This window comes from Trematomus bernacchii, unplaced genomic scaffold (genome assembly GCF_902827165.1).
Source record: "Trematomus bernacchii unplaced genomic scaffold, fTreBer1.1, whole genome shotgun sequence".
Classification (NCBI taxonomy): Eukaryota; Metazoa; Chordata; class Actinopteri; order Perciformes; family Nototheniidae; genus Trematomus; species Trematomus bernacchii.
The window spans coordinates 12,199,056-12,461,977 of record NW_022987720.1 but is presented as its reverse complement, the minus strand read 5'-3'; the positions used below and the strand labels follow the sequence as shown (position 1 = coordinate 12,461,977).

General features: G+C 40.7%; 16 protein-coding genes and 13 non-coding genes across 46 annotated transcripts; 23 read left to right on the top strand and 6 right to left on the bottom strand.

The window, feature by feature from the left end:
* The first annotated feature begins 73,205 nt into the window (after positions 1-73,205).
* Positions 73,206-73,838, top strand: LOC117493457 (tripartite motif-containing protein 29-like). Its single transcript, XM_034144019.1, is given in 3 exon segments — positions 73,206-73,287; positions 73,290-73,347; positions 73,481-73,838. Coding segments are annotated over 3 exon segments (375 nt in total). The 3' UTR covers positions 73,716-73,838.
* A 5,959-nt stretch (positions 73,839-79,797) lies between these two features.
* Positions 79,798-84,828, bottom strand: arf2a (ADP-ribosylation factor 2a). Its single transcript, XM_034143034.1, has 5 exons — positions 84,719-84,828; positions 81,632-81,786; positions 81,421-81,531; positions 81,169-81,293; positions 79,798-81,055 (listed from the first exon to the last, which is right to left on the bottom strand). Exons 2-5 carry the CDS (start codon positions 81,774-81,776, stop codon positions 80,894-80,896), a joined length of 543 nt encoding a protein of 180 aa, XP_033998925.1. The 5' UTR covers positions 81,777-81,786; positions 84,719-84,828; the 3' UTR covers positions 79,798-80,893.
* A 3,260-nt stretch (positions 84,829-88,088) lies between these two features.
* On the top strand, positions 88,089-93,421 carry wnt9b (wingless-type MMTV integration site family, member 9B). The gene is made up of 4 exons (XM_034143033.1): positions 88,089-88,324; positions 88,984-89,237; positions 90,711-90,976; positions 92,396-93,421. The coding sequence occupies exons 1-4, from the start codon at positions 88,239-88,241 to the stop codon at positions 92,855-92,857; spliced, it is 1,068 nt and encodes a 355-aa protein (XP_033998924.1). The 5' UTR covers positions 88,089-88,238; the 3' UTR covers positions 92,858-93,421.
* Positions 93,422-104,459: 11,038 nt separating this feature from the next.
* Positions 104,460-109,288, top strand: gosr2 (golgi SNAP receptor complex member 2). Its single transcript, XM_034142709.1, has 6 exons — positions 104,460-104,639; positions 104,872-104,936; positions 106,493-106,601; positions 107,080-107,212; positions 107,833-107,973; positions 108,470-109,288. Exons 1-6 carry the CDS (start codon positions 104,611-104,613, stop codon positions 108,629-108,631), a joined length of 639 nt encoding a protein of 212 aa, XP_033998600.1. The 5' UTR covers positions 104,460-104,610; the 3' UTR covers positions 108,632-109,288.
* Positions 109,289-109,427: 139 nt separating this feature from the next.
* gpatch8 (G patch domain containing 8) lies at positions 109,428-136,087 on the bottom strand. 12 transcript variants are annotated; one of them, XM_034142704.1, is made up of 9 exons: positions 135,981-136,087; positions 132,087-132,164; positions 124,350-124,422; positions 119,289-119,330; positions 116,923-116,990; positions 116,125-116,211; positions 115,814-115,957; positions 115,557-115,687; positions 109,428-114,959 (listed from the first exon to the last, which is right to left on the bottom strand). In XM_034142704.1, exons 5-9 carry the CDS (start codon positions 116,947-116,949, stop codon positions 111,050-111,052), a joined length of 4,299 nt encoding a protein of 1,432 aa, XP_033998595.1. In that variant the 5' UTR covers positions 116,950-116,990; positions 119,289-119,330; positions 124,350-124,422; positions 132,087-132,164; positions 135,981-136,087; the 3' UTR covers positions 109,428-111,049. The 12 variants fall into 12 exon arrangements, with proteins under 12 accessions (XP_033998595.1, XP_033998594.1, XP_033998596.1 ...); XM_034142703.1 differs by having other exon boundaries at positions 119,289-121,348; positions 124,350-131,174; positions 135,981-136,069; XM_034142705.1 differs by having other exon boundaries at positions 119,301-121,348; positions 124,350-131,174; positions 135,981-136,069.
* A 3,742-nt stretch (positions 136,088-139,829) lies between these two features.
* On the top strand, positions 139,830-154,082 carry map3k14a (mitogen-activated protein kinase kinase kinase 14a). Of its 3 annotated transcripts, none has more exons than XM_034143421.1 (16): positions 139,830-139,887; positions 145,495-145,764; positions 145,842-145,923; positions 146,046-146,265; positions 146,820-147,179; positions 147,348-147,482; positions 147,710-147,839; positions 148,257-148,385; positions 150,699-150,803; positions 150,895-151,052; positions 151,159-151,309; positions 151,932-152,234; positions 152,320-152,429; positions 153,156-153,294; positions 153,390-153,490; positions 153,588-154,082. In XM_034143421.1, exons 2-16 carry the CDS (start codon positions 145,509-145,511, stop codon positions 153,747-153,749), a joined length of 2,541 nt encoding a protein of 846 aa, XP_033999312.1. In that variant the 5' UTR covers positions 139,830-139,887; positions 145,495-145,508; the 3' UTR covers positions 153,750-154,082. The 3 variants fall into 3 exon arrangements, with proteins under 3 accessions (XP_033999312.1, XP_033999314.1, XP_033999313.1); XM_034143423.1 differs by lacking the exon at positions 139,830-139,887 and adding an exon at positions 143,649-143,768; XM_034143422.1 differs by lacking the exon at positions 139,830-139,887 and adding an exon at positions 143,819-143,946.
* A 906-nt stretch (positions 154,083-154,988) lies between these two features.
* On the bottom strand, positions 154,989-158,927 carry LOC117493224 (apoptosis regulator BAX-like). Its single transcript, XM_034143678.1, has 6 exons — positions 158,868-158,927; positions 158,084-158,132; positions 157,829-157,987; positions 156,639-156,774; positions 156,420-156,524; positions 154,989-156,292 (listed from the first exon to the last, which is right to left on the bottom strand). Exons 1-6 carry the CDS (start codon positions 158,896-158,898, stop codon positions 156,194-156,196), a joined length of 579 nt encoding a protein of 192 aa, XP_033999569.1. The 5' UTR covers positions 158,899-158,927; the 3' UTR covers positions 154,989-156,193.
* Positions 158,928-159,614: 687 nt separating this feature from the next.
* Positions 159,615-161,923, top strand: LOC117492540 (40S ribosomal protein S11-like). Its single transcript, XM_034142841.1, has 5 exons — positions 159,615-159,682; positions 160,158-160,298; positions 160,521-160,596; positions 161,155-161,284; positions 161,719-161,923. The coding sequence occupies exons 1-5, from the start codon at positions 159,668-159,670 to the stop codon at positions 161,840-161,842; spliced, it is 486 nt and encodes a 161-aa protein (XP_033998732.1). The 5' UTR covers positions 159,615-159,667; the 3' UTR covers positions 161,843-161,923.
* On the top strand, positions 160,359-160,443 carry LOC117493687. Its single transcript, XR_004557001.1, has one exon. It is a non-coding gene; the product is annotated as a small nucleolar RNA SNORD35 (small nucleolar RNA).
* On the top strand, positions 160,979-161,061 carry LOC117493692. Its single transcript, XR_004557006.1, has one exon. It is a non-coding gene; the product is annotated as a small nucleolar RNA SNORD35 (small nucleolar RNA).
* Positions 161,528-161,613, top strand: LOC117493693. The gene has a single exon (XR_004557007.1). It is a non-coding gene; the product is annotated as a small nucleolar RNA SNORD35 (small nucleolar RNA).
* Positions 161,924-163,237: 1,314 nt separating the features above from the next.
* Positions 163,238-168,623, top strand: LOC117492541 (40S ribosomal protein S11). Its single transcript, XM_034142842.1, has 5 exons — positions 163,238-163,407; positions 165,693-165,768; positions 166,327-166,456; positions 166,896-167,019; positions 168,563-168,623. Exons 1-4 carry the CDS (start codon positions 163,378-163,380, stop codon positions 167,017-167,019), a joined length of 360 nt encoding a protein of 119 aa, XP_033998733.1. The 5' UTR covers positions 163,238-163,377; the 3' UTR covers positions 168,563-168,623.
* Positions 163,248-165,768, top strand: LOC117492543 (40S ribosomal protein S11-like). The gene is made up of 5 exons (XM_034142843.1): positions 163,248-163,407; positions 163,622-163,697; positions 164,256-164,385; positions 165,353-165,476; positions 165,693-165,768. Exons 1-4 carry the CDS (start codon positions 163,378-163,380, stop codon positions 165,474-165,476), a joined length of 360 nt encoding a protein of 119 aa, XP_033998734.1. The 5' UTR covers positions 163,248-163,377; the 3' UTR covers positions 165,693-165,768.
* LOC117493686 lies at positions 163,466-163,550 on the top strand. The gene has a single exon (XR_004557000.1). It is a non-coding gene; the product is annotated as a small nucleolar RNA SNORD35 (small nucleolar RNA).
* On the top strand, positions 164,080-164,162 carry LOC117493690. Its single transcript, XR_004557004.1, has one exon. It is a non-coding gene; the product is annotated as a small nucleolar RNA SNORD35 (small nucleolar RNA).
* Positions 165,155-165,240, top strand: LOC117493696. The gene has a single exon (XR_004557010.1). It is a non-coding gene; the product is annotated as a small nucleolar RNA SNORD35 (small nucleolar RNA).
* LOC117493685 lies at positions 165,530-165,614 on the top strand. Its single transcript, XR_004556999.1, has one exon. It is a non-coding gene; the product is annotated as a small nucleolar RNA SNORD35 (small nucleolar RNA).
* On the top strand, positions 166,151-166,233 carry LOC117493689. The gene has a single exon (XR_004557003.1). It is a non-coding gene; the product is annotated as a small nucleolar RNA SNORD35 (small nucleolar RNA).
* Positions 166,698-166,783, top strand: LOC117493695. Its single transcript, XR_004557009.1, has one exon. It is a non-coding gene; the product is annotated as a small nucleolar RNA SNORD35 (small nucleolar RNA).
* LOC117493683 lies at positions 167,073-167,157 on the top strand. The gene has a single exon (XR_004556998.1). It is a non-coding gene; the product is annotated as a small nucleolar RNA SNORD35 (small nucleolar RNA).
* On the top strand, positions 167,236-168,629 carry LOC117492544 (40S ribosomal protein S11-like). Its single transcript, XM_034142844.1, has 3 exons — positions 167,236-167,311; positions 167,870-167,999; positions 168,439-168,629. The coding sequence occupies exons 2-3, from the start codon at positions 167,884-167,886 to the stop codon at positions 168,560-168,562; spliced, it is 240 nt and encodes a 79-aa protein (XP_033998735.1). The 5' UTR covers positions 167,236-167,311; positions 167,870-167,883; the 3' UTR covers positions 168,563-168,629.
* On the top strand, positions 167,694-167,776 carry LOC117493688. The gene has a single exon (XR_004557002.1). It is a non-coding gene; the product is annotated as a small nucleolar RNA SNORD35 (small nucleolar RNA).
* Positions 168,243-168,328, top strand: LOC117493694. Its single transcript, XR_004557008.1, has one exon. It is a non-coding gene; the product is annotated as a small nucleolar RNA SNORD35 (small nucleolar RNA).
* A 24,561-nt stretch (positions 168,630-193,190) lies between the features above and the next one.
* Positions 193,191-193,262, bottom strand: trnac-gca. The gene has a single exon. It is a non-coding gene; the product is annotated as a tRNA-Cys (tRNA).
* Positions 193,263-198,082: 4,820 nt separating this feature from the next.
* lfng (LFNG O-fucosylpeptide 3-beta-N-acetylglucosaminyltransferase) lies at positions 198,083-205,637 on the top strand. Its single transcript, XM_034144315.1, has 8 exons — positions 198,083-198,580; positions 202,344-202,392; positions 202,605-202,707; positions 202,787-202,940; positions 203,047-203,132; positions 203,437-203,602; positions 203,712-203,797; positions 204,066-205,637. The coding sequence occupies exons 1-8, from the start codon at positions 198,182-198,184 to the stop codon at positions 204,130-204,132; spliced, it is 1,110 nt and encodes a 369-aa protein (XP_034000206.1). The 5' UTR covers positions 198,083-198,181; the 3' UTR covers positions 204,133-205,637.
* Positions 205,638-213,695: 8,058 nt separating this feature from the next.
* ttyh3a (tweety family member 3a) lies at positions 213,696-238,838 on the bottom strand. Of its 2 annotated transcripts, none has more exons than XM_034142917.1 (15): positions 238,507-238,838; positions 237,983-238,200; positions 234,356-234,525; positions 232,802-232,913; positions 232,127-232,347; positions 231,271-231,366; positions 229,894-229,966; positions 228,897-228,972; positions 225,256-225,311; positions 224,154-224,246; positions 222,789-222,881; positions 221,920-222,056; positions 219,603-219,776; positions 219,137-219,212; positions 213,696-216,017 (listed from the first exon to the last, which is right to left on the bottom strand). In XM_034142917.1, exons 2-15 carry the CDS (start codon positions 238,106-238,108, stop codon positions 215,706-215,708), a joined length of 1,815 nt encoding a protein of 604 aa, XP_033998808.1. In that variant the 5' UTR covers positions 238,109-238,200; positions 238,507-238,838; the 3' UTR covers positions 213,696-215,705. The 2 variants fall into 2 exon arrangements, with proteins under 2 accessions (XP_033998808.1, XP_033998807.1); XM_034142916.1 differs by having other exon boundaries at positions 237,983-238,162.
* A 938-nt stretch (positions 238,839-239,776) lies between these two features.
* Positions 239,777-250,312, top strand: snx8a (sorting nexin 8a). 3 transcript variants are annotated; one of them, XM_034143079.1, is made up of 14 exons: positions 239,777-239,999; positions 240,097-240,163; positions 240,863-240,990; positions 241,716-241,845; positions 242,643-242,833; positions 243,150-243,270; positions 244,648-244,784; positions 244,937-245,017; positions 245,109-245,269; positions 245,453-245,582; positions 245,678-245,746; positions 246,293-246,442; positions 248,379-248,528; positions 248,940-250,312. In XM_034143079.1, the coding sequence occupies exons 2-14, from the start codon at positions 240,142-240,144 to the stop codon at positions 249,018-249,020; spliced, it is 1,551 nt and encodes a 516-aa protein (XP_033998970.1). In that variant the 5' UTR covers positions 239,777-239,999; positions 240,097-240,141; the 3' UTR covers positions 249,021-250,312. The 3 variants fall into 3 exon arrangements, with proteins under 3 accessions (XP_033998970.1, XP_033998969.1, XP_033998971.1); XM_034143078.1 differs by having other exon boundaries at positions 240,845-240,990; XM_034143080.1 differs by lacking the exon at positions 240,863-240,990 and having other exon boundaries at positions 239,778-239,999.
* Positions 250,077-254,827, bottom strand: nudt1 (nudix (nucleoside diphosphate linked moiety X)-type motif 1). 2 transcript variants are annotated; one of them, XM_034143082.1, is made up of 4 exons: positions 254,694-254,826; positions 254,443-254,603; positions 252,059-252,204; positions 250,077-250,658 (listed from the first exon to the last, which is right to left on the bottom strand). In XM_034143082.1, the coding sequence occupies exons 2-4, from the start codon at positions 254,592-254,594 to the stop codon at positions 250,486-250,488; spliced, it is 471 nt and encodes a 156-aa protein (XP_033998973.1). In that variant the 5' UTR covers positions 254,595-254,603; positions 254,694-254,826; the 3' UTR covers positions 250,077-250,485. The 2 variants fall into 2 exon arrangements, with proteins under 2 accessions (XP_033998973.1, XP_033998972.1); XM_034143081.1 differs by having other exon boundaries at positions 254,443-254,827.
* A 385-nt stretch (positions 254,828-255,212) lies between these two features.
* Positions 255,213-256,649, top strand: mrm2 (mitochondrial rRNA methyltransferase 2). The gene is made up of 2 exons (XM_034143295.1): positions 255,213-255,543; positions 256,163-256,649. Exons 1-2 carry the CDS (start codon positions 255,252-255,254, stop codon positions 256,597-256,599), a joined length of 729 nt encoding a protein of 242 aa, XP_033999186.1. The 5' UTR covers positions 255,213-255,251; the 3' UTR covers positions 256,600-256,649.
* Positions 256,650-262,922: the final 6,273 nt, after the last annotated feature.

Genomic DNA, 262,922 nt, shown 5'->3' with positions numbered 1-262,922 from the left:
CGCTGTGGCAGGAGAGGAGAGTTAAAAGGGGTGAAATTGACGGTTGGGGATTGATAGCAAGACTTCAGAAAAGCTCAAAGCCTACGTGTCTGCATTGTCTGACGAAGTAACGGGCGGAGACGGTGATAGGCTCACATTAAAAACTGACAGAAGCAACTGCGATCTGTTGCTCCACACAAGCTGATAATGCCCTCTTGATTAGTCCTCCTAATACATGGAGAATAAGATGATTGACATGGCCATCTTGTTCACCTATTGCTCTTCCCTGTCTATCCATCAGCCGTCTACGACCCACCCACTTTCAAACTTAGTTTCCCAGGGCAACACTGGGGACTACTGTGGAGGCAGCCTAGTTAAAATTGCAGCAGAAAAAGCACCTGTTAATACGCAAAGGCACGCACTCAGACAAATCGAGCATGCTACGGCTCCACGGCTCTATGGGGCCGTCTGGAGCTGAAAACTAAAATGGATATATATAAATGTGACAAGAGTGGGTGCTGCCGGTGGGGGTAACATCATAATGCACCTCTTTGTTCACTTGTCATCTTGCTAAAAGCCGGCTGTCTTTTTCATGAACAACAGAGGTCCGCCAGCAGGTGAGAAAGCCTCTTAATTAAAGTCAGTCAGCACACTGCTGCGACTGGGTGTCAGGAAGAAGCTCCAGCCACACCTCATCACATCAGCGCTGCTCAGTTTACCTCACTAGGCGGACGCTGCCTTCAATGAGATGCTAGATAGAGAGACCGGAGTGATTGAAATGGAAAATAAGACGTTTGGACAGCATGGAGACTCCATGCCTGCCTGCATACTGAGCTACTTCAAACAGTTGCACCTCCTCTGACAATGAGGCCTGGACCTCTGATCTCCAAAGGGCTCAGCATTGACTGGTAGAGAAAGGTGGCAGGGGCTCAGTCAGATACCTGCACTGCATGGAGAGCAGCTTAAATCAACCTCCAGGCATTTTATGTATTGTTTAATAAGCCACCATACTTAGGCATATACCTGGAGTCATTCGTTTTTGTCATCTCATCACATCAAATCATGTAATGAAAAGAAATTCGGAATATGTCTAACCTTATGGCGGATTAACAATAAAAAATTGGTCTGAAGGTAGATTTTTTCACCACACAACACTGACTGGAAACTAGTGGCTTTCTGAAAGGCAGGAAAGTGCACAGAAAACCCTAGGAAATGATGGTTGATTGGAATTCAGCAGTAATATAAAGTGTTCATTACCCTTACCCATGCAAAGCCATCAGAACAATGGCTAAAAGCTTAGCCAGTAAAAAAGAAAACAGATTAACGCAAGAATAATGGTAGTGTTGGGGTGGTGACACCTATTATGTAGAATTTAGACACTTTCTCATTTAGTTTCCAAAGGTTTCTAATATTATAGCCCATAAACTAAAGTGGGGGTGTTACACACCGTGAATGACAGAGGGAGCCGACTCCAGGCCTTAGTCATCATAAAATGCAAGCTGCTGACAACACAACCACATTCAGGACATGAACTGTAATAAGCTTGGTCTCCTGCCACATGTACATAAACAACAACCATAAACACATCGAGCGCCAGGCAGTGCAGACAAATATTCCTGAACAACATGTACATGTACATGCTAAATGACTATTCCATTTTGTATTATTTTGGTGGTATCTGATACCTTATTGATAATATTTCTCAAGTTATAAATATCAACAGGGTGGATTCTTTCTGTCCTCCAGTTTAAGGCAGCTATTCTACACCCATGTCCATTCTTTGTGCAGTTCTTCTGTAACCAGAGGGGACCTCATGTACAGTTTGCAGAGTTAAATAAAGCAAGGCTGAAGAAACTGCAACAGAAGGGTAAACATGTCCTCCCCAAATGTGTACAAGATAAAACAAAGAAACAACATTTAGATAGCAGAGCAAACACACAAATATCTATCTGTACATGGTCAATTCTTCCTGCTGCCGTCAGGGATGGACGTACTGCTTCAAATGCCCAGTGAGCTTTCAGGATAATCCCAAAGGATTCAGCAGAGCAGCACGATGCAGCACGGTGCAGCACGGTGCAGCACGGTGCAGCGCGATGCAGCACGATGCAGCGCGATGCAGCGCGATGCAGCGCGATGCAGCGCGATGCAGCACGATACAGCACGGTGCAGCACGATGCAGCGCACTGCTGGGCCAGCGCGCCAAGCAATAAAACAGAACAAAGAATGATTTTGCAGTCGGGGAACAATGTCTTGTCCTCACAAAATGACCACACTGTACTGCAATACAAGTGATTTAAAAGAATCAATGGATTTGTCTTGTTTTTACAAATGAAAAAATGTAATGTCTATTTTGTATGTAATGGTGTTTTAAGAACTAATTACTAAGAGTTGCTGCCCATCACTACATGTTTCCATTTATAATGTGAACCTCCATTTACAGTTCACTAAGAAATCACACACTCAATAACAATATGAATAGCTTAACGGTAGGGCTGCAACGATCAGTCAATTTAACGATAAACGAGCCAATAGCATCTATGCAGAATACAACATTTGAAACTCTTTTAGAGACGCATTTTTCAATTCCATCGCCTTTCTGTGTCGTTGTTTCCTTCCAAGCACACCATTTCCTACAGACCCCAGTAATACAATTGTCAAGTCTTATCTTAGTTGCTTTTTATGAGTTGATAGAAATGTAACTGATTGTGTAAAATGGGCATATGATATCGTCTTATATCCATTGTGTATATATATATAGGCCCAATAGGCCCAATAATTGAAATCATATCATGGAAGATTGGTGATATCAGCAAATATCCTATTGTTGTTGTAAAGATACAAAGAAGAATTGTTTTTGTAATGAATATTTTACACCCATTTAACAATCAGGTAAAAAAACGATATATTCTGACGAAACAAAAGATAAAAGCCCCCAATTAGCAGCTGTTGATTTCAATAAAATAATAATGACTAAAGTTAAGATCTGTTTCTTTCTTCACAGGAATACTAAGATACAGACTTTCCTGAGGGGTCGACAGTGACTCTTATCATGCAAACAGTCCCACTCTGTCAGAGCAGGTGGAGGAAAACACACAATCTGCTAGTTGTTTTTGTTCGTATGTAGCTCACACATCGCCACATATCTCCCTTTAGAAAACACATTAAACACATGGAAAGCACTGCCACTGCAAAGGAAAGACACACACACTAAAGTCTACTTCACTGCACAGCCTGGCCTGAAGTGGAACCACTGTTGGTAAAAAAAAAAAAAGCGGGCAAAAAAACACTCAGGTGGAGGTCACTGGTAATAGAGATCCCCCCGCGATGGCTCCCAAGGACTTCATACTAAATCACTCTGGAAAATAGGTCATTATCTGTCCCATAAGCCCTGTAATGTTAGGGGCATGCACACACTCACGTGCACACACACACAGACAGCCAGCCAGATGCATGTTGGTGCATAAAATGTAGAGGACCCAGTAACTGAAATGTGACTGATGGGATGACATTTGGTGGAGAAGCTTAAGCAGTAAAGAAAATCTTAGGACATAAGTGGAGGATTTAAGAAGCCTTCCTCATCAGAGCTGATTCACACAGCATCTGCATATTCATGAGATGAGCCGGGTTATTATGAAGGAGGGAGTAACGCCAGAGGAAGGAGGCGCTGAGGGAGTTATAAATCTTTGCACGATTCCTGTGTTTCTGCTTTGTAGGTGTACACTCAGTGTTCCCGTGTGTGTGTACCTAAAATACACATTGCAAACTGGATTTTTTTATAGCAACAAACTACCAGATAGCTACATGTAATGTTAAAGGGGTCGTGTGCAGTGATGAATCCACTGAGAATTATCTACAAATGTGGTGTTATGGTTCAGTCTCAACACTAGCTTTCTTTTTCTTAATAGGGTTCAATGAATTTCTATATTTCTCTTTGTCTCCTGTAATGGAACATAGGCTATTGTTTAATTATACATGAGACAAACTGCATTGGGCCATGTCAGTGTTGCGTTTCTGTCAGCTTGTTATTCTCCTGAACCCACGTGGTCAGGTGGAAAACAGATATTCATGCATCTTTAAAAGGTTGTAACACAAAGCAAGGTTTTCCTGTGTGGGTTCCCTGTATTCTTTGTTCTGTGCACACATACAGCCTCCTGTCAATGGTTTCACATGCTACTGATCTACTGTGCAGCTGGCAGGGAGCACATAGATCAACAGCAAAAGGAAGCAGGGAAGAATAAGACTGTTGCAAGTAATGGATGTGAACAAAATGTTCCAAAAAAGGAAGGATGTGCGGACTACACAGGCTACCTTTAAATAAGACAAATACACCTTGGTTGTCAAATCAAGACCAATCACAGCGTTTTGTTAAATACAGTCAATGTTTTGCAAACAACATACTGCGATAGGCTGCAATGTTAACAGAATGTTCTCAACAATTGTTTTAACACACTTGTAAATGCTTTCCCTAGGCTTGTGCATTGTATACTTAAGCAACAGCTCACGACAGGCCGTGGTATATGGCCATTATATCACAGTTAAGGGGCGTGGTTCGGCCCGACGCAAGCAGTTTGCTTTTCAGCCCAACTGTATACTGTTTTTCTCAGACGCGGAGGGATACTGACTTGTTGTGAAAAGTAACTTACAATTCTACCCGTGGTATACGCTCAGTATATCACGGCTAAGAACCAATCAGATTGCTTGATTTGACTTGTCCGTTTTATAATTTCTGATATCTGTTTTAATAATAATAATACATTTTTATAGCGCTTTTCCTAATGCTCAAAGACGCGTATTATGTGTGTGTGAATCCTGGTTATGTTATTCCTACAAGTCATTTCCTATAATTGTTAACAAGTTGTGCTGTAAAATAGCCTGTATGTTTAGCAAACCTGCACGGTACAAATTAAGACCAGAAGGATTAAATAAATATCAATTTTACTTTCAGAATGTTATAACAAAATAAAAGTTATTACAAGCATGTTTAGCAACACATTGCTGGTAGCCTATAAAAGTACAGTAAGACAGTATTTCTTGTTACTGGCTGCAGGTTCATTAGGCCGGCTCTGGACTGGGCAGAGCCTCTCACTGTGTGTCTCGCCTCCAGAGTCCAACACACCGACAGCATCAGGCTGATTATACAACAGCCTTCTGCAGGCATGTTGCCAAAACCGTCAGAAGCAAACGGGAGGTGTCAAAACTTTGTGGGAGAGTGAGAGCAAGGAGGGCTTTTTAATGATATACTGCAAGAACTAACTTTCAAGTTTTTAAATCTCTGAAAGTGCTCCCTTGGGTAAACCCAGCAGGTACATAATGAGAGGAGTTGAGAAATAATAGTGAGGTAGCATTAAATAAAGAAGAAGCGTTAAGTGTTTTTCTCCAATCATATTTTGCTGTGACAATCAGACAGGGTAGATAATAGATTAAATAAATGATCAGAGTATGAACATATGTTGAAAAGTTTGAGGTGTCACAGACAAAACAAATGTTATGACACGGAGATATTAACTACAGGTAATGTCTCTGTGTTATAATGTGAGCTTCTCAGTGGGACTCAACAATAATTGTAGATCAAGACTTTATTTTATATTTATTATAATACTATATAGAATGAACCCCTATTAATGGGAAGGCTCCAGTACCAAAGAAACAAACAAGGCACTGCGGTAGGAATGCAGGATAATTGCACACAGCACTTTTGTTGTTGTTCTTCTGTCTAATTAAACACTTAAGCACCACAACAAGATTATTATTATTCTAAATATCATTTCTGCAGAGTGAAAGCCAAAACTCGATTTGTGCTGCTAGGATTGTAAGCCTAAGGTTTCCTAATGATCGTGTAATGATGTGTAATTTGCAGTAAATCTTGTCACCGCTGCTGGTTAAATGAGGGGATCTCAGTTGGAGCAGCACGGTTAAGGTTACCTCTATACGGGACAGGATTACTAAGCTGCATCTGACATGTAGTTTGTTGCATTCTCTCCCGGCAGACCTGCTGCCAAGCCTCTTGTAGTGAGTATTAGCACACTGCCATTCCCATCGCAGACAGAGCCAATGGGCCGCTAACCTAACAAGCAGTCTCCCACAGGAACACATCTGTTGTCAGATTAGTTAGGCTCTGGCCAGTGGGTTATCAATCACAGTGGTGAATTACATTACAGATTTAAATTCATTCATCACTTTCATCGTCTGATTAAATGATTTACCAGAACAGATGTAGGCCGGAGCGATGGAGACTAGGAGAATGTTGAAGAGAGGACGTATTCAGCTCCACCGGCCAAACACAAGTGACTGTGAGCAATGAAACTGAGAAAAATGAGTTTCGAGGTGATAAAAACCACAACTGGGACACAGTTTGATTACATTTCCCTCAGCAGCTGTACCACCTAATGGGTTTAACATTCACAAGTATCATTGTACTTGATATGATATTAAATGAGCTATGATTTTGAGTTCTGAAATGTACGATGAAAGCGTTTGTGACAGAACAAGACTTCTGGCAGTGTGCAGAAGTAGCTGCCGGTTATTAGCACTTAAACTATGCCACAGCAGCTGAGTCCCTGCAAACAAGGACAAACATGAGGTCCTCAGGGAGAGTCGCAAAGGTTAAACTGAAGCGTGCCAATGGAGATGATACTTGGATATGACACAAACAATGAATGACCTGAATAGCCTCAGTCTGAACTGCAAAAAGCTAAACACAGCTTGGCACAGCTTTTCTCATCAGCAAAGGGATCATTTATCTTCGAAAATAAGCAGGGTTCATACGTAAGTCTTTCTCCTCTTTAAATGATAACAATTCTTCATTTCATTGTAATGCTACTGGCAGAACTGTTTTTAATTAAAGCGCAGGAGGCAAAAGTAACCTCCAAAAAAACGAAGAAAAGACTCAATCAAAAAAGCCAGAAATTACAGGAGATGAGTATGACATTGGCTGCCAGGGCAGATAGGTCGCCGTGGCAACAGGTCAGCTGTTCCACAAAGCTGGCAAACACACACATGCATATTAGTCCGACAAGCACACAGTGTAACGTTACGCAAGCACGATGGTGAGAGACGCAGCGAGTGACAGATGTGCCACGAGCAGGGCGGCAGAGTTTACAAGTTGTCGAGTCAACATGGCACAGATCTGTGTTATGATGCTGATAGTCAAGTGTCACAGTACAAACTGCTGTCTGTCATCAGAGATCAGACACATGGAGACTGAGAGGATATGATGTATGTGGGGGATTTTCCTAAGGCTGTCTTTGCAGGAAATGTTGTAGAGGACTGTGAAGTCAACTGAATCTAAATGAAACCCCATTGTTATCTTCAAAATCATGTTTTTTTAAATAATGTTCTTTAGTGAACACTAAACCCTGATCTAAGAGGACAGCTAGATCAGAAACTACACATGGTGTCATAAATACAAAGACGCAATCTGTCTTTGAAGTGGAATGAAAACTGTGACACAGATGAAAGATGAAATCCCATATTCAGAACTCCAGCCTGTTTGGGGAGGGGGGAGGGGAGGGAGGGGGGGGGGGGGGGGGGGGGTTGTCACGCCTCTTTCTGATCCAGGAATGAGTGAGGAGATGAGCGGCACACAGCAGTCCCTAGTGGGCTGTTAGAGTAATTGCTTGTTTCACCTGTCCCTAGAGAGGATATCACAAAGCAGGATGCAGACAGCTCATCACCTTCTGCTCCACATACTGTATACCTTAACCCACTGGCCATTTGTCTGTGAAGCAAAGGACTGAGCAGGACATTAACACCTCAAAGACTTTTACTTGAGTGTGGCACTTTGTTAAACCATTTTCATTATATATTAGGGAAATAGAGTGAATGAAAAGTACATCTTGCTGTTTTGGCGAATAGAAGGAGTGCACATTTTAAGAACCAACTTAGGGGTTTATAATCTTACATCAGTTTTAATTACACTAGTGGAAATATGGCGAGGGACATTAGGGATGAGAAGTGATAAGACTTGATTGATATCGATTCGATTAACAACATATTACACAAGACTCTAGTCTCTTTTATTTACCACTTAACCTTTCTAAATAATAATTGTCTTTTACTTGTATTGCTCCAGCCCAATTAAAATGAAACATGACACAGCACTACTTTACATTGTTGTACATGCGCAACCATCAGAAACCATTAAAAGGAGAAATCGGGAGTCATTGAAGCATGCAGAATAGGTCACTTAGGAGTCATTCTCAATGGGAACCGGTTCTCAAATCCCATCCATATGAGACATACGATAGATGTGATATGAATAGAGTTGAGTATGGCTGAGTAAAAGTCTTTGACATTGGGCATGGACATTTCTGGATAAGTGAGGTAAAGCTATTCATTTGCATAATGTATTTATCAGTTATCCTTTTTCAAGAGGGAAAAGCAGCAGAAATGGAAAGAAAGAGAAAAATAATGTATTTTTATGAACATTAGAATGTAAGCATTATAGTAGACCCCCAAAATAAGCATATTATCTTCCTCTAATGTCTGAAAAATGTTTAATTACTGCAAAAGTTTCATTACATGTGGGTTGGGCTTGGCAAACTATAAATCCAGATTTTTTTAGAAAACAAAAAGTGTTGTTATCCCTATGGACTGTTTTTACACGTCTACAATTTTTTTTAGAAGCCTGAAATAAAACAAGTATAAGTAACAAATCAAGTATTTCATGTTTGAAGTGTTTTGTTGCTGCGAGTAGCTTGTTAAGAGTGTATCTTGTACACTTTTCCCAGGATAAATACATAGATTTTTTCTCTAGCTAGTATTGCTTCCATTCAGTTTGCTGTGTTAATGCTCCGCTGCCTTTTCTGCAATCTCCACCATTATTCAATGTCCTTGTGGTTGTGTACCGCATTGGTGAATAATCCAGAGTCATACGTTTCATTTGTACATCCTGCTCATCTGTCATTGCTCTGCCTTTTGTGTCTTTGGATGTCCTACTACAATGTGCAGACACTAATGGCCGTGCAGTAATGTATGCCACATCATCTGTGCGTCTATCTTTGGATGCTGGTTTTCCATGTACTCATCATCATGCATTGATCTTTGTGCACATACATCAAGGGTAACAGCCATTTCTGCCAACACCGCATTCTCCTTCTCCTCCCTATCATGCCTCTAACTCTTTGTTCCATCAGCGCGCATGTGTTTAAAGCTTATCATTTGGGTTGGTGTGCACAGGGATGAATGGGCGGGGCAGCCTTTGAGAGAGGGATGCATGGGTTTCCGTGGTGATTTCGTGTAGGTGAACAGGGATGAGCAGCCAGTTGGCACGCAAGACGAGAAGTAAATGATGAGTTAGACGTTAACAAGCTGTCACTGCCAACACAACACAGCGCCCACTGCAACAACAAAATCAGCAAAGACAACCCCCTGAAAAGCCTCGAGTTCCAAACAAAAACAAGTAGGTGTACTCACAGAGGAAGGGTACAGGCTTGGACAAGTTAAATTAAATATAAATGTGTTGATATCTCTACGCGTATGAAAGAGGTTTCGCTGTGAGTTGCAGTTTTGTGAAAGTTAGAAAAGAGAAGCAAAGTTTCTGTCATCTTCCAGACTAACCCCAATGTCACAGCTCGCTCCCAAACAGCTTACCACAGCAGGACAAGGATTAGAGAAGGATGCTAGCACAACCACAGCTGTCAAAATCAATCGAACCGAAAAAAAGAGACAAGTTCAAATGTATTATTGGGCACCTTGTTTTTGACTACAGAAATGCCAGGAAATAAACAAAAAGGTTAGTCAACACTTTCCCATGGTGGATTTAAATCATTTCAAATGCAACTTTTGATTCATTACGCAACTACACTTTCAAATCTCTAAATGCTACGATCAAAAATCCCTCCTACAGTGTTCGTGCTAGGCTATTTTTAGTTACTGTACATGGAACATTAGTCTGATGGGATCAATAGCTGTGGGGCTTTCATGCAGGCATGTTAACATTTCCTATCCACTGACTCTCAGAGCACAAGTTAAAATGACATTTATAATGAGTCCTAAGTGCAATATGATTGGACATTTGACTTCCATCTTTATGCTGCCAATCAAATCCACAGGAAAGCTGCCTCTCCGGACTACCAGAAATATACCGGCTATCACGCCTACAAGCAAAAGCAGGATACTTGCTGGGGCCTATACTGGCAAGTGAGAAAACGGCACCATTTAAATAGAGACATCAAGAAATGTCTTTATATGTGATTGTTCCTCCCCTTTCTTCTTGCCACCTGTTGGCTGAATGACAACTGTGACAATTGTTAAGTGTTCTGCCCCAGAGCCCCAGAGCACTTGGCAAAGGCGCCCATGGCTAATCCAGTGAGCGCTAGCACTGATTCACAACTAGCTGAGAGACGGGGAGAGAGATATGGAGATTGACAGATTTGGAGACAGAGAGACAAAGGCAGCTACTGGGTAAGGGAGGCTAAGAATAGATGGGTGACACTGAAAGCTACAGACGAGAAATGGGAATACAGAAGCTGGCAGAAAGAGGTTGGTGAAGAGGAGACAAATTGATGGCTGAGGTGTGTGTTGAAAACTAAACTAAAAACTGGGGGAAGCGCCAGTAAAAGTAGGACAAGGGGGATGTTTTGACACAGGATAATGGAGTGAGAGGGAAAGAAAAACTAAAGGAGATAGATGGACTATTTGAAATAGGGTTGTATGAGCTACTTATCCATAGTATGTGTACATGCGTATATACCAGTAGATGGTGTTCAAGAAGCTAACCAATGTTTCGCTGTGGATGGGGCAGGAGTACCTAGTAAAAATCAATATCATTATAAGTGTACACTATACTTAAAACACTTATGACCTTGTTACCTTGCCATGAGACAGCCCTTTTACAGAGAACTGAAGCCATCATATCAATCAATGCTCTCTTTAAACTACCAGGGTTCATAGGGAAAAAAACTGTAATTTCTTCAAAAACAAAAAACAAACCTTTTGAGGCAAGCATTCCCCATGTTCAAATGACTGTTTATTTGTCATGGGGTCTGCTGGCTTTGTTTATATGGATAGAATGGCTTCAGCTCCCTGTTGAAAAGATATTTCTCGCTGCACGGTAAAGAGGTCAAAATATTTAAATATAGAGTATGCTTAAACTGGTAATGATATTTTAATGGTAAGGCTTTCTTTTTAGGTGTTTTAAATACGTTTATACGCTAATAAGTGCAGGATATTAACCCACTTTAAACTATCAAAAATATCCCTTTCAGGAATAAGTGGTCATGGGGGCCACAGGCCAGATGAGCAGTGGGAGTAGAGGGAGCAGAATGGAGGAAGCCGGGTGAGCAAGGTGTCCTCCAAATCCATTTGTCACCCATAGACTCATTAGTGTGGGCTTTAGGTTATAAATAGGCTTCCGACCGTGTGTTTGACAGGAGGGAGTCTAGGATTTCATGGCAGGACATTAATCTTACCAGAGTGCTCCCTTTAGACGGAAGTATCCCCCCAAAACAAGCACAATATTTCAGCAGTCAGGTACATTCAAGCTTAAAAGCTTGAAAGTATTCCATGGCATGTTCTCCAAATTCACTGTCTCTCTTATTCTTGCATCCCTTTCTCACAGCCTCTCAAAGTGTAACACTCTCACTGCCTTTAATTAGAAAATCTAACCACTTTGCTGTACAGCTGACATCTGGTGATTTTCTGTTTCTGACCTGCTGCTAACCCTCTGGCCAGTTGGAGCAGATGTGCACAAATGCTCCATTTTCTCTGTCTGTAGATGGCACCTCTAGCTACAGCTTTGCCCTCATGTCATGAAAACCTCCTGCCGAACACAAAGTATTTCAAGCTCCACAAATCCAGTCTCCCTTAGCATCAGCACGCATCCACCCAAACCCAGGTGGCTCCCAGGTGGCCTCCTGCTGACCTCAGCATGGCTCTTTGATCCAGCTGTGGATCATCGGGGCATAAAGCTGTCGCTGAGTCCAGGGAATGAATAAAGGAGGCTTGAAGCCACGGCTCAATCAGGACCTGAAGCCTGAATCGGCCAGTAGCTGCTTTAAACAGACACATCATTCTGTCTGGTCCCCTCAGTCTTCACGGCCACCTAATCTAGTGGCTTCTAATGGCTCCTGGTAAACTACAAGATCCATATTGACAAAAGAAACGTATAAAATGTCAAATCATAACATTAAAACAACTGACCGAAATATGAATGGAATATGCAACCATTATTATATAGAGTACAATGTCAGGCTGCAGACTGAGTTGCTCAAGACTCTTGATACTTAAAAGGCTATATGATTTGTGTCTAATGATGATAATGTAAAGGTCTTGCGTGATGAACATAGGGAGAATTAGAAGGATGCTTTAAAGAATATATCAACTTAAAGAGAATGAAATGACTATCTTTACACATATTCAAATGTGTTTCTGATGCTCCAAAGTGACTTCCATTTGTTTTGTTAAATGTGTTATTCCAGGTTTGTGAATGAATCCTTAAAATTACACAATGTTCCATTTTAAAGTGAATATTTACATTAATACAGACTGGGAGAAACTCATCCATTGGGAAGTTCATCCATAGGGTGATGGTCATTCTGTTTAGTCAGTTCTACAGAGACTAATGAGGGGGAATCTAATTGTGCTGACTGACAGCAAGTGAAGGCAACATTTGTATGTATTCTCTCTGATCGTTAAAGAGAGCTGACAAATAAAGAATTGAAACCACAACTGGTTCTCATATTTCACGAATAACGACATGATTGAGTTTGTAAAAACAAACCGGTTAGTTTTTCATTGAAGTAATTATCAATTAGCACGTCAAAATATTCTTTGGTTCTTTTCTAAGTACAGTATTTTGTTGATTTAAATACATTTGGGGATTTCTGTGTTTTGCTGTAATTCTGAGGATCAACGTCCTTCTTATTTTTAATTATCCATATCATATTGGATTATTTTCATAAAGGCAAAGGTTTTGGTTTAACAAATAATCTAAATTCCCATAATTCCCTGTTCAAGAGAGGTTGATCTTGCTTTGAGGTGAGATTAAGACGTTCAGCAGTTTATAGCAAACACATTCTTGTGTGGGCTCATGGACACAAAGTTTCCCTGGACAGAAGAGTGAGTTGAAGGCCTGTCCTTCCTGTGAGGAGCATTTATACTGTAACAATAGCATGTGTGTGTGTGTGTGTGTGTGTGTGTGTGTGTGTGTGTGTGTGTGTGTGTGTGTGTGTGTGTGTGTGTGTGTGTGTGTGTGTGTGTGTGTGTGTGGGGGGGGGTGTGTGTGTGTGTGTGTGTGTTGCAGCAGAAGAAAACTATTGTTCAAGAACTGTGTTGCTGATATAGCGAGAACACTTGTGTTGAGAACACATTCCCACAGAGAGCTAATGCCAGAGGTCGACTGTTCGTGTCAGGCCAGTGTGACTGCACAGGAAATAGGAAAAAATATATCAAAGGGAAACATCACTTTGAGGGTAAGATGGAGCTCTCAGAAACACTGCCACAGTCCTTCATCATCTCCTCTCTCTTCACGACCAATTTCACCCTCACATCTCGCTGTTCTTCTCTCTGGTAGTGACAAACAGGGCATATCCGGAGCTTCAAGTTCAACCAGAGCCTGGAGAAAACGAGCCCGAGCAAAGATGCATCATACATACAACAAGCCTCTGTTGTTAAGAAACAAATGACAACGTGACCTTTGGTTTTGTGGACAATCATTAAGGCTTTTGACTGAAGTTGCTGTGTGTTTATATAGGTTTGTGTGCATGTAAATGGTCTGCAAAGGCTAAAATCCCAAATTTGCCTCCAGAGGGAGTTTCTCTCCAGCACTCTCACCCCCCATGCCTGAAACGCCCTTGATTGGACTCCATTTTTTACTTTTACAACATAGAGACATCACTACACTCACGCTTCTATTGGCAAGCGCTCAAAAACATTGTAGGTGATAGGCTCAAGTATTCTTCATCTCTAAGCGGTTGAATCACAGCATCATAACAGAGCTGGCCAGCTAACCAATCAGAGCAGACGGGGCTCTGGTTTCAGACAGAGGGTGAAAAGAGGTGCTGCAGCACAGACAGTATGATACAAATCACGAGCTTTTTGGACATTAAACCTTTCAAACTTGTCACAGTAGAGACACACAATACAATTATGGAACCTGAAAAGGATCATACTAGGGCCCCTTTAAACAATGTGTTACTGATTATCTTTGTATTTGTTCAAACAAGCAATTTGAAGATATAACATTGACTAAAGTTACAGGAATTGTAAGCTGCCGTGATACAACCAAAAATGACTGTAGGATGAAAGTGAGTGAGCAAGGTAGTAGTGAAGGAATATAGTAAGAAAGCTTCCTCCTTCACACACCCACATATCGTCTATGATCCATCACAGAGAGCATACGTGCGTCTCCAAACAAATCCTAGAACAAACACGAGTGTCAGCTGCTCACTTTTGATCTCCCATTGCTTATTCTCTTGCTGTCTTGAATCTTTTAAACTCATTTCCTAAAGATAACAAAGTGTAGGTGTGTTAAGAAGACGGATAAAGAGAAATTGTTTATACAGTGTGGGTTCGCATTTTTTAAATCTCTGAAGCCGTTGCTGGTCTGCTAAAAGTGTACTTCTAAGAGTGTGTGTGTGTGTTTTTAGATGGTCTGTGAACCCTGCACCCCCATGGCATTGATCCTTAATGCACACACTAGCACACACACACATACACACACACATTCAACTCCCAATTCACTGATGTGATCGAACCGAGGGCTTGATGAATAAATAATGGTTTAAGCTCTGGAGGTTCACTCGACTAATTAACAAGGGGAAAATATTCTTCTGGAGACGCAACAATACAAAAGAGCAAGAGAAGGCCAACCATTAAATCCAGGATTACTGCACAGGCTTCATACACACCGTCACATGCACACTTAAGATGAATACACACACAGGCGCACATGTGTACACACCGCACACACACATACTAATTTGAGATTCAGTGCTGTGAAGGGGAAGACAAAAGAGGGGAGGAGAGGTGCTGGCCTCTATTGACTCAAAACCCTGTGGGCTAATGAGAACTCAAACACACAGGCGTTCACAAAAGCACCGATACACACGACCGTTGTTGTCATATGGCTGTGTCGGGGTGCGAAGGCGGTGTGTTAGCTCACCGCGGTCGATCCGAGGTTATCATGAAGGAATATCTAGCAAGAGAAATTCCTGTGGCTTTGTCGCTCTGTGGGCATCATGGTCACCCAACAACACACACACGCACACACACATGCTGTCACTGAGGTAATTAGAGTGGTATAATTGTGAAAAATAACCAGTCTAGCTAGACCAGATGTCCTGCTAACATCACCCAACTTGTCCCCCAGATCATCATGAATATGAGCTGACAGCAGAGGGACCGGGAAATGATAATAGTTGGAAAAGGGAGTGGCAACGCTGAATGACTGAGGGCTTTTATTTTTGCTATGCTGGCATCTCCTTGGAAACAGACAAGTTGGATGTACAACATATAGCAGGCGCCGTCGCAGAGAAACTAAAGAGAAATCCAAATAAGCTCCAACGACGTCAAAAAACATTTCGGTTCTCGCAACATCATGCAAATATGAATCCGCGTGGCAGCAGGAGAAGCAACAATAGAAATCAAATGAACTAAAAGTGACTGGCTACAAATGGCTTAAAAAGTCCCCACGGGCGAACGGGAAGCCATGACAGAGTTTGTGAAGAAGCTTGTCACGAATGAGGCAGCAGCAGCAGCAGCTTGAATCCTGGAGGACCCGGAGAGCTCCACAGCCTTTGAACATACAGGAGGCAGGCGGAGGCAGACAGCAGAGCTACGTGACTCTAATGACAACCACCACAATCACACCAAACACAAAACACAAAAGATCCAAAGAATCCCTCAATGCCGCAGTTTATCAAGATGAAATACCAAGCAAATGCACCAACTAAAAGGACGCCCTAAAACAAAGTAAGAGGGGAAAGGAGAATACGGAAAATATGAAAAAAAATGCAAAAACAAACAGGACTGGGACATACAGTACAAGGGGGACCAATCCATGCGCCCACCTGTGGGTTCCCCAGCATACTCCATCCGTGCCCTCAACTCTCTCTTATCGTATAGGTCACTCTATTCCTTCACCCATGTCCTCATTCATCCCCAGCCGTCACCACCACACTGGGACACTGGCTTAGGCGGAATATTGGTTTTGTTTTTTTTAAATCAAAGAGAGGGAAGGCAGGGAGGGACAAAAGGATTGTGAAAGAGGTGGGAGAGAGGAGGAGTATGGGAAGAAACACAACGAGGGAGACGAGATATACAAAGAAGGAGAGTGAGTGAGAGAGAGGGAGAAGTAAAGGACTGCCAGTTCTGAACATTGTCTCCTTTCTCCCGTTCTGACTGTGTCCCTGACTGTCTGTCTCCCTCGATTTCCTCTCTCTCTCTCTCTCTCTCTCTCTCTCTCTCTCTCTCTCTCTCTTTGCATTTCCTTCATTATGTCCATCTGAGTAGTCATGCCACGCTAGCAGGGAAGCAGCAGAGATGTGGCCGCTGTGGCCTTAAAGCACCTTGTACTAGACCTGTACTCTGGTTGTTTGCTGAAGGCCATGGACTGTCCTGTCAGCCTGCCAGAGCAGCAGGTTACTGACGATCCACTGTGACGTCCTTCTTCAACCTTCCCTCCCGTCACCCCGGCAACACCTCCACTCGCCTGTGTTCTACTGTCCTCTGTTCATCATCCTCCCCTCCTCCCCATCTTTCTCCTACATTTGTCTGAATCTCTGCCATCCCCTCCTCCGCCATCTCTCCACGTAACCTGAGAAAGAGTCTTTACATTTAATTTCATCCAGCTCCGGATGAGAGCAGAGCTAACTCCGTGTAGCCCACAGGAATAGGAAAGATTGTCAATCTCTGCATCTCGATCTGCTCTAATAAAAAGAGCCCCGTCAAAGCGGTGTATATACACACACATGGCCCCGAGGGTGCTTCCTCGCTCAGATGGCCAATCAGAGGCAAGAGGAGTGGTGCGGTAATTAACCCCAGTGGGCCCCGTGCTTAGAAATCAAATCTTAGAAGCCAAGCTAACCAAGAACCAAAATGCTTCACTGTGACTTTTGTCACTTTTTCAAAATCACTGGGCTCTATGATGTGTTTGAAATCAGAATCTACTCTAATTTGATAATCACAACAGCTCTAATGGTCACGTAACTTAAGATATACAAGACATGTATCTCTCTTTAATTGTTGTTCATTATTAATAGTGTAAAATGGCAGATTTTTGCATGTCATGCAAACATATTTCAATTGAGGTTCAGCGCAATAGATTATATTCTAATGGAATACATTTGAAAAGATCCCCAAAAAGTCCCCAAAAATGTATTATTTAAACATAATAAACTATTTAGATTTTCAGTAACAATTTCCTTATAATCGTTAATGATTACTTGGAAGTAATAAAATAAAGATCCCATTGCATTTTATTTTATGTTACATAATAAAACACATTGCTTGTACACTGGAGGATATTTAAAACGTTGAATGTACTCACTCATAACCATTTGCAAAGATGATTTAAATCCTGCATTCTTTACCTAATTTGACTAGCTTTCAGTCTTCTTAATTGGCCATGTTGATGCATAACTTAGCATGTTATTATTGACCTGTTGCCCCTCTGTACGTGCATTAGGGCTGTGCGATTATGGCAAAAATCCTAATCACGATTATTTTTGGTCAATAATTGATATCACGATTATTAAAAACAATTATTTACTTTGAAAACATCCATTTATTGAAAAATAATATGTGAACAGTATGTTTTTAACAGTTGATTACCCTGAACTTTAAGTGTAATTCAACTGAAAAACCAATAAAAAAAAGAATTAAAAATAATAATAATTACATTTTTTTTTTTTTTTTATAAGAATAATAATTATTTTATTTCGATTACATTGTTTTTGTAATCGTTGCAAGCCAAAATCGTAATCGAGATTAAAATACGATTAATTGCACAGCCCTAACGTGCATGACACAAACAAACAGGGACATGCTCATTCCTTTATAGCGTCAAGAACTGCCTCTAATGTGGAGTGGATGCTAGCTGCAAGTTCATTAAATAAATAAAAGAAGACCACTCCAAACTCCTAAGAACTCACCATCCCTCTGAACAACTACAGGACATTTTTATTTCACCGTCATCAAAATAATCTGTCATTAACTGAGTGTGTGTGTGCTGCTGATACAAAGGAAGACACCCACTGACATCTCCCCCTATGCAGAGCTGCCCCTGCTGAGTGGTGCAAGGTTAACAATGGCCACATAGGGCTCGACAACTGCTGAACATGCAGATTCACTCCCAGCTGAGTTCACACACACACACACACACACACACAAACACACACACACACACCCCTCTTAACCATTAAATCCATACACATGAATGTCTGTGTTGGTGTGCAGGCAGTCTGTCCCAGTCTGTGTCAATAAGTGACACAAAGCAAGCATGTTGTTAAGCTAACGCAGTGAGCTAATGCATCACAAGGACAAGTAAACAACAAGTAAACAAAACAGCGTATCCTTTACCTTTAAAAAAAAAAAGAAGCAACCCTCTAACCACCAGGCAATTTAGCACTTACAAATTCATGCAGATGAGATATTAATGGCTTAGTACGTCCTCTTTGACCTTTTAATTATTCTGATTTGTGTACAGAGCAAGCGTCCCGTAATTGCATTAGCATCTCTGCATGTTTACTTAATGTTTTAGTGGAGAGGGAATTAGGATTCAGTAAGCAGATAGGATAACATTTCCTTCTTTTGTACACTAAACGATCCTCCGCAAGTGTGTGTGTTTGTATGCATGCCAGTGAGGATGCAGTAAATCATCTGAGATGTATTAGCTCAGTCACCACTAGTCAAACCCTTTGACATGCAATTATGCTCTATCAGCAAATAAATGATTGGCCATTATAGGCCATAATTGGTTATGGTACAAAGGGTACAATACATTGTCCGTCTCTTTGCAGCTGTTTAGCACCCTGTCATGGTGTTTGCTGCCTGTATTACCAGAGAACTCTACTTGCCCCCTGTTTGCCCCCTCTTCCTATTCCCCACTTCCTCCTCTCCATCCTGTGAGCATTTCCCCGGAGAGGACCGCTGCTCCTTCTCTCCCTTTATCTTGAGAGCGAGGCATCTGGAAAACAGGCTCTGTCTCCGCCTCTCTCTATCACATTCAATCATCCCGGTGTTTATTCAGCTATCCGCCCTTTCTACCGTCCCTCCACCTCCCTTTCTCCCTCCTTCTGTCCCAACCGCCTTTCTCAGTGCTGACTATGCCTCAGCATCGCTTATCAAAGTCCCGCATCTTTCCATTTCTATCCATCTCTCTCCAATTGTTTTCTTCCCCTCCGTCCTACCTCTGCTTGAAGCCTTTCCTTTTACATTTCCTCTCTGCCTCAAAGTGTTTTTGTCCTGGAAGATGCTGTGCCATTAGTACTGTCAGAGGATGGAGGATGCATAGGTGAGCATTTTCCCCTCTGTACCTCTATGATGTGGTAAAGCTTTTGGGTATCTAGTATAAGCACACATTTCTACAGGGGTAAAGACAGTAGAAATAGAAAAAGCTACTTGGTGGCTCACTTTAAATTGTCTAACGCACACACCTGCAAAAATGTACACTGGGTTTTTTGTTAGAGATTTGAATCCGTAATCCACCTTTTGTTTTTGATTTAATGTTTTGATGTGATTCACTGCACTATTTTCCTTATTAAAATGCTGGTGTACATCAACCTAAACATTTTTGTGACATTAGCAGGTCCAGGACCCAGTGGGCACGGCTGAACTTGTGCAACCATCAGTACAAGGCTCCAATGTAAAGTAAAAAACACCTTCCCATCTTTGACTACCTTCCAAGTGTTTGCTAGTTTTGCTATGCACTCATATCAAGTACTATACCTCTAAACATTCTCACAATGCAACATGGAGTGGGTAGGGTGAATTTAATCTTTCACGTTTAAGGGTTGGGTTCTGAATTTGGTATTTTTAAGGGGCCTGATCAACGCCTGAGCAACGCGTGTGCAGCACTGGTAGAGAAAGGGAGAAAGAGAGCTAGACTACGTCACCCCTGCAGCTTGTTCAAATCAGTGTGATCCTTAGTTCATGTCGTTGCACTTTGCAAGACTCATCGCAGACAATGCTCACTGGAATAACGCAAAGCCCATGATGGCAACACGTCTCACATATGCCCTCTCCCAGACACACACACACACAACGGCATTCTCACACTCTCCCGCCCTGTGACAGACTGACAGGCTGGAGGTTGTGGCGTTTTAGTGAGGAGAGAGGAAGGTAGGGAATAATTTTATCATGAGCGATATGTAACATGTTCTAAATAAATAATAATGTTTAAATATTTCATATAATCACATAAATTCCAGGTACAGATATCAATTTAAGGGTACCTGTGCCGATATATAAGTTCAAATGCAAACAGTAACCAACCCTGGTTGGTATATACATTTGTCTGAAGATAATAATAGTATATTGTGATATACAGTAGTAACATGTCTATAAAAATCAAACTATGATTATGGATAAAATAACCAAACAGGGATGATCCAAGTAATTAAATAGCCCACCTGAAAAATAAGGGGGCTTCATCCTATTTATGCTAAGATATATTATATATAAATATATACATTCCCCTTTAGTGGGATGAATAAAGGTATTCTGATCTTGATTCTGATTGAGATATAACATGTAGTCCTGCTCATTGATCTGCAACATCGTACATTAGGGATAATTAAGGGATAAATGCCACACTATTAACAGTGTAAATCTACTGGTGGACAGTTTATATTGCTTCATGGTAAGTATTTAAAATATCACCCAACCCTAAATACAAAAATATCATATGAATGTGCTCGTTTCATTCTTTATTTTGTTATAAAAATGGTCTTCTCACTGTACACAAACCACAGTTCAACTTAAAACAACTTGCTCCAGTGGACTTGGTTAACTTGGTCAGCATTTTTAGACAAACATATTCAACCGCCAGCGTTATAGGGTCTGAAATACAGATATCCGTTTGTTAACAGAGGCAGCGTCAGTAGGCTGGTTGGAGGAAGCAAAGAGCAGATGAAATACCCTTTGGGAGTGGGTTAGGGTGAATGGTGTCTAGCTATGTGCTAAATAGCAGTAGATGAGCCTGCTGAACACACACTGAAGCTAATTAACGCTGCATCGCTACGGTTCAACAACCTCTGTACTTTAACTGGGGCACCCTGAGACGACAAAGACAGTGTGAGAGAGAGTGTTGTCAAGAAATTACAACACAGCAAAAACGAAGGGAGACCTTTTGGGCCAGATCTTGACACTTTCTCACATAAAAAGTCCCCCACAGAGTTAGCGGATGAGGGTTAAGCCGGTATCTGTATGTGAGAAGGTGGCTGAGGAAGAATCACCCGTCTCATTATACCCCGGCTCGGCCACACAGAACAACTCTCTACCGCTGCAGGGCCGGGCTTCGCTGCAGATAAGAGAAAGCCAGAAGAAAAACGTGGACCCGATAAGAACTGGACTTAGAAAACGCAGACACTGGCAAAATGAAAGAAGAAGCTTGACAGAAGTCAAAGGGGGAAAGAGACTTAAGAGAGCCAACAGTGAGAGAGAGAGAGAGAGAGAGAGAGAGAGAGGATGGATGGAAGGTCTCAGTAAATGGCTGCAAGCTAATAACCACACTAACAGTAATGGATAGACAGGGCTGTCCAGATTGCCTCATTTAAGGACACTTGAGTATCGTTTGGGTAATCTCTCAGACGCACTCACAACGGATGTGAGTCAGGAAGACAGAGTGGTCTGTACCGAGACATAAGTCTTTCTTACAACACGTAAGAAGTCGCATAACAACAATTGTACATCTTTGTGTTTTATTTGATCTCTAATAGGAGTCCAAATGAACCCGGGTAGTTGACGATGTGAGCGGTGTAGAAATACTGTAGCTCCATCCATCTGGGGGTGAGCTGACGTTGAGTGAAGTCAGCACACGATATCAGAGGAATTGCCTCCTTTGATTCAAAGCTGGAGGCAGACCACGAGAATGGTTATCAGCGACCCTGAACAACCTTCACTTAGATTTTCTACTAAACTATCCACACACACAAAACACACTTTTTGTTGCTTTGGGCATGGTCCTTAACACTCTGCTCGACACTTAATCCTCCATGTGAGCACCGGTTGCTATCCCATTTTCCCCCCATTTCTATATTTTACCTTAATCTATTTGTAATCTATTCTTATCCCTTACATCAAGTTGGTTTTGTATCTACCCTCCCTTTCCTCAGTACTTCTCTGAAGATGCCTCGGAGGTGTTGTTGACTGTACTCAGGCCCACACTGCAGTAATCCAATGTTTTCGGGGGTGCTATAACTCAGTTTTATGTGATCAGGGGCCCCGACTGCTGCACCTTGTGACAAACAACCGTAGTCAGACATGGCATCAATGAGTCAGCCACACTGAGCAGCTGTGATGAGACCGACTTTATTTATTTATTTAAACCATTTGTTTATTTCTGCTTTATCCAGGCTGGGTGTTGAATGTGCGTCAGTCAGTGTTTGTTGCTGTGTGGGTGAGTTTCTCCACCAAGTGAAGAGTTGGTGCCACATTAACATTAAATGTGGTCATTCCACCAGGAATCCAAATCAAACAGCAGAGCCATGTTGGGTTGTTCGCTTTAAAAATGTAACAATGTAAGAACGTAAGTGAATTACAGAGCTGTTTGCTGTTTGTTCTGCTCTCAGTGGGAAACTCCCAGCAGCTTTTACCCTCACTTAACTAAGGGATTCTGTAACAGCAGACGAACAGAGACATTTAACAGCTGCTTGTCAGTAGCTAACAGTATTAAGGCCTTGTTTTTTTTATTATCAGATTTACTAGTCTCATGAACCACTAACTTAGATGCAAGCAAACAGCAGATGCTAGAAGATTTAGATAAAAAGGATGTGCCTATACCCGTCATAAACAAGCATAGCACAATACTGGCTGCATCATTGAGAGAATACATTTGTTTGATGTCGTAGGGCAGCCTTAGCTTCTCGCTGTTTGCTTCAGTTTGTCATTTAAAAAGAAGCTTTGAGTCTGAACACGTCTTGAGGTAAGACTAAAGACTTGTCATGATGTTCTGTAGCAAAGACAATAATCCTAGAACGACACACAAAACATCATCTCCAACGTACATGCTGTACTTTATGACTAAGGCCTATTGCTTTTAGTTTTTTAACAACTCGCAGCAAATTTGCATATTTAAACAGATTTTCACACCTGTTTTATGCCTTCACACACAATGTATTCCAAGTTGCCTATTGTTGTACGGAGGTCCTCCTTTAACTTGAATATGCAGGGAGCATCCCACTAATAGAGTTAAAAATACGAATGAGCTGCTGATTATGCACCAGAGTCCCTCTAAGTGTGTGAAAAACAAACTGTTAAACCAAAGACTGTTTGCGCTGCAAATTGTATTTAAAAAATATATAATTTCCACAGAGTTTTGTATGACTAATTTCATTATACAGTGTTTTGCCGGTGCTTTTACTAGCAAACAAATACTAATACATTCCTGGATGTTATTCTTTGAATCATAATAAGCAATTAATATGCTGTAAAAATAAAATGCATCTCTAAATAAACCTTACAAGGTCCATTATTGTTTCATAGGCTTCCAAGTATAGACAGGACTTTACATTAATCATGTTGCTGTACTACGTCAGCAGTTCTGTGAAGCTGCCCTCTCAAGGTCTATCCATCAATCCTCCGTCCCTTATGACCCCCCAGTTCCATGAGGAGGAAGAGGGCAGTCTTCATCCTTCAGAAAAACCCAGGAAAGGACTATCTCCCATTTTAAGCTATCATTGTGTTTCTAAAATCTCTACAGTGTGGATGAGAATGAATGAAAACGTTATTACAGACTCAGGGTCCAGATAAAAGACAAGGCATTACATATAATACATTACATACACAGCATAAAAGAAATTCATAGTTTAAGAATAATTTAAATCAGTGTCCTACAAAGAGACAACTATACCAATGCTGTGATTGGTAGCGTGTAGTACTAAACCTTATGTTTGATAAGGCCAAGAGGATTTCATTATCAGAGTCATTAAGCCGGCAAATACATTTATACACGAGATTTCTTAAAACAGCTTGTAGAGTATTGACTCCTGCAGCCACAAACATTTCACTTGCACTAGACCATCGAGGTCTCTTCAGCAATATTCTCATGGCATCATTATAAGCTACTTGAAGTTTCCGTAAACTTGCTTTTCTGTAGTTTGACCACAGATGTGCAGTATAGAGTGGTGTACAATATGCTCTGAACAGAGACATCTTCACTCCATCTGTACATGCACTAAGCATACGTAGGAGAATGTTTGCTTGTGCATACATCATGCGGCATTGCCTATAAATATCTTCATCATCTGTCATTTGTTCTGTCCAAGATATTTTAACATCTTGGACAGAAAGCTTCTCTTTGCAGTTTACTAACAGAGTTGAATTAACCGTATTCGTCACAAATCCTGCACAAAAGCCCAATGATTATTAATAATGCAGATTATATGTTGCACAAAGGACTAAAAACACTCACATAGAAATTAGCATCAATAAAGTGCTGGGAGGAAAAAATTGGAGCGCAGTGTTCTGTGACGTCCTAAGCAGCTGTTTAAAGATTGTAAGATAGTGCGTACGATAGGGCCCCTGGCACAGTGCAGGAATTAGTATTCAGCACTTGATAACACAAAGACTCAGTGAGGTCTGAAGGAGATCCAAAGGGAGTCGGCCTGCTCTTTCATCGGGGAGCTGGACAGGACTGTGTGACATATCGATCGGCTATTGGCTACGCAGCACTGCGGGCTCCATCACCGTCACCGCTACACTCTGTCACTCCCACCTTTCAGCTGTTAATTTGTGGTAGTCTGGATCTTAAAATTCTGCCTTAAACTCTGGGAGCCATCACATTCAGGAGCAGACCACTACATCAAACCGCTGCTATAACGACAGGAATTGTAACTATATCAGGAAAGGGAGGGAACAGCGCAGCTCAAATCTACACCAATGCTTTTGGGCATGAATTTGTTCTTACCTTCACTTGCTTCTACTTCCTGATTGTCTGAAATCTGCGTTACCTTCAATCCACCTCTGCTGCTCTGATATAATGTCATACTTAAACACATTCATCATTGCTGTAGCCCCCACCCTGATATTGATGTGCTGCATTATTGTATTAATATTTCCAGAGCGCTTCCTATTTAAGAGGCTTTAAGGCTTCAGCAAGCAGCTTTTTGACTGTTCTACTCAACCTTATCAGTGCAAATCCGGACGTCCTTGTAAGAATAAAGCAAGGTTCTGCTGACAATAAGGCACCAGTTTTAGACATTGTAAAAGTATGTCTCTGTTCAGTCTTTGTCAACGCCAATGTTATGAAGCCACTAATTGGCTGCAGTTCAACACATCTGTATCAAACAGCAAGTAACGAGCTATTGTTTATGTAAAACTGAAGAATAATATATGAAAAGATCAAGGTTATTGCAAGAGGGTAAGTGGAGGGTTAGGGGAATGATTGTGAAACAGGCAAAAAATATGGCCCTGAATAAAACTGAATCACCACTTTTGTACTTTATATGAAAACATTTCTTACCCTGTTCTGTCTATGAAGAGAGAAATGTGAGTTTTATGGAGGGAATCGGAGGTTTTATGTTCTGCTCGTTCTGCTCAACAGGCTAGCTGCGGGCCTACTGGGGGCCCTTGATGAAAATTAATTAAGGCTCTTCATTCCTGGGTCTGTGTCAACCATCAAAACACCCACAACAGTGTACCTACAGAGTATGAGTCACTTCCATTAAAACATATGTTGGCTTTTATGGCAAAAAAACAAGACAGGAATAGGTTGTAACAACAGAGTAGTCATTTTTCAAATATGTCTGCTTTGGTCACTGTAGATCTAGAACTTTTCCAATTAATCAAATCATGTATGCCTAATTTGATCGCTTAATCAACACAGCATGATTAAATTAGCTGTAAAACATTCGCCTCTTCATCATATTTCTTAATAAATGTCCGTTCAACTCTCAAGTCTGGCATTGACATACATATTGTAACATAACGTGGTCCCTTTAGATGTAACACAGGGACAGTTTACTGGTTTTTTAAAGTTTTTCCAATCTGTGTGTGCAAAAGGATTAGATAACAGGAAGCTGTAGTATTGCATAATTGAGTCATGTTGTGGAATATATATTTGTCCTTTAGGGGGTATGATATTTTATTCAGCATGATGTTTTTGAGATGGTTAGGTTAAGCAAAGTGCATCTAAACTGTATTATTAACAACTTAGTTTTTCAGGAGGGGAAAAGACAGCATTTATGACTAGTGCATGTGTGTGTGTGCGTGTGCGTGTGCGTGTGCGTGTGCGTGTGCGTGTGCGTGTGCGTGTGCGTGTGCGTGTGTGTACAGGCAGGTCAGATCGGCTGTTGCAGAAAGCCATGAGTGTGGGAGGAGAGTCTGTCTCTTTAGCCGATGGCAGGCTGCAAGTAGAGCCATCTGGGAGAAATATCTCTGTAGCTTCACTGCCGCCTGCAATTAGGAACTTACAAAAAGTTTTTAGATTTGAAATACTGCAGTTTTTCCCATAACAAAATGGCCTTATTCCAAAACACGAGGATCTTTCACTGGATAAATGACTGCAGCCTTTTCAGTGCCCTCTGATGGCTACACAAAGTCAGAGTGATGCACTGCATGGGAGAGCTTTATGTTGACCCACTCTTTGCTGCTGTTACGTGGATTCAACAGGCCTATTGGACTGGCAGGGATAAAAGCCAAACATTATTACTACTGCTGTCAAATTGCTTAGTTATTAGCCTGCCCTGACTTAGAAGGCCACTGTGAATTGATTCATAATTAAAGGTTCCCTGTGGAGCAAGGGTTTTTATGTGTGGGTCCTTGTTTTGTTTGTTCTTGTGTGTACGGGCACAACAATGCACATACACATTTCGGCCAATGTTTTAATACTATTCAGTGATCAAAATATGACTGCACCACAAAAGGCCGTGAAGAAGAAGGCTGCTTAGACTTACACACACAACCACAAAAAATAGTTTTCAGCTTCTCAGATCCGTTGTCTCCCCTTGGGATTTTGTACAGCTGCTGCTACAAATAAGTGATTTTAAACTGAACATGCTTTTGAGAGTGTAAGTGTCATGATCTGAACCGATACACAAATACATCCTATTATCCTAATATTCTCACAAAGCAAAGGAAACTCCCCTGTTAACAGGTGAGTTCAGAACAAGTAGGCTAATCCTGCCTCTGTCAAGGGAGAGGAGTGGATGTATTACTTTAAGCCTGACAGAACTCCCAGCCTTTACCTGCTCTCAGCCTGAGCCTAGCCATGATATCAGACAATCATTTGCAATTCCTAATGCACACAGTGAATCTATGCATTTGCAGCAAGGTGTGATACAAATGTTGTTTGACTTGCCAAAATACCTATTTTATTAGTCAGGCCTGAAACAACAATGACCCTAAACCTAACCCTGAGCCTAGAAATAAGCTGTCCTTTGGAGACGATTCTAGGGATGTTTAAATTAGACAATGAGAGTGCACATAAAAGTGAGTCTCTCTCACTGAATCCCTTTAACCAGTTGAGCCTGTTTTTCAGGCCCCAGGCTCGAAAATGACATTCCCAGAACAAATGACTATATCTTCACTTCTAAAAGGGGTAAATTAATAATCTTTTTTCTCAAAGCAATGATAAACCTGTGAGTTGGATGTAGAAAAGTCAGAACAATATGGAATATTTTTATTTTAAAGTAAATTCAGATTGAACATAGTAAAAAATGTAAATTATAGTGTCCGTCCAAAAGAAAAACATTACTTATAGTGAAAACCACCCTTGAATGATGGGATAGTAGACTAACAGCTTTAGGAATTCAAACTATAACATATAATAAGTACCCTGAATCAAGATTGATGCAAAACAAGTGACATTTGACCTTTTTAGAGAGATTTAGAAAAAGAAAACCCACTTCTGGGGTCATTTGGGTGCATTTTCCATATCTCCGGCCCCCCTCGCTCGATTTTGATGATTGACACCTCTTTTGAACCATTAGAGCCAATAGAATCGAGGGGAAGTTCCTAAAATCCATCTAAACATTACCCATTGGTGAATGAGTGATGCGTAGCCAGAATTAGAATTAGCTAAGACAATTTTCCGTGTTTGCTCCGCAAAGCTACATCGTGTGATGTCTGGGTTTGCTTCCCCTGCCGCGAGTTTTGATCGCTCAGTGATGATACTTATATTTCTAGAATCTGTTGAATCTCAGCCTGCTAGATGATATCTTGTTTGTGCAGATCCGATAAGTAATAAAGTATTTCTACCGTGAGTTCTGTGCTAAGTGCGTTAGCATTTTTTCGCTCAGGGCTCATTTAGACGCTTCTTGTGAGACTTGTGTTTTGTTTCGGTAAAAATGGTTCGTATCGTCAGTTAGCTGAGTTTCTTCCCGTTAAGTGGGTATGACACATTAATAGGTTTTAAATGTTAAGAAGCCCTGAGACACAGTTTCATGAAAAAAAAAAAAGAGCCACTAACTGTTAAGCCCGGCAGCCCCCGCTTAACAGGTTAAACCCAGAATGAAACTGCAAAAAGCTCATGTTTGCATGGCTTAATGTCATCATCTCAAAACCCTATCAGCTTTAAAGGTTCCTTGTCCTTTGACCGAAGACCCTCAGCCAGCCCTATTTAATGGAATTTCAATCAAATGATGCTATCCATCCTGGTTAATCTCTGTAATGGGGACATTTGTCATCCGTCTCCATAAACCCGAGCAGTCTCCATGGGACTTTTTTATTCAGTCAGGTGAACCGAGCCTATCAGGGTTCAGCAAACAGGGGATCAGATCAGCAGGTGGCTGCGGTGAAGCCATTGCTATGGAGCTGACAAGTGAGAGATTCATGCTTGTGATGACGGCATCCTCAGGATAAAGGAAGTACACAACAACAGTGTGCATCTGTGTGAGTTTGTGTTTTCACCTGGTATACTAAAGCAGGTATAATCAGCTCCCAATTCTTCAGGTCACAGGAAAGGCTTGACATTAGCTTTGTGTGAGCCTTATACCTGACTGCACATCAGTGTCTCTAGCAAAACGAATTAGGGAGCATGCAGTGTGTGATGGGTGTTATTAATGACGAGGGGAAATAGAGACGGGGGTAAAAAGCACCATTTACCATGGTTGAAAAGAGATGGAGAAGGAATCTAAAGCAGGATTTGTATTTGTGACAGATTGGATGGAGTCAAAAAGGATAAAGATGTGAGCGGTAAGGAAAATAATTGAGGGAAACAGAGAGGCTAAGCTAGGTCTGAGCACGACCTCTGTCATGTGTTGACAGTCTAAAAAATAGAGTGGGGGTTCGTGGCCTTGTCATCTCAACATCACCACGATGACAGCCTGGGTAGTGAACCACAGAATGACTACAAGTCAAGGCTATTAAAGTGGAAATCTGACAAATGAGAGCCTGCACTTGCAAACCCTAGGAAACCAACAGTCCAACAGGAAATAAAACCAAGACATCATACACTCATCCCCTTACTGACTCTCCTGGCTCAGTGTTGTGATCTTATTACACAGTGTTGGGGAAGCTACTTTGTACTTCACACTGGAAGTAGTGAAAATACAGCAAAACCTACCCAAGTACCCTATCTACCCTAGGGAGAAACAGAGTTTGGATAACTGAAGCTACAATTGAGTTCAAACTACTGAAATTGACAATGTATGTGTATTATGAAATAATAAGCAAATATATTACAAAAAAAGTCACATGCCAGAAAAAAATTGCCCTCAATTGGGTTTAATGCAAAGTGTGTACTTGTTCACATACATAACTCTACTATTCATGGGAATGTGTGTGGTGGTTTCTGCCTGGTGAATGCATTGCCTCAAAGTGGGCGGGTAGAAATAAAGGTGATGTGGCTGGTGAAAGTGTTTGTTCTGAAAAATTGCAATTGTTGGTAAATGCAAAAGTATTAAAAAACTTGAATCACTAAGCAAATATTATTTTGGTTCAACTAAAGGCAACTCACTGCAAAATGTTTTTAAACGATTTGTTTTTACCATATGGTTCACTACTCCTCAACACTGTTGTTATGTGTGCCTTTACTTTCAGGGATGCCTGAATGTGAACGTGCCAAAGGGAGGAAGGACCAGACACCCATGGGAGGAACGTCCAATCCTGTCGCCCTGCCAGAGGGAGAACAGGAGGAAAGCACTCTGGCCTCTTCCTCTCAATCAACCCCTCCTCTCCTCCCTAGCACTTTCTCGCTCTTGGCCTCTTCCTTTTTTTCTGTCTGAGTGGTGATAATGGCAGGCTGTCCGTCACGCGAGGGCTGACCCAGATACACTCGGTGAGGAGAAGGACGGTGAGTAGGGTGATGAGGAAATCTCAGCCCTTCACCCACGGGCCCCATCCTCCCCAATCATACGCGCTTGTCTCACAGGCGGTGTTCAGTTTGAAGGGGGCAAAGCCAAGGGCGCAGTCTAGCCAGATCCTTTAGCTCGTGTAGAACCTGCAGGGCAAAAAGTTTGACTCGAGTGCGATGCAAACCAGCAGCAACCAGCTCATTAAGGCAGTAACCCACGGTAGGGTGCTGACTTATTCATGGCCAGCTCCACGGAATAAAGGCCAGTGAGACGTACATTAGTTAACTGGCTCACTGGTGTGTGCCAGGCAAAACCCACTGATCTTTGTAGTCCGCAGTCAAATGTGATCCAGGATCAAAAATGCCAACCTCTGCCAATCAGAGAGAACCCCCTGTGGCCCTGCCTTTACCTTTCTGCATAGATACGGTTACCAAGGAAGGAGAGATGGAGCAGAGAGAGAAGGCAGCGGGAGGCAGTATCGATGGAGACATCGATGGGACAAAGACATAAAGGCAAGAAAAAACTCAAATCTGCAAGTGGAAGGTAAAAAGTAAAGATAATTGCCACTTTTTTGTGTTTAATCCTATCGATTCAAGGTTCAGAATGATCCTTAACTGCATACTGAGATCATGGTTCAACAGAAAATACATAGAAGCTAGGATGCGTAAAGATGTGTAATATGACATTGGATGATAACAGCTAGTTAACCTTGCAATTTGTCATATAGGGAAAATAAATATCTGCACCACATTTCATGGCGATCCATCTAACACTTTTCAAGCTTAGGGATTTGCACAATGCTACAAATTAAGTAGTTGATACAATCACATACTACAATTCTACAATTCACGATGCCCAACTCAATATTGACTAAACTAAAATAACTAAACTAAAATATATATCCAATGTGCTTCAAGAAACACTATAACATACTGTATGCATACTGTTTTTGGTAGGTTTAACAGGTCATATTTCCCTCTCTTCCATCTTATTTATACTGCTGTGAAAAAATCCCCTTCAAATTGTATTTCTTCACAATTTTTGCCAAAAACTAAATTCAAGCAAGTTGCATTTGGCTCCGAGAAAGAACAAGCATGTGGCGAACAAACACACATCAAACATTGATGCAAATAATCCCAATTACAAAGACTACAAATAAATGACAAAGAAAGGATTGTCATGTAAAATATCTATTTGATCTACTGCTTTGTAAGATTCACGCCAAAGAACTTAAACGCTCTTCATTTCAAAGAAGATAAGGCTTGGGCGATCTGGGAAGATATAATTCAACACGATATTGGTTTGTAAGCTAATTTTCCTCCCGTGTCGACAACAACAGAGCAATATTAAAATATGCATGACTGCATTTTTCAATATTCTCTTCTTTCTTTCTCCATGCTTCACCCAGTATTTCTAGCACATAGAAAATGACTAGGGTGGGCCGCCTACTGTAGGTATAAATAATCATATGATTACTTTTCCTTTTTTTCTTTCTGTGAAATTAGCAATAATAGTTATTTTTAATAGAGATCATGAGCTACAGTCTGATCATTCAATCTCTCTCTGCTCAGTTTGAATGCTCTCAGCCAGCGAGGTGCAGCCTTCCTCCCTCTCTCTGTGTCCTTCACATGTCCTTGCGTGCGACTGCAGCGTGCTTCACCGTTTCTATGGGAGGTATCTCAGGGATCCCAGTGTGTGGGAGAGGACTTCTGCCTGGCTCCCCATCTATCTGTCGCTTATCTCAATCATGCACATTCCTGCCATCCCTCCCACTGTCTCCAAATCTCTCTCTCTCTTTCTCTGCTGTCACACACAGCACAATATCACTCTTTCATTTAGCTCTGCCCTGATTTGCTTTGTTTTTTCAAACAATGTGGCATTTTTCACTCTGTCACCCGGATGATGAGTGACAGGGAATTGAAGCATTTGTTGGCTTAATTCCTCTAAAATCTTTTTAAAAATGAGTTCTGGCTGCACAGAGACCAGACCACATTCCCATTAGACCGCCATGCTTTGTCATGGAAATGATGGTTTTTACATCACTTTGGAAAGGCTGTCATCTAAGTGGCAGGCAGGTTACTCAGGCCCCGGCTCCACGGGAACGCATACGGCAAAACGCATCTGAGTAACGCAAACGCAACCGCAAAAAACCTTCCGCCCACACGCAATATACACCGGATTGTGTCAAGCTCCACGAGACGGCTCCGTTTACATCCAACCGCTGGAAAAGCTGCAGTACATATGCCAAGCCTGTACGTGGCGCTGTAACTTCCTCCACAAAAGCAGCAACTTCCTCCACAAAAGCAGCGAAGAAGAATGGTTGTCATGGCTGCACTTCTGTTTATTCTCCACGGTGGGGGCCGACGGAACCGGGCAGAGTTTTTCGCCGGTCAACGTGTGTTAAAGTTTAAATCTTCCGGACAAAATTATAAAAGTGCCGGTCAAAGGTCTTCATTGTTATTTATTGAGCTTTAAAACAAATGAATAACAACGATATAATGATATATAATCATCAAATACATCTCTTTTTCCTCTCTTCTGACAGCGTCAGTGTCTGTCTCATGCAGCAGCTGATCCTGTAATGATGACTCGACAGTAAAAATAAACATATTTATAACTAGTTTAGGTAGTTTGAGAGGTAATTAAAATAGCTAAGGGTGATGATCTGACTTGAAGTGTGTGTTTTGCTCCCGCTGCATCACAGCGGGAGGAGCTGCGTGTCTCCGTCCTGTCAGATTAGACTTCACTCGTGTTTATGTCCATATCGAGATAAAGATAAATAATCTGAATTCAGTGTGCAGTGTACTTTTGCGGGGGTGAGCAGCAGAGGCGGGGAGAGGCGGGGCTATTGCGTCGTCATTATCAGAAACGGATGACCGTATAGGCGACCACACGGCCCCGTTGGACCCCCCAGAGCGCTCCGTTCCCAGATCTATCCACCTTTGGACCCGTTGTCGTTTGCAGGGTCTGTTTCTACGTTTCCGTTACGGCGTCGTCGAGCTTAAAGAGCTATACGCATGAGAAATATGCGGATTCAACCCGTTTTCGTTCCCGTGGAGCCTAGGCCTCAGGTTAATGTGAGATGATCTGTTTCCACTCTCCATCTCACACCAAATGCTCAGCTACATTAATATATCATTTCAAATATGTAAAGTTGACGATATAAGCTTTCAAAAGTGAAGCAGAAAAGTCTGCTGCTCAAATCATCCAGGCTATCATCATGATTAATAATTGTCATAATCACCATCCAACAAAATAGTCAGGACACACACACACACACACACACACACACACACACACACACACACACACACACACACACACACACACACACACACACACACACACACACACACACACACACACACACACACACACACACACCACACACACCCACACACACACACACACACACACACACACACACACACACACACACACACACACACACCACACACACACACACACACACACACACACACACACACACACACACACACCACACACACACACACACACACACACACACACACACACACACACACACACACACACACACACACACACACACACACACACACCCACCCTGAGTTATTCCATCACAGCCCATAGCTGCAGAGAATTTCTCTCAATTTCCTGATTGAGGGTGCTTTAGTGCCAGAACTAATTAACAGCTTTTGATTGTCTTGCCGCAGAGGTGGAAGTCATTACCATCACATTTCCCTATGTATGCAGAATACAGTATATAGTGGTAAAAATCTTTTAGCAGATGTTCGCTATGGGAATGCACTGTGGATGATCCTAATTCACATATGCATTATACGGTGGCCGACAGGCACAAAAGTTACGATGGCCCAAAACACTTATTTTACAAAAAACGCTCTGCAAAAACGCTGCAAATATAAAACTGCAAATGTGCCAAAACACATGCAAATGAAGAAACACCTTCACCAACTTGACGAAACATAGACAACTTATATCAAAACGCTGCAAATTTTTTTTTAAACTGCAGAGGTTCAAAACACACCGGAAACGGGCACACTAAAAAAAGTGATGCACACAGCTGGGACCAGAGTGTATGTTGGCATTCAGGGACTATAAAGTTGGCCACTGTCACCATCACTGGAAACTTACAAGTTTTATTGGCTTAATTTAACAATGTGATCAGATGATTCCTTCCAATATTATTGCAGATCAGATGTAAGCTAGCTAGCTTACGTAGCATACCTAGTCATTTAAAAAATACTGACAAAACACTTACAATCATGAAACAGGCTAAATCTGCAACAGTTACAGGTGGCCAACTTCAGAATCCCGAACGTCAACAAGCGCTCCGGTCCCAGCTGTGTGCATCACTTTTTATTGTCCCTGTGCGCTGTGTTTGTGCTTCTTGCTGCATTGTTTTATTTGCAGCGTGTTGTGTATGCAGCGATTTTAAGAAACGCTGTGCATGTGTTGTCAAGTTGGTGAATGTTTTTCTAATGCTGTGCATGTGTGATCAAGTTCGGGAAGATGTTTCTTCATTTGTATGTGTTTTGGCACGTTTGTGTTTTTATATTTGCATTATTTTTGAAAGTGCAGCGTGTTTTTCCTAGTTAGCCACCGTAGTATTTTGATCATATTGAAAAAGAGTGACCTGAATGCTGGTGCTAATCATAAAGCCCCTGTCACACTGTCCCGAAATTGACACCAGATGGACACACGAATATGGAATTGTGAATTTCGCACGAAGATGGCCCCGAAGTTGGTCAACAGCCGAAGCAAGTACGATGCCTACAGAAGGCCACGCGATGGCACCCGAACCACACACGAAAATATGGTCGTAGACTTTACTGATGATTTAGAATGTATCCAGACTCAACGTAAGAGCTTGTGCCTCTTTGGGGGGTGCTAACATTTAAACATACACTTTATTCTTTACTTTCTCCGTCTTTATATGTAGATTAGAAGATATTACTTATCTCCGTCATGTTGTTTCCATAGCAACAACAACTTTGTGTCAACAGCGTAAACTTGCCTTCAAAATAAAAGCATCTAAATAAAACAAGAAGTTAACCTAAATTACATTTAAGACATACAACTGCAACGAAAGTAACAAAAACAATGTAATATCCTTTTCAGTTTCACAGAACACAAATTGGGTTATTTACATAATATGTTTACATGATTTTGTTGTGCAATAAATGCAATCTCGATGTCATCGTACTATAATACGATGGCTACACTACGGCATTGCGAGGGCTTCACGTAGTCGTGTTGCCTTCCTAAGACAATCGGGCAGCTTCTTGTTTCCTTCGTATTGTCTTCGTGAGGCGAAAAATGCCCGATGGCACCGATGATCACACGAAGTAAAGACGAAGATGACACGATTTGACAAGATGCCCTCACGCTGGCCTTACGAAGGGCAAAATGGACACACGAATTCGACACGAAAATGAACCTTCGCAAGGTCCTTTCGGAATTTGTTTGGCATGCCAAAGATTTTGCCACCGCTCACAAAGTTGCTGCCGGAGCCTGAGAAACTCCACCGGCGGTCATACGATGGCTTAAGATGCCCTCACGAATGGCCCGATGTTGTTACGATCAGAGCCGAATTTGAACATTTCCTTTATCGTGTGTCCATCTGGTGTCAATTTCGGGACAGTGTGACAGGGGACACTAAAAGGAATTGAGAGAGGAAGCGAACGTTTTGCTGCTTTTCCTTCCTGCCTATTTATGACAGTTTTCAGATGTATTGTTATGACAGCAAAAGGAGATACAATTGTTGACTTCGATCGATTCTCATTTTTCCACCACATATCTGACTCTGTTCACTTCAAACTCTTTTGAAATGTATTGAGCAGGCTAATTAGCCTCCCTGCACATATAATCCTGATAGGAACCTTTGATGGGGAGGGAGGGAGGAAGAAAGTGACTTTAAAAGGAAAAGGAGGAAAACTGAGTTGTTCATTCCTCTCCCATTAGTTCCTCAATGATCAATCACTGCTACAGATTTCTACAGCCTCTCCTCCATTTGCCCCAACTGAAGCCTCAAATTATTCTCATGGACATCAAATGAGCTCCATAGCACAGACACACACACACAGAGACACACACACCATCTCCCAGAGCATAAAAGACTACAGCAATTTACCCAGCTAGTAATGACAAAGATAGAGGGGTGCGGATGCAGGAGCAAAGAGAATCAAAAAAGGAAAAGTGTTTCACAGGGCTGTGTGAACTGTTCTCTCAGGCTCCACTTGGCAGACAAAGTAGGCCTACATGATTTATGAGAGGAAACAAAGCTTGCCAGTTGTTTGTTTTAGATAAATGCTACACAAAGCAGAAACTAACAGCTCTGATGATAGCAAACAAAGACAGATGAAAGTTTTTGGCCGAAAAAGAGAAGCACCTAGTTTTTTCTGAGCTCCACATTGCCATTTCGTGAGCGGTTCTAGAGTTCAAACCTGGAGGCTGTGCAAACCTTGGCGCATATAGAGGTTTCCATGACAGTGCAATTGATTTAAAATGGTAGCTTTGGAAAAGAGGGGATTGCTGTGGAATTTAAGCGGGATGGATCCCTGCTTACCTCCTGCATCAGGATCCAAGGGTCCCAGCACCAATACCTGGCCGACTGCCCGCCCATCAGGTAGGAACACCTGGTAGTCCTCACCGTACATCCCCTCCCCCTGCACTCCCAGCAAACACCCCTGATCCATCCGCTCGGCCTGCGCAGCTTCACTCGGCTCCGAACCTCTGCAGCCAACTGAGTAAAGCATCGCAGTACCGTACCGTAACGCAATGTATTAAACCTGAACACCGCTATTCTCCCACAGTCACATCATGCCTCAATGACTGTTTATAAGAGATACCAAAGTTTGCAGAGGCCAGATTACACAGTGAACACACACAAAAGAAGAGCTCCACTAACAGCACGTCTTCCTTTAGTTTTCTCCTTCGCACACACACACATATACATGCTGCTATACATTCTTTTAACATCTGCGCTCTTCATCAGCAGCATGCTTATTCACAGCCAGGATCGGAGACGATTGCTCGGGGCTGCAGAAGCACTTCCCTTCTCCTTTTCCTCTCTCTCCCTTGATCTCACTCTTTCCATCGCTCTCTTTCTCCGACTGAAAGGGCTCTGTGAAAGGCCCGAGATGAAAGGCTGCCCTCAATGGGAGCGTGATTGCAGAGACAGCGCTGGCGGCCCAAGGTGCTACCCCGAATTGCTCACTCAGAGTCGCTCCGCCCTACAAAGATGCGCATGGCTATTGTCCTATTTGTGCATGGGCTACATTTAACAAACATTTATAGTCCTGCTGTGTATATACCAGGAAATGATATGAATATGAACGTCATATCTTATGGAGATGATGTCATGCGCAATGACGCACACTGGAGAAACACAATGATACATACCAACCACGGAGAGTAAATGTACACCTGCTGAATAATACTCGCTGCTTTCTGGGACGGTGGAATTAGTGTCAGCACATTTACACAAATGCACAGTCAAGCCTGCACACAGACATATACGGACACAACACAAATACCCCCTTTTAGGTGATGAACTACTTTTCTAATCTGGTCGCAAAAAGCCTGGGGACTGGTGCAGAGAACAGCCAGCAGGACACAAATGCTGGCTTATGCAAAGTTCAGGTATGCAGACTCATCAGGGAGGAAATAGGTCATAAAAACACCCTCTTGACCGGTTTATTCATGAACATTTTATTTTAAACAGTGCACTTGGGGAGCCCTGTTATACTAACTGGGGAAAAAGGTGCACTTTTTTTTACTATCCAACTATATTAAAGAAAATCACAAATATTAAAAGAAAGAATTTGTTATTATATTCATTCCAATATTAACATATGTGACTGTCACACTGTCTCTTTTTCAGACTTGCAAAACTGCCAAGATGTGCGAGACAGCCAGAACCCCAGACAGTAAGAAAAATCCATATCCACCTCTCCCTGTGGTGAGATGAAATGTTTGGAGAAATAAAGCATCACTTTAGCTTTTGTGGGCAAAAGCCACCAGAAAAGCAGTTTAAAATCAATGCAAAGGGCGCTGTCACATTGTGTTAGTTACTTTGGCACAAGAATGATCGTGATAGGCCTGAGCACAGATAACATAACGATGAAAGAAGTTTAGTTATTGTTGTTACATCTGAGGCTAATATCTTTGGATGTCATGACTGTACAGTAGCTTTGTCAGCCTCAAAAGTAATTTACATTACAAGTGGTGCTGCTAAACTTGATGCGAGCAGTCCAGCTTTGTATTTTCTGACACACAGAGTCCTCCTTGGTTGTAATAATAGCCACCGGTGTCTGTTCTATAATAAGCGAGGCTGCAGATCGATAACACAGAGTGATGTTGCCGTAATGTAACCACAAACCTACTTTTTTTCAGCTGCAGGATGATACAAAAATATGTTATTCTGCCAAAGATGCTACAGTGAAAATCAATCGGATGTGACTTCAATTAATTGAGCGGCGTGCCAACTTTACAGCACATGTGTTTCTGTCATGATCCATGAGATGTTGTGTGTAGTGAAATAGATTTCCACAAGCAAGTGACAGGCGCTAAGTGAGAGACACACGAATGCTGAAACCTCCCCGGCTCTGCTGATGTTACACTGCACATGAACAAAATGGCTATAGGAAAAAGGCTGCTATCAAATTTGCAGGAACACGGACAATTACCCATTTTAATCCCATAGATAATATGCAAACACACATACACATAACCTCTAAACACATTCATAAATCTGAGTGGACGCAGAGGATTTTCAGCCCTCTTCTGACAAATGCCTCTCTGTTCTCTAATCCATCACAAAATAGCCTCTCTTTTTAGCTTCTGTCTAATTAACATGATTATGTGACAGAAAGGGAAAGCATAATATGATGATTATGACAATGACAGTGATAACCCGACGTGACTCTTTGTGAATGAGGCACAGGTGCAAAGCAAGACCAAAGCAGACGATTTGGCACACCAGCCAGGAAAATGTTTCTGTCTGGGGGGGGAAAAGACGAGGGACAAATAATCTCAGCTATACACTGAACGAGGAAAGGAGATACAAGGTGTCACAACCCAACGTCTCCTGATTGCTTTTAGGCTGATTTGCTACAGAAGCTGGCGCCAGCGGCTTCCATTTTAGTGGTCCGCAGGGTTTAAAGAGTGCCTGGGAATCATTATGATGGATGACTAGTGTGGTATTAATTCCTGCAAAGCTATCAAAATTAACAGTATGCTCAGTGAGTGGACATAACATTAGAACCCAGCATCAGATAAAATCGACTGCTGTGCTCTGAGGGCTGCAAATAATAATTATTTACTATGTTGTTTAATATGTTAATCCTATCAAAATCTCTTACAGCCCAGTGGCACATCTTAACATTGTATCCCTCGTGTATGTTTAACTTAAACGTCTGATATAGAGGGTTTCAGACATCTTCTAAACTATGTATCTCTTTATTTTTCCTGCCTAAAATGTAATAACTATGTCATGGTACTGTTTGTGAATTACCTCAAAATACTATTGGCATTTCTGTGGTGAAATATTACGTTGCATATCGGTTGATCGATACACAGATATGATATATCAGCAATAGTACCAAATCGGAACCGTTAGATGTGTAGGTCGGGCTAAAGAGACTTCAATCCAACCATATATAGAATTATGATGATATATAACAGAGAAGCAGGACATCTCATATTGAAGAGGGTTAAGCCAAAAAGCATTCAGCATTTTTTTATAATGAGAGATTAAACAGTTTATTTTAACTGCAGGATAATATAATCCACACATTTTAATGCCAAAGGGATAATAATAATTCAAGAAAAGTGCAATTAAAACATGCTACAATGTATCATTTGATATTTGATATCAGATATGTATTATTCCTATGGTTCTTAAAGTCAGCTTCTACAATTTGGCATGTATTGACTATGTGACATACAGGATGTAAAATGACAGATCTGAAACATCACTTCAGCCTCGCTGATTTCCTTGAATTGAATACAGTTCTGTTTATAAACAGAATGTTGCTGCTTTACAAAGAAACCCACAGTGTCCATGGTGCAGTGCTGAGAACTTGGTGATTGCTTATTCCTGGCTTGCAGCAGTAAATAGCACATTATAGGTACTCTTGGCTCTAATCTCAATTCAAGTAACTGTATCGACAGCCATTTTAAACTCCATTAGGCCACTGCTGAATTTCAGCATTTTCCAACTGTTTAATATACATGGGTTTCCAAGGCGCTCTGGAGTTAATCAGTGGGATATTTTCATCACTATTCAAAGACTCTGCTGAGATGTTAGTGCACCCTGCTGCTCCGGTGGAAAGTCCTGCAGGCCATGGAGGCAGACCTCGTTCTGTCAGGTGGGCAGAACACAGGGAAAAGGGCAATTTAGTGATGTATGGATAGGCCGGACCAGAGTGAGGACGTGAAAAAAGGAACTAAAGGCCACAACAAAGTGTCCCTGAATTCCTCCGCCAGACACCCACCAACAGAGCAGAGGGAAGAGAAATCAATATCGAGTCATGCTATGCCCAGGCAGCATCAGGTATATTCGATCATGAAGACCAAACAAGAAAAGGAGAGAGCAAGAGCAAAGAAAAGATGAGAGGAGGAAGAGAGCGATGAGGCACATTTTGAAGAACAACGCTGCTCCCTTTAGTTATTACACATCTCCCTAGTCTCCCTCCACTGCACAACGCTGATGTTATTTCTACCCGTGACCTTCTTCTATTAGATCTTGTTGTACTGTCTTCCCCAACAGCTAATCTATTGTAGAGCGCCTGCAGAAAGGACTAATCTATTTTCAATCTGGTTTTCATATTGCTTTTGATCATTTATGCATCGTGACAGTGTCATAAATTACAGCACACAAAGTATGTAAGGAAGGTTAAAATAAGTGAGGAACAATTAGGGAATGAAGAACTTGCTGCATGGGTTGCTAATTTTCGATGAAGCTTCTGGTATTTGGGAGTCGAGAGAGACATGTGCAGGTGACCAACATCCCTGAGGACTGAGTGACACCTAAAGGGCACAGCTTGGCTTCTCCAAGACATCTGCAGCATGTCTCATTATTATTCAGCTATGAATCATTCAAACACAGCCGGCTGTCATTATCAGCACAAGAAGGGGACACACGCCGAAACACACACACACACACAAATATACCAGAAAATGTTCAAACTAAAAGCTGCACAAATATGGAAACTGAATGTGTCTGCACACTAAAGCTGAAACAAACAGAAAATAAATAATTGTTCATTACCATGCAAAAAATTGAAATAATCACCTGTTCGGGCTTTGACAAAACACGCTACTTTTTTATATTTCCTATTTTATTTAAAAAGTATGTACAATTTAAAACATGAATGTCACAATGTGATGTACCAGAATATATAGCCACCAAATAAGCCGTATAGCTTTGTCAGTAATAATTGGCTATGTTTGGCCTTCGAGTAGTTGGTTTGAAGAAAAAAAGACTCGTCTTAAGTTACTTTGGTCTCCAGGGAAATTTTGATTGCCTTTTTTACACTTTTCACTGACATTTCAGAAACCAATTGATTATTAACAACATTTTAAATTAATTTTTGTATCAATTTATTTGTCAATTATTTTTTGAATTAACCTTGTCGTCTCAATTTTCCACAGCCAAAGATGAATTCATCAAATGTCTTATACGTATGTCCGACCTTCAGTCCAAAATGTAAAGTTAGATTAATTTTCAAGATTGAATTGATCGAATTGATCCCACACATTTAATTGTATTAAGTTGATGCTTATCCTAAACGACTTACAATAAGTGCAAAAACCAAAAAAGATTCAAACTCCGAACAACATACTTCCCCCCCCCGGCCTGAAACGCCTTAATTGGACTCATTTGTTTACTTCCATATCATAGTGACATCCCTATGTAATGCAATGTATCTATTGGCTCGAGCTCCAACACATTGTACGTGATTGGCTAAGAGGCGGGACATCTCTAAGCGGTTGACCTAAAACAACACAGGCGGCCAGCAGACTGGGCTCTGGTTTCAGACGGAGGGTGAAAAGAGGTGCTGCAGCACAGACAGTATGAGAAAATTGAAGCATGTAAACATATCACAGTAGAGGCACAAAATACCATAATGAACCTGTGAGCAAAATAGGGCCCCATTATGGATTATTGTTCCAACCTCGACTTCAGATATGAAATGTCCAAATGTGAAAAGATATTCATTGCTGTCATTAGAGACTGTGAAAATCAGAAAATATATTTACATTATGCAACAAAGAAACATGTTAGTCACACAACAAAAGCTGTTGGCTTTCCTGCAGAAGGTGAGACCTCTCTCCAGCAGAAACACATTTGCATGCTGTCCAATAACAGTTGGTGGTTAACATGCTTATACCAAACCAGAGCAGATTAATAAAACAAGAAGGATCAACTTCAAATGAAGATACTGCTCTCCATCTTTCTCCATCTGTCTCTCTGTGTTTTATGAGGGTGAGTCACACAAACCGGCTCAGCGAAGATGCAAAACTACAAAAGGCACCGCAACTTTGTGTCCACGACATTTTATCGCTTTACTTGACATCGATCGTCTATACAGGCTTACATTATAACAAGCATTGTGCTGTGACAAAGCCAGGACAGTCAATGAGAACCCAGTGAGCTAAAACGTTTGTCGATTTGCGCCTAGAGTCAGCACTTATTTACCACATCACATCCAAGGTCTACAGAGGGCTCCATTCACTTTATAACGCCACAGCAGCATATGTGTTTACATGCCAATATCTGCAATCTTGTTTTATTGACAGTAGTGTTATATAAAACACACACACGTTTGTTGTTGTCAACGTGAATGCACATAATTATTGTTTCTCCCGGCAACGCTTCAAACTGTATCCAAGGATGATTTTCTCCACTCCAAATGTGGTCTCAATGTTCTCAAGCTGCACTTGAGTCTCCACAGAAACTAAGTAAGCAGTTGTGTAGTTTCAAAGACTTCACCAGGAAGACACAAAGCAATAAGGAGAGGCCCACAGTGGCTACAACAACCTTTTTTCTGGCGTTTTCCACAGCTTTTTAATGAAACCAGTCAAATACAAACTCCCCTCCAAGAGCACAAGATGCAGTAATAATTCTACGAAGATATGAATAATTGTTTCAGGGTAAAAGTCGAGCAATGTTTGTAAAATAGCTGATGCCAGTATATTTCCTGCATCAGATATGGATAGGGAATAGATGCTTTATACCTTTTACTATAATATTCATAAAGACTATCCATCGCTCTATCTATCTGTCTATTATCTATCACTATTCTCTGACACCACCCACACAGCACCATGTATTATATCAGAGTATATTTAATTTGATAAATAGCAAGAAATAGAAGTGAAGAAATATTAAAAATAGGTTTTGAAACCATGCCACAAAAAAAACACAATTCGACTGGATTATATTATCATTTTTGTTTAAATCTAATATTTGTATATGCCTTGAAAATCCTTTATACTGTCAGTTTATAATAACAACCACAAATAAAAGCCTCCACTACAGATGTGAAATGTTCATAAAGAGTTCCAAAACAAGACACAAAACGATTAATATCTTCCACAGAAGCTAAACCACCACAAGCATCAACAAGGGGTTGCAAAAACACAAGACAGACAATAATCAAAAAGAGACACAGCCCGTGCACAACAACGACACACAGCGCTTTGCTCTTTCATAAAAGAGGGGGGGGCATCTACATCTCTGGGTCCAGGAGCACATTGTTTCTGCCTATGCTTCCTTGATTGATGATGATGATTCAACTCCATGAACAAATATCATGGATGACAGGCAGGGACCCGTCCTCAGAGCATCTGTTTGGCAGTGGGAGGGAGAGGGGCTGGGCTGGGCAAGCCCCCCTGCCAAACCCTGGAGCTTCTCACTACAGCTCTGACTGCAGCCGTCACTGGAATATTCCTGATGGCATCTAGAAGGTGGAGCTGATATTGTACTGTGACGGCCTCTTGGCATCCTGGTGTGCCAAGAGGAGAGGAAGCTGCAACACTGGACAAATAGCCTGCCCACAGCTCCTGGCCAAGCTAAAAACACATCTGCCAAACCACAAGGAGCCCACTGCCGCACCCAGCTCTCTGCAGAGGGAGATTAAAGACACTCAAATCTTGCACAAGCACTACCTAGAACATACGGACCTCTGCATCACATTTTAAGAAAAGCCTCAAGATCCACCTGTTCCGCACCGCATTTTACTGACTGTCCTTTATTTTATTTATTTTTTATTCTAACCTTTTATGCTCTTAACCATTACCATATTTTATTCAATATGCTCCTTAGATCACTTTTTATTTTATTTGTTTTATTATTTTCTCCTTATAACATTATGAAGCACCTTGAGATTACGTTGTTTTTAAAGTGTGCTATATAAATGAAATGTATCATTATTTACCTGCCTAAAACAGAAAAACGCAGACACACACATATTCATTATATGCATGTAATAATCCAGATCAACATGTAAATGACCACGGGCATGCATCGACCAATCATCATGCATTGCTGCAGTCGTTTGCTAACACCTGCTAGCTGCATTTTACATGCCTTGTTTAAATTTGTTGTGGGCACAACAACATAAGAGTTTAACCCTTAAGAGTCCCTTAAAAAGGCCAAAAAATGCCACCTTCACAAAAGCTGCTATAGAAATATGATATATTCATATTTTGTTCCACTTTAACACTAGAACCGCCAATCTGGTCAATTTGACCCAGAGCTGTTTTTTATTGTGTGTAACTTTTTTTCAATAAAATATTAAAGTCTTCCAGTCCGTGACTTTTCCTGAAAGTGTGTTATGTAGCACCCTATGTTGTTAAAAATTGTCAATATGAAGTCAGATTGAAGAAATCGCCCAAAAAATTGCCATTTATACCTATTTCCGCCAAGCGGGTCATATTGACCCCACCCCTTTTCATACAAACATGACGTGTTGCTATAGCAACGCCTATTGTCTACTGCGGTTCCTTATAGATTGAGAGATAGATTGAGAGAGAGAGAGAGATAGATGGATAGATATAGTTATAGATAGAGAGAGAGAGAGAGATAGAGAGAGAGAGAGATAGTCTGTAGTGAAGGAGTGCGCTCCCGCTCACGGGAGACTGCTCGCGCTGCGCTCCGCAGCAAACAGCTGTGGGGCGAGTTGAAAGTACGTTATGCTGGCCGCGGTGTCTAAATAATGCTTCCGGGCCAGCGGGCCATTTATAATGTCGAGCCCTGAGAGTCCACAGATTATATTGGTATACGTTTCATCCCTGTGCGATCAAAACTCACTGTTCAATAAAAGAATATTTTACCTTGAAAATCAATGCATTCTAATAGCGGGTCAATTTGACCCAGGTGGCGGTTTTAGGTATAAAACATCTCTGGCGGTTCTAGTGTTAAAAGAGCCTGCTACTACTCCAGCCTGACATACACATATGAAATATGAATTATATTTTGGGGATTTAATTAGTTTATTAGACCCTGATATGGGTCAAGGATTGGCAGCAACATTGATTTTGATGCATCATTATTTTTTCTGCAGTGTCAGATTAAAGTTTAAAATCTTAGCCTATAATGATATATGATGATTTTCACTAGGCCGTCTCCTTTTAGGTGCTGCACACTCTTCTGTCCTTGCAAAAGTGGCACTGCCTCCTGCTCTTCCGCAGAAGCACCCTGCAGATCTGACACTATTGTTGCAGCGGCTGATGAGCGGGGAAGGCGCCCTCTCTTCTTGATGTGTGGGGTCACCAGCATTTCTCCCACCTCTTCAATGAAGAGCCTCCTCCTGTACGGTTTCTGCTGCTGCCAGGATGGCTCGATTGATTTTTTTGGCATGTACTGCTTGAAGCTGCACCTGCCTCTGAATGGGACGAGCTGTTCATTAGGGCTGCACGATTTGGGGAAATAATCTAATTGCGATTTTTATGACGGATATTACGATTGCGATTCGATTTGTGATATTTGTTTTTAAGCGACCCAACGGAAGTTTATTGTAAAATGCGGCCGTATCTCCGGCTAGGAAGGTCGTATCAACGTGCTCCCATCTCTAGCACCCCCGCAGCCCAAGCTACGAGTGAAAGAACTAAACTTACATGAAACTTCCGTTGGGTTGCTTTAAAGTCAAGCTTTAGTTTAAGATTCACCCTGTAATAGATGTAAAGCATGTGATGGAGCATTACTAACCTGACTCAGATGCTTTGTTTCACCAAACCATCTAGGAAAGCTCCATTGGAAGCCATTTGGAAAAATATTTCAAAAATACTTGGCAGGTGATTGGATCAATCTGTCTATCACCTACTATCATGGGCCACTTCTGATTGGTTAACAATGACTGGTACATGTGGAGCACAGCACTTCTCATTGGTGTGGATAACTAACACACAAGAAGAACAAAAAAATAAAAAAATAAATACATTTAAAAACTAAATAAAATCGCAGGCTTTGCGATTTGATAATTGCATCATTTAAAATCGCGATTTCGATTTAAAATCGATTAATCGTTCAGCCCTACTGTTCATCCACGCAGACGTCGCTGTATGGGCTGAACAGCATCGGCAGGCGGTGCGTCCACATATCCCAGACTTTGCGGAAGGCAGCCAGCTTGTCATCACGGCGCCGTGGTCGGGATAGCTTGTCGTCGAACCGCAGTGTTCGGCTGATTTGGTGAAACCTCTTGTGGGACATCGTGGCCCGGAAAATGCTCCGTCCCGATTTCTCACTCCAGAGGCTGAGGGTTGATTCATTTTTTGACCTGTAAACACCGGCCAAAATGAGCAGCCCCACGTAAGCCTGCAGTTCCTGTGTCCATATCTCGCCACTCTGCAATTGACCGTCTCCCATGCAGGTTTGTCATGGACACAATACGCTGCAGGATGCCATCCGTCGGCAGCAGTGCAAAGCTGGATGCCAGGTCACTGATTCGGGCGACAGCATAGTGTGTTGGTCCCGGGATCAAACTTCTGGCTGCTGGGACGTAGCGGAGCGTGTCAGTGTTTGTGGGAGACCAAAACACTTTTCCATTTTTTGAAGTCCATCCCGCAGCTGCTTCCTCCATCTCCCCTCCGCTCTCAGCTTCAGATGAGTCTGAGTTGGACTCTAGCTGGTCTGTTCCCACCTCTGAGGCCTCTTCTGTGTCAGCCTCAGAGTCCACGGAGGAGGATGAGGAGCCATCCTCGCAATCAGAGTGCATGATAATTTCCAGAGCCTCCTGTGTGCTGTAATGCCTTGCCATCTCCAAAAAGACTACTCCTGCACTAATACCAGAGGTGGGGACTCGAGTCACATGACTTGACTCGAGTCAGACTCGAGTCGCATATTTTTTGACTTGAGACTTGCTTGACTAACATTGATAAAAGACTTGACTTGACTTTGACTTGGTATTCATGACTTGAGACTTGACTTAAGCTTGAGACAGATGACTTGATAGGACTTGTCTGTTTAAAATTAAATATTTGCGTTTGTTTTTGTAGTGAGATATTACGTTTAGTTTTTTCGAAAAACGTGATCGGGTGATTATAGCGCCGTGTGCGCAAACCTGGCAACCCACTAGCTGGCAGGAGTGTCAGTTGACATGGCAGCGGCTAGCGTTACTCCACAAATAATGAAGATGGATTCAAGGATTATGTTGTCGATGACGCTAATAAGAAGAGAACAGCGGTATGCAGGGTCTGCAGCATAAAGATCAGTGACACGACCACCAAAACATCCAACTTCATTCGTCATTACAAAAAAACCCACAGAGAAAGGTGCGTGAATGTGTTGTGTTAGCTAGAAAGCTAACGTTAAGTTTAAGCTACGTTAGACTTGGTTTCAAATCGATTAAGCATTGCAAAGAGAAGACAAAACGGTAAATGAACACTAGAACCGCCAAGGGATTCATTTTGACTAACCCTGATACTGACGGGCTGTCAGGAGAGAGAGAGAGGAAAAGAGATGCCTCGTTTATTTCCCCTGTGTTATTATCAGAAGTTACTGCAAACTGTTGAATAATGTAGTTCATCTACTTTTAGTAGTTTGTTTAAATGTTTTAATTATGTTGTTTTTGTTTGTAGAAGTGCATCATTCCTTGATTTATTGTAAAAATGAATCTGAACTTTTTGATCTGTTATGATGATAAACTGAAGCAATTTCTAAATTAACCCAATTAACTGAGTTTTAAATCGTCCTACTTAGTTTATAAGGAAATTATGAAGAGGAACAAATTAAATGATTTGAAAATGATATCTATGTAGGTGCTGACGCTGTTGGCGGTTCTAGTGTTAACAGACATTTAAATTAAATATGTGTAATGGCAAATGCCATATATGATTTTCTTACCTGGAATTCTGCCTTTTTGAACAGACTTTTTGACTGAGTCCTAGCTATATTGTCTGCAGTTCTAGGGTTAATATTGATCTAATATGATTGTCATCGGTCTAAATTAGATTTCAAATGATTAACTGTGTATGTAATGAAGATCATAGTGTGGGTTAAATCCATTTTCATAACCACTGTCTTTTAACTGATTTAAATGCGGAAACTGGGCTTATTCATCAGAATTTCGTAAGACTTGACTTGACTTGACCTGAGCAATGACTTGACTTGACTTGCTTGACTCTCACCACAGTGACTTGGGACTTGCTTGATACTTGTAGGTCAAGACTTGAGACTTGCTCATGACTTGCTCATGTAGGACTTACTCCCACCTCTGACTAATACTTATAACCATGGCTGCAGTGCACCTGCATAAATAACCTGAGCGAGAACCAAAACAAAGTCCAATTTTGTTTTGGTTCTCACAACTCATTGTTTTTATTATTGAATTAGATTATTACACAGTGGCCTAGAGAAACGTATTTTGAACACACACACCCACACCCCCACACCCCCACACCCACACACACATCATTTCAGTAGCAAGTCACCCTTGCAGAAAACAGTAAAAAGTGTGACATTTGTCTTCAAAGGGTTAAAATGATCGCCATCTTGTAGACACATGTAAAAAAAAAAAAATTGAAAGCTAGAAGTCCAAAATGAAATCTTAACATAAAGGAAATCAAGAGTTTATGATAAGATAAATGTGGGGTCAAAAAAAGCATTTTCAATGGGAAATTTTTTGCCGCTAGGAGCAAATGTGTCGGTTTTTGTGTAGCTTAGCCCTTTTAGGCTAATTTAAGGAACTGAGACAACAATTCAAAATACAACTAAAAAAGAATATCCTCTGGCAAGTTTGAGCAATATTCATTCAACACAGCCAAGATGGCATGAACATGAAAACCCGAACAGCTGAAAAATGGCCCCAGGAACTCTTAAGGGTTTTAATAGCAGGGGAAGAGAAGGAGGGTGAGCTTATAGGCATGTGGTAATGTGTAATGCAGCATATGCATAGGTGTCAGTGTAGAAGACAGTGAGATTTGTAATGTTTACAGCACCTAGCATTTATATCTAATTTAACCCCAGAGCCTCACTTCTTATTGTCACACATCACCCTTTGCCGCGTTACCGGTTGCGCCTCCACAGACTCCAGCTCCCTGAGCCTCTTGTTTCCTAGTAACTGTGGGAGATATGTTGGACTTGATGGATGAAAGCGCTTTTCTAATAATCAGGTGCAAGTCAAGTTGTGTGCATGCATGCATTGATTGCCAAATGATCACACGTGCCTGTGTGTCTACATGTGATTGTTCATGCATTAATGATTATGGAAACATTGGAATATAACCTATAATTCCAGTTAATTAGGACTGAAAACCAATTGAGTCTAATACAACACAATACATTCTGCCTTTTAGTTTCATGTTTCATTTCATGGTCTATTCAGAAGCTACAGTTATAGTGCTGTTAAATTACAACACGATATGTTTCTAATTGTGTCCACACGACTCATAACAATAAGGGTAGACTTAATAATAGAAACAGTACAACACCGAGCAAACTACATTCGCTAAATGTCTGTACATTTGAATAAATTACTCTCTAAAACGTAACATTATAACATTTGCAAAAGGTAGAATTTACTATTTAATGTACTATTTATTTATAGCATTAGACTTCATTTGTTTCAGGTAGTTGTACCTACAGTAATGAGCGGGACATTTATTTTGTTAAATCATTTATCAAACATTTTTGCCAAATATTCTCTGGTTGCAGCCCTTCAAATGTGACATTTCTCTTTCTTTCTTTTTTATTGTACATTGAATAACGTTGTGCTTCAGACTATTGGCTGGACAAAACTAGAAATGTTGGGCTAAGGGATAAAATGAGGATCAATTACCAATGAGACAAGAGCTCTAAATAACGTAGTAAAAAAAACAAAAAACAGAAACCAAAGCCAAAAGGAAGAGCACGTCCACACCGTGATAACCTTCAAACATCCTTGTTGCAACCGACAGACCGAGCTCCGGCTCTGGCAGTGATTACCTCTGTGTGCACTCCTCAACAGAGCTCTAGTTATTGAACAAGGTCAAACATTAGCAGGCAACTCCTTGCTGCTGAATATATGACCATCAAGTGACTCACTACCACCCGCAACATAAACAACACCTCGCACATTAACCAGACACATCCAGTCAGCTTTGCCATGTTCCTCCCTCTTTCCCTTTCTCACCCACTGCTCACTGCAGTCAGAAAGCCAATACATCCTCACACTTGCTCTGCCCATAATCTCAGAAGATCTCTGAAGGGTGTTCATATCTCTTCTGCCTGTCGGGTATTTCTGCTGCACACTGGCTATGTTTCAAAAATGCCAATGTCGTGCATTATGTTGGAGCCCTTGGTTTCCCATTAATGCTTCGGGACCGGGGAGATGGATGCCACCCAGCTAATCGATCAGGAGACACAAAACACAGGCAGCATCGGATGAACCATGCAGGTCCGTCTCAGGGGGAAACAGAGCTGACCTTTTCATACTCACTGCTCTAATACTTTATGGCAGTGGGTTTGGGCTCATCCTTGGATTTCACATGCAATGTTTGTGCACAGCGTTACAGAAAATCCATCTCTTCAGCTCGGCTGGACTACTGGATAATGCAAGTCTGTATCTGCTTCCAGACGGGTTTCAAGCCATTACATGTATATTAGTGGGCGATAACGTGGGAATTGGTTTCCTGTTAGGAAGGGAAGCTCCTAGTCGGGAAAATGAGGAGGAAATGAAAAGTGATTCAGAAGGTTGTGGCAGAGCCTATCCCTTCTTACTGCAGAGACTTGCAATGGCATGAAGAAGTGCAGCACAGACGGATTTACTCAAATGAATGAATGATTTAGGAGATTAAGACTACACAAATGACAGTATATGCAATGGAGGTTTACATTTTGACTTTGGGCAAAAATGGAATTGTAAATGATCCCCAAGGCAGTGCAGACATATTTGATGCTTGAATTCACAGAGTGATTCTAAATCTCTCATTACAGTATGATAAATCAACCTTTAGTCTGGAAGTAGAGTGTCACCAGAGAAGAAGGGTATAGAGGAAGATGGCGAAGGAGTCCATTGAGACACAAACCGGAATGAGATGAGGGATATTTGGAGCCAGTCATGAGCAGAAGGCGGCTAATCTGCCCAAAATCAGAGTCTGTGCTGCCTGCTTTGTATTCCTGCCTGAGCAGCTTGGGAATGAACATCAGACGTGATGGGAGGAGAACGTAGGAGGAAACGATCTGAGTGAGAAGAACGAACACTATTACTGCTTCTTCCAGTACCTCACTAACATCCCCATCTTGTTATCCTCTAACTCTCCCCCTCTATTTCTTCTGAGGAAGTTTTAGGGAACTGTTTCTCAGCTGCTTCACACTTCAGCCCCCTTTGTGAAGTTGCAGATGCCAGTCTTTAAGCCCAGAGGTATCTGAAATGTAAAGCTGAATCAGGCTCCATAAGATAAGATGCACTCCAACCTACACTCAGGAGCTGACATATCCATATAAGTGATTCACCTCAACTCTCTCTGAACCCTATTAAGCATTCACCTGGCTTTGAATGTTTGATTATAACCACAAAACATCTCCCTGGAACAAAACACATCCTCGTGGGAAGGAGAACGGGGCAACATGATCTGCATCTCCTATGTTTAGACTACAGATGTCCCGTGCAGGGAGGAAGCAGACGTATCTGACACTGGGTGCCCTATTTCTTCTGAAGTTTTAAAGAAAAGTGTATGCAAGTTGCTATTTTAGGTCCGACAAAACACCCGGTGAGGCTCGTATAAGTGTTAGACCTTTTTGTTCCACAAGAAGAGAAACCACCTGTTTTTACCCGTACTAGTATATAAAGTATATAGTATGTACGAAGGTAGTCAGTGAACTCATGACTCAAATGATGTTCATTCTTTGTCTCTTATTTCTTTCCGCAGCCTAATTATTAAAGTCTACATGAAGAAATGAAATGTGTTTTGTTCCATAATGACAAAAACAAACGAGCAGCATTTGTTATCTCAAAACAAAGCCTAAAACGACACACTATTAATATTATGACACGCTCCTGATGTTTTGCACACATTTGCAAATATGAGAAGAGAATATCGTTTTTTTTTTTACTATAATGCAGTCTACTCCTTCACCACCACTTACTACAACTTGCAAAATAAACATATAGTTAAATGAATACCCTACGGTGTCAACTAAAACAGCACATTACAACATTTGTTAAGGTAGAATATGTGTCAGTCCATACTGGATTTCATTCAATTGTTAAAGGTCCCATGTCATGGCCATTTCTACTGATCATTATTCCATTGTTGAGGTCTACTAAAAATAGATTTATATTGTGCAATTTTCCAAACTCACATTGGTTTCTCATACAGCATCTCTGTAAAGGATGTGTATTCACCAGGTATTCACTCTCTGTCCTAAACGGCTTGTTGGAGCTCCTGCTCCCCCCCTCCCTGTGAGCCCAGTGTGCTCTGATTGGTCGTGACGTTGCGAGGCTCGTTGCTGCGAGGAGCGGACAGGTTTCCGGGTCGGCGATACAGCGAGACACAGCGAAACTCATCCTGAGCACACACAAACACTCACAGCCGAAGTAAAAACAATAAGTGTGGCTTGATATTGAGTAAGAAAAAGGTTTATAAACGCTGTGAGAATGGGTCTGCAGAGAGCATTACTCCGCGATCCCAACTCGTCTATTACCAACAAGGGAGCTCTATGCAAGTCAATGGGACTCCCTGTTAGTTGAAAATGTACGCTAAAGGTCCTGGTGTGTGAGGAGCTCCGCGGATTGGTCCATTTTGGTTCCGGGAAGAAACAAATGGAAAAAGAGAAATCTCCAACGAGGCGTTCTGGGGCAGCATAGACAGGTCTTTTCTGTGTTAGAGTTTTACTCGCTACAGGGTGTACTTTGAGGGTTTGTGACTCTGCAGACCGTTTACATGCATAAAAACCTTCATAACACACAAGGGTAATAACCGGAAAAACATGACATGGGACCTTTAATGCAACCAGGGGCATGTACAAAATGAAATCTTATTATTGGCCTGGTATTGTATTCATGTTTTCAGTCTTTGCTGGGGTCTGCAGGTGACTGAAGATAAAGAAGTGAAGATTGCGCAATTATCTGGCAGAGAAGATGTATCATAAATTGAAACCAATAACATAACATTTAGATAGCTGCTGTTACATAGCTAAGGGACAACACAAATCTATCAAAAACAGTGCTAAAGCAACAAAATGCCTTTACATGCTGAGAGTGAAATTAGAAAATGTACAGTATACCAGTCTCACGTATGTCCGGTAAAAATGTTCAAAGATCAACTGTAACTAGCTCCGCGAACCTGCTGCCCATGTCTATTTTCTGCTTATGTCTGTTTAAAATGTCTTACATGATTATTATTATTTTTAATGTTTTTTGTTTCTTGAATTTAGGCTGCCAACTTCACACCAGGGCCTTCAGATGAAGAGTAGCCTCTTGGCTCATTCTGGCATGTTAACAGTGATGTTGATTAATATGCCCTGAGAACTAAACAACATAAAATACAAATGTAGCCGGAGCCAGCAGCCAGTTATTGAAGTTTAGCTTAAAGACTGGACTCCCGTAAAACGGTTTGACATAATGAGTAGACCTGTCAAATCAAGTCAATTTTATTTACATAGCCAAATACCACAAATGTGCCTCAGGGGGTTTTACAATCTGTACAGCACACAACAGCGTCTGTCCTTGCACCAGATAAGTCTCTCCCAGGGGAAAATATGGAAAGTCTTCAGGAAGACCAACTCTGGGCATAATGGGTTTCAGAGGTGCTTGCAGACAGATTTGTACCTTTCTACAAAACCAGGCTATAGCAGGCTGCTTCCCCTTTGTGTTTTCAAACTCTTAATGCATTTTTCAAAGCGTCTAACAATTCCTTTTACATTGATTAAGCTAAATTATTGAGTTAATGATTGTGTTTCTCCGGTTTGTACAACAGGAAGGTTGGTCAGAAGGATGATGAAATAATGTTTGAAAAATCTTCAAAGAGTTAATTCAATTACAAGACTAAAATAAACTGTAAACAAATGTTGCATGCACACAAACACTCTTCAATGAGCTGCAAGTCCATTTTAAAACCGCCACAAGCGGGTTTCAAAAGTTGAAGATAAATGAGTACGATGTTAGCATTGTGAAACTCTGACAGTCTACTGAGCACGCTGCGGTTAATAATCCCTGTGCCACAGGCTAGGAGAGAAAAGGCTTAACTCTTTTATAATTTACCAAAATTAAAATGTCATTATCTAATCAGGCACACAGACTGGCAAAGTATTTCATGTTTGCTTTTCGACTACATTTCTGCAGAAACACAGAAGATTTAGAAAGATTTAAAAAGGACAAATTAACGACAATCGATCACTGCAAGCAACATTAAGTTCTGAAGCTTGACAACTTACGTCTAGCAAATTTGAATATTTACCTTATTATGTCCGTGATTTATACAAATTGCTCTGCACTGTCACAACTGACGATAAATCAGAACACAGCCTTCAAATATCATCTGGAAGTGTTGCAATTACTCCGTACTTTAAACACACGAATAAACTGTCAAAAACTCAACAAATACAAACGTTGAATTTGCATCCTTAATATGCATTGATGTGTTATTTGAGCAGCGTTTTGTCATACAACACCACTTACAAATGTGGATCGTTTTCTCGGATTTCTCCCGCTGCAGCACAAATACTATAGTCAGCAGAAAGCTTACTTTTTATTTAGGGTCCGTTTTGTTATGTCTCAGTACACGCACTTTAACACACGACAAGTTGTTTTTATGACTCACAGGCAGGAGCACAAGAGGGAAGCAATACTGTTCCACAGATCATTGTGGACTAACTACAGCGATGTGAGCAGGGGAAATCTGGAGGATAATGAAGTTAATATTGTTCCCCTGGACCCACACTGCAATCGCTTTACAAGGATACAAGCCTTCCTGCAATCTTTTGGAAATGTAACCACTTAAGTTGTTTAAGAGGAGGCTGACTAAAGGTTGTACCATCCGATTTGATTTGTGTGCTGACATACAATCTTTACTAGCTGACAGGAAGTGACTGTACCTGATTGTGAGAGACAGCCGCTGGAGGACAGCTTTATAAATTATTCATGTTATCCGAGCATCTCCATCTTTTAGCATCACATGTTCAGCTCTACCCACTCACTCGGTGGAGGTTAAATTGTTTACATGTGGGCAGAACACATTTTTCAACCGGGAAAACTAAAATGCTCAATATGAGGCAATCCCTCATGTCAAACACCTGATGAATAACAATGCCTGAAAGAACATTTGTACTGAATTCAGGTTTTCTTTATCTAATGATAAAACTCGATCTATATTAGATGGATAAAATAACCTAAACCTTCTTTAGAGTGGCCAGTGCGCTTTTACACAACAAAAGGTTAGAATAGTTCCTAGCAAGAGTAACTGCTTAAAATCTTTACTTTTAAAGTAAATAAAACAAAAAGAGGTTTTCATTTCCATTCTATGAGATTAAAACACAGTTCTACTAATCTTACCATATTATTAACATGCATGACTTTCATGGAAACTGAATTAACATGGACGCCTCTAATAAACTAATCCATTATTCACATTTTCAGAAGTGTGGTAATGGAAACAAGGACTTTTCATTAATGGATGTGATATTTAAACTCTTGCATCATAAAAGACCTTGAGAGCCAACTAGTGTGATTACCACTGCAGACGTAAAAGGGTCATCATACAGACCGCTAACCCCTGGAGTAAAAGCACAAAGCATTTACGATGCGTTTGATTTTTGGCTCGCAACCCTCATTCACATTAAGGATCCTTAAACTGTGAAAGAGTAAATAATCTAGAGTGATATGTAAAGACACTCCCAGCTCTGTAGTGGTCATGTTATCACACAATTATTAAATCAAAGCATGCCTTAGTTCTTGTATATATTTAATTGCTTCTCTGTACACTAAGCACATATTTGCACATATGCATATGCGTGCACATATGTGAGCTAAAGCCCTGGTGCATTTACAACTTGCTGTGACAAGGACACTGCATGAAGCAAACCTAGCATAAGGACCGGCTTGCTGGTTTGCAAAGAGAAGTCTGGCATCTTCCCATCATTATGTGCTCAGCCCTCTTTATTGCACGAGATGTTGTGCCACAGAATGCGAGTCTGTATATCATGTTAATATTTTTGCTTAGCAGATTTACTTGAACATCCGTACAACTCTGGTATGGCTATTCCCAGCAGGGTCAATTACTTCGGAAATGCCCTCAAAACATGCAGCTCTTCTGCCATAAAACATTGCATCATCATAAGCCAATCACAAGGCGGCATGCATGGGGCTTTGTTTGGCATAGAACTGGGGAATAAGCAGGTGCATAAGGAGAAAACAATGACTCCACAAACACACCGAGCTCTACAGATGACTGCATGTTGCTGTCAATAACAGATGGGGAAAAGCTTTGATCAAATGTGGATTTAACAATAGGCAAACATTTCTAACAAAAACACTCTTATTACTTGTGATCTGATCCTTAATTAAATAGATTTCAGCAAAAGGTTCTGACGGTCAAATTGAGGTTTTGTCCTTGCACAGTCCAATTGTCAGTTGCTTTCAGTATTGTCCTCTGAAATGAAAAGATGGTAAACAGACCAACAGAGCACAACCGGTTTTAAAACAAATGATATTATCCTTTGAAGGAATCACTTATCTGCTTTTTTTGCATAGCTTCTATCAGTTTGGCACTAAATGTAAATGTCAATCTATCAATGTCAGAAGAAATGACTGAACTCACTCACCAAAGTCTACAAAGGTTTATCATTTCATTTGCACTCCTACAGTTTATCCATCTGTGCAATTGTCAAGCCTATAAGACCCCGTTTACACGAGGACGATACGGGTTGTATCCGCATAGTTTCTCTTGCGTATAGCCCTTTCGTTCACACGAGGCCGTAACAAAACGATAGAAACGGACCCCACAAACGATAACGGGTCCCAAGGTGGATAGATCTGAAAACGTAAAGCTCTGGAGGGTCAAACGGCTCGGTGTGTACGCCTCTATACGATCATTTCCTGAAAAAATAACGATAGCCCCGCCTCCCTCTCCCCACGTAAATGGGGTCTTAATCCTCAAACTCAAACCCATCAGAGAAAAAATACAGCATACTTTCTTTGAGTTTGAATGTAACTGGATTTATATGCAGAAAAAATAACATGGTACCATTGTTCATCACAATTCTTCTACACCCACACCATGTTTCCGTCTTCTTTCCCACAGTATATCATCACTTTAACATGCAGTATCTTAGTCGCTGCGGCCCCTCCCAGTCACACTCTCACTGTAGAGGATCAGCTAATAGACAGACATGTGTGTTGACATAAACCTGAGCTCAACATACTAGGTATACCATGGAGCCACAGAGTTACCAGGATCTGCCGTCTCTACACAATGGTGACACTACGATAATGCATTAGCTCTGCGGCAGCCTAATACTGGGCTTAAGGCTCGACTCTGCTTAATCTATTCTTCATGGTTTAGCCTAGCAGTGTGAACTCTAATGGGCTTATAAAGATGCTTCTATTTTCTGTGATGATGGTTAAACGGTGTGTACCAAATGTTAAAAGGTCTACTTCTCTACTGGCAAACTTGGCAAAGCTATGCCTGATCTGTCTGGCTCACTTGAGGTGATGCACGGACTAATCATTAGCATGGTTTGTGCCGGTGATTTTTTGGCTGAATTAAGGTCAATTAGGAACTATCAATTGCCAACAAGAGCAATGGAAATCCAAAATAATGCAGGTCTAAACAGCTAAACATCTTTTGTTTAGTTTTAGTAAACACTATTGTGCTTTTTGGAAAATACACTATTGCTTTTACAATCAGCCAACTAAATGGTCTGTTTTCGGAGGGAAAAGACACCCGTAGCTCAGTATCTACTCTAATTCATGTCAATCTCTTTAAGATAGACACCGACTACCGACAGAACACCAAGGACAAGCTTTACAGTGATAAAGCAAAACAAATCCATTTGGCACACAGACATCTGGCTTGTGAAAAAGGTCTCATGACTGCAGCTCGAGTCTGCCTTCAACTGAGCCTCAAAACATTTTCTTCTGCATTCACATAATCTGACAAGAGAATTCAAACGTCAATTTAGAGAAACCTTCCAAAGGTCATCAGGCAAACATCAAACTCTAAAGCTGAAAAACTGAGCAGAATAGTTGCGGGAATCAATATTCTACGCCAAACACATCTGAGATGAAGCTGACAAAACAAACGGCCTAAAAGAGCTGTTTACTATTCCACTGTTGAGCCCCTTGCAATCATCCGAATAATGGCCTCATTTAGAAAGTCAACACTTTTCAAAAGACGGATGTTGCTGACAGACATCAGCACAGCAACTTACCTATCAAACGAGACAACCCTTTTTTTGTCTTTCGTTCTTTCAAACTTTCTTTCGTTCTTTCACCCTCTTTCATATTCTCTGTTTTCTAGTCTCGGTCCACTTCTCCACACGAGCTAACAGACTGTCCCTGGGTGAGAGGCAAGCAAGGGATGAAGAGGAGGAGGGGATGAAGAGAGGAGGGGGGGAATACTGTAGGTGAGGGGGAATGCAGAGATAGAGCGAATGACTGTTGATCAATTAATTCCCACAGCTGTGCAGTGCCCCTCTGAGTGTTTACCCCCTTTCTGTTCATTTTTTTTCTAAGAATATTAATAGTGGAATTGTTTTGTTTTGTCAGATCAGGATATGCCTTTAAATCCCAGGAGTGTTTCAACATGCCTCCACTATATTCTCCCCTACATTTACACTCCCTTTTCATGAAAACACATTACCATGAATGCAATTATAAAAGGAAACTGCATGCAGAAATATAGTATTGTGCAGATATAACTAGAAGCAAACACTCCTGCTGCTCACCAAGAAACGCCTTCCGATTTAGTTTATTTTAAGGAACAGCATTTTTAGACATGGAAATTGTATTTTTACCAAAGGGTTTGTAAAAGACAGTGAAATAGAAGGATGTAAAGGCTCAGCAGAGAGAGGTCTGAAGGGAATAGAGGGAGCATTACATGAAGAAATTGACCCACCCGATCATCCATTTACAATACCATCCCCCATTCACTCCAGGCAAACAGCCCAGTCCCCTTATTAAGTGATCATTACATCCGCCATTTATTTTATTTGTGTATTTATCTTTTTTTTTCTCCATCTTATAGTCTTTCACACACACCTTGGAGCACTTCACTTCAAAGAGATCTTCCATGTGGTTGACAGCCACCACTCCAGCACACACACACACACACTCACGCTAACACACAGGAAGGCACAATCACACGTTGCACTCAGCTACACACACACAACAATAATCGCTCTTACACACATTCACACCCACCAGCTCCACCTGCTTCACTGATGGTTTTTCTGCTTTTCACCAGCCCCCTCCCATTTCTTGCTGCTCCCACAAATGGTGCCTCCACCCAGTGTTCCCAGCACCTCCAGCTTGTATTCAACATAAATGCAAGCCTCTTTTTCCCCCCATGAGCCTCACTCCTAACCTTCTACCCATTAACCGATGCTACCTTTCAGCATCCCTCTCCTGAAGCGATGCTGCGCTCCAAGAGCCCCTCAGCCCAACCCCCCCCCATCCCCTGCTCACAGAGTGTAACAGGAGGACAGCCGGCTGGTTGGGAAGCACAACACGCAGAACCAAACAGATACCTGCTGTACAAGTAAGCAAGGAGATTTTTGACATGCCTTGGGATGGTGCATTGCCCATGCTGCGACACGGACCGCTGCAGCTGAAAGTGATCGCGTTTCCTGTTCCCCCCTCCTCTTTTTTTCCTCTCTCCTCCTCCCTCCTCCTGTCCCTCGTTTTCTGTTCTTCACAAAGCGCCGGGTCTCTCCTTCCTTGTGCCGGTCCCCGCGCTCCTATTCGCTCCTCTCCTTCTGCCGTCCTCCTTCCCTTTGTCTCACTCTGGCGTTCTCTTTTGCCTCCACTGGAACCTCCTTTTTGCGAGATGGCTGTGGTCCAGCAGCGGCGCTCCTGACAGCACTGCGCGTGTGTGACTGTGAGCACGTGTGTGTGTGTGAGGGAGAGGTTGAGTGGGAGAGCCTGGGTGTGTGTGCGAGAGTGTGAGAGAGAGAGAGAGAGTGAGAGAGAGAGAGAGAGAGAGTGAGAGAGTGAGAGAGTGAGAGAGAGAGAGAGAGAGAGAGCTCTCTCCGAGACTCGATCGACGGCTCTCCTAGCGCTCGAGCTATCTCGCTCAGTGCGAGATAGAGAGGCGCTCGGGGCGTATTCTTCCGCTGTATGGTCCTTGCATGCCGGTGCAAGGATGCTCAGCATGCGGCTAAGAATTAAGCAAAAATGTTTCCCATAAATTCACACTCTCACCCACTCAGTCCCACTTGCTCACTCTATGCCTTATTTCCTCTCCATTACACATTATATTTTCTCCCTCTCTCTCTTAAAGACACAGGCGGCACGCTGCATTGCTACACGCCTCGGGCGCATCTCATGATATGGTAATAAAGGGGAGTCCAGGGACACGGATGGTCCTGTGTGGGGCTCAGCAGCTGAGCTAGCAGGGTGGGTGGAGAAATGCTTCAAGTGTCTACTGTACCATGGGGGAGGATGGGGGAGGGTGGTGCTGGTGGTGGGGAGAGAGAGAGAGTGGAAGCGAGAGACAAGAGCGTACACTTGAATATACCCTAGTGACAACAGTAGCTAATGATGAAGCTGCGCTGGGCCCCAGGCGAGGTTGTAATGTATTGGCATGGCAACCAGCGCGCAGTGGCAGGTGAGGGTGACGAGAAGGACGCCACATGAGGGCGACCTCAGCATCTCTGTGGCCTGTGGCTCTGCACTGCTGGATGTTTGTTTGCAAGAACAAATGATCCCTCTTAATCCGGGCGACTATCACCTTCACTTCACAACAATCACACTCGAGAATAAGGGCAGAACCCAGCGTTATGTCAGCTATTCAAAAAGCCTTTGAAAATCAACTGTGAAAAAACCACACTGAAATCAGTCATGTACAATACTAAAAGAGGACAAATCAACACAATACGAATGAGCTACAAGTGGATAAGGGAAGCAAAGAGACGGCATGAAATCAAAGAGGAATAGTGAGCATCATGGAAGCCGTCAGGTGTTGCGCAGCACAGAGATTCAGAGCATTGCTGTCAAACAGAGGAGGCTTTGTTTTGCTGTAGTAGCTAATGGGTGCTGATGAGTTAAGAAAGTAAGAGCAGCAGGGAGAGAGAGGGAAGAAGAGAATGTAAAATGACAGGAGACGGAGAGATAAAAGAGAAGGGAGCGCCTCTTCACGATGAGTGCTATGAATAATGTATGGTGCACACGAGTTACACAGCACACTGGCCTGTCCGTCATGTCCAGCTGGCTCACGGGATCACGGAGGAGATACATCGTCCTGTCAGCTGGCGCCTGTCTTCTTGAGCTAAAAGCGTGCAGACAAAACCCTGCAACAGCACGAATTTACACGTTATTTTAATGAAGTTGACATAAGGGGAGTGATATATTATACAAAAAGAGACAGCCTTTATTCATAAGTGTCATTAAATGTACCCTAGATAATCAAATGTGATCATATTTGGTATACAATTGCAGGTGTATGAGCACAAAAACATTCACTTATGGACAAAAACCACATGGATGGCCAATTGTGTATTGATTAAATGCTTAGGGAAATAAAAGGTCATTGTGATTTACTGTTTACTGTCAATAGAGAAGAGAGATGTCACATACCATTTTTGGTGTGGTAAGAGACACACTGTTCTATAAAAATGTCATCCAGCTAAGTCATATGAGGACAAAATATAAAGGAGTATTGCTCATTGTGTGGACATGTTGGACTGCATTGTGAAAAATCTACATTAAAGCCATGCTGTTCAGGGTGCTACTGCTGGTGCTGAATATGGTATTTCCCAGCAGGTGATGGTTACTATTTTTTGCAAATGATCTCTTGTTGAGATTGGAACAATTCTAAAATCAAATTAGTTGGAAAGTGGAAAGTTTGATGTTACGTCTCCAAAAGCACAAAATGATGTGAGGGCAGGGGGTTGATAGGTTTGCTGATAACTGAGTTATTATACCACAGGTGTTTTTTGATGCCAGCAAAACTCTAATCATTAAAGTAAACAGCAAATCTAGTGCAGAGTATCTGGAAATTGAAACAGGTGTAGCCTACTGACTTTGGCACACTATTTTTCAAAAGCTTTCTTCACAAAATTATCTTTGGCCGACAACAGACATGGCTAGCAGAGAGCACTTCAACTGAACAACAACAGCCCAGTTTAATTTTGGCTGATTATCAAGGACACACAGATATGATTGCACCATAGGCTGATGAAAAAGATAGTGGACAAAACAGTAGAGTTTGGTCGAGAAAATATCTGCTTTTTAGCATAGCACAGACACAAAGACTTTGAAATTGTGCATGTAATAAACAGGAGGGGAAATATATCCCTAATTATGGATCTAATCGCCCTTTACTTTATATTAAATTTGATGTATTATTATTATTTATGCTTTTTTTTTTTTTACGGCATAATGAAGTGCAGACTATAAAAACTGTTCCGTTCTTTTTCTTTTAAATTAAAATGTCTTTGTCTCCCTGGCACAAATAGGGAATAAATAACCAAAACAAAATAAACAACAAAACCACATAGGTATCCGCCAAGAACATTTCAATTGGTGCATCCCTAAATACAACAAAACGTGCTGTTTACATCACTCACACAAAGCACGTGCACGCAGGCAATATTAATGCCAGTTTGAAATGACATTACTCCTTATATAATGCTGTCTGTCTTTATTTCATGTGGGGAATAAAACTGCTGCAGTAGATCTAAGGGATTATCGGCCAAGGACATTGTTGTTATGTTGAGATAATAGCTATGACCTGCATCGTTTGGGAAACAACATTTTAGTACCTTGTACAATGGTTAAGACAAAATTATTGGAGGTGTGAAGTGCTGATGGCCGGTTTTCCCTGAAGGCTTCTGTATTTTACAGAGCAGAAAGCTGCTCATTGCAGAGGTGCAACTTGCTGAGTAAGTAGCTTTGTTGAGTTGATGAGCACGCTCAGCAACTGCTTTATAATAAAATGACATATGCTGTTTTATTGCTGGATCTGGAACCTACCATTTGGCAGTGTGAATTATCGGGCTGCTCAATCTAAAATGCATTTGGCCTTTCTTAAATAGCATTTTGCAACTTTTCAATTCATGGCCTTGAAAAACATGGTCTGGTTGTCCCCTAAGGAGTCAAAGGAGCACAGTTTGTCCTGGTTGTCCTCCTTCTTTCTTTCCATCTCAGCTGTAAGAGCCCATCGACCCAGAAACACTGCTGCACATTCTGTGGCACAATAGATCTGCGCTCGCTTCAGTGGAAACTGGCCATCTGAGGTTATTAAAGGGGCGCGGGGGATGAATGTCAATGACAGTGTGACTTGGATGCAGAAAGACAAGACAACCTAGAAAAGGTGTTCTTAATGTGTTCGAGAGAGAGAGAGGTCAATATCATAACACATCAATCATCATTCAAATTCCCTTCACAACATACACTCGCATGCACAAATGCACACAGTTGCTAATGGTGCCTCGTAACCTTGAGGGACCTTCCCAATGACACTGTGGGTTCAGAGCAAATTGTGGGTTGCCGAAATAGTTAGTGTTTCCGGTGTTATGTGGCATATGTTCGGCATATGCAATTACTTTATTATAATATAAACCCAACATGGGGATGTTATAGACAAACTTTATATTTTTGGTATAAAGATCCAGTATTATAAACTCAACCAGAGGGTCCGGAAGACACAAACACAACCAGCATTTAGGATGAAAGGAAGCACAGAATATATTTTCTGGTAAACAAATTATTATTTGTCACAGATCACACTTATTATTTGTGTGATCTGTGACAAAGGGGTTTTCACGGGTAGGGAACATTCCATGCCATCCTTAATATGCTTGTGGTGTAAAAAGAACAGGTAAGAAGAAATCATCATCATCATATCATTTTAATTGTCAAATATGAGAACAATCCTCTCTACAAACCTCCAATACACACAGTGAACCAAGACTGTTCCAATTATAGGCAATGACAAACATGTATCATCTAACAATTTCAAACTTTGCAGATCTGTGCAGAGTTACTGCTGCTAAAGCACTTATGACCCTTTGTCCAGTGGAGACAATAGAGACAAATGTTTATGGGAGCCAATGAGCCATATTCTGTCAGCTGGCACAAAGAGCAACAATAAATGTCTGCTATAAAACTAAATTAGATACAGAACCAGACTATTATTGACAATCTTCTGGGTGGCGCACAGACAGCATGGCCAATACTCTTCTTGGCTAGAAAGGGGGGGGTTCACTTTGAGCTACCACTGATTGGGAGGAGGGGGCATCAGTTGCCCATTGAGATTGATGGGAAGTCAGTAAACCACCTGAGGCCCAGCAGAACACCGAGACACATCAGAGTCAGAACCAGTTTTTAATGGCGGATATGCTCATGCATACAAGGAATTTGACTCTGGCATTTGATTATAACTTAACAACACCGCCAAAAGTTAAGAGTAAGGAGCAGACCACCTCTTCTTAAGAAATATATATATGAGCTACAGTAGGTGACCACCAAAATATGGTTGTGAGCCTAAATTGAGCAAGGAATACAGCGGACTGTAGCAAAATTGTAAGCCCTAACAAAAGAGAAAATATTAAACTACAGAAACCATACAATCTACTATGTTTAAGACAAAGATGTTTACATCCCTTAAGTAAAAACACATTATTACTTTCTACTAGAGACCATTATTTGCCAATGGGCAAGCCCAAAAGAGACAACCAAGAGTTAAATGTACTGCAAGTCACCAAAATATCAACATTTAACATGAGAAAACAACTAAATGTAGGTACTTTAAAGTTACTTTAGTACTGTATGACCATTTAATTTAAACTTGCTTTTATCCCCAACATTTCAATGGAAATGTTGTATTATTAATTTTATTGTGTTGACTATATCAATAGTTAATTGCTGCAGATTAGGATTTTGCAAAGCATATGCTTAGTTTATCAATTTTGATATCAATTCAATTAAACTACCCAGCAATATAGATTGAAATCACATATAGATTGAAATTAGCTCCAACTTGACCAGCGACAGCAATAAAAGGCTGCTTTCAATTATGTGCGTCAGTAAAAAGAAAAAAACGATTATTCAATCATATAATATGAAATAATATCTACTTGAAAGTAACGTTACACTAGGCCAACTGTACTAAGAGTTTGAATGCAAAACTTGGGACTTGTTTACTATTCTGCATATATGACAAACAATTTATGAAAAATGAGCACAGCAAACTACGATGAATACATTCACAATCATACAAATATACAAATGAGGTGGCATAGAGCGGTGATTAGCTAACACGGCAGGTAGCATTTAGCATAGCTAGATAAGGTAGCCAACATGGTAGCTAAGCACAACCTCATAATTAAAGTTCGATACTTACTTTACGACATGATAACTCTGCCATTTGCCATTTGGCATTTGGCTTGTCTTGAACTCTGCTGCGGGTATCTAACATGAGGAAGAACCAAGTAAGTGGGTTAGAAGCGATCAAGTGACAGGTAAGCAAAACAGAGGCCAAACAGGGTGCGGAGCAATTTAACTAGACCGCCTCAAATTAAAGGGTCCGATGAATATGTTACAGCGTGTGCCGAATATCGAGTATTGATGACGATTCCTTTTTCTAAAATTATTATTATTATCACAATCAAAGTGTATTTTAAAGTGTTTGCTGTAGGTCCTGCATTGGGAAATGTACTGAAGTAGGCTACAAAAGCCTGAAAATGTCCTACTTAAAATGCCAAAAGCAAAAATAATATAGAATAGCACATAGGCCTAGGAGTATTCATAATGTTATCCTCAAAGTAGGTAAACGTAGAACGAAGCAGAAATTGCCTATGTGGCTTAAAATATATATGGTGGCACGCCCAGATATGAAAAAATCAAAAGGTCAACAATACAAAAGGAGTCACAAAAAAAGGACAATAGGTTGCCTTCCCTAATAATTGTAGCTATAGTTTTATTTAAGGCAACATATATTTTATCCACCACTGCTCATTGGAAGAAACTTGGAGTTCAGTTTCTTACTCAAGGACACAATATGTGAAAAAGCCTGAGGTCAAACCATCAACTGTAGGAGATATTGATGACCTGTGAACTCCTATGTCCAATAAATAATTGTTGTTGTACTAAACCACAACAAAAAGATTAATTATTAATAAAATGTGCATGTATACATGGGGTAAATACTAATAGGTCTAAAAAAAAGTCCAAACTAATACAATTCAATGGGGACTGCATTTATTGGCAACGTTTTATTTATATTAAAAGATCTGTCTTTTCTCTTCCAGACATCTTTCTTCAACTGTCTTCCAGACGGATTTAGCCATGTTATGAAATTAAAGAGTTCTTGGCCTCAGCGTTAGTACACTGCCAATCAACTGGACAAATCCTGTGTTTCCATGGCAATGTTAAAGGCTATAGATGACTTGTCTTTATGGAAAGGTGCAGTCCCTGCTGGTGAACTCTGTTTCCTTTGTGCTGTGTGGGTGGATGGACAGGATTTGAAATACCAGCCCAGCAACAGGCACACTGCTGAGCGCCTTCTGTGACTTCCGTACGCCAAGAAAATGTGTGAAAAATGACCGGCATTACTGTTACACATACACAGAGCCTGTAGAGAGAAAATGTTAGATGATTAACCTGCACTTTCAGAAGACTTAATCCCTGCAGTAAATAGGACCACATATTTATATTATCACGCATTAAATACATTTAGCTAAGCATAAAACGACAACCATTTAGACTTTGTTGTTGTTTGTTGTTGTGCAACATTCATATGAGGCAAAAGTCAAAGTGATGAGATACAAGATAATGTACTGGGGATTACTTCTTCTTCTGCTGCCTCCTTTCCTTTTTCAATATATTAACAATATCCTTTGAATGATCTTCACAGGTGGATAATTGATAAAGCTGGTCGATGACAATCAATGGCGCAGTGCTTCAGCTCCCCTGGGATAGAGGTCATCAGTGCACGGAGCATTTCAATAATGTCAACATATTTCACTGCAAGTAAAGCTATATATACATTGTTAGATTGTCAATACTGATGCAGCATTGCATAAGCAGCATTTTACTTGTGTAGCAGAACACGGTGCTAGTTTTACCTAAAATATATAGGGAAAGGGACCCTACATAATGACACAAGATAAAGCTAAGGAGTTTTGAGAAGCTGTAAGAAAGAATAAAAAACAAAGTTCTGCGAAACAAATGTGTTTTCATTTTTGGTTAAATAATCTAATCGTGGATAACTGAATAACTTTTAATGCAAAGTTTAGGGGAGAATGACATGACCAGGGGCCCTTTTTTTAGTGACTCTAACTCTAATGTACCTAATAACTAAAACTGCAAATTAAATGTGGTCAAATAAGTAGTTCAATAATTCCCTCTTAAACTATGAGTTTAAAGTTGCATAAAATGGGAATATTCAACTTCAAGAACTACTCTTCACCAGAGTACTTGAGTAAATGTTCTTTGCTACTTTCCACCACAGGAGGTTACAGTGTTTGTGCAAATAGGGATGCTGAAAAGTCATAGTGTGGTTAACAAAGGGTTAATCAATCAATCAATCAATCAATCAATGTTTATTTATATAGCCCAATATCACAAATGTTACATTTGTCTCAGTGAACTTCACAGTTTGTACAGAATATCAGTATGACAATACGACACCCTCTGTCCTTAGACCCTCACATCGTACAAGGAAAAACTTCCAGAGAAACCCCGCAGTTTAAAGGGGAACATGGGAGAAACCTCAGGGAGAGCAACAGAGGAGGGATCCCTCTCCCAGGACGGACAGACGTGCAATAGATGCCGTGTGTAAATCGAAGAGATAATACATTTACAGCATAGACCAAATGTTTGGAAAAAGAAGATGAATCCACGAGGATGTCAACAATCCTGTGGGAGCCATCAGGGAAGTAGTATGATGAGAGTCAGGCAGGACCACAGTGACAGGTTCAGAAAAGACTCGAAGTCCAGGACTCAGATCCAGGACTCAGGATAGAGGATCCAGGACACAGGACCGCAGCAACAGGATCAGCCACGACTCAGGATCCCGGCGTAGATAGACACCAAAAAGACATTTGGGGGAAGCTGGGTTATTCGGAACATGAGAGTACACAGGTACAGACAGACAGAAGGAAGAAGTAAGGTGTCCCACAACAGTCTAAGCCTATAGCAGCTAAACTAACGTGTCTACGTACATGCACTCCCTTAGGATAGGTTGAGGGAAAGGGGTAGCAAGTAAGACGTAAGGAACAGAGGTGGAGAGGCACAACGTGTCTACATGCACTCCCTTAGGTTAGGGTGAGGGAAAAGAGTAGGAATTAAGATGTATGCGCCACATCTATACCATGAGCGCATTGCTCCTAAAACGTTTTTGGGCACTGACACCAATCAACAGTTGTGCGTCGACTCGGCAGGGATCAAGGCACGTGTATGCCTCTCCCTGCTTCCACCGTCTACACACACAACCAAATGACATACCATCAGTAAGGAAAAAGAGTAAGAACTCAAATGTATGGGTGAAGAGGCACAACGTGTCTACGTCAATGCACTCTTTATTAGATTATTTTATCAACTATAAGCTTTATCAAAAAGGAAGGTCTTAAGCGTACTCTTAAAAACGGATAGGCTGTCTGCCGCCCGAACACAAACTGGAAGCTGATTCCACAAAAGTGGAGCTTGATAAGAAAAGGCTCTGGCTCCCATTGTACTTTTAGAGACTCTAGGAACAACCAACAACCGTGCATTCTTGGAACGCAATGCCCTAGTAGGACAGTAGGGTATAATGAGTTATTTAAGGTAAGATGGCGCCTGCCCATTAAGGGCTTTGTAGGCGAGAAGAAGAATTTTAAATTCTATCCTGTGTTCTATAGGGAGCCAGTGTAAGGCAGCCAGAACAAGAGTAATGTGGTCCCTTTTCCGAACTCTGGTTAGCAGCAAAGTGCTGCAGCATTTTGAATCAGCTGAAGCGACTTAACTGACTTCTTGGTACACCCTGATAATAGAGAGTTACAATAATCCAGCCTTGAAGTAACAAATGCATGGACTAGTTTCTCTGCATCGTTTTGAGGCAAGATAGGCCTGATTTTTGCAATGTTACGTAGATGGAAGAAGGCGGTCCTTGAGATTGATTTTATGTGGGCGTTAAAGGATAAATCCTGATCAAATATAACACCAAGATTCCTTACAGTCTTACTGGAGGCCAAATGAATGCCATCCATAGTTAGTATATCTTTAGATAATTTGTTTCATAGATTCTTTGGGCCGAGTACAATAACTTCAGTTTTGGCCGTGTTTAACATCAAAAAGTTTAAGGTCATCCATGTTTTTAAGTCCTTGAGGCAGTCTTGAATTTTATTTAGATGATTGGTTTCATCAGGCTTGATGGATAAATGTAGTTGAGCATCATCCGCATAACAATGGAAATTTGCAGAATGATTCCTTATAATATTGCCTAATGGAAGCATATATAATGTGAACAAAATAGGTTAATATGCTGTAAATGTATACATCAATGAAAGACGTAGTGGATTCGCAGAGGGCGTCTGCCAAAGGTTAAGTGTAGAGCAGTGTGTGTGAGTCTACATATCCTTTTAGAATTATTCAGGTCACTTTTTTATTTGATAGTCAGAGTGTGTGTGAGATGGAAATAGATGATGGCACGGTAGATGTGGTGATTTTGATTACAAATGTGTTGAACCAGTGAAAGACATTCAGATCCACAGAGCTGTCTGAAGATGATATTCACATCTGCTCCACCTAATTACAAAGTTCTTTCATATAGAAATATGATAGGATCAGGTCATAGAGCATCTTCTAATTCCAATAAAAGGGCAGCTGTTGCGAGGTGAGGGATGATGTGCCTACAAGGATGTAATCATAAACTATACCCTGTAGTCAATTAGAGAGAATTAACTAAATAAAAGCCTTAGAACCCAGTCCTTATATCTGTCTGCAATCCAAGCTAGATGAAAACCTGTATCACGGTCTTGTCTCCTGCTCTCCCTTTTCCATGTCTACTCTCTCTATAAATACATAAGGTGCTGTTTCCAAGGTAACAACTCTATGGAGAATTGGCCACCTGAAATCTAGATGGAGCGGAAGAGGAGGGTTAATTGTGGTCTGTAGGCTCTCTGATGGTCGGGAAAAGACCCTTGTTTCACTGTGCCACCATCTGTCCAACTGTACCCTGAAGTTTGGATCCTGGGACTAATGTGTTTTATTAATAAATATCTCATCCTCCAAGCCAATTGTAATGTTGAACAGAACAAAATACATTCTCAATATAAATAATTCCATTTGTTTTTCCATACATTTCCCATAAAAGAATATACATTTATTGCTGAATGGATAATTTTAAATATTTCTCCAACAAGTTTCTGAATTCAAGACCTCTCTTATAGTGCAGTGTGAAGCCACATATACTTACTTATTAGCTAATGAATGTTCAATGTGTCATTAGTGAAAATATTACAAATGAGTCAACAGTTACTTCCATTTTGTTTTTAATTGTATCTATGAAAGAGTGGTTCTATGGTGTGGAGATTGGTCGACAAGATGTTCAAACCAGTGTCAAGGCAGATGGTATACTATGTCTTTCGGTTGAATATTTGTTCCTCTTTTGGTTGCTTTATTTTGAAAGTATTTGCCAGAAATGAAATGTCAGTGAGCTATTCTTCTCCTCTCTTTAATTAGTATTTACTGCCATCCAGTGGTTACATTCAGGAAATGCAACAGTACCTTTATTATTTGTCCATTTACAAAATATGTATATTTCTCCTGCTAATTGCTTATGACAAAATTAAATGAATACTGAGATGAGGTAAACAATGATTTTTTTTTTTTAAAGGTATCGATTCTGCCAGATTATTCTCACACTTTTCATCACATCACCAAAAATCTCTCTTTAGGAGAATAGTCTAAATACATTATGAGCAGCAAGGCAAGGCAAGGCAAGGCAAGGCAAGGCAAGGCAAGTTTATTTATATAGCACCTTTCAACACAAGGCAATTCAAAGTGCTTTACAAAAATGGAAGACATTATGAAAATGGCATTTAAAATCAGTCATTAAAAAGAAAAGATAATAAAATAAACATTAAAAGAAAAAATACATGGATAAAAGTTAAAAGTTACAGTGCAGTTTAAGATGTGAATAGTTCAATTAAAAGCAGCGGCAAAAAGAAAAGTCTTCAGCCTGGATTTAAAAGTAGTAAGAGTTGCAGCGGACCTGCAGGTTCTTGCAGCACACAGATTTAGGATTCAAACAACAATTCTGAAAGATTAAGGATCAACATACTGTGTAATTATTTGAGCTTCAGTGTGCTGTTGGATGTGTGGACACCAAGGAAGAAGGAAAGGAGGTTGTGGTAACTCCTTACTCACCTTCACAAACACCCCTCTAAAAAAAGAACCCTACAGTACACCAACGTAGGGGAGCAGTGGCCAAAATGTCCAGTGAGGAGGAGAAAAGAATAAATAAATAATCCAGTAATTCAATATATATGATTCTCGATTAAGTACTTTGACTTTTGGTATTTTAACAATTTTTTGATGCCAATACGTCACAGTTTATGCTTCTTTATACTTCTACTGCACTACATTTTAGAAACCAGTATTGTACTTTTTACTCCATAACATTTATTTGACAGCTTTTAGTTACTACTTAGATATAGATTATTAGATTATTCAAAAAGATAAATCAATTATTAAATACACTTTGAGGTGTATTTATAGGTGAAGATATCCAGCAGCAGGACATAAAGTTATTCAAATTAGCTTTACATTTACTTACTATGATAAAACACATCAATAATCATTATAGTAAAACTCAATATATACGATTCTGAAAAGGGCCATTATTAAGGAGTACTTTTACTTTTGGTACTTTAAGTATATTTTGATATCGATGCTTTTGTACTTTTACTTGTAACACAGTATTTTTTACACTGTAGTATTTCTACTTTTGCTTTAGTAGAATATACTTCTTACACCACTGCTACCATGAGTGTGGAGCTGTGTGCTACAAAAGCCTGAATTTACAATTCACAGCCAGCTCCACTCTGTATTTTCTGGTTCCTCCCCTTTAGATCCACACTGAGGAGGATGGGTGTAATAACATATGGGTAAAGTACAAGAGCTGACAGCCACATTCACAGTTCAGATTACAGCTAGTTTCAGCTCTCAGGAAGTGAAACTCAGACACTCGATGCCACTGAGAGGTGAAATGGCGCAGAAAGGAGTTCAGCTGGACCGGGAAATCTTATCTTGTCCCATCTGTCTGGATCTACTGAAGGATCCGGTGACCACTTCCTGTGGACACAGCTACTGCATGAAGTGTATTACAGGCTTCTGGGATGGAGAGGATGAGAAGAAGATCCACAGCTGCCCTCAGTGTAGGCAGAGCTTCACACCGAGGCCTGTCCTGCTGAAAAACACCATGTTACCAGCTTTAGTGGAGTAGCTGAAGGAGACTGGACTCCAAGCTGCTCCTGCTGATCACTGCTATGCTGGAGCTGAAGATGTGGCCTGTGATGTCTGCACTGGGAGGAAACTGAGAGCCTGTAAGTCCTGTCTTATGTGTCTTATATCTTACTGCGAGAAACACCTCCAGCTTCATTATGATTCACCTGCCTTTGAAAAACACAAGCTGGTGGAGCCCTCGAAGAAGCTCCAGGAGAACATCTGCTCTCGTCACGACGAGGTGATGAAGATGTTCTCTCTGCTCTGTGGATGAACATAAAGGCCACGACACAGTGTCAGCTGCGGCAGAAAGGACTGCGAGGCAGAGAAAGCTGGAGGGGAGTCGACAAAACATCCAGCAGAGAATCCAGGACAGAGAGAAGGAGGTGAAGCTGCTTCAGCAGGAGGTGGAGGCCGTCAATGGCTCTGCTGATAAAGCAGTGGAGGTCAGTGAGAAGATGTTCACTGAGCTGATCTGTCTGATGGAGAAAAGAAGCTCTAATGTGAGGCAGCAGGTCAGATCCCAGCAGAAGAGTGAAGTGAGTCGAGTCAGAGGGCTTCAGGAGAAGCTGGAGCAGGAGATGGCTGAGCTGAAGAGGAGAGACGCTGAGCTGAAGCTGCTCTCTCACACAGAGGGTCACAACCAGTTTCTGCACAGCTACCCCTCACTGTCAGCCCTCAGTGAACCTACACACTCATCCAGCATCCGTCCTCTGCTCTACTTTGAGGACGTGACGGCGGCCCTGTCAGCAGTCAGAGACAAACTACAGGACGTCCTGAGAGAGGAATGGACAAACGTCTCACCGTCTGAAGTGGATGTTTTACTGTCAGCAGCAGAGCCATATACAGGCCCCCCGATACTCAGTAAACTTTCTAGATGAGTTCACACAGCTGCTTTCTATCATATGTATTGATTTTAACTCATTAATTATTGCTGGAGATTTTATCATTCATGTGGATAACACCAACGATAAAAATGCTAGAGAATTGCTCCATACTGTGGAGAATTTTGGTCTGACTCAGCATGTCTCAGGGCCCACTCATTATAAAGGCCATACACTGGATTTACTTATGTCCAAAGGTCTTGATATCTGCAAAGTGTTTGTTTCTGATGTCGCTCTCTCTGACCATTACTGTATCTCCTTTGAGATGTCTGTCACTGATGTGATCCACACTAGGTCAGATGTAACTTTGAGAAGGTATATAAATGAAAATACCTGTACATCATTTATCCATGCCTTTTTAGCCGCGCCTGCTCTCACACCAAACCCTGTTAGTAATCTGGTGGATACTTAACGCAAAACTGACCAATATCATTGACACCATTGCGTCCGTGAAAGTTAAAAAAATCTATGGAAAAATAAAAGCACCATGGAGAAATTCGCCATCAGTGAAATTTCAAAAAACAGAATGCCGGAAAGCTGAACGCAGGTGGCGGAAAACCAAACTCAAGATACATCATGATATTTACAAAGAAAAACTATTCACCTATACGGTCTTGAACTGAAGAAAGCTAGACAATCATTTTTCTCTGATCTTATCAACAAAAATATTAATAACTCTCGTTTATTATTTTCTACTGTTGATAGGTTAACTAACCCCAGAATGGAAATAGCCCCTGAACTAATCCCCACTCAAAAATGTAATGAGTTTGCTTTGTTCTTCACAGAAAAAATCTTAAAGATCAGGCAAGATATCAATTCCTCAATTCCGAGTCTTGACCCTGCTATGTTCCCGTTGCAAGGACAAATAATTAATGAAGCAAACATGTTAGAGTTTGTTCCAGTCAGCCATAAAACACTTGAAGACGTTATATTCCATCTAAAAACAACTACATGTAGTCTTGATAGTCTTCCGACAAACTTTTTAAAAAGTGTCTATTGCTATATTGCCTCAGATGTACTGCAGATTGTGAACATGTCGCTCCATTCAGGTGACTTCCCCAAAGGCTTGAAAACTGCAGTTATTAAGCCGCTGCTAAAAAAGAACACCCTCGATACACTGACAATCAGTAATTACAGGCCAATTTCAAATTTACCATTTTTAAGCAAAAATAATTGAAAAGGTTGTCTACCTACAACTTAACAGTTTTTTGACCACCAATAATATTTTAGACACCTTCCAATCTGGTTTTAGGTCTCGTCATAGCACAGAGACGGTTTTATTAAAGATTTTAAATGACATTCATTGTAATACCGACTGTGGGAAATCCACAGTTTTAGTTCTATTGGACCTCAGTGCGGCGTTTGACACCGTAGATCACAATATTTTAATAGAAAGACTAGAGAAATGGGTGGGTCTGTCTGGCACTGTCCTAAAATGGTTTAAATCCTATGTTGAAAACCGAGAGTATTTTGTTTCAATTGGTAGCTGTACATCGGACAGAACCAAAATGACATGTGGAGTTCCCCAGGGGTCGATCCTCGGGCCTCTTCTATTCAATTTGTACATGCTGCCACTTGCTCAAATAATTAGAAATAACAACATTTCATATCATAATTACTCGGATGACACCCAAATCTACATATCACTTTCCATAGATGAATACGGTCCTACTGATTTATTGATCACATGTCTAAAACAAATACATGACTGGATGTGCCATAATTTCTTACAGCTCAACACAAAAAAAAACGAAGTAATTGTTTTTGGAACCAAAGAAGAGAGAATTAAAGTCTCTGCACACCTGGAATCACTATTACTCGAACCGAAAAGTCAAGCAAGAAACTAGGTATAATTTTAGACTCTGACCTCAATTTTAACAGCCACATCAGGGCAATCAACAGATCAGCCTACTACCATCTAAAAAATATCTCGCGTATTAAAGACCTTATGTCCAAGCAAGACCTTGAAAAACTTGTCCATGCATTTGTCGTTAGCAAGCTTGACTACTGCAACAGCATCTTCACAGGCCTCACAAAAAAATCACTCGGTAAACTCCAACTAATTCAAAATGCTGCTGCCAGAGTCTTAACCCGGACAAATAAAACAGATCACATCACTCCAGTGCTGAGATCGCTGCATTGGCTTTCAGTAAGTGAGATAAGTGGTTTTAAGATTTTATTGCACACATATAAAGCACTAAACGGGCTAGGACCCAAATATATCAAGGACCTCCTTCAGCGGTACGAACCCAGCAGACCCCTTAAGGTCTTCAGGCGCAGGCCAGCACACTGTTCCATTTGTGAGATCAAAGCGTGGGAAAGCAGCCTTCTGCATCTATGCTCCTAATGCATGGAACAAACTCCCATAACATCTGAGAATGGCTAGCACTTTAGAATAATTTAAATCAGGTCTAAAAACATTTATTTTTAACATGGCTTTTACATTTTTAATTTTCTAATTTTCGAGCTGTTAAACATGGTTTTCTTTCTTTTAATTATTTTGTGTGTTTTTGTATTTCTTCTCACTTTGACCATTGCAAAAATGTATTGTGTTGGCCCTACTGGATAAATTGCCTTGCCTTGCCTTAAGAGGACAAAAGTGAAATTCTCAGCCTTTAGTTATTTTATTATAAAAATATCTCTGAAACAAGATATTTGAAATGTTGTATATATATTTTTTATTTATTTGTAGAATAAAGACCAATTAAATAAATTCAGATTTTCTCATTTTTCTCAGAAAAACATGTGTTGTAGCGCGATTGCACCTGCCGGCCATCGTAGTTTGTACATCTGAAACTTAAACATCGAGTTTAAAGTAATAAAAGGTCAAATAAATGTTCTTCTTCTTTTTCAAAGAGTGATGAAAACTGCTGCAACACTGTTACAGACAGTAGACCGTAAAACCGGGATGACATTGAAACCAGAGCTGGAAAAGGTGAACTTGTAGAAGATGAAAAAGGCATCTCTTGCTAAGATGTAGCAGGAAATAAATAATGGAGCCTGGAGCTACACCAGCAGAGTTCTTATTATACATCCATGAGCTACACCAGCAGAGTTCTTATTATACATCCACAAGCTACACCAGCAGCAGTTTGATGTCAGACCGGTGTGACCGGAACAGGAAGGAACCCCTGCATCATGTTGTAAACGTTAGTCACACAGGGAACGTTGTGCTTCTGTTCTTCTGTGGGTTTGTTTTGAGTCTAATGTAAGAGTATAAAGCGTGTGTGTGTGTGTGTGTGTGTGTGTGTGTGTGTGTGTGTTTTAACTTGTTAATGTCAGATGTGAGAGTTAAGAAATGGTGAGTCTCTGTGAGAGAAATTAGAGCTGTGTGTGTCAGAAGCATGGTCATTGTTTTGGTGTTGTTACAAAGCGATTATGCATTCTTACAGATAAGGTTGATTGTATCATTTAATTATGTATTGCTTTAGCAGCATCAGCAGCTGTGTGTGTGTGTGTGTGTGTGTGTGTGTGTGTGTGTGTGTGTGTGTGTGTGTGTGTGTGTGTGTGTGTGTGTGTGTGTGTTTATTACCAGGTTGACACTTACGAGGAATTTGACTTGGTGTCATGGTGCATACATAAAAGTAAATCAAAAATGAAAAACACAGATAGAGAACTATTTTAAGGAAACTATATTAACATAAACAAATTATAAAAAATATATTAAAATATAGCAGTATTTACATTGAAATAGAATGGAATAAAATATGTGCAGTAATACAAAAAAACAAACAGATGTTGTGTACATGGTGTGCATTAATGTAATGCATAGAGTCTATGATGTGGCTGAGGTAAAGTGTCAGTTGGGGTCCCGGGCCTTGTGGATGAGGCCGGTAGAATTCACTTTCAACAGATTTGTACCACCTCAGGTCTGCAAAACATACAATTGCAGGGGTCTTTCTAATTCATTAAAGAGCTAAAAAGACCACAAGTGAAGTTGTCATGAATGCAGAAAGCTCGAGAAATTGTCAAATGCAGTCCCACATTTAAAACAGCAGAGGTTGTGGTGGATGTGGGAAATTGTGAGAACTCTGAACATTTCCAGACTCAGGCCTTCACTCTCTGACTCTGTGGCAGAAACCCTCATACACGCTTTCATCACCTCCCGCCTGGACTACTGCAATGGAGTCCTGCCCGGGGTTCCAAGCAAAGCCCTGGAGAGGCTTCAATACGTCCAGAACTCTGCCACCAGGCTTCTCCCCCGCACCAAGCCCTGGCAACACATGACAGACATGGCTGCCTGCATGTCAAATAACTGATTTCAAAATACTGCTGCTGGTTTATAAAGCATGGAATGGTTTAGGGCCAAAATACATTTCTGATATACAAATGATGAACCATCCAGAACTCTCAGGTCTTCAGGGACTGGTCAGCTTTCTGTCCCCAGAGTCAGAACTAAACAGGGAGAAGCAGCGTTCAGTTATTATGCACCAAATATCTGGAACAAACTACCAGAAACCTGCAGGTCCACTACAACTCTTACTACTTTTAAATCCAAGCTGAAGACTTTTCTTTTTGCCGCTGCTTTTAATTGAACTATTCACATCTTAAACTGCACTGTAACTTTTATTCATGTATTTCATATATTAGCATGTTTATTTTTATTGTCTTTGCTTTCGAATGACGGTTTCTAAATGCCATTTTGTATGTGTTTCTGCTGCACTACTTCTTAATGCTCTTAATGTCTTTCCTTTTTGTAAAGCACTATGAACTGCCGTGTGTTGAAAGGTGCTTTATAAATAAACTTGCCTTGCATACAACTGTTTTTGCAAGTGTTGTGTTAAAATATGCAAATAATACATTATCTTGTTGAATATTTAATAATTTGCATTCATTTACAGATTATAAATCTGAACATTGGATCAAGCAAGTTTCATTTTGTCGACATGTTAGAGTACATTTTATGTTGTGCTTTTTATCAGTCCATAAATCAGAAAAAACTATCATTAGCCATTAAAAAATCAATTGTCAACATGTTTTTAGGAATAAGATGGCAATCATAAAGTAAATAAAGTTATGAAAAATAAAAAAAGACAAATTCATAAAACAACTTTTGACTTTTAACCAAGTTAACTCTTTGCTTATTGTGGTCTTTTTTGTTTATTAAACCATTTAATTTGGTATACTTGAATTGTGCACTGCCTAGGTGTTTGATCCAAAAACATTTTTCTGTTTGTACTGAATATGAATCTCAACAGACAAATTGTTGGCTACTGCAAGAGAATTTTAAAATGATTATCTGTGGGGCATTAGTTTTTTTTAGTACTTTAATTAATATTGAAAATATATATTTAAGGTATTACAATGAAAAGGCCAGTAAATCTCTTTACTATAGTGCATTTATCAAATGTCAAAAGACGAGCTTAAAGCAATTGTTGAAGGTAGAAAGACAAACCTTTGTACATGTACAACCTTGTCATCTGCACAGAAAATTCATGTAAATTAAAGCTGACCAACATCTGAACAAGGACGTCAAGTTAAAATACATTTTATTACATTATATAATACACATTTATATTTCTTGTTGTACCATATGTACTCTACTTGTGTTGAAGAAATACCTGGAGTAAAGACAAAGAAAAACCCCAAGACAGTCGACCCATTACTCAAACTTCCCAAGAGAACACTAATTTGATCAATTATCAATTGGTCCCAAGAGTATTTTCACCAAAAGACTGCAGACCTGTAACTAGCTGCCAAGTAAAACAGGTTGTACGTGGAACAACAGTAACAAAAGAGGAATACAAAAATGTAAAACAGACCAAAAGAACTGTAAAAAACTGAAAATAAAAAATAAATACAAAAATAAAATAAAAAACAGAGTGAAGTGGAAAAATATCCTATATGATTGATATTGCAGTTGTGATGTCGTTAACAATAGAAGAGGAAATTATGACTTTGGCATCGTTTTGCTTAATTACATGGATTTGATAAAATAATCTAATCTAATCAAATGAAAATATATTAAAATGATCATGGTGTGATTCCTTTGCAAGGATCTGTACCAAACAAAGTCCTTAGGGTATGATTTGTAGGAAGGGACCTCTATAACAATACAATACTTACTTCAGAATTGTATACATATTTAGTTTTGAACAATTATTGCAGCTCCGGCGATTTTGATATTGCACTAGTCCAATTTTCTATTTTAATAATTGTTCAAGGCCTCACCAGTTAGTCAATGGAACTGAACAACACAGCCTCACTCAATACACTTTCATATGTGCAAACATACCCTGTAACATTTATAGACTTTTCAAGACCCAATTCATTTTAGACATGGGTCTGAATTTGATTTAAAAACTGAAGAAATGATTCAACAAATGGGTACACATATCTGTCGTTCTTAGATTTTTGTTTTGTGCTGTGGGACGTTGGAACATCGGAGTAAGGGGTTAAGGTTAACAGTTCAATGCACAACATGGCTGCTCTGACTCACATTCGCCCCTCTAAAAAGAAACCATGCGGGAGCGATGGTCAAAGGATACAGCGCATTAGTGAAAAGAGAGAAAAAGAGAACAAAAGAGCAGTCTCCTGTTAAACTGCAGAGAGGAGATGGAGTGATGATTCATTTTTTTTTCTTTATCGTCATTGCAAGCCAGTTGAGACCCTCGTAGATACCGTCTCCAGTAGTGGCGCATGTTGCCTGGATATACCAGTTGCGATTGCACAGGGTGTGAAGGGCCAGCTTGTCTGTGATCTCAGCTGCATTCATGGCATTGGGAAGGTCCTGAAAGAGCAGTAAACACAATACTTAAATAGCAACTAGAGAAAAAGGCAAACATCATTTCCTGGTGCCATGCATGTTCTTCCACTAATGATCATACAATAACACATATTTACCTGTTTGTTGGCAAAAACAAGCAGCTTTGCATCTGCCAGTTCATCTTCAGCCAGCATCCGCATCAGCTCCTCCTTCGCCTCACCAATTCGCTCCCTGTCATTACTGTCCACTACAAAGACGACGGCTAAAAAGGGAAAAGACGTGAGGTTTGTAAGGGAGAGTGGTTTCAAGTTTCACAAGCAATGGAGGATACGACCAACAGTGTGTTGACAACAGACTGAGAGATCTGGTGGAATTAGGGAGTTTCTGACCTTGTGTGTTTTGGAAGTAATGTCTCCAGAGCGGCCTGATCTTGTCCTGACCACCGACATCCCACACTGTGAAATTGATGTTCTTGTATTCTACCGTTTCAACATTAAAACCTGGGGATGAAGGGTAAAAACAAAAGGGATTTTTTAAATCTTGGCATTGGTAAGAAGACCATGCAGTTGGAAACTTGTGAAGATGCAGCAGAGGACTCACCAATAGTAGGGATTGTTGTAACAACTTCTCCCAGTTTGAGCTTATACAGGACGGTTGTCTTTCCAGCAGCGTCCAGTCCTACCATCAGGATCCTCATCTCTTTACTACCGAACATACCTTTCATCAGGCTAGCAAAAGCCCCCATCTTGACTGACCTGCAGAAAAACAAACCATACATCTTTTTGTAAATTTCCCCGCCATGGGACTAATAAAGGAATTCTGATTCTGATCGAGTGATCAGGTCTTTAAACGAGGATACAAAACCATGCCAAAGAGATCATGAATCAAGTATTAATGTTCCACCTTTAAGGCTGATGTTTCATAATACAGAATTTCATGAAAGGCCTTTCTGGGGTTTTTGCAGGTTGACCAAGAAAGAGACTTTTCCAAGGCTTTGTATGTTGGAAACTGAATGCAATGCTTGGAAGAACTGTTAGAAAGGCTGTTGACTGTGGTAGCAGTGCCCCCCACTGGTAGAATGAGGCACTGCAGCGTAAAGATTCTGCACAGTCAGTAAGGAACATGAAAAGAGACAAGGCTCGGGCTCAACAGACAAACGGAACACAAAGCGGCTTGAGTCTAAACCACATCCAAGTGGTGTGAGTCGTGTTCCTCTATGATAAACATGTAGTGACACGAACCACTTACTTACAACGGAATGGGGCATTTACTGACTTTACTAAATGTTTTGTGTTCATTAAGGCTGGTATTAGTATTTTATTTTACTGTACAATATTTGAATTTGCATTCTGTTCTTGTATATCTAAATATATTTACATGACTCCTGCATTTACTTGGTCACTTACAACATTCTCTGCATTATTTAGCTTATTGTATTTTATTTTCCTTTCTGACATGTACAGTATAGTTGACTTCATCTGCATTACTTGCACATTGGTCTTGCAACATAATCTGCACTATTTTTATTCTACTCCGTTTCATTTTGCACTATTCTAATTTAATGTTATTGTTTATGTCCTTAATATAAAATGCTGAATTGTTGGAGGAGCTTTGGACTTACGATGTTCATTGCCATTTCTACACTGTAGCTACTGTGCAGTGTGCACATGACAATAAAGCCTTTAAATCTTAAATCTTGAATCTTGAATATTTAGATGCTGAGCTCAAACAGTTTTACCAAAAAGAAGAAGCTAAACATTAGCTTCTTCTTTTTGGTTAAACTGTTGTAACTTTTAGCATTCTGATATGTTTAGATGACCTGTAAGTGTGTGTGTAGCAGCATGTGTGATTACTGTACATGTGTGACTGTTTTATTAAAACTCTTTTAACTTGTTGATAAGACTTATAAAGACATAATCAGTTGGATTGTTAATTTCTTTATTGGCTATAATATAAATATAACCTGTTCCTGGGATTCTTATTTTGTTTTTGCATTCTTTTTGTTATAGACCACCACACACGAAAACCCCTCACCTGGACCCCTCTGGTTGTAATTAGAGGTGGAAGAAGTACTCAGATATTCTACTTAAGTAAAAGCAGAAATACAAGAGTGTAGGAATACTCTGTAGTAAAAGTCCTGCATTGAAAAGTATTGGCATCAAAACATACTATAAGTGCCGCGAGTAAAAGTACTTATTATGCAGATTGGCCCATTTCAGAATAATATACATTATATGTTTTATAATTATTGATCATTAAAGTGTTGTCAAAGCTGGTAAAGGTGCAGCTAGTTTGAATGACTTTGTATTCTGCAGGGTAGCTTGTGAATTTACTCCAGGTGGAACTAAAGTCTGATTTAAGTGTTGATTATATTTCACATCATTAATCCAAATCTGTACTAGAGTAACTTAAGGAATTCAATAAATGTAGTGGAGTAAAAGTACAGCATTTACCTCTGAATTGTAGTGGAGTAGAAGTATAAAGTAGCAAAGTACAGTACAAGTAACTCAAAATTGTACTTAAGCACAGTACTTGAGTAAATGTACATAGTTACTTTACACCAATGGTCGTAATAAGGAGCTTTTGTGTTTGAATAAAAGGAAGGAGGAAGAGAGAATTAACCATAACCAAGCATTGTGTGTGTCCTGTGATGGACCACCTATGTATGCAAATAGTAGTTCAAACAATATCTTAGGTCAAATGTGTGGCGTGTGGTAGAGCGTTGGTGTTTGGATCAGGGGAGCACAGGTTCAAACCCCACTGCAGGCAGCATGTCGTTGTGTCCCTGGGCAAGACACTTCACCCCAAATTGCTCCTTTGGGGATTGCCCACAGTATTGAGTATGTAAGTCGCTTTGGATAAAAGCGTCTAACAAGTAACATGTAATGTAATGTAATAAAAATGTAAGAACTAGCCATGAAGACAGGATGAATGACAAATGTGGACCAGTTCATCCAGAATTGAGTTGAACCTGTATCACTGGATCGGTCTGAAATCTGTTCTACCTTTCCTGAACAGTGAGGTTAAGATTCATCATTCATTAACAAGAACGAGCCCAGGAAGCAAATCTTGCTCTGTTCAAATGCAGAAATCTGTAATGTGTTCTCTTAAACTGAGGTTAACTTCCTATCATGTCTCCCATCTACCTTAAGGCCTATTTGACTTAAGAATGGTAAAGTATGAGAAAAAAAAACATGTCCCATGTGTGAAAATACTCAGTTGGGCAAGGTAAAGTGTTGTGAGTTAAGGTAAACTGATATCGAAAAGTAATGTTACCTTTGCCTGTAGCTGTGTAAATACTGCTTTTATTTCCTTAATGACTCATTATAGTCATGAATTAAAGCAGGCGTTAACTGGGCTCGTGGAAGTTTTAGGAAGCATAGATAAACGTTAGCATAGGGAAGAATATCCGTCACAAAAAACGACACGGATGTATACATTCTCATTAATATGTATGAGGAATTTATATTAAAGTTCAAATATTTAAAAATGTCCTGAGGAAACACAGTCGCAATGAAGTTAAACTGCCAGGGAAAAGCTCACTACGTTTAGCGCTAGGTTTTTACGTTCCAGCAAACTGTCGACGTAAACCGTTTTTTGATCTCCAAACTTAACGTTATTAAAATGAAAATTAATATCCACGAAACAGTAATGGTTAATGATTAATTACACATAAAAGTAATCTACCTTTACTTGCACGTCTCAGTCCTTCTTCCTGGTCTTGTTCAACACACAAATGTGTCTTTTTCCGGTGTCGTCTTCTTCTTGTTTCTGTCCCCGCCCTCTTAATGAGAAATTACAACATCTTGATAGTGCAGGTGAGAAAAACGAACATCCCTTTCGATGAACCTAGTTATTCTCAAAAACTGAAAATCAAGTAATCTACTGGACTTCTCAGCAAAAGTAGGCTACGTTAAATAAACTAAAAATATCACTCCTGAAATGAAAAAATATCATTCCATTCAGATTGTATAATTTGAAGAAATTGAGGGAGAGAAAGAGAGAGAGAAACTAGAAAATGCATTTCCTGCAGAAAATGCGTGCGAATGCTGTAAACTGTGAACATTTGTAGCTGAATTTAGCTGAAAATGCAGAAAAAGCTGAATATTTTATTAGCTGAATGGTAGCTGCTTTTAGCTACAAAAACCAAGTAAGTGTTGCTGAATTTAGCAGAGAAATGCAGAAAAGTGGAATGATTTGAATCAAATTGTTACAGCTCAAATGCATTGCAATGACTTCCATGTTAAAAAGTATAACATATTTTGAAAAAGTTGAAGTTTCCCATCATGTGCTGAAAAGGCTGAATAGTTTGATATTTGAATGGTTCCTGCAGCCCATTAAGAATGCATTGAGGATTATATCTGACAATTTTGCCACCTGTTCAAAAACTATGGCTCCTATAAAAAAATGACCAGACCGTGAGCATCAGGGAACCCCAATGAACTGATGTATGTTTGTTTTTTTGGTTTTGTGAGTAAAATGTGGAGATGGGAGCAGTTTGTCTAAAGTGTACTTCTCTCTGCTCTGAAGAAAGATCCGGAAAAATTTAACATGGAAATCAATTGGGAGCTAGGTGGACTTTGTGTCTCTTCATGCCCTCAAGAGGCATTTTGTTTAATTGTCTTAATTTCTTTTTATTTTCCAACCTAGGAGAGGTTTTTCTATGTTTTTCATGAAAAAAAATATGTCTGAGGAGTGTAGGGTTTGGGAATTATGGCAAGTTTAAAACATTTTTTGGGGAGAATTTCAAGAGCTCCTGCACTCTGTTTTGAGATCAAAGCACTCTATACTTAACGAGCTGCTCCATCCACACTAATGTTAAAATCTGAAAAAGGCCTCACTACCAAGCTCCAAACTAAGTTAAATATCTCAAAAATGTTGAATAGCTGAAGGTGTTGTGATCATTTTAAAGTTGGAATGAAGTGTCTAGCTGAAAGTGGAAGGAGTAGCATTTGGCGCAAGGTGTAGGAAAAGAGGATTTGAAGGCATCTCCCATTGACTTCCATGTTAAAAAAAAGAGTTTAAAAAGCTGAATATTTCAAAAAGTATAAAATATTTTTAAAAAGTTGAAGGTTTCCCATCGATTCCTGAAAAGGCTGAATAGTTTAATATTTGAATGGTTTCTGTAGCTGAAAATAAGCTGAAGTTATGGAGAGCCAAAGTATTGGTGAAATAATAATAAGGGGAAGAATAAAGATTCGAAGAACTATAGTGGAATGCTGTGGCATAGCATTCGCACTAAATACAAAAAGTGCAAGAATGTTGGGCATGCTTCTATTCAATTTGTCACTGTGTCACACTAAGTTTGAATCATTTTCATTATTCAAAGGACACATAAGTTCTTCAATTGGCCCATGTAATTGTTAAATATATGTGAGGCCTACTGGGTTATCAAGAAAGTAATGTATTTGTAGGTCCCTATAAAGCACAAATGTGTTATTTCCTTATTCCTGAACTTCACTACCTTATTTCCTTGTAAAGTATTTCATTGGTGATTTACAAAAACTATTTACTATGTAGTCTCTAAAGCATATTCCCTTGTCTTGATGTTTGTGTTTGAGTCACAGAATCAGAATACCTTTATTCGTGCCATGGGGGACATTTCACAATGTTACAGCAAAAGTGAAGATAGAGAAAAAATATATAAAACACTATCAGATAATGGGCATGCACAAAAAATATAAAAAATCATTTAAATTTGTAATAGATTATTCCAATTTACATATTGCACACAAGTGTAATTGCAAAACAGTGGTGTCGTAGTCTTGTTGGTTAATGACACATTCGGGAGAGATTTTTGTGAGAAATCAAATTGAAAATGTAAAATGTTTGGGTACAAATTAATATTTTGAGAGACATCTCCCTATAATCAAAGTGGAAATAAAACAACTGTGTTTGTAGAATTGAGTAAAGAGACTGTGATGTGACGTGTACCTGGGGTTGTTCAGAGGCCTGAGGCCAGTTCAACCAGTGTGACCAGTACTGCATTCTGTCAGCTCAGCGTCACTCAGGCTGTAATAGGAGACACCCCAGGTAAAAATGTTAACAGAGTTTTCAGAAATGCTTTGTTTAGATTACGCAAATTATGCAGTATCATATTAAATATTTGCTTATTTGCATACATTTTCATATCATATATCTGAACACTGGATTAAGCCAGGTTGAAATGTCTCCTTAACCAAAAATATGTGTGACCATATAATATATACTGTTTAGACATCACATATCTTCTTTTGGTGAAAATAAAATAAAAATGTCAAGCAAAGCAATTTTCAATGCCCAATATTAAAAACTAGTATATTTTGCTACATTTCCTCAGGTTTCATAAAATCCACTTACGTTCAGAGATGAATTTACATACTGAATCCACTAGATGGTGCTCTATCCATGTTTTCTTTTTTTATCTGAAGGACCAATGAAGTTACATGACTGTGTAGTTTTCACTTGAAGAACAAGCTGGAGGCCCTTTACTAATATATTTGTATGTTGTTGTCCTTTAATCTCAGGTTGCATGGGTCTTTTAGTAACTTATCTTTTGGGTGAATGCTGTGTTTTGAGTTGTTTGGAAGATTTGTGGATTTTGTTGCTTTATTGCAATGATTATATTTTAATCACTTGTAAAGTGTGGGAAATCTCTTTTTGGTTTCTCCATGTTCAAGGACACTGCAGATATGCTGCCATTATGGGTCATGAAACCACCATGTTGTTTTAAAAGAAGCATCCTGCTCAACAGTAAAGCTGACAAATAAAAACCTCTGACTTCAAACAAAGTGTTTTAACTACAGAGTTTCCCTGGGGGGGGGAAATATGAATTTAGCACAAACAATGTCTTGATCTGAGGTTTTGGTTCCAGTGCTTAACCAGGAGGACCGCATAGAACATGATGGATAGGTACCCAGGTGTATTGGAGCTCTCTACATCACACCAGGTAAACACACTTTGCAGCTCCGTCCACCTGGGTGGCGTAACAGTGGGAGGGAACATACAGTAACAATATTGAGAGAATCCAATGAGGGTGCAGCAGGACGATGCCCCCCCTCCCCCTATTCCCCAAAGGGCCCTGCCTCCCAGCGGACCACTGGGACCGGTGCAGCGGATTGAACGTCTGAGTGCATGTGGGGCCGCTTAAAGAGGTGCGCCGACCAGACGGCACAGACTTTCTCCGTTGAAGAATCAGCGAGATGAAGAGCAGCAACAACCCGGCACCATGCGCTCCAGGCTCCCACGGACCGCCTGCCTATTGCGACTCGTTGCACTCTGCATCCTCCTCTCGAACACTGCAGCTTATTTTGGGTCAGCTGATGTTGTTTTTTTTACTTCTGCCAAACACATTAATTGATTGCCATGTTGTTTTAACCCTTAGAGAAAACAAAACGGCAACCAGTAACCTTAAGCTAAATTACGCACGCGTAATTGCGCAGAAGCTAGTAAGGTGAATTGTTATTATGTTGTTTGAAACCGCTGTAGTTTTTCTAATTGTCATGCTAATGTTTGTGGGTTATCATCACCAGTGTTATTTAAGATGTATATCAACAACATTTGTGTTTTGGCTGTTTTCACGCGTTTTTCTCTGAGTTTGTTAAACTACCGTTGACGTTTTAACTTTATACGGACTTATGCTATATTGTTGACAGTATTTTTACGAGTCCAAAAACTGATATCTATTTGTGTTTTCTATAACATATATATCATATATATATATTTTATTTTTATTTATTTATTTTATTTATGGGAAGAGGAAATAACATTTGCAGGTGGCAAGCAAGTAGAGGAGTAGACAGCGTAAAACTAAGTTACAAATTCATCACAATCACATATTTTCTTTAGGTATAAAGTAACTGCAGTGATGGAATTATTAATGGAAACAATATCACCTTGATCGTGTAGACATACTTCATATCAAATGCTATATGAATGCAACTCACCTCATTTGTTTATCTTTGCATCCCCAGGCTGACAGGACGGGAACCCTTGGTGTTTTTACCTGGTCCGTTTTCCAATGAGCCTCCGACGGGCAAGGCCCACCTGAAGCAGTGCGAGCAGATGACTCTGACCCGGCGGCAGAAGAGGCTGTGTCGCAGGGAGCCGGGTCTGGCAGAGACGCTGCGGGAGTCGGTGCGCCTCAGCCTCCTGGAGTGTCGCTATCAGTTCAGGAACGAGCGCTGGAACTGCAGCCTGGACGGCCGGGGAAGCCTCCTGAAAAGAGGTAAGACTTAAACACCAAGTATTTTTACAGTAGAAAGCATTTAATTAAGCCATCATCCAAAGCGGGTAGTGCTGGGTTCGAACCCGTGACCATTCACTTGCGGATTCATGTCTTTAATCTTTATTTTTTCTTGAGTGACACAGCTGCCAGATGTTTTTTTAAATCTCCAACCCTGACATGACATGCAGTATGCTTTACATCTTTTCAGCTGAGTGTCTCTGAACAGGAGAGCATTATTGGGTGCTGTACCTTGAGGCAATGCAAATGATCTAAAAACCAAAGTGAGACAGGCCTGCAGTGATTGAAGAAATATGATAAGCAGTTGTTTGTCTTCAGTTGAGATATTATGAAAGTTTGGAGGCACGCCAGGAGACAGTTATCAAACATTATTGTTGTTTAACTTTAATAAAATGTTTGTACTGATGTGACATAAGTCACATGACAACACAGAGATAAGGTTAAGATAAAGTAAAAATAGAAGTGTGTATTGTCACAGAAAATAATATAAAATTAACACCAGTTATTGTATTATGTCTATCTTCTAAAACATAACGTTTTTAGAATATTAATTAAAATGGTTGTGTTGTTAATGCCTTACTTATTGCCTTGCTTCCTCCCTGTCGCTGATTTTAAAACACAGCAATACGTTTTAACTCATTTTAAGATATAAGTTTCCTTATTAATTTGAGTTTTGTCCGAACAGGTGACAGTCTAAATCCTTTTTAACATTTTATTTTGTGTTCATTAAGATGTTCTCCACACTCTTTTGCCTTCATACCTCCCCTAAAAAAAGTTTTCCAAAGGTTGTACTGAAATACTTTTTTCTATGACATGCTACAACCATTGATTAGCTACACTTGGGAGAAAAGATCAACATATTGGATATATCTCAAGTCCCCTGTAGGTCTGCTGTGCACAGAAAATGCTTTATGCATACGGATATCAGTGTGTGGGAGAACATGAACAGGTCAGCATGTAGATAATGAGGGAGTAGAAACCCTAGAAATGTGGTGCGGTGGACAAGCGCTCAAGCTCGGTGGTTATTTTTATCCCGGGAAAGCGCCCATTCCCAGAGGAAAAGGGTGGCATGATTAAACCACTTTCATCTGGGAAAATCCTTCCTAGTCAAAATAATAATTAATTGGATCAAAAATATACCCCAGTGACGGCTCTTGGTGAGGCAAATAACAGTGCGTAACCAAAAGGAAAGGTCAGAAGAGGAATTATGACACCAGAAAAACTTGCAGAATAATGCTGAGGTTGTAGCAAACCATGACAACGTAATGAGCTCTCTGTAAACATGTTGATGATTGTAAACCATGAATGAATAGACAGTTTGCCCTCAGAAGGCTTGACACAACTTGCATTTAAAGCTCTGTAAATGTAGCCCTTTAAATGTCCTATAGTCAAAAACAAACTGGTGTTTTTGACTTTTTACACAACATGTTCTAATCTCTCCTATATCTGTCCCAGCATTCAAGGAGACTGCCTTCCTTCTGGCAGTGTCCTCTGCGGCGCTGACTCATGCACTCGCCAAAGCGTGCAGCTCAGGTCGAATGGAGAGGTGCACATGTGACGACTCCCCCGGCATCCAGCATCGAGAAGCGTGGCAGTGGGGGGTCTGCGGGGACAACCTGAAATATAGCACCAAATTTCTAAAGAAGTTCCTCGGCCATAAGAAGGTCAGCAAGGACCTGAGGGCTCAAATCGACGCCCACAACATCAACGTTGGAATTCGGGTGAGTGTGAACAAATAAACCCAAAAAAGATTATAAATGTGACATCGAATGTGCTTCAGCAAAAGAGCCGCCTTGTCCCATTATGGGGAAGTGTCCTCCAGGGGAATCGCAAACATCACCTATATCTGAGCTCAATTAGTTGGGCTGCAATTTTACTTCACAATTATACCTCGTGCGCCATCAGAGGATACAGGATTGCGATCCTCACCTGCATATTTTCCCAGTGCCAGCCAGACAAACACCCCCTTATTTTCTGCTGTCGTTGGCCTTGGTTGGTGGATAACAGAGAGGCAGAGGGTGAGGCGCTGCAGCAGGGAGACAACATGGCTGTGGGATCGTTGGAGCCAGGTGTTCTCAGACATGATAAAGCTTGCTGTGCGGGCCTACAGAAAATTAAAGGTCTCATGTCGGAGAGAACGATTATAACCGTGGCCTCTTTTTAATATACGAGCAAGCATTTTTTTCCACTTACTGGATCACTGTGCTCTTCATAAATCCACCTAATGTTCATAACCACCACTGTGTAGCTCTGAAATAGCAGGCCCCGGGGTCCTGAAGCTCTCACCTAGGTAGAGCCAGTGGAGACAAAAAGAAAAAAAGAAAGCAGGAAGGGGGAACTATCTTATCTCATCTTTACTGAGATAAATGTTTTCCTCACTTTACACCAATGTGGCCAAGAAGAGCTGTGTGAACAACAACATGAGCTGGTTGGCGCTCCCCTCACCTCTCAGTAATGGTGCTCTGAAGCCCCTGAGGGGTTCATACCTGCAAAGGGAGGAACTGAGCAGCACTTTTCAACCAGAAGCCCCCTCTGGCTCCCTCTGTGTGACCTGTGTCTGGCCTCCGTCAAGACAGCGGCTCTCAGGCTGAGTGATCGCGCTCTCATCGCTGACCATCAAGCTCAGTGAACTATTAACCCAAACATCGTCGCACAACCGCCGCTGCATTGTTTTTGGCACTTCTTGCACAGAAATTCTTATCAATGTTTTCCATGAGCAGGCATGTACAAAGAACAGGGTGGAGAGATTCCACTGTCTGCACCGTTTGTCACCTATGCCTCGGGCTTCAGGAAAGAGAGACAGGAGAGAAGCAGACAGAGCTAGTTTCAACACATTGAGAAACAAAAAATTGCAAGAGCTGTCCAAGTGAAAAATGCGAGGTGAATGAAATACGACATTCTGAACAGTCCTCCTCAATCCATTATGTCAACATTTTTGACTGAGGTGGGCTAAAGGCGCAGAATCCGCAGACCACCACCCCTAACCCCCCTACCCACCCTTCAGGAAACTGTCTCCCTCAGTCCAGATAGACCTCCCAGATAAGAGGCCAGGTAATGAATCAAGCTGAACCAACTGACATCTCTGCATTTACCCCCCCCCCCCCCCCCCTCTCCCTTGCTTTTTCTCTCTCCCATCTCAGGCAGTGAAGAGCGGGCTGAAAACAACCTGCAAGTGTCACGGTGTCTCCGGCTCCTGTGCCGTACGGACTTGCTGGAAGCAGCTGTCTCCTTTCCACGACACTGGACGGCTGCTGAAGTACAGGTACGACACGGCAGTGCGAGTGCTGAGTGTCACCAACGAAGCCACCGGGGAGACGGAGCTGGCGGGGCCCCGGCGCCACGGCCAGAGCCTCCGCACCACTGACCTGGTCTTCCTGGAGGACTCCCCTAGCTTCTGCAGGCCCTCGCGGTACTCCCCGGGTACGGGGGGCCGGTCCTGCGCCAAAGACACCAGCTGTCAGAGCCTGTGCTGCGGACGGGGGTACAACACAGCCATGCGCCTCACCAGCCTCTCCTGCCACTGCCAGGTCCGCTGGTGCTGCCACGTGGAGTGTCAGACGTGTGTGAGGGAGGAGGAGGTGTACACCTGCAAGACCGCATAGAAGAAAGTAGAATGATCCTTTGGGAACAGAAACGTGAGAGACATTTTGACGTGGATGAACTATAAGCTCCAATCTCACACAGAGCATGTCTATGCAAATCTCCATTCAGACCTGCATGTTATTTGGGGAGGAATATACACTTGTAATATTATAATATTGCTGTTTTTTTTGCTAATCGTCACCGAATTGATACGCAGCAGCTTTCCTGTAAGTTAGGATGTTTGTAAACTCTGCTTTGGATGCACTGAAATCCCATTTCTTATGGGACTGAGCTCTTAAAACAGGTACTTGGACTGGATGTCACCAGCAGTACGTCGTCTCTAACAGTGATTTTACGTATTGTTATTGCATCGGCCCCTTCCACTTGACTATTTATTGTATCAGTCACTGTTGTACTGCTGCTTTATACCTTAACCTTCTTATAATTGCCACTAAGGCTAACATGGCCTTAAAGGGAATCCACCTGTCTGTCTTTCTGCCTGCTGTGGAGACATTTTTAGGAGTTCATCTTTGATTTAAAAAAAAAAAAAGCACTTAGATTGCTCTTGTTATGTATGATACAAAGATAATAAATCATGGTATGACTATTTAAAGTATATGTTTAAACCGAATCACTGGAAGCTTTGAGGGGTGCCACTGAAATACATTGTAACATGCATAAACAGGGTTATTGTGTAAAGAAACAAGCTGGGTTTTCAGTTGCTCTTATGGAAATGTCTATGGAAATGTCTACATGTAGCCTAATGTGTGCTCAACAGAACAAAAGGAAATACCTGGGGTAATAGTCAGGGAAACACCAAACACTGTCTTTGAAAAACAAAAAAGAATGTTTCATTTCTGAACATACCAACCCTCCTCTCTATTTATAGAAGCACGCACTATGCTATGCTTTCAAGTTTAAAATTGAACTATTCAGTCTTCAAAGTCTAATTTAGCCACATCTTTGTTCTACATGCCTTTGAAGTGGGCTAATCGTTCTCCTTATTTTCCTTAAATGCTAATTAAAGTAAATCCCAGTGTTTACTCACTTATCCCTACATCCACGACAACTCTTACAAGTCCATGTGTGCAGGTCAAAAGTGCACCCAAGAGGTTTATTTTATTGGCCAGTTTATGTTTTGTTTGAGTGATTCTGAACTTTATATATGATATGAATATAACTCATGTCAGGGCTCCAGGCTTATGACAACATGGAATCGTAATTTTTCTACCTCACTTCATCTTTTGGCAAATATCATTAAGATTTATGAGCTATGCAGAGTTATGTCCTGTCCTTTTGCATTTGTTTAAAGATCATAATTTAGATTTTCGTGTACAGTTCTTTTGAATTTTGCTTCAACACATCTCCAAATGTTGTTTTTTTTAATCTTGTTGCATTACGTTCTTATTTAAAATAAATACATACATTTGTAAGAGCGTTGTGTTGTGTCTTGTTCAGTTGCTGTAGGCGGTCACCTTCACAAACATGCACACACACACACACACACACACACACACACACACACACACACACACACACACACACACACTCCACACGCGAGTGCAATACACCTGCCTGAAACTCTGCACCCTGCACCTATGGAGCAAAACCACTTCCTGCTGATACTGCCCTGCCCTCCTTTTCATCTGAAAGGCCTGTGGTCTCGATGCATCACCCTCTAACCGCCCGGGTAAAAGGCACGGGGTGGGTGGGTGTTTGGCACGCATACAGGTGTTGTGCCTCTAGCCAGCACACCAACCGCGATGAAAATCATAATGACGATGATGAAAACGACGATGACTTGGATAAATGCTGTCTAACCGAGCGTTTGACCCCCGTCTCACCATTAGAAAGTTACTTTGGGCTGCACCAGATTGACGATGAGAGCCGTTTACATGCTATTATCCCTGAATCATAACTTTTCCACTCATTTGCAGAGCATCAGTGAAGCTGCAGCACACAGAGGGCTATTGTATGAAGTATTTATAGTGTGTGCTCTGGTGCTTTTGATGCTGCTCTCTAATTACTATGATTACACATTATTATTCCTTATTAGAACATCAACATGAGCCCCCAAGTATTGCAGTGAATTATAGGGCAATTTAAATGGACTCTCAAAGGTTTAATAACATTAAAAACCTTACAATGGATGCACAGTTTATTATATTGTTGGAGCAAATTATCTCTCAGTGTGATGAGTTTACTGCTTGCAGCTATCCCACTGCTTGAGAGACAAACATTAACAATCGTTCTACATGTATCTGAAAATCAAGTATTGGTTATTCTCATTATTGATTTGTCTGCAAATTATTTCTGGATTAACAGTCTATAAAGTATCAGATGATTGTGAAAATATGAAAGTTATGTTTTTAGATGTCCAGTTTGGTCAGTGCACTGGTCAAAGATATTCAGTTTAATATGATATAAAACAGAGAAAGCAGAAAATCTCCATATTTTGAGGAACAAAACAGCCTTTTCTGCTACTTTTTGCATGAAAAAATACTTAAACGGTAAATCCATTAACAAAATAGCTGGCAATTTAATTTTTGGCCGTTTGACCAAAACAAGTAGTAGGATTATTGTTAAAGCTTTAAATAAAAAAAGGTCAATTACGCATAGAATTCTTTGAATGTTTGCTTTTCTTTAGAATATTCAAACGTGACCAAAAGAAAAAAGCAAAGAATTGCATTTTCCGGCATAATAAAAGCATGTATCTCACAATTGTTTTAATTTTGGGGGTTGATCAATTCTCAAAGTTAAATAAACCATTTTAAAACGTGAACAATACATTGTTACTAAGCTGGAAACAGGGCTGTTTTACTTGGCTCACCAAAAGTGGACATTTTTTTGAAGAAATGTGGTTTTAACTGGAAAGCAACAACATGCTTTTGTCTATCTAATAAAAAGAAATATATTACCAATATCAACCCACGCTTTTATCCTTTGCTTCAATATTAATTTCCCCTCTTGGACAATAAAGTTGAAATCTTCAGTTCAGTGCTGCACAAGTGCGTCATCCGTCAGGTCATCCAAGTTCATATGCCGAGACTACTGACTCACTATATTAACTCGCCATATTATAATATTGCGGATCAATATTTAACTTTATTCAACATGAATGCTGTATTTTCATAAAGCGGCGTTCTTCTGAGAAGAGCGGTGGGATGAGAGAGAGGAGTGTGTCGCAGAGAGCGGGTGGACGGGGTTGAGATATTGAGGGACAGAAAGGAAAAATATGAGGATGGAGGGATGAGAAGGGATAGTTTGTGGCCCCGGGAGGCCTATCCCCTGCTGCTGCTGTTGTTGTTTTATAATGAACTCCTAAAGCCTTCATTTCCCTCACTACCCTGAGTCGGGGGGGGTGCAGCGATGGGGGCTGCTGAGTCCACAGCCGGATTCGCACGCACAAGCCCAGAGGGTGGCTGCTTTGAGCGGGGTGGGGGGTTGGACGGAGCAGGGGTGCAACAGGCAAGCTCCTCTGTGTGTGTGTTTGAAAAAGTCCTGACAGCAGACAGGTGAGGGCAGAAAAGGTTTTTGCATATGTGTGTGTGTGCATACTTGCCCTGTGCACACCTGTGGTCACTTCAGCAGGAATGATATGGGAGTGTGTGTTTGTAGTCTGGTTCTCCTGTGCGGGCAGTCAGCCGGCTGTATGCTGGAGCTTCTCTCCGTCACCCTGAATGGCATACACAATGTATGGTCACGCTGGTGGTAACACTATCTCTTGTGTCTGCACTGGCCTGGTTCAGGTAAAGGTTACTACGCTCTGATGGATGAAGAGGAATTGGCACACCGGGGCTGCTGAGGCATTTTTATGAGATATGTATTATATTTGCATTGTTTGGCGAAAAAAAAATATTATCCAAAGCAACATACATAGCTTTCGGGGTTTATACATCACTCATTTGTGTAAGAACAGTAGAAGTTAACTGAAGCGTAGAAGGCTTGGATACTTTGCTCAAGGACACAAAGCGCAAGGCCGTTCCTGTAATCGGAACCTGTGAGCCTCGGGTCAAACATCTACACCCTACACGACTTCCGCCTCTGAGGAGAAGGTGCTGAGATAGCATCAGTGCGGGGCCTAATCCCCACAAAACACTCTGACATGGCACAGAGAAACCATTAAATGATGAACAGGATGAGGGGGGACACAGATTTGGTGCAGAAGAAGAGGTGAGAGAGTGAGAGAGGCAGAGTTGTGAATACGGCATGGGGTAGGAATTTGGAATGTGAAATGACTAATGCAATTGCTCAACCCACAACAAGAACATGCACTGCCTAGAGCTACGACAAGGCTGAGTGCATACCTCTATGGGGGGGCCTAACGCAGAGGCCGGGGTGGACGGGGAGGGTGGCTGAGAGACCTGTGAGACGGTCAAATGAGCGGGCAGCACGGTTGAAATTATGGATTTACGTCTGAGAACAGAGAAGAGATGATTAGAGTAGAATAGATATTTAGTGCAGTCAAGATAGTCAGTGTCATCCTGTAATACCAGAGTCTAGCCTCTACAACTTGGAGAACAGCGTCATGTGAGATGGTCATTTGATTAATTTACCAACAGAAAATGCATATTCTTTCATAACGGATAACAAGTTTAAGTCTGTATTTTAAGCAGAATACCCAAAATGTATACTTCCAATTTCTCTAGATTTGTTCCTTTACAACAATACCCCCTATATGAATTCAACAAAATATATTTGGGTTTTAGGCTGTTAGTCGAACTTTCAGGAAATTATGACAGCATTTGGCAATGTCGGTCTAGATTGAAAAATATCAACTGTTAGATGGATAGCCAGACATTCATGGTTCCCAGATGATGAACCCTAGTGACTTTGGAAACTTTTCATCAGGTCAATATAATATTTGTCCAATACTTTGGTTTATGAACAAATATTGCAAAATTCATGACATTCCCATCGACTGTGGCTGACAAATCAACACGTTAGCCTTTTAAAATCTGAGGTGGTTATCGTTACACCTGCTATACATCAGCTTGTTAGCTTTGTACATGTGAGAATGCTTGAGTAGAGCCTCACAGAGTCTTGAGTCTGACATTTGATTGACCAGATGATGAATCAATTCTTAAAAAAACGCATCAACCGATGGTTCAATTGTGAAACGTAACCTCGCTACATCTTTATTCTGTTCATAAAGAGACATCACCTGACACTGTTGCACATAATTTCCTATGCGCATATACAAGCAACTGTAACGAATGTATAAAATATAAATAAATACATAAATGAATTAAGAATAGGGGTTAAAAGTCAAACATGGATATAACGGGGTTTTTGTTGTGAATACATAACAATTAGTTATATTCAAACATAATCTATTAACTATTTCAAAAACAAAAATTACTTTGAAAGCCTCTTTTAAAAAAAATAGTTTTATGACATTTTTGTAAAATAAAAGTTATATATCATGGAATCAATATATGACAAGTTAATGACTCCAGAAACTTTCAACCGACCCCTTGGCAGAGTGCCACACTGTGAATCCCTGTGTTACATTAGTAAATCAACATTATAAATAAACATTTTCAATCAAAACATCTTGCCCAGCTTGGTAGAAATTGGTTAAAAGATTGAGATGGAGGCTTGAGAGGAGGTGGCTAACTACAGAAAGAAGAAGCGTAACGCAGTAGGTGGGGCAGCACACTGCAAAGTGTTGTGACTAGATTCCACACAGCAAAGATGCCTGGCATATGTTTACTGGCATCCGTCTTGACCAGTCCCTGGTTACCCCCCACCCCCACTGGGAAACTCCTGGAGGAGACTGTTCCCATGCTACTTCACAGAAACACCTGCAGCGCCAAAAAAAAGGGTTTACATAGCAGCCGCTGTGATAGTACATGATATGCTCCCATATGACTGACTCCCAATGCCCATTTTACCGCACTCCTCTGCTTTTCTCTCAGCTGCAAACACACCCCCCCCACACACACACACCCACACACACACACACACACACACACACACACACACACACACACACACACACACACACACACACACACACACACACACACACACACACACACAAACACACACACACACTGACCTCCATTACAACCACAACAAAACGTTCCCAGATCAACAATATCCCATAAAGGGAAACACAGATAAAGGGAAGAGCTATGTGTTCCCTAAACCAGCAACATCTCCCGGAAAAAGTCTAGAATGTCGCTGTGCTTGTTTGCTAAAATATCTGCAGCTACACAACAAGCTTTATCTCAAATCAGCCGTGAACAGATTATGAAAGAAAAACATGCTATTGGACACAATAACGCAAAATGAAACAAAAACTGAAAAAAACAAGCGTAGTTGTTTTGAGTCATTTTGTAGTTGTTTTCCAGCTCTGTTTCGTTTGCATCTCTCGATGGTCATTTGTGTCTTATTTTTAATCCTTTTGCATTTCCTTTTGCATCTGCTTGTAGTTGTTTTGCATTGTTTGCGTTTGTATTGCACATTTTAAGAGCCGTTTTCCTCCTCTTTGTAGTTCTTTTAGCGTATATTTGTAGTAGTTTTGCTACTCTTGGTATTCATTTTGCATCTCTTTATAAGATTTATAGTCTCTTTGTGGTTGGTTTGCATCTCTTTTGTTATCTCAGGTCATTTTGTGTCTCTTTGTAGTGGTCTTGCATCTCTTTGCGGTAGTTTTGAATTGCTCTGTTGTAGTCTTGTGTCTCTTTGTTTTCCTTTTCCCTTTCTTAGTGGTTGTTCGAGTGTCTTTTTGACGTCACTCCATAAAGAGGTTTTGATACTCACAAGCCAACTGCCGATCACCTTCTTACTCTGGTAATATCAGATTCCTGGTGGGGTGGGGGGGGGGCCTGTGCCGCCCCTGGTCCCCCTTCGGCCCCGCCTCTGGACCCCTTTCCCACCAAAACCCACAGAGACACTGGGAGCTTATGAGTTTCTCCTGTCATCTCTGACAGGCCCTCATTTGCTTTCATTCAGCGTCTCATCACGGCTTCAAAGACGAGTGGATCATCTCCCTCGGGGGGAGTGAGAAGATCAGTGTGCCTCCAAAAAATGACTGGTATCCAAAAATTGTTGACCCAGGGCGATTTTGCTCCTCATAATTGGCTTCTTCACTTTGTCTGTCTTGGGCAATCATTGGAGAATGATGATGTATTATATTGCATGGAAAACATCATTAAGTATGTTGTTTATAAGACATTCAGTAACGTATAATTTTCTCTTGATGAACAAAACATTGTTATAGCGGGGTTAGTCACGTAATACACAGAGTGCTTTTTTTCCTCTACCAAACAACAACTCTGCTGCCATGATGTCTAACCAGGACAGGCAGACTGATCCAGCGCTAAATCTTGTTTGGTTCCAGCTGGAGCCCCTAAAGGAGCAAAGCTTCGCACCAGGAAATAGCATTCTTTGACAATCCAATGAGGCGGCCACACACAAACAGACACATACAAACACACATATAGGCTATAATATATACACTTTACTTAATATTCTTAGATAAATCATTGTAATACTCTGCCAAAGCTCTAAATTGGTAAACATATGTACGGTGGCCCTGAAGTGCAAGTCAAAACAACATTTCACAAAACACTACAGCATTTCACAAAACACCACAGCATTTCACAAAACACTTCAGCATTTCACAAAACACTACAGCATTTCAGAAAACACTTCAACATTTCAGAAAACACTACAGCATTTCACAAAACGCTACAGCATTTCACAAAACACTTCAACATTTCAACTTTTACGGAAAGGGTATTCCTTTAGGGAGAACACTTCTTGTTTGTGATTGGACAGAGCCAGCCAGAGAAGCACTGCTGTGATTGGTTGTTTTTGCTGCCAGTCAAGAAATGACGCTTCGTGATTGGTCAGCACCTGACAGCGCAACATGTCCCAACACATCAGCCGTTAGCTGTTAGCACACACTCAGTGCTCACAGCTCCTCATATCTGTTCAGAAACTGGACAAAAGTTAAACATGTACAAACCACAGACTGTCTGGCGAATACAGTCGCTGCTTTATTTCTGTCTGTATGACGTTGTTGTGAGTTTGGACGGAGCAGCTACAGGTTAGTTTAGCCTGATCGATCTGATCTCCATTCAGAAACCACGCATTTTAAAAGGTTTTTCGCCTGCCGTCTTGTCTGCACTTGTCAAAGCATTAATTCATGTTTTTTACTAACCGGTATCAGTATGTAGTTACTTCAGCATCATTTTGAAACGTGTATTACAATTAAATCACGGTAAAATATGTTCATTTTGTTGTAGTTGGTATCTACCAAAGTATTTGCATGGATATAAGCCCCGCCCCCTCTCCAGCGCGTCTTGTTTGAATGACAGGAGTAAACACAGCTGACAGCCGCGGTGAGACTCGAGCGATTAGAGCGATGCGAATATTCGGGGCTTATCTCCATGTAAATATTTAAAACTAGCTATTCCTTAAAGGTGGGGTAGGTACGTTTGAGAAACCGGCTCGAGATCGCTAGAATTTGAAAATACACAACCGGAGAAAATCTGCCACTTCATTATAGAGCCCCTCCTCCAACACACACGAACGCGCACATGACCAATGAGGGCACGAGATAAGTTTGTGCACAGATGGAAGGCTGACAGGCAGGTAGGCCATCCAGTTATTTTAGCCGGGCCGGCTAAAATGATTGGTCGTGCTTTTTACAGTACTACGGCTTCCACAGATGAAATTTTTTTATGGATTTTTTGTCAAAGCACTTAAGATATTCATTGCTATCGGGATGTTAAGAGCATTCCATGGAATATAACAAAAAGTGTATCTCGAGCCGGTTTCTCAAACTTACCTACCCCACCTTTAACACTATTCAAAATACTGCTTATATGTAAACAAATCAACAATAATATTACATTTATAATATTTAATAATTAAACTGCACTTTACTGATAATACCAGAGATGTTTAACCTGTAGAATATATTTGAAAATACTATATAGTGACATCTAGTGGTGAGGTTGCAGATTGCAACCAACTAAAATACCCTTCTTCTCACCCCTCTCTTTATAAGTGAGACGAAGAACTACGTTGACCCATAGGTAACGTAAACCTGCAAAGGCACTCCCGAGAGCCACAATTTGGTTTGACTATTCTGGGCTACAGGACTTTATTATTATTTTCACTCTTTGGTATTGCTAATTTTACTTAAGTAAAATATTTAATAGTTTTGCACTAATGAAGCGCACTAATTCATGAGGGAAAAGGAAGAATCCAATATTCAATCTGTACTTTGCTTTGAAATCTGTAAAAAAAAAAAAAAAAATTATACACAAACACAAAAGGAACCTAATATGTAGACCTTGGTGGAGGTAAGCTGGACAAAACCCAAGCTTTGCATTGTGCATGTGCATAACACTAAGGTAGTGACGAACTAGGTGTAACCACATGTGAGCTCTCGGTCAGTTGGAGTGGCGTGATCGCACTCCACACCTGGAGTCTGGATTCTAGTTTGTGCCCGTGGTGCTCAGGTGTGGAGGAAAACCAGTAAGCTCATCTCATCCTTTCCTCAGGGCTGAGAGATAAAGGACAGACAGAGAGAACCCCACGACCTTCAGAAAGAGAGCGCAGAGAGAGAGAGGTAAATGTGCATTTGTACTGTTTGGAAACGTTTAGAAGGGGGGCCTTACTTCTCCCTTCTTCCACCTCTTTCCTGAGCAACAGGTTAAAGCCTTGCACATCCAACCACTGCCCTGGGGATGTGTTATGACAACCGAAAATGGTGAACAGCGAGAGCAAGAAGTGGCATGAACAGATCCCAAGGTTGCTGACATGTGGGGGTGGGTGAAAAGGACCTCTGTTGAGAAGTGTCTAGCCTGAAGATACAACCATCAACTCAAGTACCATCAGGCAGCCGCGGAAGACTATCTGGGCCGACTTGTGATTGCTGTGCTGAAGGAGGTAAACAAATACGGCTATCATTGACACACAGGAGCTTGAAACAGCTCACTGCACTAATAAGGATGCTTGAGTCTACTTTGCTGGCTCCTGCGCCGTGATGGAGGCTTGGATCGAGGTGATTGAGATGTGGTTTTGTGAAGGTGCCAGGCAGCGCCCCGGGATGATTTTCCTCACACTAAATCACCAAGGAACTGCTGTGAAATTCTCACAGCTTGTTCTGGGAAGTCCTATCATGCCACTTTCACACAGTACTCACAAACACACTTCCTCTGACTGACATCCTCTCCACCGTATGCGGGGACTTACTGGGAAGTTTGATATCATTAGTTTTGGTGTCTCTGACCGCAGGCTAAAAGAAAGCCTCTGGATGGACAGGCAGGAATATCCTGACACCTATCTGTGGAAAAAGAGGATAGCCTTATTAGACTGAATCAGGGCGAGCTGACAAAAGCTAGCCCCAGGACATGTTACACAGAGTCTTTCCTGTCACATGTCTACATGTCAACAGATTATGCTATATGCTCTCAGAGTTTGTCTTAGGTTAGGGGGAAGGATCTCTGCAATCACACCTGTCAGCTACTACGCTGAAGAGAATATCAAATATAATGGAAAATATTGCCTGCAGCCTAGATTTAAATTTGGGAAGTTTAGCATCAATTGAATGACCTCAGCGAAATGTCGACTTGTTCACAAAGGGGGTTGTCAGCCATCATACCTGGATTCAGTGTCTGCATGACATTCAGTGGTAGCATTTGGTGTTTTGTTCCCAGAGTCCTCATTAAGAGATGAGCTATTTTTGCACAAGTGAACAAAATGGTCAAAAATCCATTCAGCCACTGTCGGGATGACAATGTCTAGTAAAGAAAACTGTCTGCGAGTCTTTAATTGTCTAATACATCAGTAGGCTACCATAGGAGAGCGATTGCAATATATTGACCCGGGGATTCATACACTGAACATTTGATACAATGTTATTTTTAAATAAGAATAAATTGAAGTCTCCTCAATGTGTAATTTAAAGAGGATATTAAGCTGGGGAACATAGCACTTATATAGCATGTATATAGTATTTTGCAAAACATAAAATGCGGCTCAAAATGCTTACAAGAGAAATAAACAACACAAAGACACAAACAGTATAACCTAAAAATAAAGTCCTAACAAGTTAAAAAACAAGATACAAGATGGCTACTTGTACTAGTGGAATTAAACTTCCTCTGAACTACAAATAGAAGCTGCTTGTGTTATTTGTGATGGGTGTTTTTACCAAACTCTTGGTGCATAAAAACAGAAAGCTGCTCCACCATACCTTGTGTAGGTCGATGACAGTACACAAACCAAGAATAATAATTAATAAAGCTAAATATCCATGGTGTTTTGTATTAGGTTTCTTATCAATGTGTCTGCTACTGAGTGCGTTTCTACATAATGTTGTACGAGCGAAGATCGTTAATTCAAAGACTAAAAACATATATCAAACTACTCTTATCAAAAAAGAGTATAAGCTATGGAACGACCTTCTCAAATATTTTAAACATTGCATTACCTCAATGCAATGTCTGAGAAACAGCTGCCACCTGAGCAACTATATCTGCAACTCCGTTTCTAAAAATCGAGGCAGAGTGAGCTCTCTGTATTTTCCCGCCGCACTCTCTCTATCAAAAGGTGACGCTGCACAACTTCCGCTTTCCCATTTCCGTACACAAACGCTCAGCTGATGACGTGTACACTCTACCACCGTTAGCTGGCTAGCTAGCTAGCCCAGACACCTGTCAGAATAATAACGGTGTTATATGAGAATAAAGCAAAGTTACAACACATAAAGAAACACGGAGGAAACTCCAACAAATCGCGGAAGATGGAGGCGCTTTATCATCAGACAAACAAGTAAGTGTATCTTCTGTGGAAACTGTAGACACTCAGATAGCTAACGAGCTAATTACATGCGATTGAACTTCATTTGATTGAAATTTAGCAAAGAAATATCACCTTTGTGGGGTTTATATGGTCGCTAAAAGCTTCACAAAGATGATTGTTCACGTCCATTAATGTTATCGGGTTTGTAGTTATGTACTGTGTTGGTTCCGATCCATTAACGTTATGTTTTATTCTTCTTTAGAAAAATCCAGGAGGTGCAGTCTTATATGGGAAATCTGGAGAGGACGGATCGTCAGTCAGTCCACTGTGAGTAGAAGCTACACCGTTTAAACTGTCCCACTGTTATGAATATTAGTGTTAATGCAGTCATTTATAAAGCAGGTGAGGATTGACTTGTACTAAAAAATAAATACAAGCACACTGACAATAAGTTAAAACAATAAACTAAAGTTAATCAAAATAACAGATTTACCATATGCCAAACATACCACTGCCAGATGTCCAATTATAGTCCTAAAATGATGTTTGAATAGTGTTCATGTAATAGTGTCCACCCCATTATCATATTATAATATTTCCTTCCTTTACCATAACCAGCCTGCTTTTGTGACAGTTTCAAAGAGCTATATACTACATAGAAAGTGTCTCCTTATTTAACACATCAACATGTAACAAACAATTATCAATATAGGCACCTACTCGCCTGAGTTATGAGCTTGGACACAAAATTAGAATTAGAAGGTTTTATATCCAAGTGGTTTTCTAACAAGAAATGTGCCTTTGTGTGCATACAATGATGTTAAGAGAAATAAAAAATTCAAGAACATAAACAGAATGGGAAAAAAGAATAGAAAAAGTAGGCTACAACAACATATAAGAAATGCTATAAAAAATATGATAATACATATTATGAACAATATGTTAGTTTAGTGCAGGATGACCACTTTACCCTAATGCTCAGAAAATAGTGTTCAATCGTTTCAACCTCATTTATTAGGGTATAGGATATTATCTCAAAAGCCAGCACTAACTATTTTTGTTGATGCCACCACTTCTGGCTCGTTTGTTCTTTAAATCCTTAAATTCTAATTCAGTACAGACTCCTTGTTATGGCTGCCTCCCCTGATATAATGACGGAATGAAAGGAGGGGAGGTGGTGTCTCTGGAGGATTGTTCTCTGTGTTTGGTGCCGACTCAAATCAGTGGTGGGCCAGGCTGGTGCCAGGACAGGAAGGAGCAGGGTGGGTGCAGTGACTGAAGCTGGGAGGGCTTCTTCTAGATAATGGTGGGAGCCAGGCAGTAGACAACCCCCCCCCCTTCCTAAAGTGTGACATCAACTTGTGTTTTAACCCAGAAGAGGATGTAGCATTCATGACTAATGGGACGGAGAAATAATCACCTACAAAAACTAAATAATTGATAAAGGATTTTTTCATGCTGAAATAGCAGAAAATGCTAAGCTCTCAAATATGAACATTGCCTTATTTTCTCTGTTTTATTTCCTATTTTCTAAACTGAATACCTATTACATTTTGACTGACAAAACAAGCCATTTAAATCCAATCCCATTGGACTTGGGGTAGCCATTTCCCACAATGTTCTGACATTGTATGGACTAAATGAAAAATTGATAATCAAAAAATCAGGACAACTATTGTTAGTTGGCGCCTAACTAATAAGGAGAGTTATTCTGCTAATTAAAACCACTGAAGTCACTCTGGAATAAACACCCAGAAAGGAATAGTAAATCTAACTTTCAGACAAATGTATTACATTTATGTTGAATGGATCAAAATGATAAATGAGGTCTTCTTTCTTGTAATTATACCGTATTTATTGTATTCTTTTTCTCATTATTCAAGTGTTAGAGAATGAGCTACAGGCTAGAACCGACCAGATCTTCAATCATCTTGAACGCCTGGAGATCCTAGCCAGCAAGGAGCCACCAAACCGCCGCCAGAACGCCAAATTGTGAGTTTGCAGTGGCCCAATTGATGGTGACCCCCAAAGCCCCAGAGCTGGCAGGGACAAGCCATATCTCATAAAGGCACAGAACAGGGTGTAGAAGAGGAGATGCGTAGCCCTGTGGCGACGTGGCTCTATGAAAACATTTCCTCAGGAGCCCCGTCATCACCAGCATTCCTGCTGCATTGGGCGAAGACTCGTTTCTGAGCTGGGTAAACAGGCCTTAGGGGACACGGTACACCCCATCCCACATCACTCCTCAGATCTCAGTACAGCTCCAGTTGGGTCTGAGTGAAGCCATGGAGACCGTGAGAAACACCACATGAGATCTGAGGGGAAAAAGATGTTCTCATCAGCCGAACAATTACAAATAGTTACAATAAACTGAGGTGCAATGACGCGTTGTCATAAAATATGCTGTGGAGCGTTTTCCAACTTCATATCAACGATGAATCACCAGTGTTCTTTATTTGCTTTCCCTCAGGCGAGTGGACCAGCTGAAGTATGATGTCCAGCACCTTCGCACCGCCCTGCAAAACTTCCAGCAGCGACGCTACGCCAGAGAGGCCCAGGATCGAGACCGGGAAGAGCTCATGAGCCGCACCTTCACCACCAATGTAAGTACCTGAAAACAGGGTGGCAAGTAATACAAAACAATACTGTTTGGCACAGTAAGGTTCCCTTTGTACAAAACATGGAGAGGCAGCATTTAGCTATTATGCCCCGACACTCTGGAACAAACTACCCAAATCATGCACGTCCGCAGAAACGCTTACCATTTTTAAATCGAGACTAAAAACATATCTCTCTGCCGCTGCTTTTAATTGAGCTGCTCATATTCGAACTACAGTATGCCTTTTAAACATGTATTGTATACCTGTGGTGTTTATTTTAATTTTATTATCTTTGCTTTGTAATGCCTGTTGTAAAATGCCATTATATAATAATGTGTTTTACTGTATTTATTCATAAAAAGTCTTTTAATTTGTTTTGTAAAGCACTTTGAATTGTCGCGTACAGAAAAGTGCTATATAAATAAGTTGCCTTGCCTTGCCTTGCCTTTGTTGCACCTGAATGCAGCATACAAAGGTCCAAGTCCTCTGACAAAAACGTGTTGGTGAAAATGTGATAGTGCTCCATGAACTTTGATTCTTCATCTGGTTGTCACACGTGCTTGTTTCCGCAGTGGAGCATGTGATAACTCAGGAAGATAAAGTGTTATATTTGTGTTCAATAGGACGCAGATACCTCCATCCCCATAGATGAGACCCTACAGTTAAACTCCAACTTGCAAAACGCACACAGAGGCATGGACGACCTCCTGGGCAGCGGCAGTAGCATGCTGAACGGTATTAGAGACCAGAGATCTACACTGAAGGTGAGTGCATATGACTTTATACAAAATAGGCAAAATAATCTATCTTTCCCCTCTCTTTTTTCTAAATAATGGCCCAGTTCAAAAGGTTACATTTGATGGATCTGCGGTTTAAATTGTATGATGCTTGACCCAGTTTCTGGTGTCCACATTGATCATAATGGTCCTATTGTTAGTGTGCGTATGCTCGGCTAGAGGGTGAGTCCTTGTTTCCAGGGAGGAGATGGTCTTCCTGGCTGTGCCTCAGGCCTCGTCTTATCAGGGTGTGTCTGCTGATCAGCACTCATGGCGCGGTTGTCTCGCCATGAGAAACTTCTGACGGAGTGGCGCGTCAGACAGGGTGTTGGCACTCAATGTCAACCAAAATCAAACTAATTAGTTTCGATAATTACACTGTGTTCTTATAATGCCTGAATTGTCCATAACATGTTGTATTTATGGCTTAATCTAACTTGTGAGATCATTAGTGTTTACATGGCTCTGTTTTGGCTCTGCACAGGGGACCCATAAGAAGATGCTGGATGTGGCCAACATGCTGGGCCTGTCTAACACAGTGATGAGACTGATAGAGAGGAGAGCCACCCAGGATAAGCTCATCATGGTTGGAGGCATGCTGCTGACCTGCGTCTTCATGTTCCTGGTGATCAGATACCTGGGCTGACCCCCGTCCAATCACAGCGGGCGTTTTCTGATCCGTCGTGGACATTTCTGCAGGACATCATCCCTCATGATATGAAAGAACTTAATTTTTATTAGATTTGACTACATTTCTTGAAATAAATTGTGTCAGTTTTTTTTCCACCATTTAAATGATTATTGGCACGTGAGAAACAGTGAAGCCCTTGATTACATTCAGTATTTTATTCCACTTGAAGCTCCAAAAGAGCATTGAACTCTGTCTCAAATTTATATTCTATTGTTTTTATCCAAACCACTCTGATGCTGTAAATCACTCTTGTGAATGGACCCAAATGGCTTTTTCTAAAGAATTCACACTGATCTTCATACTCAACTTGCTCTCCTCTCCAGTGAAAAGCCCTTTCTGTGTTTTGTTCCTGAATCTGTCTGTAATGTTATTCTGCCTTCATAGAAATACATACAATTCTCCATGTTTCATTATAAGGCATCTCAAGAATAATCCCATAAGATGTTTTTGTTTTATGTTTTAAATAACAGGGTTGCAACAATAATCTACAATGTAAGCTACAGTTAATTTGTTATTGTTTATATAGTTTCTCTAGGATGTAACCTTGGGTCAAATCTCACTATGTGAGTGATTTAATTCTCTTAATAAAACAAAACATGTTTCATTGCATTGTATAGCTTCAACTGACTCGTCTTGTAACAGGAACAAAGTGCAGGTCACATTGTGTTAAACATTTTTTTTTTAAATGAACTGTATATCAATATTAAAACCTTAAATTCCTTCTAGGATGTGTCAATAATTAGCATCAACATTTATTTTAATGCAGTTTATTTTTTGGAGCAGTAACCGGAAAATAGCATACTTGCCCAACATGAGAAAATGTCTCGATCCAGTGGAAAAAAACAGACATTTTGAAGCCAAGGCTCTAGCTTGCAAGCCTAATATAATAGAACGTTCCTATGCTTATGGCTTCACAGTTCATTATACACTCATTAAAAGGAGCTGAGGTAAAAGAAAAACACACATCAAAAGCAAAATCGGTCCTTTGTGAGACACAAGGGTTAAATCTGAGGTCCTAATTCTTCTGCTGAGAAGTTTTTTGTTGATCTACAGCTTTCACAAGTATTAAGGCAACTAGGGCGCCACCTAGTGTTTAATATTGGACACTGATCCCTACAGGGACTGATGCTGGCGTTTATTCTAATGACTGCCGAGTGGTTGAAAGATTAAATGTTAACATGTGAATTTCTTTAACCCCGCATATTATGGAACAACACATGAACTCAAGATTTTATTTGCTGAAACACAGAGGTGCTACTGCTTCACAGATCCCTATCCTTTGCCATCCCAGCCACTGTTAACCGGGTTCATTTAGAAACAAACTTGATAGAATACATTTCACGTGACCGTCTTCCATCCATCTTGTAATTCTGCTTTTACCAAACTGCTAGAACGTTAATAGGTTAATCTACAGCCGCTTTATTTACAAAATTACACAAAAGCAAAACACAGCCCTTCTTTTGAAGAGCATTTTGGAAAATAATTTAAAAACAGAAAAATACAATTATTGCAGTATACTACAATCTTATTGTTACATGATGCAAACGCACCATCTCGATGTACAGATTTTCAGTGCAATTTATTCAGGTGCACCCCCACACAGGGATCATGAGCTTTGCCTCAGAGCGTCAGGGATGTTCAAACCCCTCCTTCAACCACATAAGGTTTGATTCATAAGGGACATTGTCATACCGACTGGGACACCATAGCTGTCATTGTATATGGTGATCATTGGTGGGATTCTTCACATTACACACTGATATATGTACACGTTACTGCATTACAAATGAATTGAGACCAAGGATCCAATAAAGATCAAGTAGTCATATTAGAACATAAACAATACCAGTAAATATGAAGTAGTCTGTCTCTGAAAGGTACATTATAGAGTCAAAGCCTACCACGTACTCCTCATCTTAACATGGTTCAGCTTATAGCTTCAGCCAGTACGTCACTCTGGCTGCCAAGATGAGCAAAAAAGTCCGAAATAATATTTATATGGAAAACAAAACAAACTCCAGTGATTTCTCTTATTCATCATTCAAAAGTAAATGGGTTGTGTTAATTTACCTCAAGTTCGAATATAAACCATGTCTTTAAGAAGTCTCTTTAAACTTGAACTTCTTTTTTAGAAGTTCAGGGCAATGCATAAAAAAATATCTTGCAAAAGCCAGAGGAAAATGTCAACTCTGAGTGGGACACAGGCAGCACCACTTTGTGGCTCCAACTCCTGCCCTGTGTTGGTCAGTAGAAGGGCTGCTTATTGACAGCTTTGTCTCAAAGACTTCATCCAAACCCTGACGTAAGCCGGTTCAGGTCGAGTCTTTCTTTCTTTCAGTGGTTGTGGCTGTGACTATACTTTGCTTGTATTACTCAGGAGCCATGGTTAGGTGGGTGCTGGAGGTCCTGCCCTGAGAAGATGGGGTGTAGCAGCGGGTGAAGTTGGAGAGCTGCTGCTGCAGCAGCCTGTGAGGGGCGGGATGAAAAAAGTGTGGGGTAGAGTCCATGTGGTACATGGTGGAGAGCTAAGGGGCCGTGGTGAAGTGCAGATGCTGGGATAATGTGTATGGGCTGACCGGAGAGGAAGGCGGTGTGGTGGGCAGGAATCAGTCCTGCGTGTCCCAGTGAGTGTCCCAGTGTGTGTCCCAGAGAGTGTCCCAGTGTGTGTCCCAGAGAGTGTCCCAGAGAGTGTCCCAGAGAGTGACTGAGGGAGTGGCCCAGAGGAGACAGGGAGATGGGGGTGAGGTGATGCTGGGGAATGTGGTGTACCTGGGCTAACTGGGCATGTGCAGGGTGAGGGTGGTGGGCATGTGCAGGGTGTTGGTGGATGCCCATGGCTGCCGCTGCAGCTGCGTGGTGCTGTAGGATGGCGTGCTGCACTGTGGTGATTGATGTGCCAGAGGCCATGGACATAGTGGGCTGCTGGATGTGGATCTGCTGCATGGTGGGGGGAGGTGGGGGCTGGGCCAGGCTGGCAGCGGCGGCAGCAGCTGAGGGAAAAGACTTCACCTGCTTGGCCATCAACTGCTGCTGGATGTGCTGCTGAGCAGCCTGCTGCAGCTTGCCGTATTTCTCCATCTCCTCTGGTGTGAACGTGATGGGCTGACTCTCTAAAGGAGCCAGGCCGTCTTCCTCCGCCTCCATGCACTCCTCCTCTAGGCTGGGTGGGGGGTAAGCAGGGTAGGCATGCATCTGATGCTGCTGATGCTGCATTTCTGGCATGAGGGACTCCATCATGGGGTTCTGAGAAGGGTCCTGTCCAGATTCTGCTTGGTACTGGGCCATCGCCATGGAAGACTCATCGGGTTCGAACAGTGGCAGGGGTTCTTGGTGAACAGGAGCTTCTATAGCGGGATGCTGTGTCTCCTCTTGCACAACTGTGATCTGTGGGGCCTCCTCGACCTTCTGCACCGGGGGAGCTGGCGGTGGGGGGGGAGGGGGGAACTCCCGTATAGGCTCTACCAGGATAACTTCTGGCTCAACACACTTTCCAGCTCCTGATTTCTCAACCTCCATAGGTCTGGTGAAGGGAAACAGGGGTTTCTTTCCGGCCTGCAGCTTACCAAAGAGCGGCAGCATGGATTTGCTTCCCAGGGTCGGGGGTAGTTTGGGTCCAAAGTATCCCTGTGGTGGATCTTTAATCTTATTCCCAGATTTTGTTCCTGTGGCAGAATCATCAGAGCTCCTTTTGGACTGAACCTTCTCCAGCAGCTGGCGTGCAGTAAGGCTGTTTTTCTGTTCTCCTGCATCCCGGGACCCCCCTTGCCTCAGAGACTGTGAGCTGGATGAATGGGTGTTGCGGTTAAGGCCTCGTGAGGAAGATGAACGCGGAGACTGGGAGCGGTAGATGCACGAGCGGTTGAAGTCTCTGCGTTGTGCGTCGGTTTCCACTCGAGCCCTGGGAGCGCGTCGGCGAGAAGAGCCCTTGGTGGAGCTGGAGGAGCGGCTGGCTGAGCTGTGGCTTCGGCTGTAGCTGCGCCTCCAGGACCTCGGGCTGGTGCTGCGGCTCCAGCTGCTGGAGCTTCTCGAGCTGCTGCGATGGTGCCGCCGGTGCCTCTTCCTGCGGCTGTGACTGCGTGAACGTGATCGGGATTCTTCTGAGGAGGAAGAGGAGGAACGATGTCTCCTGGATCGTCTACGTCCTCGGCTTCCTCTTCGCTCGTACTCAGAGTCTGAGGAGCGTTTGGAGTGCCTCCGTCTGCGGCCCTCTTTGCTGTAGTTGCTGTAGCTGGAGTTGCTGCGGCTGCGACGGCTGTAGGCGCTGCTGCCTGCCGAGGAGCGCTCGGAGCTGCTGGAGTACGAGTGGCTACGGGAGGTTTGGCCATGATGGCGCCGGCGGCTGCTGCCCCGTCTCTCCCCCCGCCTCGAAGAGCGGCTGCAGGACCGCCTTGATTCCTCGCTGTGGTGACGCCGTTGTTCCCGAGGACTTGACCTGTGATGCCGTGAGCGCTTGGTATTAGAGCCCCCTTCTCCTTCACTCCCGCTGCTGGGAGGTCGACCGGGACCGGGATTCTTTTGGGCCGAGGAGGAGCAGGAGGCACTCTGAGATTTTTCACTGGAGTCGGTCTTTTGTCGTTTTGCACCACTGTGCTCCTCTGAGGAGTTGACTTTGTCGTTGCCTTTTCCAGCTCCTCCTTCCTCTGCTCCAGACTTACAAGGCACTTCCTTATTAGCACGTTTCCTCTTCCCTGTTTCTACTCCTGTGTTTCCTGTAGCTTCTCCACTTCCAGTTGTCAGCTGAACAGACGAGGCCACGGTTTTATCTTCTGACTTTGGTTTGGCTTTTTCCTTTTCATCAACAGCTGCCTCATCTGGATTGGGATCCTTGTTTTTGTTCTTCTTCCGTTTGTGTTTTTTCTTCTTTTTGGGCTTCTCTTGCGTTGCCTCGGTCTCGCCCTCCGCATCTTCTTTGGCTCCCTTCCCATCTTTTCCAGTCTTGCGTTTTGAGTGCTTTGCAGACTTCTTGTGCTTCTTCTTTTTCTTTTTTTTCTTGGCACTAGTGCTTCCAGTTTGAAGCTTTTGCTCCTCACTTTCTACTTGCTCAAGCTCTCCTTTTTTTGTTGGCTTGTCATTGTCCGTGCTGGTCCCAGGTTTAGTATTTGCATCTACAGTTGTTGTTGTTGAAGCCGCCATCTCTTGGCCCTTGTCATTAGACGCTTCACAAGGCTTTGGAGACTTTGTTGCTTTCCCAGCACGCACTCCTTTGTTGCGGGACAGCTTGAAGTCAAAGTAGAGGGGATTGCAGCTGTAGGACAGGGAGGGCTGAGATTTGGTGAACTCGAGGAGCTCAGAGGGCCACTGCAGGGTAGTGCTCTCATCTTTGCTCAGAACTGGGAAGAAGGGACCCGTGGGGATCTTAGGACCCGAGTTGGAATCCTTTCTATCCTGTGTGCTCTCCGCCTTCTGAACAGGGGAAGTGGGTAATGAGACTGGATCTGCTGCGGGGGAAGAGACATCCTCCGTCTTTGCTTTAGGCGACGGAGGAGTCGGCTCTGGGTCAGGGGATGGAGTCACATTATCTAGTTCTTTCTCAGGTTTGCATTCCTCTGTAGCGTCGGGCTCCGTCTCTTTAGTCGTTTCTTCAACCTTCTTCCTCTCCTCCTGCCCCTCTTCCTCTTCGTCGTCTGCTTTGATCAGACACTGATCAGTGGCCTTCATAAACAGCAGAAACTGGAAGTGAGGCTTCACCCGGCAGTGAACAGGAGGTATATAGTGATAGTACTCCGGCTCCTGTCCTGCATATCCTTCCTCTTTTTTCATCATCATCTTTAATTTGTTGAGAGTGGAGGCTAGAGAGGCTCCGTCATCAGGCTGCTCCACCTCTTCTGCCACTGCCACACTAACGCTCTCTCCTGCTTCACTTCCTCCTTCACCTTCTCCTTCACCTTCCTTAGGGCTGTCCGAGCTGCTGCCAGAAACCTCCTCTTGCCCTCCAGCCTTTTCTCCATCCTGTGACTCTTCTTCCTCCATAGCCTCCTCGCCATGATCAGTAAACACTGCGGCGGCTGTTTCCAGCTTTACGGGGGCTTTCTTGGCAAAAGAAAAGGACACACTAACTTTGGATGCCCCACTAGGGGTCGGGGATGAGGAGTTGTTCCTCCCCAGAGAGAAGCTGATGGTTGGAGCTGGTTTCGGGGAGGCTTCCTCAATTTTCTCTTCAAGGGGTGCTTCCGGGACACAGTCTGTCAAATCAGTGTTTTCAGGCATTATGTCGCCATCTTCTAAAGTCTCTCCATCCACAGCCACTGTGGTAGGTTTGAACATGGGCCCACTTCCTGGAGTGCTGTAACACAAAAGCATGATAACAATGAGCACTGGGATAAATGTTTACAACTGAAGAAATACAAGACGTTACTTCGGTGACAGGTTAACTGGATGGTTGCATGAGTCATCTTTAATGTTTGTCATCACAAAGGGCTTGACAGGGTCCTGGTTGTTTTCAGTATCAGGATACAGTTTGATCAACATATTGACAGTAATAAGAAAGTACTGTCACATTGTACAGATTTCTATTCCTATCTTTTTCGTATTGTATTTTTTCTTTTCTGTATTTATGTTCTTGGCATTTGTAGTACTTCTCCGGTCTTTTCATTTCCTCATAATATATTTATGTTTAGTGAATGCCCAAAACCCCAAGGCAAATTCCTTGCAAGTGAAAACCTTGGCAATAAACTTTATTCTGGTGTCCTTAGGACAAAACGGAACATTCATTTCTATATCTTGTCCTGTGAGATTGAATTGTTAAAATAATAAGAAAACTATGACTGTGGTCTTTGTTAGCAAGTTTCATGATGATCCTTCAAAGCATGCACCTGTGTGACCACTACAGATATATTTTGAAATCAAGCCAGCAGAGGGCACTCAAGGAATAAGCTCTTACCGGTCCTGTTGTTTCCTCTGCTCAGCCAACTCGTGCAATCTGCGCAGCATCTTTTCTTGCTTTTTTCCACCTTTCCGGGAGCGAGATGACACATTACGAGCAAACTCTCTCTGTTTGAGCTCTTTAAGCCTCTGCATTAGACGAAACGGGGAGAAACGAAAACACATCAGGAACTTTTCTCTCACAAAAAAACAACAAGATATTCTGACGCAAAAAAGATCTTCATTAAGCACCCAAGAATTGATCCTCTGACATACCTGCTTGTGAGCGTGGTCGTAAGAGTTGATGTGGTTGTCAAACTCCTGGTGTTTGGTGTACTGTTTTTCACATAGCTCACAGTAGAAATTGGCTCTCAGGTCTTCCAAAGCCTTTGCAATGGCTTTCTCCTTTTCCACCTGGTCCTATTGTTGATGGGAAAAACAGAAAGGAATGAGTGAGTGTTTTTGAAAAGCAGAACATTAGACTCAATTACAGTAATTAGAGTACTTGGTCTCCCGTTTCTTTCCATTTGAGATGTACTACAGCAGCCCTAGTAGAATCAACACTGATGAGAATGGCACCAGCTCACCTTGTATTTTTGCCGTAGTTCTTCTGTGTCTTCCTTCTCAACTTCGAGCACTCTTCTCTTCTCTGTGGCGTCCTCTGCATAGTCCAGCTAAAAAGGCATAGACAGCAGTTACAGCACGTGCAGACAACACAGTAGTTTAAACTGTGTGAACAAGCAGTTATGCTGCAGGCCCATACGAGCTCTGATGGTCACTTTGTTTGACTTCTGTTTTCTTCCACTTGTTTCTGATGGTGACAGAATGTTCAACTGAAATGTAACTTAGTCATCCCTTTTTGCAGGTGGCTGTATAAATCCTCTTTGTATTCAAAAATTGCAAAACATGAAACCAAAACATCCGAAGTATACATTTCTCTTTAGTTTTCTTCTCAAAGGTGAACACAGGACAGGACTTATGATTTACAAGGCAGTTATGCATAATGTAGCAAACATAAATATTAAAAAAAAGCATAAATCCTCCTGAAGGCAAAGGAATGATATTCAGCGAAAATTGTGAAGGTCAAATGCAATTTACGACAGGAACTGAAAACCCTGGAACATTGTGCAGCCAGCAGATTCAGCAGAACATCTTCATGTGTATTTAGTCAGACAGTGTTACTGTATCATAATGTATGGTGACATTTGGTTTAAGATGCCATGACAGCTCAACTAAGAACGGGTCTTGTCCAATATGAAAACAATCAGAGATGTCAAAACATCACACTGTCAGTATAGAGTCAATTGTGCATTTGAAAACTGAAGCTTTTATGTCAAAAACATATAAACAAGTGATTGGGACAAAAAAAAAAAACGGAATCTCACCTCCATCTCCATGCGTCCCATCCCCATGACATCATATTTGAGGGTGATGGGCACAGGGTCGGTGCGTCCTGAGGGAAAAGAGACAGAGAGAGGACGAGGTGAGTTTTTGAGACTGGGACATGGGGCCAGCTCGAAAAACAGCCTGCTTTCATAGCATAGGGGGCTGGGGTTAGAGAATTTGCCTTGAAGTGCAAAGAGACCAGAAAGCTACAGTGAACCAAACACCAGCCATTCTCACAGCTTACTGCAGCCACCGAGTATAAAACACTTTATCTTACTTTCCTTACATTTGACATGGCTGCTGGTTTGCATTTTGAATGAGTCAAATTAGCTGCAAATGTGGTGTTAGATGAGGTCGAGGGCAACAGGGCTGTTTAGCAATATGTCCTACAAAAGAAAGTAACTGGAAACAAGACTGTCCGTTTAGATCTGTTGGCATTTATTTTCAGTGTAGTCGTACAACCCACCGCCCCTCCTCCACCCATTCATTGCTGCAGTCCTGTTAAACCAGAATGCCAAGTTTATCAAGGACACTACAGCTTGAGAGTGTGTTTGTGTGGTACGTTAGATTGTGTGTGTGTGTGTGTGTGAAGGGAATTGCAACAGGCCTGCGCAGCTGCTGCGACATCACCATGAGAGGAACAAAGCCACCTAATATTATCTGAGGCCTAATGCATTGTCTCTTTCTGGACGGTCCGCAGGCCTGCTGACCCTTCCACTGTCCTCGGGTTCAAATGTGTTCCCTGGCCCCCTTCCTCATCATGACTTAGAGCTGAGAAATGTATTTTTCCCTGTCTACTTCAGCTATGTTACGTAAGCTGTGAAAAGAGCTAGATTAGAAAGAAATTAACTGTAGAAAAATAAACAAACCAAAGACAACCAAAAAAAAAAAAATGAAAACATTACAGATATAAAATATATAAAAATCAAAACTACTCTGGAGATTGACACAGAATTGCTTAATCCACTCATAATCAGCCAAACAAAGCAGAGAGAAAGACAGAATAAAAATTAAAAAAGGACACAAGCACTGAACTACAGCAGAGTGACGTCACAGGCCAGGTATCGCCATGGTGACAGTGCAAGGGATGGGGATACTTACCTGGTAAAACATGGGTATGGGGAGGGGGGGTAAGGGGAGGACAGACAGACAGATAGACAGGGGAATCTCAAAACAAAAAGGCAAAAAAAGAATTTGGACTAGTTCTGCTGCTTCTGTTGCCAGCCAGATACAACAATCAGTTGTTACTGATAGTGATTATCAATTCGGTTTGGTTTCAGTTTTTTCCTCCCACATTTTCAAGTTAGTTTTTTTTCATGAATCAATGTTTTATATATACCATTGGGCATATGGAATGTATAATCAAAATTTATCTTGTGAAATACCGGTCACAAGTATTGTTTAAGTTTCTTACAAAATTGAGTTTAAATTCTTGAGTTGAACGTGTTGTTTTCTATAAGACAGAAAAACTGAAGGCTAACACCATACATGTTTAATTTTCTGGCCAAAGTTATACTTTGAGCCAAAGAGTTACTTAATAAGCATTTGAAAGCTTTAAGCTTCCCTTAAACTCTGAATTAATGCATTTCAATTGGAGAGAAAATGACTTCCTGGACACATTTTGATGTTAATATCCGGTTCATTACTGTATTGTTTTTATAATGTTGTCATCACAGCCCAATGACATATTCATTCTGAAATCATAGATGCATGGGCATTGTAACATAGAATGGCCTGCCTGGACTCTCAGTCCCACTGCAGTGTCTGTCATATGAGTGGGCCTTTAGCTAAAAGGCTATAATGACTGCATAATTGCGGAGGTTTTATTCCCCTGAAGTAGTAAGAGGACTGACTGTATGCTATGTCGAGCACAAGACTATCAAATGATAGGCGTGTGTTCACACTCTTTACCCAACAGCAGAAAAGTGAAACCAAGACAAGGGATTGGTCTGTTTTTCAGCCACTGCAGTGGTTATTCTGAATGAAGTCACAAGCTAGGCCCAGAATTAAAGATTAATGAACAATTACAGTCATCCCAAACTATCACCAATCTTTAAACACAGTGACAATACTTCCACGTTACCCATTCCAGTGGAAAAGAAAGGGACCAGACAAAAACAATGTGCATCTAAATCACAGGGTGTGAATCACAGGGTTTCAAAAAAAAACTGAAAACAAACAAAATGACAATGCTCTAAGAGTAATACATATGCATGATAATATACAAGCAGCAGAATGAGGACTAATACAGAGAGAATTGAAAGCCTATGTAGCATTGGTGCTCTGATGAGAGGAAAACAAAAAAAATGGGAGAAATAAAAACAAAAATAAAGAAAATTCAATTGGGGGATAAAATAACATTTACCACTAAGTTTACCATCAGCACAACATGGGCAGGATCAAATCGCTGTAAAAAAGAAACACCAATTGGTTAAGCAGGAAGATTGAGGCACACAGAGAAGGGAGGGTGGGGTTTGGAGTGTGTCTTTGGGGTTTATTACCAGAGGGGGTTTAGTGTGTCACCCCCCCACCCCCCTCTTCCCTTCACTCATGGCCAGGTGCTTACAGGGATTTCCTCTCACCACTCTCTCCCAACCACTGGTCCCAGTCCCCGGGCCCCTAGCCTGGCATCGCCTCACTCTCTAAACCACAATATGCCCCCAAGGTACCAAACTACCCCCCCCTTACAAATTCTGCCCCAAGTCCTGTATCCCTCCATTACTGAAAACCTTCACTTTTAACCTTTACAGAGAAGAAAAATGAGAAACCCAGTCATATAGGTGGTTTTAGAGGAGCTACAATGGGTAAGGGAGTGATTAAAAAACCTACAACTCAATATTAACTGATAGGTAAAAGCTAAAAGGCAAGAGTTGTGAATCAAAACTAATCTACTGTGGAGAGTCTGGTAGGCCTGTCACGATAGTTACATTAGATTGGACAATATACTGCATCATATTGCGATAAATTACATTATTGACATTTTTAAAGACTATTTTTATGCCACAGATTTGATAAAAATAATGGCATAATAATGCAAGTAAAATATTTTAAACAGCAACAGACTTTAACTCCTTAAGTATATTAATATATTGGATTGGAATGTGATAGAAATAGAAAAAATAAATAGAGCATACTCTCTGGCTCTGATAACATAACTGTGCAATGCAGGTCTGATAATGCAATGGAAACCTCACTGTTTATTCTGGCATGCTGTTCGTGACATTCTTATCTTTACAAACACTTGTGCAACAGGCAATATCAAGGTCCGTTAGAACCTTTGTGGTCATGTCCAAATATCGTACGATAAAATCAATAGTAATTATTGTGACAGGCCTAGCCTCTGTTGCCAGTCTTTATGTTTCATTTTGTTTTATCATGGGGACAACTATCTAGTCTGAGACGATTGATGCCTTTAGGGACGACCACCATTTTCCCCCTTTAAGCGTTTTTTGCAAGGCAGATGCTTGTCAGCCCAGTCATAGCAAATCTCCCTGAGAATCTTTCATTTCCTTACTAGCCTACAGCCAGCGAGATTGTTTTGGGGCGTGCTTTACCCTAGAACAAGTGAACACATGACATACATAAAAATGTACCTGAGCAAAGAGCCAGCAAGGCTTTGAGCAGTGCTTAGAGCGTGGTCTGTGTTGCTATCTAGCAGCAGTTTTCCCAAAGTATCCTACAAATGTGTTACATTTCACTCTATCCTGTTAAAGTAGTAGCTCAGTACCTCCAACACTGCTTAAAGCCCCAGGTGAGTGTGACGGTTTGAGGCAGGCAGGAGTGCACCGCTAGGACAAACATGCTGTGCAGGAGGGGCAAAGAAACGGGGGGAGGACGGGAGTGTTTTACCATGGGGACAGAGACATTTGGGGTGTAGAAAGGTGGTGAGATTTTCCCTGTAAGTTGACTCTATGGCCCGGTCAGTAACAGACGCACACACACACACATCTCAGTCCCACATGATGACCACGCACATACACACAAGCTTCACAGGTTTTGAGGTAGAAACAGGCAAACAAGCAGAAGGGGGAAAACATGTCTACTCTGCAAGCCATTCAAAGTCTGAGCCGTGGTTACAGCCAATCAGATACCCGACAGCAGCAACGGAAACTCAAAGAGGAAAAAAAAAATCTAACGTACGTGGAGATGATGATTCTAAGGGATGTGATGGAATCATAGCTTCCTAAATCTACCTTGATTTGAAATGGATTGTTGTTCTTTGTTCAAATCGAAGCACTTTACTCATTGTGCAGATTGAAATAAAGGTTTAGTGATTATGAAGCAAAGAGGAGGAAGCTGACAGAGGCCATTAGCCTACGGTACACTGTCAAAGGGGTGTTACATTGAGGTCAACTGCAGAGTGGGAGAAAGAAAACACACCCACACACACATACTGACATACAGAGGGGATCCAACAAACCTTACCTAAAAAGGGGCAAAAAGGACAAAAGAAGAATAAGAACAAAGTCAATACAGTGAAAAACTTAAAAAGGGGACACAATGCTTTCACTTCAAAATTCAAAAACCTTCTCTTCTTGCAGGGAGGACAGGATAGGAAAGGAAGATAATAATGATTATCCAGCAAACTTCAATGTGATGCAAGGGCGTTTTTGTGTTGTGTGACACTACAAGTGCATTTAGCAAATTTGAACAGAGATAGTAGGCTCCTTCATGGGCCATTAATTCCTACAAAACAACTGGACACACTTTGCCGCAGTCTCATCTGCCCACAAAGCAGGATGCTTACATAACCACACATCAGAGGTGCCAGCGGCAAACACAAGAGCAAAGTCAGCCCCTGCTACTTGTTCTCTTCTCCACAAAGCACACATTCTTATCACATCAAATCAATTGCTATTCAGCTGTTCAAGGCCAGATGGAAATGCATGCACACCAAAATGCTAAGCTCAGAAATGACTGCTGCGTCGTTACTCTGCAATCACTTGTCAGCCTGCCCAGAATGAAGCAGCTTTCTGGTCTACTCTGGTCCCTGGCCTTCGTCAGGCCGAGAATACCTATGAGACGACACAGGGATCCACGGCCATATATGTGCATGAACAAGAGGTGCCAGGGTGGCCTCAACGCAGCTCAACAGCCAGTCATCAGCTCTGCATGTCTCTGAAGGCTCACCAATAAACACAATCAAAATGTAATATCTAAATGTCAGATTGCAATATATCATGACACTTCAATCCGACACAGTTGCGCACCACAGCCGGTATCTGCAAAAGCAAGGACATCTATAGGCAGGGTAAACCCCTGTTTTCTAAACACCTGATACAAATGCATATTTTCATCAAGATAAATAAGTCACAAGTTCTCAAAGACACAAGTCTTCTGTGTCTGTTGTATTACAAAACCAGAGACAACTGAAAATCTCATCACCTGAACCACAAGCACGAGGAAGGCATGGACTTTTCATAATCTGATTATGCTGAATACAAATTAAATTAAGCAGCACAATTCTGAACGCAGATACCTTCTGTCTTTTGTTTTGCATTGTGAAGTCAAGCAACTTGCTTACGTAGCTCACTCGGCATTGGCCCCCTATAGTTATTCATGTGCCTAGAGAAGTTGTGTTTCTCATTACAATTCTGATATTGAGCATGTTACTGCTGGGTTTAAAAGGGAAATAAATGCTCTTAAGCAAATAAGTAGAAGAAAATGACTGCATGAGAGTTATAGAAATAAAAGCTCTGGTGTTAAAATGGTGTGGGTTGACAGGATAGAAAAGAACACGATTGAGGAGGTAGACAAAACTAAATGCCAGATATTATGCAGAAAAACAAGCTTGGTTCTTAGCTAACTGCCAGGACCCATTCGCTTGCCAGTGATGTCATCACTCATAGCCAATGCTATACGTCATCCTCTTTGGAGAAAGTGCATGGAAGGGTGCGGCTCTGAAGAGGGAGTTAGGAAGTTCGAACTAAAAGAGAGAATAAAGAAAGTGATGAGGAGAGAAAGAGGCTGATGAGACAGGAAGAGGCTCGGTGGAAACATGCCAGGGCTCTGCACCACTGCCTCTGAGCCAATGAGCCGACGAGCAGAGCAGGGTCGAGCTAATGATGTGCTGACGTTAGCCAAGACCAACCCACACACTCAGCTCTGTTCAGCCTGCTCCCTCTTACAGCAAGTCAATATCAACTGGGACATCCAATTACAGATGTCTCCTGAAAGTAAACCTCTCTAATGCAGCTTTCTTGTTGAAGGCTTTCTACACGAGTTAATTCAATGGGAAGAGCTTACAGAGCATTTTTACAGTACCGCTTTTACTTCCCTCAGAAGAGACCGCAATTCTCGATCTTAAAAAATGAAACGGATGGTGTACACATGATGTTAATCAGTTTAAGTAAATAATATACTAACTATAGAGTAGGGTTGAAACGGTTATCTGGTTCACAATAAACCATGCTAAAATTGATGATGATGATGATGATTGGTATCACTATTTCTTTTTTAAATCATTAAAACAGACTGTCCAGCATCAACCAAAGTTAACAACAGTCTCCCTAAGCAGGCAGAGCATGCAACGTGGGTCTGTTTTGCATCAATGTTAACATGGTGGAAGGCAGTCAGAGCTCTGGAGGTTTTTCCTTTTTCGAAATGTACATTGGTTCTGGACTGGGTCCAATGGCATTGTCACGGCGGCCTGTTCTTAAATTGCATTTACAACTAGGCCAGAAAAAGCCCTTAAAAAAAAAAATGGTGTGCTATGCATTCCTGCAAGTTGACAGCTCTGTTGGCTAGAGTTCTGGCTACCCCGTTTACCATTTTAGTGTTTCCAAGTCAACCATGTGCTCTTCGTTATAATGCAGCTGCATCCCAGCCCCAATGTTTCGGAAGAGGTACATTTTTTTCCGGCAATGTAAGTTGAGAAGAGGATGTATGTTTTTGACCAGGGGCTAAGAGTAAGATCTGGAGATGATACAAGACTTGTGTGCTAGCACATCTGCAATACATCAATCCATAACCACTTTTTCTCAAAGTTAGTTGGCTAAAACAACTGAATGTGAACAAGGCTGTCTTCAATTATACTGTGATTTTGAAGGAGGACCAAAAGCTCGCTTTAATCTGTATTGCATAATTGAAAGACAAATAAACACTCCACTCCTATCCCTCAACCCACTATGGTCCCTGCCCTTGGTGTAACTCCTTTACAAGGCCTCTGAAACATTCCCCTCCCTCTTCCATTCCAGGGAACAGCAGCGAGAGAGCGACAGGAACTGGAATGAGGTTTGTTTGAATACAAATTGATTTTAGCTAGCAACAGACACAAAGGAAAAGACCAGAGAAAGAAACGGAAAAGAAACATTTGCTGATACATCAAAACCTAGAAATGTGAGGGCAAAGAAAATGACAAAAGGGTTGGTGGCTCAGTACCACCAGCATACATTGCAAACAGATGTTCAGAAGAGTTTGTCCTTACCCTGCATGCTTTTGCCAAGACCTTGCCCCGACTTCCAGCCATGTTTCTGAAGCAGCCGGTGCCCAATGTTATCCTAGCAGAGAGAACAGAGGAGAAAAAAACCAAAAATATTCCAATAATAAGAGGAGCTTTTCCCTGTTGGGTTTTCATCAAAAACAAACAAACAAAAACAAAAAATAAAAAGACACTCAGATCACACTATCGTCATCAGCACAACCACCACCATCACCATTATCATTATTGTCATCCACATCACCTACAGCGTGTATTATCAGTGTCTTCCAGCACAAGGAGTGGTAAGGACGGTTAGGGTGGGGGGGTAGATGGTTGGAGACTGAGAGGAAGGGTAGCTTGTCCACTATGAACACTACATGAGGCTATGTGTAGCTTGTAAACTACAGGACACCCTCCTACAGAGTGCTGTTTTGTAAGGCAAAGTAATTTGGCATGAGCATTTCTTTATCTTTCATTTTGGATGATAAAGATAACATTGAGTCACATCCACTAACTGAGAAGTTAAGGAGTGGTAGGAAGGAGGGAGGCCATATATGTATCACACACGCATACATATATGAACCACTACAGAGCAAGATCTTAGTACACAAAGAAAAGTGACACAGAACAGGTATGGAAATCTTGCATTAACAAAACAAAGATCAGAAACTCCAAGCTTGCTGTGATTCCGTAACCATGACAAGGAGAGCACCATGAAAACATATGCAGCTGTCACAAAAACTATAGCAAGAGGAAGAGACAGAAGTGGGGCTAATGGGCCTTGGATTACCATTACAAGGCCCAGGGTGGACAGAATATGCACGTGTGAGGGGATATGTGGGTGTGCAGGTGAAGAGAGGGAGACATTGTGTGCACGTAGCCCCGTTGGATTCACTAGAAATAGCTGTTGTGAATGATTTGGACACCTCCAGTATTTTTCGTCTTTTATCAATGGTCTGATCTAAACCATATGCACAATTATTTTAAACCATTATTAGACACAACTGTGTGCTGTTAGCTTGCCTCTTATTTAAATCCTCTCATAAACCATTTTTTCAAATGAAGTCCAGGCAATGTCGAGAAAATCTGGTCTGTACTTTGTCAAGTGTTTTCATTTTAAGACTGAGCACACAACAGGAGTTTGTCAGAAGCATTATCTCTTTCTGGAAAAGTATGTTTTATAAGAGGGGTGGCGCCTGGCTAGAGCACAAAAGAGGCTCATCATTTGGTCATAAACAATGCAAAACTCTTGCAGCTCCTTTCATTTGTCGGACGCTTTCAGAGGCCACCCATACCTACTTAAGTACCTGAATCTTTTTGTCTCTGCAGTTGGATATTTTTGTTTAAATGACTCATCAATTTTACCTGTGGGTAGTTTTTTCCCGGCTTTACAACAGCTGCGAAATAAATGTCATCACGCTGACTCAGCAAATTCTCAAGAAAATTAGCAGATCTATTCCTACATGGGCTCAATCGAATATTTTAATTTAGGGAGCTGGCAGGGTAGAGGCCATTTTATTTCTGTTATAATTTATAACTAAATATTAATTTGGGGGTTTTATTTGAATACTTTAGGAAAGTATACAGACAATGTACATGTGGGCAAGATCAGACCCATTATATTGAATCAAAGAGGCAAGAGAAAAGTGCGAGAACACACACAACAGCAATTCCTAGTATACTCAGGGGGGCAATTGCACATGTCTTGAGAGCGTTATATCACTAGTATGGGTCAGCAAGAAAAACAAAAACATTAAGTGAAATGCAAGATCATCCCACCACTACACACTACAGTACATCCTCAAGCACAAATAAACAGGAAACAATGAGATTTCTTAATAAGCAGTGTTTTCTGTTGTGATTATAACTATTCCAAGCTTTGCTAACATTCACCAGAGTGCTGCATTCTACCAAAAAAACATACAAACCAAACATAAAGGATATTTATAATCACAAAGAGATTGACATCAACTTTCACAAACAGAAAGTGAAGGGGTTGGAACAAAACAGCATGCAGCTTTTTGTTAAATTATTTTTAACAAAAAGTATCGTCGGTGTTAGTAGCGTGAATGGTACACATACAGAGGGGTGGAGCGGGCTGGGGTGGAGGGCGGGTAACAAAACTCCAACTATGTTAGTTTCAGGTGGATCAGGCACAGAGAGGAAGGTGATGGCTCAACAGGGCTCAATTAGTTCTCTTTGACAAAGAGGAGGTGGGGACAGAACAGAGCAGGCTGAGCCATGGTGGAGGTGAGTTTCTGGGGTGTTGGAGGTGAGCTGAGCTTGAATGGGTTAGTGCATGTGAAGGGGAGTGGGAGTCACACACACACAGCACACACTGCATCTCCGCCCAAAGGGTCTCATTTATGGTAAATTTGGCATAATCATGTTCAAACCCTGTTGGCGTTTAGGAGCAAACTGATGCCTTCTTTTGCCCTATTTATTATTTCTGAGAGAAAAAAAACGATAGGTCAGTGTTTAGAACTGTGAAATCCCAGATATCTGGAATAAATCTATCCAAAACAACTGGCTGATGTTTTCCTCCCAAGAGAGAAGCTTAACTGCCTCACTTCCTGTTTCTGTTGGGTTTGGTATTTTTTCCCCCCACTATTTCATGGATCTATGAGATGTGTTTACTCTGTGTGACATTCAGATCCCTTTCCGCTGCGGGGTGAGATAGGAGGGAATCTGTGCTGGGTCTCACATGGTGGGAAGGGAACTGAGGACACCTGCTTGTTTCAAATCATAACTGGGACATTAAATCCTACATTTGACATGCTTTCACTGTACATTGCCTGGCAGTTCCTTGGCATGTCACCACCAAAGATAGGCTGCATGGCTAATAGTTTGTTGCCTCCTGCATGGTGGACAACATGTCCCCTGACTTCATTATGTAGGAAACACAGCAGAATTTGCTGCAGTGGATGCCTCCCCTCCCACCGACATTGGGTATGCTTCTGTCTCTTACTGCAGTATTATGGTGCACCACTCTACACATGATTATCTATATTGATTTGGGGAATACGCTGATCTATGAGGTTTCAGCAAGAAGGAAAATGAGATGCACCCTATACTAGCTGCTCCTGTCTCGTGTTTACACAATCCCCGTTTGCGGATTTGTTTATTTTTGATCTCGAAAGCCAGAGAAGTCTGACCAAGGGCCTTATAATTAAATGTTCTGAAAGCTCAGAGAACATAAGCCCTACCTTAAATTAAATGTGTTTTCTCATAGAAAGCTTATTTTTTTTTTATCTCTGCAAGATTAGAAACAAAATATTATTAAAAACAAGAAGGGCAAGTTGGATAAGGCATCAGTCGCAACTGCTGACACTAATAAAAAGATTAGTTCAAAATGGGCTCAGCAAACTAAGAGGGCGGAGATGAGGCGCTCACTGCGTGTCTGAACAACAGATGAGTGCACCAAAAGAATAGACAGACAGACGGATGAAAGCAACGACGGCGAGTCCAACAGCAGTGCAAGTGGAGTGAAGGCATTTCCATACGAACCTGGCTTTAAAATACTGGGCTGTCAAAAAAACAGTCACACGTGACACAACGTAAGAAACCGGCCAAACGCTTTCAACTGCAATTCTGCTAGCTTCTCTAAGTTCTTACATATGCAAATCTTTCTCTCTGCTCTTAAACAAACATAATACTGTATACAAACAGAAAGGGCATGTCAATAAATCCACCAACTGACTGTTAATACAGGAGAAAGAAAAAATTGAAAATGTTATCCAAACAAAAGAGATCTAAAAGGAGAGGTGTTTTTAAAACTGTGCATTGTGCCGTCATCGGCACAGTGCATGGAAAAAGATATGGAAGGGAAGTGATATGCAGGGGACCCCACCTAGAGACCTCAGAGTATCTAGGAATCTTATTGCTCAATCGAAGCAGTCATTGATATGTCTACAGTACTGGAGCGTGTCTCGATATTAGAAAATGCTCTGGTTCCAGAGAAAGATGTAACACTGGACATGCATATTAATCTATGCAAGTGACTCAACTAAATCAACTCAAACTACATATTTTATATCATTTTGGGGGATTATTGCTCACAAAAACAGATTTGAGAGCTTGTATGTTCTGATGAGTAAACACGGACCCTTTAGGGTTCTGTCTTGCAGAAAAAGGGGGGCTGCTGCAGTTACTCATCCTCCTCTCTCGTGTCCTTGAGGAATGTGTTTTTGGAAGTGCTGGTGGAGGACAGGGCCTGCTGACTGCTGCTCCTCATAAACTTTTGCTGCTCCCTTGTGTATTCCTAGTTGGTCTCCACTTTTGCAGGTGTGACTAAATGGAAACAACTGTCTCAGTGCATCAAGAGTCAAATTGCTTTAACAGACGGCTCCTTTTTCCCAGCAAATGGAGGTGAAGTGTGGAAGTGTCAGAGTGACCGTGAGGGGATAACAGATTTCATGAATTAAGTGATTGGGAAAATGACAGAGAACCAGCGTCCGGTTTAAATGGAATCATTTTAAAATACATACTTACCTCATAATTCTGAAAGCCCAATGCATCAACCGGAAATTAAGTTAACACTGAAGCCCACATTTGTAGCGGTCTCCAGTCACTTTAAACAGAGACTGTAAAACTGGCCTTCCCATTCAGTTTGAAGTGGGTTTTTTGGTTAGGTTATTCTTTTTCTCCACACTTACCCCATTGCTGACTTTAAAACAGATTATTTTCAGGGCATTAGCAATGACCTTGAACCCAGCATCACTGATGCTCTCTGGATTAAGGCTGGTGCTTAATAGAAAGCTTGCCATGTTGCAAATAATGTAGGTCACGAGTAGGGCAGGATTCAAATAAAAAAAGGATTGGGGGGTTTTCATTTTCTTATCCAATTGTCATATCTAATACACCATATATTTTAGCATCTGTAGTACAAGTTGAGAAGTAGTAATGAATACATCTTGAATCAAAAAGGTTGAAACAACATTTTTACTAAGAGAAAAACGCATTGTGGTCTGCGTACATGTGATTCTTAGATTTCTGGTGCGTATATGTGGTTTCTGTGGCTCTGAGGCTGCCCGCTGCATATCGCTCTTGGACAGGGTCAGAGAGGGAAGGAGGGGAGGTTGGAGGGACTGAAAGGGGGCAGGGGACGTACGAGGGATGAGTATTGGAGGAAAACTGTAGTAGTGATTAGGACAGAGTGTTGAGATAAAATAGTACTGAATGCTACCAAGTTAACACATGCAATGCAAAAACAATGTTATAGAGAAAGAGCAAAAGACCAAAGGGGAAAGACAGAAAGAGAAAAAAGATCCCAATAAAGTACCACAGACCTCTAGCTGCCTATAGTTCACACACAATAAGTGGCGGGGGAGGGGCTCCGAGAAGCTGGGCCAAAGCATTCACTAACAGATCCCAGATCAGGCCTGTGTACCTGTAACAACACTGTCACATACTCTATGTCAGTCTGTGTTTTACTGTGATGTTTTAGCTATCTATTTAGGTGCACTGTTTAAGGCTGATTAGGGGTAGAATTTGTGGACTATACTGTTTGTACATGTTGCATTTGACAGTCTTATAAACTGTGTAATTTGTATTATTGAAATATAACTGATGTAACGAAACTGTGTCACCAGATCCTTTAAAATAATCCTCAGGGTTAACAAATATTCATAGTTACTTGCTTGTGGTTAAACAGTCTGCCACCATCTCCTTTGAGCATGCACTTTCCAAAGAGAATATGTAAAGGTGTGTATTTCTATTAGTGACGATGTGACAGTTGACATCCCCCACAGTTGTGGCCATGTCTTTTCCACATGTGTGATGCTGCAGCGCTGCCCTCAGCGCCCCTCCACAAATAATAGCGCAGGAGCTAAAGAGTCACTCAAGCCAGGTGAGAAGGCCACCTCTCTCTATTTTTATTTCTCCCCCTCCACCACCCACACACAGTGGGAGGTTTGTGTGCCTGTTAGAAAACAATATAAGTGAAACTCAACCAGGATGTAAAAAGATTCTATGCCAGATTCTGGCACATCTTAAACACAAATATAGGCTACACATTTGATCATACATTAGAAAATTGTGAATAAATTAAGTGTTTTTTTCCCTTTCAAACGGGAGTGTCACAGTGATCAGCCGAATGAAATTTATTCCACTGCTTAAAAACTCCTTACATTTTTATTTTTTTAATTGACGGGAATGTTTAATCTCAACTTTTTTATTTTCTCAGGCAATCCTGTTATATGTCATGATACTCATAATTTACTTGTTTAATTATGTTTCAAATATCTAGTTTACTTATGCTGCAATCTAGCTATGTTAATTGTTTAAATATAGCTTTAATTTAGGAAAAAATAAAATCCCTTTTGTTTGATGATTATAGAAACTGTAGAAAGTGAGCATGCCTGTTAGATTGCTGGTACTATCTGATTGACTTTCAAAGCACATCTCTAAGGTTGAGGAGAGGTCATGGGACACTGTGTAGGTAAGAGGAGTTTGGGCCTGCTCACCAAAGAGCTTCAGTGACAGAGAGGGGATGGGGGGGTGGAGAGAGTGGGAAAGACAGAAAAAAAGAGAGCTGCCTGCGCTATTATCTTTGTGCCTCTTCAGCGAAATAAATGCAGTCCCAGTTGCACAAGCACCATGCCAGCACAGAATGACAGAGGGTACTGTACAACGAATCACTGTGTAGTAGGGAGGGAGCGAGAGAGAAGTAGAGGTAGAGAGAGAATAGATGTAGAGTGCGACAGTAGTGAAACAGAGAGAGAGAAAGACAGTCAGAGAAGCGTTACAAGGACCCTAAAGATAGGAGTAAGAAAGCAGAGCGTGCAAATACAAACCGGGTCATTGCTGCTTAGCTAATAGGGGGCCAATTCGCTGCAGGAGAGAAATGTCGAACACCCCAAGTTGTGTACAATAAGATAACTGTCCTATAGACACAAACACTTACACACAAATTCTAGAGCTACATGGACACACACTCATTCAAACACAGATGTAGCCATTCACACCATCTTATGTGTGCTATTTTGTTTGCTAAATGGAGTGGAATAAGCACTGCCAACTTTTTATTATCGGAAACATTTGAGCCACTGAAAAATAGTCAGATATACAGGTGTAAACACTTCTTAATCTGGCTGTTTTTGAATGCAAAATGGTAACATGTGCCTCGATTCAAGAGGATTGCATTTATGATCTTAACCCTTTGAATACATTTTAAATCCGTGAATCATCAAATCAGAGTTGTTGAAAAGGTAAATCGCCCTCTCAAATGTAAAAAAAACAACATGGCTCAGTACAGAAACCTTGTTTAAAGCAGGTATATGCATAATAAAGTCTTGTCATTACCAATTAAAAATGAATAACAGCTAGGATGATTAGAAAACAGCCATTAATGACAGTGCTTTATCCACCCCATGCTTTCAGTCATCTTATCTCATTGTGCTAAGATGACTAACAATGACTAATGGGAGACTGATACATAAATCAAATGATTATCTGTAAGGTGCACATAAAACAGGAAGATCTAGCATATACATTATCTTTTAACTATCACACAGGAAATGGAATAGGCAGAGGACATGGGAAGTGGGAGGGACTTAAAGGGTATTAATGACCATGAGACAGATGATTCTACAGGTTAGGTGGCAAGTGTGTTTATGAAAACACTGGATGCATCTACATGGGCAGAATGAATGGAGTTTATAGGTGTGGCTTTTATTTCTCCCTGGACCAATCATCCACTCTCACAGCTGGTCCAATGGTGTGGGATGATGGATGCAGCCTTACCGATTCGATGGGCTTGTCCAGGGACGCCTGCTCCAGCTCCAAATGGCCTTCTTCATACTGGTCAAAGTGATTCCCACCCTGAGTGAAAAACATTTAAAAGCTTAATTTAGAAATATCATGTAGACTTGCTTTCTTTCATCATCAGTTAAATCATTGTTTGAGCAAATCCTAAATATTCCAGCCAGTGGTGAGGATTTAACTGCATTAAGTAGTTTTTGGGTTTATCATGCAATCTCTGGCCAAAATAATCACAACATATGCTTCATTAATTGTGTTTACCTCTCAAATAAAAGCAAAGCACACATTCCACAAACAGCATATGGTTTACTGCATATAAAATCATGTTTATGACGTTTATATAGTTTATTAAAAACATAAAAAATAAGAAAATCATTACTCCACTATAAACAATCCCATTTTCCAGTTATTTAAACTTAAAAAAGCCTTTAATTTGAAGTTTGTATTGTTATTTCAGGAAGCAGATTCCTGGTAAATGTATTCCAGGAGTAGCAGCAGTGAAGGATGACTTCCGCCTTAGGCTATTTGTTGTCTGAATTTGAAGCTGGGCTTTACTTACACAAATTGAGCATTTCATTTTAAGTCCATACCCTGGGAGGGACGGAGAGTGAGTAATGGGCTTGCTACCCTGACCAAAAGGGTTATGTTTATAGAGCAGTTTCTGCTCGGAGACAGATGGCTTCCTCTCTTAAGCAGCAGAGGAGAGGCGAAGGTCATGTTTGTGAGTGTGTTTTCTACTGACCTTCAGGCAAAACTGAACAAGTCCAAAAATAGTTTGTGGTACAATATTTACTAGATGCCTGCAGCAACTAGCAAGAGCACAAGTTTGGACAACTAACTAATGCAACTAGACACGATATATACAACATAGGGAGGTTTGATTTCCATTTTTTATATCTATCTGGGAGATGGAACAGGCACTGCAAAAAAATAATTTGCCTTTGTATTATTCAGGACTTCTTCCTTCACTGCTAAAAAAAGTATATGGTTACAGCTGCAGAACTGTGCAGCAAAGACAATGCTAACATGACTGGGCTATGCAAGCAGCTTTACCCCCTACATTCTCTAGGGGGATCTGGGTTTTGCGGAGATAAGCAACTACTCAAATCCACCCACCATAATGAGGTGATTTGATGCCACACTGGCAGCCATTAATTCAGATGAGAGAGGACCTCTCGTCAGCATGAGTGAAGCACGGGATTATGAGAAGGAGATTCAGAGAATAGCAAAGGATTTATTTATGAACAAATCAATGTATCCCTGGCTTCTCTTCCCCAGCCACCTCTCTTCCTCCTGACTTTCTGCTCAGACCACTTAATGTGCTATCAAGCACAACCTCGGCCTGCCACAATGACTTCTTATGTTCTGCTGCTTTTTCATCCCCTGAGTCTGGTAAACAAACACCACGGCAATGCTGCATAGAACTGATCTTCGCTATGTCCTCTGATATTACAAGAGAACATTTCTCTTTGTTTTTAAACGCTGATATGAGCGCTCCATACCACTTAACATTAGCAAATAAGAGAACTAATGCCAGCCAGCAGTGGAGATGCTCATAAATAACCTGGTGTCTTGCAATTCAAGATAAGCTGCATTCTAAAGCTCCAACAAAGATGAAACATAGCTCCATATTGCTAATGGACTTGTTTTGCTTTAGATAGTAGGTAGACCATCAGTGGGAGTTTCCTTCTCCGTGTTGCTTGGCAGCTTGCTTTAGTCCATGGAGTCAAGGAGAAACTTTCTGAATACTGAGCAAATGAATCCTTCACAGCAGATCTCCCACACAGAGCTCCACTGTGCTGAGCCAAAGCTGCCTTCAACAGACTCATTCAGAACACACAACATTTAGCTCTCACTGACAAAAAAGCTGAATACTGAGTTCCCACTCGACAGCATCACAGTGGCTTTAGAGGGAAAAACACTGGCTAATTTCACAAGCAATTATACATGCTTAAACTTGTAATGGCCTGTCTACTAATTCACCATATCATCGCTACAAAAAGTACTCGACTGCTTTTGAAAAAAACAACTACAGCATTTTAAGCAAAGTTTATAACTGTCCAATAGCAAAAGAACCCCCAAAAAATAACTAAAAAAACAAACTGAGCATCAACGGCTTCTTGTTCAAAAACACTTGCTCTTTTTCAAAAATGGGCCAAACATTACACAACCAATGACGTCAGAAAAATGTAAGGACAAGTTAGTTGTTGAAAAAAATGTATCAATACCCTTTAAATGTCCCTGAACACCGCAGTTACTTTAACTCTAAATCAATTGAAAATGTTCTAAATACAAGCACACATTTTTGGTCACACAATATGTTTACCATCTTCTATATATCTTAACATTCATTGTATATATACAGAACATGAAACCACAACTTTTCTAATTTGTACCATGTGAAAAGATAGTTCCTGGAGGAAATGTTTTGAAACTTGTAGCTGAATGACACCTGTGCCAGACTTACAACCCGAGGTAATCCCAAAACTCAATTTTCAAGCTGCTTTTATTTGATAAAACCAAATGACAATTTATTTCAAAACACTGCATTAATATATTTTGAAAGGAACACATGATGACACATTATCTGCATACTTCGTTACTAAGGATGTCTTCTATTGACAGTTTTGAGACCAGTCAATAACCATACATCAAATTATTAAAAAGATGTTGGGTGGCTTAAAATATTTATTGCCAGAAAGTACAAATGCTGCAGAGTTAAAGTAGGGGATTAGAATGTCATGTAAAGAATTTGAAACAAACAAATATGATGAATGACAGAATGTTTATGGTGAAAAAAACACATGTTAACATGGTCATCTTGTTTTCTCTAATCTTTAATTTTGTGTTTGGCTTGTACTGGGTGCGGTCCTAGATCAAAGATAGACAAGTGAAAGACAAACAGCTCATATGTGGGTGTAATTCAGCAACTCAACTCTGGCACTACTGTTGTAAATATGCAACCTAAAACCTTTACAAAAAGGCATGTTAAAACTGTTCACTAGGGACGGATTTATTTGTAAAATTGCTTGAAATGTTCCCACAAACGAAGCAAAAATAGAAACCCTTCTCTACTTGTGAATTGTGCGTTTAAGTCGTATGATAGAAACAAACAAAATGAAGGCTAGATAAACCAGTCTGGCAACGGTACAAAAACAAAAAAAGTGACCTTTACCGTAAAGGCTTTATGCAAGGAAAACACAGGTTATAAAACAGTTTTAAATAAAACTTGTTTTAAATATCAGCTAATAAGTGGACAAGGATATGTTGTTGATCTAAAAGCAATCGATAAACATGCCTCAGACATTTAAGTAGCAAACTGTAAGATATAATTTCATGTAATGTCATTTATTATTGAGCCTACATATATCTGGTTAAAACTAGGTCAATTTTAACACGCTAACTAGCTGCTGTGGTTGTTGTCAAAATGATACAGCCATTTCTAGCTAGTACTACAACTGCTAATGAATGTGCGTACCAGTTAGCTACAAGCTAGCTAGCAATCCATCGTTAGCATATGTCGATAAACAACCACACTACCCAAGGTCACTAACAAGCTAGTTGGACTTCAATATGTATGTTGCTGTTGCATGGTTAAGATAGTTTGCGTGGTAAGCATAATCTAAGGCTAATAACCAATGACAGGAGCCAAATATAGCACGCAGCCAAACACTGAGACGTAAGGGAAGTAACATTCAAAAGAACCGCAGTGCACTAGCGTTAGCTTAGCCAGCTTGCGGTGCTAGCAAGCGACATCTAGACCAGCAGTTTGCAATTAAATGTAACCGCCCGCTACGTTGTAAACCATATGTATGTGCTTAAACACACAAACATGCTGAAATATGTGCAAACCGTCAATCGTTTAACATGCATTACCTTGAAATCACGCTCTTCGTTGAACCTAGAAAATCTGTCGGCCATTTTCTGAACCGAGCAGCAGCTTCTCTATCGCTCCGTCTGTCTGTGTCCAACAGATGCGCTGTGTAGCTGCTGCTGCTGCTGCTGCTGATGATGATGTGCTCTAAGCAAATGATCCTGCCTCTGTCAACTGACCTTTCGCTAACAATTTCCACCATACACTGTAACAGTATGATTCCCAGCAATATGTTACATTTGTACTTTTAGGAATGAACTGGGGCTATATTAACACTGTAATGTCTAGGAAATGTGTATGCCCGATATGAAAAGTAACGAAGTACATATATTTTTATACTGGACCTACCTACAATTTTAATTTACTTGCACTTTATGCAGTAGGCTATTTCCATTTGTCATATACTTTATACTTCTAATTCTTCTTTATACTTATTTGACTGCTCTGTTTGCATCTGTATTAAGACTAATCTGATGACATATTAAACTAAGAAGCTAAAGTATTGTATGTATTTTGTAGTGGTTGATTGATCTTGGAATGGTATTAGGTCTATCTGAAACCCATATTGAATGTGCTCTTGACAGAATATAGCATATGGCAAAAAACAAAAACAAAAATACCAACATCATTTTGTCACATTTTTTGCCAGTTTTTAATCTATTTGAATGATGTGCTTTGCCCTTAATCTAAGAGAGCAGTTGTAGTGTGTCCTAGGAACTTTTTCTGTCCACCAGATTATAGCATCTTTGTGTTAGTCCATCGAAATTGCAGACAAGAAAAATGCTCACATTTCTTGTCATATTTTCTTCTGCAATTAAATACTTGCCAGGAGCAAACAGCAGATTGAAATCCACTCTTCTGTTTGTTCTGTTTAAACAAAATACTTGCATGGTTTGCTTTGAGAATCTCTTGGCTTTTGTTCACACAAGTGTGAAGACAGGAAGAAAGCCAGGGGTTTTACTTGGTATTGAAAAGGGGAAATTACCGGATCATCAATAATTTATTTGGCTTCTCTTCTCACATGACACACACTCAGAACTTGCAGCCCATTTCTGGATCTAATTTAAGAAAGAAACTGGCCCATTTTATTTTGTGTCACTGTTTAGTCAATGCTGATTGACTAATAAAGGCAGTTGTATAACTATGCTTGTTGTGTTTCATGTAAGATTACTATGTACAGACCCCTCCAAAACTATTGGAACAGCAAGGCCAATTGCTTTATTTTTGCTGTACACTGAAAACAATTAGTTTTGACATCAAAAGATGAATATGAGACAAAAGGTCAGTATTTCAGCTTTTAAGATCTGTTATACAACTGAGAAGATTACACCTTTTGTTTAAACCCACCAATTTTTCAAGTGAGCTAAAGTATTGGAACATGTTACTGACAGGTGATTTTTGTTGCCCAGGTGTGTCCTGCTACAGTGATTATTCAAACAATAAATAGGAGCACTGCATGTCTACTCTCAGTTTTAGCTTTGGGCTTTGCCTGTGCAGACTGCATTTATAGTTAAAACGGTGTAACCAACATGAAGACTAGAGAGCTGCCTATGGGAGAAAAGCAAGCCATTTTGAAACTGAGAGAAGATGGAAAATCCACAAGAGGCATTGCACAAACATTGGCCATAGCCAGTACAACCATTTAGAATGTCATTGAGAAAAAAGCAAGCACTATGTACTGAGCATCAGACTTCAAACTGGTCGACCGAGGAAAACATCAGCAGTTGATGACAGAAACATTGTGAGAACTGTAAAGAAACATCACCAACAACCTCCAGAGGGCAGGAGTGAAGGTATCACAATCCACCGTTAGCAGAACACTTTGGGAACAAAAGTACAGAGGCTACACCAGAAGATGCAAACACTCATTAGCAATAAGAATAGGATGGCCATATTTTGAATTTTCCAAAAAGTACAGAGACAAGGCTAAAAAAGTTCTGGGACAAATGTGTATGGACTGATGAGTCAAAGATGAATCTTTACGAAAGTGATGGAATGCCTAACGTGTGGAGAAAGAAAGGATCTGCCCATGATCCCAAACACACAAGCTCATCTGTGAAACATGGTGGAGGTTTTTGCATGACTTCTTCTGGGACCGGCTCATTAATCTTCATTGATGATGTAACACATTTGCAGCAGCAAAATGAACTCAGAAGTCTACAGAAACATTTTGTCTGCCAATTTAAAGAGAGATGCAACCAAACTGATTGGGAGATCCTTCATCATGCAGCAAGACGACGACCTACAACACACTGCCAAAACAACCAAGGAGTTTATCAGGGAAAATAAGTGGAAGGTTTTAGACTGGCCAAGTCAATCTTCAGACTTAAACCCTATTGAGCGTGCATTTTACCTGCTAAAGAGGAGACTGAAGGGAGGAACCCCTCGAAACAAACAACAACTGAAAGAGGATGTGGTGAAAGCCTGGAAAAGCATCACAAAAGAAGAATGCAAAAGTTTGGTGATGTCAATGGGTTGCAGGCTTGATGCAGTTAATGCAAGCAAAGGATTTGCAACTAAATACTAAGTATTATTGACTTTTCACACTTTTTTAAGTCTTTAAGTTCCTATACTTTTGCTCACATGAAAAATGGGTGGGTTTAAACAAAAGGTGCTATCTTCTCAGTTGTTTAACAGATCTAGATGTAAATACCTGGAATGAAAAGGAAATACTGACCTTTTGTCTATTCATCTTTTGATGTCAAACCTAATTGCTTTCAGTGTACAGCAAAAATAAAGCAATTGGCCTCGCTGTTCCAATAGTTTTGGAGGGGACTGTACATGTCGTTTTTTTTCATATTTGCAAACCTTCACCTTTTCTTATATAACTCCCTAAACATTGATCATTTGTTTACGCCCAAAATCAAACATGTATATAGCATCTCTTTATCAAAGCTTAAATGAGTGTGAATTGAAATTGCAGTTACTTTTTACTTTCCTATACCATAACATTTTGGTCATGATATCCTTCTTCAAAATCAAAGGATACAAACATCTGTGCTAAGTTCAACAATCGATTGTGACGTTGCTAAAATTATTAATCAGAAAGAAATAGCCTAACCTATCTCAGTATAAATACTAAAGATTGCACATCAGGCAACCAAAATGTTTACTAATAACAATAAGATGCCTTCTGTCAGTAGTTTATGACTCCATCTTGAGGTAAATCTGTGTCAGTACAGTCTAGATGAAAATAAGATAAATACAAAAACGTATAGATACACAACCCAGTTAAACTTTTAAAATGGTCTTAATTTCTTTATAGCAAGGAAAGAAACAGACAGCTATCTAGACTCGAACAATTAAAGCCAAAAAGGAGGACACCACGGATTATTATGGCACAATTTATGCTTTTTAATGAGACAACTAGCACTGTTCTTTAAATCCCAAAGTATATGGAAAAATAAATACACTCCTACTTCAATTAAACAAAAAACAATGTTGATAGAAAATAAATATTTATTGAAATCTTGAAGAGGCAGAAGAGGAAATGCTTGGTGACTTACAAAACCCCATTGTTAACTTAATTGCACAAATAACCTATTTTAATGCCATGCTACTTTTCTCAATCTCATTGTGTAGTTTCCATTTTTTTTATTATTTGCGTTTATAGTTTTATTTTGCCTCTTCACAGGAAGTACAGAAACTGCAGCTTCAAAATAAAAGCATAACTGACACTTACTCACAATGTCAAAAATAAAACACGATTGCAAGTAGCCCTGAAAAATTATCAAAACAATAAATAAATAATAATACCAATTGTGACGAATCTGTATAATGTCATTTGTAATGCTTTCATATTATTATTAAGGGAACATGGTGCTTACTTTGAAATTAAAACCGGAAACCCTATTCTAGGTTAGCTATGATCTGATCACCATCGGCCGACGCCTACTAATTGGGAGCTCGGTAAGAACACAATCTAATGTACATTTATCGATAAATCAAATAGTCTAAGCGATTGTATAACCTTAACCATATCTGTTGTTTATTGAATTTCTTATTTGATCAGTTTTGACTGATAAGCGACGGCCAAAACAGTCTTAAGTTTGACATGAAATGGCGGTCAATGTGGCAAGAAGGAAGTTATTATTTTAGTAACGATACACTGAGGGATACATGGTCGAAGAACAATCCGCCTAACGGGGGAAACTTATGATTATATTTTGTTTTTGACAATAGTTAAACACAAGGTCGGTACAGTAAATAGCAGGCTGCTGTTACTGTAAGCTCGACTGTTGTTTCACCAAACTTTTTCAGAGCCGTTCATACGCCTGAGGAAGCCAGATGTCTGTGATTAAAGCAACTCCAGCTTGTGTTTGTCACGGAAGTCTTATGACCTATAACTTTAAGGATAAACTATTACAGTGATAGATAATATAAAGAGTATACAAGAGGAGATTAATAATACATTCATAGCCATAATACAAATGTAATACATAGGAAAATCATAATTTTGCCCTCACTAATTATGAGGTATCACCATAAGAGCTAATATGCTCATGTCATTATGTAAAATATTGATATGGCAAAATGAAATCATTAACTCCTATCTGTCTGATTGATAGCAATAAACCATTATTAGCTCATATACCAGATTTAAGTGCTTCAAAGTAGTCACCCATGATGACAGACCATGTTGAGTCGAAGTTTTGCAGCCTTTCTACACAACAACATGCTGTACCATTCTTGCATATAGCATATATAATGTATAAAAGAAATGCCAAATTTAAAGTGTTTCATGCTAGACTGTTAAAAGTGTTAATGCTTCATGAAATGTAATGGTCTTTGAATTCAGTCAATATGTTTCTAATCTTTCCCCTTGTAAAATAAAATGCCATTCAGCATATTATCCTGGCATTTACATAATTTCCCATAGTTGAAGTTAACATTTTCACATCTAACATACAGACCATTATCAGTGGATTTAAAATGAGCAGCAAACGTTAGGAAAAGAGAACTTCCTGTATTGACAGTTAATAGTGAAGTAACAGGAAAGGGAAGTTGTTAAGAGAGAAGTGTGACAGTCATACTGTAGCCGGCAGATGTTTTTAAAATATATGTAGGCTAGGACTGGGACAATGTCCTCAGAAGTAGCCTGCGTTTCCTTTAAGGAATGCTTGGCTGTGCGTTTTCTGTGGCCCACTTCAGGTTGAGTCCCTATTCCCTGTCCTTACTAAAGACTTTGGAATTTCATTAATCTGCGTGGGTGTACAGCAGAAGTCGACTCAATATAGCCACTAACTGTATGTGGAGTTTAGCTCAGGATCTATCTGCAAAACTAGGTTACAATTAAGCATATCCATATTTTAAGATTTATGGTTATTGTGTACTTGCATTTATTAAGTACATCTGTACACTTGCATGTTGTCCAAATTGACCGCTTATAAAACTCTGTACAATGGTCATTTTATTGATGTATTCCATATCTCTAGTATACTGTCTGGTACTACTGACTCAAGGTTTGTAAAGCTTTCTACAAAGATTACAAAAGTGGGTGGTAGAAATGTTCATTTATGTGCCACAGTGGCAGGTGTAAAAGAAAACGTATCATCAGACCCTGGTCTTGACTTTAGAATGTCAGCAAATAGCAAAGAAATGCGCGTCACTATCACAACTCACAAAGGTGATGTCTTTAAATGTCCAAGTTTGTTCAATTTACATTCAGTGAACTATTTTAAAAACTCATTTTAGAAGATTATATCAGTGAATGGTTGCAGTTTAATTGCTTTAAAGATTGACTTAAATGATAAATTGAACATTAAATTACTTTTAATATAATATTTTAAGACCTTTTCTTCCATTGTTCATGTGGAAAATACTCTATCCAGTTTTGTATCAGATACTAGAGTAGTCAAAACTAAACCTTAACTGATTACGCCTTATTTTATCAGTGTTTCGAAGATGTTGTTGCCATGCCAGCAAACACTTTCTGTAACACTTGCATTTAGCTCTGTGTTCTCGGGTTCAGGTGGTATTATGAATTTCCTGTGTTCTGTGGTGGTTTTTATATGAGTAAGTTGTTTTGCTGCCGGAAAGAAAGGCAAGTGAAATTATTTCAGACACATCACATTTTAAGTGACAGCTCATATGCTTGCTCTGAATTTTGATTATGAGATTCTCATAATATCAGATACCAGAAGTCTGCTGTCTGATGGTGGCATTAAGTGGTGGTGTGACATGACATGTGACAGACTGCGTTAGCTGACTGCAGAGCACGAATGCTCATTAGGATATCAGAGCATATGAAAGATTACAAAACATTTAACATTTTAGTATCGCGGGTGTATGCAATACTAAATGAAACTCTTTTATTTTCACATTTTCGCAGTAGAAGATGGATACATTATAGAATGATGGAAAACAACTACGAGATTATCTCAGGTTATAATCAAGAAAATCTTAAAGGATAAACCAGGCTGTCCATAGTTTCAGTAAGGGCACCCGAATTAAAAAGAAAAAACTGGTTTATTAGATGTATAAAACATGTAAGATATTCTAATGGCGCAAGATCAAACAGCACTTTGACAGTTGGCATAAAACGTTTTTCCTCGCAGCAAAGCAGTACAATCTTTCATTGTTCTTTGGTGTTACTTATCTGTATCAAAGGCCGAGGATAAGATAAGATATACTTTATTGATCCCAAATTAGCAAATGTTATCGTTACAGCAGAATACAAAAAACAATGCATTGCACACAGAAATTAAAAGCAGACACAAAATAAACAATTATAAAATAGAAACATTTCAAAAATAGAAATGAAACATTACTAAAAAGTAGAATATATACAAGGATGTGCAATGGGTCCATATCCAGTTCAAGTCCCAATACTTTTGCCATTTTGTATTAGTCACACACTTTTACCCTTGCAGCCAACTACAAGACATTGATTTTATAGTACTATTTATACTGTCTTGCATTTAAGGCATATGGGTGAAAGAGCTGGGCCTAAAATATGTCGTTAGTGGGAGTCAAGGAGCTACATGCTTCTGTGTCTAATCTCAAAAGTGTGTTAGTTTAGTATAATTGCATACTGAATTTGATTTGGTATGTCGCCACATATCTTCTTTGCACTCTTCATCATCCATTATGACGGATGGTCTCCCATGTGCCCCATAAAGTAACAGCATGTACAAACCTCATAGCCTTATTAATACACTGACAGACATCTTTCAAGTTTTCTTTCTGTAGTGTTTTTGACCTAATGAAGATTTCATTTCGTATAGAATAAGAGAGCAACAACTTAGTTTGGTTAAATGACTTTAAATTGGTCCCTTACTTTCACTGCAAGGCAAAACTTTGAATCTCTTCCCTCTTTTGAAATGTTTACAACATTTTAAAATAAATATACTGCCTTTTAATAATAATATGAATAATATATAAAGAGTATATTTTGACAGCAAGGCCACAAAGAGCTCTTCTGTTTTAACGATCCATAGTTAATCATCAAAAACGTAACCAAACACGCTATCCTTTAATCTACTCTGAGACGAGCAAGTAAGCCAGCCCTGTTGGCAGGAGAGGAGGGAGGGAGGGAGGGAGATAGAGAGGGAAGGAGGGGTGAATATGGGGAAGTGGAGATGCATTTCCCATAAGTCAGCCAGCTCCCCCCCCCTCCTCTCCTGTGTTGGCTGAGAGCCAGCATCAAGGAGAGCAAAGCGGTGAGCACTGAATGTTACGGAGAATCCGAGCATGCAGGCAGACAGAGCAGCACAGTTCTACTAAAGTAAATGAGGTTATACAGAGCGGACACACAGGAGAGAGATAGCCCTTCCCCCTGGCATCTGTTGGTAGGCTACCTCTACCTCACACACACACACAGAGATGTTTTTGTGGTTGTGTTTTTCGCAGCGGGTTTTCTCTGCTTCCTTTCCATGTAAACTCATCAGGGTGTGTCTTAAGAGTGAAGTGACAGTTGAATCGCTTTGTTTCTAGATTGTCTTACAGTGCATGAAGTCGCCACACAAGGTAATGACTCAACTCAACAGCTTTCATTGAAATTTGACTATAGTTTGATGTCAGTCTGTCTTTACTATGACTTTTAGCAGTTATTTGTAATGAGCAAAAGGTGAAGACTAAGTGGGTGAATGTTTTGACAGCCATGCTATTGTTTGAGTCAAGATATCTAGATTTAGCCTGGTATGATCTCTATCAAGAACATCTTTTACGGGCATGTATGTGCAGAAACACTCAAAAGCTGAGTGACAAAGAAAAGCTGTGGTTAAGGGGGAACGCTGATGCAACATGCTGCAACTGTAGTCCCAGTTTGTGCCCTTCAAACTGACTTTGTTGCAAATAGCCAGTGCTGAGATGTGCGTGTGTGTGTGTGTTAGAGAGAGAGAGGGTGTGTTGATTTTACGTTTTGAAGATTGTAACGTCCAAGCCATCTGCAGTCAATCGTGCAAATCTTTATTGGAAGTTCAGCTTGGCGGCTTTATGCGCTTTATTTGACTTCCTCCGAGTGAAACAGAGTGCTCACTTTTAACGACGCTGTTGCAACTGTCAAAAGAAGGCCAGGGTTTAGTTTCCTGTCTCTGGTGCCAACCGCAAACTTTCGAAAGTTTCGCTTTAAGTGAACGTCGTGACCCTGAATGCACTTGACACAGTCAAGCTCTAAAGAAGAAGGTTTATATATAGTTTACCACAGTACAAAGCCTGCCATTGTTTGATTGGAGTGTGTGCATATTTCTGTAGAGAAGAGTAAACATCTTATCTTCATTACAACTGGTGATCTGTCCAACAACAAAGAGTACTTTTTAGGCCTTTAAAAGAGAACAAAAGTTAAACTTATTAGACATTTTAACTTAAAGAAATGACATATACATTAGGCTCCATCACTCTCATATGATCAGATAGTAAAGAGTCCTTTGTTGCGTTACGGGGAAACTGTTTTTAGGAGGCAGAAACTCCACGACATTTATAAAGGTCAGTCACTAGCAAGGACAGGCAGGAACATTTGGTTTACTATAGACACATGATGCATTACATTGTGTTTGATTACTTATGTAACATGTCAACTAATGTAATGTAATAATCAATTGAAAGTGCAGTTTTTAAAGAAGACACATGTATACTGCTTTGCATTTCCACGATTGAGCTGCAGTGATAAGTATCTATAACTTATGAATTATTCAAAAACTTTGAAAAGCAAACAATATCAAACTTTTGCAGGTTCAAGTTTCTCAAAAGTAAGAATTGTATGCTTTTCTTTGTCATAAAAAATAGTCATCTCAATATCTGTAGGTTCGGACAAACCATGACATTTAAAGACATCCACTAGGGCTGTAGATTCTTTTATTTAACAAACTTTCTTTAATTGAGAGAATAATTAGCAGATACATTTTACAAAACAGTTTGATCCGAGACACAATGCCATTGAGGGTTTTTCAAACATTTCAGAAAAGAGCTGCTGAGTATTTCTTGGATATACAGTATGATCAGTTATTATTACAAATATGACCATGTGTACAATTGAAGCACTTGACTTACCAGTTGTTTTTATTTTATTTCTTTCAGATCCAGCAGATGAAATGGCGGTGAGGCAAAGGATTTTTAACTCGACATCACCTTTCTCCGGGTCGCCCCAGGCTGAGCTGAAGGGGTCGTACCCGTCCTGCTCCGCTGCAGAGCAGGAGGCAGAGGAGGAGGAAGAGGAGGGGAAGGACAGCAAAACGGGCTACACAGCCTGTTTGAACCCTTTGATAAAGAAACTCCTGACACATGGGACCGCAGAGCAAGTGGGCGAAAAGCCCCTGAAGACCTCCACCTTCATTGCCCAAGCTGAATGTAATTATGTCTTTCTGATTTATTTAATAAGAAATATAATACCTGTGGACTTAGAGTTAACATTGTGCTCTCCTCAGGTGAAACCCAGGATTCCCAAGAGTTTAGTCCATCCTGCTATGACCGCTCCTATGTCCCCTCCCCGAACTGCTTCACCAGCAGGTATGACACTTCTTCTCCACATTGCCTCTGCTCTTGACATCTTGTGTTTATTTACACAGGTTATACTGAATTATTTAACGCCATGTCTGGTATTAACATCGTTTGCCATCGTTGTGCTTCAGTGTTACCTCAGAGCACAACAATGTGGCGACCACGGCCTCTTCCATCCAGGAGCCGAGCAGCTCGTCGGCTCAGCTCGCCCCAGGAAAGAGGGCGAGGAAGAGACAGAAGCGAAAGGGGAAGAAGAAACTGGAGAGGAAGAAAGAGAGGCAGAGACACAGACATCGAATGCCCTCTGGAGTCCCTGAGCAGGAGAGTGGAAGTTCTCTGGTCCTGATCCTGGTAAGAACTCTGGTTATCATCACATAGTTTAGTCTAACATGGGAAAAAGAGATTGAAACTGACATTAAGAAGTAGGTTGGTGCATTTTTCTCCAAACAATTTCTCTCATGTTAAAACCAAATATCAATATCAAGCCCGAAAAAGGAAAAAATCGAACAAAAACATTGATAGGCAGACAATAGACCAAACAGATATAAATACAATAAAGGCAGCAATTAGAACACAGCAACACTATATCTAAGCTGTCTCATTGATCATATCATTTTTTTAAAACTCTAAATTACTAAACTGCAACACTACAGTTACACCCCAAGGAGACTTTGGTACATTGTAAACTCTTGTTCCTCTAAAGAAGCTGAAAAGCTCTTGCAGTGTTTTCCTGGTGAATCACCCTCCAGGATAAATTGCCACATTCTTTGGCAGTCGGAGTCTCGATCTCTGTGGAAGTGAATCACAGAAATAAAACAAAGCTGTCTCTCATGGCCTTGAACGTTTCGCCCCTGAGCAAACTCACCTGAGAATGTAAACATGTTTGTTTCCCTTGTGTCCTGAAGGAGGAGTCTTCCTGTTGCAGCAGTGTTGAAAGCTCAGAAGAGCGGGACAGAGGGCCCCCTCTCTACAGCCGACAGATCTACAACACACACTCCAGCTGCTCTCCTCCGACCTGGGGGGAGCCGGTGTGCGCCTCCCTCTCCAGTGTCCACTCCTACGGGCAGGACACCGACTCAGACTCCCTCAGCAGTTTGGGAGACTGTTCCCTGGCTGTCGCTGGCCTCAGAGGCTGCGTCAGTCAGGGGGACCGGTGCTACGCAGGGCCCTTCTTCAAAGATGTGGAGAGGGGCGTAAGAGAGGAGGAGGATGAGCTCTCGGCAGAGGATTCTGTCACCACTGAGGGAATGATCTTTGACAATGAAGTACGTTCTGCTTTACGGCAGTCTGTTTATTTTAAAATACTGTTAAACATTTCCAGAGAGGGAAGAGATTCAAAGTTAAGTTTGCCTTCCAGTCTTGCAGCACGTGAAAGGAAAAGGCAGATTTAAAGTGATTCAACCAAACTAATTTGTTGCTCTCTTATCTGTCAGAACATCCAGCCTGTGGACTCTGAATACAAGGAGGGGAGGGAGTATGTCCTCCCACAGTTTATCAAGGAAGGCTCCTATGGTGAAGTACACAGCGCACAAGATGTCAACACAGGCTTCAAATTTGCTGTCAAAAAGGTAACCCAGTGCGACTGCATCTGCCTATTATTTTTCAGATTTTGAGTCAGAAACTAGTCAAAAGTGTTCATTCACGTTCTTCTAAAAACCCAAAGTGTCTCCTATCATGCAAAATGCACTTTTTGATGTCTTTTATACATAAATATGTGTCCTCTGTGTGTAAGGGAACTCACAAAGTGCCAGAAAATAAAACCCTCTCACTCTTTTGTTCCCACCTTTCCTCACAGATCGCCCTGAAGAGGTTCAGCAGTGAGGAGGTGGGTGCGTGGAGTACCCTCAGATCTCCTCGTGTGGTGGAACTCTTTGGAGTGGTCAGAGAGGGGCCGAACGTCATGCTCTTCATGGACCTGAAATCTGGTAAACAAAGCTTCACACCACATTCTGCCAGTGCTCACTGCTGATGTTGAGATTAGGGGGGAAATTGTTGGGTGATATGTGATGATTCATCACATCTAAGCGCAAACACATGAGAGTAAGGCAGATTACAGGAAAAAACGGATGCGATTAGTGTCGAGATGTGGAAGTGGGTGGTTGTAGGACGACAGAAATGAGTGTTGAGCTTCCTTGAAGTGTTTTGGTCCAAATTACACTCAACATCTGTAAAGGGAGATGCCGGCTTGATAAACACAATTACACTCAATGACTCTTTTCCTTTGTCATCAAATTCCAGGCCATAATAAAAAGGAATTGTTGAATCAGACACGGCGTATCAGTTATTGTTACCTAGATATCTCTCAGTCTTTATCCTGGTCTGACCATATTTTGTTATTCCAGGCTCGCTGGGCCAGCTGATATCGGAGCGTGGCCGGCTGCCAGAGGACCTGAGCCTCCACTACAATGCACAAATCCTAACAGCACTGGAGTACTTGGGGAAGAAAAAAGTAGCGCATCTAGATATCAAAGGTATGTTAAACAAAAATATATTTCTTTCTTTTTTATTCTTCCCATAATATTCATATTACATCTTGTTCAATTGACAAATCATTCTATTATGTTATCAAAAAAAAGCAAACTATAAGTAGAATAAAAAAAATAATAATAATAGTAATTAAAATAAATAATAATTTTCCTGAAGCATCATAGAATAAGTAATTATTTCCCTAACGAATGTTTCATGTATTGTATCATACCATCAATCGATGGAATGTTCGGTTTGCGCCATTTTCTAGCTTGTATTAAACGGGCCCCGGGGCTGAATTATTAAAGACTGTGGTACCGTTAAGCTCCGACGTTATCGGTCTTTTTATCGGTACTGGAGACATCTAAAAAATATAGGTCATATGCATTATTGCTACACAAACATTATATTGCAGTTTTAGTGTCGCCAACTCCGTTTCTAATATGCAAAAAGACTGCAAAATGCGTCTATGATTATTTTTAGTATTTTCGATCTTTCCAATCCAGACGAGAGATCTCTCTCCCCCGTCTGTGTGCGAGGGGGCGGGGCAGTTTACACACACGCAGCTGCTACATGCATGCAACACACACACGGCGGAAAGAACTAAGCGCTCCAAGGTGTGGTTAAACTTTACCCGTCTCGATGTGGACAATGCTCGTTACCAAAAGTGCAATAAGAGTTTAGCATGTAAGGGCGGCAACACGAGCAATTTGTCTAAACATTTAGCAAAAGTGCACCACATCCAGACGGAGAAATGCACCGTTTTCGACTGTCTTTCTAGTAGCTCTGTAGCCCCATCCACGAGTAACGTTTCCACGTCAGGTGTTATGTATGCTAGCAGCAACACACGGAGTTAACTCAATTATACAAACATGGGTTAATGATTAGAGGTAACTGAGTTATTTATTTTGTTAAAGTTTCAGATATTCTGTCATCAGATTATTTAATACGGTTTGTTAAAACATTGTTGTTTCTTTTGATGTGAAATATTATTTATTTAATTTAAATAAAAAGCAATGTTAATTTTGTTCACAATTTCTTTAGTTAGTTTACCTTTTTTCTTTCTCTAAAAGAACCGATAAGAGTTCCGTTAAAAGACCGGATCGATAAGCGGTATCGATAAAAGTAGTAGTACCGTTAAAACCTTAACGATACCCATCCCTACTTGCAGCTACAGTCAGAATTCCAAATAGGTGTTTAGTTTTGGAGTTTGTGGGTATTGAATGTAAAAGCCCAAAAATATATTTGTCCCAATCGTCCCCTCAAAAAATTATATTCTTTAAAGTTGAATTAATGTTTAAATCTTAAAAATCAAAACACCAATAGTGGCATTTCTTAGTCATTAGTGAAATTGCTTTTAACAATTTTCCAAAGTTCTAGACAATTTGTCCTGAAGGTTTTACCTCAAACAAACAATCATCTTTAGTTTAGTCAAGACAGTTATCTAAATGTTTTGAGAAATTGTCAGTATTATTTGCAATCTTGAAATGCATCAAAACACTTTCAATATAAGTTGTAACAGGAGCAATTGAACAGATCAAAATAGCACGATCGTAATAAGAGGGAATAAGAGATGTGTCAGCTTGACTTTGACTTGTTGTGGTACATACTGGAAAACAAAACCATACAGTGAGAAGAACTCCGACTTCTAATTAGTTCGAAAAGTTTGAGGAATTTTGTGTCTTTGTGTAGTTGTTGCGTGGAACACAAGTGTCACCCGTACAGTAGATCTGATCCCCAGCACCTGTGTTGTTGAACCAGACCGCCGCTGAGAAGCCGGCGGGCTGGGAATTTCCCACAGTATGACTCACCGCTGCTCTTTAGAGGCGGCGCATGTGCACAGAGGCAGGAGAGCAAGAAAGAAAGGGAGAACGAAACAGAGAGGGGGGGATGGGACGAAAAGCAGGAAGAAGTTAGCGAGAGCAGAGAGAGACAGAACTACTTACAAATACAGAAACAAGGAAGAAGATGCAAAAAGTAGAGCGAATTGTAAAAAAGAAGGAATGAAAAAAACCGAAGTTAGAAGTTAGAGGAAGTGCAAAAACAAACAGGAAGAGGATTGTGCGGTTGCAGCTCAGGCGCCACCTGGTGACCGTAATGAACCCTTTTGTTTCTAGACTCCTCATTCCTCCCTAATTAAAGTGTTGTACAGCAGTTGTCCCAAAGTGACGTCATAGCCCCCTCTTATTTTTGCTCTGTTGCCTTTTAGACTGTTCTGTGAAAGTGCAGCTGTCCTGTTTCTCATTATGTCATCCGCAAACTGAACTGAAGAAGTAATGGAAATCAGCGCTAATGCAGTGGGTCATTGTTTTCCACAGCTGACAATGTGTTGCTGTCGGAGGACGGTAGAGACACCTTCCTGTGTGATTTTGGACACGCAGAGAGACTGGACAATCAGGGACAGAGCCTCAGCGGGTCCAAAGGTACATACAGTGTTACTTTAGCGAATTCAATATCCAAGAAAATGGGTCATTTCTCAACTAACACGTCTTAAATCATCGTTTCCTAATGCAGATCTGAAGGGCACAGAGACCCACATGGCCCCTGAGATTGTGAAAGGTGAACCCCGCGGAGCCAAAGCAGATGTGTGGAGCAGCTGCTGTATGTTACTGCACATGCTCAATGGGTGCCAGCCTTGGAGCAGATACTACACCTGTAGACTTTACCTGAAGGTATTCTTCACAGCAACACACGGACATGGTTTCAGTGTCGATGTTCAGTCAGCTCTTCAAAGTTTTCACGTCAGATTTTGTAACCGCTGTTTTGTGATGGTTACAGATCGCTAACGAGCCCCCGCCCGTGAGAGAGATACCCCCCGACTGTAGCCCGCTCACAGCTGAAGTTATCAAGGCGGGGCTACAGAAGGATCCAGCCAAGAGAGCATCAGCATCTGAGCTCAAAGAGAAAACTGCCAGAGCTCTGACAGAAGGTAACCAAGCGAGGCATCCAAACACACACCACATACTGTATGGAGTAAATAACAAAAAGTTGGATATTATACATTCCCATAATAACAGTAGTATGGCCAAACATTTTAACATTATGTAGCCCCCCTTTCCTTTTTACAGACCTGAAAACATTCCCATATTTACTGTTGTATTGCATTTTTTGCAAAATGCTCTCTGATAGGTTCTCAAATCCAGTATCTTTTTAGGACAATATTAACTGTAAATTGATATATAATAGAGCTTTATCTAATGTCATGTTTTAATTAAAAGCTTTTGTTGAATTCTCTGAATGTCTGTCGTCATATGATGTCATCACCCTAAAAAACAAGGAAGAGTAAAAAAAATATAAGCAGTTAAAAGTTTGTTTTGAAACGCCAACAAATATGAATTGTAGTTAATAAGATAAAAACAAGAGAAGAACAATTATTCATCTGTGATATTTCAATCTTTTTTTACTTTTGGACTGGTTTGGAGACACCACTAGAAACAAATTCTACAAACAGTATCAAAACAACTAATATTAGCAGGAGTTTTCAAAGGATTTACGCCCTTGAATGCATCGTCAACTGCAGTGTGTGATGTATTGTGTTTGTGTGGTTGCAGTTGGAGGACTCACCAGCCCAGTGAGGGGCCCCTACACAGAGCCCCTGTGTGTCTCTGACAAACCTCCTGACTCCCTGCAGCTGATCAACAGCAGCGTAAACTACGAGGATGAGGATCAAGAGTCTGTTGAGAAACTGATCACAACAGGGAGGAGGACAAAGGACCGGAGTGGTGATGATGATGATGAAGAGTGGAATCAAGACTCTATTTACTGTCCACAAACACTGATCTGTGAGCCAAAATACAAGAGGGGCAACAAGATCTCCACTGTGCCTGAACTTGAGCTCCGTAAACTGGAGCGAGGTGAGGTTTCTCTCAGTGTTCTGCTTCATTATATTGTGTTAAATGTTTCTGAACCCCACTCATTGTGATCCTTCCTGTTTTGCAGACTTTTACCTGAGCAGTCTGTCCCAGCTCCACTCGGTTGAGATGCAGGAGCAGCTGTTGTCTTGTCTCAGCAGCGACCTGTACTCCACCTGGGAACCATGGGACAAAAAGGTAGCCAACTATCACATTCAATGTTCTTATTCCCCAATAAAAGCACACATTGATCCAAAGTAGTGGAATGTGTTAAGAGAAACAATAAATTGCTGTTATTCATCCCAATTTGAATGGCCCAGTGAGTAGGATTTCCCAAAAAAAATTAAATGTAAAGACTCATAAAAAAACAATTCCTCTTTTTCATCTTTTATAACCCACAAGATGTGTGTTGGCGCGTTCTCGGTTGTCAAGCTTTATAATCAAGTAATGACCAAGTGCCATTATAAGCATGCATCCAAGAGGAAACTACGAAATGACGATGAAATGGCGAATATATGCAAATAAGATGCAAATATGGTGAAGCATAAGCAAAGCTGACAAATTCAGTTCCAAAACAAGACTGAATCTGAGGTTAACTTCGGTTTTGCTCTCTTGCATCGTGACTCGTTGAGCTGGAAAGAAGGGGCAAAACCGTTATGTTTCTCATTTTGCCTTTAAATCCACAAAGCAATCATTAGGTGGCAGTTTAGATTGATAACTGATACCCTTTTAACTTGTTATTTATCTCAGACATCCAGAAATGTAATCCCAGAAAAATAATGTTCTATATCAAACACTTTGACATAAATAATCAAAAGATATTCCAAACTGAGGACAATTTAAACAAAGAGATTCATCCATGGATGGTGGGCACTCATTTTGGCTATAATATTTTAACTCTCACATTGTTTGTCTTTATCCTAGGACTCTGGCCGGTGGTCTCTGAGCCCAGCAGACGACCTCAGCTCCGGTGTGTTCTCTTACAGCAGTCAGCCAGACGTGCAGGTTTCCAGTTTGGATTTGCTGGGTCACACACAGCTACCGCCACCCTGCTGTTTTGAAGGTGAGAAACAACATTACAATCTCTCTTCTTCTAAATCTGTTTAATGTTGTACCAAACTGTAACACATATATCTATCTGCTCTGTGATTGGCTCAGGGGTGGATGTCTGCATCAGAGAATTCAGCGGGAGAAGCATCCGCATCAGAGAGACGCGCCGTGTGAAGGTGGGCCACATCGCCACGGGAATCAGTGATCAGGTGAGGGCCGGCCACCGAGAACACTCATGTCACGACAGCTTTTCATGATTTAGAGTTTGATTAGACCTTTAAATGCTTATGTGTGCTCGGTTTTTAGATCTCCGAGAGGGTTTTCACCCTGGAAACCCAGCAGGGCCAGCAGGTTGCTCACGATGAGGAGGTGCAGGAGTCCGGTCTGGAGCTCAGCTGTGTTCCTGCTCCGGACTTCAGCTCTGCCTGGAGGTGGAGGATCAGAGACGGAGTGCTGGAGACGAGATAGAGCCCACTGCTCTCTCCACCCGTCCACCTCAGTGTCATCTAAACCGTCTTACACGTCCATGGCCTTCTGTTTAGCTTTTTAAATGTTTGACCATATGCAACAATATGCGAGGACCATGCTATCTGAGGGGTTAAATACATCTTCCAGAACTGCCTCTTCAGCACTTGTGTCTCGTGTTTTTAATGCCAAAATGGGGGCCTGGTGCTCTTTTTATCTTCAAAGTAATCATTAAAAGCCTTATGAGTCAATGCTGAGCTTTTTTAACCACTGTGATGTTTACACCCTTTCTTTGTTTATGCTAACATGAGTCATTAAACAGCATATGAAACTATGCAGAGTGTGATACATTATTGAAGTTATTCAGTCCGTAATGCAATTTGTATTGACTAGTTCACAATACCACACTGACTATGGCCATTTCTGCTGCATTTAGTCAGTCAACTGTATTGTCAATCTTCTGTTTGTGTGATACAGACAGGGTGATCAAAATGCTATCTAATGCTATTCAATTACGCTATCTGGGATTTAGTTTGTCTACCAATAACATTGAGTTATCATTTGCATTTCCAGTTCTATGTTATACTGTTTAACACTTTTTTCAATTAGCTGGACTTCAGAGTAAGACAACTTTTGGTCAGATTAGATTTGACAGGAAATCAGTCCCCAGAGAAGGACTTGCAAGGATTCGATGACCATCTGACCTTTCTCTAGTGCCACTGTGAGATAAAAAAAATCCCCGACCATGAACCACAATTTAAGAGTTGTCTTTTCATTTGAAGTTAATAATGATAGTACTGCAATGCCTGGACTTCCATGACCTTTGCAGGTGATATTTAAGAGCGGTTGAGGTTGAAACTCTGTGGTTTTGGAGAACCCCTGACCTTTGCTCTGGTGGGATCCTCCAGCTCAAAGGTTTTACACTTGTGCACATGCTATATCAAAATGTTATAAACCAATAACATTACATTTATGCCCAAAAAAAGTATGGATATTGTGGACTTCAGCCTCAAAGTACTCAACCTTAAATATAAAATGTGCTATCTGCCAGATTGTCATTTCATTTGCTAATCACAAAACTAAATATGTATACATGCCATCATGCCTTTCTGCATTCAGGCACACCAGCGTTTTGAGCTAAATGCTAACATGTTGGTTCGCTCCCTCCAAGAGTAGCTGGTGTATATTTTTCATATTTATAATCCTTTACCCTACACTATTTATACATATCCAGAGACACAGTCAAGAGTTAAAAGATTTATTTTCCATATTACAACAGACAAGCAAAAAGATTTTCAGGGAGGACTGGAAACTAATTTCAGCTTTACAAATGTAATAGAAAGACGTGAAAAATTCATCAAAGTGATTTCATAGTAAAAAAGAAGAAAAGCCAAACACCAAGGCACTGACAAACAAGAAGTATGTATAAAAAATGTTTTGCTCTGTAGATAAGATTGTGGTCTGAATATCTCAAGTAAACGTACAGTACTTTTGAATATGTGTGACATGAGGTAAGCATCTGTGAGCATCCAGCACTTTCTGTGTCTGCAGTGCAACATATTTAATAGGCCTCAGGAAATGTTCACGAGATGTGGCACATTAGGTCACAATGCTGGTTGAAAGACCCAAATGGAGCATATCATATGATTGAATGTTACAGAAGATAGGAGTTTTGCCGAGATCATGTGATTAGTCATGGTTAATGCAAACATGACTTTGTACACGACTCTCTCTTGTGGCACTTTTGAAAACCACTTAAATGTTGAGCTGTGCCTTAAAGGGGAACAATCATATGGTAATTGTAGCCCAAATATTATTGGATGTGTAATTTTTCTTTATATTATCTAATAATTGTTTGCAAAAACATCTTTTTACCCAATGTGAATATAAAACTTTCCAGCCGATCATAGCAGATTAGCACCGGTTAACACTCACAAATACATATGAAGACTGATTCTCTAGCATACAGAGACCATGATGAGGTGGATGGCGAGGGGGAAAAGGAAGATAAACAATCCGAGTGGAACAAAAAATAAAACCGAAGGAAATTTAGCAAAACGTAAAATAACATGTTCAGTCCGTATATCTTTAAGGGCAGAAAAAAACAGAAGCAGTGACATTTCTTGCCTGTACCGAATAAAAAATAAATTACATAAAATGCATTCCCTGTTTAAGTCCTGACAACATTTTCACCTCCCCATTTTGTGCATCATGCTCCGCTCACTTCCTCAATGGCATTAGGATAACGGGTGAGAAAGTGCTTACTGTCTTACTCCAAATCCTTGGAAATGAAAGGGGGCAGAAACAAAGAGATGCCCTTCGTGTCTAAATACAAGCTCGTCCTGTTCGACTTGTTCACTGCTTTCTGTATGCTTTCAGACGTTCTTTCGTGTTCCCGTCCCCATTCTTCTCGGGCGATTCTTTCCATTCTTCTCTTCACATATCCCTCACAATTTGCGAATCACTAGAACAGTGGTGAGAACACCGGCCAAGAACACTCCCAATGTCTGCCATGTGGGTGTGCCAAAGTGGGACCGAATACCCTCCTAAAAATCATGAAAATTAGACACAAATATTATCACACGTTCAAACAATCAGGAGATCAATTACAAAAAGACAACAAAATGATGCATGTTTATTTTTTTGGGTGGCATTTGTTAGCTAGCTTCTTACCCAGCCACCTTGCTCCCTGATCCAGTTGATCACATTTTCCTGAAGGTAGTCCATAGTCCAGCTGATTATTGTTCTGATGATGTCAGGAAGTTTGGTCACCAGAGCCTGAGAACGGTGGGAATGTTAAATACTTTAATATGAAAGTTGTTGTTAATCTATCAAATAGATGTCTAACTTTTGTTTTTATGAAGTGAGGTACAAAAGAGCTGCTTAACTCACTTTGATGACGAGTCGACAGGCAAAGTAGAACAGTGCAACCACCCTGCCCCAGTTGAATTTTCCATCTGCAAAGATCTCAATGGCAACTTTCATAAACAAATCTTTTGAGGGATTGAGCTGGGAGTCATCCATCATCCTGTGGAGAACAACATTTAGCAATTATGAACAGGCTTATTATATAATTATTACTGATAAACAACTTGTTTATATTTCTGAGCATCACGGCCACACCAAAAGGTGCCCAGCCCGCTCTGGAAATAATAAATTGAGAGTGAAAGAAAAAATGTAATAAACTCCGTCAAAGTCAAAGCAAACAGTACACAGTCCATCTCCAAACTCAAGGCCAAATCCGGCCCTCGACTTCATTTTATGTGGCCCCGCTAGAGCTATGAAAGAATAAAATATGTTTATTATACGGTTACATGCCGCTTTACAGGAGCACATTGTCCATAAACTACATGTCCCACAATGCATCTAGTTTGGTGACATGCACACTGAAGAGACTTGCAATTATTTGCCCAAGACTTCTGCTTTCAGACATAGTTAATTATGAAGTTATTACCCTATCCGATAATAATCCAGTGCAGAGGCAATAATGTAAAATAAAACATTATTTTATATATATTATATATGTATATTTTGATATAGTCTTAAAGTTACAACCGGCCCTTTGAGTGCAACCATAGTGCTAATGTGGCCCACGATGAAATTGAGTTTGACACCCCTGCCTTAAACATTACAGTTTTAAGACATCAGAGATACTTTTAAGACACATACTGTGCCTTTAACACATCAAACATAAAGCACCCTGATACGCTGTTTGTATGCATTTAATCCACACTGAGCAAATAAGTGCTGAAGTCAAGTGCATTAGACAGAAAACTAATCAAGAGACTCTGCAGACTTTTTTTAGGGAAAGCTAATATTGTGTAATGGACAATATAGCAAAGAGTGTATTTTATTTTTGGACCTCTGCCACTTTCTATTTTTCCTCTGAAATGTAGTGGAAGCAAGAGGCAAGATACAACATCTCAACTGGGCACAGACAGACCTCTGTGCATGTGTTAGTGACAAAGTACTTTTGATGGTGTTTACTCTAAATCAGACAGATCATTATTCATTTTAGTTAACAAACGCTTTTCTGATGATTTCTGTTCATCAGTTCCAAATAGCACAACAAGATAGCTCACCTTTGAAGCTCTACATTTCCATCCAGCTCATCTCCAATCTGCTGCAGGCACTGGCCAAGCTTCTTGTATTTAGGGTCGAGCACTCCTCCTCCACCCAGCTGTGCCCTGGTCACTGCAGTGTTTCCATTTCCATGCCGCTGAACTCGCTCGTAGATGAAACTACACAGGGAGAGACAGAGCGGATAGAAATAAAGTATGAAATTATAATTTGCCTTGTTTAATAATGAGACGCCCAACTGTAAAGTATATACTTACTCTTGTAACAAAACAGTTCCTACTTCCACTATCTGGTCTGCAGTATTGCCTGAAAAGACAAAGGTCAATGTTAAATCATCCAAATGCTGATAGTGTTTTACAACCAGTTTTCTCATATATTATAAAGAAATTCTAGAAATTGAAGAACATTTGCTAGTAAAACAGTACTTTTGTAATCACTTTAACCTGAATCTGATGCCACCCTTTACTGTGAGTTTATTTAGATTAGCAAAACTTGAAAATATATTTTGTGTTAATCATTTGTTAGTAATGTATACACCTGTGCCTTTTATTAAGCTTGTGAGTTCGGTATACAAAGCCAGCAATACCCTATGTCCACAGTTTTTTAGTTGTTAGCTAAGTTGATTAGGCTAACGTTAAGTCAATAAGTTAGTCAATGTTATGGCTAAGAAATACTGGAGGTGTACTAAGTCTACGAACCAACGAAACCAATAAACTTGGACTTTGTCGGTGTCTTCTGAAAGCTTTGTTTCGGTTTTGTTTAAACATATTTGCTAACTCACTCTAGAACAGCTATCAGCTAACCAAGCTAACGGTATCTATACAACGCATAGTAGGTAGCATAAGCTAACGCACTGCTAACGTTTAGGTTAGCTGACTTGCTAACCTCAGTTCAGCTAATGTTTCTGATAACAAGCAAACAAACTACAAGAACAAATGAATAGATAGTTGTTCAAATGTGAGATTATCTTTGTCTACCAAGGTGTTGGTGACGCTGTCAGATTAGGTTTCTATACAAAATATCGCTGTTTCCAGCTGCTACCTTTATCGCCTCCTCCCCGGTGCGATGCCATCTTGTTGTGTGTTTACTTCAACCGCTGGCGCTTACGTACAATCATGTGACGCATTGTTATGTTGTCAGGGAATTTTGGAGATGAAAATATAGAAAATAAGAAATAGATATTATTTAATATTCACTTAATCCCCAGGTTAAATGGAAAAATGTCAGGAGATCGATCCAACTAAATAATTATTAATATTACATGTTATTGTGAACAAGTGTTTTTTATTAAGGTGTAAAGTTTGGTATAAATATATTTTAACATTGTGAATCAGTGCAGTCTTTGTGTGCTGATATGCAGAGCTGGGAATCTTACCAGTCCAGGGAGATGAAGTTGTCACTATTGACAGTGAAGACAGGTTAAGTGTTTGTGTTCTTTGATTACTTAACTATCTATTTGACTCGGTTTCTTAAATAGCAAAAATCAAAAAAATTCTGAGAAGACATCTCGATAAATGAAAGAATACTTCAAAAATAAATGAATAACGTTTAAAGGAAACATGTATGTTTAAACGTAGCCTAAATCTCTCTCATACAGTGTATTTTTTTGTTTTTACACATAATATTATCATTTAATTGGTAGGTCTAATTTGTTGAAATTAAGTTCTTCAATATGTTCATACGCAATATATAATTATCTATGGATTGTAGTGTGATTTTTAAAGTATGATCAATACTGAAAAAAATGTTAGCCTCGCCTTTTCGAACGTCACTTCCTGTGTGTCGCGGTCTTTAGACCGTCGCGCGCATCTTTAGGCCTCTTTACGACTCGGCAGGCAAAGATGGCGGATGCACAAGTACGTTCAGGAAAACGGCGTGGTGACTTTAAAACGATATTTTTACGTTTTACTAAACACATTTACCGGTTTACATTAAGTATGTGCGTTCACAAGTCATTTAAACACGTTTTGAGCCGTTTTAAACCACAATTAGACTTTAAGAAATGCCATTTGTTGTTGCTGTTCTTCATACCCTCGTGCAACGTTGGACTAGCCGCGATGCTACTCGGTTAGCTTAGCCTGCTACAACTTAACATTCTTTATGAACGACGGATTGCTTTTGTATATAGTGCAAACGGCCATATGGAACCGTTTTTACTCATTACGTTAATAATATGTATTAAATGTTAAGGGACTTTTATCCCTTAGGAGGAATCTTGAACTTGTGTCGGCTACTTGGCAAGGCCGGGTGGTCGCGTCTGAATGTATTGTGTCAATGCTTCCCTGTTCCTGCTTATCCCAGTTTTAACTTGTCGTTCTCCTTGTTCCACAGACCGAGAGGGCTTACCAGAAACAGCCCACTATCTTCCAGAACAAGAAGCGTGTTCTGGTCGCTGAGGGTGCCAAGGAAGTCAAGGAGAAGCTCCCCCGCTACCACAAAAGTGTGGGGCTGGGCTTCAAAACCCCAAGAGAGGTAACTTGAATTGTCCGGAAAAATATAAAAACTAGTTTTAAACTTAACTTCTTAGGTAGCTGCAAATGATGTTTTTCTCACGATGGTCTTCCTAGCCCTTTAGGGTTCTGACGATAATGCCTTATGGCAATGCTGATGCTGTCTCAAGATAAAATGATTTAATTGAGCCAAGGAATATGTATAGTGATAAATGGTATTCACTGTTCCATTTTTTTCCATCAGGCTATTGACGGCACTTACATTGACAAGAAATGCCCCTTCACTGGAAATGTGTCCATCCGTGGCCGCATCCTCTCTGGTAAATTTAACATTTTACACTCTACTTGCACAAGTCAATTGGCAATGGCTTTGGGTGCTGCAACATATAACTTGCTGTCAATTAAACATCACACCCCAATACAATATAAAACTGAACCTACAGAGTCCTAGAAAATGTGTTTTACAGTGTCATGCACTCAATCTGGAGATGTGATGTACAACCAGGAACACATTGCACATTTAATGCTAGTGAATGTAGTTTAAATCCAGTGATACACAGGTTACAATGTCCAGCCTGATACTATGTGTATTGCACTGACTGCAAATCAACATGCCCTTGTACAGGTGAAGCAACCCAAGCAAGAACCAGTCTATACAGGGTAACTTGCCACAAACCGTATATTGAATTTCCCTGTCACTACTACAAATGATGTTTTCTCACGATGGTCTTCCAAGCCTTCTAGGCGCTGACGATAATGCCTTATGGCAACACTGATGTAGTAGAGTGACAATCCTATTAAATGGGCATTGATTGGATTCTTCATTGCATTATACATAAAATTCAATCCTAACCATATTTCCTTTTGTGCTCAAACAGGTGTTGTGACCAAAATGAAGATGCAGAGGACCATCGTTATCAGACGTGACTACCTGCATTACATCCGCAAGTACAACCGTTTTGAGAAGAGGCACAAGAACATCTCTGTCCATCTGTCACCTTGCTTCAGGTACAACACTGCCCATATTATGCTTATAATTAACAGTTTCTACATTTATAGAAAACATGGAGCACCCAGAAATGTAAACAATTATGAAAAGTAACACATTTTCAAATGTCTGGAAAATAGTGCCGTAATTGTTTCCTTATTGGGCTCAAGTTATAAATGTTTTTTACCCACAATATACTTGTCCTATTCAACGTCTGTTAAATGGTCAGTCCCTGTAACAGCCAAAAGTAGAACATGAACTGCTGCAAATGATGATTTTTCTCACGATGGTCTTCCTAGCTCAAGAAGCTGTGACGATAATGCCTTATGGCAAACACTGATGCAGTTTGAATTGGAACATCCTATTTAAAAATGTATACATCTTTATTGACTTGTTCATGGAAAAAGGTAACCCAACCACCTGTTAATATCTTTATGTTGGTGCTTTTCTACAGAGACGTCTCAGTTGGAGACAACGTCACCGTTGGAGAGTGCCGACCACTCAGCAAGACCGTGAGGTTCAACGTCCTCAAAGTGATGAAGGCTGCAGGCGCCAAGAAGCAGTTCCAGAAGTTTTAGGTGTGACTGTGAAAAGGACGGCTGCTGTTGGCTTACCTGTTTCACTGTCAAATAAAAAAAAAAAATCTTGTTTAAATTGCCTTTTCGATTTGTCTCATTTTCTTCGGGTTTGAAACTAAAGGGTACATGCTACAATCATATGTTCACATCTACTGTTTTTTTTCCCTCATTCGTTTTCTGGTTTGACTTAAACTAGTTTTGTGGTACACTTATAAGTTGGTGTGTGATGAGGGGTAATATTGAATAATTCAAAAATAATTGTTAAAAAATGGGAGGGAATTGGGAAGGCTTGGATAAGAAGATGAATTGATAAACTGGGAATATAATTTTGGACACTAAATCAGAATTAAGAATATCAAAGTCTTTACATTGATCTATGAAGAAAAAAAAACTAAGAATCAACTTTTCCCCACTTGTAGTGGTGCAATATTTGATAAACTTTGTTAAACCATTTTCATGGATTATTAAACTCCGTAAGAAGCTACCAAACATGATCCGGCAGCAATAATTTACTAAATTATGTCTTGGAACTGTCCCAGTATCTTTAGTCTTTGATAACGCTCCAAAACCTTTTCACAGAATGAAGCAGTATAAAAGTTTCAAAACCAATATGAAATGCTGAATTTGCAAGGAACTGAAATGTTCCCACTCAGCTTACACCCTGATAAACTTCAGTTTTTAAGGAAATCTGACAACTGGGATGTTAATTAAGATAAAGTAAGACCATTGCAGCCTAAAACTAAAGTGAATGCATAATGAAATCATTAGTTTCACCATGTGACATAATTTGCTAAATTGGGAGCAAAAGTAAACAGATGCAATTTCATAACGTGTTACAACGTTCTTATTATAGGGGAGACCAGGGACAGTTGTAACACGGGACTTTAACGCCTTCAATATCTCCAATCACAAACAAGCTAGATATACGTCCATGAGTTGAGTGATGGAATGACATGATACACACTCATGTACAGTAGGTGGCGGTATGCAACTAAAAGCTGTTTGCGATCCGCCATTAAAATAGAGAAGAAGAAGCTAGCGTGATGACACTCACTCTGCACATGCTTGCTCAGTTAACATCGCTGTGAAAAAAAGGAGCCACGTTTAAATCTCTCGCGAAAGATATCAGCAAAAGTGTGCCGATATGCTACTCGGTTAGCTTAGCCTGCTACAACTTAACATTCTTTATGAACGACGGATTGCTTTGTTTAAAGTGCAAACGGCCAGGTAGAACCGTTTTAACTCTCATTACGTTAATAATATGTATTTAAGGTTAAGGGACTTTTATCCCTTAGGAGGAAGTAAATCTTGAACTTGTGTCGGCTACTTGGCAAGGCCGGGTGGTGGCGTCTGAATGTATTTTCTCAATGCTTCCCTGTTCCTGCTTATCCCAGTTTTAACTTGTCGTTCTCCTTGTTCCACAGACCGAGAGGGCTTACCAGAAACAGCCCACTATCTTCCAGAACAAGAAGCGTGTTCTGGTCGCTGAGGGTGCCAAGGAAGTCAAGGAGAAGCTCCCCCGCTACCACTAAAGTATGGGGCTGGGCTTCAAAACACCAAGAGAGGTAACTTGAATTGTCCGGAAAAATATAAAAACTAGTTTTAAACTTAACTTCTTGTAGCTGCAAATGATGTTTTTCTCACGATGGTCTTCCTAGCCTTTTAAGGTTCTGACGATAATGCCTTATGGCAATGCTGATGCAGTCTTAAGATAAAATGATGTAATTGAGCCAAGGAATAGTGATAAATGGTATTGACTCTTCCATTTTTTTCCATCAGGCTATTGACGGCACTTACATTGACAAGAAATGCCCCTTCACTGGAAATGTGTCCATCCATGGCCGCATCCTCTCTGGTAACTTTAACATTTTATACTCTACTTGCACAAGTCCATTGGCAATGGCTTTGGGTGCTGCAACATATAACTTGCTGTCAATTAAACATCACACCCCAATACAATATACAACTGAACATACAGAGTCCTAGAAAATGCATTTTACAGTGTCATGCACTCAATCTGGAGATGTGATGTACAACCAGGAACACATTGCACATTTAATGCTAGTGAATGTAGTTTAAATCCAGTGATACACAGGTTACAATGTCCAGCCTGATACTGTGTGTATTACACTGACTGAAAATCAACATGCCCTTGTACAGGTGAAGCAACCCAAGCAAGAACCAGTCTATACAGGGTAACTTGCCACAAACCGTATATTGAATTTCCCTGTCACTACTACAAATGATGTTTTCTCACGATGGTCTTCCAAGCCTTCTAGGCGCTGACGATAATGCCTTATGGCAACACTGATGTAGTAGAGTGACAATCCTATTAAATGTGCATTGATTGGATTCTTCATTGCATTATACATAAAATTCAATCCTAACCATATTTCCTTTTGTGCTCAAACAGGTGTGGTGACCAAAATGAAGATGCAGAGGACCATCGTTATCAGACGTGACTACCTGCATTACATCCGCAAGTACAACCGTTTTGAGAAGAGGCAAAAGAACATCTCTGTCCATCTGTCGCCTTGCCTCAGGTACAACACTGCCCATATTATGCTTATAATTAACAGTTTCTACAGTTATAGAAAACATGGAGCACCCAGAAATGTAAACAATTATAAAAAAAAACACATTTTCAAATGTCTGGAAAATAGTGCCGTAATTGTTTCCTTATTGGGCTCAAGTTATAAATGTTTTTTACCCACAATATACTTGTCCTATTCAACGTCTGTTAAAGTGGACCTATCATGCAAAATGCACTTTTATACATGAATATGTGTCCCCGGTGTTCCAGGGAACTCACCAAGTGTCAGAAAATACAACCCTCTCTCTTTTCCTCCGTACCCAAATCTTTTAAAAACGGGGCTACAACGAGCGGATACAGATTCCATCCGACCCGACGTCAGCCCGGAATAGTGGGCGGTGACGCTCCGCCTACATTGGCAACGCTCCACCTATCAGGGGAATGAGAGGTTGCCGTGGCATGGTAACAGCATGGTAACAGCATGGTAACAGCATGGTAACATGACGCTCGTGCCTCGCCCCCCTCCTTTGCAGGGCGGCGTGGTCAGCTGCAGCTCATTTGCCACAGAATCAGCCCTTGCAAAAACAGTGCTGTAATACAGCAAATAGAGCGAAATGAGGCATGGCTAAAATGCATGATCTGTTTGGTATTTTGAAAAAACAACTTTGCAGACATGTTTTATATAGGTATGGCCCTACAATATATTATTCAAATATAGCATGATAGGTCCACTTTAAATGGTCAGTCCCTGTAACAGCCAAAAGTAGAACATGAACTGCTGCAAATGATGATTTTTCTCACGATGGTCTTCCTAGCTCAAGAAGCTGTGACGATAATGCCTTATGGCAAACACTGATGCAGTCTGATTTGAATTGGAACATCCTATTTTTAAAAATGTATACATCTTTATTGACTTGTTCATGGAAAAAGGTAACCCAACCACCTGTTAATATCTTTATGTTGGTGCTTTTCTACAGAGACGTCTCAGTTGGAGACAACGTCACCGTTGGAGAGTGCCGACCACTCAGCAAGACCGTGAGGTTCAACGTCCTCAAAGTGACGAAGGCTGCAGGCGCCAAGAAGCAGTTCCAGAAGTTTTAGGTGTGACTGTGAACAGGTGTAAAACTAGTTTTAAACTTAACTTCTTAGGTAGCTGCAAATGATGTTTTTCTCACGATGGTCTTCCTAGCCCTTTAGGGTTCTGACGATAATGCCTTATGGCAATGCTGATGCAGTCTCAAGATAAAATGATTTAATTGAGCCAAGGAATATGTATAGTGATAAATGGTATTGACTGTTCCATTTTTTTTCCATCAGGCTATTGACGGCACTTACATTGACAAGAAATGTCCCTTCACTGGAAATGTGTCCATCCGTGGCCGCATCCTCTCTGGTAAATTTAACATTTTACACTCTACTTGCACAAGTCAATTGGCAATGGCTTTGGGTCCGGCAACATATAACTTGCTGTCAATTAAACATCACAGCCCAATACAATATACAACTGAACATACAGAGTCCTAGAAAATGTGTTTTACAGTGTCATGCACTCAATCTGGAGATGTGATGTACAACCAAGAACACATTGCACATTTAATGCTAGCGAATGTAGTTTAAATCCAGTGATACACAGGTTACAATGTCCAGCCTGATACTGTGTGTATTACACTGACTGCAAATCAACATGCCCTTGTACAGGTGAAGCAACCCAAGCAAGAACCAGTCTATACAGGGTAACTTGCCACAAACCGTATATTGAATTTCCCTGTCACTACTACAAATGATGTTTTCTCACGATGGTCTTCCAAGCCTTCTAGGCGCTGACGATAATGCCTTATGGCAACACTGATGTAGTAGAGTGACAATCCTATTAAATGTGCATTGATTGGATTCTTGGTTGCATTATACATCAAATTCAATCCTAACCATATTTCCTTTTGTGCTCAAACAGGTGTGGTGACCAAAATGAAGATGCAGAGGACCATCGTTATCAGACGTGACTACCTGCATTACATCCGCAAGTACAACCGTTTTGAGAAGAGGCACAAGAACATCTCTGTCCATCTGTCACCTTGCTTCAGGTACAACACTGCCCATATTATGCTTATAATTAACAGTTTCTACAGTTATAGAAAACATGGAGCACCCAGAAATGTAAACAATTATAAAAAAACACATTTTCAAATGTCTGGAAAATAGTGCCGTAATTGTTTCCTTATTGGGCTCAAGTTATAAATGTTTTTTACCCACAATATACTTGTCCTATTCAACGTCTGTTAAATGGTCAGTCCCTGTAACAGCCAAAAGTAGAACATGAACTGCTGCAAATGATGATTTTTCTCACGATGGTCTTCCTAGCTCAAGAAGCTGTGACGATAATGCCTTATGGCAAACACTGATGCAGTCTGATTTGAATTGGAACATCCTATTTTTAAAAATGTATACATCTTTATTGACTTGTTCATGGAAAAAGGTAACCCAACCACCTGTTAATATCTTTATGTTGGTGCTTTTCTACAGAGACGTCTCAGTTGGAGACAACGTCACCGTTGGAGAGTGCCGACCACTCAGCAAGACCGTGAGGTTCAACGTCCTCAAAGTGATGAAGGCTGCAGGCGCCAAGAAGCAGTTCCAGAAGTTTTAGGTGTGACTGTGAACAGGTGTAAAACTAGTTTTAAACTTAACTTCTTAGGTAGCTGCAAATGATGTTTTTCTCACGATGGTCTTCCTAGCCCTTTAGGGTTCTGACGATAATGCCTTATGGCAATGCTGATGCAGTCTCAAGATAAAATGATTTAATTGAGCCAAGGAATATGTATAGTGATGAATGGTATTGACTGTTCCCTTTTTTCCCCATCAGGCTATCGACGGCACTTACATTGACAAGAAATGCCCCTTCACTGGAAATGTGTCCATCCGTGGCCGCATCCTCTCTGGTAAATGTAACATTTTACACTCTACTTGCACAAGTCAATTGGCAATGGCTTTGGGTCCGGCAACATATAACTTGCTGTCAATTAAACATCACAGCCCAATACAATATAAAACTGAACATACAGAGTCCTAGAAAATGTATTTTACAGTGTCATGCATTCAATCTGGAGATGTGATGTACAACCAGGAACACATTGTACATTTAATGCTAGTGAATGTAGTTTAAATCCAGTGATACACAGGTTACAATGTCCAGCCTGATACTGTGTGTATTACACTGACTGCAAATCAACATGCCCTTGTACAGGTGAAGCAACCCAAGCAAGAACCAGTCTATACAGTGTAACTTGCCACAAACCGTATATTGAATTTCCCTGTCACTACTACAAATGATGTTTTCTCACGATGGTCTTCCAAGCCTTCTAGGCGCTGACGATAATGCCTTATGGCAACACTGATGTAGTAGAGTGACAATCCTATTTAATGTGCATTGATTGGATTCTTCATTGCATTATACATAACATTCAATCCTAACCATATTTCCTTTTGTGCTCAAACAGGTGTTGTGACCAAAATGAAGATGCAGAGGACCATCGTTATCAGACGTGACTACCTGCATTACATCCGCAAGTACAACCGTTTTGAGAAGAGGCACAAGAACATCTCTGTCCATCTGTCACCTTGCTTCAGGTACAACACTGCCCATATTATGCTTATAATTAACAGTTTCTACAGTTATAGAAAACATGGAGCACCCAGAAATGTAAACAATTATGAAAAGAAACAGATTTTCAAATGTCTGGAAAATAGTGCTGTAATTGTTTCCTTATTGGGCTCAAGTTATAAATGTTTTTTACCCACAATATACTTGTCCTATTCAACGTCTGTTAAATGGTCAGTCCCTGTAACAGCCAAAAGTAGAACATGAACTGCTGCAAATGATGATTTTTCTCACGATGGTCTTCCTAGCTCAAGAAGCTGTGACGATAATGCCTTATGGCAAACACTGATGCAGTCTGATTTGAATTGGAACATCCTATTTAAAAATGTATACATCTTTATTGACTTGTTCATGGAAAATGGTAACCCAACCACCTGTTAATATCTTTATGTTGGTGCTTTTCTACAGAGACGTCTCAGTTGGAGACAACGTCACCGTTGGAGAGTGCCGACCACTCAGCAAGACCGTGAGGTTCAACGTCCTCAAAGTGACGAAGGCTGCAGGCGCCAAGAAGCAGTTCCAGAAGTTTTAGGTGTGACTGTGAAAAGGACGGCTGCTGTTGGCTTACCTGTTTCACTGTCAAATAAAAAAAATTGCCTCTTCGATTTGTCTCATTTTCTTTGGGTTTGAATCTACTAAGCTGAGGTGACATGCCACAATCATATGTTCACATCTACGTTTTTTTTTTTCCCTCATTAGTTTTCTGGTTTGAATTAATAAACTAGTGTTGTGGTACACTTATAAGTTGGTGTGTGATGAAGGGTAATATTGAAAAATCCAAAAATAATTGTTTAAAAATGGGAGGGAATTTGGAAGGTTTGAAGGCTTGGATAATTAGAAGTTGAATTGATAAACTGGGAATATAATTTAGGGTGAAATATAATTGTGGACACTAAATCAGAATTAAGGATATCAAAATCTTTACAATTTCATAACGTGTTACAACCGTTCTTATTATACAACAATGAGAATATGTTAGTAGCGTACTCCGGACTCACAGCGCCCCTAGTGTTCCATTATGTCACCACACGTTTTCCCCTGAATGAAATATATCCAGCAGATGGCGACATATAACTACTTTATGTTAACAACCATAACTCGAATCCAATACATACTGTTGGGCTACGTGATACATCAGAGGTCTGAATAATAAGCACAATCATTTATGCAAGATTTTTGTTAGTTACTTCGAAATTGAGGTTGCTAAAGGTTGAGCTCATTTTAACTGCTGAGTAGTTATATATATTATAAAAGGCCTACATAATTCATTATTTGGTTATATGTTCTATGTATTGATGATTTGAATCTGCAAAGTAGATAGTCTCTGAAGCTTTACAAATAAGTAAAGACGAATACAAAGTACAATATATCCTCTGAGATGTAGTGGAATAGAGATTAGCAGGAAATAGACGTACTCAAGTTAGTGCAGTACTTAAATACATATACTTTGTTACATCCAATCACTTAGTTACTGCACCTTTAAATACATTTAAATTGACACTAGGCATTTTCAGACATTTAAGTGAACAATACGAGGGATTACTACCAGAACAAGACAGGATCAATGACCTCAGCATCAATGACGCTGTATCTACACAAATATATGACCTCCTTCCTTTGTACCATTGCAGCCATGATGATGCTCAGTAGTGTCTGATATCCAAATAAACACATGCAAATACATACAGCCTGTCTGCATCAGCTGAGTCATTTGCATGTGTCCTTATTTCAGCCTGAGAAGATGACATCTTTACTGTATGGGAATCAGTAAGCCCCCCCCCCCCCCCCCCCCCCCCTCCTCTCATCCATCCCTATGATCCATCCTCCTTTAATCCATGTCCTTCTGTCTGTTGAGTGCCATGGCAGAGGCGTCACCATTACCATAATGATGCTGTACATGTTTCCCCCCTAATGCTCCAGTGAATAGGGCCCATATGTTGATGATGGTGATGTGAGGAGGAGAAAGTGGTTAATGTGAGCTCAGCCGTGTAAGCAGTCCCATCATTTAAAGATAATGAGGGTAAGCAGACACCACATAAAACCTTGCTTTGCGAAAAACAAGCATTTTCCCTCAATTACAGTTTTCACTTGTGTTTTTGTTGTACTAACAAAGATCCCAGCTCCCCGCCCATGCTACAATATTTACCTAAACAGCAGTCTTCTAACCACAAATTGTCCTCTTTTGTACTGGGGCTTTCCCAGCTCCTTCTCTCCATAGGCGCAGACACTATGGGAGGCTGGGAGGGCCCCAGGATGTTCTCTGAATAACAGGCCCTCTCTACAGCAGACACCCCAGGGAGCAGGACAGCCCAGCAGGCCACCCAGCCCACATGAGCACATACTACTCCCACAGAGTGTTTGTTAGAGGGCAGAGGTCTGATCCCTCAAAAAGTCTGAGCAACTACAATAAACTCAAGCTGACAGTGTTCAACTGTGATCATTTGTGCTGATAGGGAAGCCTGTTAGTAGCTGACTTCATGGAGAAACTAATGCTTCTAGCGAGGCGATGCATTCTGTCCTAGTGAATCATGAGAGACCTCTCTCAGTCACATTTAATGATTTTCCTTTGGGACATTTGACAACCCATCATTGATTATTTTCCTGGAGGTCTTTCTCTCTGGCTGCAGAAAGCCTTCCCACAACAAGTTCAACCTTTTGAGATACTCTATGAATCAACCTTCCGAAATAACATATTGAGGCATATCGATCAAATCGTAGATACAGGGTCCCGTGATTTAATAAGGTTATACTGAAGCACTCTTTTGTCAATCCTCAAATTAAATACAGAGATAAGTCCCAGATCAAATGTACGTTAGAGGGTCTTGAGCATGTTTCTCTTTAGTGATCGTGATGTTATGTTAAATATATGTTTCCTTGTTTCTAAATATTGTCCTTGTTGATGTTGCAAATGGAGCTGCTGTGATTCAAGAACAGACTCCATCGGACAATAAAGTATTATCGTATTGTATCGTATAGTCCCTTGTTTTCACCAAAAAGTAATTGAAGCATACTAATGGCTACAAACATGTTCATCATGTAATTCATATGTATGTTAAAGCAACCAATGTATGGTTACTGGATTATTTGCCTTCTTTTTGGCAAGGCACATTTTTGTTTAGTTATAAGCTACTTATAATGTGCTGTGTGTTTTTTTGATTCTGTATATGTATCCTAGATGTATCACTGTGTTGTCTTCCTATTGTGAAATGTGAAAGCTAGGTTATATACTTTGTAGTTATGCTAGCATGATAAACAATGTCAACATCTGAAGCAGGGGGCATTTTAGCATGCTTTTGCAATTTTCCCAGGGTATTATGTGCTTGAGGGAAATGCAGTTTGAAATCTGAAAATCTGTTCAGCCCCAATGAGATATCAATGTCAAAGGTAAAAAGAAAAAAATGTCTAGCCTGCAAATTAAGGTGCGTAGGTTTCAAGGAATATAACATCAGTAGTCTGTAGGTGGGAATTTTACACATTTGACCTGGAGAAACGTACATTACTGAGAACATAAAACCCTTTGAATGGCTTGTAAATGTATTATATTACGAGGATATTAAACTGGAGATATAGCACCCTGGGACCATAGATAAGTTCCCCATGCTATCATTATTTTAATTTTATCATTTACCATATGCCCAGACTCACAGTGCTGCTCGCATGGTCTAGTTTAGTTTCCTTGTTATTGTAGGATATTAATTCATTTTACAGCACCTTTGGTCCTACTCTTCTTTATGGCCGGAATGATTTTTGATTTAATTGCCTGTTACCATGCGAGCAACTTATCTATGTTGCAAATGTATTATCTTTTCAATTTACACATGGCATCTATTGCACGTCTGTCCGTCCTGGGAGAGGGATCCCTCCTCTGTTGCTTTCCCTGAGGTTTCTCCCATTTTCCCTTTAAACTGTGGGGTTTTTCTCTGGAAGTCTTTCCTTGTACGATGTGAGGGTCTAAGGACAGAGGGTGTCGTATTGTCATACTGATATTCTGTACAAACTGTGAAGTCCACTGAGACAAATGTAACATTTGTGATATTGGGCTATATAAATAAACATTGATTGATTGATTGATTGATTGATTGATTGATTGATATTTAAGATTATAATTTAGACTATTCAGTCAGCACGTCCTCCTTCATCCCATTGAAAGACGAGCCAATGCTCTTCTCCAGATGGGGATGTTGGTTTTTAGTGATGGAGAAGCCAGCCTCTCTCCGCCTCTTCATGGCTCTGCTTAATTCTCCCAATTTTCCATCTGGAGTCATCGCCAAAAGGTGAGGGTGAACGGTGTAGATTTAGATTTAGTGCTCCATTCGTCACAGTCCAACAACCCCAACAGGCCAGAGAGCTCAGAGATGGCCCTCTGTATATGCACAATAAATCTATCCCGTCAAGGAGTAAAATATGGACAAACCATGTTTTTTAACACTCATATGTCATGTTTCATAACTCTGGATGGACGTCTCTCCTCTGTCTGTGGCAGACAAACACTCTTCTGACCTGTCTCCCTTTACATTCCTGCAGTTTGCCAACATGTTTACCCAGTGTCACACAGCGTACTTGCCGTCGTGCTTACTTGTGTATCTAATGGCAGGGATGTTAGCTCAGAGGGTCAGCCTTATGAGGGTAATAGCCACTATCAAAACAGAGGCCTTCTGGTTTCCCAGCAGGAGGTGTGGGCGGCGGGGGGTCATATAGTCCCTGGACCCTCGTTCTGGGTTGTTTGGAGGTTGTCTGCAGTGAGCAGCAGAAAAACAGCAGCAGCAGACCTGATGGGCTCAACAGATGGAGGCCTGTTATTTGTAGAGAAGCCTGGGCTGTAACAGATAAAGCCCTGTCAGCACAACAGGCCTCATCCTAGGCTGGGCTAAATATGGAGGTAGGTTTTGCATAATTTTGAGGTTTAAGTAAACAAGTGTAGACATAAAAGTAAAATAAATGCAGTAAGAATTTAACTTTAGTAAAAGTATAGCTATTGGCATCAAAACACAAATGTAGTAGCAAAACTAGTTCTCATTATGTAGAATGGCCCACTTCAGAATTATATAATATACTACTTTGTTGGATTATATTTATCATGTTCATGTTGTAGCTGCAAGGTAGGGCTTAAGTTTGAGTTCCTTTCTCAGATCATTTCAACATATCACAAAACAAATAAACCATGTTGTTTTCCTGGGTCAATTTTCCCGCTTTTCCTCCATCTGTGCTTCTTGTAATCTCCAAAAATGTGTCAGTTATTCTATTATTTAGATTTACTCTACTATATCTATCCATTGTTCAAGGATAGGGGATCATCTTCACTTAAAGGTTGGGCTAGTTTTAAAACTGTATGTATTGCTGGTCAGCTTTAAGTATATTAATAATACATATTTATTAATGGTTTTTATTATCTTTTGTATTACTAATTGACATTTTCTAAGTGACACAATAAATTAAATGTTGGAAGACGTGGATAACGCTAAAATGTGACTTTTATGCTGTTGTGGCCAGACTACTTTCTATCTTTCTAGTTTGATAGACCGCATTTTAATACGAAACCATCAAACTCATCACTGTCCAGCATCTTCACTCTTGCTGGGGATGCACAACAGGAACACTGTGGGCTGCATGAGGGTCAGTGCAGGGTCACTCTCCACATCTGGACATGTCATCAGCCCTCACGATCTGCACAAAGACAGCCAATGTTCCTGCACTAGAGATGGACTGGTGTCTGAAAACATCATATTAAAAAATATCTTCCATTGCATTCAGTCACAAACAAATGGTCATGTGTGTAGTGCTGCAAAGTGTACGTACACATATTAGATGTGGTTTGGTATGGCTTACTGTCCGGGTTTGGTGTCGGGATTTCTCAAAGTCAGTGAAAGTAGATCTGGAGGTTAATGAGCATGTCAAGATCTATTACTCTCAGGTTAGAGGTCGGGGTCACAGTTATCAGTGTCTGATATCTGCAGCAGCACCCTCAGCCTCTTAACTGATTTTAAGTGATTTAACAGATGTGGCTCCCACTCTTCGCTCACACATCATTTGCGAGTTGTGTCTGCTATGAAAACATTGGTTATGATGTTGTGATTCCCACATGACGGAAAATCAGAAGTGTAAAGTTCTGAAGCGGCTGTTTGATTCCAGATACCCCAAACTATTGCTTACAGTTTCTTGATTGATTGGCGCTCACCTGGCCTGACGAGTAAACGGAGAGCCCTGCAACACATCCCAGATTTGCACGACGGCTCCTAATTCAATATTCTCATGTTCAGCTGTGTTCTCGCCTGTCCGTCAGACAGACTGCATGTCTGGCATGTGTGAGTGTGCTGGGCATCTCCAGTTTTACACCATGTTGTCAGATCAAAGTGGGGGCTGGTGCTGGCGGGTCACAGGACGGGTGTTGCGTGCAGCAGGGCTCTCGGGTCAGGTGAGAACCGTCCAGCATGGCTGTCATCAGGGCATCCCCAGGGTGTGCTCTCGCTGAATGATGGCCTCACACTGGAGCCACAGAGCCGTTCAATATCCAGAAACCAGGCTGGATCTGGACTGCATATCTAACAAGTGCTGTTTCAGTGCTTCATGCATGATGCCAGGTGACTCTGGTCTGCAGATGGAAGACATGTATAACCAGAGGTGGACAAAGTACTCAGATCTTTCACTTAAGTATGAGTAGTTATACCACAGTGTATTGAATATTTTGTTACAAGTAAACAATCTTGCAGTTTACATTTTACTGAAGAAAAAGTACAAAGGTATTATCCTTAAAATATACTTAAATGACCAAAACTAAACATTTGAAGGAATTTATAGTCTGATGGATTATAATTAATGATGTATTTTGCATTATCATATGTTAATCACTAGAGGATTTATTTTTCTTATTACTATACACTGCCAAGAATAGCTTGCCAATTTCACCAAGCAATCAATACTGGTTATCTTTACCTGTATTAATATTGGATAGATATTTTGTTGAATTTTTAGTTTTACTAATTTGAGTATTCCAAATGACTAAAGCTATCAAATAAATGTAGTGGAGTAAAACATACAATATTGGCCCCCAAAGTGTAGTGAAGTAGAAATAAAGGACAGTAAAGTACATCAATACCTAAAAGTGGAATGTACAGTACTTGGGTAAATGTACTGTTACTGTCCTCAACTGTGTATACACACACACACACACACACACACACACACACACACACACACACACACACACACACACACACACACACACACACACACACACACACACACACACACACACACACACACACACATAGCTTTAAAAAGCAGAACTTTAAATGTTAAAGACCAGAATACCAGAAGTTTCAGTCCTTTATTTGCAGGCATTCTTTGAGCCTGTCTTTGAGACTCAAAGGTACTGTAACGTGTAAAACTTCTCTCTATTTAAAGGTAACAGGAGAAACTCAAAGCTACGCCCCACAGCAACAGTTTGTGTTGATATCGAGCAGTTCCTGTGCTGCAGGAGGAATTCACCCTGGCAGATGGCAGGGCCGAGGCCCCTGAGGCCCCAGGCAATGCTACACCCTGGGACCCGGATACCTAATCGCGCCCTGTTGAGCCTCTCACCTGCTGCTCTGCCGCTCACAATGTTATCTCATCTCCCTGACCTATTGTGGCTCCCATCGGTGATAATGACAGTATGAGACCAACGCAGCGCAGCAGCAGAGGCTGGCTCTCCCTGGAGAGAGGCAGGATCATGGGAAACCTCTGAGTAATCGATCTCTCCTCCTCGCATCCTCCGCTGGATCTAATTTCTCCATTCTTTTTGAACTGCACACTGCTACTGTGGTGTTTATGTTCGAGGAACAGATTGCTTTGATTTCAGGGCAGCTATTCTTAGAGGTGCATGAGTAGCTGGGTTTAAAAATAAATAAAAATTAGGTGGTCTTTACCCCCTATAAGTAACTAGTTATCCTGTTAATAATGTAGGAATGTAAATATATTAATTACATAATCTAAGTTATGTTACTTATAATGTCTGATTACCTTTTTATCACTCTTCTACAAATGTTTTAAAATGGGCAATGAAGCTCAAGAATCTTTATAACAATAGTGCATTTATTGCTGTCAAACTTTTATTAAATATTCAGCATACATTTAATCAGGATTGTAACATAGCATATATTCTGTCATATTCTACGCAAAAGCTTTTTCACTGACAATAATACATACAGATAACCCTTCGGAAAGCCCAAACATTTTGATTTTTACTGTAATGTATATGTTTAATATGTTACTGTAACCGATTAATGTTACATTTGTTTTATATTTTCATTACTTTACTCTGCGCCACTGTACTTTATAGGCAACAATTATCTCAGACAGCATAACAAATCACTGTGATGTAAATCTGACATGAACATACTATGAGAAATTATATTATTTGTATGTGTTCCAATTGGTTTTATTACCCTCAAGTGTTATTTCTCAACTGGACAACATTTCAACTCTTTGACTCTGTCTCCCCACATGAGCTCATAAACTCACACCATAAATCTGCTCCTTGGTTAACCACAGTTGGGTTCATTTTGAAAACACAGTTCTTGCAAACCTAACCAAACCACAGTGTTGTGGAGAATCTTGTTGTTGTTGACTTCTTTCTTCTTGGTCTATACTGTTTAGATTTCCGCTCAGTCACTTTCCCTGAGAAAACACCATCTAGTCCCTGCATGTGGGACCTTGGTTCCCACCGTCTCAGTCAGATGTTGTCACATTGGCCCAGTTCTCACTGTGCTTCACTGGATTATAATTAGACATTTATTGACTTATTACTCGTAACAATTCAAATGTTCTTGTTAATAGGGTTATTGATTATTATAGACGACAACAAATTAACCTGCCACGCACATTACCACTTCAGTATGTTGCTGTAAATCATTATACAAAAATGTCCCAATTTGGGATCAATAAAGTACCTCTTATCTTATTTTATCTTATACAGCAAGGGGTACTATAGGGACTTGGTATTGCACCACTTCAATCTAGTCACTTGAGGATGCATTTCAAATCTTGTTGTGCTGCTGCTGCTGCAAACATAAAGGGAAGGAAGTGACGGGAGTTTCACAATGATCTGTTTCATTACCAGTTATCTATGAAGAGAAAAAGGAGTATCTTCTTGCCTCTGTGAATTACAGATAACAAGATAACAAAAGGGATAGAGCATGCCCACTGTCTGTGCAACTTAAACTGTGTTCCCTTTGTAGTCGTACAATCACTATGTTACCAAGAGAAAGGAAATGGAGTTCTTTACATCTCAGACAATGCAGAGAGAAACAATGTGTGTGGCGCACATAAAATCTTACAGATTTACTTATTGTAAGTCACTTTGGATAAAAGCGTCAGCTAAATGCAATGTAATGTAATGTAAAGTTTTCTGTTAACTTTTCCACGCTTTAGACGTTTGGTTTGAATTTATGAATTTTTTGATTTAGGAAATCTGGAAGGTATTTTCTGCTTTTCGTTCTCGGCAGATCCAGACACTCTAAATCAAATGTTAAGTCTAATGTTAGAAAACCTGCATATAATCATGATATTATATGCTACATACTTTTCCTTTTTTTGGACAGGGCTCAACCAAATGGGGAAGATAAAAAGTGCTAACCGACATCACAGCTAAAAAGTTGGATTTTTCAGTAATACAAGTAAAACTGTAAGAAACTCACTTAGTGTCCAAAGAATAGGCTGTTGATAAGGAGAACGTTGTGGATGTAAAAAGGAATCAAATAAATAACATTTGTGTCTTTTTGAAGCTTTTTCCTATTAATTAAGACATTATACAGTTGAGAGAGATTTCAAGTCATAGATCTCCATTAAAAGTCTGAATACAAGACCATCTAAATGGGGTCTTTGTGTGAAAAATGGAAATGAAGAGAAATGGAGATCATGACCTACATGTGCTATGTGGAAATTATGGCCCTGGCTGACATGCCTTTTCTGCAGGCAAAACAAATCTTGCAGCAGGACTCCCTCTCTGAGAAACAGAGGGGGGGTTCACTGCGAGAGAAGCCAATTAAGTGACACTGCTGATAACCCTGTGCCATTGTGTGCCTGGCTGCCAGAACATCTCTGTTTCACAGCAGTGTGTAAAACATGATGGAGATAACAGCAAATCCCAAACATTCTTCAAAAGAAAAAACAAATCCTACATTTTTCCCCCCACTCAAGCAAATAGAAAATGCCCTTATCTTAAGATAGATTGCATCTGTATAGACCACCACAATCCAAAGAGATTGAATTCAGAGGCCTCCCAGGACTCAATTGGATTTTCAAACGTTTTTGAAAATATACTTAGTTTATAGAGAAAGAAATTATGTTTATTTCTTCACAGACTCAATAGAGCCTCAATGCATTCCAGTTATGGAAAACCCTAAGGCCAATTCCCTGCATCATACACTGACAACTACACCAGCTAGGTTAGCTTTAGCCCTAATTAAGCTTACACTCAATTAACAAGCTAACATGTACCTTTCAGTTAGTAGACCTACTGTTCTGGGACACCATGCAAAACGGACACAGTACGTTTGAAATAATGTATTAAACATATTACCAATCCAACAAAATAATGTGGCAAAAAATGCTTCCAGGACTTGAAAGAAATGCTGAGTTAGGTTCCTCCTGGAGTTAGCGGGCTAGCTGACATGCTAACATCAGCAGCTTGAATAAGAACAGTCGAACCGACTGCTATCTATTCCTTACACTTTCCTGTTGTGTATATTGTTTAGAAAGCCCTAAAATAGAAACCATCATCCAAGACTAAAAAACAAACCAGACCTTATCTCTTTCTTATCTTTCTAGTGTTTCACTTCAGCATGTAAAAAACATTTGACAAAGCCAATATCTACAATAGGAGTTTCTTTGACATTTACGTCTTTATTCAACTTTGACTAAATTGTGACATTGATTCAGAAATCAGCCTTTATCCAACCCTTTATCCGGCCTGATCTGCCACTTAGAGCTGGTTCAAACTATTTTGTATTTCTAAAGCAATAAGCTCTACACTTACATGCACACTGGATCTGTTGTAGACATAAAGGTGATTTCGGTAACCTCTACATAAGTCCAAACACAGAAAATCAGTGTATTGTTACAGTAATGACAATTAACCGGTATGTGACAACCCTAATGTCACAGAGGACACTTCCCTTCCATCAAACCCATCTCTGTGATTTTTCCAAGAGCCACATCCTGCGCTCCATCAATAACAACAGAATCTTTGTTTGCTTTTCACTCATCATGTGGAAAAAATGGACTAATTTAATGACATACACATGTAAAGGAAAAAAAAATCAAAGTTGCTCTGCATCCTAGTGAGGTGGCCCCAACATAAACAGAGATCTGTGGAGCGAGAATAAACTTCCTCTGCTTGCACTGGTGCACACACTTCCTGAGGGGATTGAGCGATGCATCAGATTGAACCCTGTTCTCCGTGAGGGCTGGAAGTGTTTGACTCTGCTGGCAAGTGAGCCAACCAGGCAAATTCAAGCCACATGCTGATCCATGTCCTCATGTTACTGTTTGTGGAAAACAAAATGGATGTTTTATCAGCAGCTCTAGTGTATTGTTTGTCTGTCAATTGTGGTCCAGACTGGAATAGCTCAACAATACAGAAGTTCAAGGCCCTGAAGGATTGTTTCTAATGATTGATGATCCTTGATTCTTAGCGCTAACAAAATGTCAAAATGTTCTTTCATGTAAATACCGTAACATCCGCTTAAAGCACACACTTTGCAGACATTTATGGGTCCAAGTTGATGTAGCCTATTGGCTTTGATGATCCCCTGACTATTTCTAAAGCTCCACCATGAGGTAACATGCTTGTTTTTCATTGATATAAAAATGTTGGGTTATCTCCTGACTTTTCATCTAGTGCAGTTATTTCGGTTCCACGGTGCTGTTTGCTTAAATCAAAGCAGCCAATGAAACACAGCCATGGCTCCCTTTCCCACAAAGTCTTGTGTCAAGATGATTTTCCTCTGTTATACATGATCTCAGCACTATGATGTTTGCTGAGAAACATGTCTGTCACGTTATTGTTATGGAGAAAGTGGATTATCTAGCTGTTCTACTAATTCAGTGTGTTCTACAGCTTATTTTTGATTTCCTGCTCCATGACTGAAGATTAATATCGGCGGTGGCAGCAGCCCAACTGCAACAAACACTCCACTACGAGAGTCCCTAAACTCAGCACCCTGAGAAACACTATATCCAGTCTGAGAGGCACAGCACTGCATAATTGGAGACACGATTGGGGAACAGTAGATATGTGTGAGTTTTAGTGGCCTGGGGGGAGTCCCACCCAGGGAGACTGGAGAGGAAACTGTGCAGATGGAGGTCAGAGTTGGGCTGCTCACATCCTACTCGCTATTTGTCCTGTTATTCCAATCCCCGCCAACATACTGACTTGATCGAGGATGCTGCCCTGGGAAAAAATATATCAAAAAACGCTTTTCTACTTAAAGGTGGGGTAGGTAAGTTTGAGAAACCGGCTCGAGATACACTTTTTGTTATATTCCATGGAATGCTCTTAACATCCCGATAGCAATGAATATCTTAAGTGCTTTGACAAAAGATCCATAAAAAATGTCATCTGTGGAAGCCGTAGTACTGTAAAAAGCACGACCAATCATTTTAGCCGGCCCGGCTAAAATAACTGGATGGCCTACCTGCCTGTCAGCCTTCCATCTGTGCACAAACTTATCTCGTGCCCTCATTGGTCATGTGCGCGTTTGTGTGTGTTGGAGGAGGGGCTCTGTAAGGAAGTGGCAGATTTTTTCCGGCTGTGTATTTTCAAATTCTAGCGATCTCGAGCCGGTTTCTCCAAAATTACCTACCCCACCTTTAAAGCTGTGCTCTGCAGTAGATCTAACAATCATCACAACCATCTTGTGAAGATAAAAGCATGAAAGGAAACATGCAGGATATAAAGAAGAGCTGTAAAATCTGGTTATTGGTGTGAACACATAAATCAAATCAAATCAAATCAAAGTTTATTTTTAAAAGCGATTTTTGGTCGGGCTAAAGTGCTGTACATGTAATAAATACTACAATCACAATAAAAGACAATACATTACAACAGATATATAAAAAAAAAAAGCAGTAGGGCTACATTTAAAACAAATATTTGATCTCAACTGACATTTTTGATCTACAAAGCAAGTGTAACATCCTTATAGACTTGAAGACACTCCAATTTCTTTTTAAATGGTAGCCCCTGGTGAATTATTTTCAGGACTTGTATTATTTTATTTCCAGGCTGCTGCTGAATTTGGCTAGCATCATGGTTTTTATCTCCTAAATAGGCAAAGACCATCCTCAGATGTTCAATATACGTAGGACTCAGATCACAAGTGGCATCAAAACTGCGTAAGCAATGTAATAATAGACAGGTCACTTACTGACTTGCTATGAACTACATACAAATGCCAGCATGATGTAAGAAGCACTAAAGTATTTTGATAGTACCTGGGGGTAAATATCCAGCAAGGTATTTGACGACATACAGAGTACGAAAACACAATCACAATGGGGTATCTTCCTGGAGTTGTGACAGAGTACACTCTATGCTCCACTTACGGACGGACAGGTCAGGCTAACTTTGGTCGGTGAAACAGCGGAGATGACCTGGGAAATCAGGGTCTTACCGTCAATACTGCAGAGACAATGTCAGAGGAGGATGACCCCTTCCTGCTAATCAGAGGGAGGAAACGACTCCTCCCTTCACCTCTGCTCGGACGGTGATGAGGTTTCCATGTTTGTGTTGGCTCATGGAGGTATGGCGATACCTGTATCCTTTCTGGCAGAAGACAGAGGACTGGGACGTATCCTTCTAAAGAAAAGAGGAACTCCAGAGCATCAACAGTCAAGAATGTTTACCATTAACAATTTTAAATGGATTAACTTTCTGTCTGTATTGCTTGATTTATTTATGAAATAGTTGTCAATGTTTTAGTTTTTTGTTCACATTGTTTTCCCCCCATTTTTGTATTTAATAATCCATTAATAATGCTATTGAAAGCTAAGAGCGGCATTGCACTTACACAAGCAATCTGGTCCTAAATCTGTTTCCATGTCTCTCTTGTGAATGGTAGCTATTTGTCCGTCACTTTGTTCAAGAATGAAACAATCATCTATCAAGTTGGATTGCAATGACATTTTGAACAGACATTAATGTTCCCAAGAGGTTAAAACACTGGCGGTCAAAGAAAGGGGGCCAATCACAATACGGGGAAAGCAGTGCACATTTGTTGGAAAGTTTTTCCTAGAAGGAACTTTGGTGTTACACTTGGTTGTAAATGTAAGAAGTGACAAAAAAAGGAAGAAAGGAAGTTCAAAACCAGTATTTTCATGGCACGAAAAGCAAAAAAAGAGTAGCTTGAGAACAGGCTCATATTCTTTTAAATCCTGTGATGGATTTTCTGATATGATATGAAACTCTTTGTGTCCTCTTTCCTTTAACTTCCTTAACAATAGCGCTATAGAGAGATGACTGAGGACTTTAAGGAGTTCTTTTCAAACATTATGGCCAACCATTGGCTGAAGATGCATATCTAAGTATGATTTGACCTGTGCTTTCTTCATGCAGGCTGGAGTTCAAGACTTTGTCCAGAGCCCTGACCCACTTCCTTTCATCCACCTCAAATATCTTGATCGTGGGCTGTGATCCTGGTAATGTTATACAAATGTCATGCGTCACGGGACTGGCATTTGGACTACGAGCTTTGTCGCAATGAGGGTGCTTTGTAGAATGACAGAGACAAACAATGGTGTATATCGGACAAGGTCAGGAAGAAAAAGAAAACACCAAGACTGTTGGGCAAAGTTTTCCGGCCCACAAACTCATCTTGGAAATTCTGCCGCACATCGCTTTGACTGTTTGACATCTCTGTTGCAAGTTTTATTTATTACTCAAGTTATCACTTCCTTTGATGCTTGAGAAGAACAACATTCTTTATGTTGCAGTGTGGTTATTAATAATGACAGAGTTTCAAAGTGTATCACATGCCCTTTATGACCCTTAATGAAAAGTTGTGATTGTGTAAATCTCTGGGGGACACATTGTTTTTTATTAAAACAAGTTGTCACTAAGATGACTCATCATCCTGTCCAGTAGGGACTGCAGCTAGTGTATTGAATAAAACTCTCCTCACTTATAGTTGCAATAACGACACGTGCATACGGTGGCCAACAGGGGCAAATGTGTTACAACAGCCCAAACACTTTCATTAGGAGAAACACGCTGCACTTTCGAAAACAATGGAAATAAAATAAAAACACAAATGTGCCAAAACATAATATGCAAAGGAAGAAACATCTTCACCAACTTGACACACTTGACACCACTTGACGTCACTTTCACTTACGCTTTAATAAAAATGTAATGAATTATTATTATTATTATTATTAAAATATAAGTTTTATTGTTGTTTTTAACAATGTGATCACATGATTCCTTCCGATATTATTGCAGATCTGCTTTAAGCTAGGTTGCTAACACAGCTACCCTAGTCATTTCAAATAGACTAACTCTGCGAGAATTTACTTGATAACCCCTGAATGCCAACAAGTGCTCAGGCCCAGCTGTGTGCATCGTTTTTTAGTCGCTGGTTTCCGTTGTGTTTTGTAAATGCAGTGCTTTTACCAAACGCTGCGCATGTTTCGTCAAGTTGGTGAAGATTTGTCTTTATAAGCATGTTTTTCGGAACATTTGTGTTTTCATATTTACATCGTTTTTGAAAGTGCAGAGCGTTTCACTCAATGAAAGTGTTTAGGGCCGTCGTAGCGTGTTTGCACGGGTCGGCCACCATACAAGCAGCTAACCAGAATGTGAATCCTTAAGCCACCTAAAGCGAATGGGTTATTGCCTATTTACTCCACACTGAGATAACCTGATGGAGCCAGGGTTTGATCAAAGACATCAGCAGAAAGTCACATTCCTCTGCAGCCGTCACCTCAGAGGAAATGACTCACGGTCCAGCTACAGTAAACAGTGGGGACAACAAGCTGTGCTTTTTATCTGCTCTTATTTCTGCTGCACCCTGCGGCTTTGAAGCTCCACAGCTGAAACCATCCCCAGACATTAAAGTTTATTTTGATAGGCTCTGTTTATTGGTAAAGATTTAGCATTGTGTTTGTGTGGGGTAGAAGAGCAGCGAGAACAAAACAATGGGATCAAGGAATGATGGGAATAGTGCCCAAATATGTTCTTAAAAATAGCTATTCAACAACAGAACAATTTTGCTGTTAATCTGTAAACATGAACAGATAACAGGATGTCTTTTTGTGTGTTCAAAGATGGAAGAAGTATTCAGATAACTTAGTGAAGGTACCACTGAAACAATGTAATAAATACTTACTTACTTAGAAAAAGCAAAGTGTCCCTATATATTTGATTAATGAACAGCCTTTTCCTGTAATAGCTGCTCAAGGTGGAGCTATTTTAAAACACTTTATAAACAATGAGCTAGTTTAGTTCAGCGGGTCCCAACCTAGGGGTCAGGCCCCTCCAAATGGATTTTTTACTGGCGACCAAAGAAAATAAAAAACAAAGTGCTGAAACTCAAATGTGTTTTCATCTCTGCGACTTTTCTCTAATCTTTAATATTTTGTGATCATTTGACTTCTGTTAGCCCTAAAGTGTCTCTTTTATTGGTAGGAATGCTAACAACCATGAAATATCATCTGAGCCTAAACAAGATACTGATTTGTGTAACAGTTCACAAGGCAAAAAGGGTGGGGACCTCTGGATTGCTCTTTGACAATATTTTTGTATTTTATAAGCTTATCAAATGGGTTTTTTGTAAGATAGAATTTGTGATAAAGAGGTAGAAAGTAAGGCAGTGCACTTTCAAGGGGAAGTGGATTTTGATACATAATTGTCAATGTAGGTGAATTCATGAACATGTTACGAACTGAAACAGAATCTGACCCAAACGCCACATTTCGTAGTTAGTCTGCTGAGAAGGCTTGTTTTGTGGGTGATCTCAGAGCCTAAAGTCCTATTTCATGTCCTGAAGAACAGACGGCTTAGTGATGCAGCAAGCTGCCATGGAAACCAGAGTTATCTGTTGTCTTGGTTGTGTCAGGGATCCGCCCTTTTGCCCTGACCCCTTCCCTCAGTGGCGGCACACTTTCCCCGGGGGAATTTCTCATACAACATCTGCCCTGTCTCCCCCTCCCTGACCCTAGCGCTACAAAAGCCAAAGAGCCTCTGGACCGGCTTTTCTCTATAAAGGCCATCCACACACACACACACACACCTGCTGAGAGGGTCAGAGGTCATGATCCAGGCCTGGACACACTACTTTGTCCTGGCATCACATTCTTATGCAGCATAGCAGAGGAGACAAGCCACTCTGAAAAATCTACCAATGAAAAACGAACACTTATTGAAATATTGAAATATCTGCAGGGAACACGACTGAGGATTTTCTCAAATATAACCTACTCAGAAACACTCTCCCTTTTCCCAGGTTGTAGCGTCTGGCAACTCCGTCATGTGACTGCTAAATGTGGAGACAGAAGGAGAGGGAGTTCCCTGTGGTGTCTGTTCGGGCTCTCTGCGCTGCCGGCTGCCTCGCCGGGCCCTAAAGGAATCACCCGGCCCTCATCAATCTGCCTTCACATTCCACAATATCTGACAAAGGAACTCCACTCTCTCCGTGGCAGATGGCTTCGCCTCGGGCTGTCCACGCCAAGCTCCCATTGTTTAGGCTCCGGGGTTTGATGCAGGGACCTTTGCTCCTCCTCCTTCAGTGTCACAGAAGGATACTGGGGTGAAGAAGTTAAATCAAACCCCTCTGTGTTTAGGTGAAATCATATTTCATTGGTGTTTTCATATAAGCAGCACTGCATGTTGCAACAGTTAAAGTTGATGTAAAAATCTATTAGGGTAAATAAATAAAGCATTTGTGCTGTGATCTCCCTGGATTACCCTGATTCCCACAGGAATACAGAAGGTAAGCGTCACCCAAGCAGGAAGCGGCAGCAACAGGCTCTCCTTGTTAGCTTTATCGTAGTGGAAGCTACATATAATATGTTTTAAAGGGGACCTATCATGCAAAATGCACTTTTGTACGTCTTTTATACATGAATATGTGTCCCCGGTGTTCCAGGGAACTCACCAAGTGTCAGAAAACACAACCCTCTCTATTTTCCTCCATACCCAAATCTCTAAAAAAGGGGCTGCAACGGATCTGATAAAAACTGATCCAGATTTGAACACTGTCCTGACGTCAGGACGGTGGCGCTACGGCTATTGGGCCAACTCTCCACCTATCAGGGGAATGTGGGGTTGGGCCACGGCCGGCCATTGCCGCTAGAAAGCGCTGGAGACGCTGTAGTACATATGCCAGGCCTGTAAGTGGCGCTGTAGTCTGCCACAAAAGCAGCGAAGAAGACTTCCCACGCATGGTTACCATGGTTACCCTTCTGTTTATTCTCCGCTGTGGCTTTTTTTCTCCCTCCTCGAGGCAAGCGTTTGCTCCTGCTGCTTTAATTCAATGCAATCCCTCCCCGTCGAGGCAAGCACTGTAATTCTCTCCGGTTAGTCCACCAGCAGATGACAAACACCCACCTCTCCGCCTCTTCCAAGGAATGAGGGGACCGTGCGGCAGAGTTTCAGTTAGGTTTTCTTTCGCCGGTTAAGATGTCCGTTAAAGTTTAAATCTTCCGGACAAAATTAGAAAAGTGCCGGTCAAAGGTCTTCTTTGTTATTTATTGAGCTTTAAAACAAATGAATAACGACTCTATATAATAATAGGCTATAATAAAACACGGAGGACGGAGATCTATTTTTCTCCCCCTCTTCTGACTTGATCAGACTCACGCTCCCCTCTCCTGCAGGGGGGCGTGGTCAGCTGCAACTCACAGAATCAGCCCCCTGCAAAAACAGGGCTGGAGAACAGCAAATAGAGCGAAATGAGGCATGGCTAAAATGCATGATCTGTTTGGTATTTTGAAAACAGAAACGTATAAATATACCTTATATAGGTATGGCCCTACAATATATCATTTAAATATAGCATGATAGGTCCACTTTAAGTAAAAGGTGGCGATAGCACATACATGTGTTTTCAACCCAATACCAATTAAATCCACGACAGCATCACTGCAAAAGAATAACAAAACAGGATCTAACGTTGGATTAATCAATTTTCTTTTTGATTCAAATTACACAATTGTTTGGCTACTCAAATCAAGGTTGATCTTCCTACTCCTTATCACAAGTCCAAACAACCCAATCCTTCTGAAAAGAAACCTGTTGTGGTTTTACATTTAGAGAAAGCTGGGTTTATGTGGGATTTTAAGACGCAGTTTGGTTAAAGGTCTTGTAACTATTTTACAGCCTTTTCTTTGCAGCTTCCTAAAAAGTGGAGGGAAGTGCAGTCTTCTCCTTTTATGATGTCCTCCTTGTACGTGCTCACTAAAAGCATGGAGGAGCTTTGACCGACTCCATTCAGCAATTAACATAAAGCTGCCTCTTCATTAGAGAGCATGCAGCCTCAGCTCCTTGGGCTTTTTGTGAGGGAGCTGGCTATGTTTAACACATCTGTTGTCTCCCATGTCTGAGCAACCCACAGACAGGTCTGTTCACAGTGATCCTTTTATTCGGCTCCACAAAGACCTATAGGGTCTCCTGATAGATGGCCTTCTTTCCAATGAAAATGGCGAGCCGGATAATGAGAAGAATGAGAAACCATGCACCACTGCAGCACACCCCCAGCTCCAAGCCCCTAAACATCCTTTCTAAAAAGCTCCTTTAAACAGTCTGATTCTGAGCCTAATCACGTTGAAAGGAGAAACCGCGTTTAGCAAGCTTTATTTCCCGCTCCTAGAGCTGGTGCTTTTTTTTTTTTTAAACATCTCAGCAAACTAACTGAAAATTGGTTTATGTGCGCAAACAGTTTGTAATTTCTAATCCAAAATCAAAATGTCCATGATTTGATATAAATTGTAAAAAATGTCCCTCAATTCTTTATTTTATTTGCTCAATCCTGTAAGCAAAACACAAAGTGTGTTCGCTCAACTCTGGATGATTATTTGAACATCTATAACTAATATCTCTGTTCAAAACAAAAAATGCTGGCCAAATCGTTAATGCACATTCCTAAAAACACATATAGGTCTGTGTAGTGTAAGGGAGGATTAGCAACATGAGGTCAGAGTCTAGGAGTGGAGGGTGAGGAGGGTCAGAGGATGTTTACCACAGTGCTTCAGCATCAGTGATCAGGACAGCACTGGGATGGAAAGACAATAGACAAAACAATGTCCTATTTAAAGATGGGTCACTGTTATTTATAAACCAGTGAAGAGGCCAGAGGAGGTGGGATGGACTTTGGATACAACATTTCACGCTTTATGGTCAATTTTGATCGAACATATCACAAGTTATATTTTCAGGGGATTTCATGACGTTTATTAGGTCTGCATCTCTCACTAACGACAACACTAATGCTCTTATCAGAGTAAATCCAGAGATCCGCTGCGCTCATCCATTGATCATACTAAGCTCTTATTTTGACAGCTCTAAGGGGCCCGATAGAGCTTGTTACATCGGTTAAAAACAGAGATAAGTTCAGTCTGTCAAAACAGTTTCAGAGGACATTACTCTGCAGCCGGGCTGATGATATCTTAACTTCTTTGATATCAGTTGTGTTGGAGGCTTCTTCTTTTTAATCTTCCCATAAAGCATGCCTTGTCTCTTATCTCATGAAGATGCTGTCACACTGGCCTTGTTAATGTTTGGTGGTGTGCAGCCTGAGCTTATCCTGCAGTCAGAGATATTCTCTTCATTGTCCATCTCCTTGTGAGACCCCCTGCTAAATCAAAATAGACACTTGTGGCCGGACACAAAGAGCCGCATTGTTTCTCCGTGAAAGGAGAGCATGTGCTTTGCTAATGCCGCACTTGCAGCAGCAAACCTCCGGGACAACTTGGACATTCAGCCTTTGATTAAGGAGCACAGTTATGCATGGATGACTTCCTCCAAGGTGCCTGGAGGTTGTGGGAAAGGGCCAGTGAGTAAGTGTGGCCTCAATCCAGGGGCCGGTCCTGCCTCACTGAATGGACTACACAGTCTTTAATGACACTGGGCCGAGTCCAGCTGAGACAGAGAGGGGGGGTGGGGGGGGGGTGGGGGGGTGGTAGAGCATGTGACAAAAAAAACTTGCTATGTGTGTTTAAATAGACATGCAACCTAACTGCCAAACGTACCCCCCCCCCCCCCCCCCCCACACACACACACACACACATACACACATACACACACACACACACACACACACACACACACACACACACACACACACCACACATACACACATACACACACACACACACACACACACACACACACACACACACACACACACACACACACACACACACACACACACACACACACACACACAACACACACACACTTATACAATTAGGATGTAAACCTGGGAAAAATACATGTTTATAGTAGGCTACAGCCAGGTCATCTCTCAATCAGACTGTGAACATTTTACCATAGGGAAAATTAGTTATTGTAATGGATACAACCGAAATATTGCTCATTGCCCCCAGAGCCTAATGCTAATGCTAATGCCATGCTAATGTGAACAGAATGTGGACATTTTACACACTTTTAAGCCGATACAACATCAAAGAAGCCTTATAGTCTGAAACTCTGCACATACATTGTTGTGAATGAACATCTGCAAGTAAATCATTCTGAACAGTGAAGCAGTGAAGTAAGCAATATCTTAGCTTGGCTTTTCGCCTGCAGTCAATAGAGTACAAATTCCAGATCAGCATAAAGATTCACACTAAAAGCAAGTTGGCCAGACAGACTAACACAAGCTTATCAGCGAAGGGTCGGTCCTCGAGCAGGGACAGGGGGCTGATCCGGGGTCAGAGCGGTTAGTGCCCAGCCTGATCTCAGTACATCTGTGGTGATGTGAGGGCTCGGCCACAGACAGGCTCCCATTAAACTGTGTGATTAGTCTGGCGCCCGCATGGGAGCCTGCAAGGGTGGCAGGTCGGCTGCCTTCTGAAGAAGATTAAAGTCAGAGCGCAGGCAGGGAGGAGCACCTGCCATCCGTCTACTCAAAAACTGGCAGAGCATGAGATCTAACACTATCTGTGTTTGAAGTCTTCACGAAGCGCAAATGGCGCTAAATAACTTGATCATTTCTTGGCTCAGGCTCCTGAGGTGCAGCACTAATGTTCTATCTGAGAATAGTCCCGTCTGACGTGTAGATGTTGACATTCAGAGATAACCTCACACCCTTCATGGGATCCTTCCTGATATCTGTAACATGATCTGTACGTTCCGAGTCATGCCATGCAGTATTTGGGTCCCAACCTAACCTGTCATGGATGTCTCCCATGGGAAATAAAAAAGGCTTGTAAGCAGCACTAATGCTACAGTTTCCCACGGATACTACAAGGGCTAAAGAGGGCTGGAGGTCAGCTACGAATCATGTTACCAACATTATAGTGTGAAAATATACTTAAAGTTCACTCATTTTAGAAGACCCAGTATGCAGAGGTTGGAAGATTTATTTTCAGTAAGTACATGATTTACATTTACAGTGTTGTCAGGAAGAAACATGCCGACATGCTGAACCCCTATTCTTTTCATGAGCTCCTGACAGTAGAACAAGGACCCTGCTAATCCATTTAATATGAGAGGATCAGCCCAGTTGGACCCACCGCAGGAGATAAACCGCTGCTCTGAGAGAGGGAAGCTGCTCTTGTTCCCTGGCTGGAGCTGGGCCAAGCCCTCTGCCAGGAATTAATCCCAGTCACAGAAACGGATTCCCTCAACTAACCAGGTTGGACGGTCTAGGAAGACGGTGTGTGTTTGTGGATCAGTAACGATGCAGGATTTCCTGACAGGTGGTGTGTTCAATATATGCCATGTGGCAGCTCCTGCATGGCCCATTTACCCATTATCCTTTAATACTGAGTCCTGCTGTAGTCATTTAACACCAGCTCCCTGATATTAATAGCAATTAACGGATCATGGAAATAAATAGCAGATGTGAACCCTGGGAAAATGATGAGGGTTCACAGAAAATTCTCACGAAAGACAAGGTCGATTTAGACTTTGAGGGGAAATGCTATGTATCTGTGGATTTACAAATGAGATCCAGAAATCTATTTTTTCACACTTTGTTAGCAACACTCATAGCAGTCTACTGTTGAAAGAAGGAAACAACCGTAATGTATGAACACTTATCTCAATGCTATGATAAAAGAGTAACAAACATGGTATTAGTATTTTATTTGATCAATCTCCCTATTTACCTTCTTTGCTTCTTCTATCAATAAGTCTCATTTGGCAAGTAGAGTTTCAACAGTTAACATTTACTCTGGTTATTCAGCTGCTGTGAGCTATTTGGTTGAGTTGCTTCCTACCACCTCTCTGGTAACCAATGATGCAATGAATAGGTCTAGGGTTGTAATGTGCTGCTTGATTTGAAATCAATAAAGATGTGTTGCCGTCTTGGTTCAGACTATAGAGCTTCCTTGTCATTGGTCTGTTAGCTTCAAATTCCAGTAAGTGGATCTCAATTGCTATCCTCCTCCTGTTTTGTGCCTTAAACCTTACATTTTAATTGATGGAAATGGATCCTTCATTATTCTGAAAGATCATATCCAGAGGCAGACAGAATTCCATTGTAAGGCAACCGAAGGGACGATTATTCTCCAGACATTACATTGTGTAATCAACACTGACTTCAAATTATAAGGTAAAACAAAAAAGTTCCCATTCACACGGTATGCATTTTAGCCTATGTTTGCACAATTACCAGTGTCTTCAACAATTAGTCAGCATTTGCTATATTGTCTCCACGTTGCAGTAAAGTCCTTTAACTGCCCTACAGTCACATCTGCTTTTCATTGTCATGGCTTCTTAATTTGTCTCACCTCCCATGTTGCAGTACATCACCCTGCTCTCTGTGGAGCTCGATCTCTGTAAACAATAAGCCATGACTGAACTTTGCCGCTCCGCATTACAAAAACATGAACTCAAATCCACAAGTCTTAAAACAACAAGTAAAAGGTTAAAATATTGTAGACTGTGAAATTAAAAGGAGGTTCATTCATCTTACTGGATGCTAATAGACCCCTGGCTGCAGAGAAAAACATGCTATAAATCATAAATAGATACAGATGGAGTATATAGTAGGGATGATGGACGGTGCTGTCACAGTATTAGAAGAGAATATTGTGATAAAAGCTCAGGGGGCACCAAGCATCTCAGACATTTTCGGTCCTTTCCTGATGGGGAATGTTTTTCCGTGGTTGCCTTCAACCCGTTGGGGGAGACCACAAAGCCCCAAGGCCCGGGAAGTGGGGAGGTCGCGGAGGGTTGGTCATTTCTAAACAGATCGAGTAACAGGACGCTTTGAAGTGTCAGACGCCAGGGAGTCCCCTCGCCTTTATACCTGAAGTCAGCAGTAGTATAAATGGAGGAAACACAAAGGTCTCATTTCACTGGTCAATTTGAATGTCTTTTTAAATAAACAGATAGTAGATCATGGATGTGATCAACACGTGTTATGGCACCAAAAAAAAGGTTTTCGCAGTTTTAGCATTTAGCCTATAAACAGCAGAGAAAATCCTATATAGAAAAGAATGCCCTTACAATGAAGGGATTATAATATTCTATAAATCGGATTATCTATGCTGTTCTGTACCAAATTAAAAAGTAAAGGTCAGGTGCTTGAATGGAACCGACGTTAGGATGATATATTTAACATTTATGTTTCAATTCTCCAGGTCATGTGATGTTTGTGCAATTCAGGTATTCATTCATCATTCACCAAAGCAAGAACAATAAATGATTTACCATAAAATGACACATGAATCGTACGCTCCCTGTGGTTTATTCAAACTGTGTTCTCACCAGATATTGTATAAGCTGTCCAAGAGAAGACCAGAGACTGTTTGGGCTGCATCAGAGATATAACCTGGCTTTCACTAAGACCGAAACAAAGATGGTGAACATCCTGTTCAACAGGAGTTTACATACTCATCATGACACACGTATTTCCTCTAAGTTCTAGGTAACATTTTTGAAATCCTTCCTTCCTTTCATTACTATCTAGGCAGGGGAGATGTGTCTGTTAATATTTGAGATTCTTCATAAAGTAAGGGGGCATCCGGATTTGAACCGGGGACCTCTTGATCTGCAGTCAAATGCTCTACCACTGAGCTATACCCCCTTCTGAAATACTGTAACCAAAAACTGAATTTGGCCAAACTAGTTGAATCCAACAAGACATTATAATACATTTTTAACTAAACACTGATAACACTTAACCCAAAAGTCTGTTGCCACACATATATATCTGAAAAAAAGATAAAAGTGTCACACTAGTGTAACCTCAGCAGTTTTCCCACTGAGCCTCTCCCTCTCTCTCCCTCTCTCTCTCGCAGCTCCACTCAGCCTGCCGTCCCGTGAGAGTCTGACACATCAGAGTGCTCTGTCATTTTCACAGTATCCGATCCCACAGCCCTATTCTTCCTCTGTATAATACATACAGATCATATCTCTGCAGCTCTTCATGTTCCAGCATAAAGCCCTCTGCATGTAACGCTGGTGAGAAAAAGGACAACAAGAAAGGAGACCATGGCAATCTCATAATTTGGGCCTTCACACTACAAGCATGTCTGTTTGGAGACTAGACTAGACTAGACTAGAGACCTCCCAATTTAATGTGTCGATCACTATAAGTTCCCAGAGCAACAAGAGAAAGGCACAAAAGAGAGAGTGCTGGGAAGCATTAGGCTGACAGAGTGGAAGTAGGGCAGGAGCAGGGGGTGATGAGCAGGTCTGAACAGTTATGCAAATAGCTCGTGTTCGCCTGGTTATGGAGAAGAAAGTGAAAAGGGAACAATTATGACGGGGGGTGCACTTTCAAATAGGACATCAACCACCAGCCGTGAGTTTCCTGTTTTCATTGGATGTCTAGAGTCATATCTTTCTCCTCGCATCGCCTCAGAGCGCTTAGCTTGTTTATTTAGCCAATAGATTCTGAGTATCGCTACGGATACATCGTTCAGAAGTCATGTTAGTCCGACATGGGACAACTAACTCTTTACATTACAATGTCCTGTGATTTCAGAGAAAAACAAATCACACCGCCTCTGCGTTGGTTCACAAGTTTTACACATTTAAATGAGAAAAGGCGTGATGAGAGAGCACCACGACAAACAATTCAAAGTACCTCAATGACTATTTTCTTTGTGCGCTCAACCTCCCGTAGTGCATCCCAGCAAGGTAGCCACAAACAAAAAGGGACTGTATGTTGGAGGAGAAAATGGCCATTTACTCAAACACAAGGAACCTTTTCACAGGATTTGTTTAAGATTCAAGCACCACATTCCTCTTTAAATTGACATTATGATATGGAAATAACTCAAAGTTGTCAGCAGCTTTTAGAGTTCCCCTGAGTTTATTGAGCTCTTAGTGGAAATATAAACCTGAAGGGTCTCTCCAGTGAATATCTTGTTTCCAGTAACAATAAGTGGTCTTGTACGGTGTAGAAAAGTCTGTGAAAGTTGTGAAAACAAAGAATTTGATTTAATAAAGCTTATATTTCTCAGAAGCTCAGAAACAATTATAAGTGAAAAATGGTTTATGGGTCTTATTATCCTATAATTTAACAGCAGAAATGATGTTCAACATGTCCAGGCATGCCAGCATGTAACCGGACCCCTGCTGCGGGTTGATCAATTACAGCTCAATAGTCAAGCTGCTTTACAAAAAAAAATGGCCAGCAAAGAAAAACAGAACATAAGAAATAAGAAATATATATTTGACGTAACATATTACACAAAACACATGATAAGCTGATATTATATGATGTGTTATAATAAATCAAGCAAAACAAAAAAATGTAAAAAGGTATAAGTCTCTTCATCACCATCATACAACAGTAAAATGTTATTTACACATAAATGCATTAATAATAATAAAAAATTAGATTAAACACTCACTGGGGCCATTTTATTTATTTTTAATTTCTTAGCTACAAGCACTTTATTTTGATACTTTAAGTCATTTAAGCTCATCATTGTCATACACATGTCTAATAAAGTGACATTTTTAATACAGAACTTTTACTTAAATGTATCTTTGCAGTATACTTTTATTTATTTTTCTCCCTCATAGCATATAATACAAATATTGCCAGTTTTGATACTTTACAGAGAAAGAACAATTATGAAGTTTTTTTCATTATCATTTGTAATCCCAAGCGTTAACAATTTTGTCTCAACTTATTTTTTTTGACCATTTAATGGTGTTTACCTATAGCACCACAGACGTATGGGAACTCTCTCTGCAGATCAATAACATGGGAGGTATTTATTTGCCTCTGGAGCAGCTGAATCATTCTCAGCCTTTGGTCCTCTGAGAGTTTCCTCTAACGTTGCATGAGGAGGAAACTGAAGCCGCTCGGTCCCCTGACTCTCACTTCTGGTGTGACCTGTAATCCAATCAGAGCCAGAGTTTCCATGATGTGAAAATAAACAGAACCGAAGATTGATCCCTCCGCCCGGTTCTCATCCACCGATCCTCAGAGGGCAGTCAGTGGAGTCATTCAATTTGTTCATGATTAAAATGATCCTGACCTTCATCGTGTTGTTTTCGTTAGGAAGATGAAGAGGAACCACCATGATTATCTTAAAATGTATTAGGGAAACATAGAAATAATTCACCGTGCATGTTCGCTTCACACAACAACAAAGAAGAGTCCCTGGAGAGTTTTGACACTGAAACAAAAATATTTTTAGATTGATAATTAATTGATGAAAATAATGTGCTCTAAATTCCCATTTAAATGAAAAATGTACATTTGTTAATCTTAATGATCAGCTGCTTTAAGAATATGGTTTTTAATCTGGTGTTGGAGGGATATATGACTGTTTGATGCACTGCAGCATTTCAGATTATATTGTGAAAGACTGCAACTGTTTAAATCTATATTTGAACCAGTTACTGATGAACAAAAGCTTCTTCAAAAAGCAGAAACATCAAAGGAGGAATGTTAAATGGACTGAAAAACAATGGAACATTCTGAGTTAAAAGAAAGATAATTTCTTCCATGTTGGATATATATATACACTGTGCATAGTATCACGTTATGGCTGGCATCTTACAGACACATGTGCTTTTCTTTTTTCTGGTTTTTATCAGTGAATGAAATGGAGCTTTGTGGACAGATTGTGAAATGTTGTGACACTCTGGCTACATTGCATTCTGGGATTCTTTACCTGCATCTAATCTTCTTTATAGGAACTAAAAATAGCAATGCTTACATTTTACTTTGCCGGCCTCAGATCCCCCACCATGCTGATATGATCTGAAGAAAATCAAGCACACTGTGGTGTTTATTTGTGGGTTTGTGGGCACTATGGTGAGGAAGTGGGCTCCTCTGAAGAAGCTGGATTTAATCTCACTGGAATCCAGCAGAAGTAATGTTAGATTGTGTGTGGGGGGGGGTTCTATCTGTGTCCTTGGAAGAAGTAAAAGGCTGAAAGAAACAAAACAGAGGGGGAGATTGGATCTAATTCAACTGGAGAACTTTACTCTTTCACGAACAATTGTTTTTACAAGTCCTTAAAAGAACCAGAAAGAGTTTCCGAGGTGGGACGAATGCCTTGCAAGCCCCTGCAGAAAGAGGTGGTTGATCGGAGAAGAATTGAGGCCAGAGAGACAGCCCCCTCTGCCTGGTTTCTTACACTTTGCCTTTAAATGCCTTTCTATGCACACTTTGAAAAAGTGAACAAAAGACCTTGTCAGGAGCAACAAAGCAGAGAGGTAACTTATGTACAGGGTGTCCCAGAATTTAAAAGAAAGAAACACCTGTAGTGGAAAAAAGTAATTTTTTCTCCTGCTAAATTTGTTAAATATATCTATGTGCCAGTAAATGCAGAGGATTTGAGATGCGGGATGTGTTTTAATTACAATTTATTACAGACATTACTGTGTCTCGTATACTTTAAAGAACAACATTGACTTTTAGGGATGTTATCCCAAATACCCTATATATCTGGATTGATGCCAACATCCTCTGTGTTTTCAGCTGCCTTTGCATTAGACTTAAAGGGGTTTTCTCCATACTTTTGGTATTGTTAAATGTCTTATGGGCATTTAACAGCTTGAAGGGTTTTGTTTCGCAGCGAAGTTAAAGACCTCTGTTTAACCAGACATTTGTTTGATACAAACTGTCCAAATGTAGCGGTTGCTGGGCGCCATGAGGTTATTGAGGCTTCACCAGCTGCATGTTGGTATAAATGGACTCTCAAGTCTTTTGGTCGGACTCCAAGCAGCAGACGGCACTCAGTTGTGAGAGCCAGAATTTGAATAACAAGTGTTCAGAAGCAGCCAACTGTTTAGAGTCCTCTCAAGGTCAGTGAGGAACAATGGAGCCAGTTTCTGTGGTGAACACCCGACTGAATTCAAATAGCTTCACCTCGGGAAAAAAGTCCTAAATCTGACTGCAAATTTATATCAGAATCAGCTTTTAGTCCAAGTAAGTGCGCACATACAACAAATGTGACTCTGTTTTTTGTTACTCTCAAACTAATTGTACAGAAATAGACATAATGGTAACAAAGTAAAAAGAATGTTTGCTCATACAAATACAACTTTAGGATATGTTCTTCAAAGGTGCAGTTTTATCTTCCAGGGGGGTTTCGAAACACATTTTTCCTGTAACCACCTGCAGATGTGTCTACTTTGTGTCAATCGTTCCCTCGTCATATCTCTTAAAAGCAAACCTAAGTGAACTCTGCATCACACACACACACACACACACACACACACACACACACACACACACACACACACACACACACCCACACACACACACACACACACACACACACACACACAAAACTATAGCCACGCCCCATTGCTATGTCGCTGCCTGGCATGCTGCATTCAAGGACCGCCCAGGAGGCGTGGCCAGCATGGAAGCTTATATATTTTCCCTGGAGCCAATTTACTTAATCTTCACTCAGCTATGCACGCTGACGGACCTGTCGTTCACTTTTTTGTATTTTATTAAATAAACCATATGGACTTTGCATTGAGGATTCCGCGTCATAGTTGTAGCCTTTTTTAAGTTTAATAATGTTTAAAAATAACGGAAAGAAGACCGCTATAACTGTAGCCAGCACAGCCTGTCTGTGCATGCTGCTGCTGCTGCTGGCGGTGCAGCATCTCCGGGTTCAGGTGAAGGATGAGGGGGCGAAGGGAGAAGATGCTGGAACCCGCTCTCTTCTCCAGGATGCCGCTCAGGAAAAAGAGCAGGACGCCCAAACTAAGAAAGGATTCTCGGCGTACTTCACCAAACTGACCCGGAGTCGGAGGGACGTGGAGAAGCCCGCGCGCTCAGCGTCCGCTGAGGCGCCTCCAGCTGAGGACATCAGCGCTGATGACATCTTCATCGCTGTGAAGACCACCAAGAAGTTCCACCAGTCCAGGCTGAATCTGCTCCTGGACACCTGGATCTCAAGAAACATACCACAGGTAAAGAATAAGTGCAAAATATTATGTAATGCAAGTTTTATTCTGTTCAAGTTGGAAAAGATGATGTGAAGCAGTGGGTGTGCTTGTTGTTGTGGGCAGATGTCATTGTTGCTGCAGAGATGAACAATGTTCACATGCAGGTGATGCTTGTTTGATGGCTGCCTATGTGCTGCATTGTTCCCCATTGAATTGTCACCAGATGACAGTGAAATAGACTAACAGCCCCTGTTAACCATGCTGAGTTTCTTGGGCTCTGTCACTTTTTATTCTCCTCTGAGTGATGTCCCTGAGAGCGAAGGGAGCAGTTCCAGGACTCCCTCTCTCAGCCCCCCTCTCTCCCCACTCTCTATTATTTATCCCTCCTCTTTCTGGGTGTCCCTGTGAATGCCCCCGGTGCAATGGATGCTTCACAGCACCGACTCCAGCGCTGTCCCCCTTCCAGCACTAACAAAGCGTCTTTCTGAAGGGGGAAGAAAAGCTTTCCCAGCCCCTTGTCTCCCCTCTCTCCATGGGAACGTGGGAGCTGAGTCTGGGTCAAGCTTGCTGGAGGGATGGGACAACTGGGGGGCTTCGTTAAAGGGGATGCCTGGCTGGGACAAAGGGGTGCATCTATAGGCAAGTTTATGCTGCACGCTGAGTGTGAAAATGTGTCCTTGAGAACCAAGCTTCTTCAAAGGGGAGGAGGAAACGGCTATTCATTCTGATTGTATCCTGCACCTATGGGTGTCACATGTGCTTTTATCAGAAGTCTATTTAATTTGCCTGAAGTGCTGTCACGCCAGGGGTTTCTGTAAAAAACTCTCTTTATCTTAAGCATCAGTAATGTGTGGAGGGAGCTTTCATCTGTGGTGTTTAGTGGCAGTAACATTGTAATGATGATAGGCTGTCACAACCACTTAGCCCAGAAAGAATCACCTGCACAGCTCCTGTTAATGTCCAAACCATGGCCCAACACATCTGCTTAGGCAATAGCTGATGGTGCTAATTGGTGCTAATCACTGCATTGCATGATGTAAGTTAGCCCATCCGACAGAGTCAGCAGCAGGGCTTATAGGCAAGCAGCTGGTGGGTGGCTGCGCACACAAAAAGGACAGACTGAATCCCACAATGCAAGAGGGAGTTCCTGGAGGAAGGGTGCCAGGTGGTCAGGAGAGACAGAACAAAGGACGGCCTTAATGCCAGCCATATGATGCTCTCAGTTCCCACAATGTACATATGGCCATCATTGATATTCAGGAGCGATTCTCACGCTCAGCTGATGGGACATCTGTGGAGTTTGGATCACTTTTGTACAAAAGGGACAAAAGCATTATTTCTGCAAACAGCAATTTAGAAGACTTTTTTATTTACTGTTACTTTGTGATCAAATCTCTTCACTCGTATGCAGAGGGAGACACTATCTGCTGCTGTTTACATGAGAACAGACAGGGAAGATTTTTGTGATAGCTGTTTTGACACAATAATGCCTGTGGCCTTCTTAATCTTTGAGCTCATTGAGAGCATAAATAGCATTTTTGTTAATCCAACCAGTTAGTGTATTCATGTAAAAGGTTACCCTTTGTAGTTATTAAATGCCAGACCCAATTTATCTCTGAATCATTCGTTTGGAGACAGAAAGTCTTTCATCACACGTCATTGTATAATCTATTATAGAACCCCTTCCTGTTTTCTATTTATCACCCCTTGAACAATATAGCTTTGTTCTGAGTCCAGGGCGCATAACCCAAAAGAAGAAAATGGATCAGAGTTTCCTCTAGCAAGAGAGTATAGTAAATTGATTTGTAAAACTGGCACATTTCTTTTATCAGAGCTTTATTTCAGTTTTGCAGCTGTCATCTCCTTAGTGTGCCATGCATTCCTCTCTTAGGAGTAATTAGCTAACTTTCAAACAAAGAGCGCTTTAAGAATTTAGAAAAAAAAACACTTGGCGATGTTGTTGGAATGGCTTCACAAGTGGTCAGAAAGAGGCTGGGTGTCATTAAAGAAGACAGCCTGGTATTTAATATATGTGTCCTGATAAAAAAGAGGGGGGGGGGGCTGAAAATGCTTTGAATCTTTGGGACAGAAGGGGGAAGGAGCCAGGGTGGAGGTGGTTGATGGAGGGAGGGGTGCCCGATGCCCTTCCTTCCCGAGCTGGAGGCAGCCAGCCAGGCAGGCACCACCATCAGCTCACACAGGGCCGTGCCAGGCCTTCCTGCGGTCAGGAGTGCAGCCCCCCCCCCTTATATTTGCTCTCATCTCCTCACCCCGTGCCCCCTCGCCTCTTATCTCTACTTCACACACAGCCAACTTTTCTTTTCTGTCTTTCTTTTTTTTACATGAATTAGTATTCCATGTAAGTAACTGTTCTTTTATGTTTCAGTTAAGGACCACAGACAGAACAAAATAAATCTTCCCGGGAGGGGGGGGGGGGGTTCTCTTTAGTTAACTCCTGCAGCTGTATGCAAATGCTGGCAAACATATTTAGAATTTACCCAGTGGAGACTTTACCCAGCATGAAAACTCAAAGCATTGTTCTATTCAAGGGGCTCTGGCCGTGTATGTAGCCCGGAGAAGGGAGGGGGGGGGAAGGATAGGGGGTGAAGAGGGGGTGAATGGCCACACACGGCTTTGGATTTACTAATCAGCAGTGAGATTCCAGCCCCCCCCCCCCCCCCTCACCACCACCACCGCCCCTCTTTCTGTCAGTGCCCTGGCAGCTCTGGCAGCTGCCTCAGTGATTAGGCTGTCTATTCAGCGGACTTTAAAGCAAACAGCGCCAGCCTCTGATCCCTCCACCAGTGGAACCACCACCCTTCCTTAAACAAATACCGGCTCATGGCTTCAGCATCGAGCAACATCTGCTCAGACTTTTATCCACAAAGTGTTCAGAAAAATAAAAAACTGGACTAAAAAGATTTGTCTTTTCCATTGAAGTAACATCAGAGGCCGGTTTCTGGATGCAGATCACAATTGGCAGTTGCTCGGCAGCAGGGTTAATAGTTGACAAAAAGGGCTCTTGTCAGGAGGGATAAGGCACCACGACCCGGCGTGTAGAGGCACGTGGCGCAGATAAGGTGGCGTGATGTTGCGCAGGTGCTGCCTCACCTCAGGTGAAGAGTAAACACACCGCTGACGGTTACAAAGCTTTCATCATCACCATTCACCAGCTTGCACCTGCTCACTGAGGTATCATAAAAAGCTCCTTTTTAAAGAGTCTCCCTGTAAGATCCCCTTTGTTGTTACCTCCTTTACGAGTAACTGCTACATTTAACAAGCGCCTGCAGCCTCGTGGAGGGATTCCTGAGTCTGTCAGTCATACAGCAGTGAGCTCTGTGTTGTGGTTTATCTACTTTATGCTTCTGTTTTAGCTGCATTCAACACACTGAAGCCCGGCAGCAGGTCCAGCAGAGCCAAGGGGCTCAGCCGGGGGATGGGATACATGAATGGGGTGTGTGGGGGCGGACAGTCTGCCTCCTCCTTTGTTCTGTGTCTGGGATGCTTCGGGGCAGCAGCATAGTTGCCATGGAGAGAGTGAAATGCAGGACAAAAGGCCTTTATTAGAGCATGGGGTTGTTTAACTCAATGTGTTTTCCACTGCATAAAAGGCATGTTGATTGATGCTAATCACACCGGGCTGGATATGAGGCAGAAGGTCTTTTTTTGGACACACTGTTCAATTTGATCGTGTGGCATGCCTCACATGATCATCAAAAGTCGTTATGATTTTGTGGATTTAACGAAGAAGTTCACTGATGTGTGTTCTCCCTTTGTTTGCTTACAGACATACATCTTCACGGATGGAGAGGATGAGGATCTTAAAAAGAAAATTGGTAAGTTTTACAAGGGAATATTTCATGTTGGGAACAGAGATGCACATTGTTTCATTGGATAGAGGAACTCTGAATTGATGAGAAACCTATTTTTAAAGTCATAAATTCAGCTCGAGTTTTTCCACTAAATGATGCTATTCAATTACAAAGAGCCTCCATTGATGGATTTATCTTTAACTAATACAAACGCTTCTTCTTTTTCCTTGCCACAGGAAGTCACGCCATCAACACCAACTGCTCTGCAGCTCATAGTCGACAGGCGCTGTCTTGCAAGATGGCGGTGGAATATGACAAGTTCATAGAGTCGGGGAAAAAGTAAGTACCTTAATATTTATTCCTATGATAACTTAATAGTATGAACATATCAGGTTCTAACAGTTCTTATTTCTCTTAGGTGGTTCTGTCACGTAGATGACGACAACTATGTGAATGTGAGGACTCTGGTGAAGCAACTGTCCCAGTTCCCCCACACCCAGGACATGTACATCGGTAAACCCAGCCTGGACCGGCCCATCGAGGCCACAGAGAGGCTGGGGGACAATAAGATGGTACGTGGAAGATTCTTATAACTGGTGCAAAAATATTTTCAAGAACATGCCTCTTATTTGTTAGATTATTTCTATATACTGACAAACTTTTCTCTGTCCTTTATAGAAACCAGTCAACTTCTGGTTTGCTACTGGAGGAGCCGGCTTCTGTGTGAGCCGGGGTCTGGCGCTGAAGATGAGCCCATGGGCCAGGTGAGAAACAGAATTACACTAAAAATGGAATCATGCAGGCGGTAAACGGCAAACCCATCATCATTTAAATGGATGACAGGAGCGTTAAAAGTCAAATATGTAATGTGATTTCCGCAAAAAATAAGAAACTCTGTTCAATCGGACAACAAGAAGTTAATAAGTTTGATCATTTCAACAAGTGCTGCGCTCCTGTTTGCCGTCTGCCTGAAATCATGTGAATGCAGAGTTTTTAGGAAGTAAATGCTAAACAAATGCCTTAATGTCCCATCTAACCTGAGTTTCTTGTTTCTTTTTGTGTCTTCAGTGGCGGTCACTTCATGAACACAGCAGAGAAGATCCGCCTGCCCGACGACTGCACCGTGGGCTACATCATCGAGTCGGTCCTGGGGGTCCCTCTGACCCGCAGCAGCCTGTTCCACTCCCACCTGGAGAACCTGCAACAGGTGTCAAGATCTGAGATACACAAACAGGTGAGAGCCTCATGTCTTAAAAAAAAACTTTTTTATATCTTTTTTCATATCAGAATCTTTTGTGTTTCTTTTACATGATGCTCATTTCTCCCTGTATCTTTTCTTCCAGATCACCCTCAGTTATGGGATGTTTGAAAACAAAAGTAATATCATTAATCTGAAAGGAGCTTTCCCTGTGGAGGAGGATCCATCAAGGTGAGAGATTGTTCTACATATAATCACACTTAACAAGCTGAAATTATTGTTAATTAAATGTATTATGTCAACACATTTCACGTAACTGTATTAGGTTAGTTAAAAGCAATACTATTACGTTGAACCTAATACCTTATGTTATATTACAGTTATGTTAAATCTGTTGACGTAATACATTTAAATAAAGTCACAGTTTTTCAGTACAGATTTATCCTCCACTTCACCTCTCAACAAATCTAACTCCATACTTTGTATCTGTGTGTTGCAGGTTCAAGTCTGTGCACTGCCTCCTGTACCCAGACACCCCGTGGTGTCCCCCTCAGGTTGCCTTTTAGGGCGACCGCTCCTTTCTCATCCTCGTCCCCGTCGTGCCTCGGTATCTGAAAGGCTCGTGGGGACCAGTGTTTCGTATTAGACCGCGCGGCTGCAGTATTGTTACTGCAGTTTCGTGCGGTCTTTATTAGTTTAACTGGGCTGCTGTGCGGCCCGCCTTGGGACTTTTCCTTCCTGTCCGGAGCCAGGACCTTGCCCCATAATGTTCTGGAGCAGGACCCCAGCTCTAGACAGGAAGTTGCTTTCAGCGTTTAGCTTTGCATGCAATCAGTTGAGCTTTGTGATGTATATGTTGCTTGTAAATGTATCTGCAATTCTCATAGAATGTATTGCCATTATATGCGAGCCTTTTTGCCAGCTTTTATTAACACTTTGTCTGTTTTAGCTTGAAAAAATGCAAAGCCATACAGGTCTTTGCTTGTATACTTTTTGGCTTTTTTCAGGCATTTTTGTTTAGATCTTTAACTTTGACTCCGGACAAACGCTCTAATATGAAGATTTTTTTTGGTGCTTTTAAGTTGACAGTGTTATTTCTTTCATAAACTGAGCTGGCAGTAGGCAGATATTCCAAATGCGTCGTTCAGTGACCTAATCTGAGGTATATCAGGACAAAGCACTTTTCCCTTTTTGATATTTTATTGGTAACTTAATTTACGTCCTTTTATTGACATGCCTCAGATTTGTGTCCATACTAACAAAATTGACAAATAACCTGTCAAAATCTCTATCTATTCATTTATATCTATTTAAAAAAAACTCCTTGCATTTGTTACAATCAGGGAAATTAATGAGGGGAAAGAGATTTTGATATTTTAAATTGCTTTGGGATGTTTTTTTGTTGTTTAATAATTGCACAGCTGAGTTTCAAATGAGCTGATGTTTGCTCCTGAAAAGACACTCACCTCAAAGGCTCAACAATGAAGAAAGAGGAGTGCATTTTAGCTTGGATGACCCAAAAAAGCTAAAATCACTTCCAAACATTGGCTAAACCTAAATAATAACCACATGTAATCTGAGCCACAGTCTATAACAGTTTGCACGAAAGACTGGTGAGCTTTTCTGTTATTAATAACAAAATAATATTATTTATCTACACATGATATTGGTTACTGTTGAGGCCTGCGAGGTGACGACTTTACAGGAGCAACATGAGTGTTTTCACATGGAGGTGTTCCCTCTGTGTCTTCTCTCACCCATATTGGGTCACATTGTACATTTTGATTACAGTATTGTGTACTGTTTAAATTAGTAGTAATTGTAAAATGTTTTAAAAAAAATGTAATTTCCCCTTTGTGGTTTACATAATGCTTTTAATGACCCTGACATGATTTTTTGAACTGTGCTAAATGAATGTGGTGTTTATTCTCCAGTATCTGGAGGCTTTGAAAGGTTCATTCCCAACACTGGCTTCTCAGGGATTATGAGCTGATCCTGGTATTAACTACCATGGGACCCACGGTGGGACCTGAAACTTTGAATAAAAGTGCATAACCACTGAGAAACCTTACATATTTGGTCATGTTTTTATTTCCAGTTCAAGATGAGACATTTAAGGCAACAACTACGGGCAAAAATATCCCCATCAACATCAAAACACTTCCTGCACCGGTCAATTTTGAGAGATTGTCTCCATAACAGTTCTTATTTTAGACTAGGGAACGGAAACATCCAGAGTACAGATTGTTTCTTATACTACACTTTGTCTATTTGCATCTGCAGATTTCTCGAGTTGGCATTAGATGATTCTGCATTTGCATATCAGAACACAACATTTAAGAAGACTTGTAATTTCTTTTAAAAAGAATAGTCCTAATGTAAACAATCAACTGGGGAAGTTTCATGGGGATATATGTTAGTTAAAAGTTTTCTCCCTATTCACCATTATAATCTCTCCTTAAAGATCAAACACAACCTTTATCAGTTATTTTCCATAAAAACCTCTCGCATGATTTTATTTATTTATATTCCACAACAAAGTTTAAAGAAATGCCAATATAGTGACCCCTAAATTGGGAACCATTGGGCGGACATTAAACTGTACACTTATGTAATTTAGTTTAATTAGTTCAAACTATTAGGGAAATACTATCACTGACTGCCTCATTTGAGTATATATTTGAGCATTTAGATTTGATACTACTTCTTCTTCTACTCAGAGGGAGATATGGCAACATTTACTTGCATTTATCCGACAGTTGTAGTTACTAATTATTTCCCTGATTAGGATGTATAATCTATTTTAAACACCAGCTATTGTTAACATACAGTTTAGTTAAAAGCAGTCAATAATAGGTCATGATAGCTCCACAGCCGACAGCTACCAGTACAAAGATTACTAAACTATTAATGGATCAATCCTAATATATAATATATCAACATGTTACACTAGATGGGCATTACTTGTATTGGACTATCCTTTCGCACAACTTAGGAAAAACTGCTCTCATGGCATTTAGGGGTACTTTTTTTTTGTCTAAAAAAGCTGCCTCACAGGATATATATTTGTACTCTGCCCGAGTTCTTGCAAGAACACAGATAACGTGGAAATTATGATTAATTATCAGCATAAAGTAAAAAATCATTCTGCATAAGCACAAACGAACTCTAGCAGACACAGAGCACAGACTCCATCTCCAAAGGCTTCCATGGGAGACAAATTACACGGAGCAAACATCCTCACCACAAACCATAATCACAGCTTTGCCTTGCAGAGATGTATAGTGGGAAAAACTGAAGCCTTTTATGTGTCTAAATCTCATGTTCAAACAGTCCTCTGCACCCTCTGTTTTCTCACTGTTGACTCAAAACGTTTCCATAAATCTGTGCAGAAGTTCTAAATGACACATTGCATGAAACAAGACATTCAAAGCAGTCTGATTGGTAGCTATAACCTTTCATGAGTGGCAAACGCTTGATCCGTCTTACTCAGCTTGTTAATAAGAAGAAGAAAAAGAAGCGGGAAATGTCTCCTTTGGCACTGCACCCTGGGAAAAGAGGGCGTGTGGCTTAAGCATGAAACACTTGTATTATTAAACTGGCAAGCTGTGAAAGTGCAAACAGTAATCGGATATGCGGCACTCTGATCCTATCCTTTAGGAGAAAAGGTTTTTACTTACATAACAAATCATAAGAGTGTAAACTAATCTGTCTTTAATCTTTTCAAGATCAGACTCTCAAAACTGACACTTATATTTAACATTTTTGTAGAGGTGCACGTGCAATAAAAGTAAAAATAGTAAGTAGATAAAGATTTAAATGAGCCTTAAACCATTTCCTCCAGTTTATACGTAATCCCTTCTTCAAACATACCAGTCACATCTGTGATCAACTTTAAATGAGTCGTTATATGTGATTACTGTACTTTGGTGATTTCCCCCTGTTTATCTTTCCTCAATGTTTGCTTTGCACTTATGTCTGTTCCCATACCAATAGAATAATAAATACAGTCAGACTGAGCCTTTAAGTGTACGCTATTTGCATTTTAATTTATGCCCCGAGCTGGCCAAGTGTTCAGCCTCAAACCGGGAGACAGTTGGACAGAGGACAGAACTTTGACAGGAAGTGTGGATGTGTAATGACCGCATTAGTAGTGATAGTAAAGTGAATATGTTATTAGTATTGCTACTTAAATAGAAGTGCACAATGTTTTTAATTGTATTGTTCTTTGCATTGCCCTTCAAGCAGCAGAACATACCCCGATGTAAGACTTGAAATTTGCTTTGTTTACTTTTGAAATAATTAAGATATGTTAATTAGTGATCTTTAGTCTTATAGGCATATTTTCCTACCATTGACCAGAGCCAGTCTAGCCATTTCCCCCTGTTTAGAGTGTGAGTGCTAGGCTAAGCTAAGCTAAGCTAACCAGGTGCTCACTGTTGCTTTATATTTAGAGTTAGAATCTTTATCAAATCTCTGTTTCGTTCAGCTCTTATGTCAATAAGCAGTCATTTCAGTTGTGGTTTCTTTAGATATTTTTGTTTGTTTGTTAAGTAATAGTAACCATATACTGCAACGTTAGCATATAGCAGAAAGAAAGAGTAGGATGCTTCGCACATAAGTGAGAGTAAGAGCGTGGGAGATGTAGCATTAGCTCCACAATTATATAATTTCAATGAGATAATATTACTTTAATTTAAGCAATGAATTTGAGTAGTTCTTCCGATGTAAATTGCATAATTTCAGTCTAATTATCAGATTTAATTATCTTTAAATAACAAGTCAGTATCTTGATAGAAAGTATTTCTCAACGTCTCCACGGGCCTGTCGTTTGTGCAGTGGAATAATTTGAGTAGTGCTGTTTTGCATATGAATGGTGTGGCAACAGGTGGGGGACTATAACAAAATAAACACCCAACTGCAGACATCCATCAATCCTGCTAAATGTCAGTGAGCTCTGGTGAAATATGTCTGGAGGCTGAAGATTATCTGCCAGTGATAAAGCGAAAGTCGAGCAGGATCTGTTTACACAACATAAAAGTCCTGCATGACTTGTGTCAGTTTCAGTTTTCGTCACACCTGAAGAGAAATGTGCCCACCTACGAATGTTTCACCCCAGTCTGTCAGCCGTGTGATGTCCCCGCATTGAAAAAGTTGTTGTTCTATTTTTTTTTATTATGGGGGCCTTACTTGATTGACATTGGGCCTTCTTCACAGCAGATATTGGCATAGTTTGTCATAGTAGGACAAACCCAGGTGTTATCAATACCACCAAAGAGGTGTAAGATGCAACTAAATGGAAAGCAGGCATCGTTTTATTATTTACTGTGCTTGTTTTACTGTGAGATTCGAAATGTCTTCTGTGAAAAAAGGCTTATTCGTATTTAGTTAAACAAACATCACAGGTCTCAAGGGTGAATGTTTTTCAGCCCTGTCCTAATGTGGGACGACAGGAAACACTTAGGTGTGTTAATAGTTTGTTCCCTGCTGATTAAAACACAAACACCTGGGTGTGCTTCCTTACACCTCCCATCAGTGCTCTGAGTGGGAGACGTGACATTTCACAGCTCTGTAAAACTGCTCTCTTTCTGTTCGTGTGACTCAAAAACAAAACAGCGTCTCTTAACTGTCAGTAAAAAGGAAACCCCAGGGTGGGAGGTGAGGAGTTGGAGTAGATGTGTGGTGAAGTATGGCTGACATTCCTCAGAGTGCAGGGGATTACAGAGAGGCTGTCCGCTCGCACATTGTCTTCATGACTTCCCTCTGCTATATCAGTCAGTCTCCAATTAACAGCCTGCATTGTCTGCAGGATTAGGAGCGGCGGGACAAGTCCCATTGGCCCGCCGAGAGATCTCACAGCAACTGGCACAGGCCTTAATCCTGCTCAACATGTGCTCTGAAGGCAGACGAGTGGCCATTTACGATAATCCAGGTATCACATATCCTGTAGAGAGGGACTTGAACCTCGTCGTGAGCAGCACTTGAGTGGAGACTTGAGGAATTTGGTGTATGAAATCATGGAAGATATATGAAAGGAAATAATAGATTTTCTACATAAAGTGGTTTAAAAAACAAAACACATTAACTTCCTCCTGCCAGGGTCTTTACAAAAACATTTTATACTTGAAGGTAATTTCAAGACTTAATCATTCAGAATTTTAGCGCTAGAAGGAATACTCAATATTATATTTAAGCTTAATAATGGCAAGGGGATAAACTTAAGTTCTATCTATTATGTCTGTACTTCAATGTTATTTGATTACAAATTAAAACATTTTTTAAGGAACATAATGTTTGACTTATTGTACATTTAGGCCTGTGAGTGTAATTAATCCAGATAATAATCATGATTTAAACAGATAACTCCGTTTGTATTGTAGTTCATACAGCAGCATAACCGCATGTGTTATATATGTCAGAAATATGCATCAAAGTAAAATCGTGTAAAAAGTTTGGAATAGTGCTTCCAAGAAATGCAAATCGGTATGCAAATGATGCTGCACAACCTCAGGCATGGATTACTCATAACTGTTATTTTAATAATACACCATCTCAGTAGCATAACTGACAGGAAGTGACTGATCACTGCAACACACTTTTGGAGGAAAACTGGTATAACTGTACTAGCTTTGAGCAGAGTAAATGTGACTGAATATCTGGTATAAATGGTATCTAATCTGTGGTTAGGTGGTCGGGGACCACTGAAAGATGAACAATTGGACTTTAAAAGAACAGGAATGAGAACAAAAGTTTGGAGAAAGTCCTGAAGCATCACAGTGAGCAGGAGGAGTAAAGAGGTAAGGACGCACACGGCTCCATAAATCCTCCATTAGGTACGTGCTCCCTGCGACTGGTGCGGTGATGCCTTCAAAGGAGGAGGTGAGGTGTGAATAACTTGGGCGCTGACTCCCAGGACACAGCTGTCTCCCCCCCCCCCCACAAAGAGACGAACCAGGCACCCTGTGACCTTGTAAGCATGGCAGCAACAAAGCAGCAGCATTCCCTCCAGAAGCGGAAAACAAAGGTGCTCACGTCCTGTGTTTGCCTTCGTCTGCCTCATCTATCCTGTGATGACAGACAGAAAGAAAGGAGGATTAGAAGAGGTACAAGTGAACATTATGAGCAGAGAAGGAATAAAGGCAGATATACTTTAACTGAATTTGAGTATATACATCTTCTGCTAGAGAGAATATTTGTGCTTTTACTAAATTACATGTATTTGGCAGCTGCATTCACTGTTACCTTTCAGTTTAAGATGAAGCATTCAAAAATATATGATTATCTTATGAAATACAACATATTTAACAAGTTGTTTATTATCTTTATAGCTTGTAACTCCACAAAAAAACAGTAACAAGTTGATGCCCCTTGTTATATTTCAGATGTCGGTCAAATATAAGCATATCCACCAAAATTGTCCCCCCAAATGTCTCACATGGTTTTAAGACCAAAATGTCAAAATGATCTTATATTTCCCTCCTCTAAAGCAAAGATTATGGAACATTTACAAAAAAATTAACATACATTACATTACATTACATGTTACTTGTTAGACGCTTTTATCCAAAGCGACTAACATACTCAATACTGTGGGCAATCCCCACAGGAGCAATTTGGGGTGAAGTGTCTTGCCCAGGGCAGGACATACTTTTTTTCTTCACTACACAACCTCTCAGATGTGTCATGTGGCCCTTCAGAGGGACCTGATAGGTTAGGAACCCAAGGGTTTAACAACCTAAATGAACATAGTTAACACATATCGATGAGAAGGCTTTCCAAAACACTCTCCACTGTGTAATTTAAACATAAAAGCACCCTAAAGTCCTCTATCATTTCGCTACCATATCAAATGAATGGAGTCTAGTCAGAAAGACATCTAAATATTTATGGGATGTGCTTTGGAAAAATGTCAGCCAGTCATTTACTGTAGACATCATTTGTATTGTTTGACAAAAAACATGCAAACCACAGATTTATACTCAGTTACATCACTTTTTGTGGGAATAGAAAATATTTCCCTAACCAGAATTTCCACTGGACAAGAGAAAGGACCCGCATGGTTCGATAAAATGATTTAGGATCATTTACAGGGTGCATTTTTAATGGAAGTCTTGCCTTGTGCCGCTTTAACTCTCGTGTGCCTCCTGGCCGCACTGCAGCTGCCTGGCATTGAAGAAAAGATGGCAGAGGGCCCAGCCGGACTCAGGAAGTGTCTGTGGGGAGGGGGGGTTGGGGGGTTCAGAGGCACCCCCTTCCTCCCCCCTCTTCATTCAGCTCCTCACCTCAAAGCATTAGTGATGCATTCCTTCAGTCCAGCAACAAGCAGGGTAATTCAATTTCCTCAACAGTGAGACCGTGTGAAATTTCATTTGCATGTCAGGGATGGGTTGAAAAAGCCTCTCTGCCTCCATCACGCTTTGTTTGTTTACTGCTTTGTTTAGGTCGGCCCCACGATAAACAGCATGGGACATGATGGAATCTTTATATTCCATTTTTAAGAGAATATTCTTGAAAAAATCAAAGAACGGTATTGTATTTACTGCAAAAATGTTGCTGCAATTGTAGTTTCTGCCACGTTGAATATCAAATGTATGGTAAAGCCTGGTCCAAATATGGTAAGATTCTTAAGATAAAACGGTTTGTTTTTAGGAAAAAGAAAGCACACTTCCTCTATATTTTTTCTAATCCATTTAAACCCCCAGACTTCCACATTAGTCTGTGTGTTTGGGGCGACAGCAGCTGGCGGGCGGGATGGAGGAAGTTGATGAAGCAGGCTGGTGGCCCGGCGCTGACACTGCCCCCCCGCCTGCTGTCGGCCCAGAGGTCACAAGCACAGACTGCCTTTCTGCTCCTCTCAAAGTCATCTGTCGCTGCGCTGCAGAGGAAACAAATTCCAACATGCACATATCATCTGGAGAAATACCATGAAAGCAAAGATTTACATAATTTTGTATATTTACTTAAATAATTTATACATTACCTTTTTGTTGTTGTTGTGACCACAGTTTCCAGCAGGTTTCACTGTTTAATCTCAGTTTGGGTTTCCCCTTTCCTGTAGTGTGTTATATTGTTTTTTTGTGCATGTAAATGGTCTGCAAAGGCTCAAATCCCAAAGCTTCCTCCAGAAGGAGTTTCCCTCCCGCACACTACCCCCCCCTGATGTCATTAGTAGTTATGCAGGATATTCAATATAAGGCTTGCTGTCTCTTAAAACTTCAACAGCTAAGGACACATACGCTATGGATTCTGCAATGCTTAAATCATTGCAAGATTACCTAGTCTGCCCTCTTACCCAAATTATCAATTCATCTGTATTACATGGGACATTCCCAAGTGCCTGGAAGACTGCAATTGTAACCCCCATTTTTAAGTCAGGTGACCCTCTGAACATCAACAACTACCGCCCAATTAGCATCTTACCTGTAGTATCCAAGGTGGCTGAGAAGTGGGTGTCAGAACAGCTTGTCTCCTTCTTAAACAATAGTCAATTTCAACTTCATCCCATGCAGTTTGGCTTCGGGGCAAATTATTCCTCCAAAACAGCCAACTGCTTTTTTATAGAAAAGGTCAAAGCAATGGTTGACAAAGGAAGGAGGTGTTGTTGGTGCAGTATTCTTGGATCTACGCAAAGCTTTTGATACAGTCAATCATAAGGTCCTTCTGTCCAAACTGTCAGCTTTTAACTGCACTCCATTAACACTCAGTTGGATTGAATCATACCTCACTGGTAGGCGTCAGCATGTTATCGTCAATAATGAACTCTCTCCAGCTCTAGACTTAAGCACCGGAGTACCACAAGGTTCAATACTTGGTCCACTTCTTTTTACCGACTAAATAAACTGACTAAAGGCAACATCAAAAATACTTTACAAACTTTTATAATTCTAATAGAAAATAAAATGGTGTTGTATTGCTTCACATGTTTATCTCTTACTATTAAAGCGATGTGTTTTACTTTTTTGTTTCCACACATGATACAGGGAGTGTTGACAAACGACCAGTGCCCTGTGAAAGTAGATGGGAGACCCCAGAGCTGCAGTGAAGTTGTGCTGCTCCCTAGTGTCTGTTTCCTGTCAGGATGCAGAAGTGTTTGAATGCAATGAAAAAGGAAATCCATGGAGCAGGGCACTACAGTTAACATTTGTTTAATTTCAAAACACAGCATTTAAGCTCAATATAACCACAGGTTTAACATGTACACAATTTAGAGATTGCAAAAATGAAGTAAAAAAGAAAAAAGGTTACATCTACAGTGATTTCTTTCCAGAAAAAAAAACTCAAAGAAAATGTTAAACCTATTTACCGTATTCACATTAAAGAAGCAACACATTGTGCTTTCTAGAGATTCTATGAAATAAAAAAACACTAAAGGCAAATAGAAAATGTGGAATAAGCTGTTTTAAAAATGTAAATGTTAACCACTTTTTTTTCATCATTTTGTAAATGTTTATAATCTGAACAACCGCCTTGCATTACAAACAACAAAGAGAATATGACTACTACCAAAGACAGAAAGATTGCATCAGTGTAATAACGCATTTACAGAGCATAAATGATTGAAAAAGTCAACTTTACAGAGTGGCCTCGAGTTAAGACATTTAAAAAGATATTCAGATAATGAAAGAGTTGTGCTTTACTTCTTGGCAGTCTCAGAAAAAAATCACCTGTTGTACTGGTCACAGCGCACATCTAAGAGAAGCAAGTTGAAGCAGAAGAAGTAAAAACATCTCTCTCCGCATTTGAAGGATCGTCACGCTTCAACCGGAAGTCAGCAGGTTTCCTTTGACCATTTCTGGTTTATAGAGAGCAGGGTAATCATGATCCCTTCACAGCATCCACTCACTCGTATCTACTTTTGTTATAAATGCTAAAACACATTTGTGAATGCAAAAAAAGGTTTCTCTCTGAAATTCTCTAAGAAACTGTGATATGCATATTGTCACGTGAACTTGAATTAAGATTCTTGTGAGAGGAACTTCTGACTCATTTTGGTGGAGATGATCAATGCTGCACAGTCATGGATGTGTGGACAATTCCTGCTTCTGTTCAGGGAGATGAGGCTTTACGACTTAACAGCAACGTGGAGAGAATAACAAGCAGTCTGGTGAAGAGGTGAATTACCGTAAAGTCTGGAGTAATGTCCTCTGCTTCACCATCGTCTGTAAAAACAAAAATCTGCTTCCAGTAGTAAAAAAAAACTTCTTTGTCAAACTCATCATGGTTTCTCCCATTTCTTCTTTTTTGGATGAGCATGGTCCTCCTATTGAGACTCTTTTCTTCAAACAGCTGCATTTCAACCAAACAGCTCATCTTTGTCCTTCTCAAATCCTCTGAGAGTCGAGCTGAGTTCACAGCTTCACAGGTTACAGTCATCGCTGTAGAATAGTGGCTCATCAATGTATTTCAAAATAAAAAAATGCCACAGGAAATATTGTCCCGAGACGCAAAAAATTCCATTTCAGACCTGTAAGACGTGCTGCAGGAAAAACTGGTCCCAGATATCGGATTTAACCTAAAATGCTAAAAGAAGGTCAATCGACATGTGTAATATATACAGTATCAGAGGCTATAACTGGAGGATATTGCAAATCTTAAGCAGACTTGCAATTTAAATCCCATTAGCAGAAATATGAGATGTTGCGATATGAAATGTATCTATTTTACAGTTTTATCTATGTGAGAATGAATGTTTACACTTCACGTATTCCTCCTGTATTTATGTGAAGGCATTTTCTTACTCTTTCTGAGAGAGTGCAGTACAGTACTTTACAAAAACAACAACAACCAGTAGTAATCAGTGTTAGTCTAATGAGCACTTCCAGAGTCCTCAACACTGCACTCCGTGTTAGATGTGACACTGTGCATGTCGTGGTGCATTCATGTGTAAAAAAAGAAAGTTGGAGTGTAAAATTCGGCCCTGGCTCCATCACATTGAGAGCTGCAGATGGATTCCCAGCACCGATGAAGATTCTGTGCATTCTGTGATTTTGCTCCAACACACCAGCAAAAAAGCACACGTGGTTTTTCCGTTTAAATTCAAGTGAAATGGAGGAGGGAACGGGAGGGGGAGGAGGGACTGAAATGAGTGAAGGACACAGGAGAGACGTCAGTGCTGCGGACAGGAGGGGTCCACTGTGGTTTAGTGTGCGGGTGGGGGGCTGTTGGGGTCCCGGGGGCTGTTGGGGTCCCGGCGGCTGTTGGGGTCCCGGCGGCTGTTTGGGTCCCGGCGGCTGTTGCGGTCTGGGCGACTGTTTGGTTCTGGGCGGGTGCTGGGGTCCGGGCGACTGTTGCTAGGGTCCGGGCGAGTGTTGGGGTCCGGGCGAATGCTGGGTTCAGGGCGACTATTGGGGTCTGGGAGACTGTTGGGGTCCGGGCGGCTGTTGGGGTCCGGGCGGCTGTTGGGGTCCGGGCGGCCGTGGGCCAGGTACTTGGCCCGCATGCTGGAGGTGTACTGTGGATGAAAAAGAGAACATGACACACGCAAAACGAGAATTATGATTTTGCTCTTTATAGTTGAATAATGACTTGCAAGTATTAGAAAAATGTTAAATATCCCTTCTTTTAAAGGTCTCCTATTATACTATTTGTAGGCATATTATAGGTCTAAAGGTATAAAAAACATGTCTATGAAGTGTTTTGCTCAAAATACCAAACAGATCACCCATTCTAGCCATGCCTCATACCCCTCTATTTCAGCCCTGTTAGAGAAGGGCTGATTCTGGGTCTGTAGCTTTAAAAAAAGAAAAGGTTTTAAGAAAGAAATATCTGAGCAAAGCAAAGTGATTCAGTATCTTGTTCAGACAAAGTATTACCCTCTGGTGAATAAAACATCAAAAAGCAAGTGAGGGTCATACAAATATAGTGATGGAAAATATAACAGAACAACATGATTCCACAGATCAGAGACTCGAGTTACCTTCCACTAGTTACCCCAGACTGCTGGAATCTAAAGGGATGTTAAATAGTTCAAACAGAGAGAGAACATCACAGCTACAGTGGACGAGGACATCATACACATATTCTAGTTGTAATTATTTTGCTTTTAACTGTCGTGCACATTCGTATACATTTAGGATGCACCCATGCTTATTTTGGATGCAGGCGATACAAGCACAGAAAGGCTGCATCTCAAACTCGTGTGGAAACACTTCTTTGACTTCTATTTTCTTTTGATTAGCCTTCAGTGTTTGCACCAACATGAGCTCCATAAAAAGTGACTTACTTGGATGTTAAATACAATTGCACAATTTCTAAGGCAGAAACTAAAGATTATTTTCATTACAGATTCAGTTTTAATTAAATGTAAAGCCTTATATGTCAAATAAAAGAAGAACAAATGCCTGTTGCTTTTTTCATCTAATTTGTGCTTTTATGGATTTATTTTAGATCTATAAAATGTAAGAAAATAGTGAAAGCTGTCCATCCCAGTTTCTCAAAGCCAGGTTTAATGCCTTGTTTTAAAAGTCAAAACTCGATATTTGAAAGCAGCAGTCAGCCTTTTTTGCATGACATATAAAATCAGCTGACAGATTTGTCTATACGACAAAATGCAGTGGAAGTGAATAAAAGTCCAGAAAATAAGACGTCTGCTAAAAAATATACGAGGTCATACTAAACAAAGTTGGGACCGTCATGTGGTATTTTCTCTGTGCTGCACACCCAATAACAGAAGCCTTAGTTATTTTAAATAAAAGTGAGAAATATTCTTCCCTTAGCCCCCGGGTCCCCCCTCCAAACCGAGAATCGAGACAAAGCAGATCCAGAGAGTTTGACTCGGTGAACCTCAGGGCCGATAAAGCTTCACATGTTCCTCCCAATACATCTGTGGTGCGGGGGGGAGGGACACATGCAGCCCAGGGCCACAGGACACAACTTAGGTGAGACACGCAAGAGTCAGGACAGAGGGTGGAATGGGGGAAGGGGGGGGGGGTCCAGCAGCCCAGGTGGGACCTGAACAGAGGGTGAGCCGGGAGTTTGGGAGGTGGTACAGAGGAGGAACAGGCCAGCAGGGGGGGGAGGAGGCAGGGCTTATTTTGTACCTGTTAGCACACTGTAGCAGATGAGGTTACCAAAAGGATCTTGAACTCTCCGAAGGCTTTAACTGCCAGCTCTGACCGCTGTTACTGTCCGCGGCAGTCAAATACAACTGGATGGATTCGCAGGAAAAAAAAAAAAAAAAAAACGACAAGAAGAGAGTATAGAGTAGATACACAGAGCAGCGTCTAGGTCCAGGCAGACACACGGACACCAGGGAGGGTGGGGGGGGGTTCTGCTAGAGGTTCAGGCTGGGGGGAGCAGGAGGGAGTCACTGAGGTGTGTTCCTAACATGGTCAAAGTGGTACACAATTTCAGAAAACACACAGCAAGAAGTCCTAGAGACGTGCGCGTATGACCAAAAGCAAACTTTAGACTCCACATCCGATCGATCATTGGTGTTTATACAGACCTCCAGGGAGATATAGACAAACAACAGCAACATTGACATTCAAGCTATTGGCTCTCACCCGGGAAAGAATCTGCCAATCAGAGGATGCCCGCAAGACTTTCCTATAATTCTGCAAATGATCTTTTCAATGTAAATACAAACATGACTCAAGAGCTCTTTGTCCTCGGTGAGAGCCGGTCATCTTTGTATGTATGGTGCTGCTGTTTGTTTTCACGAATGTGTCTAAGGTCTTAAATTCATAAAATGAGGTCAAGTGACAGTGTGCAGGATTCTTTATTCCCCCCCCCCCGCCCAACTTGTATCAAATAAAAGACAGAAAACATCGCTATCCAAGATACATTTCATGTCAGGTGGCAGTTTGACACAAATGATGTTCTTGTTTTGCACCCCTATTCATAAAAAAGGTCCGGGTATAGTGTGTTTTTTATTTGGGCGTTTGGAGCGCAGCAACTTACCCTCGGTGCCACAAAGCTTTTGAGGAACTAAACCTGTGTTTTGTCTGGAGTGACGGACTCAATTTAGTTTCTGTAGGAGGCAGATCTTTTCCTCATTTGATTTGAACAATCTGGACTTGTACATGGTTTGTTGTCGGCTTTCACACTCATTGAATAAAAGAGTATAAGAGCAAGTGAACAAGAGAGGAACCTGCTGTCCTGCGAGTGTCAATAAGGGAATATAGTGAGTGAGGAGGAGGAGTTAAGAAAATATGTTCTTATGCATGAAAGTTTGCAATCTTCTTTCCCTTCTCTGCATTTCTGCTGTTGAAAAAAGTTCCCATCACAGTGAAAAAGAAAATCAACATGACGACTGTAAAAAGTGTTTCACAACGCGTCTTTTTGTACGTGTCTTTGGGTTTATTTGTATGGTTTTCTAATTTCTTTAGATGTGATGGAAAGGCACACAGGAACGCTCTTATTTCATTGTTAACTTCCTGATTTTAGCTTCATCATTATATATGAATATGAATTCATATCATTTTCTTCAACAAGTTGTAATTGTCAGCCCCTCAAGAGATACTGCCAAATGCCTAGAAGGTGGTTCTACAGTTTCAGCAGAGACTTGAGATATATGTTCCGTAGGTGTTTCTGTAATTTTTGTTTTTTTAGAGGAAATGCTAAACTTACCGTGGGCGGAGGAGACTCTCGTCCAATCAGCGGCGTGTTCTCACAGCGAGAGTTCTGGAAGTTGGCGTTCTGAGCCCTGTTGAGTTAAACACACAGTGGGATCAAACACAGCGAGCTGAGAAGAGCATAAACCCCTACACACTGCTTTAAAGATATGAAACCATATACTGCACACATGCAACTCTCCACGTCACTTTCCAGCATACCAAGGCCTTACAAACACAGAAACGACAGGATCCCCTCCCCCAGTTTCCCCCAACACTGAACACTCATGAGTTTGAGTTTCACAGGCTTCACAGCTGGAGAGCAACAGCTGCATCTGCGGTCCACTGCCTGACTCTCAGGGAACATAAAACCGGACTCCTGACATATCTAATATCTGCCACCTGGCTTGGTTGTGAAAATACATTCTCTACCACTTCCGGTTTTCCCTCAGTTCACAGTGGTTTGCTGCACGGTGACTCACATGTACTCGGTGACAGGTGCGTTGCTGACGGTGTGGGCTGCGGCAGGGATGGAGGTCTCGCTGCCGTAGCTGCTGCCACAGCTGTACAGGCTGGGCATGTGGACCCGGTACAGGTTGTCGTGGTTCTGCCGCCCCCCGTGGCTCAGAGACTCATCCTCACTGTCATCGTCGTCCCTGCAATCAACAGAAGTCCTTCGGTCAACCAATGGATAAGTAAAAGAACTGACAAATACAACTATAATACTAGCACTTTCAGCTGTAGACTGAGACCACCGAAGACCACCACAGGAAGTCTTTGCTCCCAGTGGTCATCAAACTCTATAACTCTTCACCCTTCAGTAAAGGGAACTGAGAACTTCCACACCCCCACTATGTGCAATATAAATACCATTCCCATCATTACAAAACACTCTCTGCTATATAACATGTGCAATATTATTATTATTAATAATAATGTTCTATAATAACGTGCAATTACGTATCTGCCACGACATTTCTTTGCACTACTAAATACTGTTAATATTTACATTAATTATGCGACCGTCTGTTTCCTGTAGATATGGAATTGCTCTTTTGACAGTGTACAGTTTTATTATTATGCTGCTGTGTTTATTGTATTCTTGAAACTCTGGCACAACAATTTCCTTCGGGATAAATAAAGTCTTATCTTATAATGATTTATCCTTTAAAACATGTATTATCACAACTTTTCTCTGCTTCCCTGGACATCTTCAAGTCATCATTAAAAACTCACCTGCTCACCATGGCCTTTGACCCCTAACCCATCACAGTCCCCCTGCTTCCACTCCTACTGCTCTTTATTCAATTGTTACTTTATTATTTACCCCTTTTGTTTGTTTGTTCACCATGTAAAGCGGCCTTGGGTCCCTTGACAGGCGCTATACAAATGTAATCTATTATTATTATTATTATTAATATACTATAATGTTAATATCTTTAGGTCTTGGTCTAACAAAACAAGACTTTTAAAGATATCACTTTGGATTTTGAGGAACTGGAAAATATGTTTTTTACTATTCAGATTGATAATGAAAATAGTCGCAGTTGCAGACCTAAGCATCACGCTGCACTGCAACCTTACCACCACCAGAGGGACCCTGTGTGCTGGCTGACTGATAACAAAAGAAGTCTAAAAGTGCCACATGGTCACATTTGTGATTATTCTCACATTTTGTTTCACTTTCATGGCTGCACAGAAAACACACGGTGACTTCTCTCTGCTGTGTGAAGCAGAGATGCTGTTTCCCACTGACCTCAATGGGGATACACAAAGGCGGTAAAAATAGCCTTATGTAATTGGTTCAAGTTTATGCAGGAAAATGTAACGGCCCTTATTTGCATCAGGACAATAAATGCATTTGTTCGTGTGGTTTTAAAAAAAAAAAAGCAGCGGCCTCCTTCCTGCAGAGAGAAAGTGATCCCAGTTGTGAAGCTAAATAACAACAATGCACTAAACATGTCAAAACAGAGCAACAATGATAGCGTTGTCATGGAGCCTGTCTCCCTCTAGTGTTCATCCCTTAGGCATTACCCCTGCATAGCTAACACATGAGATCATAGATAGTAATTCAGGGCAGTTTTCAATACATCTATTAACCTGAGAGTAACTTACAGAGTATAAATATCGAATACCAATCCTAGAAACATTATACATTCTCACCCAACTCCAGGAGGGTTTATATCATTTAGTAATCTTGCATCATTAAACAGTAAAAGCTTAGTGGGGACCACTGAGAAAACACACTGGCGGCGTGTAATCCTTTGGTTTATAACAGGAAGCCCCAGCTGAGATCAAACTGATCAACATGCCTCTGATTGTTAGGAGGGATCACTTCATTATGAGTGCAGCTGAGCTGACAGCTTGGAAAACCACTTTCCCCTGAGCCATCCTGCAAACCTTATCTGCCGCTGATATGACGAAGACATCAGGATGATTTCACCCCTCGGCTGGAGGAGAAGACACCAGCTCACGCGGTGGTTGTGATAGATTTAGGCCAACTCGGCACAATTATGCAGGAAGCAATCTATTTGAGGATGTAGCCTTATAGACAAACTAGTGGTAAACAAAGCCTAACACACACAATAATCGTGTCAATCAATCCTGACTTCGTAGCTTCACTCCCATGTGTGTAAAAACAAGTACGAGAAAACTGCCATGAAACCATAATTAATTGATAGGCTTTTCCTCCTAAATTATTTCTCAGTGTATACACAGGGCTGCAGAGGAGCTTAAAAGCTTTGCACTGGTTCCTATGTGGTTACGAGTGGATGGCTTTATATGCAATGGATGTCTCACCTCTTGCTGTGCCAGGTGTGAGGCACACTGCAAACAATGGAGCTGAACATGAGGGCAGTGATGAAGGAGAAGAGCACGAGGTAGATGAGGCCTTCCAGTCCGTCGTAGCACAGTCCCGTCATGGCCTGGACAAAGTCCTGCAAGAAGAGGGGGAGACACCACTTGTATTATGGCAGGTATAATAACATCAGAGGCTGCATTCAAACATCTAAAGACATTTGAGAAACCACTAAGAAATGAAATAGAGTAAAACCAGATTGAAGAGCTGTTTTTAGGAATGCATCTGCTGTGATTTCTCATTTAAAACTAGGTCAAAGCAATGAGCTCACTATTGGCCTACACGCAGTGCATTTCGATCTAGGTTTGAAAAGAACCCCACACACCCCATAATATCATGAGTACAAATCTTCATCCTGTATGCACAGCACGGCAGTAACACATTTGGTATTCTCCTGGAGATACTCTTATTTTCATGAAATAATAAGCTCTGGCGGCTGGATGTTAAGCAGAGAAGGCTGAGCAGAAAGCAGAGAGAAAGTGCTGCTCTTGCACGTGTGCACTTGGAATTTGGACGCAGCTGAGGGACAATCCTCCCAAGCGAAGCGATAGCCAAGTACTTGTCATTCAGCAAGCTTCATAAAGAGTACAAAGCCAGCATCAATTGGACAAGAACTCGCATTCAGGAGAGCAAATGTTATTAATCGTGACAGGTGTATTCAGCTGCACAAGCATTAAAAGAGAGGTTGCTTTGTAGACTGCACTGTGAAGACGTCGCAACAGATCACATCGCTGGGCCCTTTTTTAAATAGACATGGAGCAACCCTACAGTAAGCATGTTTCCGTTTGTAAGTGTCCTCCTCCCTGCTCACCATGTGCAGGCTGCGACAGTCCACCAGAGCGGTGAGCTGATGAAGGCTGATCTCCGTGGTGTTCAGGATCCCCTGGATCTCTTCTAAATCTCGCTGGAAATGAAAGAGGAAAAAACAGAAACTCAATTTGAAAATCAAACATTAGAACCTGAGTATTCTTGGATCCCACAAACGACCATAAAATACATTGGAAAAAATAATAAAATGCATTTAATTATCATTGTCTACATTGGAAAACTGCTAAGTCGTAGTTTCCTGCTTGTAAGTAAACGCTTACAGTTGCCAAAATAACCAATTTTTAACATTGATTAATCCCTGATTATGCATTCTACACATCAGTGTCTTTCATCAATATACAACAGCAGCTCTAGCTGAGAAAGCTGATTTTAATTTATGATACATTTTAATGGACTACTCCCCTTCTTCGTGCAGCTCCGACAGAAAATACGTCCGATAATAGCCTGATATAAACATTTCCACGACCTCAGCACATTTCCCTGTGTGGCTATGTGAAGTGAAATATGCCCCTCTGTATTCCCAATGTCAGCTCCCATTTGTGCCTATGTCAACACAGTGTAAGGACCGGCACTGGACAATACCACAGCGATGTATTGACAAGGGCCGGTGAAAGCCTAATGCAGCTAAATGGACATAATGCAGGTCCCAGGTGGGCCGTCAGCAGGTCTTTATGGACAGGTGCACTTCTCTGCAGGTCAGTCCCATTCACTGCCATTAGTCATCACAAACAGCCCGGATAAGGTGGGGGGCGGACGGGACTGTGTATGGAAACAGCTACCATGTGATGTAGCATTTATTTTGGAATGAAATATATTGCTTAGTAAAATGAACAATTTTAACATTTGTATATATTTATTCTTTTTTACATATAAATCCTTTTTTGGGTTTTCCTGTTCCTGTAGTGTGTTATAAAGGTTGATGTGCATGTTAATGGTTAATGGTAAAATCACATAGTTCCCTTCAGAGGGAGTTTCACAATCCCCCCCCCCCCTGCCCGAAACAATGGTAGTGACGAAAGTGGGTTGAATGTGTATGGGAAGTACTTAGCAAACACTAAACCAATGAGACTCAGGAATAGTTTTGCTGCTGTTAAACCTCCATTCATCAATGATTTACTCTAATTCTCTTTTCACCAAGGAGGCATCCGAGGAAAACAAAGTCTTGAAGAGTTCTAGGTAACACAAGGGAACATTTGAAGGATGAAATACTCCTTGTATTTTATCTTTTCCAATTTAAAATGAAACATTATAACCCTGATCCGTTTGCCATGGGACAGACATTTGAATGTGGTAATGTTGTAATTTGGCATGTCCAGTGAACAGTGTAGTGTTGGGGCTGGTAACGTACCTGAGTCTGTTTGTACTCTCTGGTGGCAGAGCGCAGCAGCTCGGACACGTCGTCCTGCATCTCCACTAACGCTTTGTGGCTCCCAGAGAGCTTCTGAAATGAAGAATACGGTATCAGCCCGGCACATCTCAAAACTAATTCCATTATTTTAAACATTAGCAAGAGCTTTCAGTGTGAAGTCACGTGGAGATTTAGTAGAGGCTGATAGTTTATAGATGTGAGCTGAAAGGCTTACATACTGTATATATAGCTTCCTTTTCTTTACACTCTAACAATAGCAGGCCAGACCTCAGCAGCACTCAAACGTTTTGAGTTATTCATGCAGTTTGCAAAATGAAATGAAAGCTAGCCCATTAGTGCAGACTATAGATACACAGTAAAAGTGCCACTTTTCTTCCCTAGCTTCTAACACACATTCTCCGATGCTAGTGCAAACACACACACACACACACACACACACACACACACACACACACACACACACACACACACACACACACACACACACACACACACACACACACACACACACACACACACACACACACACACAACACACACACACACACACACACACACACACACACACACACACACACACACACACACACACACACACACACACACACACACACACACCACACACACACACACACACACCACACACACACACACACACACACACACACACACACACACACACACACACACACACACACACACACACACACACACACACACACACACACACACACACACACACACACACACACACACACACACACACACACACACACACACACACCACACACAGCTTGTCCTGCTGCAGGCAGAATGGAAAGTATTGTACTATTACATGGAGAACATTTTTTGAGGCAATGGGAGGGGCTAATTTTGCCCACTAGAATTCTCACAAATTCAATCTCATACATCATGAAGAGATAAAAGTCTATAATATATATCTGCTGAGATTTGAGTATCACATGTACGTTGAGCTAGTAAAATAATAGGACAACATGTATTTGGGTAATCATCTGAAGGGTAAATGATTTGGTTTAAGATGTTAAAAACTCTAGAAACAAATGTAATATATGCAACAAACCTGCTGGAAGGGGTTGGTTTTTTCCAAACTGCAACTAAGGTAATGCATCAGGATATCTGTGAATATAGAGGACAGCAGGAACAGAATATGTCAGCAGAGCCACAAACATTCACACACAGGGCTGAAAGATGAACAAGAATGTTCATTAACGATACTGCAAAAATAAGTTGTCGATTCATTTTCTGCTCGTTATGGTTATTTATTATAAGATTAATACAGATTTCTCACTAAAATGCCTAACTATGTTTGAGGAAATACAAAAACCTGTTTTATTTTCATAAAATCCCAAACACTGATATTGGAATCAAACACCTGTGTGTGTCAAGCTATAACATGATTGTGTTATGGACTGTTAGTCATGTAACATTGAACCGGTAAGAGATATGATTTCAAGAAAGGAAATTCTGAAATCGTCTGTCATTTTATTGATCAGAGAAATAATAATGTAAATGGGGCAAATAATTGGCAGATTGATCGATAATAATAACAATTATGGTAGTTGCAGCAATATTCTATTTGACTATTTATAAAAACTGACAGGGGCTTGGCAGAGATTCTTCCACACTGTGTTAGGACTACAATAAGAACAGTGTCTTTTTTATTATATTCAATCATAGCTGCTCATTCTTATATCAATAATTCAAACGTAGTTATGTATTTGGATTCTGATATCTGCATTTAATGTGTTTGATATTTCTTTGCTGAGTCGCTGCTTCAGCCACCACTGTTTTGTTCTGGGAGAGAGGCCAACAGCCAGGTAACAGGCCGATAAAGAGTCGTGGTATTTTGTTTGCTAGCTTCGTAGAGCTTGTCTGCTTCTGTAACTGCGCTCCTGCTGAGCTAATCCTAAGCACTGGGGGGCAATTTTCCAAAAATAATAAGGTTCACATGGTGGAAAAGTATGAATTAATGTGTTTTCTCCGATGACGCGGCAACACTTACCCAACAAAAGAACACAAAGTCATAGAAAAGCTCAGGTACCCTTTGAGTTATTGTTAAAACTACAACATGACCAAACTTGCATTCTGTTCATAGTTCACAGTGAAACTAAGCAGACTGTAATTAATATTTTGGACTTTCACAGGCTATAACAACCCACTCCAGTTCCAAAGTCACAGCAGTGAGTAGGAGTGGATGAGAACTCCTAAGTGACTCAAAAGCAACAGCTACATCCACAAATACAAGCTGTGAGAACACCAGCGCCGAGCGAGCACATGGAGTGACGTGCGCGCTCACTGCTGAGTCAGGAGCTTCATTCCCACACAGTTGAGTGAACTGATGAGGAGGATTTCCGGTAGGAGAAGTGTATTTCAAGCAGGCTTCAACCACCAATACGCCCACACACATACATATCAGGAAGAGAAGGTTTCTTAGAATCTGACTTATGGTAATGGATGGAAAGCCTGACATTCTTGTACTTATCACTTATAAATCCTGGCTGTCAGTATGCAGTGGGCAGAAAGAAGACTCAAATATGGCTAAAAAAGTTTCAAGAAACAAGTGAATATAATTCTGTTACTGGTTTTGCCACTGTTCCATGTACTGTAGCAGAAAATGAACAATCTGTTCTGAAAGTAACTCAGTGGTGGAACATTAGAATAATGCTACAGTAATACAGTAATACAGTAGTAAGATTGTTTTACAATCAAGACTGATTATCAGTGAGTAGCAGCCTCGGGCTAAGGTAACACGCTTTCTCATTGGATAGATATATATTTTTAAAACGTTGTCATCATCATGTCGACTGTACCGATTAGCATATTGCTAAAGACTTTGATATATTGCACTCTGGGATCTATTTGGCTACTTGTATGAGGGTAACAATCTTTTATTTTTGAACTTGTATTGTCATTACATAGTACAGGTACTAGTAACAAAACAGTTTCTCTGCATTTGACCCGTCATAGTGTTAGGAGCAGTGGGCTGCCATTATTATGTACGGCGCCCGGGGAGCAGTGTAGGGGACGGTGCCTTGCTCAGGGACACCTCGGTAGCACTTGGTCTTGCCGGGACTTGAACTGGTGACCTTCCAGTTGCAATTGAAAACTGCACTTTCATTTGTTCCCTTTGTGCTCAATGTTTTCACTAAAAGAATGTTTGAAGTAATTTCCTCTTATTTCTTTAAGTCAACAAGAATTTTGTTGTATTTGAGCTGTATACTAAAGTAACAGAAAGGCAGACGAAAGTACACTTTAATATAAGTTTATTTATTGGAAGTCATATTATTATATTGCGATTCTCAACAATGTTATGGCTTATTTTATCCTATTGTGCAGCCTACATATAGCTTCAGTAAAGTTGCTCTCAAAGTGGTTTGTTTTCCAGCTGTTTTGTGTTTTCCAAGCTTGCAAAACGTTATCTACCTAATGTAGACCGAACTGATCCTATCAGACCAGAGTGATACAGGCTGCAACATGATACATTGCACAGATGAACTCTCACTTTCCATCTGGATTGAGACCATGGGTCTGAAAATATTGCGCAATGAAGAGAAAGCAAAAGAATAGAAAAAAACAATGAGGGCTGTACGAGAAAATATAACAGCTATCCAGTGGAGGAGCGCAATAAATGCACTGTAGTCATAAAATACGTTGAGATATCCAGAGATTTGTTTGGTGAAATAACAAGAAGGTATGAGCTGTGAAGCAAAAATATAAAACCACGAGTAAGATGTATCTTTATTTAAGAAAATTAAGAGTAACTGATAAGTAAAAGCAAATAAAACCTCTTGAGTTTGTGTACTTTCTTTTTGCAATTTGCAAAATGACAGGAATTATTATAAAAAAAATTCAATCGTCCTGATATAAATAGTTTCTGTCAACGGCTGAATAGTTAACATGTGCTACAGGGGGGGAAATAGAACAGAAGAGTCCCATACTGCATGAATCAGCCCTGAGGCAGAATACAGCTCCATATCTGCAGCATAATACAGAATAGAGAAGGCTGGTTGCTCATGGTTCAGAGGAAATCACACAATGTACAGCTGATGCTCTGATTCCTGCCTTGACTAACCAGCAGCTTGGTTTGTGTATGCAGCAATCTCCATATTTTAGAGAAGAGAGCAGAAAAAACTAAACAAGAAGTGAAGCAGAGCAGAGAAAAAAAGCACATCAAGTAGACAGGAAGTCCCTGGTGTTTTCATTTCTAAGCACCATCTTCTCATTTTATTATCAAGGACTGGAGAGGGATGCAGGAAACATATTGGCTCCCTGATCCTCTCCTCTACTGCTCTTATCTCCGTCACACACACACACACACACACAAACCTGAGGCTCTATCATTTTTTCCCTAACACGCATCCCATCAAGAGACAGATTGGGCAATTACTACAAGGAGAAGTACTAGAGAGGCTTCTGGACGGCTTATAAAAGGCAACTCATCGCCCTCTTGACCTTGCCGCAGATGTTAGGGGAGTCATTTTATGGACAAGACCCTGACCTACTCTTTAGAACAATGCCGCCTCACTGCTGCACAATAATCGGAGCATTCAAACCAGGAAGGGGGAGGGGACAAACAATGCAGGCGTCCTTCACAATTTGAGATGACTAATATTCACCATTTCACAGAGTTGTATGAGAAAAACAACTTAACACAACATGGTAATCCCTGTAGTTTTAGTGACACTTGTGATTCGTCCATACCTTTATTGATGACTCCATACTGGTCTGCCACTTTGGTCACAAATACGTCAGGAGCAACACAGAAGTCACTGGAGGTCTAGGAAAAAAAACAGAAGAATAAAGACAGTGAATAAGAGGAAGTTGTAGTGACATTTTCCCTGCTTACCAACAGTACTACACTACATGCACTCCTGTTTGGTGGAACATGGGAGTTGTTCATTGCTGCTTTAAAAACATGTTGACATTGGGACAGGCGGACTCCAGCTGAGGACCCAGCATCAATACAGTAGATTCAGTCCTCCATAAAGCAGCTGCTTTGGGTTATTCTGTGACAATAGCTGCAATATATTGCTGACAATGCTAATCCCAATTAGTTTCCTTTCAATGTTGATCACAAATCAAAATTGATCATTGACCAATGGGCATTTCTCACTGAATGAGTGAAAGCATTCTGTAGTTATTGAATACTCTGTGTTTGTTATTGGGTCCTATGTGGTTGTGAACAAACAGAAAAATATTTAACTTAATGTTATTTCACTCGGATGTTTCACTTTGCAGAATTATGTGAAGTATGTAGCTCAGACGTGTGATGTGTTTCAGTCAAGTAGGATACTTCTTGCATGCAGCAGTTAAACATTTGAAATGTACAACACATACATATTGATCGATTTTTTTTAAAAAGGGAGAAGGGGTAGATGTAGATTTAACATGGTAATTCAACCGTTTTTTTTTAATCTCAAAACATGCCAGATTGTGATATTTAAGGTTATGTTTACGACGAGGTTACAGCATTGCATAACATCACACAAATGTTTTCGTTTTTTTTTTGTCACTGTGTCCAATTTAATCATCATCTTAACTCCTCAACTTTACAGATTAAGGGAAATACAATTCCTTACAAGGCCAAATTAAGTAGTCCTTGGTTTAGCACACAAAAGAACATTGTTATCCAATTAAAGGTAATGAACTGCGCTGCTCTACCAAGAAAAAAGGATCATGCTCTGGTGGAGTCACTTACCGCAGAGACAGCCACCTCCAGCCCGAGGGAGAGCCAGCTGATCACCAGAGCCACGACACCAAAGAAGCACACCCTGCAGAGAGCAAGAGGAGGGGGGGGGGGGGGTTGTTTAACCTGTAGTGCTACTGCAATACTATTATGTGTACTACAACAACTAATACAGTGTGGCAGTAAACGTGTTAAGGCTAATTAAGTTGGTACATTAGAATTAAACCTTTTTTATTAAATCACAATACACTAATCTCATCTCCAATCATTGTGATGAAGAAAGGATATACTACGGAAAGACCAAATGAAAGAGCCACACTCGTACAGAAAGAAGGTCCATCAACAGGCTGACATAACAGTTTGAATCTTTTATTAAAGGTGCCATATTTTGCTCATGTTCAGGTTTCATATTTGTATTTTGTGCCTCTACATTGACATGCAGCACCTCTTTTCACCCTCCGTCAGAAACCAGAGGCCAGTCTGCTCTGATTGGTTAGCTGGCCGGCTCTGTTGGGATTGGTCAACTGCTGAGAGAGGTCCCGTCCATTAGCCTATCACGTAAAATGTGTTGGAGCGCTAGCCAATAGAAGCATGAGTGTTACATAGTAATGTCACTATGTTACGCCCGATGGAGGCGTGTCAGGCGGGTGGGGGGGGGGAGAAACTCCCTCTGGAAGGAACTCTAAGATTTTAGCCTTGGCATATCATTTACATGAACAAAAACCTATATAACTACAGGAAAGGGAAAACCCCAAAAAGCATACTAGGGCACCTTTAAATGAAATACGACTGAATCTGGATGTGGAAGCCCTTTAGCAAAGACTGTTCAATGGGGAAACAAGAACAAACTACTCATTGAATCACAGTAACAGACTGAACCATATTAAATTAAGCAATACAAATATATGGCTTTAATGTATTAACTCCAAGTATTGTGTAACTTACTGTGTAAAAATGAATTGTTTGATTAGACAGTTGCCTTTAAGTCTTTAAGTGCCCTTAAAGGGAAAACTGGGCAAACACTAAGAGGTTTTATTTTCTCTGGCAGTGCCTATAAAAAGCAAATAAGACTTTCTACAGCTGCTCTAATGAACATAAAACAGTAAGGACAAACCAGTATATCTAAGTGTCTCATAAAGTGACGTTATCGGTCACCCACACACTGAGGATATCAGGGTCCTTATGTTAAATGAACTGTGACAGTGCTGATATTTCAGAGGACATTGATTCATCCTGACTAAACTGTAATGACAATGTGGCCTTGATCAGTTGAAAGCTTCATGTACAATAATTGCCACTAAATCTGTGACAACAGCTACAATAATTTCCCAGGGCAGCCCCATTTTCGCTTAAGTGCTCTTGTGGCCATGATCTTGTGATGAGACTCACCCTATAAGCGTTCCCTTGGAGTTTCGAATGAGGCCAAACAGCACCAGGAGGCAGATGAGGATGTCGAACAGTAGCAGGCCTATGTAGCCCAGCCACCTGTGGGGACACATGTCAGTAAATACAAACGGCCAAGAGCAGCACCGCAAAGCCTTTCCTAATGAAAACAAATACGCTTTACCCTTAGAGCACAATTTTGTTAAAACCCACCAAAGAAAAAATACTTATTCTATAAACAATTAGCTCGATGTTTCTAACCAAAAATAGTGACTTTGCAACCCCTGCATTTGTATTTACAATATGCATCTCATCCTTTCTGCTTTGAATTCATGTTGTGACTCCATTTCTTAAGCCACTTGCATATTTAAATATTAGGCATACATGTTAGAAAACTCAATGCAGCCCAGAGAGATTACAAACTCTTCAATATTTAGCACCAAACTCAACGCAGGTTTGAGGCTGTTGGTATGTACGCTGCATGATGATATGCTGAACAACTTCAATTAATCCCTTGTTGTCTGGGCCTGCCTCTGCTTCCTAATTCCCTCAGAGATTTATATTCAGAGACATGCGAGCGGCTTCATCTGCACTGTCTAGCCAGGGAAGTGACTTTTTGACGATATGTGAACTCAGAGATGAGCGTCAGCAGAGTATTCACAATTCACAGTGAATTACTGAAAGAGTGTGTATCTGTATTGAAAGTGTTATAAAGAGATGTAGAATCATGGTCTGTTGTTGCCTGCTGCTGCCACTCCCTGCTCTGCAGCATCAGCAGGGGCTGCATATATAATGTGTTTCATGATTCTGTATGGCACTCTTTGTTTCAATGGTTGCTTGGACCGCACCATCAGAGTCTTACCTGTACCAGTCGTACAGCTCAATATTGACAGCCAGCTCCTCCAGGGAGATGTTGGGGTTTTCCCAGAAGGGGATCTCCACCATCTGTTTGACCAGCTCGTCCAGCTGGCCCTGCAGCTTTTGGATGATGGACAGGTAGTCGGCATGCTGCGCATACTGGCCTTCGAGCTGCTGCAGATTGTACTCTACCGTCTGGTTCAATGAGGATGTGCTGTCATAAACCTGGAGCCAGAATATAAAAACAAGGTCATGATAGAGTTGAATAATAATAATACTGTCAGTCCTGCACAACCTTCACAAAGATACCCCTTTCAATATCTGCACAGCTTTCCACTTTTCATACCAATACTGCACATTTTTTTATTTTATACTATTTTATTTTTATGAATATGTTGTCTTATTATACTGTAAGTAGTTTTTTGGTATATCTTTATTCCATGTTAATATTGCTCTATATTTGAATGTTACAATAGCCTTTTTTTTATTATATACTTTTTTATAAACACCAAGGCAAATTCCTTGTTTGTGTTACTGCTGGGCAATAAACCTGTTTCTGATTGTGATTGTGATTCCTGAAGTAAAGGGGTCTCTGGTGGGAGGGGGAACGAGCGATGCTCATGGCAGCAGGACGATGAATTATTAAACACTTTGGTATAATTTGTGCCCCGAGTCTTACCAGCTTCTCCACGCCGGTGATTGTGCGGTTAGCATGGCGCAGGGAATACGTCAGCCGGTTCACTCCATCACAAGTCTCGCCGTTCCCATAGAAACCGACAGCAATGCCAGCGCTGAGGGGAGACAAAAGGAAGGGTGGGGAGACAGGGGTGGTGAGGAGGAGGGATTATCTAAAAAAGAACCCAGAGAAGAGACAGCGAGAGAGAGAGAGAGGGGGACAGCCAGGCAGGCAGAGAGGCGTGTGAACTCCACATTAACCCCCTCGGCTCAGACCCCGGTCAACGGGCCCCTTTCAGCTCCAGCAAAAAGACTCCTTTACGGAACCATGGAAACACGGAGGAATGGACCAGCTATGCCCCAAAACTTCACACTTGGCCTGACAAAGGCTGTACTGAGGCAGGAGATCAGCTCTCATTTGCACAGACAGGCCTCAGGTTGCAGGAAAACAGATCCAGCAACTGCATGAGAAACAGTTTCTATAGGTAGAACGACAAAAAAAACTATAAAATATTCAGAAAATGTGTGTGTGTACAATTTGCAAAATGTCTTTGTAAATGTCAGTGACAAGAAATAAACTCAATTTATATACCCTAAAAAGTGATTTAAAGCGAGAACTGATATCTCTTCCTGTGTTGCAGCTTTTGGCCTTTTTGCTAACCCCAGTACTATGCCGGAGTGGATTTGATCAAGTAAGATGATGATAAGCGAATCACTCGGATCTAAATCTAATGGTGTTCAGCCGGCAGCCCTCAGTGAATCAATGGGCTTTCCCCGCTTCCTAATCTCTTCCTCTCACACTCCGCAGTGTAAAAAAGGTGAACAGGAGCAGTGTCAGACAAAACAAACCTCTCTGCTGTGATGATGGACTAGTGGAAACTTCCGGTTATACTTAAAAAAACACTTCAAAATAGCTACGAAAACACACACAAAGAAAATAGGGCAATCCCATTATTGCTAACAGGCGTGCAGGGATGGACTCTGACTCTAGTGACAAAACTAAAAAGAAATGTAGGATTTTCTGCAGATATTCCTTTCACAAAAACACATTTGCGCGTGGCCCACACACAGATACCGTGATTGTAATGCAGTTCCTGTACTCATCAGGTCCCCAAGCTCTTTGTGCCACTCTGAATCAACCGTGATGGCTCTCCAGTGGCCCATCAACAGAAAGAGGAAAACGGGAAAGAAATGCAGTGTTCATGGATAGAAAGCATGTCCATATGGTACAGTTCACACACCATTTACCTCAAAAGTAGCATTCCATTAAATTGACCTGGGATCAATGTCTGTGGTGAACTGTCATTGCCAAAAAAAGTATTGAACAAATGATATAGAAGGGAATGAGCAAAATGTTGAGTTTTTCGTGGTTAATGATTCACATTGACATTTTATTACTTATTTACAAATCGATGAATGGTTGAAACTCTCCTGAGGTTGTTCTGGAACATTCTTCAGGATAAAAGGAAGCATGCTCCTGTATTAAAAGATAAGGACATGCTTGTGGGTCTGGAAACAGGGACTGAATGCTTACCACTCTGATTGTGTTTTGACTCACCTGCAGACGAGTGTTGCGATGATGACACACCAGGCAGTGCAGCAGCAGTCTGCGCTGGGCTGACCCTCGTTTTTTTTCCGCCGACAGCACAAACAAATGGAATAGATGAGCAGGAACACGAGGTCCAGGGCCAGACAGGCGAGCGCCACTCCTCCCAGTAGCAGGATAGACTGGTGGAGAGAGGGATGGGGTTATTGCTTTAAAACCACTCTCACATCAATAACAGTTGGAATAATAGGCTTCAGAAGTTTCCCACAGAGAAACACCACAAAGTAGCACTGAAGAACAACAATAACCTATCAAATGCATTGCCTTTTTTTACTGCATGATATATTCAAAGATTAAAGGGGCCGATTATGCTCATGCTCTACTGTGAAAGGTTTCCATGCTCTAATGTTCAAAAAGTGCCTTATTTTTCTCATACTGCCTGGGCTGCAGCACCTCTTTTCACCCCTCTGTCTGAAACCAGATCCCAGTCTGCTCTGATTTGTAAGCTGGCTGGCTGATGTAATTGGTCATCCGCTTGAGATGTCCCGCCCTTTAGCCTATCGCCTATGTGTTTGAGTGCTAAATAGTGATGTCACTATGTAACTTCAATAGGGAACTTTGGGATTTGAGCCTTTGCAGACCATTTATATGCGCAAAAAACGATTACTACATGAGGGGAAATCCCAAAAAGCATAATAGGGCCCCTTTAAAATCTCTTACAGGTTAATTTTTCACTGTGATGGAAGAAAAGTGTTTGCCTGCTGATTAAGTAATACAGTAAATACAGTAGGACGTATCACTTTCATTCAAATGAAAAAAAAGCCCTCTATTTAATGAAATAGCTTAGTGACAAAGCTTTCAAAATGAAAGACAAATTGAAAGCTCAATACTTGAAAATCTGAAAACCTCCACAAGACACAACGTGTAATCTATGCTGCATATTACAGCTATCAACATGATACAATGGCATAATGTCAAAGCCAGCGAAAGAGCCATTTACAATCAAACTGAAACTTCTCTGCCAACAGCAGCACTTCCTACAGTATATAGGTCAGACAGAGGGCTTCTGTGTTCACTGTGTGCTCCTGAGGATTCACGGCTGGGGCCAATTTCCATCCTGCCACTTTTGTTTTACTCAGGGTTGATCTTTTTGTTCAGTTTTCTCAACGATGCATCACAGTGGCTGACACGCCCTGATGCTGTGGTTGTCTGTCTGTTTCATGGCACTGAGTGAACTCAATCTCAGAACAATTGAAGCCTCAAATCACAGTCTTGACAACACAATATTTGGTGAAACTATTCCTTTAAATCAACCCTGTTTAGTATTGACTGTGAACAGGTGATAGACTGGATAATCAGGTACATCATTGGCAGACTTGGCTGCTGTATGTTGCTCTGCACAGCTAAATAAAACAGGACTCAGTGAGTTAATCCAGGAGTTAAAATGATCACCTGTGTGTTTAGTTGAGCTTGTTATGACCCAATTAGCTGTATCATTGCAGCAGCTACACTTTCTGGAGTTTGGCAGAGGGCAATCCAATCATCATAACCATAAGAAAAATAATAAATATCAAAGGACTAAAACACACAGACACAGAATAACATAATATTACAGAACTATAAGGACAAGACTAAAACACACAAGCTTCTGATGTGTGTGTGGTAAGGGTGCCAATGCAAAAGGCACCCCAGGTGGCATCATGATAAAAGAGTCCTACATTGAGCACCACTGACAGTTGACAATTCAACACTCCCCCTGAAGCCAGAGTGAGAGCATTGCATCGTCGATAATGAGCAGCCTGTCATCACAGTAAGGTTATAATAATAGTTTAGTAAGCTAGTCTAATCATGACCTATTTTTTCTCTTCTTGTGGTGCTAACGGTGTAAGGGAAGTGATATAATTCTACTCCGACAGCTGTTTTACCTGTATATGTTTCCACTGAATATCCTTTTAAGATGTATGTTGTTTACGTTGAAATTCTAGCTGTTACACACTAAGCGCCAAGAACACACAGCTGCAGCCATTATCCAGCCAATAACCACTTCCTGTATGCTAACAGGAAGAGGCTCCCATCATAGCGCAGAGCTGGGCAATAACAACTGTAAGATCATGGTACAATGATGACCTTTTCAGTAAAACTCAACACTCCCTAACATGTTCCCTTTGTTAGAAATAGGGGCCAGCTTTGCCACTAAACCATGGATTAATTTAAGATATAAGACAGCAAAAATCTAACACCAACACAAAGTCAAATGAACAAGTATTGTATTCCTATTTTTTTTCTCATTTTTTTTTCACATGAATGTCTGTGTACGCTGTAACATTACACTGTTGCATGTCTGGAACATGTCTTCCCATTTTTCAGGAACCATGATTCACTTCTGCATTTTCTGAATCACTTCTACTCCCACTGTAAGATGGACCCACGCCATTCTCTTATGTCTTACACCCATGTCTGCCAATTGTTTTTTACTTGGTTAGAAAATTACCCTCTATCTCCATGTATTCCCTCTGCCCTCATTACCCAATCTCTCAGAGCCTTTTAAAAACCACAACCGCACAAAAGCATTAGTGATGCATTTTTGAAAAATGAGCAGCATAAACAAAGTCCATTATTAAATGAATTAAAGACCATTTTTAATAATTTTACGATGTTAGACTTAACTATTTATCGTGCCCATGGCAAAATAAACAGTTTAAATGAACTAAAGAGTTAATTAACAGTTTGCACAGCATTTCTTAGGGGGATTTGAAGGATTGTAGGATTTATTCGTTAATGTTAAACCAAACAGGTAATCCGTATTAACGCTGTGCCATCTGACACAATCAGTGATTCTTTTTCTTTCAAACAGGATGTATGCAGTAATTTCACTGCATCATGTGGGTCAAAGGTAACAGGGTCAGGGTTAGTGTTTTTGTTTGTGTCCATCACTTCTGAGAGGCATAACCTGCACATCGACTGAGGAGTAGCAGAAAGCAATCTGCATTCATGTGGAGACATGAAGTGCTAAACATCCTTTAAAACTATGACTGCCATATGAAAGGAAAGTACCTCTTGACCCAAATTTAAGGATTCTCTTTCATATTTATCTTGTGAAAAATATGCTGCTGTGCCCTCCCCCAGTCTTAGCTGTTCATTAGGTTGGGCAGTCTACTTATAAACCATTGCTACCAGTTGAACTTCTATAGTTCAGACATGTAGAGTAGTTAAGGGGAAAAGTCTAACTGCCTTTCATTTGCCATAACAAATACAGGTTATGGTTATACATAGATTAAATATAAAGAATATGACAGTTTAGGTGGCTTGGATTACACTTTATAAAGACAGCTGGTTTGTGTCTGGCAAAGGTCAAGACGTGGCTATAACAGCTACACACAGATGGTGACATGGATCAAAAGGTGAAAAGAGGGAACAGGTGCGAACAGGTCACCTGTCACTGAGAAAATACTGATATATGTAAGGCTGCAGATCTAAAAGTATCAACACAACCACATTCACCTTATAATCCTGTTCCAGGAAGTGGACAGTGAACTCTACACTGAAACAAACACTAGTTGTATGCATCTATGGGATGTCTGGGAATCACAGGGTCATTTGATATGAAACAGAGGGGTCAGAGAGGTATTTTTGTGTTACCTGTTGATATGTCCAGTCTTCTGGTCGGAAGTCACTGCTTGTTTGCTCGAACAGGAAGTTGAAATGAGGAAGTCTGTGTATGATGTTCACCCACCATGGTGGGGAGTAGCTAACCACTGCTGCCATGGCGAGCAAGTCAATGAGATTCACTCACAAACAGGCAAACAAGGATGCTCGAAACTGTAAACACAGAAAGGAATCCACTTTATAAAGTCCGTCTGTATCCGGGATGAAAGACAAAAGCAGTGTTACTCATCTAGCAAGAGAAACGAAGTTTGTAAGCTTGCGTTGGCTCGCATTAAATATAATAAAAGTAGATCCAGTAGCTTGCTAACATTAACTAGTGGCTAGCTATTTGTCCAGGCAACCTGAAGCTAGCGTTAGTTAGCTTGTTAACATGTCAACTTAAGTCAACTGTGTGTCGCTGGCGATCATCCTGTTGCAATGTTAACTGTAACCTGCCGAGTGCAGGGGTTTTATTCACATTTGTAATAAAAAATAAACGATTTTAAAGCTTGTTTTACCCGTAATGTAGCTAGCGTTAACTCAGCTAACGTTAGCCGGTTTAGCTGCTGGTTAGTTCAGTCCGCTGAACTCGGGCACGGAGGCGGATAACAACAAGAAGTCTCTTTTGTTCCACTTTGCATTCTGGTTGTCGGTTTGTTACATCCTTTTTTCTTTAGTCGGTTATTCCTCGTTTCCTCTTTTGCAGTCTTACTCCATCGCAATAGCTCAAACAAGAGCGTCCGAGTTAAAGCTCAATCCAGTTATCAGTTGAGTGCAGGGAGACTAGGGAGACTGTTCACGACATATTCAACCAGCTGGCTCTCCCCGGCCCGGCCCGCACACAGCCCTCTACTCCTCCTCCCCGGCACAACGTGACTCAGCAGCGCCATCCAGAGGCTCCATAGCGAGGAGCTCATGAGGAGTTCAAGTAGTGTGGGTAATAGTAAAACTACTTGGCAACTGCATTACAGAACTAAATTGTGAATACAGCTAAGAAAGCTTTGCTATGTTTGGGGACAGTGGCAGTCTCAGGATTTCTGAAGGGCAGGGGTTACAAAATAAAAGGGCACAATATGTTTTCTAATAGCCTGTATGGTTCTGCCTCACATTATTTTCATCTGAATGCCACACAATATTGCATTTTCTCAGCGGTTAGGGAGCCGTATGTGCAGTGCGTTTCGTTTTTTCCACTGAAAAGTTGTTGACCTTACCAGACTGTTCTATCTCTTTATAGAATGTCGTATTACCCATTTAGTCATTGTCTCCACGTCACTGATTATTTATTAAAAATCTTACTTTGTAAATATTTTGTGACTGCACCAATATTCACATTCAACTCAATGTCTGCAATATATGTATTGAGTTATTTGGTCAAAAAATATTATGATATTAGATGTTGTCGATATATCACCTAGCTCTATCTGGAGAGCAAGTCATCTGATATTTTACACCAGAATGACTGCTTTAAGGGCATTTTGTTATATTTTAATTTCCATAGTGGCATCCAAGATGGAACTTTTGCCTTGTTTAATTTTTAAATGAGGGGCACCAAGGTTGGTAGCCCCCCCCCTTCCCACCACCCTGAGTGAAAACGTGAACAAAGGGACAAGTAATGTGCATAGAAAGTAGATTATAAAGCCCACTTTTACATTCCATAGCATTGTCGCTTTATCCAAAATGTACAAATACCGGCAAGTCAAATTTTGTAAAAAACGATTTTGTACATGTAGTCAAATTTACCAGGAGTACTTGAAGGCAGCGTTCTGTTGTGTTCGAAGAATGAGGAAGATACAATTAAGGAAAGTTTACTTCCACAAGTGAAACAAGGAAACATCAGATGTGTTAGTAGTAAGACAATATTTCCAGGAATATTAGGTGAAAACATAGACTGCATTAAGAGAGCTACTGATTTGAGCTGCTTTGATATGAAAACAGCCTCCAGCGCTTCTTCACTCCTTTATAACCCTAATGTTTAGATTACTGCAGAACATGATGTGCCCATTAGCTGCCTGTGAGTTCAGTTTATAATGCTTCTCTCCACAGTTGGACTTTAACCAGCGCTCACTACATCTTTAAGAAATAAATTACTTGTTTTTTCTCTTCTGCAGGAAATCACATGGAGGTGCTCTTGCGCTCACATGACAGTCTGAACCATGGCAGGAGAGATCAATGAAGGTACAGAGCGAACACTTCTTATACTCCTCTTAACACAAGGCTGACTTATCATTTTCGAACCACGTTGGTGTTTTGTTTGTTGTTGCATTGTTAAGCCGGTCAAACATAATGTTTCAGATGTTTTAGAAGGTTGACATTTCTGTTCGGTGGAGTCGCTATGTGAACAAACCAATGAGAACTTTTGGGTACATTAAGATCTCAAAATGAAGTTGCTCCATCTTTAACACTCTATGAGGGTTTGATCTTATTTTGGTATACCTTGTTGATACTCGATGCAGTAACTATGAATATTAAAGATTATGTCAGGTTTATGGACGTTATAATGTGTTTATTTTCCTGCCACGTGAAAAACAGTCGATTGTGCATTGCAGTAGGCTATAAGTTAGCACTCAGATTTGTGTACATTGTAAATACTACTCACTCCTTTAAAGCTAGGATAGGGTTGCAGTTCATTTTTGACGGTGTCTGATTTAATTACCATAAAATCACCAGAGAAAACTTTACAATATGTGTTAAATAGTCATATAATGCAAATAAATTCAAAGTCCTTTAAAATGTGGTAAGATCACCCTTATCTCAGTATTGAGTGCCACACATGCAAAAATAAAGTGTTATATTGAATTGTTTTTACAAGGCATATGCTGCTGATTAAGTACTTTGGATGGTTGTGATGCTATGTAGGTGTTGTTCCTCTTTTAGGCTCAGTTCCTGCCTATTACAGGGAAGTATATGAGGCCATCCGCTGTAGGACAGATGAGAGAGTGCAGGTTGAAGTTTTTCAGCGGTTGCTCCAAAGGACCGATATCTCCAAGCCGGTGTTAGGCCAGGTGAGGGGTTCACACTTAAATAATCAAGAAAGTTGGAGCATAAGTCTTTAAAAAGCTGTTAAAAGCACTAACAAAACCACTGTAAACAACATAAGCAACAGTAAATAACATTTTCAAATAATGACTCTCTGCTTCTTGTCTTGGCATGTGCCAGCTTGCTATACCTCGTGTCTAACCATCCATCCATCTATCCCACACTCTTTATATCCATGTATTGGCTCACATAGACTGTCAGGGTGGTAAGGGACTGGAATATAAAGATATTGATATTTAACTTAACCCTGTGTTGTTCTAATAAAAGGATTAAGAATGAGTTAAACACTGGAGTATATAATATCCTTTTGCAAATACTGGTTTGTTTCTGATAAGATATTGTGAGTGTATTAAAGCTAACAGATAATGTAGATATAGGTTCAACGTCTTATCAATAGGGGGTTGGTACAAGCTTGATGTATGCTAGCAGACTGATAAAGACATGATCTTATAATTACAAACTATCACATGTTGTTCCTTCAATGCTGAAATATTACGTAATGCTTCAACACATGAGTGTGATGACATTGCTGGGAGTGTGTTATGTCTGTCATGTTTCAGTAGAATTTCCCTTTTCCTGACCATCAGCATATCATCGCATTTTTGTCTAGTGAGCACTTTTTGCGTAGAGGAATGCAGTCCGCAGTTGAATTTTGTACTGAGATGCGCCATATTGTCTTTGTCGTTCTCAGATTGCTGAGCAAGTTGACTCCACAGATGGATTCTTGAGCAAGTTGTCTCTCTATAAAGCGCTCGCGTTGATTGCTCTTGCTCAACAAGGGAAGCAACCAAGCCCCAAACTGTTGGAGAACTGCATTCAAGGTAGGTGACAGTGTGACAGTGACAATTATACTTTTGCTTAATGAGTAGCTTGATGGTACCAATAATTGTGTTTGTGAGGACAACCTCAGCTATCCTGTAATATATTGCACATGAGCAGGGCAAATGTCACTCTTTTATTGGCTCATATAGACTCAAGGTTTCATTCCTAACACAAATTATTTGTGACAGTTTACAACTGGGACATATCCACCATGTTTTTTCAATTCAACAGAAGTAATGTTGGGAGTATTTAAAAAAAAAAAGAAAAGAGGAAATGATACCCCATATTGGATCATCCCATACTTTTCCTTTCTTTCACAAAAACAGAATTTACTCAAGACAAGCAGTGTTTAAGTGTTGCATTCCTTCACTTGTCCCACAGTGGGAAGATGATAGGGGGGAGTTATATGGTTTTCATAGGGGTAGCCATTATTCTGGCCTGATTTAGATTCATTCCCAACCTTCTGTGATTATTTAAGGCACTCTCTGTTATTTCAGGTGTGGCCAGTATGGCATCTAGCTGCATGCCACTTCCTCATCTGAGCAAGAACAAGTTTTCTGCATTCGTCGCAGTACTTTATATTCAATTCACAACCTTCATGGAATGCACAGAAAGGGATGAATAAGAGGCACAATACTGTTCTAGCTGAAGAAAAATACAGTGAGACACATCTATTGAATAGAGAAAAGTGGGTTTAACAGCAGCCTTCCTCACAGTTAGGAAATACATTTTGTTTTAATTTGATTTATTCATGAAAACAATTGTGAAAAGTTGGTACTGGTTGTGTGCTTTACAGAGTTACCCAAACCTCAGCTCGGGGAGCCGCGGGAGCTGAACGCTTTGAGGATGCAGCCGGCTCAGGAGGACGTTCTGACGATGTCCCAGACGCTGGACAAACTGCTGGGCAGAGACACAGTCCAGCTGGAGCTCATACCGGAGAAGAAGGGCTTGTTCCTCAAACATGTGGAGTACCAGGTCACCAGCCAGGCAAGGGACCCCATATACCCCTCTCCATGTAAATGATTGCCTTAGAATAACCTCAACAAGAAAAGCTGAAAATGTGGTGCAGTATACTTCATGTTTGTCTTACTTATTTTCTTTTCACTTATCTTTTTCATTTCTAAATCTTGTGTGGCTTACATCATTTACTCTGTGGGTTACTTTTACTGCAAGGGCTCTTTGTTGAGTTTGCAGTCGACATTAAGAAAAGTACAGGTTTGTTTTCCATTGTTAGCCAACAGAAAACATAATCTGCTCCTGCCCATTATCTGATCATTTTCTTTCTCTGCTTTATCTTTTTTAGCGTTTTAAGATTTCAGTATACCGGCGCTATAGTGATTTTGATGTCTTCCATGAGGTTTTGCTTCAGAGATTTGCCTACAGAATGGTGCCGGCACTGCCACCTAAAAGGATGTTAAAGGGAGGTATGTAGCTGAACTCTACACTCACCATTGTATTTCTGTGATTCTACATTTCCTTCATCTTTCCTTCTGAACCATTATTATTTAAAACATTGTTTGGGTTTATATGCCGTACTGAAAGGTCAGTTGTAAATACCCAGGTGCTTCTGAAAGCTGGGTGTTTTCTTCTGCTTGATTAAAAATGAATGTTACATTTGAATACAAACTGATCCTGCAGGCTCTTTTATTTCAAACACAGGCATTGCCATTCATCAAAGTTATTGCCTGGAAGAAACAGGGAAACTAGTGATGCGTTTAATGAGCCTGTTTCAGTTCACAGTGACTTACAGTAGTGTACCTCATAAATGATAATCATATCAACACACTCTGATGAATATATGCTGCACACTTAATTAGACAATGTCTCAATGAGAGGTCTTTATCAATTATAGAACATGTGGATCCGACTTAAAGCAGATTTTTTCTCAAAAGGTAAAAGTTTATAGGTCAGTAAAGATTGTAAAATTATTTATATTTGTTAGGTATTAGGAATTGTATTTCAGATTGTGAATAAACAAAATTTACATGCAGAAAGAGAGCTGAATCAACACTGATGGACAGGTTTAAAACATCTTAAAAATAGATGCAGCAGAATAAAACACAGTGGTTCTATAACAGATATATATATATATTATTTTATACATTATGTTTCCTTGTCCAATCCCGGTGCTTACATTACTAACAATGCAACTTGTCTACCAATAGGTCGACTGAGGATTTGTGTGTCTTATGTTGGTAGCAGCTAATGTAGCCTGAAGCTGCTAGCCTCAGGCAGAGATGATGAGCTAGAGGTCACATGTTTCTTATTCAACAGCCCCAGATTACTTTCATTTTCAAACTCGTAAGGCAATACATTGATTTTGAGCCGCACCCTTTGGAGCCACAAAGGCTGTATAAACCTTTGTTTCCCCAACCCAACTGACTTTAAACATGGAAGTCACTAGGGCTGTCACCTCTTAGTTAAAAAGGCTCATTGGTTGTTTTTTCTCACTTGATTAAGATTTCATTAGTTGCTTATTTTTCTTTTAGTTTTCATGCCGAATGATTTATCTTGAGAAAGTTATAAGCACATTTCTGGTAAACACAAGATTTAAAGTGGTGCCTTTGTATGATTTCTTTTGGTGGAGAAAAGCAAAGTCAATTAAATAAACAAATCGATTGGTCGGCAGAAGCGCATGAATGTTAGTCCACTAGGAAATGTCTTAGAAGAGGAAAACCTTGGATGTTACATTAGTTTATCATGCTCATGGTCTTTACTTTTTATATTTAATTGCCCCAACTTTTACACCTCTAACGCTCCTGGTGTGCTCTCGTGCCGTTTTCTCTGCTCTCGGTCCACAGTCCTGACCTCCGTCTCTGAGCGGGAGTTCATTGAATGCAGGAGACGTGCTCTTGGAAGATTCATTAACCTGGTGGCTCGGCATCCCTTCTTCTCAGAGGACGAGCTTGTCAAGACCTTCCTCACCTTCAGTGGCTCTGTATGTGGTATTTCTGAAACTAGCTGCCTCGGCTGTGACACTGTCATTTGCACAATAAGCATTATCTTGAAGATGACTGTGTAAAATGCATCCTGTTCCATGGACTGGTGACCTTTTCCACTCACACACTCCTCACCCGTCTTCCCACACAGGATGTTCAGAGTAAGCTGCGTGACGCTTACAAAAAAACTGGTGATGAGTTCATGACCAACAGAATTGCAACCTTGGCCAAGGTTTGTCACATGTACCACGCAGACATCCTGACATACATTTCTCAATACATCATGCATGTTTTATTTAAGTTTGTTGCATCTGTTTTTGTAGGAATATCTCCCCGCTGATATTCAGGCCCAGTTCTCAACAAGCCGAGAGCTGATTAGAAATATTCACAACAGCTTCCAGAAGCTGCGGGACAGAGCTGAGAAAATGGCCGAGCGCTCTAAGGAGAATGCAACTGATCTTCTCATGTTTGGCAGAGAGCTCAGGTATTTCATTAAAATGGGTAAAAGTCTGTCCAGAGGTTTTGGATTGTGAAAACAAATGTTAATAAGAACCCAAATCCTCCGTGTTGTTGTGCCACTTCATGGTTGTTAGTTTGAAATGAGTTTGGCAGCTAAGACACTACAATGCTACATCCTTGCCCGGTAATAATTTGTATTTTTTGACAGTACGCTGGGCTCCGATGGCTCGTCTCTTCCCTCCTTGGCCTCTTCACAAAGCACCTGGGGGACTCTGCGTCAGTCTCTGAAGAGTCTGTCGGTGGAGTTCGCTGTGCTATCTGACAAAGCTGCTCAGCAGGTACAGCCCTCAGTCCTTCATCTGGAGCACCTGCTCTGCTCTACATGTCCAAAACTGGCACTGGGTAAAAAATGTTGTTTTGCTTCTGTCCTCAGGGCAGACGGGAAGAGGATGATGTTGTGGAAAAACTAAATATTTTCTTGGATTTGCTGCAATCGTACAGAGTGAGTCAGGTTTATGTTACTGCTCTGCTCATTTAAATTGAGTCCACCTCCAGGGACAGGTGATTTTTGCTTTTATGTTTGCAGTTTTCACATCCAATGATGCTTACTTTAAAAAACAACTAGAAAATAGTTTGTATCCACCAGGGCTATAAAAACAATCTCCTGTTTACTGGTAGAAAGACACAATTTAGAGCTGTATTATTCGTAAATCTACGTTCCAGTACCAAACTGAATTCAGGATATTATGTAATCATTCATTTTAATAACGATGCACCAAGACCCAACCAGTCACTTGAACACATAGTTCTTGTAGTGGGTGGTTTGCAAAGATCAAACAAGGGGACAGGTGGGTAGATAAAGTGGCATTTTCTATAGCCTCGATTAAATCCATTAACTGTAATATGTATGCTAATTTCACAGTTTCTATTTTTTACAACAAATCCACGATCTTCCTTGGGTGTTGTGTATCACTGTTATATATTATATTTCCCTGATATGTTGAGGCAAATAAGAAGAGTTTTATGTAACTGTGTTTTCCCCCTTTAGGATCTCTGTGAGCGACATGAGAAAGGTGTGCTCCACGAGCACCAGAGAGCTCTGCACAAGTACGGTATGATGAAGAGGCAGATGATGAGCGCCTCTGTGCAGCCCAAAGAGCAGGCGTCTGTGGAGCAGCTGGAGTCACGGATCGTTCAGGTGATCAATCTCTTTATGTTTCTCTGTTCACACTTTGGGACTAACAGGATGCCTCCTGATTGATAGCGTACGGTTTTACTTCAGTACTTGATAAATAAAATGCTACATTAGCCTGATCTATAACTTATACACTCCTCCCAAATGCATTGTGGCCAAATGTCCTTATCTTCCGTTCCACTGGATACTCCCATACGTGCATAATAAATAAACAACCATGGGTATTCAAAAGTACACTTCTTTTTTTTTAAGGCCGCTTGAAATAAAATGTTCGTATAGTACAGAACAGTTTTGGTAAATTATCATAAAAAATAATAGATGTTATCAATCATTTTGACATTTTACAATGCAACCTTATTGCAATTAAAATCCTAATTTCCATGTGTAAGTATTTGAAAGATTGATTTAAAGGTGGGGTAGGTAATTTTGGAGAAACCAGCTTGAGTGCGCTAGAATTTGAAAATACACAACCGGAAAAAATCGGCCACTTCCTTACAGAGCCCCTCCTCCAACACACATGAACCCGCACATGACCAATGAGGGCACGAGATAAGTTTGTGCACAGATGGAAAGCTGACAGGCAGGTAGGCCATCCAGTTATTTTAGCCGGGCCGGCTAAAATGATTGGTCGTGCTTTTTACAGTACTACGGCTTCCACAGATTACATTTTTTATGGATTTTTTGTCAAAGCACTTAAGATATTCATTGCTATCGGGATGTTAAGAGCATTCCATGGAATATAACAAAAAGTGTATCTCCAGCCGGTTTCTCAAACTTACCTACCCCACCTTTAAGACATTTGAATACCACCTTATTTGTAGTTCAATTAATTCAATTCCTTTTAAGACTTTTTTGGGATCTGTGGGACCCTGATAAGTGAGATTAAATAGAAAGATTTTTATGTACAGTTTATTCCCCAAAAATGCTTACACTATTTCATATTCAAGTTATAAGGAATTCAATCAATAACTGAAACAAAATCTTTTTCTATTGGAGGTTCAGTAGATGTATGTATCTAATAAAAGCTGCCATAAACTTAAACTAAAGTTTAAGCGTCTTTGAGGACTGGGAAAAGTGTTTTATGTATTATTATTATAAACTGATTTAGGCCTAAGCAGTAACTATCTAACTACTGAGTTTAGGAAATGTGCACATTATCGCATAGAATTGGGCCTGGTTTCCAACCGTTTGAGAAAACTCCCTTTACATCCACTAAGATTGGCTGTGCTACGTTATTCAAAAAAGGTGGGTCCTCTGACCTCTACACATCTTGAAAGAAGCCATGCTAGCATCTCCATGAGACAGTATTTATGCACAGAGGTTAGCTGACTGGTAATGTCAACATGCTCACACTGAAAACACTAACATGCTGATGTCTTTAATGTTTACAATGTTCACGATCTTAGTTTAGCATTTTAGCATGCTAACATTTGCTAATTAAAACTAGACCACTGAGGCTAATGGGAATGTCATGGCTTTTCAGGTAGGCTATTCATGTTTTACTTTGAGGTTAGCCCAACTAAAACTAGCATGGCTAAAAACAGATATTAGTAACAGTAAAATAATATGCTAAGATGAATGCATGCCACCTTGCTTGTAATTCTACATGTCTGATAAGTCCTGTAACTGTGACCATTTCACTCCTTTGCATTATGCTGAAACTTCTTTGAGACTCCTTCATCAGACGGACACCAGTGTTGGTGTCAGTAACAGTGACTGAGTTGGTGATGAACAGGGTGAGGCAATAGGTCAATTGTAAATCAAATAAAGAGCCAATTTAAATTTAATGGGATGATTTATGGCCTCATCTCATCTCTGATGTCAATGGAGTGAAACGTCCCCACAGAAAACTCTATTCTCTCCTCTTTACTTACTGATTATTATCATAATTTGATAAGTGGTGGCTTCCCAATTACTCTTTTTATTATTCTGTTAATAGCAAGAAAACGCCATCCAGACCATGGAGCTGCGCAACTACTTCTCCCTGTTCTGCCTTCATCAAGAGACGCAGCTTATCTTCATCTACCTTCCCATCACTTCTCACATTCTGGGGGCTTTCGTTAACTCCCAGGTCCAAGGACACAGAGAGGTGAGGCTGCTTGTCTGGAAATCATTTTTCTAGACGCTTCGGCAGGGTTATATCAGTTTTAAATTGGCTTTCAAAATCCAATGAAATAACTAATGTTGATGGATGGTATCAGTGGAAGGATACTCTCTTTGTGTAGTATTTTAATTGGCTTGAGTTTCACAGGAAGTTAATCTCACATATTCCTTTGCCTGACTTTAAACTCAAATAAAGCACAGTTTGGATTTATTTGGATGTCTATCTGACGCCTCAAATTCCAACGTTTTTGAGAAGGTTAAAGATATTTTTACTTAGATATATTAAAATTATTTCCTCCAAACCCCATAGCAACATTTGATTGTTTATTTTATTAGGAAGATTAGCTTCATCGAACTGTGAAGAGTGAAGAGAAGTTACTTTTTGCTTTCTTTCCAGATGGGAGCGGTGTGGAATGAACTCCAGCCAAAGCTCGGCTGTCTCTTTGGGGGTAATAACAGATCGAAGCCCCCCATCTGAAACCTGAACGCACGAGAGAAACTCTGCGGCTGAAGAGGATCACAAACTGGAAAATAACTTGCTCTGTGTGCTCAATATACATTCCATTTAATACGAGTATTTCATTATGTAAATGAGTTCTCAGCTTATTTTGGGATTTGATCATCCACCATGTAACTGGAAAATACAGTGGGCTCATAAATCTGTCATTTTATGCTTTGCTTGATGAGGAAATAATGTAGGAAGGAAAATCCTCTAAAAGTGATTTTGCAAGGGACCAGTCAGCATTTAGGACGTGAGGGATGACATTATATTCATGCTTAACTCGTTTCCTTAAGCACCGGTTTATACCTTAACCTTTGAAGAAGTTCTATACACTAAAGAAGAGAAAATGAGAGGGACATAAAAGTTTGACTTTATTAAAGAATGGGATTATTGTAGATCTCCAGTCATGAAGGTTTTACATACTAAAAAACTTTAGCCCAATGTTTTTTTGATACAGATTTGAGTTCACAAGGACGTGGAGCAGCCTACTTTATATTTGTTATGGACAAGTGTGCTGTTTCTCTTACTTTATAAGTGTTTACTTTTATGTGGAGCAACAGATTTTCTATCTTTCCCTGTTTAATTTCATAAGCTATTTTGAACAACCTACACTCGAAATGTATAATACTACAAAGGGCAGAGATTTAAAGTTTATTGATTAAGCACTAGTGGCCTAATGTCAATAATAACGCTATAAGCTATTGATTTACTACCAAAGAGAAATTATATAAATTCAAGTTGCGGTGCAATAGAAACTGTAACAATTCGTATTTTAACATTAAATAATTGCCACTGGAATTTTTTTGACCATACTACTTGGATATGGAGGATATTTTTTTCACAATTCTATTATAAATCCTAACTTAAAAGTGTGTTACTATGTGTATAAGGGCAAACAGTCATATTAGGCTCTCTACTTTTCAGATATTTGTCATGAAACCCGTAATGCACATTAATATCTGTACACATATGGTTTACCAGAACATTATGTATTATTCTAATGGGGAAAATCAAAGGGACACTTATATGGGCTCACCTTACCTCACAGAAACTTTTATTTTATGATTAACTATAAAACAGTATGAAACATTTGTTTTGTCAGGAAAGAAGTATCAGGAATCAGGTTTACTAACTTGCACAGAATATGAAATCCAATCGAATTATACCTGTAGATATTGTAAATACTTTATGAAACAAAGCCTTGCTAAATTGTGTTGAATCACTTATACTGAAAATAAAATAACAGAATGAATATTTCTGTCAATATACTTCTGCTTTGATTGTTTTTTATTTATCATTGAAAAAATAAATCAGTAACATGTTACATGTAAAACTCCATGTGCGAGGTTTAGTCCTCAGAGTCTTGCTGTTTCAAAGAAGACATTTGGAAGCCCAATTCTTGTTGTCACAGTCATAAATGTCCTCAGAAACACAGGATGTCTCACAGTTCCTCCACTTCCTCCAGTTTCTGGCTGAGGATCACATCATGACCCTGAAACTTAAAGTATCCGACGAATTTCTTCTTCTGGAACATCAGTGGGAACCACAGGATGTCATCAGCCCACATTTCACTGAAGGGAATCTGGTCACTATCAAACCACTGAGGCCGCATTTCTAAAAGCAAAAAAGGAAAAATAATTAGCACACCTCCTTTACTCAAAGCCAACATGTACATCATCTACCTTGAGCTGTTGTCTGAATAAATGACAAACGCATATCGCTATTATTTTTTAGCCACTTTCAAACATTTTAAAGGCTGGCTGGAAATAATACTCGCATATCTATAGGTTTATTTTTAGCTCAACGCAAATGTAGCTAAATATAGGGAGGAATCCATGTCTTCATTGTTTGGATAAACAAATCAAAGTTGGAATCGTATTAAGTACATTTTAGTGAAAAAGCTTGTTGCTTTTCCCTGCTGAGTTGCAGTAAAAGGATAGTAACACGCTAGAAATGTTGCAGTTAATGAGCACTGTGGATTTGGTCCTATAGACAAATAACTTTTAAATTGTACAAAAATACGTAAAACAATGTGAACATACCTTTTCAGTGTCATTGCCAACAATTATACAGTATATATGGATACATAGTTATGTTTGTTAAGAAGGGGATAAACAAACCACCAGATTTAAAAGTGTGGACATTTCTAAAATCCATATTTTTCGTCTTACTTTTAAAACAAGACAGAACTTTTAAAACAAGATGGAACTTTTCCCAACTTAAAAAACATGTGTCTTTGTTTCTCCTTGAACTATAATATGTCGGTAACTTTTTCTATCCGCCCTCTGGATGAAATTCTTTCTTTAACATTACCACTTTTGAAGAAGTTTACTTCTACGTCACCTGTTGCTTCCTATCTGAATATATCAATTCAGTCACCAGCTCCAGTCTTTTCACTAACTTCAGAGTCTGAAGTGTGTCTGTACTCTTCACCCAATCGACCTTGACTAAACTCTCAGGAAATAAAGATCACTGCCGGTCTCTGCATTCCTTCTGTACAGGGCCTCTTGTTTCCTTCATTCAGTTGTTTCTAACTTCACCACTGATATTCCTGCCCTTAACTAATGTGCTGTCCCTGCTCATGTCTGTGAAGAAGTTCCCAGAAGACGGTTTGAATCAATTTACTTAAAAGGATCATTTTGATCTATGTGGTTTAAAAAGTTGAACTGAAAACTGTTTCTCAGTTGGCTTTTAGATCTAAACTTGACCTACGAAGACTGGCGGTGAGATAACAAAAAAGGAAGTCAACATTAAAAGGAACCAAAAGTGATTTTTTTGTTGCAGGAATACAGTTTTTTAAACATCAGTTACTTGGAATAATGTGCAACAACAATGTGGAGTTCCTCTTCAACTCTTAAGTGCATGATCGGTTATGAAGGTAAAAAGTGGCACTTCTGTTCCCTTATAGCATAGCGCTGATTTCTAGCTCCAGTTATCCTATTATAATTTGCATGCATTTTTGAGATGGAAACTGTCATTCCAGTTATTCCGCATTGTTGTAGTGGAAGTCATACCTTCTGACTCTGTTGGCTCTCCATTATAACTGTCAGCTCTGAAAACATGGACATCCATCAGCTCCGTTTCTCCAACAAATTCAAACTTGAGGTTTCCGACCTTCTCGAGAGCGTCCACCGTGAGACCGCTTTCTTCTTGCAGCTCTCTAAAAAGAAAACATCCAATGAATATTTTATGAAGTGTGTTTTAAAAATAAGCTCACAGTACACTTCACACAAACAGAAAGGGTCTATTTGTATGTGGCTCACACAAATAGACAGCATTTCGTTTTTAGAGTCAACTAAATTGGCTGACAGTGAGCTGATCTTTGAGTTTGAAAGATCATTTTGCCCTGTTTATTAATTTTCAATAAAGAATTCAAATCTCAGCCACTCAATATTTTTTTTGAGTAACTTTACATATTTATGGCATGATATTTTGTTGTATATGTATGTTTCTTGGACAATTATTTTACATTTTAATTATATTTCCAAACACTAACGTCAAGCCTGCTTATTGTTAACTCTTAAAATGTAAGAGTTTCATAGTAAATAAGAACTATGATTAGTCACTTGCTTCTGTTGAAAGGCATTACCAACATAGCCTTAAGATATTTCTTATTTTTGTAGCCCCTTTCTATAATCTTTACACAAAGCAGGTCTCTTTTTCATTTTAAGAGAAAACATGGGCCTGATTGCCTTCCTTCCTTTGGAACAAACTTCCTGCTGATGACTGATGACCACACACAAAACACCAGACACACACAGACATCATCCAGACCAAACATTCCTTTTTTTCTTCAATGCTCCCCTCAACACGTGGACACCACACTACTGTTGTCTAATGCTGTTACAATAAAACACTTGTGTTGTTTGATTTAAATGGAAAAACACTGCGTCATATCTTGTGTTATGTATGTTCAGTGGTAGACTATAACTTAGTACATTTATTTGTATGTAATGTACCAAAGGAGAATTTTGAGGTACTTGAACTTTACTTGAGAATTAAATATGCTTAATATAAGATATACTTACACTACAACCTTGAGGTTAATATTGTACAAATGTAGTGTACATGCTACACTACATTTATTAAATACTTATGATAGAAGATTCAGATATTATAATTAATTATAATAGATTAACAAATAATGTATTGAGTATTATTACAGGTTAAGATACACTTATATTGATCTATATATGTATAATATACATATATATTGAAAATATAAAATTAAATTGAGTACTTTTACCTTCTTACTGTTTTATTCTAATTTTGTTGCGTGTTTACTTGAAAGACAGTATTTCTACACTTGTAGCACTACTTTTACAGAAGTAAAACCTCTCTTTACAATAATGCAAGTTAAAGGTGTTATGATTGATCAGTGATGTGAGAATATGCATTCAAGAGCTGAGAAATGTATTGTGAAATTAATTCAATATAATTAAACTTTTCATTTCCTTTAACAAACCCTATAAGAAAACTTAAACTTAAAGGTAGGGTAGGTAATTTTGGAGAAACCAGCTCGAGTGCGCTAGAATTTGAAAATACACAGCCGGAAAAAATCTGCCACTTCCTTACAGAGCCCCTCCTCCAACACACACGAACGCGCACTTGACCAATGAGGGCACGAGATAAGTTTGTGCACAGATGGAAGGCTGACAGGCAGGTAGGCCATCCAGTTATTTTAGCCGGCCGGCTAAATGATTGGTCGCGCTTTTTACAGTACTACGGCTTCCACAGATTACATTTTTTTATGGATTTTTTGTCAAAGCACTTAGGATATTCATTGCTATCGGGATGTTAAGAGCATTCCATGGAATATAACAAAAAGTGTATCTCGAGCCGGTTTCTCAAACGTACCTACCCCACTTTTAAAGGTGGGGTAGGTAATTCACTTCAGACACACTTTTTGTTATATTCCATGGACTGCTCTTAACATCCCGATAGCAATGAATACATTAAATGCTTTGACAATAAATACATACAAAAAAATCATCTGTGGAAGCCGTGGCGCTGTAAAAAGCACGATGGCCTACCTGCCTGTCAGCCTTCCATCTCGTGCACAAATTTATCTCGTGCCCTCATTGGTCATGTGCGCGTTCGTGTGTGTTGGAGGAGGGGCTCTGTTAGGAAGTCTGAATGAAGGGGCAGATTTTTTTCGGCTGCGTAGTTTCAAATTCTAGCGCACTTCAGCTGGTTTCTCCATTCTTACCTACCTTTAACTGAAATATAATAACAGCTTTGTTTTTTTCAAAGATTGTACTTCAAGAGAATATAGCATTTTCTATCATTAGCTTTTTTCATTCAAGCTTTTTCAAAACTACTTTTGTGGTGTTGACATTGGTGAACTGCTTTGTGTAGAAGGTTGTCAACACAACAACAATTGGCGCGATATATGTACCTCCTTGCACCCTCTTCAATAGTTTCTCCAGGTTGAACCTTTCCCCCAAAACCGTTCCACTTCCCGGCCCCGAACCCCCTCTTCTTCATGCCTAGCAGCACCCTGCCCGGCTGCACCACCAGAACCAGGGTCAGCAGCTTGGAGCTCAACATCTCCCCTGCCTGAGGAGGAAGTGAAACACAACGTGAACCTGCCTGAGGCAAAACTCGCTGCTAACGCTGTGCTGTGTGAGCTCAGCCTAACTTCCTCACCTGATCAATGCCTGCTCTGTAAACCCAAAAAGTCAGGAGAAAAAACAAGTTCCTGTATCAAATCAGGACTATTTATGACTCCCGCGTGCAGCACTACAGATTTGGTCAGATGACGCAGATGTGTAAAAGCACGGATTGGTCTAATCAACATCAGCCATGTGTTACATTTAAAATATGATCGACTAGAAACGTGTGCCAACGTGTGTTGTGTTAAACTCAAACACCCACAAACTTAAACTCACTTTTCAAATATAGAATATGAATTACACAAGGTGTCAATATAATGTTATGTTACTTATGTTGAAAATCAAATACAAATCGGATTTCCTTTGGTATTTTTCACAACAGTCCCTTAATAGAAAATGCATTTATTACAGTATTGTTTAAGAGGAGATACATTTAAAAAAGTTTTACATATTGTGACGCTGAAATAAACCAAACCACCCAAGTAGGAACTATTATTGTGAGTGTTTTGCAATGGGGGACATATAAGTATGACGCACAGTGTTTCCACGCATGCGCAGTTTACCGTACGCTTTGACCCTCCACAGTCAAAAAATGTGGGGTTTCTCCTTCCAGAGGAGATTCCTCCACTCCTCTTTATGTCTAATGAAGAAGTTAAATAAGAGTAAAACTCCCGCCGAGCAGCGCTGGTTGCAGCGGCAGCTCAAAGACCCGTATGTCAAAGCTTCTCACAAACAAAACTTCCGGTGCAGAAGTGCCTTCAAGCTGCTGGAGATAGATGACAAGTTCAGACTGTTACAGCCTGGATGTAGTGTGGTGGACTGCGGAGCTGCCCCTGGAGCCTGGAGCCAGGTGGCCGTGCATAGGGTCAACTCAGCCGGGACAGGTGAGAGGGGAGAAACAGAGGTGGACAAAATAACAGGGACACCATACACTATGATGCTAAACTAAAGCAGTATGTAAAGCACACTCTTCAGGTTTTATTAAGGCTATGTCAAAGAGAATGACTCAACTCTTCATTATGCTGTAGTGTGTTCCCAGTTCATTTAAAGTGCTGTAGATCTTGGGACACCCTGCTTTTAATTATCCTTGACAAAGGTGTGTTAGAGAAGTTGATCTTTAATTGGTGAATGAGCTTTTATTTTTGAATCCATTACTATAAATGTCACAAGTCTTTTGGTTTTTCCATACGACTGCAATAATCTGGGTACAGGAATTAATATAACTGGAGAAATGTAGGCATATTTTTTTATATATTCAAGTTTATTGTCCAAGATAAAACCCCAAAGATATTCAATTTCATACGATATAAAAAAAGAGAAAAATAGAAAATCTACATTTTATTTTTACATCTTTGCTTGAAATAATACTATTATCAATTACAATTAATCGACTTAACATTGTAGCTCACCATCAAATATGATGGAAGTAACCCATTAAAACATTCACGTTCCACATACATATCTTTGTGTTAATTACAGATGTAATGTTTTCTTGCATACTAGATCCAGCGGCACCACCTGGTACAGTAGTTGGCATTGATCTGCTGCACATACCACCTTTGGATGGCGCCTACTTCCTGTCCTGTCATGATGTCACCATCCCCCCCACCCACGCTAAGCTGCTGGAGCTGCTCCCAGGGGGTCAGGCTCATGTCATCCTGAGCGACATGGCGCCCAACGCCAGCGGTTTCCGGGAGATGGACCATGTGAAACTCGTCACAATGTGTTTTTCTTTACTAGACCTGGCAGAGAAGATTTTGCTGCCGGGGGGCTCTCTGCTTTGTAAATACTCTGACGGCATCCTGGCTCATGAACTCCAGGAGAAACTCTCGAGAGTATTTAACAGTGTTCAGACTTTAAAGCCGAAAGCCAGCAGGAAGGATTCAGCTGAGAGATATTTCCTCGCTAGAATTTACAAAAAGCCAGAAAAATTATCCTAGTTGTTTTGTCTTCTTCTGTGTGTCTTAAAATGAAGTTTTCTGGAAATTCACAGCCTGTGTTTTTTTGATGAGTGAACATGAAGAATAGACTTTGATCATAAGGTGGCACTGTTGAGGCATCAGTGAGGCTCAGACACAATACTGCTGCTACTGATCTTTATCCATGCAAACTTGTAGCAGAAGGGAATCAGTAATATGGAAACCTATGCAAGAAACATCAGTGTGATATTCCTCCAGAGCCCAATGCTGTGTTTTTCTCTGAAGTTATTGTTTGCCCCACAGTGTTTGTTCTACACAGTCAGTTTGGTATTTGCTTTGTTACAGAAAGCCATTTACCAGTGCTGCTTATGCTAATAATCTGCACTGCCAGTCATGTAGAAATATGTAATCATTCTCTCATTGAGAGCTTATGATGGGACAACCTAATACAGAGTCACATACAGCATGACTAATGGGAAGTGGGGTGAGACTGAAGCTTGACAGTGTTGTCGAGCTCTGCTGTCTGACAGTGCAGAGATGTACGTTTCCTGAAAGTTATTACAGCCCAGTTGACAGATTTTCTTTTAAGAATCTTCTGTAAATCACTGTGTTGGACACTTTTGAAAGTACCATTTATTTTTTTGTGTGTCTTTGCTGTTGTACTCCGCTTTGATTCTGGTCTGACAAGAGTTCAGAACAACTGGTACTGAAATGATGTTTCTATCATAGCTGCAGTTTAAAAGACAACACCAGGGGCATAGCACATGCCCATATTCCATCTCAGTGGACCTCCTTCCTTTTTAAATACATAATTTCTCATGCATGTACAAATCATTTCTTGTGTATATGCTTTCAATAGGTTCTGCTTTTAAAGCTCCCATGTCATGCTTTTCCGGTTATTACCCGTCCCCTTGTGTGTTATGAAGGTTTTTATGCATGTAAACGGTGTGCAGAGTCAAAACCCTCAAAGTACACCCTGTAGCGAGTAAAACTCTAACACAGAAAATACCTCCTCAAAACGCCTCGTTGGAGATACGTCACTGCCCATTTGATTCTTCCATTTAGTTCCGGGTACCGCCTGATGTCATGCGGTACCCGGAACGAAATGGACCAATCCCGAAGAGCTATGGCCACACCAGCAGCGTCGTGTTCCTCCTCCAGAGGTTCGAAGAACCGGCATTTCACAGACGAAAGCTTCCAAAACATTGCCCAGTTTGAGGCCGGATATGCACAGCTTGTTTGGACCGTTTGGAGCAGGGGAAGATCTGGGTATACAACCTGTAAGTTTGCATTGTTATTTGTGTATTTATCAAACAAGACTGTTTAAATGTGTAAACTGTGTTGGACTGCTAAGCCATTGACACAGTGCTAACTAAGTTGCTAGAGTTTCCATATATCAACTCTAATATCAGCAGATGGCCTTGCATACATGTATCTCATAGCAGGAGAATGTCTGCATTCACACACAAAATACCTATTGACAGTATACTCCGGGTGATTTGCCGGTCAGTCGCGAAACGTAATTACATTATAGATGGCGTAGCGATCTAACACACGGAGCTAGAGCTAGTTTCGGTCAGAAAAACATTTTTGTGATGCTACGTTGCTAGCGTTTAAATATATCAACTACAATGTCAGCAGATGGCCTTACATGTTTGTCATGGCAGGAGAATGTCTGCAGTCACACACACGGAATACTCATACAGTATACTGTACTGTGATTTACCGTACATTGTGACCGTACATATACTGCATGTAGCTAACGAGGCTAGCTGTATGCTAGCGCAAAACAATGTATTCATGCAAGTTACATTGTATGACCGAACGTAGCAGAATACCCGTATACGATTGCAATTATAAACACGTTATTGCTAGCCTAATATGAACCACTAGCTTTTGTTCATAGTAGTTTTATTACACTGCATTATAGTTGCCTTTCCTCCAAGCTAACGTTCATATCGTGTTAGCTACCAAGGTAAACAAAGCTAGGTTAGCATATTAGCAGGCAAGCTGTTCATTACACAACTACTACTAACGAATCTAAAACAACTAAGTTTCTCTAATATTTTGTGATTTGCATTTGATTTCGTCCAGCCAGATCCTGGCGGACAATCCATGACGGGGAAGGGATTCTACTACTACTGAGGGTGCTAAAAGGCACCGCACCGACTGTGCGCAGGCAAGATGCGAGGAGGAGGAATGGATGATATACCGTGTATATATGTATATTTATGTTCATTTTGTACATTTCTAAAAATAAAGTTTAATGGAAATACTTAGTAGGCCTATCCTTTCTTCCCTGAATTCATATATAGCAAACCATGATTTGATTTCTCATCAAACAGTAGTAGTTTATAACGGGTAAAAATAACTTACTCTTTGTTATGAGAGTAGCTCGTAGGCCACAACGGAAAGACAAGGAGACATACACGAGTTTACAAAACCACGGCACATTTATTGTAGTAAATGCAGAGACAGGTGGTCGTGGGGAGAGGGTCGCTCAGTTCGTCCTTCTGCAGCCGCTTTGGAGAGAGACTCCGGGCCGCTGGGATTAATAGCACCGGCTACGGAGGTGTCCGTGATCGCGCTGATTACCCTCTTCAGCTCCACCCCACCGTAAGACAAAGGCCCTGAGGCCGTCACACTCTTCTATAACAACAGTTAAAAATATATATGTATATAAAATATACCGCTGTACCGACGCCATGATAAGACTGATGTTACGCTGAGAGCAGCCGGGAAAAGCACTGACATGGGCGCAGCCTCTCTGGTGGTTGACTAATCAGAACGAGTGGCCGAGCTGACCAATCGGAGCACACTAGGCTCACAGGGAGGGGGGGGCAAGAGCTCCAACGAGTCGTTTAGTGGAGAAAGTGAATACTGCTGAATACACATGCTTGACAGAGATGCTGTATGCGAAACCAATGTGAGTTTGGAAAATTGCACAGTATAAATCTATTTTAGTATACCTCAACAATGTAATTATGATCAGTGGAAATGGCCATGACATGGGCCCTTTAAGATACAAAGTACTCAATGATCTGAGATACTTAGGTTTTCTATTGAGCGTAAATATATAATATTTTTTCCTTTTTTTTTCAAGTCTTTAATACGACCTAAGCATGGGAAAGGGTTGCTGTATTTTACTCCTCTCTCTTTGAAAAGTATTTTGTTACCAGCCGTTTTCCCTCAATTATTATTATTAATGTCTTGCTCTTCTTTGTATGACATTATTTCCGTAAAGTCTCTGAATTCCCCCGCAAAAGCATGCAATTACTGTGGTTTGACCTTATTGCTATTGGATTAAACCATCGGCAGCCCGTACAGGTGGGGAGATCCCACAAGAGGCTCCAATATTTGATTTAATACACAAACAAATCTGTTTATTTATCTGATAATAATTTACTAATGAGACAAAACATTTGAAAAGATTGCAGATGGAAACTAACTTTAATTCTAGGCTTCTTGAATCGCCTCCCTGTGTTTAGGCCTCCAGTAGTTTCTTCCACAATTCCTATGAGACTGAGAGACCCCTGCTGCCATTTACAGATTAATAACAGGCCTGATAAGCACTTAGAGGGTGTTATGTGTTAGGGGTGCTGTGCAAAATGCCTGTAGGTAACCTTTTGAGAAGAGTTGATTATACAGTACATCTGTTTTGTATACAGAAAAGCACTTAAAGGGGACCTATCATGCAAAATGCACTTTTGTACGTCTTTTATACATGAATATGTGTCCCCGGTGTTCCAGGGAACTCACCAAGTGTCAGAAAACACAACCCTCTCTATTTTCCTCCATACCCAAATCTCTAAAAAAGGGGCTGCAACGGATCTGATAAAAACTGATCCAGATTTGAACACTGTCCTGACGTCAGGACGGTGGCGCTACGGCTATTGGGCCAACTCTCCACCTATCAGGGGAATGTGGGGTTGGGCCACGGCCGGCCATTGCCGCTAGAAAGCGCTGGAGTACATATGCCAGGCCTGTAAGTGGCGCTGCAGTCTGCCACAAAAGCAGCGAAGAAGACTTCCCGCGCATGGTTGCCATGGTTCCCCTTCTGTTTATTCTCCGCTGTGGCTCTTTTTCTCCCTCCCCGAGGCAAGCGTTTGCTCCTGCTGCTGTAATTCAATGTAATCCCTCCCCGTCGAGGCAAGCACTGTAATTCTCTCTGGTTCGTCCACCAGCAGATGACAAACACCCACCTCTCCGCCTCTTCCAAGCAACGAGGGCACCGTGCGGCAGAGTTTCAGTTAGGTTTTCTTTCGCCGGTCAAGATGTCCGTTAAAGTTTAAATCTTCCGGACAAAGTTAGAAAAGTGCAGATCAAAGGTCTTCTTTGTTATTTATTGAGCTTTAAAACAAATGAATAACGACTCTATATAATAAAACACGGAGGACGGAGATCTATTTTTCTCCCCCTCTTCTGACTTGATCAGAGCGGCTCCCCTCTCCTGCAGGGGGGCGTGGTCAGCTGCAGCTCACAGAATCAGCCCCCTGCAAAAACGGCTGGAGAACAGCAAATAGAGCGAAATGAGGCATGGCTAAAATGCATGATCTGTTTGGTATTTTGAAAACAGAAACGTATAAATATACCTTATATAGGTATGGCCCTACAATATATCATTTAAATATAGCATGATAGGTGTCCTTTAAAACATTGAACTTTATTGAAGTCTATATGTATTTAAGCTAAATTGGTCGTTTTTATTGTTTCCTTGAATACATGTTCCTTATAGTATGAATTGCAACTCTTATGAAAATGAACTCCTTCAAATTATAAATAATATCATAAATTATTGTTAATGAAATCAACTTATTCCTAAATAGATTTTCAAAGTCTGATGGGGAATAAATTAAAATTAGAAGCTTAATCAAGACTGGATTTGCATTTATGGCAGCAAAGGAAAAGATGGCTCACATGAATAAATTAATAGGGCGGCTATTTAGCCTTTCTGTCTCAGGAGTAATGAGTAACACAGTGTGTCTCTTGGTTAAATAAACTGCATATTAAAGGGGGCTGACCTCTAAATAGGGTTGTTTGGGATGAATGGGAGCATCCGTACCTGTCGATGTAGCTGATAGTGAAAGGTGTGAACAGATGAACAAATTAACTTCTCATTACCCATCCCATATCTATTTGGATTCAAATTATTCCAACATTTCTATGGGATTTATGTTAATTCCACCGGGGCTGAGAATAAATGATGATTCATTCGCAGGTTAATACATTCTTCTCTGGCCAGCTGCGAGATGAGTAAATTAAGAGGGAAAAGATACTACAGAGCGGCAGATTTTAAATTCAGATTTGGCGCTGAGAGGCTGTTATCTACATCTATAATGGTTGTCATTTTTGAAAACAAATCAGCCACACAAAAAACTCTTTGAACTGATTTTAGTTTTTGTCCAATGCTTTTCAGGCTATCAAAGGTAACACTGGCTAATACAGGTATGACCCCCAATACCCAACAATACCCTTTATATTTAAGATAACTAATTAAAAGCTGGTAAAATAAACCCACGTTCCTTCTTCTGTCAGTTTAGGCTGAAAGGGTGATTTATAATAACATTGAGGATGAACATGAGTATAATCAGCTGCCACTTAGTGTCACCTTAAACGTTTTTTACCTGGGAGTTTGTGTGCATAAACAAACAGTCTTCGGGTGGAAGGTGTTTCTTTTTACAGGTTATTATGAATAAAATTGTGTTCACTCGAGTGACTTTCCTAATAGAAACATCTGCCTCGTCCTGTGTGCTCTGTTGTATTTGCTCTGGAGATAAAGGCCTTGCAGAATACATGAAATTAGAAAAGCCCAGAATTGATTTGTTCCCCCGCCTGCAGGCTGTTATTGGCTAAATAAACAAAGGGGGGGCTGCTTATGTTAATATCTCCTTACAGCTTTTGTACTTTACTTTAACAATATATTGTAGTGAGAAAATAGACAAACAATATACTCTTACTATACAACCTGTGTGTCGTTTATTAACACAGGCAAAACAACTAGGTAACAACTCAGAAAAAAGTAACATCAAATAAAAGCTAAACTTAATAAAAGTTTAAAGGGGACCTATTCTGCTAATCGCCAAGTTTATATTGTTATTTTGTCGCTATTCTGTGACATGTCTCCATGCTTTAATGGTCAAAAAGGTCTTTATTTTTCTCATACTGCCTGTGCTGCAGCACCTCTTTTCACCCTCTGTCTGAAACCAATCTGTTGTGATTGGTCAACAGCTTTGATGGCCTATCACGTACAATGTGTTGGAGCGCTAGCCAATAAAAAAGCGAGTTTGTCGTAGTGATGTCACTTAGTCGCGGAAGTAAACAAATGAGTCCAATGGAGGCAAGGG

Bases quoted from the DNA above. Each gene is read 5' to 3' on its own strand.
- arf2a (XM_034143034.1), bottom strand. From the start codon at position 81,776: ATGGGGGCTTTTGCTAGCCTGATGAAAGGTATGTTCGGTAGTAAAGAG. The intron at 81,532-81,631 runs GTGAGTCCTCTG...CTTCATCCCCAG, and splicing joins TACAACAATCCCTACTATTG to GTTTTAATGTTGAAACGGTA. The intron at 81,294-81,420 runs GTCAGAAACTCC...TTCCCTTTTTAG, and splicing joins TTACTTCCAAAACACACAAG to CCGTCGTCTTTGTAGTGGAC.
- wnt9b (XM_034143033.1), top strand. From the start codon at position 88,239: ATGCGCTCCAGGCTCCCACGGACCGCCTGCCTATTGCGACTCGTTGCA. The intron at 88,325-88,983 runs GTCAGCTGATGT...TTGCATCCCCAG, and splicing joins AACACTGCAGCTTATTTTGG to GCTGACAGGACGGGAACCCT. The intron at 89,238-90,710 runs GTAAGACTTAAA...TATCTGTCCCAG, and splicing joins GGGAAGCCTCCTGAAAAGAG to CATTCAAGGAGACTGCCTTC.
- gosr2 (XM_034142709.1), top strand. From the start codon at position 104,611: ATGGAGGCGCTTTATCATCAGACAAACAA. The intron at 104,640-104,871 runs GTAAGTGTATCT...ATTCTTCTTTAG, and splicing joins CTTTATCATCAGACAAACAA to AAAAATCCAGGAGGTGCAGT. The intron at 106,602-107,079 runs GTGAGTTTGCAG...GCTTTCCCTCAG, and splicing joins CGCCGCCAGAACGCCAAATT to GCGAGTGGACCAGCTGAAGT.
- gpatch8 (XM_034142697.1), bottom strand. From the start codon at position 136,025: ATGGCCGACAGATTTTCTAGGTTCAACGAAGAGCGTGATTTCAAG. The intron at 124,423-132,086 runs GTAAGGCTGCAT...TCTCTCTGCTAG, and splicing joins TGGACAAGCCCATCGAATCG to GATAACATTGGGCACCGGCT. The intron at 115,688-115,813 runs GTATGTCAGAGG...CGTCTAATGCAG, and splicing joins ACGACCACGCTCACAAGCAG to AGGCTTAAAGAGCTCAAACA.
- map3k14a (XM_034143421.1), top strand. From the start codon at position 145,509: ATGGCGGTGAGGCAAAGGATTTTTAACTCGACATCACCTTTCTCCGGG. The intron at 151,310-151,931 runs GTAACCAAGCGA...GTGTGGTTGCAG, and splicing joins TGCCAGAGCTCTGACAGAAG to TTGGAGGACTCACCAGCCCA. The intron at 152,235-152,319 runs GTGAGGTTTCTC...CCTGTTTTGCAG, and splicing joins GCTCCGTAAACTGGAGCGAG to ACTTTTACCTGAGCAGTCTG.
- LOC117493224 (XM_034143678.1), bottom strand. From the start codon at position 158,898: ATGGCATCGCACCGGGGAGGAGGCGATAAAG. The intron at 156,775-157,828 runs GTGAGCTATCTT...TGTTCTCCACAG, and splicing joins GGAAATGTAGAGCTTCAAAG to GATGATGGATGACTCCCAGC. The intron at 156,293-156,419 runs GTAAGAAGCTAG...CATGATTTTTAG, and splicing joins TCAGGGAGCAAGGTGGCTGG to GAGGGTATTCGGTCCCACTT.
- LOC117492540 (XM_034142841.1), top strand. The intron at 160,299-160,520 runs GTAACTTGAATT...TTTTTCCATCAG, and splicing joins GCTTCAAAACCCCAAGAGAG to GCTATTGACGGCACTTACAT. The intron at 161,285-161,718 runs GTACAACACTGC...GCTTTTCTACAG, and splicing joins CATCTGTCACCTTGCTTCAG to AGACGTCTCAGTTGGAGACA.
- LOC117492541 (XM_034142842.1), top strand. From the start codon at position 163,378: ATGGGGCTGGGCTTCAAAACACCAAGAGAG. The intron at 163,408-165,692 runs GTAACTTGAATT...TTTTTCCATCAG, and splicing joins GCTTCAAAACACCAAGAGAG to GCTATTGACGGCACTTACAT. The intron at 165,769-166,326 runs GTAAATTTAACA...GTGCTCAAACAG, and splicing joins CCGTGGCCGCATCCTCTCTG to GTGTGGTGACCAAAATGAAG.
- LOC117492543 (XM_034142843.1), top strand. From the start codon at position 163,378: ATGGGGCTGGGCTTCAAAACACCAAGAGAG. The intron at 163,408-163,621 runs GTAACTTGAATT...TTTTTCCATCAG, and splicing joins GCTTCAAAACACCAAGAGAG to GCTATTGACGGCACTTACAT. The intron at 164,386-165,352 runs GTACAACACTGC...GCTTTTCTACAG, and splicing joins CATCTGTCGCCTTGCCTCAG to AGACGTCTCAGTTGGAGACA.
- LOC117492544 (XM_034142844.1), top strand. From the start codon at position 167,884: ATGAAGATGCAGAGGACCATCGTTATCAGACGTGACTACCTGCATTAC. The intron at 168,000-168,438 runs GTACAACACTGC...GCTTTTCTACAG, and splicing joins CATCTGTCACCTTGCTTCAG to AGACGTCTCAGTTGGAGACA.
- lfng (XM_034144315.1), top strand. From the start codon at position 198,182: ATGTTTAAAAATAACGGAAAGAAGACCGCTATAACTGTAGCCAGCACA. The intron at 202,393-202,604 runs GTAAGTTTTACA...TCCTTGCCACAG, and splicing joins GGATCTTAAAAAGAAAATTG to GAAGTCACGCCATCAACACC. The intron at 203,603-203,711 runs GTGAGAGCCTCA...CTTTTCTTCCAG, and splicing joins GATCTGAGATACACAAACAG to ATCACCCTCAGTTATGGGAT.
- ttyh3a (XM_034142917.1), bottom strand. From the start codon at position 238,108: ATGGCAGCAGTGGTTAGCTACTCCCCACCATGGTGGGTGAACATCATA. The intron at 231,367-232,126 runs GTAAGACTCTGA...GTGTCCCCACAG, and splicing joins GAGCTGTACGACTGGTACAG to GTGGCTGGGCTACATAGGCC. The intron at 219,777-221,919 runs GTGAGACATCCA...TGTTGATTGCAG, and splicing joins CACACCTGGCACAGCAAGAG to GGACGACGATGACAGTGAGG.
- snx8a (XM_034143078.1), top strand. From the start codon at position 240,142: ATGGCAGGAGAGATCAATGAAG. The intron at 240,164-240,844 runs GTACAGAGCGAA...GATGCTATGTAG, and splicing joins GGCAGGAGAGATCAATGAAG to GTGTTGTTCCTCTTTTAGGC. The intron at 241,846-242,642 runs GTAGGTGACAGT...TGTGCTTTACAG, and splicing joins GTTGGAGAACTGCATTCAAG to AGTTACCCAAACCTCAGCTC.
- nudt1 (XM_034143081.1), bottom strand. From the start codon at position 254,594: ATGTTGAGCTCCAAGCTGCTGACCCTGGTTCTGGTGGTGCAGCCGGGC. The intron at 252,205-254,442 runs GTACATATATCG...TTTTCTTTTTAG, and splicing joins ATTGAAGAGGGTGCAAGGAG to AGAGCTGCAAGAAGAAAGCG. The intron at 250,659-252,058 runs GTATGACTTCCA...TTTTGCTTTTAG, and splicing joins AGAGCCAACAGAGTCAGAAG to AAATGCGGCCTCAGTGGTTT.
- mrm2 (XM_034143295.1), top strand. From the start codon at position 255,252: ATGTGGGGTTTCTCCTTCCAGAGGAGATTCCTCCACTCCTCTTTATGT. The intron at 255,544-256,162 runs GTGAGAGGGGAG...CTTGCATACTAG, and splicing joins GGTCAACTCAGCCGGGACAG to ATCCAGCGGCACCACCTGGT.